This window comes from Suricata suricatta, chromosome 3 (assembly GCF_006229205.1).
Source record: "Suricata suricatta isolate VVHF042 chromosome 3, meerkat_22Aug2017_6uvM2_HiC, whole genome shotgun sequence".
In the NCBI taxonomy this organism is placed as follows: domain Eukaryota; kingdom Metazoa; phylum Chordata; class Mammalia; order Carnivora; family Herpestidae; genus Suricata; species Suricata suricatta.
Window position 1 is genome coordinate 75977002 of NC_043702.1, and position 233896 is coordinate 76210897.

The 233896-nt window shown below is 38.9% G+C and overlaps 1 protein-coding gene across 1 annotated transcript; it reads left to right on the forward strand.

The window, feature by feature from the left end:
* Nucleotides 1-18382: 18382 nt before the first annotated feature.
* On the forward strand, nucleotides 18383-224908 carry NEB (nebulin). Its single transcript, XM_029934594.1, has 165 exons — nucleotides 18383-18460; nucleotides 18990-19055; nucleotides 22900-22941; nucleotides 24582-24803; nucleotides 26591-26698; nucleotides 27166-27270; nucleotides 28194-28298; nucleotides 28976-29080; nucleotides 33899-34003; nucleotides 40445-40549; nucleotides 41177-41284; nucleotides 44637-44753; nucleotides 46415-46519; nucleotides 46605-46712; nucleotides 46809-46913; nucleotides 47314-47412; nucleotides 48450-48554; nucleotides 49532-49639; nucleotides 49725-49838; nucleotides 51019-51120; nucleotides 51221-51328; nucleotides 51417-51521; nucleotides 52771-52869; nucleotides 53937-54041; nucleotides 54599-54706; nucleotides 54792-54905; nucleotides 57565-57762; nucleotides 59438-59545; nucleotides 61814-61912; nucleotides 62688-62792; nucleotides 62887-62994; nucleotides 64345-64656; nucleotides 64754-64960; nucleotides 67585-67689; nucleotides 68386-68493; nucleotides 70291-70602; nucleotides 71772-71978; nucleotides 73675-73779; nucleotides 75049-75156; nucleotides 76274-76585; nucleotides 77141-77347; nucleotides 77819-77923; nucleotides 78077-78184; nucleotides 78871-79182; nucleotides 80309-80515; nucleotides 82073-82177; nucleotides 83739-83846; nucleotides 85365-85676; nucleotides 85811-86017; nucleotides 86691-86795; nucleotides 87769-87876; nucleotides 90818-91129; nucleotides 91308-91511; nucleotides 94898-95002; nucleotides 96193-96300; nucleotides 96651-96962; nucleotides 97398-97601; nucleotides 98144-98248; nucleotides 98335-98442; nucleotides 99462-99773; nucleotides 100072-100275; nucleotides 100776-100880; nucleotides 103769-103876; nucleotides 105835-106146; nucleotides 108373-108576; nucleotides 108892-108996; nucleotides 110733-110840; nucleotides 112024-112335; nucleotides 113322-113525; nucleotides 114240-114344; nucleotides 118931-119038; nucleotides 120160-120471; nucleotides 121711-121914; nucleotides 122275-122379; nucleotides 123587-123694; nucleotides 124996-125307; nucleotides 126538-126741; nucleotides 128267-128371; nucleotides 128555-128662; nucleotides 129040-129351; nucleotides 130064-130267; nucleotides 131511-131615; nucleotides 132497-132604; nucleotides 134147-134458; nucleotides 135255-135458; nucleotides 136195-136299; nucleotides 136880-136987; nucleotides 138567-138878; nucleotides 141047-141250; nucleotides 141604-141708; nucleotides 146046-146150; nucleotides 146250-146561; nucleotides 147470-147574; nucleotides 148120-148218; nucleotides 148414-148515; nucleotides 148653-148760; nucleotides 149388-149699; nucleotides 151049-151153; nucleotides 151248-151352; nucleotides 151716-151823; nucleotides 152622-152729; nucleotides 152830-152943; nucleotides 153367-153564; nucleotides 153950-154054; nucleotides 154754-154858; nucleotides 154953-155057; nucleotides 158160-158267; nucleotides 160416-160529; nucleotides 160834-161031; nucleotides 161344-161448; nucleotides 162879-162983; nucleotides 164472-164579; nucleotides 165869-165976; nucleotides 167168-167275; nucleotides 167827-167931; nucleotides 168033-168137; nucleotides 168790-168888; nucleotides 169217-169327; nucleotides 178096-178200; nucleotides 178806-178910; nucleotides 179172-179276; nucleotides 180624-180728; nucleotides 180887-180991; nucleotides 181601-181705; nucleotides 182680-182784; nucleotides 184105-184209; nucleotides 184809-184913; nucleotides 186298-186402; nucleotides 186781-186888; nucleotides 189120-189224; nucleotides 190839-190943; nucleotides 191343-191447; nucleotides 192090-192194; nucleotides 192284-192394; nucleotides 193085-193195; nucleotides 193435-193536; nucleotides 193646-193750; nucleotides 194378-194488; nucleotides 195102-195206; nucleotides 195741-195845; nucleotides 197449-197553; nucleotides 198948-199058; nucleotides 199486-199596; nucleotides 200388-200501; nucleotides 201236-201340; nucleotides 204070-204174; nucleotides 204724-204828; nucleotides 205483-205575; nucleotides 206617-206709; nucleotides 209272-209364; nucleotides 209842-209934; nucleotides 210895-210987; nucleotides 212671-212763; nucleotides 213729-213821; nucleotides 214390-214482; nucleotides 215038-215130; nucleotides 216837-216929; nucleotides 217225-217317; nucleotides 217648-217740; nucleotides 218718-218825; nucleotides 218932-219115; nucleotides 219414-219506; nucleotides 220406-220561; nucleotides 220857-220963; nucleotides 224162-224908. The coding sequence occupies exons 2-165, from the start codon at nucleotides 19020-19022 to the stop codon at nucleotides 224333-224335; spliced, it is 22695 nt and encodes a 7564-aa protein (XP_029790454.1). The 5' UTR covers nucleotides 18383-18460; nucleotides 18990-19019; the 3' UTR covers nucleotides 224336-224908.
* Nucleotides 224909-233896: the final 8988 nt, after the last annotated feature.

Sequence of the window (233896 nt, forward strand, 5' to 3'; positions counted from 1 at the left end):
ACTAAGCACATGCATTTTTAATCTCTTAGGTCATTCAGTAACTGTTTACTGGATTCCTGCTATAATGCATTAAAACAAAAAGAAATTAAATTCTGCATTGCTCTTCAAGAGCTAAATTCCAGTATGTGAAGGAGGGGAAAATGCAGCAAGCTATTACTGAGGTAACCCCCAGAGAACCCTGCAACCACCAGTGTTCCAAAGGCCATGGTCAGGAAATCTCTGGACAACAAAACACCTGTTGAGGGCACACCTGGGTGGCTCAGTCAGTTAAGCATCTGACTCTTGATCTCAGGATCATGAGTTCAAGCCCCACATTGGGCTCTGTGCTGGGTGGGCATGAAGCCTACTTAAAAACAAAACAAAACAAAAACAAAATATCTGTTCTTTTTAGGTCTATATGAAAGTTGATTTTAGGTAACATGCCCCCAATTTGAACCTGTCTGGTTAGCTTTCTGGCAAACTCGTGACATTCCTACTACTTGGCAAGTAGACAGACCTGAGTGTTGATTTAGAGAAAGAAAGGACTTACAGTAACTGAGATTCACATCTAAAACGTTGTGCACCAAGGCATGCATCTAGATGAGTCAGAGTCCTCTAGATTTTCTGGTATCATATTGTTCAAAGTGTAGTAGGCAATTAACATTTTGACCAGTGAACATTAGGTATGTTTATTGTGATGTGGTCAGTTCAGACAGTGGCAGGAAATATTTTTCTCTTTGGCAACTGATTTGAAAGTTAGCTGCCCTGAATACTTGGATTTTCTGGATCTTTTCTCAGGCAATATGGGAAACAGATGGTGAGTACACAGTCATTCTCTTTCCCATCTGATCATCTGGGCAACTACTGAGGTTGACCGGATGGTTCTGATGTTAAAGTCACGAGGGCTCTCTGTTAGAAATAACTCAATTTGCATCTAAGGGTAAATAACAAAATACAACTTTTTCTGCTGAGGTATAAAGTGGATATTTTTGATGTTACACATTTTGAAGGATTTTAAATGTCCAGCATTTCTGAAAACACATAAATCTTCGTGAGTGGTGATTTTTGTTTTATTAGTCTTTTTCCTTTTGTTATTAATTTCATCTTTATATAACTGGCATGTTTGATGGTTACATGACTATTTCCAGCCAAACAGATGCATATACAATAATCATTGTATTTGTCTAAGTGAAAAGGTTATAATGTATCTATAATTGTATAGATTTGTAATGTTACAAATCTATACACTCACCCACACACGCACATGTGCATGTGAGCAATGTATGGAGAGATCAACACTGTGTTACATACCACCAAGATAGATGTATACTTAACACTGGAGTGATACTCATTTTTAATTTTAAGGAGTTGTTTCCCAGGCAAATCAGTAAGGAGTGCCTTATCTAGAACTTACTTTTAAACAGACCCAGGGGATATGCTGATGCATAGGGGCACATGTACCCCAATGTTCGTAGTGGCACTTTCTACAATAGCCAAATCATGGAAAGAGCCTAAATGTCCATCACCTGATGAATGGATCGAGAAGATGTGGTTTATCTATACAATGGAGTATTACATGGCAATGAGAAAGAATGAAATATGGCCATTTGTAGGAAAGTGGATGGACCTCGAGGGTGTCATGCTAAGCGAAATAAGTCAGGCAGAGAAGGACAGAAACCATATGTTTGCACTCATAGGTCTAACAGGAGAAACCTAACAGGAGACCATGGGAAGTGGAAAGGGGTAGGGGGAAGAGTTGGGGAGAGGAAGTGAGGCAAATCATGAGAGATTTTGAATGCCGAGAAGAAACTGAGGGCTGAAGTGGGAGGGGGGAATGGGAAGGGAGGTGATGGTCATGGAGGAGGGCACTTGTGGGGAAAAGCACTGGGTGTTACATGAAAACCAACTTGGTAATAAACTATTAATAAAAAGAAAAAGAAAAAGAAAAAACAGACCCAGGAGCACCTAGGTGGCTCAGTCAGTTGAACGTCCTACTTCGGATCAGGTCATGCTCTCATGTCTTCTGGGTTCAAGCTCCACATCTGGCTCTGTGCTGACAGCTCAGAGCCTAGAGCCTGCTGGATTCTGTGTCTCCCTCTCTCTCTGTCCCCCACCCCTCAAAAATAAATAAACATTGAAACAATTTAAAAAAATAAATAAACAAGAAGACCCAAAGACTGAGAGTGTAGCTCAGGTTAGGTAAAGGTTGTGGGGTCACCTCAGTGTCCCAGGTCCCACACTGTCCCTCAGGCCCATTTGCTATCACCCTCGCTTCTCATACTGGCACCTGGCACGTCCTCATACTTACTAAGTTGGAAAGTAGTTCAACATTTGAGGGCTGGAGGCTGGACCTGGGCCAGCAGGTGAATCTTAGAGGTTCTTTGACGTTTATTTGTTCGTTCAAACAAGCACTTACTGAGCAAGTGCTGTGTTCTGAGTCACAGGTGAATACACACCACTGCTGTCCATACCCCGGTGAGGGAAGACACTGCAGTGCAGGGGACCCTGTTCTCACAGAGGCCTTGGACCATCCAACAGACGCTGTCAAAACAGAGGGAAAATGTAACCTTGTGTAATCGTTTCCAAGGGCTGCTGTAACAAAGTGGGTGGCTTAAGACAGCAGAAATGTATTGTCTCCCAGTTGTGGAGGTGGCAGGTCTGAAATCAAGGTGTCAGTAGGACCGTGTTCCCTCTGAAACCTGTAGGGGAGAATGCTGTCTTGCTTCTTGTTTGCTGGCAAGCCTTGGCTTTCTTAGCGTGGTGAGGCAGCCCTGCAATCTCTGCCTCCATCTTCACGCGGCCGTCATTTCCGTGGTGGCTCTCTCTTCACACAGTGGTCTCCTCTACGTGTCTCCTCTTCTTGTGAGGACGCCAGGAGCACTGGATTGAGGGCCCGCCCTATTCCAGCACAACCTTCAACAGCCCTATTTCTGAAACAGGGCACTTTCTAAGTCCCCAGGAGCGAGGACCTCCACATGCCTCTTTGGGGGACATAACTCCACCCAAAACACCGTTTCATTTTGAAAAAATAATATAAAGCTTCAGGAGACTCCATGCCTCACCTGTTCCTCTCTGGAAATCCCTGATCTATTCATAAATAATTTTTAGAAAATGTTGCAGCAGGATTGGAGACATTCAAAACATGGTGGGACACTAAATGTTTTTAATCAACAAATTAATTTATAACACAAAATAGAGTGTTAATATAATTAGGCTATTTACAAGATGATGGAAGAATTTACTTAAATGTCTTTATAGCGTATTTTGGGAAGTGGGATCCAAGTTTTAAGTTTCCTGGTGCACGCCAGTTTATTTTAATCCCATCGGTTTATCTTGGTCAGCAATTACATAACCTCACTAGACATAACTTCAGACGCCTACCCTTGAGATTTTTTTGTGAAAATGAGACTGGGCCACTGGGCCTGGGCTCCCCACAGATAGCATGCCCCCACTTTGGAGAGGAGTGTGCCTAGATCCTTCCCATCTATCCTCTGAGCCGCATTTGCTCTGGCATAGCTTTCCTCACACCCTCGTGCCCCTGACTCACAGCAGTGCCTGCTGCCTCCTGCCCTCTCCTTGTCTGCATCCTGCCCGCTCTTCGCCAGAGGATGGACACGTTCTGTCCGGCCTGCAGGTGGCTGCTATTTGCAGCAGTGAGCTCTGCGGACAACCCTGTGCTGACCCGAGGTCATGAGCCTCTTCGCTCTTGTCCAGTGACCCAAAGGAGACTCAAGGGCAGAGGCGGTTTTCCAGGTGCTGCGAGCATTCTCCGGAGACACTGTGATTGCTCCTATAGTATATTCCCCACCTTTTGGACAGAGGGATGACCACATTGCTATTGCCCCAGAGAAATGATAGTAATAACCAAGAGTTATTGAACACTTACCAGGGATTAGGCACTGTGTTCAACTCTCCACATGAGTCATCTCATTCAACCTACAAAAAATCTTATGAGGCAGGTACAAATACCTAATTCATGTTACAGGCAAGGAATCCAAGGCTCAGAGTAGGTAGGCTACTTGCCTGAGGTCACACTGTTGGTATCTGTGCAGAGCTACTCACATCAGGTGCTCTGACCCCAGGGACAAGACTGTTTACCACTCTAGCCACCTATGGAGGACAATGGATAGATGATGAGTGAGTGGGTAGATGGGTGGATGGACAATAGAGCAGTAGACTGACCTCTGCGCAGTGAGCACAGCTGGCCTGTCCTAGGCTCTCTCAGGCCCTTCAGATAATGTCACAGACATGCTCTGAGGTGGGAGGGAGCAGGCCAGGTAAGAGTTTGGGCTCTGGGTTGACACTAAGTGACTTTGAATCCCCGCTCCATCACTTCCAAGTTATGTAACCACGGGCAAGTTTTTTCCATGTCTGCTTGCCTCAGTTTTCTCTTATGTAAAACTGGAGAGAGGATCATGATGTCTTTCTCAAGGATTAAATAAAAGGACACCTGCTAATGCTGGGTTAGGGCCTGGCAGAAAATAAAGGCTCTCTAAACTCTGACTAATGGAACTATTACAATTACTTAACAATAATACCTTACTTGTTGTCTTGTACTTTGAAGCTTTCAAAGCTTATTTAGGGGCGCCTAGGTGGTTCAATCAGTTAAGCATCTGGCTTCAGCTCAGGTCATGACCTCGCAGTTCATGGGTTCGAGCCCCCTGTCGGGCTCTGTGCTGACAGCTAGCTCAGAGCCTGGAGACTGTTTCGGATTCTGTGTCTCCCTCTCTCTCTGACCCTCCCCTGCTCGTGCTGTCTCTCTCTGTCTCTCAAAAATAAATAGAAAACAGGAAAAAAAAAAAAGCTTATTTAAAATGTTTTCTCATTTGAAGGGCACCTGGCTGGCTCAGTCAGAAAGTCATGGGACTCTTGATCTTGGGGTCATGAGTTTGAGACCCACGTTGGGTGTAGAGATTACTTAAATAAATAAATGAACTTAAAAAAGAATGTTTTCTCATTTGAGTCTCAACCAGCGCTTTGGGATAGAGCAGGCAAGCATTTATCTCTAGTTTACAAAGAGTTTAGGTACATAAGCAATCCTAGAGCTGAAGACAATAATGCAGAAAGGACTGGAAGCCACAAGGCCTGACCAGGCCTGGAGCGGTAAGACCTTTCCTGAGGAAAACTGTAAAAGTACAGAAAAATCGGCTTTGATTCCTTCCTCCTCTCTTCACAGATGTAGTCCTAGTTACCTCAGGCTCTAGACCCCCTCCAAAATATGATGTTGCCTTGAAGGGTTGTTCTTCACATGCCTATGCTTTGTTTAAAGAGGGACACTTGATGACCATTAAGACCCTGAGGAGCGGGCCCTTGTTGGAGAGATTTCAGTCTTTGAGGGGATGAATGAAGGGGTTTGGGTGATGGCTTATAGCTACTTTGGTGTATCTAGGGTCTAGAAAATTAGGCAGGGAGGAGCCTGCAATTGCAAGTGGCCTTGTATGCAGATCCTAAGGACCTCATCCTTCTGTTTAGATGGCAGGCTGCAATGAAAGCATCTGATGCGCTAGATGGGGGGAGGGGGCATGACACTCTTGCATTGACACATGCAAGCCCGGTGGCTGATGGGAAATAGGTGGAGGCCTGCAGCAGGGAGGCTGCATTGATAAGCCAGGTAGGAAATACTGGTTAGAGGCAATGGAGGAGAAAAGAGGTTGCTGTGAGAGAGATTTATGAGGTAGCACTGAGAGATTGAATACACTGAATAAATGTGGAAGATGAATGGGAACTGGAGTAGGAGATTTTTACAGCTGGATTGGGGGGGGGCAGGAAATACTTCCTACAACAGTAGTTCTCAAACTATAGCATCCTCAAATTTTGCATGATACTTGGAAAGCTTGTGAAAATAGAGATGCTAGGCCCTTACCCAAAAGAATCTTATTCCAGAGGCTGGAGCAGGACCCCAAATTTACATTTCTAGCAAGTTCCTGGGTGACCCTAAGGTTGCTGGTCCTGGGACCACACTTTGACAACTGCTATCCTATAGAATTGTCACACGTTGACATGACTTCTAGGAAAGACTGAGACACAGAGTGGCTGAGAAGATGCAGGAGAGAGTTTTAGGTGGGTGGAGCAGCATTGGCAAGGCAATAATACAAGACTGTGACTTGCCCACAGCAGTGGCCTCCTGAGAGTCTTTGGAAGCATGGTGGAGGCGAGGCTTTCTTTCATAACCATGTCCCTTTGCAATATTACACATTTTTGAGAATTTTACTTCCTCATGTTGTGAAATCGCCATTGGATATAGCGAGCCTTAGTATGGTTTTCCCAAATGCAGACACCTGAGAATGATTTAAGGGCAAGGACTCTACTTAAGAAGTGCAGGCAACTCCAGTAGAGAAAGGCATGTTATATAGGGCGGGGAAGGTGCAGCTATTAGGCCGCAGATAAACTGGATTGGTGCAAAGCACAAACCTCAACATTAACCCAGCCAAGGTGGGAGGGAGCTGGCGTATTTGTACAAATATTCCTGACAGTCATTACTGTCGGTGCTCTCTGGTGATAGAGGTGGTGTGTTAATTCTGGTCTGCAGCTTGCTGGGCAGGGCAGCTCTCCTTAGTCCTGAGGAAAAGAGACTCAGGCACAGAGATGCAGATGCAGCTTTAGAAGTGGTGGAATATGTTCAAAGGCTAAGGGAGAGACTCTACTGATAGAGCACCACCTGAGCCAAATGCCAGCAATGGTCCCTCATAAGGCTCCTGGTCTGGGTCTGTAGGCAGCATGGCAAAGCAACAAACAGTCTTGCGATTCTGTGTTTATTTCCATTTTGTGCATATGATGAAAAAGAAATCAATAAAATGAATTGAGATTGAGGAGGGAGAAGGATTCCTTTTGGTTTTCTAAGGATGCCAAGTATTTAGCCTCTGAGAAGAGTACATTTTAGAGTTCGTATTCTTTACCCATTCTTTTCACGTGGGACTACTTAAAAAATTTTTTTTTTTTAATTTTTGAGAGAGACAGGGTGCAAGTGGGGGAAGAGCCGAGAGAGAGGTAGACACAGAATTCAAAGCAGGCTCCAGGCTCTGAGGGGTCAGCACAGAGCCCAATGTGGGGCTCCAACTGGCAAATGGTGACATGACCTGAGCCAAAGTTGGATGCTTAACTGACTGAGCCACCTAGGTGCCCCACACGTGGGACTATTCTTTACTTATTCCCTATCTGTAGAAATACTCTCTGCTTATTCCAAGAAGTAGAAGTAAGTTACAATCTGCGAATAGGGTTAACATTTTATTTTGGATATTCACCTGAGATTTACACATTACTAGTTTGTCAGTTTATTACTATTACTTTTTCTTGAAAATGTCATGACTTTGGTAATCCTTTAACTACTCTTCCCCCCAAATCCTATTTTCCTGTGCTTCTAAACTAGATTTGCATTTTACTTTCAGTCCCTCCCAGTCTCTGCAGCAGTGGATTCATTCTGAGATCAGCTGGAATGATATTTTTTAGGTCACCACTCAGAGGTAAGCGAAATGGCAGAGAAACTAAATGTTTCTGCTATTAAGCTCTTTCAGTGGCTGAATGAGGTATATCTATAACTAATCAAGAAATGTACTAATCACACTGAAAGCTTTTTTTTTTAATTGCTTTTCATAAAAAGCAAAAGGAAACAGCAGTAGGAATTTTTTTAGGTAAAAAGTCATTATTAACCCCAGTGGCTCTTGGAATAGCTCTAGGGCACATCAAAATGCCTCTTGGATGTTTTCCTGTCCAGAGAGATAGCTCAGTAGGTATTAGTTTGCTTTGAACTTTAAAAAAAAAATAAAAATCAGAACTATCATTCACATTTGTTAAATTAAAAAATATATACCATTGCTTTATAATTTAATGTAATAGCTTAAAAATAGTATAAAATATTTTCTCTTGGAGGTCAGATTGGTTTTGTTTGAAAGTTACTCCATGTCAGTCTTCAGCTACAAAATCATCCTGAGACCCAAGATGTGGGACATCTATTTATGGAGGATTAGCTGTGGCGCCTGTCACTCAGCAGCCCAGCAGGGCAGTGGAGAGGTCAAGGTCTAAAGTGAACCTCATGCATAGGAAGATATTTCATGCCATGACAGAGCTGAAAGTGTCACACAGCTCACTCATTTTACAGATGAGGAAAGTGAGTCCTAAAGCAGGGGAGTGATTTTCAAGAGTAACACATTATTCAGCTGTAAATTGAATGGCATGCAGGTCAGAGATAGAAAGGATGGTAAACAGACTCCGTTCCCAGCCTTGGGTGCCAATTAGTTTCTGTGCCCGTCCCAAGCATTTGGGTTTAGACCAAGGCAGATCTGCGTTGCCACTCTGGATGAGTGTCAATGTCGGGATTCACAAGCTGTATTTTATGTGATGAAATGGACTGATGTCACTTTAAGGTATTGTTCTCTGGTTAGGTAATTTTTAGACGTGCAATATGAAACAAAGGAAGCCAGCAGGGTTCTTTCACTTTGAGGCTCTGTTTCTTGGAGGCATCACAACTGAATGTGCCTGTAAATCTCAGAGAAGGGTTATAATGCTCTGCATTTCCCACATTTGTTGGCAGTGGAATCCTCTTCTCATCAACCAAGTTGTGAGACTAATGATTCTCAAGAACTCAGATTGGGAAAAGCTGGTCCCAATTCCCTTCTTTCCTTATGAGGAAAGGAAGCTGCAGGGAGGCTTTATGGAACCAGGCTTTCATTTTGGGAAAAAAAACATACTTATGTTTAACAAAGGCCCAAAACATGCCCACTCCAGGCTTCCAACTACTGAAATAATAATTACCAAAGTATTCCAAAGTAGGCTTTGGTTTGCATGTGAGATTATCTGTTTAATTCACGGCCCACAGTGCCATCTTTACTCTCCCTAAGCTATATCTTGGGTCACTGGAGATGGTAGAATTGATTCAGTTTTTTCATGACTTCCAACCACTTACATTCAATAGGTCAGCTAGACTGTCCAGTCCATGATGAGCTGGATTTTAACAATAGACCCGCATCCCAGGGATCTTCCTGGCACTAAACTGGACTTGGGATCAATGGGGAAGTTGTTGTCTAATAGCTGCCCGTATTTGCTATACTGTCAAACATTCCAACTTCTAGTGTTTTTGGCTGGCCACCAAAATTTATTGCTGAAAAACTCTCATGTTCACTTTCCTTCTTGGAAAACAATCTGTTCTGGCCTCGGTGAAAATGACAGAAAGATGAGTTAGATACTAGTTCAAACTCCATCAAGTGAGTTAGGCATTTCCAGACTGCTCATGCAGAGCCTTGAGAACTACTTAATCAAGTAAAAAAAAGAACTATTTAATAAATCATTGGCTTAGGTGGATTGGTTTGTCCTATAGGGAATCTCAGAAAATGCTACCTACTCGATACAGCCTTCTCTTGCCAACTAGAAGTGATACAACAGCTTCCTCCTCAAGACCAGCACATTTGAAAACTAATGAACGTAGAAATGTATATTCAATTTAAAAAATGTCATCTGAGCTAGAGGAAACTTTTAGGTTGTAAATTGTGCAGCTGCCTCTATGTTCATATTTATACATGCATGTATATCTAAATAAATACATGTAATGAATAATTTTTGAACATTAGGATTTATTATTTTTTTTAATGTTTTATTTATTTTTGAGAGAGAGAGAGACAGCATGAGCAGGGGAGGGGCAGAGAGAGAGGGAGACACGGAATCTGAAGACAGGCTCCAGGCTCTGAGCTAGCTGTCAGCACAGAGCCCGACACGGGGCTTGAGCTCACGAACTGTGCGATCATGACCTGAGCCACCCAGGTGCCCCAGGCCTTATGTTTAACAACAGTATAAGGGCTTATATATTCAAACTGATATTTGGGAAGTCTCTTTCCTGGGAAAGATACACACACATATATATGCAGACACGCACATATACATATATAATTTGTGTGTGAGGGGACAATTGGAGGTACTTGTGTCTCACAAGTCACATAAGATAGTCAGCTTTGCTAGTTTATCTTTATTTTTTAATTCTTTTTAACATTTATTCATTTTTGAGAGACATGGGAGGGGCAGAGAGAAAGGGAGACACAGACTCTGAAGCAGGCTCCAGGCCCCGAACTGTCAGCACAGAGCCCGATGCAGGACTTGAACCCATGAACCACGAGATCATGACCTGAGCCAAAGTCAAATGCTTAATTAACAGAACCACTCAGGCACCCCTGCTAGTTTATCTTTATAGGTTATATTGGAAACTCCTTAGAAGTCAGCAATTTAAGGCTAGCATTTTTTTGAGACCCATTCATTTGTGAAGTCAGGCTGGAAATGTGCAGTTGTAGATTCTAATAATTTACTCCATAGCAATTGAGTGACTGGAATAGTGGGCTCAAAGAACAATTTTGGATTAGGCTGTGGAGAGGGGAGAATAGGAGCAAAACACAGAAAACCCTTGGTTGTTCTCATTTCAGTGCAGAGATGGAGTGACATGTTGCCTAAAAAAGTCTCCTGACAATAAAACTTACTGAAGAGCTCACAAAGAAAATAAACCTATGTCTAAGTTTTATAAGAAATCAGGGAAATGGGTCAGAGGGTAATTTAACATATTTAAATCGCCCTTTACCATGTGTATGTATTTTTCAGGGGTTTGACTTCAGTGACTAGCAGTCGGAGGAGGTAGGAGTATTTAGAAGGATGAGGGGGAAACATTGGTGAACCTTACTGTGTTCAACATGGATGTTGGAAAGCAGGTAACACCTGGGTGGTTTGGTAATTTGAGAATGCTCTGCTTATTCACAGCTATATATCCTGCTGAGTTCTGGATCTGCATGTTCCACAATTGAATATGTTTAATTTTATACTACAAATGTGTGTTTCCAATGTATTTCCATTTTTCTAATATCTGATTGACTTAAAGCCCTACATTATATAGAAGAGAATAGCAATTTGAAATGTCAGTATATATCATTTCCTACTCCTTAGCTAGACATTCAGGGTCATCCGTAACATAGCTTCTACTCTATAAAGTCTTCATTACTTCTCTCTCTATATCTTACTTGATCTAAACCAAATATGCTGCACACTTTCCCACCTCTATGCAATTGTCCATACTGTCTGTAATCCTGGAATGCTCTTCTTCCTATAATTTCCAGCTCTTAAAGTTCTTTCCAAAATTTGCTCAAAATGCTATGTCCTTGCTTGGGATTCAAGATGGCTGACTGAGCACCCACATTTGTTTTCTCCTTTCTCAAACTCCTAAGGAATTTTATGAAAAAGTTAACAATAATAATAAATGATAAGTCAGTAATAAAAAAGAAACTTGATAAGTAGTATCTATTAGAAATTCTATACAAATCTCATTTATAGTGAAGATAAATGTTTTCATATACCTGGGAATATACTCATACTGCTTAATGTACAAGATCTATATAAAGAAAACTAAAACTTTACTGATGAATGTAAACAAGAATTTCAATAGTAAGATTAAATTATGAAAGTGCCAATTCTTGCAAAATAAATCCATGAATTCAATGCAATCATTAAAAAAAATCCAAGGATAATTTTCATGAAACTTGATAAGCTAAATCTTAGTACTTCTAAAAAAACAAAAGTGTAAATAGCCAAGTAAATCTTAGAAGAATGAGGGCAGCTTGCCCTACAGATATAAAACATGCTAAAGAACTATAATAATTAAAACAGCATGATACCAACTTAGGAAGAGTCAAATAGACTGGGGCATCTGGGTAGCTCAGCTGATTAGCATCAGACTTCGGATCAGGTCATGATCTCACTGTTGTGAGTTCGAGCTCCACGTCGGACTCTGTGCTGTTAGCACAGAAATAAGTTAGTCAGAGAAAGACAAATACCCTATGATTTCACTCATATTTGGAATCTAAGAAACAAAACAAACAGATAATCCCCTCCCCTACTCTTAAATACAGAGAACGAACTGGTGGTTACCAGAGGGGAGGTGGATGGAGGAAGAAGAGAATAGGTAAAGGAGGATTAAAAAGTACACTAATTGTGGGGCACTTGGGTGGCTCAGTAGGTTGAGCATTCAACTTCTGCTCAGGTCATGATCTTATAGTTTGTGAGTTTGAGCCTGCATTGGCTCTGTGCTGACAGCTCAGAGCCTGAAGCCTGCTTTGGATTCTGTGTCCCCCTCTCTCTCTGCCCCTCCCTGCTCATGCTCTGTCTCCCTCTCTCTTTCTCCCTCAAAGATGAATAAACATTAAAAATATCTTTAAAAGAGTACACTTACGTGATGAGCACTGAGTGATGTTATAGTTGTTGAATCATGATATTGTACACCTAAAACTAACATTGTATGTTAATTATACTTCAATTAAAAATTAAAATTTATATCAAATATCAAAGACAAGAAGAGCCAAAACTCTCTTAAGGATAAAACAGGAAGTAGGAGATCTTGCTTTTCCAGACATCGGGTAGATAATAAAGCTACAGAGTTAATACAGAGTTAATACAGTGTGGTATTGGTGCAGGGAGAGACAAATAAGTCCATGGACAAATAGGCAAATAGACCAGTAGATAGGGTAGGGAGTCCAGAAAAAACTCATTCATATCTGGAAAAAATTGATAGCAGAGAAGGAATTTCACCCAGTGGGGAAACAATGGAATTTTTAATAAGAGTTGCTGGCACAATTGGCTGTCGAGATGCAAAAAAATAAAATTAGGTCTCTTGTTCATACCATATCCCAAAACAGAATAATTTCCATGTAGATTAAAGACTTAAATATGAAGAGTAAAACTCCAAGCTTTTAGAAGTGTATATAGGAACACATTTTCATGATCTTGGGATAGAAGGGTTTTTATTCTCTTAGTCACGAAGGAGAAAATTGATGAAGTTAACTAACATGAAAATTAAGAACTCCGGTTCATCAATGCCAGTATGGCAATAATAAAAAGACAAGCCACAGAGAGGAGGAAGACACTTGCAACACATCTAACTATCAAAGGATTACTATCTAGAATAAAGAGGGCTTATAGAGCAATGAGTAAGAGGCCAACAACTGAGCAGAAAAATGGGGGAGAATTAAACAGACACTTTTCAGAAAACAATAGAACACCCAAGTGTCCAATAAATGTATGAAAAGCAGTTGAGCTTTACTAGCAAGTCACAGAAATGCAAATTAAAACCATAAGTTTATAATATCACATACTTATCAGATAGACAAGACTTAGAAAGCTTTCTCTCTTTATCTCAGGGGTGGGCAAGTTAGGAGCATACGTGACTATTGAGAATATAAATTGACACCAGTCCTGGAAAACAGCATTATTTATGAAAGCTGAAACGAACATATTCTTTAACCCATAATTTCCACTCCAACTTACTGGTCCACTTACTGGTCCACTCCTACTTACTCTGATCATTTAGTTGCTTATGACTACCAGAGTCCGTGTACAAGAATGTTCATTTTATCTAGTGCTTAATTGACAAAAGCTGGAGATAGTTCTGCTTCAACAGTAGAATAAATAGGAATATAGTCATATATGGAATATTCTACAATAATAACAAGCAACAAACGTAACGTTAAGTGAAAAGTGAAGTTATAAAATTGCATATAGCATTATGTAAACCATAAAAACAGATGTAACTAAACTATATAGTTTAGGAATGCATACACATGTGGTAAAACTAAAAATAAAGAAAGGAAATTATTACTGTCAAGGTCAGGATAGAAATGACCTTTCTGTACCTGAGTGGTAGTTATGTGGATACTTACTTTACCATCATTTGCTAAACTGTACACATAAGTTTTATATAATTTTCTGTTTATTATACTTCACAATAAAAAACAAAATCAAATAGAGTAAGAAATAAAAATGAAAACCCAGAGAGTAAAAAGAAAACAAGAAAAAGCACAAAAGACTCTAGAAACAGACATACAGGCTAATTCAACGTGTGCTAAACATGGCATTGCAAATTCACCTCATTCAGTATGTAGTGTCAGAACTGGAAAAAAGGGATTGCCAGACTTGACTGCAAATAGATTTAAGTCATCTCTGGCCACAGACACCACACACAACTTGGAGAAAATACTCATGACACCTACAAGACACAAATGACTAATATCCGTAATTTGTTAAGAATGCTTATAAATCCGTGTAATAGTGGAGCTACAGACAGTCAATACACAGAATGGAAGATACAAATGATCAAAAAGCATATGAAAAAATAATAAATTTTATTAGAATTTGATAGAGTACAAAATAGAAAAAATAATATATAATATATAATGTATGGGGAAAGTTAAAATAATCACAATATAATCATTTGTAAAATTATACACTAAAGTTAATAAGCTATAAAATAATTACAAAATATAAGAACTAAGGAAGTCATTAAAGGCTAAGTCTCCTTCTAGTTTTACCATTCTTTAGACTTACCCTCATAGTCTCAAAATGGCTGCTCTGTCCCCTGACATTACATCTGTGTTCTAGGCATAGTGAAGGGAAGAATGGCAAGAGGACTACAGTACATGCCAGCTGAATCTGACCCTGCACATCAGCAGAATCATACCTTTCCCAGAAGCCTTATTCCCCAGAATTACACTTAAATCTTACTGGCAAAAGTCACACAGTTTACCCCTAACTCTTAGGGATTTATGGAAGAGTGTGTTTTTAAAATGAACATATTTCTAAATTGTGATTTTGTTAATAAGCAAGAAGTGGAGCATATATAGTGCTCAGTCAGCTAGAGGTGCTGTGTGAAGGAAACACCTAGAACAGTGCTTGGTACATTGTACATACTTCATAAACATTAGTTAGATAAAGGAATGGGAATTTTTATGTTACAATCTGCATAATCCCCAGAATGACAGGGAAGGGGGATCAAGATGAGAGAGAGCCCAGCACCGTCTACAAAGGAGTGCAGGTTGAACACAAGGCTTCCGAAGATCTAGGACGAAATGGCTATAATTATGGAGTGCTACCTGAGGTCACTGAAAATACTGAGAGCAGATTTAGACATAAATACTTGAGGGTAGTTAGTGATCTATCTCTAGAATTGAGCCGTTCAACACCATAGCTAGCAGCCACATGTGGCTAAGTTTAAATAAATATAACAACTCAGTTCTGCAGTCACAGTCACATTTTGAGTGCGCAATAACCACTTGTAGCTAGTGGCTACGTACTGGATAGTGCTGGGATAGAATGCTCCCATCACTGCATAAAGTTCAATTGAATACTGCTTGTTTAGAAGAATTAAGCCAAGGGAAAACGGCAGGGGGCGAAGGTGGGTGGGGGGAGAAATGTCAATTCCCAGAAAAACAATCTCTCGTGCAGGAAAAGAAAAAGAATCATAATATATGGAGCTCCTTTGTGAATAAACTTTGCTAATCATAATAATATAAACATTGAGTTCTGAATTACGTAAGTTGAACTTTAGTGGGAGGTTGCCGGGCTGAGAGGAGGCTTGTGTCTGGTAAGAGTGGGCGTTCACATGGAAGAGAGCTAAATCCTCCCCTTCCAAGGTGGAAGCCTAACAGATAATGCCTCTGACCAAAAAAAAAATCAGAAAAGAGCAATATAGACATTTTGTTAAATATGTAGAGTAAAATAAGAATAGATTCAGCTAAAAGTTAAAACGATTGTCTACATAGAAAAATAGAGGAACAGAGAACCCATTTAGGAACAAGCCTTGCAAAACTATGTGATTCTCAAATGATGTGTAGATATAATCTGATTAAAATAATTAATGAAACAGAATAAACTGTAAAAACTAAAACTCTGTTACAATGTCACCTCCTCCATCAAGTTTCTTCTGGTCCCCAGTCATGATTCTTCTAAACTCTGATATTTAGGAATGCATCGTCTGAAATTCTACTCTTGGCACCTGACTGCACCATGCCTTGCTTTGCAGTCCATTATACAAGCTTATGGTCAAACTCCTATTAATTCATAAATTCTTAGACCAACTACAGTCTGATTTCAGAAGCATCGCAATATTTCAGGCTAATACAGAGTAAAGCATGAAGGCTCCAATAAAATTTAAAATGCTAATAATAATTTAAAACTAATAATAGTTAACATTTATGCAGCACTTACTGTATGCAGGGCAGATGATAAGAATTGCCTACCAGTAAACCAGGGCGTCAATTTATTCTTCCACACAGGAGGCCATAGATAGGGCAGAAAAAAATAGGGCAGAAAAATAGAGCAGCTCTTTTATGCCTTAGGGGACATAGTTCCAGGTTAGCATTAGAATGTCTATTCTTATTTTTTTTACTTATATGATTTTGTACTATGTGTTTTTTTAAAATGGGCCTGTATTATTTTTTATTTTAAGATCATCTTTTAAAACATATAATGAGGGGCGCCTGGGTGGCTCAGTCGGTTAAGCGTCTGGCTTCGGCTCAGGTCGAAGTTTGTGGGTTCAAGCCCCGCGCCAGGCTCTGTGCTGACAGCTAGCCTGTTTCGGATTCTGTATCTCTCTCTCTCTCTGACCCTCCCCTGCTCTGTCTCTCTCTGTCTCTCAAAAATAAATAAAAAACACTTAAAAAAATAGGCAGAAGAAAATGTTTACAAAAAACATAACGAATAGTAAGTTAATTGTAGTTTACATCTGCCAGCAGAATGATCTCATGTTACATGCATGTCCCTTGGTCATAGAACCTGTAAGAACATAGAAAACGAACAAGGTATAATTAGTTAAATGATAAAATGATGTCTCAATTTTATTTACCACCATATGAATCACAGAAAGGAGAGGGGAACGGTACATATGTTTGAAATGTGAGAATACTTTCTAACAGCTAAACAAGAACTATTACAATATGTTTAATTGCAAATCCATGTCAAGATATGAGTGGCCCACAGGGTTTTTGCCTTAATACAGAGGAGTAGAGGGAGTTTAAAAATCAGTGAAAATTGTCTTTAGATAGAAAATTGTTAGGTGATCTTCACAAGCTCAATGTCATACACTCTGATTTACCTAATAAAGCATTATCTTCTCCTACTAATTTACTGATTTCGATTTTACCTGCTATTGCTGTTTGGAAATTGAACCCTTTTGTGCCTGCATTCACACTTTGTCTCTAGAAGCCAGCTGACAAAAGAGAAAATCAGAAACCCAGTTACATGTGAGAGAGGCTCTTCATTCCCAACAGCTGGCCTTACCTAAGAAGGGAGAAGAAAATGAACGCGGTCTTGGCATCCCCCTGTGGTTTAGTAATAGAAAAGTGATAGGGCCTACTCTCTCTAATACACCCTGTGATTATCTAGGGTCACATCAAATATTTTCACCTGTCATTTCATTTTATCACAATTTTAAACATTGTTTTTGCCAACTTGGTGTTTCATGACTTTTATTCATTTTTTTCTTTCACATTGAGTCCTATTGAGTTTCTGTATAGCTTCACCTGGTGGGCTGTACAAAGGGGGGTATGTTTATTTCACTGAAGGTAGGACAAATGACGTGAAGGAGGCAGCTACAGAAGGGTCACAGCCTCTTCAAGACATACTTATTTTATCCCAATTTTTTTTGGCATGAATATTGTGTTAACTGCGGTTGCAGGAAATGAGAGAGTAAATCTAAATTTGAACCCCATACGCTTGGAAGTTAGGTAAAACTTCATTACATTTGAATAGTTCTAGGCAAGCAATTTGTTACCCTTTATCCTTTAGTGGAATTGATGAACAGGTGGTTTTCAGAAGATCACTCAGTATATTTAGCTTCTGAAATTCGAGCGACTCAGGATCTGATTGGCTGCTGTTGCCACGTGATAACTGGGAGCCCAGGCACCACGCTGGCTCTTGCCTGGGGTTCTCAGGAGGGGAGAGTTGGGAGAGGCTTTGCTGCTGAGGAAATTGATTTGATAGATTAAAGGTAAGGCCAGTTTGTGGCTTTTTCTGAAATATTCTTTCTGGAGACGTTTCTGCAATTTTCCTTGAAGTATTTTCCAAAGTTTGGGGTCATAACTGGAGAAGTTAGTGATGGAAATGTGACTAGAAGAGTCTGTCACCCTATTGCCCTACACAGGCACTTCTTAACATCCGCAGTGTGGTGTGTGATTAGAGTCAAGTCCTCTACTAACCAAATTTTTACTTTACTGAGTTGGCTTTCTCATCTAAACAGACAAATTTTCAAAAATGTTTTGCCTTTGATTTTTTTTTCTAAATATATTAGGATGAAAAGGGATCTATGTTCTGCATTCCTATATTTATCCTGTTCTACTGGGCTTCATTTGCCTCAGAAGGAGTGGCAGTTTCACTAGCTTAACAAAACCAGCCATGGTCGGGTATTGGTTTACATGGCAAATATCTTTGGGCGAAGGGACAGCTGCTCCAAGTCATCATCCACTTTTATCACGAGAGTCCCATTCTCTGGTGTCAAACTAAGAAGGCCTTAGGAGATACTTTTGTTAGTTCCTAAATTAGAAGCTTAGGCCAAAGACCCACAATCTTACATACACTTCGATCAGTGCTTTAAACATTTCTTATTTTTCAGGTTTGAGGAAGAGCTACAGAAACAGAAGAGAAAATCCATAGAAGCCAATGGTGTTGGGGGGGAAAATAACCCCCTTGCCTTGAGGTTTCTATTTTTTCTTCTAAAACAATTGATTTGTTTTTCTGTGTTCTAATTTCAAGTGTAGGCTGGAATGCTAACATGCATTGGAGCAGTGTGGGGACCGAAAGCAGCCTTCTTAGCATTCTGGTGCTGGGGAAAAATTCTAACCTCCGGGAGCCGGGCTGACCCCCGCTTTCTCTAACACTTTTGCTCGAAAATGTTTTCCCGCAAGTATTTAGAAATAGACATACTGTTTCTTTGGATCCAAACCCTCTCACTTTCTTACCTCAACATCCTTTTACAAGTTTTGCCATTAACTAAATTGATCGTGTAGCTGGAAGGACCAATACTTAACACATTCCTGAGGGAATCAAGAGAAAGCAATTTGAAGCCTCAGTTGTTTAGACCTGTATTTAAATATCTTCTCTCGATTGGCCTGCAAAAATATATGGATATGTGGGATGGAGAAGTCTTAAGTTCCGTTTTTATGATGTTACGATTTCAATCCGAGGGAGAGAGCCTAATGTATTTTTATTTGTTGGAATATGCGAAGTCTATAGGGTGCCGCTCCTACTCTGGGAAAATGGCCGATGACGAAGAATACGAGGAGGTGGTGGAGGTAAGATGGAAACTCCTGACTTGCCAGCCAAGTGTTTTATGTGGCGACAATCGAAGCCATGTAGGTGAATTAATCATTTGAAAAATACATTGTCTATTATAACTTCACAAAGGCTCATTATTAGAGCATGAGAAAGGAATATTTTACGTTCAGTTTCACTATAATTATGTGGGATTTAGAATTGAAAAGAAATATCACTGTTTCCCACTTACGCTTTTCTTTAAACTCTCAGGAAAACTCGGTGTGGGGGAAAGGCGGGTTCCAATTTATCTTTTAAACCTCCTCCTTTCCCACCTGCCAACTCTCCTGATCAAAGGGACAGGGGAGATGAAGAGAAAGTTCTGAAAACTGAACTCTGTTTTTTAGTGTTTGCAGAGCAGTCAGGGAGAAAAAGAGCTATTTGCGCATTGCTTCAACCATCGGATTCTCTATCGGGTGATATGGGTGAAATATTCAGAATAATATAGATGAGGTTATGTGAGATTATATGTAAATGTGCACGCATACCTGTAAATATAAATTTACCATACACAAGTGACATTTGGAGCCATGCTTTCTGACCAATCCTATCATATTTACCTAAGAGAACAAGACTAGCTTTTGTTTTTAAATTTTGGAGGGGGAAAAAAAAGGCAAAGACTGAAGTGGACATCTTGAAAAACTTCCTCTGGACATCTGACACATTTTACAAAGCTGTTAATTGTTGGCTTTATGACTTTATAAAAATTTTTAAATCATGTTCAGGTTTTTCTTCATCACCTCTTGCCTTCAGCTTCACATTCTAGAAATAAAATCTAAAGGTTTAGGGACTATAATCCATGTATATTGCTGTTGAATCTGAAAGTGCTTAATAACTTACAATTAAGGATGATCTAAACATATGAAAATCTCCAAGTGCCGATGATACTTGGAGGTAGTTTTGAAAATCTGTGCTTTTTTGCCAGAATTAAATTAAGTTTAAGAGGTACCCAATACCAAATTCCAAATGAAGGTACCAAAATTTGTCTTTGGAAGGCTATTTTAGTGGCCAGTCTATATTTAGATGAAAAAAATTGTTATTCTACAAATGAAATTGCTTTTATTATTGAAAGATCTAGGGGAACAAAACACAGAATGAATCTCCTACAGTAGAATACTTCACCTCTCTGGCATAAACACCAAAGGCTACATTCTCAGTGTTCAGTATTAGCACTGGTGTGTGCATTTTACATACATTCCTATGGGTCAGAATAATGACTATTGAACTTTGACACAGTTGAGGGCACCTGGGTAGCTCAGTCGGTTAAGTGTCCAGCTTTGGCTCAGATCATGATCTCGTCATTTGTGGGTTCAAGCCCCGCGTCAGGCTCTGTGCGGACAGCTAGCTCGGAACCTGGAGCCTGCTTCAGGTTCTGTATCTCCCTCTCTCTCTGACCCTCCCCTGCATGAGCTGTTTCTCTCTGTCTCTCAAAATAAAAAACAAAAACAAAAAACAAAGAAAACATTGACACACACAGTTGTAAATTAAATTTCCTTCCCTATGGTGGTAATATCAGTAATACTTTTTAGTCTCCAACTTAAAAAAAAAAAAAATCCTGTGGTTTTTTTTTTTTTTTTTTTTTTTAATAATTGTATTCATTGGTCACTGGAAGTTATCCCTAATGCTAGACTTGATTGGTTTAACTAGATGTTGTAAAAACTGAGGGAGCTATTTTTAGGCATCTCACCCTTGCCATTTTGTTCCTATTATTGCTTCTGGGTCTGACCAGCAGTTGCTAAATGGATAGACTTCCTGCCAGAGAGTGTTCAACCGAGGCTTCTCTGACCTCAGAAAAGACGCCATGAAGAACAGGATGGTGACAAATTTGAGAAGATGGTCAAGGAAGAGGTCAAAAACAGGAACTAGCTTTAAAAATATATCTTCTGGGGACTTTGGACATCTAAATAAAATTGTGCCATCCCTCTCTACTCAAACTTAAACTTGGATAGGAAGGACAAGAAGCAGGGATGTACGATCTGATTAGTGGCGCAGCTCTAAAAAAAAAGTGAGATTTGGCATATATGTTAATGTCAACCATTTGGGTAATGTTACTTTTTTTATAAGTAACATTTTTTTCTGATATACGTTTACTGATGGTGAGAGCCCAGCAAAGGTAAAGTTGGATAAGCTCCCAAAGAGCTGCTTTTGCTTGGATGCTCAGAAAATCCAAAATAGTCGTGAATCATGCATTTTAGTTTAAGATTTCTTCCCGAGTGCCTGATGTTTTGTGTGGCCACAGGCATGGCTCTGTGTGGGTCAGCATTAAACAGTATTCCCTAAAATGTCCCAGTGAGATTTCCCATGTGATGACGGCACAAGCATATAAAAGAGAAATTCTCGGTCCCGTAGGAGCTTGTGATTTCTGTCACTCTGCGTAAGGACGTACAGATAGAATTAGATTTTATTTTTATTTATTTTTTAAATTTTTATTTATTTCTCAGCGAGAGACAGACAGACAGAGACAGAGCACAAGCTGCGGAGGGGCAGAGAGAGAAGGAGACACAGAAGCAGGCTCCAGGCTCCGAGTTTTCAGTACAGAGCCCACAAACCATGAGGTCATGACCTCAGCCAAAGTCGGACACTTAACTGAGCCACCCAGGCACCCCTAGAATTAGATTTTAAATTCAAGAAGTAGTACGGGAGCAAAAAAAGCCCAAGAGTGAGGAGCATTAGGCAAATTTTCTAGTCCTCTTCCTGCAGATGAAATAGAGCCTGTGGCCTATTGACACTGGTCAAATAACTTAATAAAGAGTTTGCCGAACCAAGGGGCAAAAGGAGGGAGGCCAGCTGAGGAAAATTAAGGAGTCCGTGTTTCCCCCTCTCCCTGAGTATATGGTTTGGTGCCGGGGAAAAGAAAAACGAAGCAGAAAATGTTAGACTTTTAGTTGACTGAGAAAATGAGCCAAATGTTTCATCTTTATCCTTTTCCTTGTGTGCCTTGGCCTGAGGCTTTGCTTCTGCTCACCCAGCTTTGCTGGATGAGGCTGGGGGCAGGATTCCACTCCCCTTACGCGTCTGAAACAAAATGTCAGCCAGTTCCCATCAGCATCTATTTATTGCCAATGATGTCAGAAGTAGAACAAAAGTAGGTTTGATTTAAGATCCAGGCTGCAGGCACCTCGCAACCATCAGCTACAAACGCTGCCTAACTTTCCCACATCTTGTGCTGAGAGATTTTTGCATTTTCCCCCTCTCCCCTTGGCATTTGTAAATTTTCCCCTTTGCATCCTTTCATGACCATTGTTCTGTACAGTCCCAAATGCTTTCTTCCCCAATTCTGGAAGAAACTCTCATTCCTTAGTAATTGGGATGGCATATGCATAACCGAGATGTGTATATGCTTTCGGGTCTCTTATTTCCATGATCCCATCCAGTTAAAAATTTTATTCACATCGAGGTTTCTGTTTTGTTTTATTGTTAGTCACAAACAGTGAGTTATGGCAAGGTTTTTTTTTTTCCCTGCCCAACCCACATAACTCAGGATATTGTTAGTATACTTTCTCTGCAAATTCTGCCCTGGTACTGTAAGAAAAAGTCTTAACTTGTCAAAAGTAAAATAACTGCCCCTAATAAGTAACCAGCCTCAGATACCTTCCTCATCACCCTTCATCTCCTTGCCTCCTCTGGTAGCATTCACTTCAGCTTCCCTGAAGTTTCACGAAACTAAAATGGGTCCCCGTATATGAAGAGGCTCCCTCGTATCCTTGCTTCCCACAAACAGTGCACACCGGCTGAGCTAGTGAAACAACCCAGTGGCTCAGCTGAGGCAGAGGAGGGGGGATTCTGTTTTGTTCTCATGATTATTTCTTTGTGCTCTATTTATAGTATTACACAGAAGAGACAGTCTATGAAGAGGTGCCAGGAGAGGTAAGACCCAACCCGTGTCTGCACGAGCTGCATGCTGATTAAAGCAGGCAGAGCCTTCCCCTCTTACAGACTCCCTGGGCTGCAGAGTTGGCAAAGGGAGACTTTGAGAAGAATCCCTCACCTACGTGTGCCCAGCAGCAGATGGTACAAGAATGTTTGGCAGAACACGTCACTGTTCTTGCTATCCAACGTATCCAAAGTGACTGGGGATCATTTCCCCATTGTTCGTGTGGTGTTTCTGGTGTAAGTGGTGCTCATTAAACTAATATTCATGGCCATCACCACTCTGTGACTGCAGCACCCACATAGCCTTGGACATACGGTTTGCATGGGAGCTGGCAGTTTTATTGGATAGAGTCGTAACTTGTGGGGCACCGTCTCTGCCAACAGAGATGGTACCTCTAAGCCTTTGTCCTCAACAATGCAATGAAATGATACTCAGATTTTAGCACATTAGGAATTCTAAGTAAGCCATTCCCATAAATATTCCAAGGTGAAACTTTTTTCTAAGGTGAAATCCCTCACTCATGCTTTATTTTCTGAATAGAGTGGTTTTTCTTGATCTTGACAGAAAGGATGGCTATCCCTGGAACCTGCTCAAAGAGCCTGTGGTTGCATGAAACCTAACATTTGTAGATGCTGTGAACTGGTTCATTTCTCACCATCCACTGTACATCAGTAATAATGGGCAGAAAGCCACCTATTAGAATCATCTGACAACCCTAGGGGAAGTTGTCATAGATGTACAATTTCCTTGTTACTTAAGTTTCTCTTCATCATTTGGTACAGATGGTACTAGCTGTGAAGGAAATCATGCTATGAGATGGATTGAAGACTTGGCTGCTTACCTTTTCTTACATAGAGTATTTTGAACCTTGGAATAGACCCAAACTTTGGGCCTTAGTTTCTTCCACTATACAGGCTGTTTAAGAAACAGTAATTTCCCACCTACTGCATGCCTAGGACTGTTGTAAGAACAATTACCCCCTTATGTTGTCGTCATTATCCTGGTCCACCTAAGCATTTATTAGTGTAAATGGCACTCCAGTTCAGATTAATTAACTAAGCCAAAAGAATGCTAATCACTTGTAATATTATGTGATTCATTCTTTTAGAGTTGATTTTTCTTTGTGTTAGACTGCAGGGGAGGATGCCTAAAGACCTGTGAAACAAGCAACCAACTTTTTCTTAAACTTATTTACACGTTAATATAAAATCAAGAATTTGAGCTTTATTTGATCATCTTCATCTTTTGTTCTCTGATTACATGTTTGCTTTTCCTTTACGTAGGCAATTTAAGATTTTTAAATGGTTAAGAATATTGTATTTTTGATTTTCATCCAACCTTAAGGTGTTTGGGTTCTTTTCTACAAATAGAAATTTAAGGCCTGACAGCAAATTACTAAAGAGTAAACTTTTTGCTCCATGCCATCTTGAACAGTCAGCATCCAGATTTATGTAATGTGATGTACCTTCATATGGACTGACTGTATTATTTCCTGTGTTGGCCTGTTTTAAATATATAGGAATAACACTAGGAATGGAAGTCTGACAAGGTCAGAATAATGTGTATATACCAACATCATGGTAGCACGGTTCTTATTTACCTAACAATGTTGAACGGCATGTCCCATTTTCAGACGATAACAGAAGTCTATGAAACTACGACAACACGGACATTCACATCTGACTATGAGCAATCAGAAACTTCCAAACCGGCACTGGCCCAGCCAGTGTCAGCACAGCCAGTACCGGCCAAGCCAGTGGAGAGGAAGAAGGTTATCCGGAAGAAAGTGGATGCTTCGAAGTTCATGACCCCCTACATTGCACACAGTCAGAAAATGCAGGATCTCTTTAGCCCTGTAAGTTTCAAACCATTTCTGCTAATCTGGGTTTATTATTGAGAAATTACTGATCTTTACCAACTCTGTGTTGGATTCTAGCAGGATTTTGTTTCTCAACCTCATATGAGACAACAACTTATTTTGCAGAAAAATTAGCTCTTCTCACTCTTTGATTTTCCTTTCATTTGCACCATTGCAGTATCAGGGAAAGCATCCTTTCTGAAATTATTCCCCCAAAATAAGCAAAAGGCCAATTATAAGCATTTGTTGATATTTAATCACGATTTGTTAGCCAACCTAGAATAATGAAGTCATGAATATATTCAGTTGAAATCAGTTCAGAGAAGCTGAATAACGTCTAGTTAAACTATGCCTGAGCAAGATGCCCCTAAAGTAGACCAGTTAACAATATGTAAAAAGATCTGTAGGAAGTGTACAGTGAGGAGGGGCGTGTAGTTTAGAAAACGAGCATCAGATTGAGAGCTCCTCTGAAGTGAGGATTGAATAATCCACTAAAGCCCAGGTCAGTGGATTGTAACTGTGGCCATACAGTTGAAATCCTCTGGGAGCTTTAAAATTATGGATACCCGGGCTGTTCTGGTCTAATCAGTGATTGGAACCTGTGCATAAAGATTTTTAAAAGCTGCCCAGGTCGCTCTCATGTGTAGTCTAGGCCCAGAGTCATTGCTGTTGAAGGTCCTGGTCCTTAACTTCCCACATACAGTTATACTGTAACAAGTTATACCGACTGGAAGCATTTTGAGACCCATCTGAATGGATCTCATTTGTTGATTGTCCGAGTGGGTTAAGTTCTCACTCCGTGGCATAGCCTCCAGCGGCTTAAAAAAAAAAAAAAAAAAAACAGAAGCTCAGGGGAACATTGGATTATACAGGACTAAATGCTCTGTCAAAAGCATCCTGTTGTGATTGATCAGTAAATATTTAGTGTTAACGCCTGGGGACTATATGGTAAATTTCTAGTTTAGATTCTTGAATGATCTAAAACCTAGTTTTCTAAGATTGTGATCTGCAAAAACCAGATTATTTCATCTCCTTTATCCTTGCAGTATTTGGCAAAAATAGAAAAATTTTTGCCAGTTTAATGCCATAAAATCTCATAAATTCTGACACTAATATTCTGGAACTTCTGCTAGGCAGAAGAAAATGTTACCAAAGGTTTATAGTATTTTTTAAAATGGTTAGTGATAAAATAAAGAGTATAATTTAGATTGTTGACTACATTCAAGAGTACTATTGAAGCATTAATAATGATAAATTATGCACATTGTTATTAAAGCAAGAACTCCTTGTATATTTAGCAGAAATAATAAAATTGCATTCCTTTTCAAAATACTCCGTAATTCAGACTTTCCATTAATTCAGCTGGTGTCTCAGCTATCTAAGCCTCTGAGATTAAACTCCTGAATTGAATATTTTTGCATTGTATTAGCAATCAAATCTTTTCAGACAATTTCTACATTTGCTAAAATTATTGAGGTTCAGGTTTTTTGTGTGTGCATTTAGACAATAAAAACATTGAGAGAATCATTTTAGCGCATTTCCAAGACAATAGTCTGTCATAAAATTTCTACTGTCTCAAGTATCCAACTGTGTTTAGGAAGAGCAATTAACAAATCTATTTTAGTTTTTGCTGAGAGTGAGGGTAGGGGACAAAAAGCTGTTGTAACTGATAATTGTTAGAATTTGCAGGATTTTTTTCTTAATCAGCTGGGGACAAATACATTGCCTGAAATTTCTGCTGCTGTCTTGTCAGGTTTTAGGCTAATATCTGATATTCTTTTCAGAATAAATACAAAGAGAAATATGAGAAAGCTAAAGGACAGCCATATGCCATCACATCCGATACCCCAGAACTTCGCCGAATCAAGAAAGTACAAGATCAACTCAGTGAGGTGGGCTGCATTGCTAAAATAGAGGAGAGACATGCCAAAAACATGCCCATCATTAAACTGAGGGCTTTAATTGGTGTAGAGAAAATGAGGAATCAAATTACTGTGAGCCAGTCCAGAAATCTAGAGGAAGTATTGGCTATAGATTATGTTGCTGTAAATGTGAACCCCAACAGACCTCTAAAAGCTTGGCTTAGCAAGGTAGCTTAAGAGATATGAGATGGTGAGTTCGAATTCACGGTGGTCTTCCATGTAGCGGTGCAGGGAGGCTGAAATTCAGCCAGGAAAGCAGATCTGCAATAAATGCAGGTACTCTGCAAATTTTTGGATACAGCTTTTTGCCTAAAATGCAGAAACTCTGCTTTGTGGTGGAGATGTTGAGTCATAGGGCTAATGCTTTTTCATTAGAAGAGATCCTTTAATATACTCACATGTGCATGCCTGTTATAAACTCTACATTATTTCTGCAGGTTAAGTATCGAATGGATGGCGATGTTGCTAAAACTATATGTCACGTAGATGAAAAAGCAAAGGACATTGAACATGCAAAGAAAGTGTCGCAGCAAGTCAGTAAGGTGAGGTCATGTTATAGATGGCTGGGATGCTAAGAGCCTGTACCTCTACCTGGCATTAGAGGAGAAAACTGGGCAAGCTTGATCCTGCTCACCAGTCTCACTTGAATCCAGGAGCATTATGAGCTCTGGTACCCACACATGTCAGGAAGGTTGCATTCATGACTGAAGTGGCTATAGGACCTGTAGTGGATTGGAGAGCGTAAGCCCTGCAACTTGGCTTGAGGCAGCTGCTACAGAGTGCAGTTCCGGTGTCTCCAAAGTCTTTGATTTATTTATTTATTTATTTTTACATTTATTTACTTTTTGAGAGACAGAGTGAGACAGCATGAACAGGGAGGGTCAGAGAGAGAAGGAGACACAGAATCTGAAGCAGGCTTCAGATTCTGTGCAAACTTTCAGCACAGAACCCGACGCAGGGCTTGAACCCGCCAACCATGAGATCATGACCTGAGCTGAAGTTGGACGCTTAACCGACTGAGCCACTCAGGTGCTCCTCTGATTTATTTTTAAAGAAGTTAGGGAGCTTTATTTTTATGAGAAATCCTCAAATTTCAAATGTAGGCAGGTAATTAAAAACATTTGTAAAATAACATATAAGTCAAAAGAAAAACGTTTACTATCCAAATTCAGCCAATGACCAATAAGGTTGTGGCCTTTAAAAGGAATCTATAGAGAATCATAATCATGATTTAGTTTTAAAAAAATCACTTTTCAAATAAAAGCTTACTAATATAGGCAAAGTATTATGGGATGTTTACATGGTCCATGTTTTCACAGTTGATGCTAGTAAAACACAAAGGCACCAGGTCAGCCTCCTGTGTGAGGGCATTTTGATAACGAAACACTTTACAGCACTGTGTTCCCTAAACCTTCATGCCCTTGGAGGAGACATCAACCACACGTCCTCTGCTCTTTCTGTCTAGGTTTTATACAAGCAGAACTGGGAAGACACCAAGGATAAGTACCTGCTTCCCCCTGATGCCCCTGAACTTGTCCAGGCAGTTAAGAACACAGCCATGTTCAGTAAGGTAAGGGCTTCTGCTCTGTTGGAACTTCTGCCTTCCTGTGTCCTTCCAGCATGTAATTTAGAGGAATACCCAGTTCTCTTGATAATCGGGAATGCAGTTCCTCAACGTTTTTTTTGAGTATCCCTGAGCTATGCAAGTTGCAGGGATAGGTGTTGACAAGGGGGAACTGAGAAGAAAGCTATTAAATAGAGTGGAGCAGAGGGTCCTGGCAGGAGCCTGAGCAACCCCTGGGGAAGAACATGTGGGGAGAACGAAGATGCACCAGGGAACTGGCTCTGAGAGACCCATAAAGTATAGACCCTGGGCTACGCTTTGGGTATCTCTGGCTATCACTCTTACTCCATGTTTTTCTGACCAAAACTATGCTAAGTGCCTCCTGGCTCCTTATACTTGCATTAGTACTTGTTGTAGGAAGTAGGTTAAGTCCCAGAGAAGAGATGAAACCAAATCAGACACATCTAACCTTCTGAAAATAAGATTTGCCAGGAGAAGCAGGACAAGCTATTAATAAATATGACTCAGTAGGTGGAAAAGGGGAGGTTATCTGTGGATTCCATTTACCTTTGCTCTCACCCTGCCATTGGCTCTTTTTGCCATTGATGGATGCATTGAAAGTTAGGTATTTCTTGTAAGTGTGAGCTCACTTTCTCATAACTTTTCACTCTTTTCTGATTTAGAAACTGTACACTGAAGACTGGGAAGCTGACAAGAGCTTGTTTTACCCATACAATGATAGTCCAGAGCTGAGGAGGGTTGCGCAAGCCCAGAAAGCTCTCAGTGATGTAAGTAAAATACAGTCAACCTCATTGGGATGGTGGAATCAGAGCACTTCAAACTGTCTTCTGGCCACATGTTCATTGTAGTTCTTTCAAAAAGACTAAATGTCATTACTGCAGATGAATACATCTAGAATCATTATAATTTGTGATGTCTACTTAAATTGGGTTTTGTAATTTATATTAAATATAATTTAGTCCCATCTTACTTTTTTATAGCTGAAAACCTGAGTCTAAGTCCACATAGGTCATTAGTGGCAAAGCTCAGATTAGAGGCCTGGTCTTGTGAGCCCATGGCCAGTGTTCTCTACACTGCAGCAGGTGCCCTCTTCCCACTTGGCTGGAGTTGAAGTTTTTTGGTGACATTACAGGGGCATTTTTTAAAACCTATTGAGATCATAGCCACTTTCCCAATTATATTAAGTGAAAAATGTTATTGAAGGATTTTGATTTGCTATCCTAATTATAAAGTTTAAATTGTGGTCTGTCCCCCTTTTTCTATGTGGACTACATACTTGTCCAAACATGTTTGTGTAGTTCACAAAAAGCTCTTGCTATTGGGTGTACATGGAGGATATTTCGGAGTTAGTAAAAATCCAGCAGTCCCCACTGGCCAGACTTTTAGTTCTTAGAACTTGAAAACAGTTTATTAGAGGAACTTAAACAGCCCAATAGATTTCAGTCCTTAGGTTTAAAGCAATAGCAGCGGCAGAGAGCCCCATTCAATTCTAGCACTTCCCCTTGTTTTGAGGTTCTTTATTTCTTGACCCCTGGATTTGTTAGATGCCACATTGAAAATCCAAAGACTACTACTCTAGTCTTTGGGGGAGTACTCTTTTATGATATAACAAGTTGTTTTTCATTCAGTTGTCAACTAGACCCTCTTATATTCCCTGTGAATGTAACAAGTCAGTTGGATGTCTTGAAAATTACTGTGATTTACTTCCAGTGGATCTTAGGATCCTATCTTGCCCTGTGCTGGAATTATGCATATTCATTTGAAGGCATTTCCAACTTTTGAGGTCTAATTTTTTATTGCCTCTCTACTTGATATCATTTGCAAACTTAGTGGACATATGACTCTCCCAGTTTGCATATAATTGGTTAAAATATAGCATAGGAATACTCCTATCTTTCCATAGAGTAATTTAGGAACTAATGAAGCCATAACAAAAATTTAAGGCTCTCTAGTACACAGTACCCATTTTGATGTGCAGGGATCTCTTGCTTCTAAATTAGCTTTTTGGTTCTGTATCTCAAATATATAATCCTGTTGTGTAACCTTTATCAAGTGATCAATAGTTACTTGTTGAAAGTCCATTATGCATTATACCTAGCAGGATAGAAAAGTATAACAAGTTTTCATCCTTTCCTCTGAGAATTTATAATCAGGCTGATAAGATGAAAGTGTTATATATTAACATGAAAAAAACTTAAAATTTTTTTAAATTTTAGAATGCAAATTCTATAGTCTAATACTTGCTAAAAGACAGGGCACGTGCAAGCAATTAGCAAAAACCATGTGGAAGTGGCAATCCCAAGGGAATGGGCAGTGATGAATAGGAAAAGCTTTTCAAGTAGAGCAAGCAGTTGAACAAAGGGACAGAAGTGAAATGAGTCTAGAGAGGACAAAGAAAGTGAATGCTGTGTGTGCCTAGTTAGGAGGCCTGTTTTAGAAACTAGCAGTGGGACCTTTAAAATCAGGCAAAATAGCTTTGAAATGATATGTAGTCAATAAGAGGCATCATATGATTTTGGAGGGGAAAACAATATGCTAAAAGTAGGATATGGAAAAATTTTATGGACAATACAATAGATTGAGACTATAAAAATTGTGATAATTTTAAGAAGGCTATTTTAAGTTGTACAGAAGGATCAAAGGCATAACATGCATAAAGAGGAAGAAAAGAATCTAAAGGTAGTAAGTATTGTAAAAGTGTTAAGGACATTGGATATTAGAGATAAAAGAAAGAAGCCATGGAGGAATTAATGTCAAAGACTGGTAGTCTGGGTATATAGGGTTACAAGTGGTAAAGATGCATTTGTTAAAAGAGAAATGGAGGTTAAAAAAACATTGAGATCAAGGCATTTTATGGATAAATTAGAAATTTCATACTATTGCATAGGTGTGAGAGCAGGAAAGAATTAATACTTGAGAGTCATCAGAATAAAAGTGACAGCTGACGGCGTGACCATATATGAGGGAGGCAGAACAGTGTATGGCCAAGGACAGAGTTTTGGAGGACGCCACACTTAGGACATCTGGAAAGGAGCCAGCAAAAGAATGATGGAACAGAGAAGTTGAAGGACAACCAGGAAATGCCATGTCACGTAAGCCTAGGAAGAGTTTTCCAAGAAGACACTTAATCTTCAAACCCATAAAATGGAGACATGAAGGGATACCTCCATGCCACTCTAGGTCACTCTAGAGCTATGGACTTTGAACAGTTAAAGTTGGCCACGTATTTTGAGATCTCTCAATAGGATACATAATGGAGAATATATAATAATGAAGTAAAATCTTCCCATCCTTAGAAAAACTTGGCAGTTAAGGTATGGCTTTTATTTATTTATTTATTTATTTTTGCAGATTAACTATGCACGAAGTGTCAGATTACCAACATGCCTATTAATACTGTTGTCAGCACCATAAACTTCTACAGTTATTGGGCACAGAGCCCCAAGCAAGCTGCTGTTCACAGATCGTGTCACTTGATAGGCATGTAGATTTCAGACTAAGGCCTTGGGTTCAGAGGCTTTCTCTGCCTCCCCTGTACCACCTTCTGGTCTCTCTGAACCCTACGTACTATTTTTTTCTTGTTATCTAAGCAGAGACAAAGTACTTTGCAAACCCCAGGAGAGTCCTTAAGCTGATCCAGAGTGCAGAATTCTAACCAGACAGAATTCTGAATAAGGTTCCTAAGAAATTAGGACTTCTAGATTTGATTTCTCTGAAAGTTTTTGACAGAATGTCATAGTTAGTAAGCATTTTTCCTGATAGGATGTTGCATACTCTCTGAGGACTTAGCCAGCCATGGAAAATACCAATTCCTATGACTAAAATAAAGTCTTCACTACTTAAAAAAAGGTTGAGCTGTGGAATTAATATAAGTACATTTAAAATTGGTCTTTTGTATCTCCATTGATTTAATGTTCATAAAAGCTTTTGTTATAGGCAGGAGGTAGATATTATTAAGCTAAGAAAAAGTTAGATTTGGTTAAACCATGAAGGAGATGACTGGGACCTTGGAACTAGCCAACCTCTTTATGTTGTAAATAATAATACTGCCACATGGAAGGAGAAATAATTTGTAGAAGTCTCACAAGTGAGTAGTAGAAGAGTTGGGACGATAAATCTCTTCTTGAGATTTCCCCCAAAGGCTGCAGTGTATAAAACACACATTCAGAAATCAATCATTGAACCTTCACTCTAGTCAGGCTCTGTGCAAGCCACAACGGTTCACAAATGAGCTCATCCCAGAGCTCATAGTCCAAGGAGGTACAGATGTTTAAGCAAACAATCACAGTGCCATCTGATGATTCTTTTAAAGGAAGTAAGGGTAAAGGTGAGTGAGATCCCAGGACAAGGTCCTCAGGTCAGGGGGGTTGGGGAGGGGTGACTGTGACCTGGAGAATGAGCAACAGTTTGCAGGCACATGGGGAGAGTGTGGAGCTGGGGGCATTCCAGGGAAAAGGGAACAGCAGGCACAAGGTCCAGAGGCATAAGAGGCTTTTGTGGGTCTGGGGAACTACAAATAGTTCTGCATTGTTGGAGGCAGGGCTCAAGATTGGTGGGAGAAAAGGCCTGAGTAGTCAGTAGTGAAAGGAAAAAGGAGGGCAAGAGTGAAGGGGCTGTATGATTAATGGACATGATGCCTATTTTAAGACAAGAGAGGCCTTTCACAGACTGAAGGAAAGGAGCTAGTGAAGGGGGAGCAGTTGAAGCTGTCAAGAAAGAGAAGGGGTGATGGTGGAGCTAGGTCCAGAGGGCTACTGGAGGGATCAGCAGTCTGAGTACAGGACTCATGCCCTATAAGGGTTGCTTCTCGGGGCCATGCAGTAGGAGGGAGGGAGGGATGAGTACCGGGAAAGCTAAATGTATATACAGCTTCCCTTTATAAGAGAGGAAGCTGAGAGTTGACTGGGGGGCCTAAGGACAGTCTTGGGGTGTTACACTGGCCAGTGCAAGTAGAGACTGCATAATAGGGTTGTCAAGCTTCATTGAAGCAAAGTGGCAATTGGATGCCATAAATTCAGAGTATTGGGCACAGAGCTTCAAGCAAGCTGTTCACAGCATGCATCACTAGGTAGGATCCCAGACTTCAAGCTAAGGGCTTAGGTTCAAGAGACTCCCCCATCTCTGTACCTTCTTCCAATGGTCCTTTTAATCATGCTTATCACAGTATCATTATCCAAACAATAGAGCTGTATGATTTTCTTCAGTAGCACTCGTCATCCTGGATATAAGAATAGAGGAAGTGTGTAGTTGAGTTGATCCAGAGCTAGGGGTATAATAGCTGATGTAAAGACAAGAGGTTGGGAGTTGAGGTTGCCACATAGCAGAATAATTTCAATTGCAAATCATGGCATAGAGACAAATGGAAGGAAACAGATCTAGGGTTAATAATCTTAAGTCACTGCTAACACTGAGAGTAAGGGCATGCAGCATCTGCAGGGACAAGTTACTGTTATGTGATACACTGAAGTTCAAGACTTCAAATACAGATGAAAACATCGTCGTTTTCAACAATGCCAATAAACGGGACACAGGAAGTAGAATAATTTTCTATGGCTTATGAGCATCCCTGTCTTTTATTCTGTCAGATTGCCTACAAAAAAGGTCACGCTGAACAGCAATCTCAATTCACATCTCTGCCAGACCCTCCAGACATAGAGTTTGCCAAGAAAGTGACCAATCAAGTGAGCAAGGTAAGTAAATAGGAGGGGTCTTCCTTGAAAATCCTGGCTTAATAATCTCAAACATTAGAGAAAATAAGTAAGGGGGACCTAACAACACCAGTACTGAGAATATTTTTGCCATATGACCCTGAAAAGTCAACAGCAAAAACATTGCATCCATTTACAGCATGGAACCATGTTAATAAATGTTCAGCCAGCGTAATGACTCCGTGATCAGTAAATGCGAAAGCTGCAGTTTGAAAACAGAACCTGTGTCCTGATACCATTTAACATTTTGACTTGTGGGAGTAATACTAACAAAGAACTGAGTCCCCACACATTTTCTTGGAGGATCTGATTGTTTTAACTCAATGTGAAGACTTTGCACAGTTTTATGCTCTCAATCAGACATGGAGAAAATAAAAATGCATGCGTGATCTCTCAGACATGGCTTAGTTTGACAGCCACGGGCAGTGTACCTCCTAACTCTTAAAGCCCAGGCAAATGGCTTACCCTGTCTATATTTAGGCTGGTAAGCTAGCTCTGAGGAACGCAGTCCTGACAGAGAATGCAGAGAGACAGATGTTCAACTGGTGACCAGACCCATGCTAAGTTCCTATTTTAAATTGGTTCAAATCAGGCCACTTTCTCCTGGGATACTGCTGATTTTAAATACTTTTTTCTTTGCCCTCTGTGGAGTTGGGTCCCAATTTGGTGTTCTGCTTGAATTTTGATGGAACCTCAAGGTTTCTATCTTATTTAGGAATTTCGTGGGAAGGGATGTCTCTGGTAAAGAAGAAGGAAGAAAAGTTATGGATGATGAAGTCTATTCAATGATGTTTTTAGTATCTGATAGGGCAGACGACTAATTGTATAACCAAAGGCTATTTGGAGAATCTGCTAAGTACAGTAAATTTTCACTAATAGGAATGCCATAACCCTGAAATTTGCCCAGGGCTGGGCAGAAATGAACTTTAGAACTGTCCATAAAGAGCTGGCCTGCTGAAAGTGTTGGTATTTAAGTAAGATTGGGAAGCTAGGGCAATTGATCTTTTTTGAAGAAAAAGGAAAAGCTCCTTTCAAGTGGTCATTTATAAAGAAAAATCTATTTTTAATTTTTATATAAAGCATATTTTAAAAGCTGTCTTACTATTGCGACATGCTTTTCCTTACTTGAGTGTGCAGTGTGGGTACTTGAATGTGATAAAGAATAAATCACTTTCACATTGCTCTATCATCAGTCTCTCCACTAAATTAGACATGCCAGTCTAGAAGTGCACCCATCAATATAGTAGCCATCATCCACACGTGACTGCTGAGCATTTGAAATGTGATTGTATGAACTGCAGGTCTTCTATGTGTAAGATATCCACTGGATTTTGAACACTTAGTATGACCAAAAGAATGTAAAATAGCTCCTTCGTTATTTTTACATTGATTACAGGTTGAAATAATATTTTTGGATCTATAGGGTTAAGTAAAAATATATTATTAAAATTAATTCCCCACCTGTTCCTTTTTACATTTTAAAAATTGGCTACTAGAAAATCTAAAATTACAGTGGCAGCTTGCAATATATGCCTGTTGCACTCCAGCCAGGACAGTGGCATCATTAGACAGTTGAAATCCTCACCGGCACTGGGTCTGCCCTTGTGGAATAACAATATGAGCCAAGGGAGGGTGGCTGAGGATGAAGGTCACTGTATCTGGCTATTTATCCCAGTCTCACCCAAATACCAAGTTCCTAATGGCTGCCATGAATCCAAAATAACACTCACTCTAGGAGGAAATGCTTGTGATTGGTAGCAGTCCGTCTAACAAACCATCCAGTAAGAGAAGAGTGCGGCTGCAGCTGGAGGAGAAAGTGGTTTCGCTGTGCGACTTACCTCTTCTCTTTTGAAGTGTGGCCCCAGGGTCATGGGCTTTGATGCATGTTTCAGTATCATCATTTCCTTTCTTTCCAAAACAGATCAAATCTCCTTTATGTACTCACTCTTATGTATTTAAATCCAGCATTTCCTTATCTGTGGCTCCCAATACATCCCTTTGTCTTATATCCTTTATTTCATCTGTTACTATAATGATCATGTATCTGTAATGATTATATTGCTTATATATTGATCGTATTCTGTTTCCCAGCTTTCCTTACTGTAGGTGTCAGCATCAGTTCTCTCATCTTTGTCTTTGGCCAAAGTCACCAGCTCCAATACCAGCACTCATTTTAGCTCAGCTGCATTTTGTAGCTCTAACACAGATGGACAAGCAGGCAGGGTTGTTCAGTAAGCAAGCCTTCCAGCTGAGGATCCTAGGCACAGTACAGCCAGCTGAAAGTGAGGTACTGAATGCAACATTGGGAAGTCCCTTTAGTTTCTCTGTGCTTGCTTCTCTGCTTCCTTCCAGAATCATAATAGGAGAAATGTGAGATTTCAAGTTAGAATTTCCAGTGATACCTAACAGGGAGGTAGAATTGAAAGGAAAAGCTCTGTCTTCTTTATGTGCACACTTCTGCCACCAAATGGTTTTTTTTTTTTTTTTAACCTCACTGACCAAATTCTCTGACACCAACTTACTGTCCTATAGTTCAGTTCAATTCTGACATTATCTTTTTGGAGTTAGCCTCAGATCTCACAGGTTAAGGGCCCAGATCCACAAGACCTCCCCTATTTCAGATACTAGTCATAAGTCTGGGACCTCCCATACTTCTGACTATAAACGCCAGGTTCCCATGACCTCTGTCTCAGGCTTAATAATTTGCTAATAACTGGGTCACATAGATCAGGGAAACATTATCTTATGTTTATTACATAATACAGGATATAGATGAACAATCAAGATAAAGAGGAACCTGGGGTGAGGTCCCGAAGGGTCCCAAGTGCAGGACCTTCTGTCCCTGTGGACCTGGGGTGTGCTACTCTTCCAGCGTGTGGATGTGCTTACCAAACTGGAAGCTCTCTGAATTGTGTCCTTTAGGGATTTTCATGGAGGTTTCATCACATCACATAGGCTTGACTGATTATTAACTCCATCTCCAGCCCCTCTCCCCTCCTCAGAAAATTAAGGGTGAGGTGAAAAGTTGTAAGCTTCTAATCATGGCTTGGTCTTTCTGGTGACCAGCCCCCATCATAAAGCTATCCAGGAGTTGTCTCATTGAAACAAAAGACAACCCCGTCACTCAGGAGATTACAAGGTTTAGTACTTAATGTGTTAGGAACAGGGGGCAGAGTTCAATATATATATGTTTATTAGTATTTCACTAGGATGTTTTTTTAAAAAATCTTACAATGAATATTGCTATACAGCATGAAGATGCCAAGCTCTGATCTTCTAAACCCATGGAAAGTCCTCTATGAAAAAGAATTAGGGAATGATTTTCATTGATTTTGCCCAAAGATATTTGACTGAGTTAGGAAAGTAGCCCTGGGCCCACTGTGGGCAATGAAAATATCAGCTGGGACCCCCTCCACCCTTCTGAGAGGATAACTTGTCTAAGAATGAAGCTGTCAGGAGTCCCATTATTTACCTACAGAAAAAGCGAAGTGTGATGAACTAAACAGGCTTTGTATTCCTTCCATTTGATGACCACATCAAAACCACAGATGCAGATATGGAAAGTAGAAAATGAAGTCCTGTGTTTAGGACATTAGGGCGTCCAATTTGTGGCTCAATGAAAAGCACTCTTAGCTCATTTCTGAAGAGGAGGGACTATGGTCTGGGGAAGCAATTTTACTATGTCTATCAACATGTGGTTACTCTCTTGTCTACAGAAGGTGTTTCATAGCTTGTAGTGACTCAATGACTTTCCTCTGTTAAGTGAACAAACACAGAATCTTAGAAAACGTTGTCGATTCTTGCTGCCAGGTTTCTATTGATTGGCTTTACCTGACAGAGTTGGACAGAAGAGTTAGGGTGCGGTTGGGGGGAAAGTTGAGTGTTGAACCCCTGATATGGCTAATGATCTTGGTGTACCACATGAGCACTCAGGCTTTGCTGCCTGACACATAGAATAAGACAACTTGGTTGACAGAGGAGGTCCCACATGGACACATACCTCACTCTCCTTCTCATTTCTCAAGCTGTAGGCCTTTAGTCTTTAATTCCTCTCTTACCTATAGAAGAAAAGGAAGGCTATAACTTCCTCAAAAGTTAACAAGCTCTAGCCTCTTTCCTTAAGGTGAAAATCTTCCCAGACTTGGGAGTACTCAGAGGTGGATTGTGAGAGATCCACCTCTGTGGTGGCTGGTTCATGGAGAGGAAGAAGTAGGGACAGACTCTGGGTGAGGGTGCTGGATGGTCTAATACTCTTATTTTGCATCTTGTTTTAATATCTCTTGAAAAATTAGACATCCATTTCTTAATGTAAGAATTTTTACTTAATTTTCCTTAGCAAATTTACATATGTGATTCTAATGATTCCTTCACACTAGCCCAACTTTTGGATCTCATTAAGAGTATCTGCTGCCTTCTCAATTTTAAATCCTATTACAAAGTTTTGGGGATATATCAGGACCAGTTGCCCCTATTCCCTAATCTTAGAGCTTTCTTCCTTTGCTAGCAAGTGAGAAAGGGCAGTATCCCACCAAAAATGTGAATTTGGAGATCTTAACCTGGGGTATGGGTATATCAAGTACCCCCGAAATTGTGTTTATGGGAATTTTATAGCTTTCTCAGATTTCTGAAGAGGTCTAGTCTTCAAAAAAGATTAGAAATACTCTTATAAGCAATCAGCAAATCAAAAAACTCCATTTTGACCAATTGAATTTAGCCAGTTTTGACTGACTAAAGGTTGACTTCAATTTTTTAAAGCTTCAAAAGAAGAGAGTAGGCAAATTAATTGGCACTTAAATATAAATTTATCTCAACAAACATTTCCACTGAAGAATACATGCACATATGTATAGTTTTCTCCAGATTTCTTACTCTGTTATGCTAGCAATGTTGTCATCATTATTTTTATAATTATCATACCCTACATTTGTTTACCACTGAAGAGTTTGCAGAGGACTCTTGAGGGTATGAACTTATTTAAACTTTTCAGCAATCTTCTGTGGAAGGAATTATCATTATTGCCAGTGCTGTGGTTGAGAGCCCTGAAACTTGGAGAGGCTGTGCCACATCTTTGGTAATGATGGAGTTCAGTCTTGGGCCCAGAGCTTCTGAACTCCAGCCCGGAAATCTAAAATTTATAGTTATGAAAAACTTCTGGCTAGCATTTAGCATATTAGCCTCTTGAGAAGAAAGGATAAAGGAATTTGAGAGAGGGCTGAGCTTCCTTTAACTCAAAGTCACTGCTTTGCACATCACTCATTCTTGGTACTGGTTCTGTTAAAGACATACCAGAAAACCACTTTCTTTTCATTCCCAGAGTGAAGTGGGGGTGTAGGCATGCAGGCACTTTGAGACTCACTGGTTGTATCTCTTAAAACATTTTTATGAGCCTAGAAGGGAAATTGCTATAACCCACCTCTGGGTATGCCCTGGTTTGGGGTTGACTAGCTTAATTTTATTTTAAACATATTTTTTAATGTTCATTTATTTTTGAGAGAGAGAGAGAGAGAGAGAGAGAGAGAGAGTGAGTGATGGATGGAGTGTGAGTGGGGAAGGGGAAGAGAGAGAGGGAGACACAGAATCTGAAGCAGGCTCCAGGCTCTGAGCTGTCAGCACAGAGCCCGATGTAGAGCTCACACTCCCGAACTGTGAGATCATGACCTGAGCCAAAGCCAGATGCTTAACCAACTAAGCCACCCAGGCACCCCTAATTTTATTTTAAAAACACTATAGCCAAGGCAGTTTGAAGCCACATATTATGGGCTCAGTTCAGCTTAGTTTTGTTAGACATACATTTATGAGGTCACTTTTGTGTGGTGCATTTTGTGTTAGATTCTGAGGATTTGAACATAAAGAAGACGTAATTCCTCTCTTGAGGATGCTCACAGCCTGGAGTTCAGGTGGGATGGTGTTTGGGAATAAGATGGGGCCATTTTTGAACTACTTGCCAGTTCTCTTTAAAATTTCTGTAAGTCTAAACTGGAGTGTTATTCATCAGCCTGCATGTCAAAATTTGTGGTGATATTCCTTTCTGGATAATTAGAAGTTTTGATAAATCTCAGAAATTTATGGCTAAGTTCATGTGGTATGGAATTCTGGGGTTGAGTGGTTTTATTATAAGTGGAGGATGCTTCTGAGTCTCCTCCCTCAAGTCAGGGAACATCCATAAGTTCTGAATGAACTAAGTCCCCAGACTCAACAAGAAGGTGGTCAATTATTACCTCTCCCCTCTCACCCAACTTTTTTGTTGGGTAATTGGTACTATCCTGGAAGATCTGAAGTCATCTGTTAAGAAGTTAAGAAAGGCCATAGTCAAGATATTTTTTTAATTAAAAAAATTATTTTGAAAGCTGCCCATTACACCTAGTTTTCTGTCTTATTTGTCAATTTCTGTATTTTCTGTATTTTGTATTTTTTTTCTTCTAGCAAAAATACAAGGAAGACTATGAAAATAAAATTAAAGGCAAATGGAGTGAGACACCCTGCTTTGAAATTGCAACCGCCAGAATGAATGCTGATAACATCAGCACAGTAAGTAGGAAGGAAGGGCCAGATGTTCTTAGGTGGAAAGGGCGACCCTTTCTTTTATGATTTCAGACCCTCAGCTGTATCTGAAGTGGTACCAGAACATTATAGAGTCCAGGTACCTCATCTTGGGGATAAGATCTCTATAGAGTTCCTGTCAGGAAAGAAATCCCTTCCTTTTGAGACGTACTGCTTTGATCAGATTCCATTATTCATGCCTCAGTTTTTATATGAACAATACACTTTCAAAGTGAGTACAGGTTAAAGGGACCCTTTTAAATTTATTCGTTGCCTGGGGAGCCCAAACTCCCAAACAGTATTATGAAACTGATTAGTTTCTTCCCAGATTTTCTTCACTGAAAAACACTTTTTCTTTTTCCTTAACTTCTCTACCTGGCCTTTTAGAGCTCCTTCTTGCAGGCTGATTTTCAGCCCATTATAATTGCTCCAAATCTCTGTTAAGTTCCTAATTGTGTTTGTGACGGCACCGGATTCTCTCATTGCAACTTGACCTGTGTAAGCCAAGAGGAGCGTGGCTTTGTCTGACCCCTCTCACCAGCCCCTGTCTTCCCATGTGAAACCTGTGCACACTCTGTCCCATAGCAGTTCTCCAGTATGATTAATGTCTTACAGAGAAAATACCAGGAAGACTTTGAGAGTATGAAAGACCAGATCTATTTCATGCAGACCGAAACACCCGAGTACAAAGTGAATAAACAAGCTGGAGTGGCAGCTAGCAAGGTATGAGGGGATGCTCTCATTTGTCATGATGGTCTTAGTGTGGTTGAATTTCCTATAGCTCTATATAATGGGGGAAAAGGAGCATTCTTGGGGAACAACAAAAGAAATATTCTGGAGCTATGATAGGGCCACCTATTTTCTTTTCTAGTTTATTGTCAAATTGGTTTCCATGTAACACCCAGTGCTCATCCCAACAAGTGCCCTCCTCCATGCCCATCACCCCTTTTCCCCTCTACCCCACCCTATCAACCCATAGTTTGTTCTCAGTATTTAAGAGTCTCTCAGGTTTGCCTCCTTCCCTCTTCTTAACTATTTTTCCCCTTCCCCTCCCCCATGGTCCACTGTTAAGTTTCTCCTATTCCACATATGAGTGAAAACATATGGTATCTGTCCTTTTCTGCCTGATTTACTTCACTGAGCATGACACCCTTGAGGTCCATCCACATTGCTACAAATGGCCATATTTCATTCTTTCTCATTGCCATGTAATACTCCATTGTGTATATATACCACATCTTCTTTATCCATTCATCAGTCGATGGACATTTAGGCTTTTTCCATGATTTGGCTATTGTTTTTTTTTTTTAATTCTTGTCACTGTTTTTATTTATTTGAGAGAGAGAGAGAGAGACAGCATGAGCAGGGGAGGGTCAGAGAGGGAGGTAGACACAGAATCTGAAGACAGGCTCCAGGCTCTGAGCTGTCAGCACAGAGCCCGACACGGGGCTTGAACCCACAACCGTGAGATCATGACCTGAGCCGAAGCCGAACGCTTAACTGACTGAGCCACCCAGGCGCCCCTGATTTGGCTATTGTTAAAAGTGCTGCTGTGAACATTGGGGTACATGTGCCCCTATGCCTCAGCACTTCTGTATCCCTTGGGTTAATCCCTAACAGTGCTATTGCTGGGTCATAGGGGAGTTCTAATGATAGTTTTTTGAGGAACCTCCACACTGTTTTCCAGAGCGGCTGCACCAGTTTACATTCCCACCAACAGTGTACGAGTAGGGCTACCAATTTTTGAAAAACTTTGCTGCATATGACCATTAACAATATTCAATTACCATCTTTAATATTTCATAAGTGGCCTTTTGATACCTGTAAGTAGAAAGGCTATATTCTCAGATAGGAGAATGCCGCAAGAAAAGACAACCTTTTATGAATATGGACGCTCCCATACTCACCATTACCATTATCTTTCTTATTTTCCTACTAATTGGTGAAAATATAGTCACAGACAAGATATAAAAATTCATGGATATTCATATACTCTATAGAGTAGAATTTGGTAAATTGGGTCCTTGGCATTCTAAAGCACTAGACAGAACATAAACTTCACAGCCAATCAAAACTGATTCAAACCCTAGCCTTGGCTCTGCTGGAGCAGTGAAAGCAGGAAGACCACATCACCTAGGAAGCACTTTTAGGATTCTGGTGCAGAATAGTGATGTTTGGGGTCAGGAGTGGTATAAGGCAAGTGATGAGATGTACTTTGAAAGTAGAGCTGACCTAGTTTGCCCTTGGGTTGGATGTGGGATAGAAGAGGAAAGTTTGGGTCTAAGCAACCAGACAGATGAGATTTCCCTTTATTAAGTTAGAGAAGAGTAGAAGGAGTGAGTGATTATTTTTGAAGGGGAAACATGAGCTCAGCTTTCAACATGTAAGGTTTGAGATACCCTTTAGACATTTAAGTGGAAATGTTAAGTGGGCTGTTGATTATATGAGTCTGAGGTTTCTGGGGAGGTATCCAGAAGGATTATATAAATTTGGGAGTCGTCAGTAGATGGATAGTATTTAATGTCATAAGACTGAAGGCCATCAAGGGAGCAAGTGTAGACCAAAAGCTCTAAGAGCTGATGTGTGAACACATCATAGAGATGAGGCAGGAGTAGAGTCAGGAGAAAATGGGAAGTGAGTGAAGAGAGTGATCAGTAATGTCAAATGTTTCTTAAGTGGATTTACCAATGGGTGGTCTCTGGTGAACTTAACAAGAGCAATTTGGTTGAGTCTGCTTAGAGAGGGCTCATGAGTGGATGAGAAGAGAGCAATAGAAGAGTGTAAATGTACTCAAGTTTTTAAAAGTGTTTTCCTGAAAGGAAAAAAAGAAAATGGGGTAGTAGCTGGTGAATTTGTGAAGAAAAGGGGATTCTTTTAAGACCGGAGACAGACACCATGTTTCTATGCTGATGGAAAAAATCCAGTGTGGAGGGAAAATGTGATGTCTGAGGATGGAAGAGTGGCTGGAGTAATGCCCTTGTGTAGGTAAAAGGAGAAGCATCGTGGCGCCTAACAGGAAGGGTAACTTTGCCACAGGTCTTGACAATTTATCCATAAACAGGAGAGGAGGCCACACATCCCAGATGCAGGTAGGAAGATAGGAGTGTGTGGGGAACCCCTTTTCTGGTTGTTTCCATTTTTCAATGAAGCACGTGATTCTACCATATAGAAAGGCTATGTCTTTCATTCCTGTAGTGTATCCCCTGTGAGTCTTCTGTGTGTGCTGCACGGGGTGGTGCACTGTATTTCAGTTGTGTGTATCTCCTGCCTTTGGATATCAAGCTGATTATGTTTGTTTTTTGAGGTTCTCAAATGTTAATAATTATCTAGGATTCTTTGAACATTCCTATATTCTACAGTTATATTGCCAGAATAAATGGCTGGCACTGGGGATCAAGGCGTAGGATTCATTTCTTGTTCTTCTCCCTTTGGACATGCTCCTGACAGGGGCTTTTGGGCCCTTATTTAAAGCTTCTGCTAAAGCTGGAATTAAAGGTGCAAAGTGGGAGGGGCAGAAAGAAAAGGGGAGGTTGTCATCCTTCATCCAGCCTCCAGCCCTCTCCTCCTCCTCCTGCATTTACATTAAGTACACACATGCTCACACACAGTCACAGATGAGGTGTTAAAGGGTAGATGGATGATGCTTGTGACTTGCTTTCTTTAAAAATACGTTGGCAGTTAGGCAGCTGGAAGCTAAGAGCTCAATGGGGGTTGTTGAGCAGTAAGTGTCCGAGACATGATGCACTGTCATTATTTGGGTGGCTGTGTCCTTCTGTCTTTGAGGGCAGGGCTCATGTGTTATTCTTCCTTGTACCTGTCTCAGAGGCAGCACGTAATCGATACCCTATGGACATTTTTGAATGAGTAAATGAATGGGAGGAAAGCTATTCTGGAAATTTATGCAGTTTCTCTGTTGCTGTTATGAGTTACTATGAGTATTTTGTTTGTAAAATGTCAAGCTGCCACTTTTCTAGAGAGAAAGTTGATTTGTGGAACTATGTCATAATGTCCATAATAGAGACAAGAGCAAAAATAACCCAGAGGGTTACTTTATCACTTTATTTCACTCCTACAGGTAAAATACAAAGAAGACTATGAAAAGAATAAGGCAAAAGCAGATTATAATGTACTTCCTGCTTCAGAGAACCCACTGCTCAAGCAGCTGAAGGCGGCAGGAAATGCCCTGAGTGATGTAAGTACATTCTTGTTAAAAAAGTGTTTTTTAACCTTAGCTGCCGGGGAGGTGAAATTTCTCTCCTTCTATAATGACTAAATGCAAACAGAGATTTGCAAATACTTTAAGATTCTGGTGTAGCAGTTTCCCTGGATCTGTTTTAACCATGAGAAGACATAAATGCCTCTGAGTGTGCTGTATGTCCATTTAGTTCAATGATAGAGAAATCTTCATTTGCTTCTAGGCCCTGATACTTCTATATGAACAAAGAGTGGTGTGTAGGAGATAACGTGTGATTTCGACACAGAGAGAAGGAGATTTTGAAAGGAGAGGAGAGGGAGGGAGAAAGAGAGAGATCAGTTTGTGATCATTCCTTGTGCTCTTTGAGCCCGCTGGGAGAAGACAAATCCCCCATGTTTCACAGCTTTTCCCCTTCGCCTCTACCATTTTCTGTGCACATCTTGGCCCTAGAAACCATTATTTGCAGACAACATGGCTTAAAAGACGGCTCCCTAAGTCTTCACAAGAAGTTCTTCTTGTGGAAATAAAAGCCTGACCAATCCAATTACATTTAAAATAGATTGGTTAAGTGAGAACTGGCATTAAGAGACTAACAGCCCAAGACCACTTTGACTATATAAATAGAGACTGAACGTGTGATCAGTTGATTTTTTTTTCCCCTTAGAGTTACATTGTATTAAGCTTTCCCAGTAGTTGAGGATTAAACTTGGTTCTTTTTGCAGGTTAGTTATCTTTTCTTTGTCCCCTGAATTAAGTCAGCACTGTAGAGGTGCATCTATGTGATTGAGGAAGGGGGCGAGTGGAGTGGCAGGTGAGAGGGTGTCAGTGGGTCTGTCCACATAGCTCTGTTGGGAAATTAATACAAAGCCTGTATCCTGTTTCCTAAATGAAGGTCATCTTTATCAAGCATATAAAAGCACAGGTCCAAATCTACTTTGTTGATAAAGAGAGCAATATAAAAATATAAAAACTGAATTGCATCATTTACCGCTTCAAAACCCAACATGAGAAAGAGACAACGGCCCTTTGTATCAGTGTGCCTTTGAAATCCAACAGTTGTAGGGGCACCTGGGTGGCTCAGTTGGTTAAGAGTCCAACTTCAGCTCAGGTCATGATCTAATGGTTTGTGAGTTCAAGCCCCATGTCGGGCTCGGTGCTGACAGCCAGAGCCTGGAGCCTGCTTTGGATTGTGTGTCTTCCTCCGTCTCTGTCCTTCCCCCATTCACACAGATGCTCTCTCCCTGTCTCTCAAAAATGAACTAAGCTTTTTCATAAAGATTTGTTTAAAAATCACTGCTGCTCAGAATATTCCTCTCTGTGGTGGTACCATCAGTGAGGGACAAGTGTGTGATCTGGGAGAGGAGGAGGTAGCATTTCCAAAATACATACAAACTCCACAGCCAAGGGCTTGGCCTGAGGCAGCAGACTGGTTTCTTGATTTTGTTTTGGTGAATATTAAAAGCCTAAGCTTTACAGTTACTGCTAATAGAAGAAACTTATAATTCATGACACCCCAATGTTTGATTGTCAGTTTTTAAGATAGTTGACAGGCGATAGCTTTTTTCTGCTTCTTTTGTTTAGTGTTGGGAAATACAAGTGTTATAATCAGTGTAGGAGTGACAGGAATCTATTTTAACTGACTTTTTTTCCTTTGACAGAAACTGTACAAGGAAAACTATGAAAAGACAAAGGCAAAGAGCATAAATTACTGTGAAACCCCCAAATTTCAACTTGACACAGTTCTGCAGAACTTCACTAGTGATGTAAGCAGTCCTGTGGTTACTTCCTGTGTTGAGAAAAGATCCATTATTCCCCCAATCAATACATGAAATATGTTTTGTCTTTCAGACTAAGTACAAAGATTCCTACCTAAAGAATGTTTTGGGACATTATGTAGGCAGCTTTGAAGATCCCTATCACATGCACTGCATGAAAGTCGCAGCTCAAAACAGCGATGTAAGTCTAAGATAATTGTTTAGCTTTCCAACGAACACATCTTGAGGGCATGAATAAAATGTTTGCATCCTTATGTCTGATTTCTTGTCCTCACAGAAAAACTACAAAGCAGAATATGAAGAAGACAGAGGCAAATGCTTCTTTCCGCAGACCATAACTCAAGAATATGAAGCAATCAAGAAATTAGATCAGTGTAAAGATGTAAGTCTACAGTGCAAACTTGGATCATCCTGACCTCCGTAGCATCTAGTGGTCAAGAGTTACTTAAAATGTTACCACTTTTCAAATACATGCAGGCAGGGAAATTTATAAGAAACAAAATTTAATTTGTAGGTAACTGTTTTCCCCTGTGGTCACCAATACATTTCAAGAGCTAATTCTAGTTCATTTCCCCAGAGAAGAGATATCAGAAATCTGAAGAATGAGAAAGTGTCTTGTACAGTGTGAAGGCAGTTCTTGAAGACATTGCAGTCTAATTAGAAAAGAGCCATGTGTTTTATTAACTACAAGTTTCTTTTGTTTTGGGCAATGGGTTCTGCTTACTTGGGCTGCAGGCCAACTTGGATTTGACTGCTAAAACCATTCCTTTTGTCCTCCACAGCATACCTACAAAGTCCATCCAGATAAGACAAAATTCACTCAAGTCACCGACTCTCCTGTTCTGGTGCAAGCCCAAGTCAATTCCAAACAACTGAGTGATGTAAGTTCCTCTAAATATGCAGGAAATCCAATTATGAAAGATAACATATCACAACTCCATATATAAAATCCAGTGGCTTGTCACATTTACAAAAAAAGGCTATGTCAGCTTTAGCAAATTTAACTTGTATATATTTGTAATCACCTAAAATATTTTCTTATTTAGTTGCCTTGCATCTTCTTGGATGGATAACAGTTATAGCAAAATGGTGCTATAAGGGAAACTAATGTAGCTTACCACACTGGAAAGACCATGAGTTTTTGAGTCAGACAAAACTGGGTTCAAATTCCACCTCTGTCATTTGTAACCTGGCATCACAGGCAAATTGTTTAACTTCTGTTTGCCTCATATTTCCCCTTTATAATTTGTGGTTGTTTTGAAGAGTAAATGAAAGGAGGTATGTGCATGGTAAATACCCTGGCCCAGAGCGGATACTCAATACAGGGGATTTCTCTCTCTCAAATAGGTTTTTGGAAAATGGAGTCTTTGAGATAAGGTTTTTCACATGAGTTTTAGGCATGAACTTCCAGTCTTGTGTTGAATTAAAACAAAACAATAAAAGTAACCCCAGTAGATTTATGGCCAGAAATAAAGTCTTCAGATAAGAGTATTAACAAACTATAATGGATGTGAGGGGACGTAAGTTCTCCAGAAAGTGAGCATTGACAATAAAAAGAAAGAGCTGTGAGTCTCAGAATCTACTGATTCCGGGGACTGATTGTGATATACATGGAGAGGGAGCATATATGAAAGAGTCACCTCCTTCCCGGACAGTCCTACCGTGGTAACCAATGTGATATCAGCCATCATGTGTTAAGCAGACAGGTTGTCAATGGAGGCCTACCCTAGCTCTGGACTTCTCTCTTGATCTTAACAATATTGTCAGTTGTTATTTAACAAAATATACTTTACATTTTATTTTATGATATGTACCACACAAAATTTTTGTATTTTGGAACAATTCTTCTTCAAAACTAATTGTATCCCTTATTTTCTGTCTGTTCCTCTCTCTCTCTCTCTCTCTCTCTCTCTCTCAGCTGAACTACAAAGCGAAACATGAAAGTGAAAAATTCAAGTGCCACATACCTCCAGATACTCCTGCCTTCATCCAACATAAAGTCAATGCCTATAACCTGAGTGATGTAAGTCTCCATGTGCTGTGGAATATCCTGACAACCAGTGTTTTTATTTCTAGATTGCTTCCCTGAATAAACATTTCAATGTTAAATATGGGAAGAATATTTAGCATTTGTATCCTGTTCCTATGCCTCTGCCCACATATCTTTGAATTAACCTTATAAATGTGGGTAGCAACATTTTAAGTAGCTTCATACAATTAGACAATGTGTTTTAATCAACTCTCAAAATACCACCACTCATGTATGTTTAATTGCAAATGATAATGTTAGATCTTTTAGCCATATATTCATTTATACTATAAAACTATAATTAGCTTTCATCCAGGACCTAAGTTTTTAGATATAATGTCATTTTATTTACTCCTCAGATGTATAATGTCCCTAATTTTACACAAATGGTGCTTATTTCTACATGTAAGAGAATTTGCACTAAGATGTAGGGTATTCAAAAGGCATAAGACCAGGTGTCCATTACTATTTTCATTTTCAAAACTTAATTTTATAGAAAAGTCAAATTCTCCTTGGAGGGGAGATCTCAATTTCTTCAACAATTCTATAAATAAGTACTAAGATTATCCAGCATCAGTGAGTATTGTAATGATTCAGGAAATAACCTTTTCAGAGGACTTTGAGATCAAATGAAAGTGTTATCTTTAGATTGTAAAAAGTAAATTAACTATAGAATATTTGTGCCACTCTATGAAATACTCCATGTTAGGAATCAAATAGTAGTATGGTAATTAGAACTAGGTTAATTTGATGAAAGATTCTAATGGAGATTAGAGAATCTTGATCTTGGAAAATTCAAGGCTTTAGCTTGAGGAGAAATACCTAAAATATGCATGATTTTCTAAATGATGAAAAGGATCCATTTATTTTATTCATATTTAGACAGAGTATTGAAATATTCCTTTATCTTTAAAGTGTGATAATTTGCATATCATTTTTACCAATTCCTCTGCTGAAATTTTTCTGTCCAGAATATCTATAAACATGACTGGGAGAAGAGCAAAGCAAAGAAGTTTGACATTAAAGTGGACGCCATTCCCCTGCTGGCGGCCAAAGCCAACAGCAGGATCGCCAGCGATGTGAGTATGGCCCGGGCACCTGGGCAGGGCGCCCTCAGTGATGTTTCCAGGTGGGCGGGCACTGGCATGTGGGATGTCTTTACAGGTGATGTACAAGAAAGACTATGAGAAAAGCAAAGGGAAGATGATCGGAGCCCTCAGCATTAATGATGATCCCAAGATGCTGCACTCTTTGAAGACGGCCAAAAACCAGAGTGATGTGAGTGTCTTTGTGAATCACCCTTATTTTCAGATGTGGTTATACTTACTGTTTAATGTATCTTCAGATAGGATTTAGCCCAACTGAAATCTTAGCTTCAGGATGACAAGCCAAACACAAAAACCTGGTGGTAAAAGATGATTAAGCTCTTCCTTCTGTACTTTGAGATATCAGTGAATATTGTAAATATTTCCTTAATCTCTTTAATGCCCTCTTTCTTAAGGGGAAAAGATACTACTAATAGCATTTTCTTTACTGTTTGTCGAGAAATGGGCTTATTATCTTAGTATGTATAAATACATATTTATTCCATTTCATGATCTGATCTAAGGAACTTTGCAAAAATACATACAGAAAAAAATAAAGGCAAGAGGCGAGAAAAGCAGGATAAAGACAAAGTAGGAAAGTAGATGAAGCATAACCTCAAGGACAAAGTATTTTATTTTACAAATGTTATAAAATATTGATCTCATTTTAAAGACTAAAATACCCAAAATAAAATAAAACTCTTTATAAAAATTGCTTCTCTAATTCATGGCATAAAGGAAATAGTCCCTATTTTGTATGATTTATAAATATTCTTGTTTTTATTGAGTATATTTTTGGATTTCTGTATGGGAGAATTAAGGTAAATGTGTAGAAATACGTGCTACCTACAACAAAATGGAAAAAACATCTTTTCCTGCATTATTACTATAAAGGAAAATATTAGATCTCAATGAGAAAATCCAGCATCCAAAGCTAGTGTAAAATGTATTTTCATCATGTGCTGAACTGAATACTTTTCTAGGATTGTGCCTAAGTGTCTAAGGTCCACCTTCTACCTTTTAACTAATTTTGCACTATTTAAAAAATTCATTTTTCTTCAAACACGTTCAAGTGGAAAGAATTATTTTAAGACACAAAGTTGCTTAGAAAGCAGGATTGATATATTCTGGTTTATTCTGGATGAGAAATGCTAGGATAAATAACATAAGCACATATATGGTTATTAGCAGCCTAGATTATTCAAGACAGGAGACTCTACCATATTCATTCTGCTTGTTATGCTTTGTGAAAAATAAGTGCTAAAAAAGTACAAAGTTTTCCTTTTTGGTTAAGTATAGCAATGTAAGAATGGGTTTTATACCATGAGATCTATATCATTTCTCTTTGTTTGATTTTCTTTTTCCTTTAACAGAGATTATACAAGGAAAACTATGAGAAGACAAAAGCAAAGAGCATGAACTACTGTGAGACCCCCAAATATCAACTTGACACTCTGCTGAAGAACTTTAGCGAGGTTTGGAAGGCCATGGTTACCCCTGGGGTTTCAGGACTTTTCTACCACTTGACAAATACATATATAATTGACATATTTGTCAATATGTTTTCTCTTTCAGGCTAAGTACAAAGATTCATATGTGCAGAATATTTTGGGACATTATGTAGGCAGCTTTGAGGACCCACATGAAATACATTGCATGAAAGTTTCAGCACAAAACAGTGATGTAAGTGAGGACAAATATCCATGCCTCTCAGTGATATTATTTGGGGGCAGGAATAATCATAATCTATTTTTGTTCCTTCTTATTATAGAAAAATTACAAAGCAGAATATGAAGAAGATAAAGGGAAATGCTATTTCCCTCAGACAATAACGCAAGAATATGAAGCAATTAAGAAGCTAGACCAGTGCAAAGATGTAAGTCAGTTGCCCTGAATTCTTAAAATTTGGATTTGGGTTTGGGATTCTTGTGCCATCTAGTGGTAAATTTAGCAGGAGTCATCTAGTGATTAATCTGGATTAGATATATATATCCGACATCTAGTGATCAGCAGGAGATGTTAAATTTTAAACTTTGGGTGGAATTGGAGAACAGCAAAATTACTGTGAAAAAAACTACTTGTTATAAAAATAGCTTGGGGTTTTAGAACTTTCATTTCCACTACTTTGTATATACATGGTTTGGGAAGAAAGGGAAAATAGGGAGGTTTGTGAGACATAGGTGTTCATTCATTTAACAAGTTTACACGAGGAGCCAGCTTGTGTCAGACACTGTCCTTGGTGCAGGAAAAGAAGAGAGGACAAGGTGGCTGCCTCTTGGGGAGCATGCATTTTAGAGGAAGAGGCAGAAAATAAAGAACACAGAAGCTTAAGAAAGATATCAATGATAAGACAACCCATATAGAATGATGCTATAGCATTAAAATGGGATGATGTAGGAGAGAGAGACTGGATGGGCACCATAGACTGGGTGCTCAAGGAGGATCTAAGGCAGGAATGTGCAGCCATGCCAAAATCAAGGTGAGGGCAACTGGAAAACAGCATAAGGAAAGACAGCGTGGTTCTTAAAGAATCGAAAGCATGTGGTAGCTGAAGTGTACTGGAGGAAAGAGAGTTGGGGAGAGAGGGACGCAAAACCTGAGAGACGACTGAATACTGAAAACGAACAGAGGGTTGAAGGGGGAGGGGGGAAAAGAGGTGGTGGTGATGGAGGGGGGCACTTGTGGGGAAGAGCACTGGGTGTTGTATGGAAACCAATTTGACAATAAGCTATTTAAAAAAAATGAAGTGTACTGGAGAGAGGGACAGTAGGAAGAGGTGAAATGGGAAGAGATGAAGGAGGAGGGTTCATCAGCCAAGGCACAATTTAGATTGAAGGCAAGTCCAATGGAGAGCCATTGTAAGGCTTCAGCACGAGGAAGATTAATCTGGTTGCTGAATTGCAGCAGGGAGACCAGTTTAGAGGCAACCTGAGCCATGGGGGGATGGGGGATGGGGGGCCAGGGGGGAGTGGAGAGAAAGAGAAGAAGTGAGAATGTACCAACCAAGTTTTCAGGAAATAAACTTTGTTTGACTGGAAACTTTTTACATGTTAGTGTGTATATGAACAAGAATATAAAGATACATTATGATATTTCATTAAAGAACATCTTTTTTTTTTTTTTAGCATACGTACAAAGTTCATCCAGATAAGACCAAATTCACGGCCGTCACCGATACTCCCGTACTGCTGCAAGCCCAGCTCAACACGAAACAGCTTAGCGACGTAAGTGCCCCGTTGGTGCAAGTGAGAGTGACCTCGAGTGCTGTGTTTATTTGAAATAGAAGCATTTTCCTGCTTAATCTTCATGGGCTCATCTATCATCCCAACCGTGTCATTTTTCAAGATTGATTTAATAAAATGCAAATGATGCTGCCAGATTGAATTGTAGCCTCAGGAAAGATGGTGTTAGATGAAAATAAAAGTAACAAATATTTCTTCATAAGTCACCAAGTTTTCGTAGGGAATTTGCTCAGTAGGATGTCACATACCCAAAATAATGCAGACTAAGATTTGATGGCAACTTAAGACACAACAAGAGTGTTTATTTGCATAGATAACAAGGCAAACATTTCCCATTCTTGAGTTTGCTGATGAAGAGTTTATAAGAAGACAAAACGTGCAGAAACAACAAAGACATCGGGCAGTAATAAGTAAACTAACATAGGGTCAAGAGATAATTCAAACAGAGTGATGTGAGATGGGGAGAGTGGGGAGAGGGACACTTCAAACTGGGTGGTCAAGGAAGGTGTAAGGCAGAACGGTCCAGCCATGTGAAGAGCAGCCCAAGAACAGCGGTGCTCCTCAAACATTCACGTTCACGTATCACCAGTGTCCCTGCAAAAATACTCTGATTCATTAGGTGTGGAGGGATGTGCTGACTCTTCCTGTGGTGCTGATGCTGCTGTTGGCAGAATACACTTCGAGTAGCTGATCATAGAATTTAATAGATTCTGAGTGTCCGTGTCCTGAAGGCACAGCCCAAAGGTTTAGATCAGACTATGAGTTTCCCATAGATACGTTGTATGCACTTACAAAATGACAACTCAAGCTTGATTCCACCATGAGTCTGAAATAGGGAGTGAGGGTCTAGGCTCTGTAATGGACTTTGACTAGATGGACAACCTCTTTGAGGCATTTTTCTGAAAAGGGTAGGAATACTTAGCCATATATCTATATCTGTGTACACACACAAATACACACACACACACACACACACACACACACACACCTACATGCACTCAAGGAAATTCTGATCCTGAACTGTTTGGGTATCTTCTACTGTTTTCCAGCTAAATTACAAAGCAAAACATGAAAGTGAGAAATTCAAGTGCAACGTACCAGCAGATGCTCCACAGTTTATCCAACACAGAGTCAATGCCTATAACTTGAGCGATGTAAGTACCAAAGCCACAGAAATCTATCATTGTATGTACTTGCAAAGAGGAGATGTGATGGATGTTTTCAAAGCCAGATTAGGAGTTCTGCAACTAAACAACTGTGGAGATTGTTTTCAGAGTGTGAGTGGAACTTTTAAGGCCTACATATTCAGAAGGCTCTTACTTAGCTATCCTTTTTATTTTCCACATTCTCTGTTACCATCAGAAACATCTTCTGAATTACCCGCCCTCCCCCTGCACTGGCTAATCTCTAAAGTTTTGTAAGATCTCTCCTATAAATGTTGCATTTCATCTTCTTGAAGTGGTTCTCATTTTACATTGTCCTTTATACAACAGGGCAGCAGAGTGTTTAGAAAGTTCATAGAATGTTAAAAAGGAGTGTAGGGGAGAAGCTGGATGACAGATTAATGAATAATTATACTATCATTTGGTAAATATGGTACTTATAGGTGAAATAAGTCTATATATACACATTTTCAATCTGTTTCTTTTACTGGCTGAACCTGTGTTAGATATTGTTCTTACAATTCCTCTGCTGAAATTTTTCTGTCCAGAATATCTATAAACATGACTGGGAGAAGAGCAAAGCAAAGAAGTTTGACATTAAAGTGGACGCCATTCCCCTGCTGGCGGCCAAAGCCAACAGCAGGATCGCCAGCGATGTGAGTATGGCCCGGGCACCTGGGCAGGGCGCCCTCAGTGATGTTTCCAGGTGGGCGGGCACTGGCATGTGGGATGTCTTTACAGGTGATGTACAAGAAAGACTATGAGAAAAGCAAAGGGAAGATGATCGGAGCCCTCAGCATTAATGATGATCCCAAGATGCTGCACTCTTTGAAGACGGCCAAAAACCAGAGTGATGTGAGTGTCTTTGTGAATCTGTCTTGTCTTCAAGATGGCATCTCTGTTAACACACCCAAGGGCAGTCGCATGTAAAAGGATTCCATATCTAGGGGCACCTGGGACGCTCAGTCGATTGAGCACCCAGCGTAGGCTCAGGTCATGATTCATGGTTTGTGGGTTTGAACCCCACATTAGGTTCTGTGCTGACAGCTCAGAGCCTGGAGCCGGTTTCTGATTCTATGTCTGTCTGTCTGTCTCTCTCTTTCTCAAAAATAAATAGACATTAAAAATTTAAAAAAAAAGGGATTCCATATCCATGGGCTCTGCCATGTTCACAAAAAATTGCTGAAGAGAAATTTTGGAAGTAGAATAATTTCCCAGATTCTTGTACCTCTTAGTGTTTGAGGAGAGAAATTACTGATTTGTACTTGACGTCCATTACACTTTGAAAAATGTATGCTTTAATATTTAATTGAATATTGATTTTAATTCTCAAAATGTTTTGAAAAACATTACTAGATATTTTCATGTTTTCTCCTGTTGGAAAAATAACCTTTAAAATGATGGTTTTAAAACTGTCCCTATACTAGAAGAAAATCATGTGTCACAGATAAAGAAAAATAGTTAAGATTTTTTAAAAATTAACTTTAGTGATTAGTATTGGTATAGGTTCAAGAAAAATACTTCATTGATTATAGGCCCTTTTCAGAATCTGGTAAGAGTCTTGGACCATTCATCTAGATAGATGAACTTTTTCTTCATGCCTCTGACTGAGTTTCAGAGAATTTATGAATTCTCTAAGGCTTCCCTATGGTCCAACTCTCATCTTTTGATTAAAATTCTTACTGTAGAGAAGAAAACATCTATTGCAAATTCCAGTGTATTCTGTTTAAAAAACATTTAGAGAATTCCTTAAGAGTGGTAAGAATGTTCAATATAGCTTGCACATATTATTCTTTCATAAATAGAAGGATGTTTGTATCATTTGCTTTCAACCATGTGTTCAAATAATCTATAAATACCTTCTTTGATTCATTTTGCATTTGCTATATAGTCATATAGCACTTTAAAACATATTCAGTAATTTTCTCTCTAATAACTTAATGCTGAATTATTTTAGTATACAGTACTCACATACATAATACTGTGCTTTTCACTAGATCTGTGTCCCTTCTCAACTCAATAGGTTAGAGCTGTCTGTTGACAATACATATGTCTTTATCTTTAGTTCTTCATCCTACCCCAGAACCCATAAGAACACTAAGAACAAAGTAAGTGTTCAGTAAATACTTGTTAATTGACACTGGCAACCAAAAGAGATAGTGATGAATCATTCTCACAGAATATCCAGGCTAAATGCTAAGCTGCATGTACAGGATGTACAGGATAGCTTTTTAAAGAGAATCTTTTAAAGCCATTTGGACCTTTGACAGCATTTTATAGATGCAGGTATGTGTGAACTGGTATGAACATGAACAAAAGAGTCATAACAATTCAGTCAAAAACACTTCCCCACACTAATGCTGTTGGTGACATTTCTTTATCAGTTTTCCAGTGTCCGTGCATACTGTCAGAAAATTTCCATATTTTATTTTTATAAACCAAAGTCTAGGTTTTATAATTAAGTGATAAGTTTATTCAGTGAAGGTAACTGCTCACAAAATATTTAGAAAGAAGATCATATTCCCTAAGAAAGCTAAATTATCAGGTCATTTGCAAAAGGAATTTCTACAGAAGATTTGTAAGTCATAGTTACACTTACTAGCCCAGGTCACTGTCTTTAATGCTTATGTGATTATGGGGAGAGATAATGGGTTTAGATTTTTCCTAGAGGCACTGGGTCAGAACTTTTCTCTCTGTTAATGTAACTGGTGAGTGGACACAATGAAGCTGGGACTTTGACCTAATTAGCACCCTGTCTAACATTCCAGAAAACCAGCCAATGAAAGTGCCTTTGGAGGCCCAGTCAAGACATTTGGTTTATGAGAACATTGTAATAAGTGCCAAGGTTACTTTAATGGCTCAGTTTCACAAACTTTTCTCCTTTGAGGTCTTATTACTGCTGCAATCTGAAGCTTCTTTTAAATTGTTACCAAAATTAAACTTGGTATGAAAAACCTTTGGGATTCTCAGTGGAGCTTATCTATTGTCAGAAGCACAATAGTCAGGTAGAAAAATCAGTAACCGCTTAAAGATGATGTTAAAAAAGCCAAGTCGTCAAGTGTACAGCTCTATTCATGAAGTAGTCATTTTATATAATCAGAAGTATGAAATGATTGTCATATAATTTTCATCAAGTAAGAAATACTTCCTTATTGGAAAACAATTCAAAGATTAGATTGCTTTGGTAAAAATAATGCTTGTTAAAAGTCTTTGAAAAACCCCTGTTTTAAAATAAAATAATACCTGGCTGGAGCAGAAGCTGTGGGCCACTCCTAATGTCTGACATTGCTCTTTGATCTAAAAAGAGATTTGAGAAAATCTGTCCATGTATGATTTGGGGGGGGGGGGAGCATTCAGTAATGTGTAACATATGAACAAATTATAGGAAGAAGTAAGTACTCAGATGTTTGAATGTGTTTCTCTAACTTGTGTTTGTTGTTTATGAGAAATCTCTGTGCTTTTCTGGAAATCCATTAAGGATTTGTAGTAATAAATGGAAATTTCCTATTCACAGCGTGAATATCGTAAAGACTATGAGAAGTCAAAAACCATCTATACTGCACCTCTTGATATGCTCCAAGTCACTCAAGCTAAGAAATCTCAGGAAATTGCCAGTGATGTGGACTATAAGCACATCTTACACAATTACAGCTACCCGCCTGATAGCATCAATGTGGATCTCGCCAAGAAGGCTTATGCATTACAGAGTGATGTGAGTAATCAGATTTTCTCTACTCCCTCTTTCTAAGGTGGAAACTGAAGTCATCTTTACGTGAAGTCATGTTTTTGACAATTCTCAGAAGTGTCTGCCTTGTCTTCTGTATGTGGCAAATATGTAATGGGAAAATGACTCTGTGGTTCTTTGAGAGCATGCCCTTCAGAGTTAGAGAGACGTGGCTCTAGCATGAACACATCACTGTCTCCCTTCCTTGTAAAACTGCAATAAAATAAAAGAATTCTTTTGAGAATTTGAATTTATGTGAAATACTTAGCTTAGTGTCAGGCCCTGGTGGATTCTCAGTAAACATTCATTCACTGTTATTATCATCACCATTATCACAATGATCTGCTTCATTATTGTCAATAATTTTTTATATAAATAGTTACCTTGTCTACTTTCTGTTTCTGTGAGCTGGACTACTCTATAGACCTCATATATGTTGAGTCATTTGGTATTTGTCTTTTTGTTACTGGCTTCTTTGACTTAATGTAATGTCCTCAAGGTTCATTCATGTTGCAGCAAGTGTCAGAATTTCCTTCCTTCTTGAGGCTGAATAATATCCCACTATATGTATATACCATGTTTTGTTTATTCGTTCATCTGATGGTGGGCATTTGGGTTGCTTCCAACTTTTGGCCATTGTGAATAATGCTTCTATGAATGTTGGTGACAAATACTTATTTGAGACCCTGCTTTAAATTCTTTTGAGTATATATTCAGAAATGGAGTTGCTAGGTCACATGGTAATTCTGTTTTTAATTTTTTGAGGAACCATCTTACTATTTTGTACAGCAGCTGTACAATTTGAAATTCTCAACACTAACAATCTTACTTTATGCATTATTATCTTACCTAGTTCTTTAATTTTGCTGTATTTCTTTCTCATAAGTATATTATAAGTCTGTCAAAGGCAGGAAACAAAGAGTTTCTTAATTTTTTTGTTCCAATTAAAAGGCCCACACTAAACAACAATTTGAACTTTGTATCTAGAATGTGAGTTTTAGGTACCTCCTATAGCCAGACAATAAGAGTGGCCTATTATTTTAATAACATCAAGTAACTGTCCCCAAAATAGGAACAATTCCAAATGATAATGACTTTCCATAAGCAAATCGAGTGTGACTATTTTAAAGTGCATGTCAGGAGTATTAGAAACACCCCTACGCTAACCATTACATATGAAGGGCAATGTGTGCAAACACATAGTCAAATTAACTACTATAAAACCTTATCTAATTAGAAAATGAGCACAATTATCCATCTTCAATGTGACCTTCAGTCCTAATTTGACTTAGAGTTCTAGGGAGCAAATATCTCACATTTGATTATCTAAATATTTATTTATAATTTATTTATACATTTATTATTTCATTTATTCTTTGAAATACAGCTTTCAAGGTAGGATTTGTCCAGATTGGAACTTGGGTTCCACATACTTCCCTTCAGTTGGATATAGATGTAATGGAATATGAGCCCGCCAGAAGAACGGTGATAACCTGAGGGCTGTTAAAGTCTCTCACCAAGGAAATATTTAAAATAACTTAATGTACGAAGGAAGGAAGCTGGTCAGAAATCCTAAAACCACCGTTTTGGGTAAAATGTTAATGATTTTATGAGTAAGGATGATGCCGAACAAAGAACAGTACCCTTTCTCTTGGTGTTGTAGGTTGAATATAAAGCCGACTACAACAGCTGGATGAAAGGTTGTGGCTGGGTGCCTTTTGGGTCCTTGGAAATGGAAAAGGTGAAGAGAGCTTCAGACATCCTCAATGAGGTAAAGCCATCCTCTGTGCCACAGACAGTTGGGAATGTGCTATGTTAAAGCCCCCAAAACCATGGATGCATCTTCTTTACTGCTTCATTCTCTAATAATTGTTGCTGAGATTAAAAAAAAATGCATGAATTATCCAGGTAAATATGCATACACCTTTATGTTACCAAATCATTTCTGTTAACCATTCATGATAAAAAATATTTTTAAACAACTTTATCAAGGTATAATTTACATACCATAACATTCACCTGTTTTAAGTGTACACTGAGACAAGTTTTAATAAGTTCATATAGTTGTCACCATAATTGAATTTTAAAATATTTCTAGTACACCAATGTTTCCTTGAAAAATTCCTTCCTCCATCTTCAACATCAGGCAACCATAGATTTGCATTCTGTCTTTATAGTTTTGCTTTTTTTAAAAATTTTTTATGTTTTATTTATTTTTGAGAGGAAGAGAGAGTGCATGAGTAGGGGAGGGGCAGAGAGAGAGACACACACAGAATCCGAAGGAGGCTCCAGGCTCTGAGCAGTCAGAACAGAGCCGGATGCAGGCCTCGAACTCACAGACCTTGAGATTGTGACCTGAGCTGAAGTCAGATGCTCAACTGATTGAGCAACCCAGGTGCCCCTCAATGGTTTTACTTTTCTAGAAATTTCTTTTGTATCAGATTTTTTTTTTTTATTGCTTTTTATTTTATTTTTGAGAGACAGAGAGAGACAGCTGGAGCAGGGGAGGGTCAGAGAGAGAGGGAGACACAGAATCCGAAACAGGCTCTAGGCTCTGAGCTAGCTGTCAGCACAGAGCCCGACGCAGGGCTCGAACCCACAAACCGTGAGATCTGACCTGAGCCGAAGCCGGATGCTTAACCGACTGAGCCACCCAGGCACCCCGGACTTTTTTTCACTTAGCACATTTTTGAGGTTTATCTACATATCTGCATGTGTCTGCAATTCATTCTGTATTATTGAATAGTATTTCTTCTTATAGCTATATTATAATTTGGTTGTGTAACAGTGGAACCTTTGCTGCCAGGCAAATCCATCATCAGGGAGGGTAGCCTACATAATGAAGGGATGGAGGTGCTCGGGTTGTCTTCACACTCATGTTTCTGTTCTGTGCTTTTGCTTGCTTTCAGTGAACAACATTTTACCAGATTTTTCAAAAAAAGTTCTAGGCTGATAGTTTTCAGAAGTCTACAGCTGAGTGATGCTACTTTGTACACAGAAGTGGGATGTATAATATATGCAAAGGAAGATGACTGGGAGACTAGATGTAGAAGAATATAGGAATGTAGCTAGACGTTGCCAGCTGCTGATTAGAACATCTTCCAACGTCCTCTCTCCTGTAGATCCTCAGCACTTTAGTGATAACCTGTGTACTAAGCACACGGAGGCTGCGGAATAAAAATCCTCCCTCTCATCCAGGAGCCCCTAGCTGTTACCCTAATTCCTCTGTCCCTCCTCCCTCAGCCAGAGAGCTTCTTTACTTCTCTACCCCAGTTGGTGTGACAGGAACCTGAGAACCTATTAGCGAATGCGAAGACACGCCAGATTTCCTTGTGTGCTTTTCTGAAATCCATTAGAAAACTTTGTGGTGTTTCTGGGTTCTGTTTGTTGTCTGTTTGCTTGTTTTTTACAGTTTGCTTTTTAAAAAATATAATTTATTGTCAAATTGGCTAACATACAGTGTGCTCTTGGTTTTGGGCGTAGATTTCCGTGGTTCATCACTTACATACAACACCTGGGTTCTGTTTAGCTAAAAGTGCCCTTTATCATTTTATAAGCAAGAAATAAAGTCTGGTTCCTGAAAGTTGAATTGGTCTGTACTGCCCCAGACAATCCAAAAGTAAGCCAATTTTTTAAACTGTGGCTTTTGTTTGGCGCCTGGGTGGCTCAGTCGGTTAAGCATCCGACTTCGGCTCAGGTCATGATCTCACGGTTCGTGGGTTTGAGCCCCCATGTCAGGCTCTGTGCTGACAGCTAGCTCAGAGCCTGGAGCCTGTCTTCGAATTCTGTGTCTCCCTCTCTCTCTGGCCCTCCCTTACTCACGCTTTCTCTCTCAAAAATAAAATAGAACATAAAAAAAAAAACCTCTGGCTTTTGTATTGTATTTATCTTTTCCCCCAAGCCAACCAAGAGCCTAGTATTCTTACCTTTAAAATCAGGAAAAATCCTCGTCCCTCCAAAATAAATCTGAGATTTTTTTATACATTAGCTTTCAGTTAAAATATCATTATTGTTTGTCTTTTTTAAATTCACCAAACAGAAAAAATACCGCCAACATCCAGACACTCTCAAGTTTACCTCGATTGAAGATGCTCCGATTATAGTACAGTCTAAAATCAACCAGGCTCAGAGAAGTGATGTAAGTGTTAATCCCATCCATATTTTAATAAATGTTAATTAGTACAAGTACATTTGTATTCCTACTATACTTATTACCTGCAGTTTTTATACAATCTAAAGAGACTCAGTTATGTAAGCAACTACAATTCTCCCAGCTTTTCATTAATAAGGTAAACCTAAATCATATCTTTAGAGTATAATGTATACTGGGCTGAGTGTCCTTTCAGCCATTGAACATTGCTGTCCAAGTAGAAGACAAGAGGGGCTACTCTTGATGACAATAAACACTACAAGCCTATTTCTAGAAAAGACCAGGAAAATGAATATAGGCAATACACCTTATGGAGAAGTTACACCGTAAGTCAGAGCTAAGACAGAAACCATAGAAGCTGCCGTAAGTCCCGTCAGTTACCCACAGATACAGTATAGATGGTTTGTGTATCCTACCCGGTTAGCCTCTTCTATGCTGAGGAAAGTGTCTGCAGGTTAGCATTTTTATCATGTCGCCTCCCTGGGCTAACTTCCGTGAGGTGCCCCTATTGAAATCCGGAGGTTCTTAAGGCATACCTAAGGACCTTTCCCAGGGCCAAACAGGTACCAGGATAGGACCCTGTGCATTGTAGATGAGACCTTGAAGGCCTACAGATCTCTGCAGGTGAATATGGGGGTGACAGAGGGAATGCCTTTCATGAAAATCACCTCTGTGCAATGTGATCGCTCTGAAATTATTTTCCTCTGTCATTTAACCACTCCTCCCTACTTTGTTTGTTTATGCATTTTTTTTCCTCCTTCAGGTTGCCTACAAAGCCAAAGGAGAAGAAATTCTTCACAAATACAGTCTGCCAGCAGACCTGCCGCAGTTCATCCAAGCTAAAGTCAACGCCTACAATATCAGTGAGGTGTGCACGTGAGCTCAGCTGCTGATCGCGTGCGCGTGTGAAGCCTTTTCTAAATGTGGCCTGAGTTGTATTCAAATGACTTTTTTTCTTTCAGAGTATGTACAAAACAGACTTGAAAGATTTGAGCAAGAAGGGATATGACCTGAGATCGGATGCGATTCCCATCAGAGCTGCCAAAGCTGCCAGGCAGGCGGCAAGTGACGTAAGTCCAGCTGGTGGTCACCTGTGTGTAACAGGGAAGTGTGGGCGAGGTGGGCGGGTTATCCCAAAGTCACCACGTCTGATGTCCCTAATTGGAAGTGAGTCCTGAAGACTATTGAGGAGGGGAAATTCCCTAAATAGACTTTTTTCCTGAGGTTAGGATTTTACTGACCAGTTCTCATCAAACACCCTTAGTTAAAGGTCTCATCCATATTGTTACACAAACTCACATTATTTCTCTTGTGGAAATAAACAAGTCACTCACTATTTAAGTCATCATAGCCTCCTGATAATACGATTTTATCGTAAAACATACTTAAATTATATGAATTCTCTCTTTCCCTTCTTTTTCCTTCATCACTTCCAGAGATGGGTGAATTGGCCCCAAGTTTCATAGTAGTCATTAGGCTCCATGAAAGTGAGGAATTCTGTTAGTCTTTGTTTCTTTTCCTTGCCTCACCTGACTCGGCTGTGAACCAGTTACTTTCCTCTTTGAGATTTTAATGAAATTGACTCAAGTCCCTGTCAGTTGACCTAGAGCTAGTGGTATACCTTCCCCTCCTGCTTGCTGCACATATTCTGAGGTTTATTGTCTTTTCATCACCTCCAGCTCCTGGCTTGCATGTGATAGTTTTTCTCTGGCTCACCTGGACTCCCCTCCCCAGATTCACTTCTCTTTCTGGTCTGCATGATCCAGAGATGGAACACAGTCCCCTCTTTTGGTTCTCCCTATGTCCCAAGCACAGCCTCACTGATTCTTTGAAATGAAGTTGACTTTGCACCAATCTAAATAAGTTACAGTGGAATAATAAATATCTGTATTCTAAGAGCCCCACCATCCAAAATTTCTTATCCACCCCTTTTCTCTGTGGGTACTCTTCTCCAGCTATTCCCCAGCCCAACACGCACACAAGCCTTCCTTCACATCTCTGCTTCTCGGTCTCCCATGCTTCTTCCCAGATCTCCCCAAGCAAGTTCAGTTATTCTCACCTTATTATTCAGAGCCAATTTGTACTCACTTCCACCTGGTTCTGGATATCTCTTTGGATATCCAAAGACTCATGAAAATTCTGCTGCTACTATAATTCTACCTTGTCACTGACATGAGTTGTGGTAACACCCCCATTTCAGCCTCTCGCAGGTGGCGGAAGCAGCTACAGACAATCAAATGGGCTCTATCTAACATTTTCATTTTACCGGGCTACATTTCAAACTGTATACCAATGAATATCTAATTGTTTGGTTATTGAAGTAATTTCTGGGGCATTCCATTGCTTTAAATCATGGTCTCCTTGTTCAGTAAAATCTTCTTAACTCCATTTTAAAATATGCCCACTTTTGTTCCCAATAGGTTCAGTACAAAAAAGATTATGAAAAAGCCAAAGGGAAAATGGTTGGCTTCCAAAGTCTCCAAGATGATCCTAAACTGGTTCATTATATGAATGTGGCCAAGATCCAGTCAGACCGGGAGTATAAAAAAGATTATGAGAAGACAAAGACAAAATACAACACGCCCCATGACATGTTCAATGTTGTGGCGGCTAAGAAGGCTCAGGACGTTGCCAGCAATGTCAACTATAAGCATTCGCTCCATCATTACACCTACCTGCCCGACGCCATGGACCTGGAGTTGTCTAAAAACATGATGCACATACAGAGCGATGTAAGTGACACTCCACCAGACAGTCCCCCCTGAGATCAGAACCTGTGTGAGAACCCACCACTCGGGCCCTTACTCCTCTTCTTTCCCTGTGCTGTAGAATGCCTACAAGGAAGACTACAACACCTGGATGAAAGGCATAGGCTGGATACCTATTGGCAGTCTGGACATAGAAAAAGTTAAGAAGGCAGGTGATGCCCTGAACGAAAAGAAGTACAGACAACATCCAGACACCCTCAAATTTACCAGCATTGTGGACTCCCCAGTTATGGTCCAGGCAAAACAGAACACAAAGCAAATCAGTGATGTAAGTACAATGAAAGAGAAGGGGCAAAGAACAGAGGGAGGCTTTAATAAAATAAGCAGCAGCTCAAATTTTTTATTCTTGGGAGCCAATAATTTTCCTTTAATTTTATTTAATTTAAAAATAACAATTAGGGGGGCTGGGTGGGTCAACCAGTTGAGCATCTGACTTTGGTTCAGGTCATGATCTGACGGTTCGTGGGTTCAAGCCCTGCGTCAGGCTCTGTGCTGACCGCTAGCTCAGAGACTGGAGCCTGCTTTAGAATCTGTATCTCTTTCTCTCTTTGCCCCTCCCCTGTTCACACTCTGTCCCTCTCTGTCCCTCAAAAATAAATAATTGTAGGGGCGCCTGGGTGGCTCAGTCAGTTAAGCCTCCGACTTTGACTCAGGTCAGATCTCACGTTCGTGGGTTCGAGCCCCGCGTCGGGCTCTGTGCTGACAGCTAGCTCAGAGCCTGGAGCTGCTTCCGGTCCTGTGTCTCCTTCTCTCTCTGCCCCTCCCCCTCTCATGCTCTGTCTTTCTCTGTATCAAAAATAAATAAAACATTAAAAAAAATAAATAAATAAAAAAGAGTTAAAAAAAATAAATAATTGTAAAAACTTTTTAAATAAAAAATAATTAAAATTCTTTTTAGTTTGGGCACCAATATTTTCTTTTTCTTCTATCTTGATATTTACTTTCCTTTTTAAAACTTCCTTTTGAGCTGCCTTTGAAATACTGTTATTGGATAAATTTGTCATGATGACAAAGTTCTACTATAGGACTACACGTGTGCCTGCGTGTGTGTGCACGCACAAATTCATCATATTCAGTGTTCTATTAAGTTGCTTATATTTGCTTTTCATATATAAAATACTAACACAGGGAAATAATTCACATGAGTGTATGGTTTGCTTCTCAGAATTCATCATAAACAAATATTATAGAGATATTCAAAAACTTATGTCTTAGAGATTAGCATGTTGTTTGTCTGCCTGTCCATGAACAATGTATATGATCTGGTTAAAGTGAGCTCTAAAGGAAAGTTAGATAGAATTAAAGGGACATCAAAAGTATTCATTTATCAATTAGTTGAATGAATGTTTTTGAACACCGTCCCTGTGCCAGGCACTGTATTATATGCTGATGGTATAAAGATGACACAGATGATCATTAGTGAGATATAGGATATGACAAGGATATAAGACAGGAATATAAAAAGGCATGGATAAAACCAGAGCATTGTCATACTGAGAGGCCAATGCTCCAGGAGAGGTATGTGCCAAATAAAAACACAGAAAGAGGTAACTGCCTGCCAAGGCTTCCCTGGCAAATAAGGGAAGGATGCATTCTTGGCAAAAGGAAAAACAGAATGACTGTCAAGAGGTAATGAGTGGAAGGACGATGAAAGGTTTGGGATTGTTATCTCATCATTGGGGGTCTTGTGTCCTAATTTATACTCTGGACATTGTGGGGTAGGTAATGGGAAGTACTCAAAATTTTAGTCCTTGGAGTTGCATGATCAGTTCTCATCATTGGGGGTCTTGTGTCCTACTCTGGACATTGTGGGGTAGGTAATGGGAAGTACTCAAAATTTTAGTCCTTGGAGTTGCATGATCGGTTCTGTGTTCTAAAAGATAGCTCTGACAAGTGCTGAGATTGCATTGGTGAGGGAAGAGCTTGGAGGTAAGGAAATGGCCTAAAAACTATGACAGAAATCTAACAGAAGGCTCATTTGGACTTCAACTAAAGTAGTAGCAATGGGAAAGGAGATGTGTAGAAGGTAGAACCAATGAGATTCTGTGAATGCTATGAAAGCATAGCTATGGTTTCTAAAGGCAGGGAGGAAGTAAAGATACCTCTTGGGTTTTTGGAAGGAATTATTTAGAATTTGAAGATTCAAATAGATCTCAGCCATTTTAGACTTTACTTATGATAAATGCATACCACTTTATATGTAATATTCCACATAGATGTGCCTAGAGATTTATATGAATAATGACAGTCAAGGGATTGGAAATCTACTTATGATTTCAATTGGGTTTTAATATTAGAAATTAGCCAATTTCTTTTTTATTACCAAGAGAAGGATACAATGCAGGTTCTGTACCATGCACTTAGCTGTCTTTCAGACATCTGTAAAAGAATAAAAAAGGGTAAATATGAAATGGTAAGCCTTTTGAGTACACTGGACTTATGTATAAGTGCCTTCATATTATGAAGAAATTACTATATGGTTTTAATGCTGCAATTATAATTGGAAAGCTTTTAGCAGAAGTGAAGGACTCATTCTAACTGCCATTTTCTAAGACCTTAAGAAATGTTAACTCCACTAGCAAACACTGAACGTTTCTGGCTTTGATGAATCCTGTTCACTCTTAATAGGGTTTCACATTAGAACTAACTTTCTATTCATCTCAGTGAAAGATTTTACTGTTTTATACTTTTCTTTCTTTTAACACACAAAGTTTTGGAATCTTTCTAAAGACAACAGAATGAGTTTTTTAAGGATAGAAAAATACCTTTCATGATTTTTAACAATAGAAATTATGGGGGACTGTGCTAAATGTGCACTTAAATGTACAATTGAAGTTTTTCCTTTTTTGTGCTATCTGTAATGCATTTTATTTTTGTGATTGTATGTTGCAGGTCTTGTACAAAGCTAAAGGAGAAGATGTGAAGCATAAATACACTATGAGTCCTGATCTTCCTCAGTTTCTCCAGGCCAAGTGCAATGCTTACAATATAAGTGATGTAAGTAGGGTTTTTGATAGTGTGTGAAATCCAGACATGATGGTAAAATAATAAAGTTTCAGAGTAGAATGGGGCCTTGATAATTATTTAGGTCAATTTCCCACACACCCTGTATTAAGCCTATCTCCCAATGATGGCTGTCTCTTGAGTCAGCCTTTTCAAGGGCAAGACAACTCAAAAGGATATACCATTTTCCCATATGTGGAGACCAACATCTGTTCCTCTCAAACTTCGACTTGGTTTTCCTAGTTTTGCAAGTAGAGAAAGTTATTATCCTGCAGAAAAATAAGAATACATGAAATCCTTTTATTACAGTAACACTGTAATTTTTAAAGTTAACCCCTGGTTCTTCCCTTGTCCTTTCTTTCAAAAGACTAGACAACTTCATTTTCTCCATCTGGTCCTCACATAACCATGGTTTCCAGGATCTGTACTCGGAATGCACTCCAGTTTCTCAATAGTCCGCTTCAGTAGGTAGCCAAACCAGGTTTGGGTGAATAATTGGTGCAGAGTCCTATAAGTTCATGCTACACCAAGTGTGACATTTTGCTACCATAACTTCCTAATGCAATCTCTTGGATATAGGAGATTCCTTTCTTATAGCTAGAAGAGAAGAAAACAATCCCAGTAATTGAGGAATCACTTTAGCTGATTATTACGCAGCATGCTGACATCCTTTTTCTTTTTCTATCCCAGGTCTGTTATAAACGGGACTGGCATGATTTAATAGCCAAGGGCAATAATGTGCTTGGTGATGCTATTCCCATCACTGCAGCCAAAGCATCCAGAAACATTGCCAGTGATGTGAGTAAAACTTTTAGGTGAAATGTGGGTGATTGCCTTTTTAAACAGTAATCTAATATGTGCTTGTCTAAATGATGCTCCGTTGAAAACAATATGTCGAATTAATGACATTCAAATTCTCCACAAAATATTGTTTTGAAAACCTGTCACTTTTTCAACATTCCTTGATTCTTTTCAGTTGACCCCACTTGGTAGAGCTGTCATAAATCTGACAGCCACTTTCTCCTTGATTCATAGCCCAAATTACCTTTACTGACACATTTCTCTGACAGCCCACATTTATTTTCAATGAGAACACTCTGACAGTAACACATTAAATTCAGATGATTGCCTGCATTATAATTGTATTAAGATTGGAAAAATGCTATACAAAATGTAAAGATTTTATAAACCAAATGGTAAAAGGCCCATCTTTTTAGAATATAATCTTGGTTCATGTAAATTGATGCCCATTTCATCTGTAATAGGAAAAGTATACACTTACACTTCTTCCTGTTACTGAAAATCAAAAATTTCAGTAAGCAAGCATGCCCTGTAGACTTCACTGACACATACTACTTTGGAGGCTACAATCACGGTTTAGGAAAAGAGAAGTAAGAAACTACCCAACTGTACAGACCACCTGGGAGCTAGTGGTGTGCTAATTCTACAACTTTCCTTGTAGGCATGCCACTGAAAATGTGTTCCTCAAAGATTTGCACACTGCTATGAAATTAATTTCTAGTTTAAGAACAAAGTGAAAGTCTAAAATATGACATTATCCTTTTTTTTTTTTTTTTTGAGAGCTTGCACAGAGCTTTATCTCACATGGCTAGAAATGCCTTGATAATCCTATTGCCTGCTAAACTCTTATTTGTAAGTCAGTGCCTAGGTGACAAGAGCAGGGTACCTGCAGAGTTTGGGTGGATTTGCGTTCTCTTACCTAAATATTGAGGTTTTGACCTGTAACAAATAGTGGGGTCAATCCACACCCCATCACCAGTTCCAGCAGGGAGACACCACGGGCCGTAGAGCTTTTGCAGGTAGGCCTTTACTGATGGGGAAAGCTCACAGCCAGTCCTGCCTTTGCTGCAGTTCTTTAATTCCTCTGCAGCTGCTTCAGCAGTGAGCTTGGAAAGTTGCTGCTGAAAAAATGTGTGGGGAAGGCCCAGCTCCCTGCCCAAGCATCTAAATCAATGCCACCTAGTAAGAAGAGGGTTTTTATTTTAACTTCAGTCAGTCAGCCTGAGACAACACGGTAATGTTTTCCACCCCCACCCCAAGAAAAACTGAGTGTGAACTTTCACATGGAATCCTTTAGAGTTTCTTCTGCATCTGTTGCATACATATCACTTGGCCAATGGGAATAGCAAATGGAAGATTTTCTCAACTTCTAATATTCTTTGATGTATGATAACATTCTATGATGGTGATAACATATTGACTTGGGAAAATTCACATCCCCAGGAAAACAAGAGGTATTGGCTGTATATTTGGAATGTGTCTTGTTTATGTTAAGCATGCAAATTCAGTTGACTTTAAGTAAAGTTCTATATGCAAATGCATTTGAAGGATTTATAGCAAAGAAAGAAATTGGGCATGAATTTATCATGCTACCCATTTGTAAGCCAGCAATGCTGGAAATGAATGTTTTCTGAACTTTCTGGGGACTATTGGGGGTGGGTGGGTGTGGTTTGCACTTCTTGTACACTCTTCCAGAAAGTCATAATGTTCTAAGTGCCTTTGTGTGTGAATATACTTGATGCACCTAATGCTATCAATGCCTGGGACTTTGCTAACCAAATTTTGCCTTCGCAGTATAAATACAAGGAAGCTTATGAGAAGTCAAAGGGAAAGCAAGTGGGTTTTAGAAGCCTTCAGGATGATCCCAAGCTGGTCCATTATATGAACGTGGCGAAGTTGCAGTCAGATCGTGAATACAAGAAGAACTATGAGAACACCAAAACCAGCTACCATACCCCTGGGGACATGGTTAGCATTACTGCTGCAAAGATGGCTCAGGATGTTGTTACCAACGTCAACTACAAACAGCCGATACACCATTACACATACCTACCTGATGCCATGAGTCTCGAGCATACCAGGAATGTGAATCAAATTCAGAGTGATGTGAGTATGTATAACATAACAGACCCAGAAATGTTGGTACTTGAGGGATAATCATTTCCTGCCATTTTAGTTGACTTTGCAATACAGTGATATTTGAAAAGTGCATTTTTGGGGGGCACCTGGGTGGCTCAGTCTGCTAAGTGATTTTGGTTCAGTCATGATCTCACAGTCATGAGATCGAACCCCGAGACCAGCTCCATGCTGGGCATGGAGCATGCTTGGGACTCTCTTTCTCTCTCTCTCTCTTACTCTGTCAAAAGGAAAAAATATATATTATATATATTATATGTATAATATATATATTATATATTATATATTATTGTATATATAATAAACTCTATTGAAAGACTAACAAATGCATGGTAGGCTGTTTTTGCTGGCTTTCTCTGCTCCTATTTTAGTCCTTGACATTGTCTTTATTATGGATCAAAGGTAAAACTGTATTCCACTAAGTATAGAAACCACCTTGATTCTCAACAAGAAGAAATGGTTGCTACTTCAGTGGTGATATATATATATATATATATAATGCAAAAGAGTATTCTCTGTTCTTTCTGAACCCAGGAAAGTTTTTTTCTTTTTTTAACTAAAAAATCACACTTTCATGCATGTTAATCTATGTAATGAGTCATCTAAAATGAACCAGGAAGACTTTGTGATTGCAGCATGATTCATGGTGAGCTGCATAGGGACGGTGTTTAATATTCAGGGCATTTCCTTCTGCAGGAACCAGATTTCTGTAAGAATCATCCTCTGTAAGGGAAGATAAGATGTTCATTTATAGTTGCTCAACGAGGGTGTCTCTCCCCGCTGAGATCAGGAATAGACTAGGTGGACAGTATGGGTGAAATTCAAAGTGGTGGGATTTTCAGTGAAATCAAAAAGAAAGCCTAATTTATTATCAAAAGAGAATTTTTTTTTAGTATTACCCATGGAAATATGTGCCCTAGATTCCCTCTATGTTGTATAATGCACTCTAATAAGAGACTGCTTTTTCTTATTACCAAATTTTGGGTAAGAAGCTCAGTGGCAGACATAGAAGCTTCTTTATAGACATGAACAGGCTACAAGTGTTGCTATTCATTTCCTTTGGATAGAATTGCAGATTTCAGAGACATATTTTGAGTATTCTGTTGGATATCTTCTCATATGAGGTTACTCTCTTACAGAATGTATATAAAGACGAGTATAACAACTTCTTCAAAGGCATTGGATGGATCCCTATTGGTTCTCTAGAGGTTGAGAAGGTCAAGAAAGCAGGTGATGCTTTAAATGAGAGGAAGTATCGACAGCACCCAGATACTATCAAGTTCACAAGTGTGCCTGATTCCATGGGCATGGTTTTGGCTCAGAAGAACACAAAGCAGCTCAGTGATGTAAGTCCCTTCAAAAGGGTTTGTCCATGAATAACACCCACCTGACCATCCTACTTAATCCAACACTTGAAGGTGCATCTGTATTAGCATATCAGCTGCCTTCAGGGTATAATAGGAAGGTTTTACTTTTGAAACAACTTGGAACTTGAACATGAAACTGGGAGGGGAGAAGGAGGATTTTCCAAATTTGCTTCATTTCCCAAATGTAGAGAATCTGTGCTATTTATAAGCAGACCCCTATCATTATACACATGAAATGAAATAAAATGATTACTGTATTATCTGTGATTCCATTTGAATTGTAAACTGAGCTATTTATTGCTATGAGTTGCGATCATTCTACCTGGCTACACGGAGGGAAGGCACAATGTCCTAATTCTCTTGCATAAGAGCTCTGTGTTCTGAAAAGCAATCCCAAAAGAGGCCTCTGGGGAGGAGGTAAGCAGTTTACTTTCAGAGTCAGCTGAGTCTCATTTCTGAGCCGAGGTCTATCTGGACCCTTATACTTAGAGCCTAATCAAAATGCTCAGTGCTTCACCTCATTTTGTAGTTTCAAGTTCTGTTAAAATGCCTCCACCAGAAAGAGAACAGTAAGTAAAAGCAAAAATGTGTGTTCTTTGCTCCAGATATTAGATGGTGGGGAATGCTTTCCTTGGCTCAGATCTAAGGATTATTTGTGGATTTTCTCAGGCCGGTCTCTGCTCTCATATTACTATGGATATTTTGAGATTAATTCTATTTTAGTGGTAATAAATGTATAGTTTCTTATTTCTTTTGTTCTGACTGAAGTGTCCCTTCTCACTGTGTTTTTCCAGTGAGCTAGGAGAACTACACACTAATTTTCTTCCCCATCCCAATAAATGCCATCAACATCTACTCAGTTACTCAAACTTGGATGTCATTAGTGATGCCTTCCTGTGTGATCCCTCCATCAGTGCATCTGCTGAGCTAGCCTTCTAAATCTCTCCAGTGTCCTGTGGAGCACTTGTCTGTCTTCCAGCTCCCCACAGTCATAGTTTGGTCTTTCCTATCCCTCATGGACACCTGGATGGTATCTGGCCTCCCTGCCTGGGGCCACCCATGACAGCCAGAAGAATTATCTTAAAATATGAATCAGATCCCTCTTATATTTTAAACCTCTTGGTAACTTCTCCTTGAACATACATCTAAGCTTGTTACCTTGGCTGAAAAGACCCTCAACTCTGTGGCTCTGCTCCCCATCCTGTTAAAATCTGCCAGGGCCCCTCAGACTCCAGAGCTCTGCTTTGGCCTGGACCCCTCCCCTTTCTTCACATCTGGACATAAATGTCCACTCCTTAGACAGCCTTTGCTGACCACCCTTGTTTCTTTCCTAAAGTTACTCTATTTACAACACATCACACACTCTAGCTCTTATAGTTTACATTTTTATTCTGTCTCCTCTACTGCACTATAACCCTCAAGAAGACTGGTCTGCCTTTTTCAACCATTTGCATTGAAAAAACCTATCCCCCTACCTAGCCCATAGTGCTGTCCAGTAAATATTGGTAGACTAAGCAAATGAATATATCTACTAACACCTTGCCGTATGATAGTACAGGTATTTGACTTGAATATGGCAAAACACAAATGATAGCCTTCCCTTATAAATGAGTGTGTGCTTGATGAAACTTACATTAATATCAGCTAATTTGCATGCTGCCTCCTTTGTTTTTAGTTGAACTACAAAATAGAGGGAGAAAAACGGAAGCATAAGTACACTATGGACCCTGAATTGCCTCAGTTTATTCAGGCCAAGGTCAATGCCTTCAACATGAGTGATGTGAGTATTTGGCCTGGTGCCAGCCTAATATTGCTAACATGGGCCTCCTCTTTCCAGTTCTGTATAATTCTAGCAGTGGGAAATTTAAGGGGACCAAACTGAGTATGGATCTTTTGAGTCTCTGTTGCAAAGTCATTGAGAAGACATGATGGCTGGTTAACCCGGAGGCTCCTCACCCCCTTTCTCGTCCTTGGAATGTACATTCTGCCCACCATTCCCACCGTGGGAGACATTTTCAAGGATGCAGCCTCGATAGAGCAATATGTTGTTGAGACCATCTGACTGGCATACGTAATGGAACCCAGTTAAGGCCTCTGTATAAACTTTAAAGATTGTGGTGGGCAGGTGAGGAGATCTGATTGTCTCATGGCTGCCCATGACAAACCTTGTGTGTACGTTACCTTTTTTATTAAACCTGTCACCTACCAATCTCCAGTGGTCTTCCTCTTTGTTCAGGCTTGCCTTGCACTCCATGTATGGGGGCCAATTTTTGAATCAACAATTTATAGATTGAACCTTTATCATAGAACATGAGACTAGAAGCTACCCTAAAATTTGATTTAATACAAGCTTTTCTAAACTGTGGGCTATGACTCATTAGTGGGTTATAAAATCAATCTAGTAAGTTGTATTCCATTTTTTAAGACGTGAAACAAAATGAAATACATAAGACTAGAAAATACAGTAATGAGTAATCTGTAATTAGGAAAAGTATTGCTTTGTATAATTTTTATTTCAGTCATTAAAACTTGTATAAAAGTTTATTATTAATTTTCTTTCGAAACTTTTTTTTGCATGTAACTAGCCTCTTGGGTAGTCTAGATTCATAATTGATGGTAATGTTTAAATTCACTATTAAGAGTTGTTTACTTTTGCTCTTAAAAAAAGTTGGTAATTTCTAATTTAAAAACATAATCAAATGTGGATAAAATTGTTCATTTCTTAAAAGATAACTTAGTCATTCTTCCTAACATTCTAGGCTCTCTTTTATCTCTGAATAAAGTTTTTTGGTACTCATTTCTATGCTTTTGGCTTATTTAAAAATTTTCCTGCTTTTGTAAGTAATATTTAAACATTACTTAAATCTGGGTGGTACTACATCTGAATTTTGTACTTCAGTATTCATATCTTTCTATAAGTTTAAATTGCTTCATTACAAAAAAATAAGAAAACTAAAGTATTACATGCTTGTTATAGAAGAGTTTGAAAATATAGAAATATATTCAAGTAGAATAATAAAATAATAAAATGCTCTTTCCTTTTTTCAAGTCTCATTATAAAGCAGACTGGAAGAAAACTCTTGCTAAGGGCTATGATTTGAGATCAGATGCCATTCCCATTGTTGCTGCAAAAAGTTCAAGGAATATCGCTAGTGATGTAAGTCTAATCTGAAGGTAGAAAACTCTTCTCTATATTTTAAAAGTCTTTATGTGGTATATGAGGCCATATAAGCTATATTAGGAAATAAAATAGTATTAAAATATTTCCTAACACCCTAAGTGCCAATGATTTTTTTATATTACTTCAAAATCTTTAGAAGTTCAATACAAAGAAGAAAAAATCTTAAACTGTGAAATGTTTAGTACTCTCATGGTATCATTATGAACTTCGGAAACTGCTTTTTATTTGAATTTTTTCAAGAAATAAACCTTGGCATACTAAAATGTCACAAAATCAAAGTCTCCAAGTATTTTAAAAGCATACAATTTTCACAAAGAAAAAATCTGATAAAATATAGGGGTGCCTGGATGGCTTATCAGTTAAGTGTCTGACTTCAACTCAAGTCATGATCTCATGGTCTGTGGGTTTGAGCCCTGTGTCGGGCTCTGTGCTGACATCTCAGAGCCTGGAGCCTGCTTCAGATTCTGTGTCTCCCTTTCTCTCTGCCCCTCCCTGGATCACACTCTGTCTCTCTCTCTCTCTCTTTCTCAAAAATGTATTAACATTAAAATTTTTTTTAAAAATCTGATAAAATATGGAAAACCATATATAGATTAAATGAGAGGATTTTAGTTAAACTACTTAATTACTTTTTATAAATTAAGTTATATTTTCTATATGAATTGATATAATACATTGGTAGAATAAAAATTCATTTGGAGTTGAATACACTTAATTTGTATAATCGCTCTGCTGAAATTTAGTCAGGATTACCCAAATACTTTATAAAGTAATGCAGTTATTTTTGGAAATGATTACAAAAAAATCCTTACTCAACTTTTCAGGAACCTTTGAGAGTACTCAAAGAATCTAATTATGAATAATCTAGATGTAAACGACAAATTGCCCCATTCTTAATTATCCCTAGAGCAAATCCCAAGACCCTCCATCAGAAATACTTTCCTAGTTACTTATTTAAAAAATATTTAAAAAACGTAGATGTTACCTGGATTCAGACCAAATTTGGCTATTGCTTACTTTGTTATATAAATTCAATGTAACACTTTAGTATTTCCTGTAATTGACCCTATCAAACTTCTGTCTTTCTTTTTAGTTCAAGTATAAGGAGGCTTATGAGAAAGCCAAAGGCAGGCAAATTGGATTTCTCAGTCTTCAGGATGATCCTAAACTGGTTCATTACATGAATGTAGCCAAAATACAGTCAGATCGTGAGTACAAAAAGGGCTATGAAGCCAGCAAGACCAGGTATCACACACCCTTGGACATGTTCAGCGTGACAGCAGCCAAGAAATCTCAGGAGGCTGTTACCAACACCAACTACAGGCAACCCTTCCACAACTACACTCTGCTGCCCGATGCCTTGAATGTGGAGCATTCCAGGAATGCAATGCAGATCCAAAGCGATGTACGTAACAATTGTTGTGGGCATAGAATTAGTTATCCGTTTCTAGCCAGTGGGAGGGACAAACAAGAAATTGGCAATTCCATTTACTTCATTTTAAACCTGGTTGGACTCATTATAATTAGGGATCCTCTCTAGAATTTGGAGTTTTAGAATTTCACTCATGTGAACTATATATAGCTTTAACATTTTTGTTTTAGTTATTATATATGTGGATGTGTGTGTATATATGTGTTAGACACAATATATGATGCATTTTATGAAAAGCTAAGAGTTTCAAATGGATATACTATCTTTTCCAGTGTAAAGTTCTTTCACCTTTTCCTTCAAGAAAGTTAAATTTAAAAAGAAATTATTGGGTCAGGTTTTCCTGTTCAAAACCACCATGATTTCAATCACTTTGTAATTTGTTTTTTTTCCAAAAGAGGTAGGGGGGAATAAAAAGGTTATTCTCTTTTCCCTCTTTTTTTATCTTTTTGATAATGAGTAAATCATCTAGCCAAAGAAACTCAAGCCCTGACTATTTCTGAAATGAAAATTTCCTTTTTCATTGTAAAGAATCTATACAAATCCGACTTCACCAACTGGATGAAAGGGATCGGCTGGGTCCCCATAGAGTCACTGGAGGTGGAGAAGGCAAAGAAAGCAGGAGAGATTCTTAGTGAGAAGAAGTATCGCCAGCACCCCGAGAAGCTGAAGTTCACCTATGCTATGGACACAATGGAACAAGCACTTAACAAAAGTAACAAACTGAATATGGATAAGGTAAGAGCCCAACTGCTGGGCCCATTCCGAGAATCCTCACAGCGCTGGAGCCACGGAGCCTGGCAGTGCCCCTAAAATCTTCATCAGAATTTTTAATCTTTGTGATAGTCTTGGCGGTGGTGGTGGGAGGGGGAGTTCTGTAATGTTCACCATCTCTAGGGAGCTCTCCCATACATGGATCCTCAGACTGTCTGTGTGCACTACACAGAGTATGACAGAACCGCAAATCTCCATGTAGTGTGAGATTGGGGCAATGTGGCATGTGTTGTTTAGGTGGAAGGGGGTTCCCTTGTTTGATAGTTTTTCCCCTCATTGTGTGTTCAGTCTCATCACCCCATCTTCTTGCTATTTTATCCATTTCCCAGTATCAGATTTAATCTCTCCTATCATGGAGAAGTGAGTCTCTTTCTCCTTATAGCACTGTTAAAACTTGTCCTGCTCTACAATCTGTGCCTGTTCTTCTCATTGCAGAGGCTTTACACTGAGAAGTGGAACAAAGACAAGACCACCATTCATGTCATGCCAGACACTCCAGACATCTTACTTTCCAGAATGAACCAAATCACCATGAGTGATGTAAGTAGATTAATAAGAACAAAGTGGGTCAGAAGGTTGGAGGAACTAGTATTTATGGATTGTCTCTCTTTTACATACCAACCGCTTCAAAATCAGGATTCCCATTCTAACCCAAATAACAAGCTGCTGGTGTTACTCTTTTTCATCATTTAGAAACTGTACAAAGCTGGCTGGGAAGAGGAGAAGAAGAAAGGATATGACCTGAGGCCTGATGCCATTCCAATAAAGGCTGCAAAAGCCGGTAGCGACATTGCCAGTGATGTAAGTACTTCCACTGGGCTTTCATTAGGCTCAGCCAATGAGACACAAATAAGCCAAGTTCATGGGCATATTCAAAAGCTGCAGTCAACCCTACCTAGTGTTGGTAGGATCATCGTTCCAATTTTAGTATATGTGCTGCTGAAGCGAACACAGTGTTGTGGGATCATCAACCATGAAACACATAAGACACTCCCTTCACCCAGTCCCAGGACCCTCTTATCATTTGTTCATTATTTGATGTAAAAAGTAACTGTGTCATGTTAAGACGTGTTGCTTTTAGAGTATTCAGATCATTTATAGGCAATTCTGGGCAAACATAGGGATGCAATCTGCACATTTTACCCAGGAGACCCATGATCTGACTCTTTCCTGAATTAAAGATGCACCAGAAGAAATTGTGCCTATACCTTTTTTGATTAGACACCTGAGTGAGAAGACCTGCTCTCTAAAGCACCCTAAAACAACTTGTTTATACATCTCTTTGATTAACTCTGAGTTAATTTTATTTCTGTGGAGTCAAGTCTGGCAAGAAATTTGAAGTAAAAAGACTTTGCTCCCGGCCCCTGTGAGCTTCTCTCTAATTGTATAGTAGCTCTAAAACCATACACCTATGACAAAGTTCATGCCATCTAATGAATTACATTTTGTAACTAACTTCATCCCCATGCTTTCTTTCCCATCCACAGTACAAATACAAGCAGGCCTATGAACAAGCCAAAGGGAAACACATTGGCTTCCGGAGCCTAGAGGACGACCCCAAGCTGGTGCACTTCATGCAGGTGGCCAAGATGCAGTCAGACCGGGAATATAAGAAGGCGTATGAGAAATCCAAGACATCCTTCCACACCCCGGTGGACATGTTCAGTGTGGTGGCAGCGAAGAAGTCTCAGGAAGTGGCCACCAACGCCAACTACAGAAATGTGATTCATAACTACAACATGCTTCCTGACGCCATGGGCTTTGAATTGGCCAAAAATATGATGCAGATTCAAAGTGATGTACGTGAGAGCCACATCAGTTGTAGAACATTGACTCTGGATAATAAGTGAAACCTTAATGACCCTAAATCATTATGAAAATCCTGAAAGAATCCATGTGTAATTTCCCACCAAATTGTTTATTTTTTTTAACCTTTGTTGAATTTATTTCTTTTAACAAAAGGGGATAAATTCTAGAAACTAAAGTCTTACTTTCTACTATTCTTGCTGTGAGGATTGTCGAGTGCTGGATCGAGTGATTGCAAATGAAACTTTGTGGCAGAGAACATGCTGAAGGAAGCATCTCCAGCAAAGAGAGTCAGAAGCACAAATGACTCCTGATACAGGAGTAAGACAGATAACTTGATAGCTCGTGCCCCTCAATCCTAACCAGCTTTCCTCCCACTACTTCCAACTTTACAACTGCCTGTATTATTGGCTCATAAAACATTGTGGTGAGGCCTGAGGCAGCGACTGGAATGAATGTGAGAAAGGAACAGAATTGAGCTATAGGCCATTTACTTGGTGGCTGTGAGAGGGAATTTAAATTACAAGCCAAAGGCAGGCCATGCAAAGCATGTGTTTCTCTTTGGGAATGTAAAACCTGAGCTATTAATTGCTGGGGGTGGGGTACATAAGTAAGTGTTCATATAAAACCAACTCATGGTAGAGTTGCAGAGGAAAATATTAGAATTGAGGTCGGGGGGAAACAAAAATTTGCACAGAGTACTAGTGAGGCTTCTGGTATACCTAAGAGAGTTATAACACTGGTGGGTGAGCAAAGCTTACAGTCAAAGAGAGAACCAGGGTCCCAGTGATCTTCTGTAAACCAAGGGAACTTGGGAATTTTTGTAAGAACGTTAGGCCAGCATAGTTACTTTTCTTGAGAGAATAGTCACGTGATAGTTAACCTAGTTGGTATTTCTTAGCATTTTTTCTTTAATGAAGGCATTGAGGAAAATAAATCACAAGGATATTACTGCTTGTTTTTAATTTCTCATGTAGGAAAATGTGAAAAAGATACCATTTAGGGACCAAAAAGAGTTGAAATTTGATAATCTATTGGTTGAACACTTATGGAATATTGAACATCCACTCATGGTTCTTGGCAGTTTCTTCTCATCCATAAACCTTTCCTCTTTTGCAGAATCAGTACAAAGCTGACTATGTTGACTTCATGAAGGGCATTGGATGGCTCCCTCTGGGCTCCCTGGAGGCTGAGAAAAACAAGAAAGCCATGGAGATTATCAGTGAAAAGAAGTACCGCCAACACCCAGACACTTTGAAGTATTCCACTTTGATGGACTCAATGAACATGGTTTTGGCCCAGAATAATGCAAAAATTATGAATGAAGTAAGTCTTTCAGTAATGTGATATTTCCTAAGCACCAGGAAAAAGCCAGGCATTATTACATTTGACCTATGGGTTTTGCTAATAGTTTTAGGGCATCACAAGGTTTATTCAACTTTGCAAAAGGGACTTGTGGTTGGGGCCCCTGGGGGACTCAGTTGGATAAGAGTCAGACTTCAGTTCTGGTCATGATCTCAGGTCCATGAGTGTGAGCCCTGAGTTGGGCTCTGTGCTGACAGCTTAGAGCCTGGAGCCTGTTTCAGATTCTTTGTCTCCCTTTCTCTCTGCCTCTCCCCTGCTCATTCATGTTCTTTCTCAAAAATAATTAAGCATTAAAAAAATTTTTTTTAAAGGAACGAAACTTGTAGGTAAAAAAAGATAGAAATAAGTCCTAAATTGTGGCCCCCCCAAATGTTTAGTGAACCACTCTTCTCCACAGACATAACAAAATAAATATGAATTGTTTCTTTTCATGCACATTTTGTAACAGAGTCTTGGTTGTCTAAGATGAGGTTGAGTAGAAGTTCATGACACTGAATCAGCAGATTGTTTGCCTGATGACTGGGTATTGCAGCCCACCCTGTCTCCTAGCTGCTTCAGTGGAATTGAAGAAGACTCTTAGATTATGTGGCTATAGCAGCATTCGGAGCCAGGGCCTTCTGTGGGCAAATCATGAGAGCAGTTGTTCTCTATCAGTAGTTCCTTGGATCATTAATTATTCTACCCTTTAGAAAAAGCTTACTGTAGTTTTTAAAATTTATTAGCTATAATAAATATCAGGACCAACAAGCACATCAACCTTGTATTTCTCTTTTTAAGTTACAAATAATAAAATAATTGCAACAGCATTGGTATGGATCATGATTTCAAATGCTGTTGATTGGCAAAAGCAAAAAATATTTGGGCTTTAGCATTAAACAGTTGCAGAAAATTATGGTCCTACTTACACTAGAGAGAGCTGTATTATGCTAAGTCTCTGAGTCAGTCCCTTGGAATCTTCTGAGAAAGAAAAATGTTTTGTCAAGATGACCAGTGTCTTTGATACGGACTTGCCTAAAAGAGAAGGCACGAATCTCAGTGCCCCTCTTAAGAGTTAGTTTTTAAACTATCACAGGCACACATAAACCTTTCATTTCTTTTTCATCATTAATGATTTATTAATCATTTCAGAATAATGATGCCAAGATGAGAATCCTCATCCTCTTACTGCAGAGTTGTGGAAATTATGGCCCAGACCTGCTGTGTGTCTTTAGGCAGGGTATGTTGCTTCTCTGGGCCATGATTTCCTCAACTCTGCAACAAAAGATTCAACTGATATCTCTTAGTATAGCATTTGCTATTTCTATGCTTCTCATCTTGGCATCATTTTACTTTCCATCTTATATAATCTCCACAGTCTGGTTTGAAGGAGTATCTTTTCCATTGAAAAAATAAGATCTGGTTAATAAAAATACATAAAATATTGATGTGTATATATACATAATATATGTTAAATGAGCACATTTTAAGATGTGTAAATGCTTTCTTTCCTTTTTTTTTTTTTTTTTTTTAACTCTCCAGCATCTCTATAAACAAGCATGGGAGGCTGATAAGACCAAAGTCCACATTATGCCTGATATCCCCCAGATTATTTTGGCAAAGGCAAATGCAATTAATATGAGTGATGTAAGTATAATCCCACCTGGTTTATTTGAACTAGTATAAACAAATTAAGTAATGTCTCAACTATGAGAATGAATGTTTTGAAAATAAGAGTAGGAATCCACAAATGAGAATCTTAATCTTGCTTTGCTAAGAGTTGGAGCAGGCCTGTCGATGGGACTGGGACCCAGCAGTTAGGAATCTGAAGGGCAGTTCGATTTTGTTGGGGGAGGGGGGGAACTCCTTCTCAGACTAAGAGACCTGGCAGGAAGATAAAGTCTTGCCCCTCCCACCCCAGAAGAGAAAAAGGAAGTGAAAATCCTAGGGCCCCATTCTTGGAGTCTCTCTACCAGTCCTCTGAGATGGTCCTAGAGAGGGGGGTCTCGGGAAAAGTTAAATGGAAAGGGAAGATGAACACTTGGAAGAATTTGGAGCAAGCCCCATAACAAGGAATGTTCAACAGTTAGTGTTAGAAAATGCGTAGGTGTTTTATTTCACTTTCTTTCTCAACCTAACCATAGTTGCTAGGAAATCTCCAGTCCTACCAGTGTTTTTTTCCTCTTTGAATTCCACAAGGATTTGGGGTTGATGACTCATTTTTGTATTGTAAAATCCACACAGTTACATAAATAAAAGTGTCAACTGCAAAACAGTGAACTTTTGATGTAAGAGTATGGTGGCTTTGTGGTCTTTCCTTGACTCTTAATTGATAAAAACATACAATTAGAATCTGCTGGGCTTTTGTATTTTTAAAAAGCATATTAACAACCTAAGAGATCATTAACTTTTTCTGGTAGTTTCTTGAATATACGTTTGGGTTTGTAGTAGACTGTTTTCAAACACAATTTTGTTATTGGTAAGAACATTTGGCCATTGAACCAATAAATTTGAGCATTCTGCTCAAAAATAAAAATGATGCCACAGTGCTAGTGTTTACTCTTTAAAAATAAGTGCAGCTGCTAGGGATTTACCCGAGGGATACAGAAGTGCTGATGCATAGGAGCACATGTACGCTGATGTTCATAGCAGCACTGTCAACAATAGCCGAAACATGGAAAGAGCCTAAATGTCCATCACCTGATGAGTGGATCAAGAAGATATGGTATATATATATACAATGGAGTATTACATGGAAATGAGAAAGAATGAAATATGGCCATTTGTAGGAAAGTGGATGGACCTTGAGGGTGTCATGCTAAGTGAAATAAGTCAGGCAGAGAAGGACAGATACCATATGTTTGCACTCATACGTCTAGCAGGAGAACAGGAGAAACCTAATGGAGGACCAGGGGGAGGGGAAGAGGGAAAGAGAGTTGGGGAGAGAGAGGGACACAAAACTTGAGAGACTATTGAATACTGAAAATGAACTGAGGGTTGAAGGGGAAGGGAGAGGGGGGAAAGAGGTGGTGGTGATGGAGGAGGGCACTTGTGGGGAAGAGCCCTGGGTGTTGTATGGAAACCAATTTGACAATAAACTATTTTTAAAAAAATAAACTTCAAGGAGACTTTAAAAAAAAATAAAAAATAAAAATAAGTGCAGGCTTTTCTATTTAGAAGAAAATTATTCCCTTGCCTCTCTTTACAGAAACTCTACAAACTTTCTTTGGAAGAATCTAAAAAGAAAGGTTATGATCTCAGAACTGATGCAATTCCTATCAAAGCTGCCAAAGCCTCAAGAGATATTGCAAGTGATGTAAGTCTGCAGGAAAGCACTCCCCTGACTGGGTTGTTGTTGTTGTTGTTGTTGTTTTCTAATTTACCAAAATAATAAGGGCTAAGTTTTAGAAACACTCAATGGATAAAATATGGGGGGAACAAAGCATGCCTGCTAACAATGGCCTCCTTCTATTCAATAAGTGCTTCGTAGGTTTGCTGTTTTGTTGTGTCTGGTATTTCTGGAAAAAAAAAAACGCAAAAAAAACCAGAATGCCAACCACATTATGACCACATATCTTTGTGCTCCCTGGCTTATGAGATCTAGGTGAATTTTCTTTAAACTCCATCCCCAAGGCTATGGCCTGTAGAAATCCGAAGCCCTTCACCAAGCTTTCCTGCTGAAAGACTTGGGATATTCTTGTTCCTGCCTCTTAGGAACTAACTGTCCTTCTAACAGGGTGTCTCATTAGTGGTATACTAGGGGTGCTGATATTTTGCACTTGTGACAGCTTGATTATTACATAATGAGGAATTTGCAAGCCAGATGTTAAATTCTTGGTAGCTTGACATCAGCCATGGTGGGAATATTTACATCACAGAAGTCCACAAACATTGCAGATGAGGGCTTTTTCTCTCTGGACAGCTGGTGTGCCAACACGCCATTGCCATGTCACCTGTGTGAAACTCAGTTCTTTCATTTGGTTGTTTCCACAAGCAATCTACTCACAGTGAGCACTGAGTGATTTGGGGTAATGACAAGAGCACATTTCAGAGCAGTCTCCTTAGCCCCTACAATGACACTTTCTCTGTCATTTCCATGCTTGTTCTTCATCTTTCCTACCTGTCCATCCTGATGCCACTATCACGTTGTCCTGAAATTTCCAAATTCTTTTCCCTCTATTATGCTGGAGTAATTTGGCTCCCTGAGCTTTTACCCCCTAACTTGTACACTCAAACTGACAAGAGATAGGCAGAATAAAAGCTTTCCATGTATCAGGATCCTCCGTCTGTAGAAGTTGATAAATAGTAAAACTTCTTCCCCATTATGCCAGTCTTAAGGGAAAAAGAGCTCTATAAATATAAACCACTCTAAAATGATATCTCATAACTAAGCGTATTCAACAGTTAAAAACTGGCTGAATGATTTCTTAGGGCAGCATTAAACTGCTTAGAATATTATGCTTTTTTCACTCATTTGCTATACTCTTAGCCCCTACTGAAGGTATCTTTAACACCAGCAACAGGGTATGTGTGGAAGTCAGTGTGGTATATCATCACACTGTCTGGGTTCTAATATTTAGTGATCTTAGCAAGTCGCTCACTTCTCTGGGTCTCAGCTTATGCATCTGTAACACGGAGGCAGTAATAATAACTTTGTAATTTACCTCATACCTTATAGTTGTGAGTATCAAGTTGCACAAAAAATGTGAAAAATGTGTTTTGTAAACTGTAGAATTCTATACAAGTATCACTTTGTATGAAATACAGAATAGTGACACTAGCATGCTTCTAATTAAAAGAATTACTGAAACAAATATTCTGATTTTTTCCACAGTATAAATACAAATACAATTATGAAAAGGAAAGGGGGAAAATGGTTGGTTTCCGTAGTCTTGAGGATGATCCCAAGTTAGTCCATTCCATGCAAGTGGCTAAGATGCAGTCTGATCGGGAGTACAAGAAAAACTATGAGAAGACAAAAACCAGCTATCACACTCCTGCTGACATGCTCAGTGTCATGGCTGCCAAGGATGCCCAAGCCAACATCACCAACACCAACTACAAGCACTTGATTCACAAGTACGTCCTCCTTCCAGATGCCATGAGCATCGAGCTGACCAGAAATATGAATCGCATACAGAGTGATGTAAGTCTCTCTTTCTTCTGGGTAATAGTTGGAATCCTAGCACAGGAATGGAGGTCACAGCCCTCTATACTTTTGTGTCTAAACTGATAAAGTAATTGATGAGGTAAAGTAGAATTTGTCTCTTGTCTTTCTAGAATGAATACAAGCAAGACTACAATGAGTGGTACAAAGGGCTTGGCTGGAGTCCAGCTGGTTCCCTAGAAGTGGAGAAGGCCAAGAAAGCAACTGAATATGCCAGCGACCAGAAATACCGCCAGCATCCTAGCAACTTCCAGTTCAAGAAGCTGACTGACTCTATGGACATGGTTCTTGCCAAGCAGAATGCGCATACCATGAACAAGGTAGACAGCCATCCTTAGATTCAGCTCCTTCCATGCAGCTGTTCTTCCATACAGCTCCCAGCAACCAGGGCTAGCAGCCTCTGGTTCTTGTTTGGGAAATTTAGTGTGAGTCCACACTTCTGGGCAGTGACAGTTAGTTCTAGAGCATGTCCTTACATCATTTTCTTTTGCCTACTTCTTTCATTTCCCTTTTTTTTTTTTGAGAGAGAGAGGGGTGGGGGTGTGCAAGCACAGGAGCATAATTGGGGGAGGGGGAGAGAGAGAGAGTCAGTCTTAAGAAAGCTCCACATCCAGTACAGAGCCTGATGTAGGGCTCAGTCCCACAACTGTAAGATCAGGACCTGAACGGAAATCAAGAGGCGGACACTTACTGACTGAGCCACGCAGGTGCCCCATTTCCCTTGATCTTCTAATTGAGTTACAAATCATTTGTTTTTTTCTAATTATTATAAAATTTTCAATTCATTCTAGAAGATAGAAAATACCTACAATATGATTTTTTAAAAATCTGAGTTTGTTTTTGGTGTCTTTTCTGAATCATAGGCCACTTTAGTTACTAAATTTAATCTAATTCAAATTGAGTGCATTCAAATGCTGTTAAGTTATTTTCTTTCTTGTTGGTCCTAAAAAGCTATTCAAATTTCAAATGTCTTTTTATCCCCGAACTTCCTAGCACTTATATACCATTGACTGGAACAAAGATAAAACCAAGATTCATGTGATGCCAGATACGCCAGATATTTTACAAGCCAAGCAGAACCAAAATATGTTTAGCCAGGTAAAGTTATATAAAACTTTGACTTAAGACTTATTAAACTTATTCAATGATATAATGGTAAATAACTGATGTAAATGCAGAAGCAATGGAAATGAATGACTTAGACTGGAGCCAGAGATGCTGCAAAATATGGTGGTTAGAAGGAAGGGCTGTAGCTGTGCCTCTTATGTCCCATTGAGGCAGGAACTGTGCCTGTGTGATTAATCTCAGTACTCATTGTACTTGGCACAGAGTAGGAAATCAATAAATAATTGTTGAAAGAAAAAAATTGCATCAGACCTAGTTTGGGTTTGGGATTTTATGAATTATATAACATTAGGTCTAAGCCTGAGTTTCCTCATCCCTAAAATTGGGGCCATAATAATGCTTATGACATTAAGTTGCTGTGAGGACCAGATGAGAAATATTTATGGAAGGCTTTCCACATAGTACCTGTGTTGAATACATACTAAGTTCTGGATAACTTACAACTATTTTTATTATTATCCAGTTTTAACCCACTTGTATCCATTCAATAAATTTCAGGTATAAAGATTAAGTCATTTATTTCACCTCATAAAAGACATTTCAGCATTTATTTTATCAGATAATAAAACTTTTGTTACTGGCTTTTTGTTGTTGTTGTTGTTATCCATTATTTCCACATCTGTGGTTCAAATAGCCTAGACTATACTTTAGAGCAGGAGGAAAGTATCTGATATGCCATGCCCATATTATGTCTGAATAGAAAAGCAACTCTAAAGTTGTACTGTGTATCTCACAACTGAACCTATTTTCAGAGCCAGAAAATTGAAGCAAGATCCTGTAATGCTAAGTCAGTATTCCATAAAAATAGCTTGATTTGTTCTTATCCATATCTTTAGAGATAAGGTAGATGATGGAATCTGATATTTACTCTCTAGGTAAACTGGTGTTCAATAATCCATTGGGGTTTTAATATATACTGAATAATGCTAACTTATTTAATTTCCAGAAACTCTATAAACTTGGATGGGAAGAAGCATTGAAGAAAGGATATGATCTCCCAGTTGATGCAATTTCTGTGCAGATGGCCAAAGCTTCAAGAGACAATGCTAGCGATGTAAGTACTTGTTTGGCTTTTATGACATGTTATCCTAATGCTGGTAACTATTTTTACAGATAGGCCTTACTTTCAAAATGAATACCATTCCTTCATCTTCTCCTACACTTTTTATTTACCAAAAATTCACTTTTCTTTATGACCAATCCAGTATCAAACAAAGGACTTCTTGAATAGAGGTTGAGGCAGAGGACTTATAAGATCCATTATCCTAAGATGTTATGTTTCTAGACATTACAAAGAAAACAGAGATTTCAATTTTCCCCTGCTTGCCTGAAAATAATTTCCTGTTTCCTATTTGTCTATTTTAGACAAATCCAAAGTGCCAGTTAATAAATCAAAGTCAACAACCTGATGTTGATAAATTTTATATGCACATATTTCACAACTTAGCTGACAGTTATTTTTATTTAACCCATTCTTGATGTACATAATTATAATCAATTAGCTCGGGGCATAGAAAATTCAGAAAGGTTCAGAAATTTATGTTTAAGGTCCAGAGGGTTTAACTTTCTGTTGGACTTTTGTTCTCCAAGGCAACTTTTGGTTAAGATTGAAAAGGGTAGTTAATTTGGTAAATAAACTAGGTGTAATTCCTATTGACTAAGTTTTTGCAAATATTTGTCTTAGATATTCTGCATATAGATAAACATGTCATTGTGTTAACTCCAGAATTAACCTCAAAAACTGCAGATTACAAGCACTACCTCTTAAAATCTTTAAAACAAAACAAGGATTTGGGTTGGGGAAAGCCTGTCTAAAGACAGCACCATGAATTCTAAGAATATAAGGGCAGATTCTTTTTATCTTTTTCAAGTCTTTATATAAATTCTAGTTAGTTACCATATATGGTAAAACTAGTTTCAGATGTAGAATTTAGTGATTTATCACTTACATGTAACACCCAGTGATTCTCTTTAAGTCAGTTAATTTGTGGCATTCCAGAAATCTTAGAAATTAATTAGATGACTTATTACTACTCACTTATTGACTTGCAGGTTAATTCCTTATTAAAATGAATCGATATACTGATGAACCTACAGCAATGATGATGCTTGAATGTTCCCCTAGGAACATTTAATGTTATGTACTCCCTGTTAGGGTAAGATTGTTTAGAAATTGAAGAAATAGCATCAGTGATCTCCTCACTGTACATTTGATAGGACCTAATTTCTTAGGTAATCTTTTGAAATCTTACCCTAAAATTTAAGTGAACTTTCCTACCATTGTAGAGATTATATCTCTTCTCAGTTTCAAATGGTTTGTATATTCTATAAAAATGTAAGGAAATTAGAGCTATTTTTATGAGTACTTAATAAATTATAATTATAGGTTTTGGTTAGGAGATAACATGAAGTCTATTTAATTCAGTCTCCTACTCGGTGTCCTGCCTTCTCTCAATCTCCAAGAGATCGTCATCTGGTCTGTGGACACGTACACATAAGAATTTTTGTGTCTTTCAGGGAAGGTCATTTCCTTGTTTGATCATCTCTAATTAGTTCCCTATTTTGAACTTGAATATGTTGTCAGTCAACTCTAGGTCTGTGTTCTGGAACATCACAAAGTAACTTATTTCCCCTTCACCTGATATCTCTTCATATTACAAGTTTCTTTTTCTCCTTTGGTTTTAGTGTTAGAAGTCCTACAATATTCTGAATATTCAATATTCTTAAAAGTCCTTCACGCTACTTGTGATTTATTCTACTTGTTTTTTCCAGTACCGCTTTCAAGATAGTGCCCCAGAATATAGTATTGTTTTCCTGTTATAAGAGGTCAGGGTAAATGAGCTGCTTTTTAAAAAATTGTTTAATATTAAAATTTTTTAATATTTATTTTTGAGAGACAGAGTGCAAGCAGGGGAGGGGCAGAGGGAGAGGGAGACAGAGAATATGAAGCAGGCTCCAGGTTCCGAGCTGTTAGCACAGAGCCCGATGTGGGGCTTGAACTCACGACTGTGAAATAACGACCAGAGCTGAAGTCAGACGCTTAACCAACTAAGCCACCCAGGCACCCCGAGAGTAAATGATTTCTGATTTGCTTTTATCTGTGCCCCTACAGAATCCATGACTACTTTTATAAGAAATGTTGTAAGATTGCCCATATCGAGCTTATGGTCCACTTAAACTTTTTTGAGTATTTCTAATATACATAACCATGAAGCTGGGTAGAACCCAAGAGAGTAGAACCTAACTCCATGAAATGTAATGTGTGCTGGGAATCTAGCATCAAGTAAATGCTGTTATTACTATCATTATTATTGTCACTGTTGCTATTGTCATTCAGTATTAATGCAGGTTTTTCCCAATTGATCTAAATACCGGATTTCATTTTTCTTAAGTTTATGTAGTTCATTTTGACTTCATCTTAGCAGTATGTTGAGGTCTTGTGGAGTTTTCTTTCTAATCTAATCTATTAAGCTATTTTTAGCTACATGTGCATGAAGATATGGATCCTGAACAGGATAAGTTTATAGGACATAACCATATGATAAACCACCAAAAATCCTACTGCTTAATAAATTAATCTATACTATCAGACTTGTTCATCAAGTCCTGAACCTTTCTTGTTTTCCTGCCATTTAGCCCACACCTATTTATCATTCCCAAAAGGCTATCACAAGACCTTTACCTTTGTTTATCACTAATATTACCCTGAAGTCAGTATACACAATGTCTAGCATACCATGGCATATATTTTTGCCTCTAGTTAGAATTAATTTATTATCATAACCTTTCTTGATAATGAACTACATTGCATTTCTTTGGAAGCCTCTAGGTCAGTTTTTATATTTCTTACTAAGTTAACATGGACATCCCTTTTCTCACTTGAGTTTTGGAAAATAAACATGCAAACAAAGCAAATGGAGCTTTTAAGCTCAAATTGTTGAGCTTCACTTGACCTCTGTTTATGTTAATGAGAGAACTGTTTCTTTTGATTTCAGTTTAAATACAAACAAGGCTACCGCAAACAACTTGGCCACCATATCGGATTCCGGAGTCTGGAAGATGATCCAAAGCTTGTATTATCCATGAATGTAGCCAAAATGCAGAGTGAAAGGGAATACAAGAAGGACTTTGAGAAGTGGAAGACCAAGTTCAGCAGCCCAGTGGACATGTTAGGAGTGGTCCTGGCCAAGAAGTGCCAGGCCTTAGTCAGTGATGTGGACTACAAGAACTACCTGCATCAGTGGACCTGCCTGCCAGACCAGAACGATGTTATACAAGCTAAAAAAGTTTATCAACTACAGAGTGAGGTCAGTTTCTTTTTAATTCAGTAGCTTATATGTTGCTATTTGAGTATAAGTCAGAGAGAGTTAAAAGAGGAATTATTGTTGAATACCTAAAATGCATCTGTTTGTAATACATAGAATCACTTGAGTCCAGGGTCCAGATGAGGGTGGGGTTTTGATGGAGTGCCTTGTATTTTCACAGAATCTGTATAAGTCTGACCTTGAGTGGCTGAGAGGCATAGGATGGAGTCCCCTGGGTTCTCTGGAGGCAGAAAAGAACAAACGGGCTTCAGAAATCATCAGTGAAAAGAAATACCGTCAGCCTCCAGACAGAAACAAGTTCACCAGCATTCCTGATGCCATGGACATAGTTCTGGCAAAGACAAATGCCAAAAATAGGAGTGATGTGAGTAACTCTTTAGAAATAAATAGGAAAATGATAGTACCTGATGCCTGGTAGGTACTCAATAGGATTTGTTTCATTAGTAGAATAGCATAGCATAGCATACCACATGGTACAACATAACACAATGTTTAATACTTGGTTGCTTCATTTGAATTTTTAACTACCTGTATTGGATCATGTAAAATTAGTATCAATTTTTGTCACCAAAATCAAGTTTTGTCACCTTTCTTTTTTATTTACTTATTTATTTCTCTCTTTATCTATCCATCCATCCAACCATCCATTATGAAAATTAGAAAACTATTGAACATACTTTTTTCTTTGAAACTTGAATGCATTAAAGACCTAGATTTCTGTTGTTGGGATAGAGTGTTTGAGAGGGCAGTATTTTTGAGCACTTTGCACCGACGAAGTAGGACTGTTAAAAAGAGTGTATTTTCTCCCAAGGGATTATAATGCATCTTGTTAAGCCGAATCAAGACAAGCAGAGAACACATACACATAAACATTTGCTTACATATATACATGTACACATACATATTGTGTGTGTGTATCTCATCTTCAAATTATTTCCTTCTCCAGCACTGACACCAGTGTCTAACATGTAACTCTCAATATTTACTGAATAAAATAAATGAAAGATAGTAGTGTAGAGTAATTCTATGCAAAGAAGGGAAAGATTACTCATCATTGTTCAATGAGAAGCATAACTCTGAAAATTACAGAAAGTTGAATTATGTGCACTGAGATTCTGGAACTGATAAAGTTTAAATTTACATATAATAATTGTTTGGGTCTTAGAAGGATCTGAATATTTATAATACCTATATATTTTACTCATATCATGTATATTAGTGTTGATATAAAGTTCATAACTAGTTTATAGTAAGCATTTGATAACTTGTAGCTGCTTTTTTTCCAATCAACCCATCACAGACTTCTCACAATGTTTACATCCAAAATCTATAAAAATGCTGACCTGTTAGCTTTATTATAAATATTCAAGTTTTCATCTCTTCTTTTTTATTTTTATGATGGCAATTTGAATCCAACCAGTTAATAAAGCAACAAATTTATGCAGAAGAACATCTCCCCCTTTGGGAACCAAGTTTCTTTTCTCTCCATGAAATAGGGCTGTTTATAGAGCTCTGAGCTAATAAGGTGGCCAAGAGAAACTCAGTCATGAAGTTAATCAGTATTAATGTCTCACAACAGACCTCTTCAACAGCATACCCTGGTTATAGGAAGGCCAAAGAACTGGTCCCCTCAGTCGTCAGAAGAGGGCCACTTGGATCCTTGAGCCTGCTATCTGTCCTTTTGAATAGACCAATACTTCTCTCTCAGTATAAACAAATACTAGCATTTTCTCTGTTTTTCAGGGAGCAGAGGGAGGGGTTGGTGTGAAAGTGACACATGCCATTGAGGAAATGGTCCCATTTAATGGTTCTCAGTCAGATACAGTTTTGTCCCACAGGGGACATTTGGCAACCCCTGGAGACCTTTTCTGTTGTCACAACTTGAGGATGGCATGCTACTGGCATCTAGTGGATAGAAGTCAGGGGTGCTGCTAAACATTCTAGAAACGTACAGGACAGCACCCCTGCAACCAAGAATCCTCCAGTATACAGCACCAGTAGTGCTGAGGTTAAGAATCTCTGATCTTAATGAGAAAGGTTAGTGCATAACCAGGATAAGCATATGTGCAAATTCACAAGGCTTGCTTTGTTTTGGTCCTGAAGGTCTTAATCAATTTCTCTGGACTATGTGGATTGTAGTAAGCATGTTCAGGAAGGAGAAAAGTACCAACCCTGTTATTCAACACTGCATGCCACAAGGAGAAATGGACAAATCCAAGAAACCAATGAGAGTTCTAAAATTGTGTATATTGAAATCTCAAGTATACAAAAGTTGCAAAAATGGTACAAATAACGGATACATATTTACACAGTAAATATATAAATATAATTATATGTGTATATATATCTTCACTCCAGTTCCCCAGTTGTTAGCATTTATCACATTTGCTTCCCCCCACTTTTTCTCCCTATTTTTCTTTCATATATATCTAAGTTGTTTTATGATGCCTCTCTATCCCTAAATATTTCATTGTGCATTTCCTGAAAATGAGAACATTTCTTTTACATAACCACAGTGATCAGTGCAATGATCAAAATCAGGAAATTAATGTTGAAACAATACTAGTCTATAGAATTTATTCAATATTTCCACGAATGTCCTTTCCACAAAAACCATTTTCTGACCCAGATTCCATCCAAGATCACACATGAAATTTGCTTGTCATATCTGTAGTCTCCTGTAATCTGGACTGGTTCCTCACTATTCCTTTGCCTTCTAAGACCTGACATTTGAGAAGAGCATGGGCTAGTCATTTTGTAGAATCTCCCCCACTTTGGGTTTTTCTTACCCTCATGACTGCATTCATGTTTTGTACTTTTAGCAGGACAGCACATGTGGTATCCTCCTCCAAATGTCATATCCAGTGACACAAGATACCAGTTTGTTCTGTTACTGATCATTTTAATTTTGGTCACTTGGTTAAAATGATATTATTTTTTGGAATTGATAAGTATCTTGTGGGGAGATTCTGACACTGTAAGTATCCTGTTTTTCATCAAACATTTAACTCCCTTGTGTTAGTACATCAGTGAGATTTTTTTTTACATTTATTTATTATTGACAGACAGAGATGGGAGAGGGAGAGACAGAGGGAGACACAGAATCTGAAGCGAGCTCCAGGCTCTGAGCTTTCAGCACAGAGCTTGATGCGGGGCCTGAACCCACGAACTGTGATATCATAACATGAGCTGAAGCCGGATGCTTAGCTGACTGAGCCACCCAGGCTCCCCATCAATGAGATTTTTGTTTGGGTTCCCTTGTCTTCTGTTGAAGAAAGATAGAGGATGGCTCTGGGACATATAAGAGATTTTGGATAAATTCCATATGAAATTCTCTTAGGCTCCTAATCCCCCCCCAAATTATCATAGGGTATAATAATAAATAAAACATAGTGAATGCAACCCCCTAATTTCTAGATATACCTTGAATACATCTTCCTTTAAAACTGAAGGAAATTTTTATAATCAGATGGAGAACTTCTGCTTTATTTGATCATCTTGGCAAAGACTGATTACTTAGGTTGATTTCTAAGGAGCAGGGTTGTTTGTAACTTTGAAAAGGTAATCCATACTTTATATTTTGAAAGGCAGTTATGCCCCAGAAAAATAAAAAAATACTGTACCTAATTTTCTGCTTATGCTGTCAGTTAAAATGCTTAATTCAGATGAATTTAGTAATCCTGTTTGAAGTTGATGATGTCATTGACTAATCTAACAAAACCACTGTAAATCTCTTATTTCATATTTTAGAGACTTTATAGAGAAGCTTGGGATAAGGACAAGACTCAAATCCACATCATGCCTGATACACCAGACATTATTCTGGCTAAAGCAAACTTAATCAATACAAGTGATGTAAGTTTCCAGAATCAGTATGTATTTTCAGAAAGCTTATTGTAACTATTTCTAAGACAGTGAATTTTTTTGGAAGTTTGAATGTCTGAATCATCTTAATGATAAACTACATGTGACTTAGATTTCTTATTTAGTGGCTTTTAGCTTAAATATCTAATTGGCACTCCCTGTCTCAGGCAGAGTTACAAATATGTGCTGTTTGTTTCTTGTAGTCCTTTATTGCACATACCGTCATAATGTAATGGTTTCTAGTGCTCTCCTATATGTGGATGCTGCTTCTCCCAGTCCGAGACAATTTGTATTGGTATTGGGCCTGCAGTGTGTAGCTAGTATGGTGCCCAACACACGTGAAATTTCAAATGAACAAGCATAAAAAATCCATGTATAATTCCATTTTTATTTTTATTATCATAACATGGTATCCTGAAATATGTAGATATAAAAATTAAATATTTTAAAGACAAATTCTAAACTCAAATAGGAAGACTTTAACATTAAATAATGTGTTAGAATAATGCCACAGATGACTAAACTATAAACACATCCCAAGATCAATAGGCATTTTAAACAATCTGGTTTCTGGACAGAATGCATTAAATTCTCACTTGTTTCATTATGTAACAAATCTGAAGAAGCAAGTTGTTTCATTTAGACTCTTAAAAGTCAACATTTAAAGTTTCCTCCCCCAAATCTTAGATTTAAAAAGTTATGAAGGATTTTGTTTCTTACCTACAGACGGGGATCCTGCTACGGACAGCCCTATATTGTGAAATAGACTCTATTTTACAATGCCTTAGCCACATGAAAGAGAGAGCCCATTAGGCATAATTTTTCCCCACTAAAGTCAATGCCCTTTTCCAACAAAAACCTCTGATGAAACACTCAAAGGTAATTGGAAAATGGCACCTAAAGGATATTTTATTTCCTTTCTCTATCAATTTGCTTCTGCTTCATGCTCAGAAGTATTTGGGAAGAGCTGAAATTTAATTTTGTTGATCTGGCAATTGATGAGCTTTAAAGTTTAAAATGGGATCTGTAGCAATCAATGGGCATGATTTGCAATTACATTGAGTATTCTAGAGCAGATACTATTGTCAGGGATTCTTAAAATATTTAGCACGTTGCATTCATTCTGCTGTGGTTGTTTATGGAAAACAGTTTTTCCTAAAGTGATCTTCATCTCTTAACAGAAACTCTACCGAATGGGTTATGAGGAGTTGAAGAAAAAAGGTTACGATCTCCCCCTTGATGCCATACCAATCAAAGCAGCAAAAGCATCCCGAGAAATTGCCAGTGAAGTAAGACTTTATTCCCTGTGTATACTGATTTGATTGCAGTTTATCACTTTAAAGCATTTTCAATCTAATTTTAAATTGAAAAGAATCTTCCAAGGAGTAACAAATTAAAACAGAGTGAAATGATCCCAGAGATGTAGGGTGGGATAATGACAAACTCAAGGTATTTGTAGCTGGAATTTGTATGAAGTTTATTATGTATGAAATTTGTAGCTGGAGTTAGTGTTTAATGTTTTGTATCAAAAACTTAAACCTGTGGTTCTCTAGGCTTTGTGAAATATTTAGAGTTAATGTGCTTTGTAATTGCAACATAAGTTAATCTTGAAAGGAACAAGACATATTTTTTCCTTTAGTACAAGTATAAGGAAGGCTTTCGCAAGCAACTTGGCCACCACATTGGAGCCCGGGACATCAAGGATGACCCCAAGATGATGTGGTCCATGCACGTGGCCAAGATCCAGAGTGACAGGGAGTACAAGAAGGACTTTGAGAAGTGGAAGACCAAGTTCAGCAGCCCCGTGGACATGTTGGGGGTGGTCCTGGCCAAGAAGTGCCAGACCTTGGTCAGTGACGTGGACTACAAGAACTACCTGCATGAGTGGACATGCCTGCCTGACCAGAACGACGTCATCCATGCTCGGCAGGCCTATGACCTCCAGAGTGATGTGAGTCCAAGATTCTCCTTTGGCCAACTAAACACCATAACCGCTTTCCTAAGAATCAAATCTTCCCTAAAGTAAGGGGAGTTGAATTTACACAACTGAGTTCTATAGCCCTGGATTATTGCCCATGCCCCTTCCAACCCCCTCACACATCTGGAGACACCATTACCCGGCAGGCAAAGCCCCTGTTGCTTTGGTTAAAGACTCCGGTATGTCGATCTAGAAGAGTTGGGTCTTTCCCTTTGTGCTGCAGTTTTAAGTGTTTTCCGAAATATGCTTCTAATCTGAATATTCCATCCAACAAAGCATACCAAAATTTGTAAATTTCCCAAGGATTCAAGCATGAAAATATATAGCAAAATATGATACATAATATATAACTTTATTTATTTAAGGGTGTTTAATTATGCTTTAGTGGTTTGTCATTTACAATTTCAGAATTTGTACAAGTCTGACCTTCAGTGGCTAAGAGGCATTGGCTGGTTACCCAGTGGCTCTCTTGAGGATGAAAAGAACAAGAGAGCTTCCCAGATTTTGAGTGATCATGTTTACCGTCAGCACCCAGATAAATTCAAGTTTTCTAGCCTTATGGACTCCATCCCAATGGTTTTGGCAAAAAACAATGCTATTACCATGAACCATGTAAGTCTTTACTTGAAGAGGGTACTAGTGTGTGTGTATGTGTGTGTGTGTTAACATGGTAATCTGTTTCTATAAAAGAAAAATCATATTTAATTCTTTTCTTCAAATTAAAGTGGTTTTTATATTCAGTATGCTTCTTACTGATATGAGACATCTAGACCTAAAGGTGTCACAAGTACAGGGATGCCCAGTTGTCTCATTTGGTTAGACATCTGACTCTTGATTTTAGTTGAGGTCAATCTAATGATCTCACCATTTGTGGGTTCAAGGCCTGTGTCAGGCTCTATGATGACAGTGCAGAGCCTAGTTGGAATTCTCCCTTTCCTTCTCTCTCTGCCCCTTCCCCGCTCACTTGCTCATTCATTCATTCATTCATTCATTCTCTCTCTCTCTCTGTTAATAAATAAGCATTTAAAAAATGAAGGTGTCACAAACAGCAGCTCACAGAGTAGACTGTCTTTACTCTCATTAAGAACCAGATTATTTTTATGTATCTATTCATTACTAGCCTGTACTAGTCACATCTTTTTTGTTTGTTTTAGCGCCTCTATACGGAAGCTTGGGATAAAGATAAAACCACTGTCCACATTATGCCAGATACCCCTGAAGTTTTACTAGCTAAACAAAACAAAATAAATTACAGTGAGGTAAGCAATATATTCCTTGTGCATGATGCACTTTGCTTATACTGCACTTTACAAGTCAAACTTACGATGATATGTGTCTTTCTCAGAAACTATATAAACTTGGCCTAGAAGAAGCCAAAAGGAAAGGCTATGATATGCGGTTGGATGCCATTCCCATTAGGGCAGCCAAGGCCTCCAGAGACATTGCAAGTGAAGTAAGTGTACCTGAAAAGTTCTTTGCCTTAGCTTTGGCTCACAGATTTCTTTCTCTCCTGGTTATATAGTAGGGCAAGTAAGCTATGACGTTAAAGTTTTGCTAGCAATCTTTTTTCTAAGTAAAAATGGTAATGAAATTCTTAACACAAAGCTATCTTTGAGTCCATAGCAACATGCATTTCAATATATTGTCCATTTCCTGCTGAGTGAAGCATTAGATATCTTGACTATAGTTCAGACATTTTTTAGGCTTTTCTACATGATATATTCTTATATACAATTGAATTCATTATAGGATTGCTTCAGAAAAAACCTATGCCTTATGAAATAGTGAACCTACAAGGGCTGAGGGACTGGGACACGTTATTCATAGTCCATCCACACATACCATATTTACTTCTGTGTCCAGTGATTGGTTGCCAATATTTATTTTAAGTGACAGCTTTGCTCACATTTCTAGAAATGTGTATCCTTCTATTTCATTAGTCCATGAAGTAAAAAATATATTTTTTATTTCCAAAATATGGGAAGTAGCCATCATAATTTAAAAATAAATTTTCAATAATCAGAGAAGGGTTAAAAGTATTAACATATAGCAACATAATGTAATATCTGCTGCCTTTAAAGTTCATGTTTGTAGAGAATATTTGACATAGGAATGCTTATACAATAAAAGAAAAAAGCAGGTATATACAATATGACTCCTATTCGAATTTTATTCTCTGTCATACACGCACATACACACACACACACACACACACACACACTCCAAAAATCAGTTTTATAATAATTGTCACTGAATGGTAGAATAATGTCTTTATTTTCATTTTTGTCTCCATTTTCATTTTCTAAGGGGCTTACAACGTGTATGTATGTCTGTGTATATATCTATGTATCTATATATCTATATATTCAGGAGGAAATCATTATATTTTTAATGAATAGGAAAATTGGGGCCTAGTAATTGCTTTTTACTAATAGCTAAAATAGTTGACTGTCAGTGTATTTTTTCTTCTAGTTCAAGTACAAAGAAGGCTATCGTAAGCAGCTTGGCCATCACATTGGTGCCCGAGCAATACATGATGATCCTAAGATGATGTGGTCCATGCACGTGGCCAAGATCCAGAGTGACAGGGAGTACAAGAAGGACTTTGAGAAGTGGAAGACCAAGTTCAGCAGCCCCGTGGACATGTTGGGGGTGGTCCTGGCCAAGAAGTGCCAGACCTTAGTCAGTGACATAGACTACAAGAACTACCTGCATGAATGGACATGCCTGCCTGACCAGAACGATGTCATCCATGCTCGGCAAGCCTACGACCTCCAGAGTGACGTGAGTATCTGAATATCATAATGATGTGGAAAGGTAGGAAATTAATGAAGTAACACTCCTTGGAGAAGGTAGCAATAGGCAGAACCAAGCTTACCAGTTCCTGCAAGGCAGGAATCGCATTTCTTCTTTCCTTGTGAGGACTAATTATTTAACCTTCCAGACCAAAAAAAAAGTGTTGTCAGATATGCTACCTGTCCATTATACTGAATTTTCAAGAGTGATCTTTATTTCATATCCTTTAGATAAAAGTGTTTTCTCAATGCAAAGATAAAATTTTATTGACTATTTGTGTCAACAGAATATGTACAAGTCAGATCTCCAATGGTTGAGAGGCATCGGCTGGGTTCCTATTGGCTCTTTGGATGTGGAAAAATGCAAAAGGGCATCTGAAATTTTGAGTGATAAAATCTATCGCCAGCCTCCAGACAGATTCAAATTTACCAGTGTGACTGATTCTTTGGAACAAGTGTTAGCCAAGAATAATGCCATTACCATGAACAAGGTAAGGCTTCAAAATTTGGAGAACCAAGGTAGGACACCTAAAAGCAAAATCAAAGAAAAAGAAACATAATCAGGAAAAGAAAGCACTGTGCAACAAAAGACTATCTATCTATCTATCTATCTATCTACCTACCTACCTACCTACCTACCTACCTAATGTATCTATCTATCCATCCATCCATCCTTATCTATTTATCTGGTATATGTACCATTTATATTTATTTACTTCAGTATGGTTTTGATAAAAAAATTTTTATGGAAGATCATCTTTGCATAAAACGGTATCCTCAATTTCCTTTTGCTAACATACGTTTAAGATGACCATAAGGCACTCAAATATCTGTTCTATGAACTGATTATTTGAAGATTTATCTACCATACATGTGTATAAAATGTATAACCTTTTGTTATTTTTGTTTATAAAGTTCTTGTGCCCCTGAAATTCTTATTAATTATACACTGAGTTTTTTTCCTGATGGCATTAAATATTTTCTTTGATAGCGTTTATACACAGAAGCCTGGGACAAAGACAAGACCCAGATCCACATCATGCCAGACACACCAGAAATTATGTTGGCAAGAATGAACAAAATCAACTACAGTGAGGTGGGAGCAGACACTAATTCTATGAAGTTTGCATGTGTTTATTTCAGTTAATCTGTCCAAGATGATGTAATAATAAACAACAATTATATAAAGAATCTTTTTTCTTGTTCGGTTTGAATAGCCACTCTTGCATTTCTCAATTCTCATCCTAAACAGCCAACTTCAAGTAATATAAATTATCACTTATGAAGTGACAATAATAAGAACTAATGATTTAAGCAGTAACCATAAGAATAATCAAAACTTTTTCTTTTATTAATTTTTTAAGTTGGGAAATTAGCAATAGATCATTTATCTCCTCCTTATGCTGTATCACTGTGCTAAGTCTATTTTTCATGTATGATTTATTTTTTCAAAATTGTGGTTTAAAGTCAAATTTTTAAGATTTTTAATGTATAAAATTAAGTCAGGGACTAAAGTTACAGTATTATCAAATAACACTGAGAGAAGGAGACAGAAACAGAGGATCTGCCAGGGCATATATCAGCGAACCCATTTCCTTTTTGCCCTCTGTGAGCATGGGGCCGTGTCTTCATGTCAGACCATGTCAAACAACAGATGTTTAGCCCAAGAGCCTCTCTTCTAGTCCAAGAGTCCCCGCCCAATAGGTTATCATCCTGCCTTTGCTTAAGTGTTGTTAGTGACAAGGAATTTATCTCCTAAATCAGCCCATTTGTTCTCAAAAATTCCTTTAGAAGATGCTTGTGATATACTGAGTCAAAGGTTTCTCTCTCCAGACTTCGATAGTCTTCTGAGGCTATGCAAAACCAATCTCTGCCAACGCCACAGAGATGAAGAGAGGTACTCTGGTGCCTCTCCTGCCACCTCACCCCAAGCTCGCTTTCTAATCCAAACATCCCCAGTTCCTGGGCATTCCTCACATGACACTCCTGCTAGAATGTGACCCTCGAAACCAAACAAAATTTTGCAAGTATAGAATATAGTTGACATCTTATTTCTTCGTATGGACATTTGACCTCCTTTTCTGTGTTGGCAGCTATACCACTGCTGGGGCACATGGAACTTGGAATCAACTGAACCCCCTAAGACATTTTGCTTGTGCTTAAGCTAGGTTTCCTCTAGCCTGAATTTACACATTTGGGAACTTAAATTCAGTTTAAAATCAGTTTAAAGGTTGACTTTTGTCTCTGTGCAATTTCTTCTTCTTAGATTAAGCCTATTGGTTTAAGCCTGTGGAGATTTGATATATGAGTTATTTCTCCCAGCTTTGTGCTACGAGAAAAAGAATATATTGTTTATTTGAAAATATAAGTCAATAATATATTACTCTAAGCATGATATAACTTAGAGAATTTAGCTAGATGAGCCACCCTCTTAAGTCATTTTATTTTGGAGAGTGTAAACTAATTTTAGCACTTATATAACTAATTCTCAATTGTCACCAGAATTGAAAAACATCAAGTCCTACTTGCAAAGCAAAAAAGAGTGAATTTTTTAGCAAAAGCTATAACATAAGTCCTGTATTGTTACAGGAAAACATGTATTGTGTGTGTTAGAATTTCAGGAGACAAAGAGCCTCTGCAACTAGCCTCTCAGCATTTCTGGAATTCTGGGCTCTGTCTTTGCTACAAAAGCTCAGAGATGCTGTGGTGTTGCTGTTGGTTGGAAGAGACCCAGTGAGAATGCCCTGAATTGACTGGTTAAACCTGCTTGGGCTGTTTTCTCGGTCTTTTCTCTCTCAGCTTAATTCAATTCTTTTGTAATTTTTTTCTCATTTAGGATAGGAAGATAAAATGCAGATTTGATTATGTCACTCTCCCTCAAAGATTATTGATAGTTTCCTATTTCCTATGAAATCAAGCACAAACTTGTTTTGGCACCAAGCCTTCTGTCCAACTCCAGATTCTTTTCAGGCTTCTCTTGCACTTATCCCTGGCACTGCTCCCCCCTTTCTTTGATACCCCTGCACCGTCACTCCCTTGTGCTTTGATTCATGCAACTCCCTCTGCCTTTGACTCCCATCTCAGTCTACTGAGACCATACTCATCACTCATCACTCAAGGTCCAATGCAAAGATCAATCCCTCTACAGGAACTTTCCTGATTCTTAATTCAGGATTAAATACTCCTTCCCAGAGCTCTTTGCTAATAATATGGTCTAACCACTTTTATTGGTAGCCTAATCTGTAGGTTATCAGTCTTTGCATCAGTTCCCCCCAAAACCCTGATGGTGGGAGAGGCCTCATACTCATCTTTGATTCCCAAGCACCCAGCACAGTCACAGCACACTGTTGGGTCAGAATAGATGTAGAGTGAATGAATTTCTATGATCCACAGTTGGTCAAGTCTTTCCCCCTTATCCACATTTTACCACCTAGACCCATGAGTTTCAGCTTAATTTTTTAGTTCTCTTCAAAATTGAGTCATGAGGGGTGCCTGAGTGGCTCAGTCGGTTAAGCATCTGACTCTTGGTTTCAGCTCAAGTCATGATCTCATGGTTTTGTGACTTCAAGCCCCACATTGGGCTCCATGCTGACAGTGCAGAGCCTGCTTGGGATTCTCTTCTCCCCTCTCTCTCTGCCCCTCCCCAACTCATGCTGTCTCTCTCTCTCTCTCTCTCAAAATATATAAATAAACTTTAAAACTGATTCATGGTTGTAACTAAAAATTTTGAAACACTGGGTAATATTTATATTTAGTTAATTCAAAAAAGTTTTAAAATACAAAAAAAAGCTGTAATGTCCTATATATGTATCCTTTTTAAGTCTTCAGCAAACAATGCAAAGGCTTAGAACTCTCAGAATAAGATTATTATAGGTGCCTACCTGTGTAGAACTTAGTGAATTATTTTAGTCCCGCATCAGTTTTTGGATAAGAATGTCAAAATCTAACTGATATATGATTATGTATTATTTTGCCCCAATGCAGAGTCTGTATAAACTCGCCCACGAAGAAGCAAAGAAGAAGGGCTACGACCTGCGAAGTGACGCCATCCCAATCATGGCGGCCAAGGCCTCCAGGGACATCGCCAGTGACGTGAGTTTCAGTGTCATCCCAAGTATATAATCAGTCTGAACTGATACTTATACTGAACTAAATCTTCAAAAATAATCTTCCTCACCCTTTGAAAATATGCCCTAATGTATTAATGTGGGATCTTTAAAATACCTAGTTTTAAAAAGTGAAAAATTCGATGTTCATAAAAGAGGGTGATAACTTTCAGGACACAGTATATTCAATGAAAACTGACCCATCAAGAATGAAGAAAGATCCATTCATGGAAATTATTAGAGTACAGTTGCAGGCTTTGGAGACTTAAGTATTAACACCATGCTTATGGAAAGTATAAACTTAAGTATTGCCAGTGGCAATCAGGTCCTGGATTTGTATAAAATTTTAATATACAATATCCATAAAATTCATATGACACTTGATTTTGTAGTTCACCCTTCTAAGATTAAAAATGAAGGCAGTCGATTGATAATAGAGGTGGCTACTAGCCCAAGCCTGCACCCTTAATAATGGCTCCTGGCTCTCTAGCACATACCTCCCAGAATAAAACCACCATCCTTTCATGGTGCCTGAGAAGATTCTTGAGGAACAGACCACTGCTCTAAATATCAAGGCCCAACTTGTAGGAAAGTGGGTGGACCTCGAGGGTGTCATGCTAAGTGAAATAAGTCAGGCAGAGAAAGACAGATACCATATGTCTGCACTCATAGGTCTAACAGAACAGGAGAAACCTAATGGAAGACCAGGGAGAGGGGAAGAGGGAAAAAGAGTTGGGGAGAGAGAGGGACGCAAAACTTGAGAGACTATTGAATACTGAAAACGAACTGAGGGCTGAAGGGGGAGAGGGGAAAGAGGTGGTGGTGATGAAGGAGAGCACTTGTGGGGAAGAGCCCTGGGTGTTGTATGGAAACCAATTTGACAATAAACTACTTAATAAATAAATAAATAAATAAATAAATAAATAAATAAATAAATATCAAGGCCCACTATTTTGGAATATGGTAATACACTGCCCTTTATGTTGTATTAGTGACTCACTCTAGTTTATGTATGTTGGACCTTCCCCATAAATGGATTTATGTCAACCATAATAACAGGAATAACTAGGAAGTGCTGAGAACTCTGTGCTAAGAGCTTGACATGCATTATCTTACTTATACTTCATAACTATTTTAGGATGTAAGTATTATCATTATCCTGTTTTGGGGGTCTTAAGTAACTTGTTTAAAATCAAACTCCATGTAGGTGGTGGAGTTGAAACTCCAGACAACCTCATTACTTCCCACTGTACTATATCACCTCCTGCTGACCCATCTACACTTTCTTACTTATCTTTGAGACTAGAGGCACGTGTTTTGAATAACTGGCTCAGATCCCAGGACATCACTGGACATGGAATAGTAAAAACATTTTTGGCCCATGTGGGGGTAGGACCCATGAGTTTTCTAGAGCATGTTTTAACCATTTGGCCTGCTACATCAGCTTTGCTAGTATAATAATATAAGTATTATATTAAGACACTAGTGGTATACTATTACTTTATGATAGTATAGTCAGTATCTAGTACGCTAACTTGACCTAGAGTACTTCATCTTTCTAGGAACCGGATACTCGTTTTATGACTTATTACGCACAGCATGTTACCAAGTGTGACTCTTTCCTGACATACTTTTAATGCCTAAAATTCATTTGTCCAAGTTCCCCTATTCAAATGGCCTCTTGCCCTGTGAGCATGACCTGTCTCCAGAGTTACTCCTTATTATGAGGCCACAGGTGATTTTGAATGTGCACTACAATTATACTGATTCTATCTATTCTCTTAGCTCTGTAAGCTTCAAGTGTAAAGGTCAGGATATCAGTTTGACTTAGTGCTTATTAGACAAAGTCAACTTACAATTTTGATGTAAGCAATGTGATTTTGTACACACTTTTGACCTTGAAAGGCTTATGATAAAAACCTGATTTGTGTGTTTTCGTCTCAGTACAAATACAAAGATGGTTACCGCAAGCAACTTGGCCACCACATTGGAGCCCGGGACATCAAGGATGACCCCAAGATGATGTGGTCCATGCACGTGGCCAAGATCCAGAGTGACAGGGAGTACAAGAAGGACTTTGAGAAGTGGAAGACCAAGTTCAGCAGCCCCGTGGACATGTTGGGGGTGGTCCTGGCCAAGCAGTGCCAGACCTTGGTCAGTGACATAGACTATAAGAACTACCTGCATGAGTGGACATGCCTGCCTGACCAGAACGACGTCATCCATGCTCGGCAGGCCTATGACCTCCAGAGTGACGTGAGTCCAGCACCTAAAAAGAGCTGTGTTCAGCTTTATAAAAATTATCCCGTATATGCAACTCATTGGCCTACTTAAGCTAGGATTTATTGATCAATGAATGAGATTTGAATCAGTGTATAGTTTTTTTGCTTTATTGTAAGTACATTTAATAGGCTTTAGAAGGAAGAGAAGTTTACAAACTGGATTTGGTCTTTTAAAAACACAAACAGAATTTAGCAATATTTAAAGTCCACCAGATGGAGACATTTTCTTTTATTCTTTTAAGGGGGTAGAAACAACACATTTTTATTAAAAAATTTCTCTGAAATTTGTTTTTAGAATCTTTGCAAACCAGATGAGGTTATAGTTAGTAGAATTCTAATGCCTGTGACAGTGCTAATTGTTATTCTTATGAAACAAAAAAAGTTGCTGTGTTTGTAATCTATTGGATCAATTAACTGGCATTTTCTTCTCTTAGCACAGCTCTCTAGTATCTAGGGCTGCTGCTTTTAATATCAAATCTGAGTGTGAGAAGCACATTTCTTATAGCACATATCTTATAAATGTTTGAAGGGATTATTTGAGCATTAGAGGATTTTGGAAAATGAATTAATTTTTAATTTATATCTATATTTAATTATTTTAATTAATTTGATTAATTAAAAAATTTTTGGCCATTACTAGAAATTGTACAGCCCACCTGTGAAAACACCCACATTTGTTCTGTAGTTTTTAATCTAAAGAATCCTGTGTTTTGCAATTGTGTCTGAAAAGAAAGGCTTTGCCTGCACACGAAAGCATTAAAATGGTTAATGCCACCCGTGGGGGTGACAGCACTGACAGACTGATTACATCTGTCTATTTGTTGAGTGCCTTTTCAAGATCAACTTCAGCCACACTGTGATGCGGCCTTAATGGTTGTTTGAAAGTTAACAGTCATTGGAAAGTTAAAAAGCACTCCAGACATATAAAGTGTTACTGTTTTCATTCTTGCTGTTGTTACTTAGGGGCCAATCAGTAATCCTCATAGGGCAATTCCAGTAGGCTTTTTGTGTAGACTGCAAAATATCAGTCTATATTTTCTATTTAGTTGCTCTCATGGGTAAAATCCTTCAAATGAGCTGCGCAATGGTCCAATTCCTTTGTCGTGAAGTAGTTAATACTAAATGGGTTAACAAAGATCCTTAGTAGAAAAATAATTTTTAAAAAATTGAGAGAAGGATGCCTGAATGGGTCAGTTAAGAGACCAGCTCTTGATTAAGGCTCAGATTATAATCTTACAATTCAGGAGTTCAAGCCCAGCTTCGGACTCTATGCTGAGAGCTCAGAGCTTGCTTGGGATTCTCTGTCTCACTCTCTCTCTCTCTCTCTCTCTCTCTGAAAAATAAATAAACTTAAAAAGAACACAGATTTTTGTTTGAAAAATAAATTGAGAGAGAAAAGTATGGAAAGACCATTTTGGAAAGATGTCCATCTTCTTTTTAAAAAAAATTTGTTTAATGTTTATTTTTTAGAGAGAGAGAGAGAGAGAAAGAGAGTGAGTGAGGGAGAGGCAGAGAGAGGGGAGGACAAAGGATCCAAAGCTTGCTCCATGCTGACAACAGAGAGTCTGATGCAGGGCTCAAACCCACAAACCATGAGATCATGACCTGAGCCAAAGTTGGATGTTTAACCAACTGAGCCATCCAGGCACCCCAAGTCCATTTTTTGTCCTGAGAACTCGGTGGAAAGAGACGAGGGCCTTGGACTGATGAAATGATCATCAATTGCCCTGAGCCTTGGATAGTGTTAAAAGCCATGACGTTTTGCCTCAATGTTTCAGGGGATCTACATCATTATATATATATTTTTGGTTTATTTCTAAAGAGCTCTAGGCCTAACCTTTATTTACTGGTAGGCTGCTGTTGGACATATCTGTGGTTTCTCCCACTCTGGGTTGGCATTGTTTTCCTGGACACAGGGGCATTGTAATAATATTCACTGAACTGACTGATAGTAATTGGATCAGTCCTCTCCTTACCACCAGAAATATACGGTCACTTTTTATTATGGCTGGGAGATGTTTCTGGGTCATTTTTGGGTCATTCTGGGTCATAGCTTATCTTTTAGTCTGTCTAGCACAATGAGCTTGTTTTCTATGAAAAACTGACTACCAGTGTCGTACATTATTACTGATTGAGTTGGCATTTTTACCATAAATCTTTTAGTCTTGCTGAAGAGTTTCTGCCATTGTTGTCTTCACAGAACATTTACAAATCAGATCTCCAGTGGTTGAGAGGCATTGGCTGGGTCCCCATTGGGTCTGTGGACGTGGTCAAGTGCAAGAGAGCTGCGGAGATACTGAGTGACAACATCTACCGCCAGCCTCCAGACAAGCTGAAGTTCACCAGTGTGCCTGACTCCCTGGAGCAGGTGCTGGCCAAGAACAATGCCATCAATATGAACAAGGTGAGCCCCCAGCTACCTCAAGCTTCTCCAAGATTCCAAAAGATGCTATCGTACTCTAACAACTAGTGCAGTTAAATTATCTGTTGAAGTGTTGTAGGATCATTTTTACCTCCTAAATCATATACTTGAAATCTTCTAAATAATTTCTATTATTCTGAATTTTAGCTTTGACCACTACTGTAAGACTCAAACCTCCAATTTGAATACCTTATATCCAAGTTTGGTTTGCTTTTCCTACTTAGATTGATAATAATCATGCTTAACTTCTTGTAATTGCCATTTCAAATAGCATTCTATCAACATCTTCTTTGACAGCGTTTATACACAGAGGCCTGGGACAAAGACAAGACTCAAGTTCATATAATGCCTGATACCCCAGAGATCATGTTGGCAAGGCAGAACAAACTCAACTACAGCGAGGTAAGGGCCAAATCCTGTGGTGAAGCAACGCGTGTTTTATCATTGTTACTCTGTTTTCCTGTACTTACTTCTGTGGATTCTCAGACCTCAGAGATCACAGTGCCTTTGGCTCTGTGACATGAACATTCAGCCCATCTAGCCTTTTATTTCCTGGTTGGATATTATATGCTGTAGGATTCTGTGGGCAAACTTAAGTTGCATTACCTTTTTAGTTTATGGCCATTGCTGGTGTGGGTCAATGGGACCGAGCAGTATTTTTGGCATTCCCAAAGGGGTAGGATAGCCAGATAAAATAGTGACCCAGTATTTCTACTGAAATACTATTTGTCATTTACCTAAAATACAAGTCCAATTGGCCATGCTATCTTTTTATTTACTAAATTTGGCAATCTTACCAAGGGGATCTCCAATAATATGTAACTTTTCCCTACCTGGATCCTCAATACAATTGAGATGTAAGACAAAGGAATATGAATAGAAATTGAAATCTCACATTTCAACAGTTAAGTTCAAGGATTTAAATGAGCATGAAATGAGCCTAACTGAACCTTCAAATTAGGTTCCCATCTGGGCAGAGGCCACACTAGAGCAGGACAATTAGCTACACTCCCCTCAAGGGTAAGATCTTCCTTAAAGCCCAGAGAAACAGAAGGCACTGGGCTTAGTCCCAGAGGGAGTGTCAAAGCTGAACGGGAAGTGCCTAGTCATTCCATTCCTACTAGTTAAATAAATCAGTAAGTCAGTGATTCGCAGGCAGTGAGTAAAGGGGCAAAGGAGAAAGGTCAGAGAAAAATAATTGTGCTCCTTCTATGGAAAGAAAGCTTCAGGTGCGGGCGGGGGGCGGGGGGGGGGGAAGGACGGGAAGTATTCTCTATTAACAGCACTGGGCGTTTTAAAAGTAAGACACAGTTTACTTTAGGCACATATTTTATTCATATGATATAGCCAAAATTTAGAATCTTAAAGCTGTGATTATAGTCCAGTTAGCTGTTTCAAAATGTATGTCAGTCTTTTCCTCCTTTTTTTTAAACATTATAAAGTATTACATGATTGTGGAAAATGTTTGAAGCAATAAAGGAATGAATGTAGTATGTATATTTTATGTATAAATTAATATTAAACATTGTTCTGCAATTATTTTTTTACTTAGAAATAGGTATAGATTGATGCTCTGTAAATTGATCTATATTACTAGGATATATTAATCTATGTTTAATGTGCATAATATAATAAACTACATGATATATATTAATCTACAAAGTATATGATGGATTAAAATATCAATCAAAGTTAATTCCATTGATCTCATTGATTTCTTTTTTTTTGTTGTTTTTTTTTTTAAATTTTTATTTATTTTTGAGAGGCAGAGACAGACAGTGCGAGCAGGGGAGGGTCAGAGAGAGAGAGGGAGATATAGAATCCAAAGCAGGCTCCAGGCTCTGAGCTATCAGCACAGAGCCCGATGTGGGGCTCGAACCCACGAACCATGAGATCATGACCTGAGCCAAAGCCGGGCGCTTAACTGACTGAGCCACTCAGGCGCCCCTGATCTCGTTGATTTCTAAAGCTCTCTATGGGGGGGTTATAAGATACAATTTATTTACTTTCAGTATTTCTCGATAAAAATTTAGCTGTTTCCAGATCCTGTCCTTTTTAAAATTACTTGGTATGTCACTTAATAATCTCCAAGTTGTTGCTGTCAAACCTTTCACTTTCACTCTACTGTCTTTCTATAGACTCTGTATAAACTCGCCCACGAAGAGGCAAAGAAGAAGGGCTACGACCTGCGAGGTGATGCCATCCCAATCCTGGCGGCCAAGGCCTCCAGGGACATCGCCAGTGACGTGAGTAGCCACACCCCATGCGTGTACATGGCTGGATAGCGGGGAGATGCATCTATGCACCAATTAAAGCATGCATCTTGTGCTTTAAATGAAAAAAAATGTTTTTCACTGGAAAAAGCTCTTTTATATTTTTAATTCCAGAAACTGTAATATTCAGGCCCCATACGTAAAAAGGGTGTCCTAAATTTTAGTATAAAATTGAATTTGAATCTATAGTTGTTCATATCTACAATTATAGATATTTCTTACGGGAATAAGAAAATGTCAGAAGAGTTAAAAAACAATAATAATTTGGTTACATATGTTGGCTCAACATCAGAAAAAGACCTGGTTCAGCCAGGTCTAGGAAAATGTACCTTACCTTAGTCTTGTTTTGGATTTTTGCCAACTCATTCTTTGGCAAATTACCTTAAGTGCTTCCTTTTGAGCTCTTTTTAAATGAAAACAGAACAACAAAGACAACCAAAAACAGTAAAATGGTGATCCTCATTTCTTTTCTTGCTATCTCTGAAAGAAGTGAGTCCTTCAGTGGAGAATTCAGAGTTCCATACATACACATTAGACTTTATGAGGTGTTATTTCCTGAAGTGAAGAGAAAATATCTATTCAGCACTTAACACCATCACCACCACTAAAATGCTTTCTTATAGTTATGTAATCTGTTTTCTCACTCGAAGAATCCCAAGAAACCCCAGCCAAATTTGATCTTTAGCAGAGCAGGGTATGCAGAATAGAAAATGCAAGCCAGTCCATTTTAGGGAGTCAGGTGATGCAGTGAAAGTCAACAGAGCTAGAATTGGGAGCTGTGAGACGAGGCCAGTGGGATAATAAGATACCTGTGGACTGGGAAGTAGCCTTCTCAAAATCAATTTAAAATTGCTGAGTTAGTGATTTCACTGGCCCAAGGTAAAATAAATAAATAAATAAATAAAAATTATGGTTCCAATTGATTTTCTAGAAGTGTTGCTGCCTTTTTTTCCAGTGACTTAAGGTCTGCAACCTTAGAACTATGTAGTTGGCCTGTCTTCCCATTAGAATATTGCTGTGAAGTCAAATCAGAGTTTAGGATAAGGAGATAAGTTGATATTCAGATGGTTCCAAATTAAAATTATGATGCTTCAAATCATGAAGATTTTAGGCCTTTATAACATGTTTATCTTTTAAATGACTACTTTTATTTCAGTACAAATACAAAGATGGTTACCGCAAGCAACTTGGCCACCACATTGGAGCCCGGGACATCAAGGATGACCCCAAGATGATGTGGTCCATGCACGTGGCCAAGATCCAGAGTGACAGGGAGTACAAGAAGGACTTTGAGAAGTGGAAGACCAAGTTCAGCAGCCCAGTGGACATGTTGGGGGTGGTCCTGGCCAAGAAGTGCCAGACCTTAGTCAGTGACATAGACTATAAGAACTACCTGCATGAGTGGACGTGCCTGCCTGACCAAAATGATGTCATCCATGCTCGGCAGGCCTATGACCTCCAGAGTGATGTGAGTACTAAGGCCTGTTATATACCACCAGTGACCATGCTTATGTTGGTAATTCACAGTAATACGTAGATAATGGTCTGGGATTAGATAGAGCCCTCAGAAGTAATAACGTTTTTTCTCTCCACCTCTCATTCACTGGGCCTTACTTTTCTTTTAGAGAGACCATGATCCCATGAAAGTGTATCTAATTTGGCTTCATACTTTATTTTTTAAAGTTTACTTATTTATTTTGAGAGAGAGTGTGTGTGTGTGCAAGAGAGTGAGAGAGAGAGGGAGGCAGGGAGGGGGAGAGAGAGAGAGAGAGAGAGAGAGAGAGAGAGAGAGAGAGAGAGAGAGAGAGAGAGAATGAGAATGAGAATGAATGAATGAATCAATCAATCAATCCTAGGAGGCTTCGTGTTTTCAATACAGAGCCCGATGCTGGGCTCAAACTCACAAACTGTAAGATCATGACCTAAGCCAAAATCAAGAGTTGGTCGCTTAACCAACTAAGCCATCCAGGTGCCTCTAGATTTCATGTTTTAAAAAGACATAGACATGATGTTTGGCTATTAAAGTTTTTCAGGGGCGCCTGGGTGGCTCAGTCGGTTAAGCGACCGGCTTTGGCTCAGGTCATGATCTCACGGTTCGTGGGTTTGAGCCCTGCATTGGGCTCTGTGCTGACAGCTAGCTCAGAGCCTGGAGCCTGCTTTGGATTCTATATTTCCCTCTGTCTCTGACCCTCCCCTGCTCACGCTGTCTCTCTCTGTCTCTCAAAAAAAAAAAAAAAAAAAAAGCATTAAAGTTTTTCAGTCTTTTTTTTTAAGAAAATTTTTAAAGTAATTTTATACCCAACATGGGGCTCAAACTCATGACCCCAAAATCAAGAGACATATGCTCCTCTAAGCCAGCAAGGCACTGGAAATTTTCCATCTTTTTCTTTCATTGTTTAAATCAAGTGTCATAACAGCTTAAGTAAGACTTGCTTTTGTGTTTGATATCACCAGAACATTTACAAATCAGATCTCCAGTGGTTGAGAGGCATTGGCTGGGTCCCCATTGGGTCTGTGGACGTGGTCAAGTGCAAGAGAGCTGCGGAGATACTGAGTGACAACATCTACCGCCAGCCTCCAGACAAGCTGAAGTTCACCAGTGTGCCTGACTCCCTGGAGCAGGTGCTGGCCAAGAACAACGCCATCAATATGAACAAGGTGAGCCCCAGTTTGGGAGAAACTAAAATAGAACCATATGCTCTTGAGAATATCTATCATTAACTTAGTCTTTTAATTGTTTTCCATTTGTCATATTGTCTTTAGTGATTTGGTTGCATTCTTTATTCAGTTACATTAGAATTCCAAAAATGATTTGGGAATTTCTACTTTGACATCTCTTGTGAAAAAGCCAGAGCTAAGAATAGGATAGATATTTGGTGTTCAATTTGTTCGAGGTCAATGAGAATAATACATGGCTTGATATCAAGGTTTCTTTCCTGTTGGGTCCTTACCTAAGTGAGTATAAAACAAGCAAGTGACTGCACATATCCATAACATTCATCAAAAATCAATGTGGGGATGGCATATCCAGTTAAATTTGCCATTAGTAAACAACAAAACCATGGGAAAGATTTAATGTAACCACAGTTCATATGCTATGCATGCCTGGAAAATACTTGCTTATAATTTAATTGGAGGTGATCATATAACAAAACACAACACACACACACGTTTTCTTTTTATATCTTAGTCTATGTTTCTATTTATTGACAATAAATATCTTGTAATATTAAAGATACTTGGAGCATTGGCATATAGTACATAGCATAGATAGTGAGGAGGCTGGCTTTCAACTTTGTCATGTACTCTAAATTAGAAACTCCTATTTACAACATTGTTTTTCTCATTCATTAACCTGTTTATCATCCACAGCGCTTATACACAGAAGCCTGGGACAAAGACAAGACCCAGATCCACATCATGCCTGATACCCCGGAAATTATGTTGGCAAGACAAAATAAAATAAATTATAGTGAGGTAAGACCATTTGTTTTGTTTTCTTGGTCTAACCACATTGGTTTTTTGCTGAGGTAGTAAAAAGGTTAGAATTATGGACTTAATTCTAACATGTACCAGTTAGCTTAGTTTTGATTTTTTATGCCCGTCACCCTACCCTGAATATTTGTGCCATTTTTCAAAAAGTATATAGATAAAAAGATACAGAAATAGATAAATACAAAAATATCTGCATGACAGGAGGAAAAAGGAAACTCTCAAAGTCAACTATTAATGATTGAAACTTACTATAATTTTAATTCAAAAATAATGGTTGCTATTTATCAGATTAGTACTTCAATATTTGTTCTATGAGTTATTCTTCAGTTACCTCACCTGTGAAAATGGGATAAAAATACCTATCTTAAAGAATTTTTGTGGTGACTGAAGAAGGTAGTATATATAATATGCCCAACAGAGAGCCTGGCACAAATAGTTGCTTAATAAACTTTAACTTCCTCTTCTCGCCATGAAAATTGGACTTATTTACTATATTCACAATAACTTGAGCTGTACTTACAAGAACTGAAATGGGATCCTCAAGTCCATCCATTTCAAAATTGGCTGAGGACCAGAAAATAAATTTTTTAGGTGTTATCTCCAGCCTCACTGAACTTGTCATCACATACCTTTGCGGTCCAGAAATACTGCTGCAGGAACAGCTTCATGCCCAGTTGTGTTCGCCAAAGTCCACAATTATCTGGTTTATTCAAGAAGAGATTGTTTTCTTACAAGTTTGTGTGTCTTCATTTAAAAAGAAAAAGAGAGGAGACTTTTCTTCAGTTTGAGAACATTGGAAAACTAAGTATCCATTTTTAAGACTTGACCATATTCATTCTTTTGCCTGTATTGACTACTTTTACTTATGATAATGCGGCCCTAACGAAGAGGCTTGTATCATATAACCGTGACAAGTGAAGTGAAGAGGGTACGATTTCCCTTATAAAACAGACCTGAGGACAGGTCCGATTATAACTCTTTGCTTGGTCTTGGCTTCAGCCATTTTGTTGAATGAACAATTTTTCTCTTGGCCACAGAGCTCCTCTGTTGGTTTAGCTTTTCCCAAGAGGCCTGTCTCACCCCAGATGAAGGTAGTTTCTTCCCCATAGCGTGATGAGGCTTTTAACTCTCCCCCTTTTGTTGAAAGTAGATCAGTGAGGTAGGTGCTTGTGTGTGTGCGCGTGTGTGCGTGTGCGTGTGTGTGCGCGTGCGTGTGTGTGCGTGCACGTGTGTGTGTGCGCATGTGCGTGTGTGTGTGTGTTTCAGACTGCTGAGAGGAAATTGGGCTTTTATTTCTACAATATTCAGCTGGATTCATTTTTTTTTAAATCACATGATCATGTTAATTGCCTAAGGACTGTCTTCTGAAGATTGGGTTTCATAATGACTCACTTGAATTTTTTCTAAACCCACTGGTACCTTCATTCCATACTTAATGTAAACAAAACAAAGCAACCACATCTTGCCTTTTTTCCCCTCAAATTCTCACTTACCTATTCTAGTTCTCTTGGGTAAATGACTTACCCAACAAGCTTTACAAGAGAGTCTGATGGTAACCAAAAGTGCTCTCCTCTTTGAAGCGCTACATCTTTTTCAAATGTTGAAAGAATGAAATAAATCAATTTGTTTGGCCTAAAGACATGAGACGATTTAAATACATTTTTTCCACTTACACATAAGGACAGAGTCCTCAAAAGAGAAATATAATAGACAAACTATTTGACTCAGCAGTTACAAAATAAACATTACTAGACATTTTTAAGAAGACAAAATGCCCTTGGGATTTTATTTTGAATGTATCAAATTTATTATTTTTGTTTCAGCTTTTTCTTGTAAAATCTTGGGAAGAATGTAATTTGTCAGGTATTCATAATCTACATTAAAAACATGTAATAACTTCCTTCTAGGACTCAAGTCATTTAAAAATTAAGCATCTCTGCATCATATTTAAAATTTAGATGTTATTCCAATATTTTTAATTCAGTCTAACATGAGAATGGGGGATAATAATGAAGCAATTAGTTTTCATTATTTCTGCCACACTATTTAAAGACTTTCCTTACATTGAACTTTTTGTCTTCATGCAGCCTCAATAGTCATGAAATACTGAATATTACATAGTAGGAAGAAAGATAAAGTCCTAAAGAATTGTAGGTCATTGTTTTGCCCTTAAAGCCATAAGTAATTTCTAAATCCTTTTCCAGAACTATCTGCAGGGTTCTGCATCTACTTGCTCTGAAACAGTAACTTTCTTTAAAAGAGGAAAAGGGGGGTAAATTAAATTATTTCATCATAGACCAGCTTAAGAACTATGTCTGTTTTGGGGTGTAAAGATGAGCTCCCTTCCAACCTCACGTGTCCTTGAGGTAATACAAAGTCTTTGCAGCAAGTATGCTGGCTTGCAGTGTTTTAAGCAAATCACTTAATAGGACTTCAACTTCCCTCTCCTACTTGTCTAAATTACCTGCCTGAGGGCCCCTGCATTCAAGTGGTGTCTACTTCCTCTTAGCCACTCTTCTCTCAATTAAAAAAAAAAAAAAAAAAAGCACAGATTAAACACCTAGAAACCAAGGAGACAGTCAAATGCCACTCATGCTCCTGAGTTGGATTCTAGGTAGACAAACAATATTGCTATAAAGGACACTACTGGGACAGCTGGTGAAATCTGAACATTCACTATCTTTTAGATAACAGTATTGTGTCAATATTAAATTTCCCAAATTTGGGGCGCCTGGGTGGCTCAGTCGGTTAAGCATCCGTCTTCGGCTCAGGTCATGATCTCATGGTTTGTGGGTACGAGCCCCGCGTTGGGCTCTGTGCTGACAGCTAGCTCAGAGCCTGGAGCCTGCTTCGGATTCTGTGTCTCCCTCTCCCTCTGACCCTCCCCTATTCCCACTGTCTCTGTCTCTCAAAAATAAATAAAGAACATAAAAAAAAATTTAAATTTCCCAAATTTAATATATTGTTGTTGTATAAAAATGACTTTTTCTTAGGCAATACATGCTTTAAATATTTAAAAGTGAAAGTCATAATGTCTATGATGTACTCTTAATTGGTTCTTATTATTGAAAATAAGAATAAAAAAACAAATATACATGCCACACATGCACAGAAGAGAGAAAATAAATATGGCAAAAGTAATAATAATTGGGTAGCTGGGTGTTCATTATACTATTCTTAAAACTTTTCCGTAGGTCTGAAATTTTTCAAAACAAGGAAAATATACATTTTTAGATATTAAGACATATATTAAAATATTTGACCAGGTAAGATTTTATAAAGATTTCTAAAACGAGGATAAAAAGAAAGCATACCAGTTCCAGCAGTTAAAGTATACATGCCTGAGAGTATTTTTAAAAGTAATCTGCCAAGCAGACAGTTTAATTCATTAATATCCACCAAAACCTTTTTCAAGGTTTTCAATCAAGATACTGTGGTTTCCTATAAATCACAAAAGTAACATTAAGAGATTCAATAAATTTTTACTTTTTATGTTAAAAAATTATCACAATGCATACTTTATTATTTTTGATTATAAAAGAATATTAACAATTATTTTAAAATTTATCTTAACAGTACATAGGATTGGTCAAAACTCCTGTGGGTAGCTCATAAGCAAAAACCGCTGAAGGGAGACTTCTAGTATAGATGATTTGTTTAATGCACTGGTTCTCAAACTGTGTTCCCACAGAACACCTGCATTCCACAGTCTATGTGTATGTGTCCTACCATAGAAATGGAACAGTGGGTGTTTTTCCAATTTACAGAATAAATTATCAAATGCAGTTTTATTAGTTTTGTGTTTTTAACTAATAAGTTAATAATTGTAAACAAATTAATAATTAATAATTGTGAAGCAAATCAATATTAACAAAGACATATAGGAACAGATTTCCTTAGTTCAGCACTGTTTGATTATAGATATGTATATATTCGTGGTGGTGGTGGTGGTGGTGGTGGTGGTGTGTATTGTTATGTAATCATTTTCTTTGCTAGTTAAATTGTTCCTAATTCAAATTTGGAGTTAATTAAATCAACACTTCTTGGTTGTGTGATAAGAAGAATAAGCGCTCAACAATCCAACACCTTAGAAAGCTATTGACTTCACATCTGAAATCTATAAGGGTTTGTGTAAAGAGAACTTGCAGTGTTAAAACCTGCCAGATGTAAAATTTCAACTTAAATAGCTTGGATAAACAGAATGTAAAAGAAAGAGGTTTTTGTTTTGTTTTGCTTTTTAAGATTTAAGGCTGAACATATTAGTGCAGTTAACTCTGGATCCAAAGTAGTCTTCTTTTGACAAAAATACATTTTTTAGAGTGAAAGTATTATATCTAAAAGCTACTACTTCTGGGACTCAGTCATTTGTGTCTGACCCTTGATTTTAGCTCAGGTCAGGAATCTCACTGTTTGAGCAATCAAGCCCTGCATCAGGCTCAGTGCTGACAGAACGGAGCCTGCTTGGGATTCTCTCTCTCCCCTTCCCCTGCTTGTGTGCGCTGCTTCTCAAAAATAATAAATAAGCTACAAATGAATGAATGAATGAGTGTTGCTACTTCTTTCCTCAGAACATCTATCGCCAGGCCATGGAAGAAGCCAAGAAAGAAGGCTATGACTTGAGAAGTGATGCCATTCCCATTGTGGCTGCCAAGGCATCCCGAGACATTGCCAGTGATGTAAGAGCTGAACAAGTTCTTCCTTTTGCTACCAACAGGCCGGCCCTTTGTGCAGGGAAACACAGAGGGATGTCTCTGTCGTCATCAGTCATGGGTCTGTGGTCCTCCACCTTAACTGCCTTCATTGTACAGGCAAATCAGTTGAGGGTTTGAGATAGTAGGTAACCTGCCCAAGATCACAGGCATCATTTAGACAAAGTCTGGACTATACTGTAGTTCTTTTGATTCTTGTCCTTTGGTCTTTGTTTAATAAGATTGAGTACCTTCATTAAAGCAAGATGGACATACGCTGAGCTAGCTCATAAAACCTCATGAGAGCTCAAGACAAAGATGGCAGGAAGGGAGCAGGCTTTCAAGGAGTTCTCCCTCCTGACTTGAGGAAGGACATAGGATAGCAAAAAATGATATGTCTGCTTGCTGAAGGGTACACAAAATCAATTGTCTTTACCTTAGAAGTAAAAATATCAGATTCCTAGACAACTTAAATATTAATCTGAATAATAGCAAATTGTCCATTTTTGTAGGTTTTTTAAATCATAATTTAAAAACAGAAAACTTACTGTCTTAACCATTTTTCAAGTACATAGTTCAGCAGTGTAAAGTGTATTTTCACTATTGAGCAAGAAACAGTCTTCTGGAACTTTTTCATTTTCCAAAACTGAAACTATATACCTTTATAACAATAAAATTCCTCAATTTTTAAACTGCCCCCAGATTATTTGTGCAGAGAAAAATTATTTCTCATAATACCCTAGAAAAAAGATTAAGAAACATCTCAGTTGAGTCCACCCGTATGACCAACTTCCGAGACACTTTATCACTATAATTGAGTTCACTCCTTCAAAGTTTACTTTTTAGTCTCTGTTTATCAACATAAAAATTTTAGTGTAACATATTAGCTTAATATAAGGCGATTATTGTGGAGTTATTCTGTGGAAATGTACAAACAAGCACGACATCCTCTTCTTTGGAAGTAAGCGTTTTCCAATGTGTAGCATCTCAGCAGCCCAGGTTGAGCCTACCCTAGTGTCTTAAGGATTTCCTAGAAAAATGTCATCACAAAAAGAATGACAGGAAAAAGCCGTTGGTGCTCCCTCCTTATTTACTGGTTTCTCTTTCAGTACAAATATAAAGAAGCTTATCGTAAGCAGTTGGGTCACCACATCGGTGCCCGAGCAGTACACGATGACCCCAAGATAATGTGGTCCCTCCACATCGCCAAAGTGCAGAGTGACCGTGAGTACAAGAAAGAATTTGAGAAATACAAGACCAGGTACAGCAGCCCGGTGGACATGCTTGGTATCGTTCTGGCCAAGAAATGTCAGACCTTGGTCAGTGATGTGGACTATAAACATCCTCTGCACGAATGGACCTGCCTACCGGACCAGAATGACATCATCCAGGCCCGGAAAGCTTATGACCTCCAGAGTGACGTGAGTACCCTGGTGCTGGTTCTGCAGGTTAGAAGATCTGAAACATGTGCTTGGGTTCCGACTGGTGCCAGTCGCTGGAATTCATTTGTGTATTTTAAACAATATGTCATTGAATGTTTAAAAAGCGTTTCCTCAGTCTGCCTTTGTATGAGTTAGGTGAAACTTAGTCCTCAGAAATACATATATATAGCTATGTATTTTTGGCTTAAAGAGGTAGAAATATATGTCGGTGTAGAGGGAGGTGGAAAAAGTGGGATCAGAAGTATATTATGCTATATTATTGTAACAAACATTTCATATTTTATACCTACTGACAAAGAAATAATATATTCTTGTCTTTTTCAAAACCAATCATCTAATTCTTTTTAACAGTTAGCATGTATTATTGAGAGTAAAATAAAATGAATAATTAGAGAAGTATCTAATATATTATCTTTATAACACTACATTACGCACTTGATATTTTGTGATTTTGAAAGTAGAAATAAAAGAAAGACTTTATAAAAGTTCTTTTTACACATCCAAAGGGTAGCTATGTGTGAAGATGGATGTTAATTAGACTTATTGGATCATTTCACAATATATATGTATACTGAATCATTAGGTGGTGCACTTGAAACTAATATATTACATGTCAATTATATCTCAGTTTTAAAAATGCAAGAGTGTGATTTGCAAAGGTTAACATTACTATGTGTTAAAACTCTATTGTAGTTAAATTTCACCTCTTTTCCTTTAAAAAAGGCTAGAGTTTTTGTGACTGCACAGCATTGGTCTGAGTGTGGGGTCTTACTGGGAGCTATTAGAGCACATTTTTCATTTTTCTTTTAATATAATTTATTGTCAAGTTGCCTAACATACAGTGTGTAAAGTGTGCTCCTGGATTTTGGGGTAGATTCCCATGATTCATCACTTCCATACAACAGCCAGTTAGAGCACATTTTTCAAAGTAAAAGAAACTCTACTTCTGTGTAAAAATCTTGTACTACTTGCAAGGGCAGGTGTCTTCTACGTTTTAAAAAACTTCTTTCATCATTCTTGGTGCAATCCTCTGTACCAAAAAATGCTCAGGAGGAAGAAATATTCTCAGGATTCAGTAATGCTTATAAATGAGTGATCAGCTATGCTGAAGCTCTATTTGTTCACCAATACTTTTGTATTTCTCTAGTAGGAGCCATTTTGTGACTCTGAATCTAAAATTCTGATTAGTAAATGTGTATCTTATCTGTTCATTTGCAGAATTTATATAAGTCAGACCTTGAATGGATGAAAGGCATTGGCTGGGTTCCAATTGGTTCCATGGAAGTGGTTAAAGCCAAGAGGGCCACAGAGATACTGAGTGATAATATCTACCGTCAGCGTCCAGACACCCTGAAATTTACCAGCATAACTGACACTCCAGAGCAGGTGTTGGCAAAGAGCAATGCTATAAACATGAATAAGGTGAGTTTTTACTCCCCAGTGTTAGAGGAATTTACCATAGAAAAAGGTAAAATCTGACATGTTACAGCATTCCTATAATTCCTATAGGATTTATGATACCTTTTAAATAATTACACACTTTAAATACTGCAACCCATTTATACTTTTCAGAGCTGTTAAAGAATTTTACTGAGTCAATGAAATAGTAAACTAGTAAGCTAAATAATCTTGGAAAGAGTAATTTATCTACATGAAAAGTAGGAATTTATGCAACATAAGTAATTTTATTTCTACTTTGTATAGAGAAGAGGTGACTGGCACATATCAAAAGGAAAACATCTTTGAATGCCAAAATAATTTTTCTCATTTCTTTTTTCATAGCGCTTATATACTGAAGCCTGGGACAATGATAAGAAAACAATCCATGTCATGCCAGATACACCAGAAATCATGCTAGCGAAACTCAACCAAATAAACTACAGTGATGTGAGTAAATTATTGATCATATAATGAACAGAAAGGCAAAAATGAACTATTGTAACTGTTTCCTAAGTGACATGTTTTGACTTATTATACATACTCCAAAGTAATGTCCATAGAAGAGAGTTCTCTCTTGATTCAATTTCGGGCTGTGTGGTGGGTCCACAAAAGTAGCCAGCCTTGTAGCACCAGGGTCCCAGGGAATGGAATGCTTATGGAGAAATATTTCAATGGGAATTACACTCCTGATGCCTTCCCTACAGGTCAGTGTGGGTATCAGTCATTATGTGATTAAACAGCTATTTAGTAGGCACACTTAGTAGGCACTGTTGGAACCCAGTGAGGTGTTGTGCGCTGTATTATTCTGATGCTTCAGCAATGCTCTGGTTACCCTTTAAGCATCACCCTGTAAGCAAATTCTTTGCAAGCATTTTTTAGGCTTCTCTCTCAGGACCAGTGTTTTCATCAGGGTAATTATTTAAAACCCTACTCTAGGGGCGCCTGGGTGGCTCAGTCGGTTGAGCGGCCGGCTTCGGCTCAGGTCAGATCTCATGTTTGTGGGTTCGAGCCCCGCGTCAGGCTCTGTGCAGACAGCTAGCTCAGAGCCTGGAGCTGCTTCAGATTCTGTGTCTCCCTCTCTCTCTGCCCCTTCCCCTCTCATGCTCTGTCTCTCTCTGTATCAAAAATAAATAAAACATTAAAAAAAATAAAAAATAAATAAAAAAAATAAAACCCTACTCTACATGTTGATTATGGTCTGTGATGATAGTCCATAGCAAAATGAGAAAAAAGTACATAATACATTGAGTTTTTCTTAAATTCAAATATATTTAATTTGAAAATAATGTCCTTATTCTTTCTCCTTCTTTGGTATTAAGATGGCCTTTCTTTTGTTATAATGGTGATAGTAAATACTATTTTTTTAATATATATTCTTGTTTGGTGGAACAAAATTTTGGCAACCACATGCTGATCTCACCCCAAGACAATTTTTTTGTGTGGTTTTTTTAAACTTACCAATTAATAAAACTTCCAAGTTTAGAACATGTGTCTTAAAATCCTTAAGCACCTGTGAAGCAGTTTTGTAGAAACCCCCCTAATACTTGATTTATGGATTTCTTTCTATAGTTCAAATGAGGACAGAGAAAATTTAATAATAACCCACTTTTTTTTTAATGAAAGGAGTAATGATTGATGACTTTCCTTTCTACAGAAACTCTATAAACTTGCTTTGGAAGAGTCCAGGAAGGAAGGCTATGATTTGCGTTTGGATGCCATTCCAATCCAGGCAGCCAAGGCTTCAAGAGATATTGCTAGTGATGTAAGTTGATGTTTTTGGAAGAGGTATTGCGTGTGCAAAGATATTCCCAAATGGCAGCTTTTATAACTTTTCTTTCCAGAATTTTGGTTGTCCCTACAAGTCTCAATTTCATTTGGTGATTCCACCATGTACAAAGTTGCCAGTAAAAACAAAGCAAACCACAAGATGATGTGTCCATGATACCTGTTAATCAGTCAGATATAGAGGTATATTCTTTAAAAATGAGGGTTTTATAGAACCTAAAAAAATGGGTTCATATTTTTGAGCCTCAGAAGTTGAACAGCAAATGCTATGGATAGGAAACATTGAAAGAACATGTACATCAGCCAATATAAATGTGAGTTCTTTTCTACTACTTCCATAGATTTATTCTGGCATTAAAGGAAGACTAGATGATGGATGAGTTTTAGTGTTTTTTTTCATTCGTTGTAACTTTTAGTGAGATGTAACTCCGAAGATGTCCCTAACTGGTTGTAAGAACAAATTGAAAAGTAAGAGAAGCTTGTTCTCAGAACCTGCTTGTCTCTTCTCGGTAGCTCTTCCTTCTCAGGAGAAGCATCTCTTGAGGGTGTCTAGCACCGTTATTCTGTACCATGGCTCCTTAGGACCTAAATCCAGGCTTTACTTCTTCTGGAAGGACCCCATGCCTTAGACTTAGGCTTCATTCCTTTTATTATCAAAACATTTTCTGGCTGTAAAACAGCTGAAAAAGTCCACCCTATGATCATCTTATGAGAAGATGAATCGTAACATGTTGTTCTTGAATTATATAAGTATGGAATATTAACCCAAGGCATGACTCTGATAGTGAAAATTCAATGACCTAACAGGCTAACAAGGGAGATATTTTCTGGCGAAATAATCTAAATGTACTCCATTCTCTCAATCAGGACATTCAGCATAAGTTCTAATTATACGAGATATATTCTAAAATATTCTTAACACATTTTTAGGAAAAAATATCCATCTTTAGGTAAATATTCTTTTAGATCATACAGGATATTTTACCTTTCCTTGTTAAGCAACCAAATATAAAGTAGGTAGTATGATTTAATAAAAGGGAAAAATATTAGGAACCAGAAGTCTCCACTTGAGTGTTACCTACTTGTGATGTGATCTTGAGCAAATCCCCTAAAACCCCTCTAGGCTTCAGGTTTCTACTTTATAAAATGGGGTTGGTAATATTAACCTTTCTCTCTCTCACAAATGATAGAAAAAATAAAAAATAATGTGTGTATGAAACTAAAATGTTATATAAATGAGATATTCTGATCAAACTTCTATCTCTTTTCTTTTTTCAGTACAAGTACAAGGAAGGCTACCGCAAACAGGTTGGCCACCACATTGGGGCCCGAAATGTTGAGGATGATCCCAAGATAATGTGGTCCATCCACGTGGCCAAGATCCAAAGTGACAGGGAGTATAAGAAGGACTTCGAGAAGTGGAAGACCAAGTTCAGCAGCCCAGTGGACATGCTGGGGTTGGTGTTAGCCAAGAAGTGCCAGGTCCTTGTAAGCGACATAGACTACAAACATCCTCTACATGAATGGATCTGTCTGCCTGATCAGAATGACGTCATTCAGGCTCGGAAGGCATATGACCTTCAGAGTGATGTGAGTGGGTCTAATATTCATCAGCATGTGTTAATTTTTATTGATTTTAACTTGATCTAAATTTAACTTGAAGATTTATTAAACAATTCATTAATGAGACCACAATCCATCCAGCAAGTACAGGGTAACTCCAAAGAGCTCTGAAAAGCATGGAGCCTGGTTGAGATTCTCTCTCTCCCTCCTGCCCCTCTCCCTTGCTCACTCTCTCTCTAAAATAAATATATATATATTAAGCATAATCTATGATGTAGTAATATACAAGTTTCTTTTTTTTAACAATTAAAAGATCTAGCACTGGGTATAATAATTAGTTTAACTTCAAGGAAGCTGAAAAGAATAGCTCTGTAGAAATATGTGAGGCACTTTTGTGTCACCCAGTAGATTGTCCTTCAGACTCAAGTGCTACCTCATTGGTATAGTAGCTCCTTGTGTTTTTGATCAAGCTCTTATGAGCTGCCACTTTTGAAAGACTGATAAAAATAGTGGGACTATAAAAAAGAAATTTCTCAAAGAGCCATATAAACAAAAAGAATTGTTACCTTTACTTATGAGAAAAATGCTCCTTTTGCCAATTATTTAAATTCAAAGAAAAGTGAAAGAAGGATAAAATATCTTCGTTTACTTGAATTATAACACAAGAAAGGGAATTGAGGATATGATAAATAAGAGTAAAAATAGATGAACTCTTTGCTTAGAAGCATGTATGTAGAATCAAATGCCATTTTAGTTGTCCCCAGAAAACACATTAGTTCAACATGTCGTCAGCCAGTAATGTTCATCTTTATGTTATATGGCTAGTTGTGAAGGCCACTGCCCAATGGGATAGGAACAAGCTGTATTCTAACACAGTGTTATTGCCACACAAGGAAGTACAGGCAATCAAACCAGAGAATAAATACTTTCTATCAGGCAGTCACTAGTTTTCTTAAAATGGTTTGCATCAATGAAATTGCATATCATTAGATTTTATGAGTCTTTAGCATATGTGCTACCAAAGTGAGCACAGATTTTATGAGTCTTTAAACTAGAAAACATTAGCTACCTTCAGGAACAAAGTGTTTGGCTAGCCATTCTACACCAAATAGGTCAGTCTGTGGGTCTTCCCAGAAATTCATGTAAGTAAGAGTCAGAATTATACGTTATACATTATGCATTATCTGTATATACTGTATAGGCTATATAGGCTGTCTAGGTAACTTCTATAAATATTTGACATTATTGTACTTTCAGGTTATTTACAAGGCTGATCTCGAGTGGCTGAGAGGCATTGGTTGGGTGCCCATTGGCTCTGTAGAGGTTGAGAAGGTGAAAAGAGCTGGAGAAATCCTGAGTGACAGGAAGTACCGCCAGCCTGCAGACCAGCTCAAATTCACATGCATTACAGACACTCCAGAGATTGTCCTGGCAAAGAATAATGCCCTGACGATGAGCAAAGTGAGTATGCAATTGTTTCCATTCCTGCCATGGCCTTGGCTCATAAAGTGAGAAATGCCCTGAAGAGTTTTCAGAGAAGGGAGAAGTAATGGGTCTGATCCTCATGCCCATCTTCAACAGAGCATCTACTTGAATTTTAGTTGGACCTGCATGTTCTTCTCAACACTGTTTCCCCTAATTCTCTGTGTGCATGAGGAAGCATAGCCTGGGGTATTTTCTCTGGAGTAATGGACACACTCTTTCCAGCGGTGACCTGGAGACATCCACACATACATTACTTTTCCCTGTATGTTCTCCCAGACAAAGTAGACTCAAACTGTTGACAGAATTCTCTTTATCTACTCTGCAAGGAATATACAGCCATTTTGTTCTGAAGTCTAGGAAACACAGCGCTCATAGCAGCGCCCCATTCACTCTTTGAATTTGAACAACTCAAAATAGTTACTTGGTTTGCCCTTCTGTATTGGGTTGTGGAAGTGAGAAGTGAGAACTTCTTTGAGAAGTGAGCCGCTACTGCTGCTTCAGTATCATTACACAGGATAGAAAATCACTTCTTCTTTTTTTTTTTTTTTTTCAGAATTCTGGCAATCTTTTTATTTATACTGGGATTATTCTTTATCCAATGGATAGGTCCTCAATGTACACATTTTAGGTTGAATTTAATGTACCTGAATTCTTCCACACCTGCCTGGACATCTTCCAAACATTTAGGTAGTGAGATTGGGTGCTCAGTGCAGAATATGAAATCGACTCTCAGCAAACGCCAAAGCTTGAAGTACTAAAACTCCAGGAATTCTATTTAATACCATCCCCATCAGAGCAACCACAATGATAATAACAATAGGAAACCCCATCAAATCTGTGGAGTGCCTACTATGACTAAGACACTTTACAGATATTAATCCTCAGAAAGCACTTAGTAAAGGCACCTAGGTAGCTCAGTTGGTTAAGTGTCTGACTTTCAGATTCAGCTCAGGTCATGATCTCAGAGTTCCTGACAGTGCGGAGCATGCTTTGGATTCTCTCCCTCTGTCTCTGTTCCTCCCCAACTCTCTCCCCCTGTCACAAAATAAATAAATAAACTTAAAAAATAGTAGGTTTAAAATAAACAAAAAGTGCTCAGTAAAAATATGATTATCTAACTCTTAGAAATGAGGAGTATGAGGTTTATGTAGCTTTCTCAAGATTACACAGCTTGGACATTGTGGAGATGGGCTTGAATTCGGGATTAACTCTGAAGTCTCTGTATTTCTACTGTGTCATACCTCTGTAGACAGGTTCCATCCTTGGAGATCATATGAGTAAGCCTGAGATTCACTGGAAGCAAAGAATTAATAATTGAGGCCATTCTATTGCTTCATATGGCAGTTTCAATATTGTCATGTTTCACTCTCCCCACTACCCTTTTGCTTCCCTCTCCTCCAAATAGCCTTAAAAAAGCTTTTCTACAGTAAAATGTGTCAAATTTGAAAACAACCATAATATATGGGGTCTAACAAAGGGTTTTACCTCTTTTCCCCCATAGCATTTATACACAGAAGCTTGGAATGCTGACAAGGCCTCCATCCACGTGATGCCGGACACCCCAGAAATCATACTGGCCAAGAGCAATTCTGCCAATATTAGCCAAGTAAGAGGTTTTCTGATTGTCTTTTAAGCCTTTGCAGGATTCCTCAAAATACTTTTTCCACCTTACACTTTCCTGTCTGGAATTGGCCTATTAACTTTCTAAAACACATTTTATTTACACATTTATTTTTCTGTTTATTTATTTATGTATTTATTTTTCTGTTGTGTATCATCGTCCACCTAGAAACTTTACACCAAGGGATGGGATGAATCAAAGATGAAGGACTATGATCTGAGGGCTGATGCTATTTCCATCAAAAGTGCCAAGGCCTCAAGGGACATCGCCAGTGATGTAAGTGCCCTCCATCTAACCCCCTATGGAACTCACATTGCTGAATAGCTGTGCTTCTGGTGGGCACATTTCACAACTATTTCCTCCTGTATCCCCCATTCCTGTTTCTTATTTTGTAAGACTTTTTCCCTTTGTTGTCACAGAGAAGAATATTACAGTTTGGAATTATAGCTGGAGTTGCTCAGAAAAGGGCTTCACCGATGAAGATGTATGAATATACTACACTTTTGCTTATGATAGTGTAAAAGAGTTTAAAATTATTCAGAGATGCCAAAATATTTGCAATATGAAATTCTTATCCATTTGCTTGCAGGTTTTTGTGCTTTCTATAGTTGTCTTAAAAGTGGGTTTCTAAACCTATATTTCTCTCATTTTAGTACAAATACAAAGAAGCATATGAGAGACAGAAGGGCCACCACATAGGAGCTCAGAGCGTTGAAGATGATCCCAGGATTATGTGTGCCATCCATGCCGGGAAGATTCAAAGCGAAAGAGAGTACAAGAAGGAATTCCAAAAGTGGAAGACCAAGTTCTCCAGCCCAGTGGACATGTTAGGCATTGTCAGTGCCAAGCAATGTCAGACTTTGGTCAGTGACATTGATTATAGAAATTACCTGCATCACTGGACATGTTTACCTGACCAAAACGACATTATTCAAGCAAAGAAGGCCTATGAACTGCAGAGTGATGTACGTAACATGAACTGTGGGAAAGATGGGAGGAGAGGACCTAGTTTTAGTAACTGTCCAGGTATTGCTCCTGTGGGTAGACCTCTTCATGGATAGACAGACTCATGGATTGTGCACTGCACAGCCCCATGGGAACTCCACTCCTATTGTTTAATACATAATCCATTTTCAGGAATTATGTCATAGGAATCAAAGAATACAGATGAAGAGCCCTACTTAGGCTATGGCTTTTATTCCGTGACCCAGATTCCAGACTATTTTCTTCATGTCATTTGTACTTTCTGGCAATGAAAATATATTACAGATAAACATAACCATCTGAATATTTTTGAAATAACTGCTACTATGGTGCTATGTCCAAAACATTAAGCAAAGTTTCCTTCAGCCAGTTATTATAGGATTAAAATGGAATGAGATTCAACAAAATTTTCTTTAAAATTTTTTTCAGTTCTATAACTTTTTGGAAATATCAAATAATTATCATGAAATTCAGCATTATGATTTTATTCCTCTTCACAGCTAGTATTGTAATTATGCTTTTACAAATTACTCTATCATTGATATTAAAACCTCAGGGTCCTGTAAATCTCAGGTCCTACTTTTTTTGAATACCATCTACTATACTCATCAACCCCTCAATCCCATATACTTTATTTTTCAATTATGAGATGTGTCTAACGTGGAATCTAATTTCTGTCTAACATCTTTGTAGAGTGTTTATAAGTCGGATCTGGAGTGGCTACGTGGCATTGGCTGGATGCCAGAAGGCTCAGTAGAAATGAAGAGGGTTAAGAATGCTCAAGACCTGGTGAATGAAAGACTTTACAAAACACGGCCAGAAGCCTTGAAATTCACTTGCATTGTTGACACTCCAGATGTTGTCCTGGCAAAAGCCAATTCTCTGCAAATAAGTGAGGTAAGAATCACCCTGTTACCAAGCATTCCTTTCGTGGGACTCTGTTTTCAGATAATGCCACCCAAACAGAGCAAGTGGACCATTCCCCTTGGAAGGCTTAGAGTAACAAGAGTAATTCTAAGAATCTGCTGATGAGTTTGGTAAAGGCAGAGCAAATTAGAACAAATATTTCTTTAACCCCTATCAAATACTAAAGCCTGTTATATACTGGGGTGCCCCCGTGGTCTCAGTCATTTAAACACCTGATGTTGGTTCAGGTCATGATCTCATAGGTCATGAGTTCCAGCCCCATATCGGGCTCTCTGCTGTCAGCACAGAACCCACTTTGGATCCTCTGTCCTCCTTTCTCTTTCTATCCCTCCCCCACTCACACTGTCTCTCTCTTTCTCAATAATAAAATCAACATAAAAAAAATTCTGTAGCATAATGCTACAATTTAGAGGGTATAACATTGTATTAGCCAGGGTTCTCCAGAGAAACAGAGCCAAAAGGAGATATAGATATGTATGGACATAGATATATGTATATATGTGCGCATATATATGTTTATGAGAGACAGTCTATACCTGTGCGCGTGCACACACACACAGTGGAAGATAGATTTATTTTATGGAATTGGGCCATATGACTATGGAGGCTGGCAAATCTGCAGTCTGCAGAATAGGCTGGAGACTTAGGGAAGAGTTGCAGTTCAAGTACAAAAGCAGTCTGCTAACAGATTTTCTTTTTGCTCTGTGGACGGATGTCAGTCTTCGTTCTGTTAAGGCCTTCAGCTGATTGCACAAGTCCCATCCACGTTAAAGAGGGTACTCTACCAAAGTCTACCAAATGTTAATCTCCTTTAAAAATAAAATACTGTCACAGAAACATCTGTAAAAAGTCTGAACAGGGGTGCCTGGGTGGCTCAGTCAGTTAAATGACCGACTGGCTCAGGTCATGATCTCACAGTTTGTGGGTTGGACCCCACATCGGGCTCTCTGCTGACATCTCAGACCCTGCAGCCTGCTTTAGATTCTGTGTCTCCCTCTCTCTCTGCCCCTCCTCTGCTCATGATCTCTCTCAAAAATAAATAAGCATTAAAAAAAAAAAAGTCTGACCAATTATCTGGGTACTGTGGCCTAGCTAAGTTAGCACATAAAATTAACCATCATAAACATTAAAAACAGGTTAGTTTTTAGGCTTAATGTTTCAGATATCTACTTTTTATCACTGTATTAAATTAATACTTCCCTTCTCTCCACAGAAACTATATCAAGAAGCATGGAATAAAGATAAAACCAACATCACCATTCCTTCAGACACACCAGTCATGCTGCAGGCTCATATTAATGCCCTGCAAATCAGCAATGTAAGAGGAATAAATATGATGTGTAAACACCTTTATAGGACAGTATATGTCAGTGTGTGGAATGTGGCGTAATGGACAAATTACCTGTCTTAGAAATGTGTACAGTTTTGGGTGGTAGACATTTTCTCTTTAGCTACCATTCCCAATGCAATATGAATGGCAATTCTCTCTTTTGAATGTTAGTTTAAATACATGGCTGGGTCCCAGGACTGCAAGACTTAGGATATCTGAATCCTATTGGATCCCTCCTTTCAACACTAAAAGCATTGTTCTATATCCAATGTCCACAGCTGAGTCTCATTAACTATTAATTGAGAATAATGAAATCCCTAGTTAAATGTCTCTTACATGAGGGAGTATGAGGTAACAGTCTCTTTTGTCTTAATAGTTTTTTGATCCAAAACTTTCTTGTTTGATATTTCAAAGCCATTAAGTAAAGCTAAAAGACAATTTTTAATTATACCCAAAGAATAAGATATGTATAAATATCTATGTCACATCCCTTCAGCAGAAACCTCTGAAAGGTCAAAGGGCAACATTAGGGAAAAAAATCTTACCAGGTCTTACATGATACCTTAACCAGCTTCACAGTGGATTCTTAGTTTCCATGTATTGTGTGGTGACTATTTCCAGATGTGTACTGGTATTGTGATAAAGACAAATATTCAAACATTTCGTAGACTTAGATGTTTAGCTTTAAATTTTTAGTCAGAAGTATCCTACACTCCATAAAGTAAATAGCCAACAACCAGAAGAATTCAGAAATGTCTGTTTTATGCTGTTTTTGTTTACATTATGTCTTATGAATCCTATTTTGAATACTTTGAAGATATTCACTTATTTTCAGTTCTTGTAAACGACCCTGTGTTTTTCCTCAACAGAAACTGTACCAAAAGGACTGGAATGAGTCCAAACAGAAAGGCTATGACTTAAGAGCAGACGCCATTGAAATAAAACACGCCAAAGCCTCCAGAGAAATTGCTAGTGAGGTACAGCTTTTATTTTCTTGTGTTTTTTTTTCTTCTTACAACAAATAGGGAGAGTACGTTTCAAATATTTTGGGACTTTAAAAAATCTATGCAAACAATTGCATTTCTTTTTTTCACTAAAGACTTTCTCTATTTAAAACCATTAAAATGGAATGAAACACATTAAGGTTATATAGATGAGGTATATGTATAAATAATTTCTAAGTAGTTTCTGAGTGGAAGTAAAATAACATGAAGAGTCTATGCAGAATTCTCGGAAAAATTCATTACATTTGACTGTTCACCAGTGTCATTTTGTCCCCCAAACATTTATGACATTATACACAGGTGAAATTTTCATATAAGATTTAAGACTGGAATCACATCTTATATATAAGAATTTATACTGGAGGTTTATGCATAATGCTCTCAGTAACCTTGTGAAATTCATTTACAGTAATTTAAAAACCTACAGTCAAAATAATTATCCTGCCAAGCCCTCACCCCTACCCCCAAATCTTTAAGCATTGCTGTTCTCTTTCTCCAGCTTCTGCTCTATTTTTTTTATCTCCTGTATCTACCTGTTTCTTCCTTCTTATTTTTCTTTGCTTTCTTTCTTTAATATGTTATTGTCAAGTTGGTTTCCATACAACACCTAGTGCTCATCCCAACAAGTGCCCTGCTCCATGCCCATCACCCACTTTCCCCTCTCCCCACCCCCATCAACCCTCAGTTTGTTTTCTGTGTTTTCTTGTTTTTCAATTTTAACTCTAAACACAATAGCCAATCTATAGTATCTGCCTTATTCCCAGTTCTCTCTCTCTCTCCCTTTTGTCCAAGCTTTTCTATGTTATTCAAATATAGGAAAGAAACAGATGCTATCTTACTCTAGTCCTGAGAACTTAGGACAAGTGTGGACAAGATGGGGACTCTTGTCCACAGGCCTTTTGTGGTCATCTCATTCACACCAATGACCTTGCTTTCCATTCCTAAAATATGCACCATTTTTATCTGTCTCCAAAATCACACAAGTGACTTTTTCCTATTGAGGTACTCTCAGTACTCCTGGGAGACCATCACACTTAATGCTCCGTTTTCCAGGAAACCTTGGGGACCATGATTACACCCCCTGTCTTATTTTCCACATTTGAAATATGTGATAATAATAGTATCTACTTCACAAAGAAATTGTGAAGACTAAGATTATAGTTGTTACTACTCAATTATTTTTAACTAAAAAATTCAGCAATTTCACGTGGATCAACCTAATACGTTTGAAGCACTCATAATAGTGTCTGGCATTTAGTAATTGCTCAGTAAATGTTAGTTATAATTTTTTGTAATTACTCTCACCATGCTACTTCCCTCCTGATTTATTCATGTTCTCTATGAAAGTACCTAAAATTGCCCCATTTTCCTTAAAGTGACTGAAATATGTAATGACTGCCAGTGTTGAGCCAATTTATATTAAGGCAGGGAAGATATTCTGAAAACATTTAATGAAAAGTCCTCTTACTGCCTTATTTTCATATGTCTTTTTATCTGATTTTTCACAACTTTTAGTACAAATACAAAGAAGGTTACCGTAAGCAACTGGGCCACCATGTGGGTTTCCGCACCCTACAAGATGACCCCAAATTGGTCTGGTCTATACATGCTGCCAAGATCCAGAGTGACAGAGAATATAAGAAAGCTTATGAGAAGTCTAAAGGAATTCACAATACGCCGTTGGACATGATGTCAATTGTTCAGGCCAAGAAATGCCAGGTCCTGGTTAGCGATATTGATTATCGCAATTATCTGCACCAGTGGACATGTTTGCCAGATCAGAATGATGTGATCCAGGCTAAGAAGGCCTACGAACTGCAGAGCGATGTACGTATATCATCACCAGACTCTTGGGGAGATCGTGTTTCTGTATATCCTCACAGTGTGTTCCCTAGGCACATAACGTACGTGGTAATCCTGATAACATCTAACATAATCTGTATGCTTCATGGTAGTAGAGTTATTTTGAACATTCTCTCTCTTATAGAGGATTCCTTTTCATGTGGTGAGGCCTTATTCATTTAGACAAAAAACTCACTCTCTTATTCTATGTAATTAGATAGAAAATCTCACCCCCAGTTATTTTAACCCATTACATTTGCACATTTGGATATCTAAATTTCAGAAACAAATGTGAACTTAAGGAAATGTTGGATTTTATCCAGATGTGTTTAACATGTAGAGGAAAAATGTGTATATATATTTATATAAAGATATATATAAATAAACATATATATTTTTTCCTCATTATATATGCATCTAAAGATCTTTTTCTCTCAAATTCTTACAGATATTATTCTCAGTAGTACCAGTAGGGCAGATTCCAAGTGGTGAGCACAGACGGTCAACCTAAAATAAAAACAAAATTAAATGCCATTGCGATCTGTCATTCCACAAATGTCGCTTGTCAGCCCTGTCCCAGTTCCTATAGGATATGGTGAACTTCTGCCAGAGATGTGTGCCAGGGATGTAATACCCAAATATTAACAATTAATGTTGATCCTTCTATTTCATGGGATTGGCCACCCACCTGATTAAATAATGGTAGTGTGTGGCCCGCTGGCATTGTGCTCTAGTGGGCAAATTTGACTCTTCTGTACCTGTGGTCCTCTCCTTTCTGTAGAACGTGTACAAATCAGACCTGGAATGGATGAAGGGTATAGGATGGTTGCCAGAGGGTTCTGTGGAAGTGATGAGAGTGAAGAATGCCCAGAATCTCCTGAATGAGAGGTTGTATCGTATAAGGCCTGAGGCCCTCAAATTCACCAGCATTGTTGATACCCCTGAAGTCATCCAGGCAAAGATCAATGCCGTACAGATCAGTGAGGTAAGCTGGGCTCATGATACATTTGGACATATTAGAGAAGTCTCAATTGTGAACTTTAATTAATTAGAAGCCTCTGATTGTGAACTTTAAGTTGCTAATGTCAGCAGTAGAACCTTGAACATTTATGTATCCAGATAGAATTTCATATAGTCAATCAATTATCCACATTTCATTTACTTAGATGACTCTTTGGTTGACATAAGTGTGGTAGGCATCTTCATATTCTACAGACTCTGAAAATATACTTTGAATACATTTTGAGGTCTTGCTTGTAACATAAGTCCATGAGTTAATACCATGATCACAAAACTGCCACCTTTTTATTACTTTTCAATCATGAGGTAAGTTGAAAAGTCCAGGGGTGGTGCCAATTTTTTATATTCTCACACTTATTTGGGCCAAGAAAACTAGAACTTGATTAGCAATGTGGATTCTCATAGTTACCGGCATTGTGAGTTTACCTGCCAGATAATTACATGTGAATTAATGGAAACGGATCATTTTACTGCCAGGTTTCTGACTCATTTTCCATTTATATTATATCACACGTCAATATATTCTTCTTGTTGAAGTCACTATTGGCACCTTTTAAGTAAAAACACAATGAAAACAAAATGTGATCTGTGTTTATATCTGAGAACATCTAAAGAGAACCTCTAATTGTCCCTATAATTTTACTCATCTAGTAAGTGACTTATTTACTTATCAACCATCGTTTGTTTTTCATTTTTACCAGCCATTATATCGCGATGCCTGGGAAAGAGAGAAGGCGAACGTGAATGTGCCAGCTGACACTCCAGTGATGCTGCAGTCCAAGATCAATGCCATGCAGATCAGTGACGTAAGGAACTATACACCCATTTGCTTTGCACAGTATTTTTGGCCTAACAGAAACTTAAATTGATATGCTCCAGAGGGAGTTAAGTAAAAGGCATTTCCCTACCACTCCTTTTATTTCTAGTTTTTAATAAGTGCTGTGTGTGCATACACACATGCAAATGCACACATGTGCACACATGTTTATAAAGAGAGATGTGTGTCCTTGTCTTTGTTGGAAGGGAAAATGCACTAGTTTCACCAAAAACAACATAAAAACATACATATGCAAGGATAGTAATATTTGGTTCTCTTTGTAGTGGTCCATCATTGATTTTTCCTTTTAAAGCCAAATGATATATATTTTTCTGATTTTTACATCATTTACTGTCTCCTAAATTTCCTTCTTTAAAAAAATGAACTTTAATAAATTTTATTAAAAATCTACTGGAACTTAATTTTGGTACAAAACCAGCCTATTCTATACATTCTAAGGGGAGACTAATTTTCAGTGTAACTTAACATGATCTCTTAAACACATCCGTAATGTTGACTCAGTGGCTCCCTCTTCAGATTAATTGTGGCACTGCAATCTCCATTTGCAGAAACAATATAAGCAAGCGTGGGAAGATGTCAAGATGACGGGGTATGACCTGCGGGAAGATGCCATCCCAATTCAGCACGCCAAGGCTTCCAGGGACATCGCCAGTGATGTAAGAGCGCCTCCTTTCCCAGACTTCACCAACACTAGCTACTAGTAATGCTTTTCTAATCTTTAACTTAATTCCAAAGGAATTATACTTAAGTAGAATAGAGATAATCATGATTAGTGTCGTGTTTTAAAATCTCAAATTCAAAAATACCTTTTACAACAGTTTGGTGACCGTTTTGCATCAGGGCTTGACTTTTCTTATGTTTAAGCACAGACTTTTATTTTCTTGGCAATAACTTCTCAGTATCATTTAATTTAGAAGCACTTACAAAAATATAAAGAATATATAGCCCTTATAAAGATATAAAAAATTCGGGGCTTTTTAAAAATGTTTATTTTTGAGAGAGTGCACGCAGGAGAGAGGCAGAAAGGGCGGGGGGAGGGCAGAGGATCTGAAGCAGGCTCTGTGCTGACAGCAGCAAGCCCAATGTAGGACTCGAACTCACAAACCGTGAGATCATGACCTGAACCCGAAGTACAAGGTTCAATAGACTGAGTCACCCAGGCGCCCCAGAATTCTGTTGTTTCTTGAAGTGCAGCATATATAAGTTGTTCCTGTGATGATTTTATGCAGTTGATGGACAAGCATTTTTAAAAAGTTACGTTCTAAATTTCTTTTTTAATGTTTTTATTTATTTTTGAGACAGAGACAGAGCATGAGTGGGGGAGGGGCAGAGAGAGAGAGGGGGACACAGAATCGGAAGCAGGCTCCAGGCTCTGAGCTGTCAGCACAGAGCCTGATGCAGGGCTTGAACCCACAAACGTGAGATCATGACCTGAGCCGAAGTTGGAGGCTTAGCCGACTGAGCCACCCAGGCGCTCCTAAAAAGTTATGTTTTACCGTGTGCTAGAAAAATACTGACTTTTTCCCATCTTAATAAGATTACAAATTTTAGAATAAAAATCTTTTAAAGTTCACAACTTTAAATTTATTTAAACAAAGAATCTAGCTGATAAACTAAAATATAAAGGACTGGTGGTAGTTGATTGTGGCAAAATGTGAAGGTGGTAGACGGTGACTGAATTTTGGGAAACACCAGATAAGCCTATACTGGGGATAATCCAGAAGCACACTTCTTGCCTAGAACTGCTCACAATGTTTTTGTGTATGTAGACATAGAAGACAAACCAATGTGTTAAGAATCATAAAACTTATAGTATGGACTTAAAAATAGGGCCCATAACCAATATTATATTATATCCATTATATGAGGCACCTAGAGTAGTGAAATTCATAGAGAAAGTATGTAAAATCCTAATCACCAGTGGCTGAGAGGAAGGGAGAATCATAAACCATTGTTTAATGAGGATGGAGTTTTAGTTTCAGAAGATGAAGACATTCTGGAGATTGGTGGTGATAGTTGCATAACAATGTGAAAGTTTTTAATGTCATTGAATTGTCTACTTAAAAACTGTTAAAATGATAAATTTTATTTTTGCATATTTTACCTCAGTTAATGAAAATAGAAAAATGAAAAAATAAAACAGGGCCCACAAAAGGCTAATCTAAGGGTGATAGAGTTATTTTGAGCAGTCTGTTTGGAAAAATGATTCTTCTTTCTTCTGTTCACATATACCAGTATCTATACAAAACTACTTACGAGAAACAGAAAGGTCATTATATTGGATGTCGCAGTGCCAAAGAAGACCCTAAACTGGTTTGGGCAGCAAATGTGTTAAAGATGCAGAATGACAGGCTGTACAAAAAGGCCTACAATGACCACAAGGCCAAGATCACCATCCCGCCGGACATGGTGTCCATTAGTGCTGCCAAAGAAGGCCAGGCAATAGCAAGTGATGTGGATTACCGCCAGTACCTGCACCACTGGTCTTGCTTTCCTGACCAGAATGATGTGATCCAAGCCAGGAAAGCCTACGACCTGCAGAGTGATGTAAGTGGTTGCTTGTGCAGAAAGTACCAACCGAGGCGCCTCAGGAGTGAGCTGTTCCCCCAGGAAGAAAACCTTCCAGAGCTTTGCCTGGTCACTCCTGCTAGGACTCAGGAAAATACGACTCTCCTTACATGAGCACTGCCCTTTAACATCTTACCAAGTTTACTGATTGTCTAGCTTACTGCTGGGCTTACTCATCAAGTTTGCTTACTTACCATTAGTAGTGCTACCAGCATTTTTCTATAGATTCCTTAATATATGCAGTGTTTGTACTTTCCTAAACCTGAGAATTCCTATGGTCCTTCAATTGAAGAATGACAGGGCTACTTTCTTGAAATTAATTTCACAAGTTAGCAGTATGTTCCAAACTCACTCGTTTCCCTTAATTTGGTATTCTTCACAATATGGTGTTTCATTAGTCTACTTAAAGTATATTTAGTTTTACTCATATTTTCTGCTCATCCAGTCTTTTAGAAATCATGAATTCCATTAGGATATTAATTTCTTATGTAGAATGAATGCCTTCTTTTAATTATTTGAACTTGGTTCTCATAAGCCTCAAGGGATGCTTTCTCCTAATGAATGAATTTGTTATGGAAAAGCATATCCATCACTTGCAACGAATTGCCAACTGGTGGATTTAGGCCAACTTCTAGAGAAATGCAGTCTCTCCATTAACCTGAGTAACATTAGTATATAAAAGAATGCATATGAATCAGGTTTCTAAAGGATGAGGAAGGCAAACTTCAGAATCTATATGTAATCCTTTTTGAGAATCCCTCATCTGAATTTTGGATATCCATCATACTTTACACACTAAAAATATAATGTCCTTCTTCATTAAGATAGAAATTTTACTATATTTTCACTCCTCTTACTACCTTTTTAGCCTGATATTTGTATCCTACTAACTAGATGTTTTAATAATATTTCTCAAGAACAGAATGATTTTTTATGAAATTAATAACTGGTGCTTAACATAGAGTACTTTTTTCTGGTTAAGGATTTATCTAGATCTGGAAAAACAGGTTTAGATAACCAAAAAATATATACACATACCACATCTTTGTTATCAATCCATCTATAGATTGCTTCCACACCTTGGCTATTGTCAATAATGCTGCAGTAAACATAGGGGTGCATATAGGTTTGAATTTGCGTTTTCAATTTCTTTGGGTTAAATACCCAGTAGTGGGATTACTGAATCATATGATATTTCTATTTTAATAAATTATTTATTATTTGCCACAGCAGGACTGAATTTTTAATTATACCATTAAAATACACCATGTGCCAGGTACTGTGCTAAGCACTAAAGATAGAATAGTGAATGAAGACGAAGAAACAAGACAAGGTTCCAGACCTTAGGGAGTTCACACTGATAACAAAGAAACAGATGTTAACTAGAGAATATCAATTAAAAAATCAGATGTCTGAGAAAGAGTGATCCATGGTGCTATGAAAAAGAGAGGAGGAAAACTTATCTAATGAAGGACTGAGTGAGTGCGGATATAAAGGGAGCGTAGGAGTTGGTTCTGTGAGGAGGACACAGGAAGCATTCCTGCAGAAGGACTGACATACGCAAAGGGATGTGTATACAAACAATAAACCAAAAGTCCATCGGAGTCAGAATGCACAGGCTAAAGGGAAGCGTGTATGAGATGAGGCTGGGAGAATCGGTAAGGAATGGTGCTAGATTACCATCACCTTCTAGTCCATGGTAAGACTTTGATCTCTGTCCCAAGACCAATGGGAAGTCATAGGATGTGGGAGGGCAGGGGGAATGTTGTGACATCATATTTGAATTCTAAACTTTTTGAAGAGCATTCTGGCTGCTGTGTGGAGAACTTACTGGATAGCCCCTGATTATGGTTTTAAAGCCCACCTGAGCTAGTATGATATTCCTTAAATATTATTCAGTCTTCCATGCATCCCACGGAGAGCTCCTTCTGCATCATTCCACTTTTTTTTTTTTTTACAGTGTGTAAAGGTTCCCCTGCTACAGAAAACAAAGCAGACCAGAACACTGCTGTGCATGTGATGAATATGTCTGTCAATGCTTGGTTTTAATTATTGTTTGTGGAAGATAAACTGTAACATGAAACTGCTTTCTTATTTTACCACAACTTAAAAACCCTGCTTCTACTTAACTTCATTTTCGTTCGCAGGCCATCTACAAGGCTGACTTGGAGTGGCTCCGTGGCATCGGCTGGATGCCCGAAGGGTCCCCCGAAGTGTTGAGAGTCAAAAATGCCCAGGAGATCCTACGGGACAGTGTCTATCGGACACCTGTGGTGAAGCTCAAGTACACAAGTATTGTTGACACGCCCGAAGTTGTCCTTGCTAAGGCCAATGCTGAAAATATTAGTATTGTAAGTCACTTTCCCCTCTATATTAAAATTAAATCATGCTCGTAAATGATAAATAATTAACTTGGCAATCTATTTGTAAGATAATGTTGATGATAGCAAAGATTTTAGTACATAATGTTGATAGGGCTATTTTATTATTGTTTATAAATTTTAAACAGAAACTCAAAGTACTAATAAAGGGTATTATTACCAATTTCATATTAAATTTGAATAACTTATGTGAAAGTCTTTTATAAGTTTTTTTTCTTCTTAATATGAAAAGAGTTTAGATCCGAAAAGTTGGAAGTTGTGCCCTGGAACTCACAGAACTACGAGTTGCAAAGTAATTTTGTTATTGTTGGGTCTTTCCATAGCCAAAGTACAGAGAAGTTTGGGACAAGGATAAAACTACGATCCACATAATGCCGGATACTCCAGAAATTAATCTTGCTAGAGCCAATGCTCTTAATGTGAGCAATGTAAGTACCTCAACAGACTCCCTTTTTGTTTGTAAGGCCACCCTATTGGTGCTATGATATCTCAGGGAACTCTTCATGGCCAAGAGAGAAAAGATTGGGTGGGCATGCAGAAGACTCCTTACCATAAGCCCTTGACCAGGAAAGGAGCAGGAGCCACCCGGGTGGCTCAGTTAGTTAAGCCTCTGACTCTCAATTTTGGCTCAAGTCATGATCTTACAGTTAGTAGGATTGAGCCCCACATCTGGCTCATGCTGACAGTATGGAGCCTGCTTGGGATTCTCTCTCCTCTCTTTCTGCCCCTCCCCCAGCTTGTATTCTCCCTGTGTCTCTCTCATAATAAAAAAAAAATAAACTTAAAAAAAGGATGAGGACAGGAGCAGATCCTTGGCTCTGAGTCACCCAGCAAGGCCAGTTACTGGTGAGCCAATGTCAATATGACAAAAAGAGAGAAAGGAATAAGGAACAGAAAGCTGAAAGAGGAATGAAGACACCCACGAACAAGAAAGGAGCATTACCAACAGTCAGATGAACACAAAATAATTATAAGAATCCTTGCAAAACTTTATACATATTAATTTTATTTTTAAAAATTTTTTAGATTAAAAAAATTTTTTTTTGACAGAGAGAGAGAGAGAGAGAGAGAGAGATAACGTGAGCAGGGGAGGGCCAAAGAGAAAGGGAGACACAATCTGAAAAGAGGCTCCAGGCTCTGAGCTAGCTGTCAGCACAGAGCCTGATGCGGGGCTTGAACCCACGAACCATGAGATCATGACCTGAGTTGAAGTTGTACGCTTAACTGACTGAGCCACTCAAGTGCCCCTATACATATTAATTTTAAAACCTGGCTCGATAGGGGATTTTCTAGGAAATCATAAATTGCCAAAATGAGCCCAGAAAAAAATGAAGATGTATAATGAGAAATTAAGAGGATTATTAAAGACTCTTCTCCCTCCTCCCACATGTCAGGGTGATCTCTTATTTCATAGGAGAATTCTTTCAGAACTTCAAGAAATAACCAAACTACTATAGAGCCTAAGGGAAGAAGGAAAGCCATCACAATTTCCAAAACTTGTCAAAGATAGTTCCCCAAATGAGAACTATAGATTGATAATGGGGAAAATCTTTTTTTTCTAATGTTTTTTATTTATATTTGAGAGAGAGAGACAGCGTGAGCAGGGGAGGGTCAGAGAGAGAGGGAGACACAGAATTTGAAGCAGGCTCCAGGCTCTGAGCTAGCTGTCAGCACAGAGCCTGACGTGGGGCTCGAACCTACGAACCGTGAGATCATGACCTGAGCCGAAGCCGGTCACTTAACCAACTGAGCCACCCAGGTGCCCCAATAATGTGGAAAATCTTAAATATTAAAAAATGAAAATAATAAGTACATGAATATGATATAAGACAATTAGGGTTCATTCAGGAATGCCAGGAAGGGTCCATATTCAGAAATCTAATACTGTGTCTAAACAAAAGGAAAAAATCACGCACTCATTTTCATAGATTTGAAAAGGCATATGACCAAATCCAATCTTATTTTTAAAAATAAAATCCTAGTAAAATAATGAAAAATAAATATCTTCTTGATGTGACTAAAAATCTCAAATCAAAGCCAGACTCATTCTCAGGACGTTAACTTTCTCATGCAAGTGAGGAATAAAACAAGGGTGCCCAGTGATATCACCATTATTTAATATTGGCCGGAATTACTAGCTAAGTGAGTGAGCTCATTGAAGCCAAAATAATTACATAAGAGTAAGAATAAGAGATAAATATTGGCCTTAAAAGAGTGAAATTATTGTTATGTACAAGATAAATCATTATGTCTGGAAAAAGGAACAGAATGAGCTAAAGAATATGATTAATAAAATGAAAGAATTCAGTGACTAGCTACACAATTTAAGAAGGTACTATCTTTATGGATCATGGAGCTTTCTTACGTGTAGAAAAAGTATGACCCGAGAAGAAGGATACGACCTTAATGCTGTTAACCATGGTTTGGACTGTGGTGTTTTTCAAAATTAATAAATCTTTGTGAGAGAAGGAGACTGCCCAGCAAAGATTCCTCATCATGTGCCAAACTACACCATCAACTCTATTGTAATGAGCCACTTGGGAGCCAATTTCTTCCAAGAGATGAGAAGAAAATAAAATTTCAGGGTGTTGATACATTTTCTCCAGACAAGAATAGAATTATGGTGCAGTGCTCACTCATCACCCACTGACTCGTTGGAGAGGCAGTGCACTCTTCACCACGGCAGTAATAGAGTCTCAGCCTCTTCTTTTCCATCCAGAGGCTTCTTTGGCTGGACAATTAGGGAAAGTCCCATGTCCTCTCCTTTGGATGATGTATTTCTTAGCTGGAAATACCGAAATCCTACATCTGATATCTTGATGTAAGCAAGACTACTATTTGAAACTATGCCAAAAGTAAAGTTACAAACTTAGATATTTAGATATTTGATATTAAGATATTAATGAAGGACACATGTGTGGCTCAGTCAGTTGAGTGTCTGATTCTTGATTTCTGCTCAAGTCATAATCCCAGTGTCATGGGATCAAGCCTCACATCAGGCTCTGTGTTGAATGTTGAGCCTGTTTAAGATCAATCTCGCTCTCCGTCTGCCCCTTTCCTCTGCTCATACGCTCTCTAAAATTAAAAGTAAAAAGACATTAATGAGAATGGCTTGTGCTTTGGAGGAAATCAAACCTACCATTTGAGTGCTAACCAAAACGTACATTTTTTTAAAACATGGGTGTCACCATTACTATAATCTTGATAAAACCCACTACTTAAAACTGTTTCTATCATTTGAAAAGCACCACTTTTTCAGGATATTTGTATATAATTTTTAGGTAATCACCAAATTCATGTTAACTCATTTAATCTTTAGTCACATAAATAAAATATATGTGCTATTTGTTTTTATCGGATGGGAAAATTGAAACTTAAAATGATTTAGAAGTTGACCCATGTTCTCAAAGTTAGTAGATGAAGTTTTGGTCTCAAACCCTGATTTCTTTTAGTTCAAATAATATATTTGACCACATAAACAAAAATTTAATACATAATTAAAATAGTAATGGGTGATGGTCATGGAGAGGGGCACTTGTGGGGAAGAGCACTGGGTGTTCCATGGAAACCGACTTGGTAATAGACTATTAATATAAAAAAAATTTTTTTAATAAAATAGTATAATAAAATATGTAATAAAACAAAAACAAATTCTAATAACATGACAAGTTTACAATAAATATTCTCTAATACATTTACATCTGGAGAACACTTTTGTACAAAAACTTGGATGAAAATTCATACAAACCTTGTCTATACTAACAAGGATACAATTTGAGCACTCATACTCCAGGTATGCAAAGCCCATGAAACTGTCGATAATTGAAATTCATCTTTCTGCACTGCTAAAACTTCCATATTGATTGGTAGGATTTCGGATTATACTTTAAATTACTGTTACTTCTGAGTCTGACATCATCAACAGAATGTGTCCATTTCAACATGAACGCATATTTTGAAAGTTATCTGTGAATCAGTCACTACTTTAATTAACTTCTCTGCATAAACAAAAACATGCTGCATTTAAAAAATGGCCTTTGGAGAACCGCATGATTCAGCCAGTTAAGCCTCTGACTTTGGTTCGGGTTATGATCTCACTGTTCATGGGTTTGAGCCCCCCCATCAGGCTCTGTGCTGACAGCATGGAGCCTGGAGCCTGCTTTGAGTTCTGTGTCGCCCTCTCTCTCTCTGTCCCTCCCCCTCTTCTCTCTCTCAAAAATAAATAAACATTAAAAAAAATTTTAATGGCTATTAACATACAACTGTGTTTCAGAAGGAACATCTAACTTTCCCAAGCAATATGCATCATCAACCACATGAAAAATCTAAGAAACCATCCTGGGGAACACCTCCCTGCAAATATAAAAAGCGTATAATTCTGAAGATTACAGAATTGAGTTGAATTTTGAAATTAAATAAATTGAATTGTTAAAGACATCCAGTAATCACTCATTAATGTCTGACCGTAACCTTGTCCCAGTGCTACCAATACAAGAATTAGCTAAATGCTATTATATAAACTATGAAAAACTACACAGAGGCCATAATTTAAATTAAAAAGAAATAATTCTTGTCAAGCCGAGATCTTTGGACTCCATACACAATTTCATATTCCAGTAGCATAATATGGAATTATTCTTTCACCTATTCTCTTTTTAACCAATTCTGGGACTTCAAAACTGTACCGCTCTGATATTAATTCTACTTAATTGGTTATTGGTACATTTGAATCCAAAATGATACCTTATCTTTTTCTCCCCTTCAGAAAATCTACCGTGAAGGTTGGGATGAAATGAAGATGAGCTGTGATGTGCGGCTGGATGCCATCCCCATCCAGGCTGCCAAGGCCTCCAGGGAGATTGCCAGTGATGTAAGTGTGGCCTTGTTTAACTTCTCAGTTTTTAAGCAAACATCCTAGGTACACCAAGAGCCCATACTGTGACCATCTGCTTTGTTTTTCCATCCTCAGTACAAATACAAGCTTGACCATGAGAAGCAGAAGGGACACTACGTGGGAACCCCCACAGCCAGGGATGACAACAAGATCCGATGGGCCCTCATAGCTGGCAAGATTCAGAATGAGAGAGAGTACCGGCTGCACTGGGCCAAATGGAAGACCAAGTTCCAGAGCCCTGCAGATATGCTTTCCATCTTGCACTCTAAAAAATGCCAGACTCTGGTCAGCGACATTGATTATCGCAATTACCTCCACCAATGGACATGCATGCCTGACCAGAATGATGTGATTCAGGCCAAGAAAGCCTACGAACTGCAAAGTGATGTGAGTGGGCTACATTTTTTTATCTTATTTTTTAAATTTTTGTCATGTTTTATTTATTTTTGAGACAGAGACAGAGTATGAGAGGGGGTGGGGTAGAGAGGGGGAGACACAGAATCTGAAGCAGGCTCCAGGCTCTGAGCTGTCAGCACAGAGCCCAGTGTGGGGCTTGAACCCACAAACATGAGATCATGCCCTGAGCCAAAGTGAGAGGCTTAACCGACTGAGCCACCCAGGTGCCCTGAGTGGGCTACATTTTAGCATGAGCTCTTTTCTCATTTTCCCATGACTCCTAGAAAGTCATTAAATTTTATATATTACTTCATGTCATTATACAGCCAAGGATTTGTTTTTAGTTAAACCATATAGTATGGTGTCAAAAATCATCAAAGCTGTGAAAGAGCTAGATTTTGTATCAAGGAATGTATGGTTGTGTGACTATAAATCTTAATTGTGACAGCATAGACAACCACTGTGAAAATACTATTTATAGAATTTAAGTAGCAACAAAGGTACAACGTTGGCAATCCATGGAAAGGATGTAGGCCTTCTCCAGTTGATGTTGTGTTTAAAAAATCTTGAGTTAAGTTGCCAAGGTTTTTAAATCAGGAAATTTGGGATACAAATCTAGGATTTCTTACTACGTTAGAAAAATTGGAGAATGAAGCCCCGGGCATGCATTACCCTCTGGCAACGATAACTGGAGCTGAATTGAGTCTAACCCCCTTTAAATAGAAAATATGTCTCCCAGTTTTCATGCCATCTGACCTCCTAATGGATTTACTTATGTTACCTTCCCTGCTGCCTGAGTATGTCATCCTTCTATTGTGTTTCTCCATCAAATCAATGGGTAGAAAAAAATGGAACCATATGACCAGAGTCGCTGAAATCCCCTGGCTCTGTTTTCACAGGCTGTCTACAAGGCTGACTTGGAATGGTTACGTGGGATCGGGTGGATGCCGACTGATTCCGTTTCTGTCAATCACGCCAAACATGCTGCAGACATCTTCAGTGAGGTATTCCAAGACTTTACCTTGCCATTTAGTGCATTTCCTGGGAGACTGAACGAAAACACACAGGCCAAAATGCAGTCATGTCCCGTCAGCAATGTTTATAATCGCAACTGCGGTCATTAAAGCCAGACATATTTTTTCCCAAAGCAATCCTCTACTGTCCCTATCACATCATGGGGCCACATCCATAACATTATGTCCAGTATATTTGGAAATACTGATGCTTGGAATGGTATACTTGGAAAACTTCTTTTGTCAGCAATGACACTACACTTGGGAGGTGTTTATACAGTTTAAAATAAATATCATGATACACAGAATATTATATTACATGACTTTGATAGCTAAGCAAACCTGCTACTTTAAAATCTTTTGGAGGTGTAAGAAACCACTCAGTTGTTAAAAAAATAAATGGCTAAGACAAAGGCCAAATTGCCAAGAAGGTGCCATTAAATATGGCACTCTACACCTTTAAATCTAGTATCTCTTTCTCAGCTCAGACAGGACCAGAAACTACAACTGTTTGAAAGATATTTTCTTTCCTATAGAAAAAATATCGCACAAAAATAGAAACTCTCAACTTTACTCCTGTGGATGACAGAGTTGATTATGTGACTGCAAAACAAAGTGGTGAGATCCTAAATGATGTAAGTACATGGCTGTCGTTCTAAAATTGCCCAGTCGTGAAATGTCATTTCCAAAGCTTTCCATCTACTTAAGCTCAGCATGCAGTCATTGTCTGAGATACAGATTGTAGTCATTGAGTTGATGCTTGCATTTGCTTGGACAACATGATGTTTTCTGAACGTCAAGTAACTTACCCTCTTGCCTCTCATTTCCAGATTAAATACCGGAAAGATTGGAATGATACCAAATCAAAGTACACCCTCACAGAAACCCCCCTGCTGCACACTGCCCAGGAGGCAGCCCGGATACTGGACCAGGTATGGATTTTAGCCAGATGCCTGGTACTTTGTGTGGGGACAGAAGACATAATATAACTGTGGGAGATGTATGCACACAACCAATCCCCCATTGTGACCCCTTACTTAAGCCTCTGTTGTGGCTCTCTGTCTTTCAGTATCTCTACAAAGAAGGCTGGGAGAAGCAGAAAGCTACAGGTTACATTTTGCCTCCAGATGCGGTGCCATTTGTCCATGCCCATCACTCTAGTGATGTTCAGAGCGAGGTAATTTATCTTTGTGTGAGTGCACGTTGGAGTGTTCCTTGGCTTAGCAGGCCTGGCTGGGCTTAGAGATGGTTGGAGTCTCTGGTCCCTTCTAGTCCTTCCTGGAGGCTGTGGGAGTTGAGTTTTGGCTTCTTTAAAAGCTGTTGTTTAAGGGGCACTTGGGTGGTTCAGTTGGTTAAGTGTCTGACTTCCGCCCAGGTCATGATCTCACGGTTCATGGGTTCAAGCCCCACATCAGGCTCTGTGTGGACAGCTTATAGCCTGGAGCCTGCTTCAGATTCTGTGTCTCCCTCTCTCTCTATTCCTCCTCTGCTCATGCTCTCTCTCTCAAAATTAAACATTAAAAAAAAAGCTATTGTTTGAGTGCTTTACTGTTTCTTCTAGTCCCTCACTTCCTTAAAATCTCTAAGCTTTCAAATAAGATACAGGTAGAATTAGAAAACAAATATATATTTTTTATTTTTAAATTGCTGTTTCTTCATATCTACTTATTTCAGTGCTTTTTGTTATTTATTCTCAGGGAGACAGTTGACAAAAGGCTGAGGGGCTGAATGCCAATGTTTCCAGCCCCCTTTGCCTTGAGCGCTTGTCAAAACTGATGGAATCTCTATCTTTTCCTCCTACCAGCTGAAATACAAAGCTGAACATGTAAAGCAAAGAGGTCATTATGTTGGCGTTCCAACGATGAGAGATGATCCTAAACTGGTTTGGTTTGAGCACGCAGGCCAGATTCAGAATGACAGACTATACAAAGAAGACTATCATAAAACAAAGGCCAAAATCAATATACCTGCTGATATGGTGTCCGTGTTGGCTGCCAAACATGGGCAGGAACTTGTCAGTGATATCGATTACCGTAATTACCTGCACCAATGGATATGTCATCCTGATCAAAATGATGTTATCCAGGCAAGAAAGGCCTACGACCTACAGAGCGATGTAAGTGGTTTTGTTTCTTAATTATCTCGAAATGTATGGTATTCCCTGAGAATTATAAGAAGCACTCTGGGAGTACCAGTCTTGGAAACTTTGAGCCATAAATATTAAGTTTGTTCCCAAAAGGGAAGTAAGGCTGGATATGAAATAGAGAAAGACCGGGGGGCAGTGATGGACAGCTTTGCCTACTGACTGTGCATTTCTGAATAACTTTCAAAGTCAGTTAAAAAATTTCTTTTTGTATCATTTTTGCCATCGTCAACATCTTACATCTGCCTGAAAAAGTTATCAGTTGATTTAGAATAACAATCGGCTTGGGGTGAGAATGGAGAGTGTTTGGATTTTAACAATATTGGGTAATAGTGTAGTCAAGGACCTGGGAACGCCCTGTTCTTGCTTTGTGAGCATTTCACTCCTTCAGGTATTTATGAAGGACTTGCCTGCAAGGAATCAAAGCAAAAAGGAAACAAAGTACTAATGAGCCACAGGAGGGCTCAGAATCCATCATGCAGAGTTTTAGTAATGCTAGGGTAGAGAATACATGACAGGGGCCATCTGACACTGAAGCCTGAGACAAGACCTCCAGCTAACACCAGGTCTGTGAGGAACAGAAACAGTGCATTGAGGCGAGGCTCAGGTACACCCTGGAGCTAACCCTGCCTGGTAATCTCATTACCAAATCAGACACAAGAAGTGAAGGATTGCCTGCAGCACACATGCCAATTTGAACAGCCCACCTCGTTGTTGTTGCTGCAACAGAGTAACTGTTGTGGACCTTTAACCAGGTTAACAGCTCCTTTGGTGTGGGGTGGTCCAGGAGAATCCAGGTACTAGGTCTGGAAGAGGAGAGCTAGGCTTGGCCAGAGGCATGTGTCCCCCTACTCTATAATACATGAGCTTTTACTTGTGTAATTTCCTTTATATGGTGTAAATGTCCCACCTATTTCTAAATAACTAAATATAAGTCCATCTAAAATTACACCCACCTTTGTTAAAACCTTTTCTTAGGCTCACTGTTGAAAATAAAGGCTCCCTGGCCATAATTCCCACAGCACTTGAGTGTACCTGCTCTTATAGCACTTACCACTCTCACTTTGTAAATGACTTCTGTTTACACTAGATTGCTTTATATCTCTCTCTCTCAAAGCACCTAGCACAGTACCACACTCATAGTAATAGGCTCAAGAATTATATCTCGGGTAAACAGATGAAATCATGATTGAATCAATGAGACAGACACCACAAGAGAGAAATCCTTAAAAAGCTCCTGAAAAAGTTGTTTCTGATCTGCTGTCTGTGGTCCTATATATGGGTCATTTACACCTGCATTGTATCTCTCTTCCGGCTCTCAGAATATCTACAAAGCTGACCTGGAGTGGCTCCGTGGCATTGGCTGGATCCCCCTGGATTCTGTGGACTATGTGAGGGTTACGAAGAACCAGGAAATGGTGAATCAGGTACACAGCGCCTTTTCTCACCTAATGCCTGACTGTGTGGGGATAGGTACACAATGGAGGGAGACCCGTCTTAATCGTCGCTGTTTCCTTGCAGATAAAATATAAGAAAGAGGCTCTTGACAACTATCCTAACTTTACGAGTGTGGAGGATCCTCCAGAGATTGTGTTGGCTAAGATTAACTCAGTCCATCAAAGTGACGTAAGTTTGCTTTGTGTATAATGAGGTACATGACTGGGGTTTTAGTTGTCTATCAGTGAATGCATTTGCTGAGCTCCAGATAACTGCTTGTAAGAAAATGAACGATGGGGTGGGAAGCTCTAAGATCATCTTTGGTGGGAATGTCTTAAAAGTCACTAGTAGAGTGTATACTCCACTCACTTTTAGATAATAGCTGTATTCTTGTCCAAATTATTCTGCTTTAGTAGCTAAAATGAGCTGAAATTCAAACCAGTTGGTTAGTTTTACTCTCTAAATGTAGACTGATTATGCTAGGTAGATCCCATGAAACTTTAAATATACATTTACAGTAACCAAAGGTTTTGTTTTGTTTTCTCTACTTAGATAAAATATAAAGAAACATTTAATAAAGAAATAAAGGGCAAATATACATTTTCTCCAGATACGCCTCATATCACCCACTCCAAAGACATGGGAAAACTCTATAGTACCGTAAGTTGTATTTTATGTGATTTACAACTCATTTCTTAATTTTAAGCTCTTGGCAGTATTCATATTCTTAGCTGATGTTGTGAACAACTGAACATATAAGATCTATTATTTTATTGTATCTAGTCTTATTTATTAGAAATAACTAGTCTATTTATTAGAAGTAGCATTTCATTTATTCAGCCAGTATTTTTTGAGCTCCTCTGATGTGCCAGGCTCTGTAGGAGGCACTAAAGAGCTAAAGCTTAATAAGACAAGCCCTTCACCAACCCATACAAATGAGACAGACTGACACCAAAGGAATAGACAATAATGTCACAAGTGCTGTACCAGCTGTAGGTGCACATAGAACCGAGCATCTACCAACAGGGAAAAGAGAGGAAAGGCTGGTCCTTCTTTAGCAATTATGTATAAATATCTCTAGCCAACAAATGAAAGACTTGACCTCCAAATTTTAATTCTGTTAATTTAACTGATGATTGTATGTATGTAGTGCGTATGTTGTATGTGTGCCAATGGGAAGCAATCTTTGGTGATTCTCTCCCTATGTGAGAATTTATTTTCAGTTTTATTAGAACTCATTTAAACTCTGTTGTTAAACGCCTCAGTGTCTGCGGAATTAATTTGCAATAAGCCAGAAGACTCTGCCCTGTTCTTAGGTAGACACAACAATGGCTCTAAATAAAGATTTAAGCTTTGCCTTTAAACATAAATATTTTACCTTGGATTTACCATTTTCTCTTTAACAATATCTGAAGGATGTTGAATGCAAACTTGTTAGCACATATTTCTTTGTTCTAGATACTGTATAAAGGGGCATGGGAAGGAACCAAGGCCTATGGCTATACCTTGGATGAACGCTATATTCCCATTGTTGGAGCTAAGCATGCCGACTATGTGAACAGTGAGGTCAGTAGTACTTTTTCCTCTCAGAAGTTTCAGAGTCTTTATCGATTGGGAAGCTGGTTAGAAAATTCCATTGATTCTCAATGTTGTACCTACTTCACAGCTTAAATACAAAGAGACATATGAGAAGCAGAAGGGTCACTATCTGGCTGGAAAAGAAATCAGTGAGTTCCCTGGTGTGGTTCACTGTCTGGACTTCCAAAAGATGAGGAGTGCGGTAAGCAAAACTCACTCTGATGGACAACTTGTACCCTTAAGTGTACTATTAGTCTGCCTGTTTGTTGGTTGAGAGGGGCATGGGATGTGAGGAATGGGTCGTTCTTGAGATTTATCCCCACCCCTGCCGTTAGCCTTGTGTACCTGTGATAGCTACGGGCTTCCTCCCTTTATGTCTGTCCTCCACTACCAAACATACAGTGAGGTATCTGTGTTTGGAAAAAGGAGAAATCGACAAGGTAACTATTTACCCCTGTGTTATAAAGGGATGGGACGTTGAAAAAGAAGAATATCTTGAAGTATCATTTTTTAGTCTTTGTTTATTCTAAAGGTACTGATCTATAGTAGAGATCTCTAAAAGAGATCCATCTGAATAATTTTAATTCCTTTCTTCTTTTTGTCTTTAAAAAATATTATTCTTTAGTTGAACTACAGAAGAGATTATGAGGACACCAAAGCCAATGTTCATATCCCCAATGATATGATGAATCACGTGCTGGCTAAAAGATGCCAGTACATCCTCAGTGACCTGGAGTACCGACACTACTTCCACCAATGGACGTCTCTTCCAGAAGAACCCAACGTTATACGGGCCCGAAATGCGCAAGAGATCTTGAGTGATGTATGATGTCCTTCCTGAAGTTTGACTTAGTTACAGCCTTCACCCAAGTTGGTCTAAGCCCTCATTTCTCCAATCGTCGCTGTATTCATAAATGTAGCTATTTTTTAAAGCATGGTGGCATGAGTAATGACTTTTTGGTGTAAGAATCCCCTTTGAGCTCTATGACACCTACGTTAAATATTTAATCTGTTTCCACACCAGACTTGACTTAGCTGTTGCTCTCCTCCTAAGTTTTTTTAGGTCAGGGCATTAAAGACCTCCAGCTGTTGAGAGGCCCACCCTGTGACCACTGAGCACAGCCAGCAGCTGATAGGAAATAATCAAAATGCGCAGTTGTAAATTCAGTTAGTACCTGTCACTTTTCATTATCCCTTCTTTCTTGCAGAACGTGTACAAGGATGACTTGAATTGGCTGAAAGGCATCGGATGCTATGTTTGGGATACGCCTCAGATCCTCCATGCCAAGAAATCCTATGATCTTCAGAGTCAGGTGAGCCAATCTTCCTAGAAGGACTGGCTCACTGTGAATCTATGGAATTTGTGATGCTCTCAGTGGGTGACAATCAGGCCATCCCTGCATCCAGACGGAGAAAGCCACTTTAATAGCACATGATCCAAGGAAACCAAAGGCCCCCTGCTCAATAGAACCTCTCCTGGTGACCTGCTCTTGTGTTGGACCTTCTCAGTTTTAGTCTCTCCTGTGGTTTAAGCATTTGATGTTCATAACAGAAAGTTACCTGGGAGGTGTTTCCTAGTGACTAACTCTCAAGCATCTGTACTAAAGTTGATGAGGTTAACTTGCAGAGAGTAGAATGCAAATGCATGCTTTGACCTTAGGTAGATAAGTTCTGAAGTAAAAAGTAGATATTTGGAAAATTGCCCAATGTATGGTTTGGCTCTGATAGAGCAGGTTAATGGAAGGTCGAGGCTGTGGGACTGTAGTCAGGGTTGGGGTACATGGAAAAGACAAAAATGAAGAGAACCTGGCAAAGAGCCAGACTCCGCTGTTGGCAGAGACAAACTATTAGTTTTGGAGCCAAACAAAGTTGGGAAGAATAGAGAATGATAGCCTCTTTGTTAGTATTATAGCAGAAACCCAGAAATAAAGGCTCATCTAAATTGGCACAAACTGAGAAAGCTGATGGCAGATCTTATTTTACCATTTTTGGTGACTTGTTTTTCTTTACAGCTACAATACACGGCAGCAGGTAAAGAAAATCTACAAAATTACAGCCTGGTCACAGATACACCACTTTACGTGACTGCTCTTCAAAGTGGCATTAATGCCAGTGAGGTGCGTCTTCCTTGTACTTCTCTTCCAGGACAAGCCATTATTGTCTTTATGTATTTTCAGACAGAAAGGAATAACCCATCTTTTTTGTGTATAGGTGAAATATAAAGAAAATTACCATCAGATTAAGGACAAATATACGACAGTCCTAGAAACAGTGGATTACGACAGAACCAAGAATCTGAAGAATCTTTATAGCAGTGTGAGTTCTTTTTCTCATCTTTGTTTTTGAGTTCTCTTTTTCTCCGTTAGAGAAAATAAAGGAATAGTTGGGTTAGGCACCTTACCTGCCAAAAGTTTTTCCAGGTTTTTCATGAATCTTCAAATTTCTACTTTATCTCATTAGTAGTCCTAGTTACAATTAAATAGGTCCCACTTTGAGTATTGCACCATTTCATGCAGTTGACACAAATTTAGAAACTCCTTCCTTATTGCAAGCAGGTGCAGTTGAAGTTATGCTGCATTAACCCTGGACTTGTCTTTCCCTGACTTCTCCAGTGGCCAGTGGCTTACAGCCTACAAAGACATTCTTTTTCCTCCTTTGAATTGGTTAATTCAACGAATGTTTTTTAAACTTCATTTTGAGATAATTTTAGATTTACAAAAAAGGTGCACAAATAGTATAGAGAATTCCAACATACTTTTCTCTGTAATAAAATTATCAAAACTAAGGTGTTAACATTACTGCAATGTTGATTACAGATGTCATCCACATTTAGTTGTGGTGGCTCTTTAGCCTCTTCCAATCTGATCATTTGTCCTTGTCTTATTCTGATTGTGACCCTTTTGAAGAATACTTACCAGTTATTTTGTAGAATGTCCCTAGATTTGGTTTCACATGATGACCTCTCGTGATTAGATCAAGAGTTTACATTTTTGGCAAGCGTAACACGAAAGTGATGTGCTTCTCTCAGTGCATCATAGCAGGTGGTACATGACATCAATAACTGGTGATGTTGACCTTGATAACTCAGGTAGGTTGGGGTCTGCTGAGCCTTTCCCCTGTAAAGTTGCTCTTTGCCCCTTTGTTATGAAGAAATATCATGGAGGAGATACTTGGGACTATGTAGGGATCTTGTTTCTGCTCAAACTTTCTCTCCCATATTTTAGCATCTATTGGTGGATCTTGCCTGAAACAATTTGCTATGGAATATGCCTCTTGGTGATTTTCTGTTTCCTTCATCCTTTCTACATTTATTAGTTGGAATTCTGTAAGAAACAACTTTTCCTTCCTACCATTTGTTTCTTTTATTTGTATTAGTATGGACTCATGGATATTTATTTTATTCCATAGGATGTAGTCTAATACTGCCATTTATTTTCATGCTCAAACTATTCACCTTTGACCACTGGGGTCTTTCAGGGTGTCTCCTATAAGACCATAACATACTTCATCATTGTTTTTGAGTACTTCCTTACTTTCTGGCACCACACCATGCTCATCTTGTATTTCCCCTGTTCCAGACCCACCTCTCTAAAGAGGCCTGGTTTATTAGAGAATGGCATTTAAACACTAAGATCAAAATACTGGGTGTGCTCATTGCTACTGGGGTGTCTTTGCTGCTAGGACTCCTATGTAAACAGAGGGTAGAAATATATATATGTGTACTAACCCATATATGCATGCATATCTGTGTTTATTTCTATACTTACCTAACTGTATCTGTGTTTTAAAACATGAGTTCCTACTGATGTCTCCAATATAATTCAACACCACAGAGTTCATTCTAGACTTCTACCTTTTTTTATTTTTCCAACCTGTGTTTGTCTTTTAATTTTTCCAGAAAGCCTAACTCTCATTACCTATGATATATTTACTTATTTGTTCAACTCTTAATAGACCCATAAAGTGTTTTCACAATTGCTAACCCATATTCCTGTGAGAAACAAATTTATTAACTAGAGTACAGATTTTGTAGTTATTTTTGTCTAGAACAAGAGTGACCAGTCAAAATGCCATTTTCCGAAATCGTTTGCTTTCTCACTTCTTTAATGTAGTTCGTTACATATTTGTAACCCAATTAGATTTATTCGTTACAGTTTAGACTTTATTTTAGTCCTGTCCCCCATTCTGATTGAATTTATGGTTTTTTAAGATATAATTTATTGTCAAATTGGCTTCCATACAACACCCAGTGCTCATCCCAACAAGTGCGCTCCTCAATGCGCATCACTCATTTTCCCCTCTCCCCAGCCGTCATCAACCCTCAGTTTGTTCTCTGTATTTAAGAGTCTCTTGGGGTTTGCCTCCCTCCTTCTGTAACTATTTTCCCTGTCCCTTCCTCCCTGATCTTCTGATTCTATGTCTTAATTTACATACTGTAAATTTTACTCTTTGTGGTAGACAGTACTACAACTTTTAGCAAATGCATGGAATCATGTCTTCACCACCACAATCAAGATGCAGGAAGCATCTCTATCACCTCAAAATTTCCCTCTTGCTTTCCCTTTTCTCTCCTTTGACATCCACAGAGGCATTTTCTGCGCTTGTTACAAGAAAAGAAAATTAAAAACCTCTTCCAGAATGTTATGTAAATGGAACTAAGTATATTGCCATCAGGTCTGGCTTCTTTCTCTTAGCAAAATGCATTTAGGTACCACACACATTGCTATATAAACTAGTAGTTTATTCTTTTTATTGCAATGTGGTATTCCATTCCATGGATGTACCAAAATTTGTTTATCCATCCAGGCTTGAAGGACATCTGAGTTCTTTCTAGTTTTTGACAATTATGAATAAAGCTGATATACACATTTGTGTATAGGTTTTTGTGTAAGATAAGTTTTGATTTCTCTTGAGTAATAAATACTTAGGAGTGGAAATATTTTTTGAGCTCTCACTAGCTACAAAAAAGTAGGAAAGGATAAATAGAATTTTGAGTCAATGGTTTTCATCCTCCAGGAATTCCTAGATCTATGGGGAATTAATATGGCCTAAAAATTTTGTTTTAACTTATGTACAGTGAATTTAACTATTTGTGATGTGATATATGATACTAAGGCATTACAAATGCATAGTCACATATCCACCACTTCAGTCAAGATATAGAAAAGTTCTTTATCACTGCATGATAACTGACAAACTGTGATAAGTACTATGGTAGAGAACAAAATAATGGACTGTGAAATTATAGTCATGGCATTAAACCTGTTATTCACGTAGGGGTACTTGGATCCTACTGAGTGAAGATCAAGGGGCTATTAAGGAGTGTCTGAGAAAGACAGATACAGGAAAGATCCCCTCCTCAAGAGCCAACAAAAATGCATTTTCCTGTATTCACAAGACGATTTTTAACCCCTATAGAACCTGTACAAGGAGGCCTGGGACAGAGTGAAAGCCACCAGCTATATCCTGCCTACCAGCACTTTGTCCTTGACACATGCCAAGAACCAGAAGCATCTGGCCAGCAATGTAAGTCGAGTGCAATTGTGATAGACTTCCACCCACCATCTGCCTTCCCTTGCTCTCTGCTCCTGGAATTTTTAAGGTTGATTCATATGTCATATGGATTATATTACATGTTATGTATATTGTAAAATAAAATCATAAATTACATGAGCTTTTAGATATTAAGTCTTAGGAATTTTAACCTTTTATGCCTAAAATATTCTTAAAACTTAACTAAAACTCTTCTAGAGACTTCTCCTTGTTAATTATAATCATTTTACATAGAATACTAGATCAGTATCTATCAAACCTTTTTTTTTGACCATGACACGCAGTGAGAAATTTATTTGATATTGCAAGCCAACACACACACACACACACACACACACACACACACACACACACGATGTTTACATGAGTTCCTTCTGACATAAATATTTTACAAAAGAGAGCGTACTGCTACACAAAAAGCAATACACTCTGATCATTTTGATTCTGCTCTATTAAGTGCTAATGTCCCAGCCAATTAAGTTCACTACCTTCTCATGGGCCTAGAGATATGTATTTAGAAAAAGATTTTGTTAGGTAATATATGGAATTTAATTTTTACCTGAAGGAAAAATGAACATATGTGATTTTGCACAGACCCAAGCCTGCTTGGAAAACTGCAAACAGACTAGCCAAAAGGAGCAAACTTTATTTGGGAAAAGAGGTTTTGTAGATATAATTGAGAAGCTCAGCAGAGATTTGCTCCTTTAGTCAGGAAAAAAGTTACAGAAGCGGGATTTTCAGCAACTTCTTTTTGAAACAAGATGGGACACAGAGAAAGTAATCCCTTAAAAGAAAAATTTCAACAGGAGGTTAAAAGTGCTTTTGAATACTATCTTTTTTATAGTGGAAGAGGGGCTTGGATGTAAGGAGTATTTGAACTAATGTTCTAGAAAATTCCGTTGGGAATTTTGGTTTCCAGTTAGCAAAGGGCTTTACTGCAATTCTTACACAAATAGTCACATGTTCCTTTTTTTGTTTTGTTTTGTTTTTACTAAGCTGTGGGCCTCTAAGTTATGAGAGAAGTATTATTTTATCATGTGCTCAGAGATTGGATCTTTGTTTCTGTAAGGGCCTTACCTCCTAGTTCATGTAATCATGGAGCATTAATTTATGGAAATATGTCTTAAGAATTAAAAGTTGGTTTTCTCATAGAAATTGGTTACCGTATATTTTTGGAAAACCTTATAAAAACTGAAATTCAAGGACTGTGTCTCTTAGAGATCAGGCTTGTCAGTTACTAAAAACAAAGAAGTGAGCACATTTTTCATCTTTCATTCATGGTTAAGAAAAGCAAAGTCATTATAATGAAAAAGATTATTTAAAAATTACATAATCTTTAAAATGAGTTAATTGTAGTAGCAGTAGAAGTACGAGTATTATATGGGCATTTCTATTTTTTATTTTATTTTTTTTAATACTCATTTTGAGAGCAGGGAGAGAGCATGTGCACATGCATGCATGTGAGCCAGGGAGGGGCAGAGAGAGAGAATCCCAAGCAGTTTCTGTGCTGTCAGCACAAAGCTCAATGCAGGGCTCAAACTCACAACCCATGAGATCATGGCCTGAGCTGAAATCAAGAGTCGACACTTAAATGACTGAGCCATCCAGGCACCCTGGTATGGGCATTTTTAAAACAGTAACTAGGGCCGCCTGGGTGGCTCAGTGGGTTAAGCATCTGACTTTGGCTCAGGTCATGATCTCACAGTTCGTGAGTTTGAGCCCCACGTTGGCTCTGTACTGAAGCTCAGAGCTTGGAGTCTGCTTCAGATTCTGTGTCTCCTTCTCTCTCTGTCCCTTTCCTGCTCTTACTCTGTCTCTCTCTCACTCAAAAATAAAATAAAAAAATTTTTTTAATTTAAAAAAAAACAGTAACTAAAATTTTATAGCTCTCTACAATTTACAAAGTACTGTCAGATATAGTTTGATGTAATTCTCAAGGTCACTCTGTGGCAGCCAGCAGTGCTGTATGTCCACCTCTGCAAAGATGAGATGAGCCCAGAAAAGTGGTGACCTGACGTTGCCTGGGTCTCAGAGTTGGGTCCTTCCTATTACATCTCATACTCTTTAACAATATAGATCCATTACTCTCCAAAACCTTCACTCCCTTTGTACTTTCTATAGGTCAAATATCGAGAAGAATATGAAAAGTTCAAAGCTCTTTATACTTTACCGAGAAGCGTTGAAGATGATCCAAACACAGCACGGTGTCTCAGAGTCGGCAAGTTTAACATTGATGTAAGTAATCGCAAAGACCTTCCTTCAAATCAAAGCCAAGTAATATGGCCATCTGCCATAAATCAGAGCATTTCCTACTAATGCACGTGGCACTGACTGTGCGTATGTGAAGAAGGGAAGTGTTATTTCAGCACAGGCTGCTTCCCACCCCCCTTCCTCCGCCTTGGATCTATTGGAAGTGTCAGAAGATTCCAGATCCCACCTGATTGGTTACCCTGACTTCTCTGGTGTGTAAGAAAGGTGTGCGTTGCCATGATACCTTGCAAATGTCCTGTATAATTGGTATGTTATTTCATCTTCACAGCGTCTATACAAATCAGTTTATGAAAAGAACAAGATGAAAATCCACATCGTGCCTGACATGGTGGAGATGGTTACTGCTAAGGACTCTCAGAAGAAAGTCAGTGAGGTTGATTACCGTCTACACCTCCATGAGTGGATCTGCCACCCTGATTTGCAAGTCAACAGCCACGTCAGGAAAGTCACAGATCAGATCAGTGATGTAAGCCCATTGCTTATGAAGGTCCCCCTCCCTGACTTCACATCCCATCCTCAGGAGAAGCAGACTCGCCTATCACTTGCCCTCAGCCATCTTCCGCTGTTGCTTCCCTGTGTACCCCTGGGTCTGTCCCAGAAGCAGGGCTCTGGGTACCAGTGTTTCCATGGCACCCTCAGCCTCAGAGCTTAATGCCTTTGGATTTTCATTCCATAAAGTCATCCTGGGTCCAGAGAAGTCCATGTCTTTGGTGTGAAAGTTATGATCGGTTTTTTTTTTTTTTTGGTCTGATTCCCTCTATCTGCTGTAATCCTTTAGATTGTATACAAAGATGACCTCAACTGGCTAAAAGGCATTGGTTGCTACGTCTGGGACACTCCTGAAATTCTTCATGCCAAACATGCTTATGATCTACGGAACGATGTGAGTTTGCCTTTTTTTTTTTTTTTTTAACTGTGTTTCCTTTTCTGCATAGTCGAAGCCAGAGGGAGGATTATGGACATTGTTTCAGACCAACTATGTCAGTGGTATGGAGGAGAGCTGAGCTGGAGAAAGATGCTAAGGATCAGAGAATGGCCAATGCACAGTAATGCATGTAGCTTTCCAATGAAACAGTGCAGTCAAGCCGTCCCACTGTCCTTTTGTGGAGAAGGGACCCCTGGCTCTTCTTTCTACATTTGGACTGTTTCTGATATTGAGCACATGATTCTCATTTTAGAAAAATCTCATTTGTTAGGAGTTTGTGGTGCTATAGACAGGATCTATTTATTTATAAAAAGAGGATTTGCTAGGCAAATGAACATTGTAATTAAGAGTTCAGTAAAAAAGCTCAAATGTTCTAGAAGAGCAGTTGTCAAGCCTGCTAGAAGGCTGTGGAAGTGCCATAGGACTGTAAGCATTGATTACACAGATTGTCATAAAACTCAGATGCATCCTGGTCAGTTGAATGAGTACTAATGAAAGTAAACATTGGGGTGCCTGGGTGGCTCAGACATTTAAGTGTCCGACTTCCACTCAGGTCACGACCTCGTGGTTTGTGATTTCTAGCCCCACATTGGGCTCTGCACTGACAGTATGGAGCCTCCTCAGAATTCTTTCTCTCCCCCGCTCTCTGATTCTCTCCCACTTGTGCACTCTCACTTGCTCTCTCTCTCAAAATAAATTTTTAAAAAAGAGTTGAAAGTGTTGTACCCAAGTTTGTAAAATCACCCCAAAACAAACACCAGAGACTGCTAGGGAGACTGAGTCACGCCTGCAAAAGCAAAGGGCCTTTATTACAAGCTTAAGCTCGGGCTCACAGTCTCCACCCGACCCGCTGGCCACGTGGAGAGAGCCCCGAACAAACGCAGGGCAGGGCCTTTTATGCCTTTGGGAGGGGGAGTTACAGGATATGATGACAGGTGTACAGTGATCCAATCCCTGCCCCCCCATCAATACTGGCAGTTGTGGGAGCCAATCACAACATTTGGAGTATTGACCAATCAGAGTGGGCCCAGGATGCCCCACGTGGGGCGTGACTAGGCCCGCCTCTAGAAAGGTCAAAGGTACCAGCTGGCCTCTCCTGATTGGGCGCCGCAGGAGTTGTCCCTCCTTAATGCGCACCCTTTCAGGAGAAGCCGGTGCCTTCCCCTTTAAGTACAGGGGAAGGCTGGATCGGACCTGAGGTCTGTGACTGGCCGCCCCCGCTGGGTGCATTTCCACCTGGGCAGTGCGCCACGACCCGCTCCAGGAAGGCCGGGAAGGCCCGGTGGGGAGGGCCGGATTTGACCTGCATCCTTACAAAAGCAACCAAACCCTCTGTGAAAACCAGCAATGAATGGTCTAACACAGGCTTATTTTCTTCCTCTTGGCAGATCAAGTACAAAGCTCACGTTCAGAAGACAAGGAATGACTACAAGTTGGTCACTGACACTCCGGTCTATGTGCAGGCTGTCAAAAGTGGGAAACAGCTAAGTGATGTAGGTGCCTGGGAAGTAGTGTGGATGATGCTAAAGATGGGCTGTCACTCAAGCAGGAGTGGGAGGGGAAAAATGGCCTTTTTCTAACTCGGAAACCAGAATTAGTGCCTTAGAAAATACTTTCAGTTCTGCTCTAGTTCTCTAAAACCTGATGTATTCGATCAGTTCCCAGGGGGGAGTTGTAAGGGATCTAAATCTACTAAATACTTGGTGTTTTAGGGCGTCCAAAACTGCTTTTTGTATCCTTGTGTCAAGAGCAACAGCTCTGTCTCACTGTCTATGCTTTCTAATAAATCAGATCTAACGACTCTAGAGCAAGAAGGGAGAAAACTCTGAAGTCAGAGATGTGGACCGTTGCTACCACACATCCTCCATGAGGCTTGGGAAAAGCCCTGATCCCTCGGAGCCTTATTTTCTTATGTGTACATTGTATCCATTATGGCTGACACGCAGCAGGCAGAGCCAGCACAAAGCTGCTCTTTTTTAATTTTTAACGAACCCTACAAGTTAACAAGTTAATGTTAAGTTCCACCAGTGAGTTAGAATGTTAAAACCTATTCTTTTGACTACCTCACACCTGTGAGAATTGCTAAAATTAACACCTCAGGAAACAACAGATGTTGGTGAGGATGCGGAGAAAGGGGAACCCTTTTGCCCTGCTGGTGGGAATGCAAACTGGTGCAGCCACTCTGGAAAACAGTGTGGAGGCTCCTCAAAAAGAAATAGAACTACCGTATGACCCAGCAATTACACTACTAGGTATTTATCCAAAGAATACAGGAGTGCTGATTCGAAGGGGCACATGCACCCCAGTGTTTATAGCAGCACTATTAACAACAGCCAAATTACAGAAGGAGCCCAAATGTCTGTCAACTAATGAATGGATAGCGAATGTGTGGTATATAGATACAATGGAATATGACTCAGTGATCAAAAAGACTAATACCTTGCCATTTGCAACAATGTAGAAGGCACTGGAATGTATTATGCTAAACAAAATAAGTCAAAGATAAATATCATATGATTTCACTCATGTGTGGGATTTAAGAAACAAAACAGATGACCCTAGGGGAAGGGAAGCAAAAATAAGATAAAAACAGAGAGAGAGGCTAGCCATAAGAGGCTCTTAAATATAGAGAGTGAGGGTTGCTGGAGGGGAGGTGGGCAGGGGGATAGGCTAAAATGGGTGATGGGCATTAAGGAGGGCACTTGCTGAGATGAGCATTGGGTGTTCTATAGAAGTGATGAATCACTAATTTCTTCTCCTGAAATCATTAACATGTCACTATATGCTAACTAACTTGGATTTAAATTTTTAAGAAAAGGAAAAAATGCGAAGACACGATAATAGATCAGATAGAGTCCTTTAGGCAAAGGGAAGCAGACTACCTTTTTCATTTTTTAAGGGAGACTTAGGTTTCCATTTACTTCTTTCCAGCAATGCTGCTGCAGTCTGAATCAACTGACCCCTCTCCTCTCTGCACACAGGCTGTTTACCACCATGACTATGTGCACAGTGTCAGAGGCAAAGTGGCTCCAACTACAAAAACTGTGGATCTGGATCGGGCCCTTCATGCACACAAGCTCCAGAGTGAGGTGAGCACTTGGAACCCAATACAGGGCCCAGGAGAAGTCCAAGATGCAGCCTAAAGGGCCAGGCCACTGGCCTCTGTGCAGGCCCCTGGGCTTGGGCATGTATCTCAGCCGGGCATTGTCAATTATAAATGCTGTTCCATTCACATGAGTTAAAAAACAAAACAAAGAAAAAACCAAAATAGTACATAGTGTGTCTTTCTCTTGGCTGGCAAGACTTCTATCAAGCAAGCAATGGGTACTTTTTGGAGCAATACTTACAAGATACAATGAAGAAAGCCAACTTACTCTCTCTGTCTCAAAAAACTTAAAACCAAGATGATGAAGACAAGGCGCATAATCATAAAAGACTTCACATAATAAGAGCTAGAAATTGCTGTTGGAATTCAGAAGAGAAAGAAACTGGATTCCACTCACATATTTAATATTTACCTGGTGATGCTACTTTGGTCTCACCCTTTAATGTTACTCTCTAATATTGAATGTTAAAAGTAATTTAAGTTTTAATATTTAAAATAGTATTCCTACTAGTAGCTCCTTATAAAGACAGACTTATTTATTTATAGTTTTTTGTTGAGAGAGAAAGAGAAAGCACATGCGGGATAGAGGGATAGAGGGGCAGAAGGAGAGAGAAAGAGAATCTCAAGCAAACTCCACACTCAGTGTGAAGCCTGATGTGGGGCTCAGTCCCACAACCCTAGGATCATGACGTGAGCCAAAATCAAGAGTAGGATGCTCAACCAACTGAGCCACCCAGGCGCCCCAAGACAGACTATTTAAAAGGTCACAATCAAAAACTCCTTTCCCTTTTCTGCTAGGAATATCTTGACCTCTTCACAGCCTGACACTAAAACACCATGTTTATGAGGGGCTGGGGGGAATAGGATTCTAAATATGTGCCTTATAATTATGACTGTCTCAGGGATTGGTGGTGATATGAATAACATCTAAGGGTAGGGTGAATGAGAGGTGGCAATGACTGCCCGTTTTCTCCACTTTCTCATTTTCTTGCTGGATACCATCCAACTAACGCAGCATAAGTTCAAAAGCAGAGAATTATTTTCTATAACCCTTTCGCTCATCACCCTTCTTTTCAAAAGCAAGAGTTAAGAGTAACCTAATTCATTGCCTGACTCTCAGAACTTACTTAATTTCTTCCTGAAATCAGTTTGGTGATCATAAGAACTGTAAGTACCTAATTGAAAACCTAATGTGAACTGTGTGCGACTTGTTTAAGTTAGATCAGTTATTTGATGTAGACGTCATTTACCCACTCTTCCTCATTCCGGCAGAGTCTGTACCGAGGAGCTGGCCGGCGCTCCCTGCCTACCGGATATAGACTTCCAGTGGACACCACTCACTTCAAACACATCAAGGACACACGATACATGAGCAGTTATGTGAGTGGTTTCCTCATTAAGATGGGGTCTGAAGTGGGAGCGGGGCACTAATATATATTAATAGCCTACATAATGCCTTCAGTCACACTCTGAAGGTTCAACGTGATCTAATGGTGGGACTAGAGAAGGGGAGATAGAGTTTTCTAGGGGTGCTGTGGAATTGGCTTGCTCCTGCTTTAGCAGTATCTGTGTAGCCCAGTGGGTTACCATAGGGCTTTTGGGGGATTGCATCTGCATGATTCAGTTACTTTGACTCATGGTTTATGGCTGTCAGGATGCCTCTACTTCTGTTGGCTTTAGCACAGAAGAATCCTGAACCAATCCAAGCCAGTACCGGAAATGGAGCTTTATACATGCACTGCTGATGTGTGGCAATACTATCACTTTCAAGATACAACATCACTGTTTATTCCTTTGAAAAAGAAAGGACTTCTTGCCTAACTGCTGGCTCTGATCCTTGCCTCACTGCTTACCTTCTGGGCTCACTTAAAAGAAAGCTCAGAGGGGTAAATAGGCTCTCACCATTTGTAGCTTGCCCAGATGTCATTGACACTAACCTTCCCTGGATTTTAAAAGTTCCACATTGGAATGTGATGCATTTACCCTATGGCAAAGCCTAGGGAAGTGTTAGCTATGTCTGTTACTCTAGCCTGCAGACCATACGCACAAACCAACCATCAGTAGAAGAATAAGCTGTCTCTTCTATGTTGCCCTTTAGAGTCCTGGGAATCAAACCTGCTGGCCAGGCAGGGTCTGATAGCCAGGGCCCCCAAAAAATGGCTTCCAAAGCAAAGTCACAGCCTGAATCATCTAACATGTCATTTTTTAAATCAGTCTATAAAGCCATTCATCAGTCTTAAAAGTAGTCTCTTATGTCTTCCTTGCATTTTCTAATTTCCTAGCTGTACTAGAGCTAAATATAAATATACTTTTTTTTCTTGTGTTTTTTCCACCTGCCTATAAACATTTGTATCTAGGCAACACTGAATTTTATTCTTTTCTGGACTTGGCTTTATTAGACAAAATAATTTTCAAGACTCAAATTACTATTGAAATTTTGTCAATGACTTTTCCTTATATTTAATGGTTAGAGAGTAATTTTCAAATGAAAGTGACAGCTCTTTTCTATTTGAGAAGTAAAGCTACTCTTTGCTTACCCATCTGTGATTCATTCTGACTTTGCTTTTGCAGTTCAAGTACAAAGAAGTTTATGAACACATCAAGGCAAATGGATATACACTTGGCCCCAACGATGTCCCATTTGTCAATGTCCGGAGGGTCAACAATGTTACCAGTGAGGTACTGTGAATGCAGGTTCTGTGGGGGACAGACAGAGTTTCAAAGACCATGGCTTTGTTTGAAATGCATTAAGCATTAATTATATTTTAGCTATAAATTTACACATCAGTAAGGGGTAAGAGGGTCCTTTTAGTTACCATTTTGATACTAGTATCCATTGGCAACAATTTTCTATATTTGGTAATGCCATTGTAGAGATCCAATTCATAGATTATACTGCAAACTAATTCCTTTTTTGACATTTACATACAAAAAATTTAATAAATTTGCATTTTAGTCTGACTCATGACCCTGGTTTTCTGCATAAATGATTGGTTTGTATATCTGTTCCTATCCAATCATCTGATAGAATGTGGAAGACTTGGTGCTCAAAATTCTTCACCTAAATAAAATAAATACCATTTTCTCTTTTTTCCCAATCTCCATCACTTTTCTGTATCCTTAGTCACCCCTCTATGGCTCTTTATGTAAAATATTTGATTGTTGATTAGTCAACAGATGTGCTCAAATTCCTACACTAAATAACTGGGATGGTTTTTCCTCCACCGTAGAGGTTGTATCGACAATTGTACCATAAACTGAAAGACAAGATTCATACAACTCCCGACACACCTGAGATCCGCCAAGTCAAGAAGACACAAGAGGCTGTTAGTGAGGTAGGTATTTTCTTAGGAGAGAGGAAAGGCTGTGGAACCCAGGGAGGAATGTCAACCATTTGGTCTCTGATATGTGTGTTTCTGGGTATTTTTTTTTCTAGCTGATCTACAAATCAGACTTCTTCAAGATGCAAGGCCACATGATCTCCCTGCCATACACACCCCAAGTGATCCATTGCCGCTACGTGGGAGACATCACCAGTGACGTAAGCATCTCCTAGGGATCTGTCTCACAGCCTCTTACCAAGAGGTATTTAATATTAGGCATTAGTCTGCATTTAAGCCAACCACTGGTCTTTGAACAGCCTTCTGCCTTGAATACTTCTAAACTGAGCGTACAGCTTGGAGGTGAAATTGTGTGGAAGTAAGACCACACATTTCTCCAGCTATGGAAACAGCAGTAAGAGGACTATGTGAGAATGACAAAAATTGCTGACCACCATTCTGCATTCACCACTGAATCATTATCAGCTCCTTGCTCTGTGTGATCTCTAGTTCTAGGTCCTGTTTATATTATATTTCTACTGCTCATCCCCACTCACCCTTTTTAGCAACTTTCTTCTACCACTCTTTTTCTCCTTAAATGTTTCCTTCTCCGAAAAGACCACTCCATTTAGTCTATGCTTTTCTCCCATCAATATAATAATAACATAATACTCTGTTCTCTCCTCAGCTCGGAATCAGAGATTAAATTTTAAAACCTGTGGTTCATTTGGGTACAAGCAAGCTAAGAATACAGGGTGGATGTGTTCAACCAAAATGAAAGACATATCAATATAAAAGTGTCACTACTCTATCATCTTTGTTCCTGGTTTACATTTACTCACAGCCAGCTATATTTCTGTTTCTGTGACACAGATTAAATATAAAGAGGACTTGCAGATCCTTAAGGGACTGGGCTGCTTCTTGTATGACACTCCTGACATGGTCCGCTCCAGGCACCTGCGCAAACTCTGGGTGAGTGCACATCTTTGCAACACACAGCTCCCCCTGCACAACGTCCTATCGCCAGCCTCAAGGTCCTAGACAGAAAGAATCTTTGCCTGGAGCTACCTTTAAGGGTAAATTTACCATTAACCAACTTGAACAATTCCTGACCCACTTAGGATGTACCTCTGTAAGAGGCGATGAACTCAGTTAAAGGCTCTTGTCTTTGTTCCTGCCTGAGAAGACATCCAGGACACATGGAAGGTCTCCTCACGTTGCACATACCAGCCCTTTGAGAGACATTGACACACAATTCCTTAAATGATTAACTTGCATTTCCATTGTTTTGTTTTTTAAGTCTAATTACCTGTACACTGATAAGGCAAGGAAGATGCGAGACAAATACAAAGTGGTGCTTGACACTCCAGAATACAGAAAAGTACAGGAACTGAAGACACATCTGAGTGAGGTAAGGACGCTGCACCTGTCATTACAGGTGACTTGTTCTTCTCATGGCTGTTTTTCAGGCAACTATGCGAGGTAAAAATATCTCCCCTCTGCCTTTAATTGCAGAGTGGCCACCATGTCCAAGCAAGTCAATTGACCTCATTTTGCCTCAATTAACTTATTTTGTCCCCTTTTGATGAGGCTATTGAAACTTGACTACCTATGACTGGGGTGCTAATTTTATAAGTTAGAAAGGCCTTCTGTCTTATGCTCTTGTTGGAGTCTCCAAACTGAATTTATTTCAAAATCATCTCTTTAATCCCTGCTATCAGAAACCCTAATCACCGCACTGCCATTTGAAAAGTCTAAATGGCTCCCTGCTCTGCTGCCCACAACAAATTCCAGACTACTACTTTGTCTCATTTTCAGTTGGCATGGAGGCTTCTGATTTACTCTAACGATTTGTGCATAGATACCTCATGCTCTCACCTGCACACTTGGTTCAGGGAGGGTTGGACCCTGTCTTATTTAGTTGTGTATCCCATAGTGCCTTGTTGCCAGTGACTCAGTGTGCTTCATACAGATCAGGGCATTCTACAAATGTAAATGGTTTTTCTTATTATAGATGACTTGGCCGTTCTCATTCAACTTTCAGTTTGTCTTGTGGTCTATCAGACTTCACCGAGCTAAGACACTTGTTAGTGGTCATGCCACTTCATTGACTCCCCATTTTCAATAGTTCTGATGACTGCTAATTAGGAATCACTTGTGCTCTTAGAATTAGAGATGTCCTGACCAACCAAATGTTGCCCTCAGAGGAGGGGATGTGCAGCTTCCTACACTCCCAGTGAGCGAGAGGCAGAGGGTGATTAATTCTTTAGTGATACAAATGCTACATTGAGTGCATTTGCTTCCCTGGAAGCTTACCCAGCACTTTTCCAGGAATGTCTCAGCAGCGCTGTGCTTCTCCACCTTGGCTGACTATCAGAATCACCTGGGAAATATTTCTAGCCTATTCCTGAGTGGGCTCGTCAGCCTCACACCAGACTTTGTGTTCTCAGTGTCTGGACATCTGCATGCTTTTAGCTGCTCCAAAATGATGCTAACATGCAGTCAGTGTGGGAAACCTCTGCTTTCACGTATCACATCTGTCTTGCAGCTACCACATGATAAAACATAGTGTGTTAACTTAAGGTGCTTATGGGTATCTCTGAAATACCTTTATTTCTCTTGGCTGTTTGAATTCAGAATTACCTAAAACTTTAATTTCTCCTTTCCCAATTCCTATTGGGATTTTCTGCATCTTGTAAAAGAGAAGAATAGATATTCTTCAGTGGTTAATTTCCTCCCACACTTCCCTCACCAGAAGAATGATGATAAAATATTGATCCTCTTCTTCTGTTTTATTTTAAAAGAGTTTGAGAAGGATTGGCATTAATTCTTTGAATGTCATTTGAATGGTAGAATTCATCAGTAAAGCCTTTTGATCTTGGACTTTTGTTAGTTGGGAGGTTTTGATTATTGATTCAACATCCTTACTAGTAATTGGTCTGTTTAGATTTTCTATTTTATCATGATTCAGTGTTGGTAAGTTGTATGCTTCTAGGAATTTATCCATTTCTTCTAGATTGTCCAATCTGTTAGCACATAATTATGAATAGTAGTCTCCTTTATACTTTGTATTTTTGTGCTATCAGTTAAAACATCTTGTCTTGGGGCGCCTGGGTGGCTCAGTCGGTTAAGCCTCTGGCTTCGGCTCAGGTCAGATCTCACGTTTGTGGGTTCGAGCCCCGTGTCAGGCTCTGTGCTAACAGCTAGCTCAGAGCCTGGAGCCTGCTTCCAGTTCTGTGTCTCCTTCTCTCTCTGCCCCTCCCCCTCTCATGCTCTGTCTCTCTCTGTATTAAAAATAAATAAAAACATTAAAAAAAATTAAAAAAAATAAAACATCTTGTCTTTCATTTCTGATTTTGAATTCCCTTTTTTTCTTGGTGAGTCTAGCTAAAAGTTTGTCAATTTTTAAAAATCTTTTCAAAGAATCAGCTCTTTCATTGATCTTTCCTATTATTTTTTTAGTTTGTATTTTATTTATTTCTTCCCTGATATCTTTATTTCCTTCATTCCACTAACTTTGGCTTTTATTTATTCTTCTTTTTTATTTCCTTGAGGTATAAAGGTAGGTTGTTTATTTGAGATTTTTCTTGTTTCTTGAGGTAGGTATATTGTTATGAACTTTCTCATTACAGCTGTACCCTGGGTGGCTCAGTCAGCTCTTGATTTCAGCTCAGGTCATGATCTCATGGTTTGTGGGATCAAACCCTGTGCTGGGCTCTGTGCTGGTGGTGCAGAGCCTGCTTGGGAGTCTTTCCCACCCTCTCTCTCTGCCTCTCCTCAGCTTGTGCTCTCACTTTCTCTCTCTCTCTTACAAAATGGATCAATTAACTTAAAAAATGCATGCATAAGTTTTGGTACATTACATTTTCATTTGTCTCAAGATATTTTTTTATTTCTATTTTGATTTCTTCTTTGACCCATTGTCAAAGTTGTTTTGTATCAGTTGTTGTTCAGTGTCATATTATTTAATCCCTACATATTTGTGAGTATCCCAGATTTCTTCATGTAATTAATTTTTAGTTTTATTACACTGTGGCTGGAAAAGATACTGACATGATTTCAGTCCTCTTAAATTTGAGACTTGTTTTGTGGCCTAACATGCAGTCTGTCCTGGAAAATGTTCCATGTGTACTTGAGAAGAATGTGTATTCTGTTGCTTTGGGGTGGAATGTTCTGTAAATATCTGTTAAATCCATCTAGTTTACTGTATCATTTAAAGCCAATGTTCCCATATTGAGTTTCTATCTGGATGATCTATTCATTGAAGTAAGTGGGGGTATTCAAGTTCCCAAATATTATCGTATTGCTGTCTCTCTGTTTAGGTCTGTCTATGATTTATATATCTAGATGCTTCTGTGTTGGGTGCATATTTACAAATGTTATATCTTCTTATTGTATTGGCCCCTTTATCATTATGTAATGCCATCTTTATCTCTTACTAGTCTTTGTTTTAAAGTCTGTTTTGTCCCTTGTAAGTATAGCTACTCCACTTTTCTTTTGATTTCCATTTACATGGCATATCTTTTGCTGTCCCTTCAGTTTCAGTCTCTGTGTGTTCTTGCATATTAAGTGAATCTCTTGTGGGTGCCTGGATGGCTCAGTTGTTTAAACATCTGACCCTTGATTTTGGTTTAGGTCATGATCCCAGGGTGGTGGGATCAAGCTGCATGCCAGGCTCTGTGCTGAGCATGGAGCACCAACCCTGCTCACATGTGTGTATGCTCACTCTCGACTCTCAATAAATAAATAAATAAGTCTCTTATAAGCAGCATATAGATAGGTCTTATTTATTTATTTTAAAGTTTATTTATTTTGAGAAATAGAGAGAGAGACAGGAAGAGAGCACAAGCAGGGAGGGGCAGAAAGAGAGAGGGAGAGAGAGAGAATCCCAAACAGATTCTGCTCTGGGATGTGGAGCCAGATGTGAGACTCAGTCTTATAACGGTAAGATCATGACCTGCACCAAAATCAAGATTCAGATGTTTAATCAACTGAACCATACAGGTACCCCAGTAGGTCTTGTTTTTTAATCCATTCAGCCACTCTATGTGTTTTGATTGGAGAATTTGGTCCATTTACATATAGAGTAAGTATTGATATGTGTGTGCTTATTGCCATTTTATTAATTGTTTCCTGACTGTTTTTATAGTCCCTCTCTCTCCCTTTCTTCTTCTCTTGCTCTCTTCCTTTGTTCTTTTGTGATTTGATGATTTCTTTTAGTGGTATGCTTATATTTATTTCTTTTCATCTTTTGTGTATTTCTAATAGGTTTTTGCTTTATGATTACCATGAAGTGACTACTAACCACTTATATTTATAGCAGTCAAACCTTAAGTTTGATCTTGTAAAGCTCAACATTACTGCTTCCCATGTCTTGTGTTTTTGATGTCACATCTTAGATGTTTTTGTTCTGTGTATTCCTTTCCTAATTGGAATCATGGTTATTTTTACTTTTTGTCTTTTATCCTTCATACTAGTTTTATCAATGATTAATTCACTATATTTACCATATATTTACCTTTCCATTGAGATTTATTTTTTATGTGTTTTTTATCATTAATTAGCACCCTTTTCTTTTTCACTTAAAGTGGTCTCTTTAACTTCTCTTAGAAGGCTTCCTTAATGGTGATGAACTCCTTTAGCTTTTGCTTGTCTAGAAAACAGTCTCTCCTTCACTTCTGAATGATAGCTTTGCCAGATAAAGTATTCTTTGTTGGACGTTTTTTCTTTCAGCCCTTGGAATGTATTGTGGCACTCTCTCTGGTCTGCAAAGTTTCTGTTAACAAATCTGCTGATACTCTTATGGGGATTACATTGTATGTAACAAGTTGTTTTTCTCTTGCTGCTTTTAATAGTTTCTCCTTGTCTTTAACTTTTGACATTTTAATTATCATGTGTCTTGGTGTGGATTTCTTTGGGTTCTTCTAATTTGGAACTCTGGGCTTCCTAGATCTCAATGTATGTTTTCTTCTCCAGGTTAGGGAGGTTGTCAGACATTTTTTTTTCAAATAGGATTGCTGTCCCTTTCTCTCTTCTTCTGGAAGCACTGTGATGCAACTGTTAGTCCACTTGATACTGTCCCACAAGTCCCTAAGGCCATCTCACTTTTTTTTTCATTATTTTCTCTTTTTGCTGCTCTGATTAGGTGAACTCCACTGCCTTGTTTTTGAATTGACTGATTCTTTCTTCTGCTTTATCTAATCTGCTGTTGAACCCGTCTAGTATATTTTTAAGTTCAGTTATTGTATTTTTCAGCTCTGTGACTTCTATTTGATACTTTCTTATATATTCCATCTTTTTCTTGACATTCTCACTGTGTTCATTCATTCTTCTTTCCAATTTGGTGATCATCTTTATGACTGTTAATTTAAACTCTTTGTCAGGTAAATTATCTCCATTTTACTAAGTTTTATTTTTAATTCTTTCATTTGAAACATATTTCTCTATTTCTTCATTTTGTTCAACTGTGTTATTTTCTATACAATAAATGAAGGAACCACCTTTCCCAGTCTTTAAGGAGTGGCTTCATGCCAGAGGTGAAACTTGTTGTTCAGGCTCCCAGTAGTTGAGCATGTGCTAAGACAACCCAATGTCCCAAAGGGTAGGACCTTAGCATTTAGATTTAGGCTGACTAGAAGCCAGACCCCCAGGCATCAGCTTTTAAATGTGTGCAAATACATACAATCCTAAGGGACTGCAAGCATAAACCCTCCTGATCACCAGAGCCAGACAATCTGGAGTTGTCATAGAAATTGGGACTCCACACAAGTATATACATTTTTTCCTAGATGAAACTGGCAAGCAGGAGCAAGGTGAAGGTAGAGAACCAAGATGCCATCCACAACATATGTTCCTTGTTAGCAGCTCTGTAGACTACTAAATGTGTGTCAGACCTAAAGCCTACCCCTCAGGCCAAGGATTCAGGACAAGCAAAGAGGCCTCCTTCATAGAAAGACTGGGAGTATGCCTTAGTCTGTGCAATGCCCTTGGTATGGTAGCCTACCAAGAACTGTCTTTCCAATTGTCATAGTCCTGTGGGACCCATGAATGCAAGCCCCCTAGGCTACCAGTGCTAGGCAATCAAGGGGTGTCCCCTGCTTGGCAGCTGTAAAAAAAACAGGCACCAGATGTATAAAAAATTTCCCTCTAGGAGATGCTGGTGCTCTGAAGCATGGTGGAGGGTGAGCATGAAGATAGTAAATATCCTATAGGATCTCTGAAAAGGATTATAGTCAGCTCCAAGATACATTTTTAGTTAGGCCCTCAAGCTATAGTCACGATGATTAACAAGTCTTTACAGAATGACTGAGCTCCTGGGTCTGTTGTCTTCTGCTGTGCCTGGGGATGGTAGCTATTTAAGAACTCTTTCTCCATTGGTTACAGTCCTATGGGATGCACAAGAGTAGGCTCTTCCAGCCACTAGACCTAGATGGAATAGAGGTGTCTCCTGGCTGCAGCCCCCAAAGGGCTATGAGCTCCTTTCTGGGTAGTCCTGCTTATAACAGTCCCATGCGACCAGAAACACAAGTTCCCCTGACCTTCAGAGAAAAGTGACCAAGAAGTGTCCTGAAAGTGGTGGCCACAAATATTGAATGAATGAAATCTTGTCATTTGCAACAACTTGAATGGACCTCAAGGGCATTATGCTAAATGAAATAAGTCAGAGAAAGACAAATCCCACATGACCTTTCTTATATGTGGAATCTAATACACAAACACATATAGTGGTCACCATAGGTGGGGAGAAGTGAGTGGGAGAAATTTAGTTTAAATAACCTGAATTGAAAAATACTGATCCAAGCCACTATTCTGGATTTGGAAAATCTTTGGTAGAACCTATAAATCTGTTTTAATAAGGACTTTGGGATTTTTTAGGATTAGGAAAGTTTTAAAAACAATGGGTAAAAAGTTTGATGGCAGAAGGAAGTTCAAGTTCTTGACTTTTGAATTGTCTTTGAATTGTATAGATTCTTGGCTTTTATATGTTGTAGTACTAGGAAGCATGAACAATGCATACCTGAAGTACAGGAGAAATATAGAACAAAGAAAATTACAGAAATGAAATGCGAGAGTCGAATTTTAGTCCCAGATTTACTTCCTAGTTGGCCTCATTATATTAAATTCTCTCAACCTTGATCAGAGAACATTTTCAGATCTTTTATCAAAGCACAAGATGATAAAAGAATGATAGAGCTGAGCCCCTGCATTCCATGGGCTCAAAATGTGTGAAAAGAAATAAGCATCAATATGACAAATGATATTTTATAGGGATAATGAAGACAGTATGGACTCTAGGAGATTTCCAGGGAGATAAAAGGGGGAAGAACAGTCTACGCAAATAAGACAGTATATGAAAATGGCCATCATGAGTTCTTAAAGTTATAAATGATTTCAAATAGCCCAAAAGGAGTGTGGAAGAATGTTAGGAAAAGAGACTGGAAATGTAGGATAGAAGGCAGCTCATGAAGATTCCAGGGCACTACCTTAATATTGGACTTGATGAAAAATCATTGAAGAATTATTTATGAGCATTAATAAAATCTTCTCAGATTTGTGAAGATGAATAAGCCATCTGGAGTGGTCCAATGGAGGACCTAAGAAGGTGTCTTAGGAGGCTGTTGAGGATGTATAGAGAAGAAATGATAAAGGAGGCTGAACTAGGGCAGTGGCTGTGAGAAAGGAGAATGTGGATCAGACTTAAAGGCTATCACAAAGTTAGGAGTCCAGGATTCATGACCATTTATTATGGGAATAAGGGAGAAGTATAAAATGACTCCCCAAGCTTCTGGCCTATATGACTGAGAGATCAAAGGGTCATTTAGTAAAGTAGAGAAAATAGGTGAAGAAGCAGATTTGGGCTGGAGATGGTAATTTAAAGAATGCTACATTGAACATGGTAAGTTCAGGACATTGTTGAAAATTTGGATCTGGCTCAGGAAAAACACTTGATACATAGGTTTGGAAATCCTCAATCTCAAATTGATGATTGAGATCATAGGTACAATTGAGGTTACACAAGGAGACTGTGTAGGGTGAAAGAGGCCAACCCTGACTCCAGCTAGTGGCAGCTAGGGCAGAACCATAGAAGGAAGCCAAAGAGTGCCTAGAAAGATAGGAGGCCACTTAGAATGTCGGAATGGGAGGCAAAGGTGAACACTTTCAGGAACGAAACTGCTGAGCAGTTTTAGTTGCTACAGAGAACTGTTCCTGTATTTGGCAGTTGTAGTTTTTGGTTGTCCTAATAAGAATGACTTTATTGGCATGGTTGGGTGCAAGTCAAACTGTTGCCTTAAGAAACTAATCAAAGGAGAGAAAAAGAATATATACTAGGCTTGGCTGTGAAAAGCAGAAATAAAGTAGTCAGTAGAGATTGAAAAAGCTTAGTGAAGGGAGGGACTAGAATTTGTCAGCAGATGAAGGGAAGGCCTCGAGAAACAGGAAGGTTGCAGGTGTAGAGGGGAAGGGTATAATTAATTGCTAGCACAGTCTTCTAGAATGGGACAGGTGAGTGCTGGGAAACAGAAGAAACTGTCCCTGCATGACCTCTGTTCTCAGAACACTGGGATGTGCAGGATGGTGTCTTCCTGGTCACCAGCCAAGAACATCAAAGACCACGACGCTGGAGATATACCCATGCACAGTGGCAGGATGTTCCTGATCTGTCCTTTCTTTATCTGTAACTGTTGTTCTGATTAAGACATTTACTGTAACATTTACTGTGCTCTCCATGCTTGCAAGGAGGGTATAAAATAAGACGCTGTTTCCAATAGTTTGCCATTAGCCATCAGCTCTTGGTGCATCTCCGTTAGCCATCAGCTTTTGGGGACGTTCATTCCCAATGGCCATCAGCCTTTGGGAAGGAAGGTCGTTGTGTCGATCATCATCTCCCCAGGCCCCCTTCCCTTGAAGAAGATTCTACCACAGGTGAGCACAGGACCAAGGACACTGGAGGCTTGCATAATGAGAAGGTTATAGAATGTCTCTTATTTTGATACAAGGGAAAAAGAAAAGGAGGGCTAGAGAGGTAAGAAAATTATTGGTTTATTGGGTAGAAACTGAGATTGTCGCAATGGGACAGGCTCTGATTTCTTTATGAAGTAGGTAGTAAAAGCATCTCTCAGGAGAGAACATAATGTGTCAATGAAGCAGAAATAATGGTAACAACTGTTTTATGTCCAGCTGGTATACAGAGCTGCAGGCAAAAAGCAGAAGTCTATCTTCACCTCAGTTCCTGATACTCCTGATCTTTTAAGAGCCAAGCGAGGGCAGAAGCTTCAGAGTCAGGTGAGATTCATAAACTTGCAGCGCCGGCATCACAGGGGGTGTTATGTGTGGCTGACGCTCTAGGTCAGTGACAGACCCTCACACGTAGTTGTCCTTGAGAAAACCTCATGGCCTTAACTTCAAGTAGTTTTCCTTTGGGCCATCATGACTGTGGTTTTGTTTTACATAAGCAAGTAATCCCACGTCTACTTTTCTAAGTTGCATACAACTTTTGTTATTGGATGAGAGACCTGTGGACCAAACTGCTTGATTCATTCAGTAGGACCTATCGGATGTTCATGACAAATGAAACCACAGTTTATGCATTCAGATGAAAATGGGGAAAGATGTGTTGAGGGCTCTGTCAGAACCTTCTCATTCTTCCATTGGCTTTCTTTATCACAGGGATTTAGATTGGGCCACACCCAACCAGTATTAGGTAACTAGCATGTTGTGTACATGTTTCCAAATGTGAAAGACAGAAATACATATGATAAATGAAAAACCAGGACAACAACAAATAGACACGGCCCTCCCATTTAGAGGGTAGAAATGAATGAAAATGACTGGGCAGTAAATCATAAGTGTTTTATCTCTCTCACATGTGATCCCTATTCTCTGGTTAGTATCTGTATGTTGAACTTGCCACCAAAGAAAGACCACATCATCACGCTGGAAACCAGACCAAAGCCTTGAAGCATGCTAAAGACGTAAAGGACATGGTCAGTGAGGTAAGTCAGGAATTTGGCACCAACGTACACTGGGTTAAAGAAAAAAAAGTCTTTTCTTAAAACCTTCATTTGTTGCCTCTGAGCAGAGAGCTCATTTCTATAATTGTGCTCAGCAGCATAAAAACACAAAACGTAAAGCTGCTGTCTTATTGAGCCCGATACAGCATGCTTTCTAGCTGAATCTGTGACATGGTTATGAATTGGGAAGAATGAAAACACTCGAACTTACATTTGTCTCTTTCTTCCATCTCTGTTTCTTAGAAAAAGTACAAGATTCAATATGAAAAGATGAAGGACAAGTACACCCCTGTTCCAGATACGCCAATCCTCATCAGAGCCAAGAAGGCCTACTGGAATGCCAGTGATGTATGCATCCTTTTCTTTCTTCTGTTACGACAGTCAAGGTTGCCACACCTAAGAAACAGAGGACATTGCAGTCATCCATACTTCAAGGACCTGGCTCACAACATGGGTCATGAGCACAACACTGAAACCACAAAAGGGCGTAAATAGTAGCAGTCAGGCACAGGAGTTAAGAATAATGCTGAGCGATGCTGAAGGCCTGTTGTTCTTCCCCCTGCTCGTCTGGACAAAACCGTGACCCTTTCTTATAATTCTCTGCCAGGGGTACTTGACAACTAATAGTTACTTTCCCATAACGTCCTGGTCCTGGAGTCAGCCAAACACTGTTTCAAATCTTGTTGCTGTCACTTGCCCGCTGTATGACTCTATATAATTTACTTTATTCGCTGAGACTCTGTTTTCTTATACGTGAAATGAGGATAAGAACTGTGATAATTAAATTAGACAAAACAAGATAACGTACATAATATTCCTGGCGCAGTGCTGGGCTCTTTTTAAATAAAAAGATTTTTTTTAACTTTTTTTTTTTTTTTTGAGAGACAGTAACCAGGATTGTATCTGCCATTGAGTTTGGCTTATGTATAGGTGGCTATCCTCACAAGTAGAGCTGAGCAATTTTATGAGACCTGAAAACTAAAGTTACAATGTCAGGAGAAAAGACATCTTTAATTATGTATTTGTTCAGCTACCCAAAAAGAAAATACTTATTTGAGGTTGAAAACAGACTACTCAGAGAAGTGCCCATGTTGTGTAAATGGGATGAATCTGGTGTGATATTCTTAGGTTAAAGTCAGAGATGTTGTCTCTTGAGATACCACAAAGATCAAGATTACAAAATAAAATTTAAAGACTGCCTCATGGAGAAGGAATTCTAATAGAGAAAATAAATCTTTGTCCTCTTTCTATGTACATTAGTAACTCTTGGCCGCAACAAGGCTCTTTGCTTTTTTCCTCCTCCTAGTTAGCTTTTTGTTTCAGATTTAAATAAACTTCTTAAGTAGTTTTAGATTTACAGAAAAGTTGCAATGATAGTACAGAGAATTCCCATATTATCCTACGTCCATTTCCCTCTTTTGTTAATGCCTTACATTACTATTGAACACTTGTCACAACCAATGAATTCATATTGATACATTATCATTAACTAAACTCTATTTTCTATTCAGGTTTCACTACTTTTTTTCCCAATGTCCTTTTTCTCTTCCAGGATGTGAAAATGAGCTTTTTAATCTCTCCTAAACTTATTCAAGAGAGAAGACTCAAGAGACTTTAAGCTTAAAAGAACTCAATTATTTAAGCTAGTAGCTTTTTTTTTTTTTTTTTACAATCTGTGTACTTTTCTCTTTCCAGCTACGCTACAAAGAAACATTTGAAAAGACCAAAGGAAAATACCACACTGTGAAGGATGCTCTGGACATTGTTTATCATCGCAAAGTCACAGATGACATTAGTAAAGTATGTCCCTACATATTTCTTCTTGTGTTGGGCTTAATAATCTACCAACTTTTTTTTTTTTAAGTACTCTCTTTCTTAAAACTCTCTAGAGAAAAGTAGACTTGTTTTACATGAAAGTTGGGTAAGACTTTATAGCCGTCTTTGTGCTTTCACCATAGGTGAAATACAAGGAGAACTACATGAGTCAGTTGGGGATCTGGAGGTCCATCCCTGATCGCCCAGAGCATTTCCACCACCGGGCAGTTACTGATGCAGTCAGTGATGTGAGTTTCAAAGTCTTCTGTTTTTTACATATAAATTTATATTCCCATGTGGTTTATAAAATTAAATACTGATTAATAATTGAACACTGGGCTGGATTTTAGATCTTCTATATGGATGTTTAAATCCTAAAACTCATTGCTAAATAACTGAACTTTAACTTAGGAGAGAGAAATGTATATTCAAATTTATAAACCTAAATGCATGGTATCATATTACATGACTGGGAATGATATACTTCATTTAAGAAATAGCCCATTTTTGATCATTTGATGAGACAACTTCATAAAGTAATGAGGACACATAACCATGCTCATTTAGAAAGAAATTTCAGCTCTTATATGAAAATACAACTGCTGGGCTAATATACTTTTTAGAAAAATATGCCTACTGAATTTGAACTGCTTTAATTAGTATTAAAGCATATAGAACAATTACCATAAAATGAGCAGAAATCAGTATAGCAGAAACTTTTGTTAAATAATTCCCTTAATACTTTAATATTCTTTATACGTCGGCAGTCAGAGCAACTATCGGTCCTCATCTGTTGATCCTAACCTGCTATTGTGGAGACAGGTTCATAAAATTCTTTGATGATATTCTTCTCCCAGGTAAAATATAAAGAAGATTTGACCTGGCTTAAGGGCATTGGTTGCTATGCGTATGATACCCCCGACTTCACTCTGGCTGAGAAGAACAAGACTCTCTACAGCAAGGTATATCGACTCAAGAATAGGAGCCACCTGCATTTAACATGTTCCAGTGACCACAGAGAGAATTAGTACTGAAGAAATAACTTTTCATATGTCCATCCCTGTCTTTGTTTCTAGACCCTGTAGTTAGAGTGCACACTGAATTGTTCTCTCTACTCAGGAAGTTTCTTAGTACTGACTTCACTGACTCTAGTCATTATTTATGTCATTTATTTGAATTTGATCAAAAGTCATCTCAGTATAACTCCCCATGGCTCTTCCAGAACTCCCTCCCTATGACTGTGTCTCTGAGTAGCTTACCTTGTTAAAGTTGATAGTGGGATTATTTTAATTCACAAATTTGATGTGTGACTTGAGGCAAGTAACTTGGTTTTTATGTCCTTATTTTCCTAGTTACAAAATAAAGCAGTTGGACTAGCTTCCTTTGAATTCTAAAATAAGAGTCAACATATTTTTCTGAAAAGTTGTGGACCACATTCTGTCACATAGTCTTTGTTACAATCCCCTAAAATTGTAAAAAAAACCAAAAAACAAAAAAAACCAAACATTTTTAGTTCATCCGGTCATTTCAAAACAGATGATTAGCTCACCTCTGCTTTAAAGTATTATGATTATCTGATTAATTACTGGAAAATTATTTCAAATCAGTGGATTAAAAATGCCTTCAAGTTTACCTGAAGTAAAACAAAATAATAATCATTATAATATATAGAAACAAAGAAGAAACTGACTTGTGTTTTTGCCTAGAATGGAAGATAGATCTAGTTGACATGCATTCAATAAAGTATGTATTGTGGGGCTAATGGGGCTAGTGTTTAGAGTATTTCATTGCCTTAGGAGACAAAGTAAGTGTTCAGTAATTTCTTGTTAGCCTCCATTGAATGAATTGTTTCAGTTGTATGATAAGATAAATGACATGTCTTATTTTTAAGGTAATCACAGCCTGCTGTCAAGTGACCATGTTCTGTTTTCTCTAGTATAAGTATAAAGAAGTATTTGAAAGGACAAAGTCAGATTTCAAGTATGTCGCAGATTGTCCAATCAATAAACATTTCAAGTATGCAACTCAATTGATGAATGAGGTATGTATGACGTTATCCAGTTAAGCCTATTCAGTTCCCTTAAGAAGTCTATAGAGTTATTTGATTAAAACTCAATACAAAAAAATGACAGGAAATTTTAATTTAAATGTTTAAATATTGATTCAAGATAAAGATTTGGGCTCTTATAATGTCATCATCTGATGGGCTCTGCCAAAAGCAGAGTGAAGAAACTGTCCAATGAATAAAACAAGTGAAGGGACTGTCCAGAGTGGTATAAGGGTCCCAGAGCCGTCATGGGCTCTCTTTGCACTAGCAGGGCAGCACAGCCCTTTAGGTGACAAGAGGAAGAAGTCAAGGATTTTGTTGACTATCAGCTGAACTCCCTTAAACATGATATTGTGTAGAATTGGGAGACCCAAAAGTTCAAGGTTACTTGGGGTCCCTTAATGGCAGTGGTTGGGAATAGCTACCCCTAAAGGGATAGTTGTGATTCATCCATTCAAATGTACTACCATTTGTTACTCATACATTGGTGCAGAGACGTATCCACTTGCATCCAAAATATTTTATATTCTGCCCACTCTTTCCTGGAACTGGTGTAGCAATAATTAAAATTTAGCTTAAAATGGTCAAAATGGGCAAGCTGTGAATTAACTTATGTTTGGATTGCTTTATATTTAATTTCCTGTCATTAGATTTTCCATGGATTTATGCAAATTAAAAACAATTTTAGAAAATTAGTAAAAATCTAAAAATTAAAATATAGTCAATGGCATATTTATTTCAATATATAAATCTTTTGTTGTTTTTGTTATTTTTAAATTTGATATTGTTGATTTTCAGTAGATTTCCAGGCAAGATGACTGAAGAATTACCATCAGTAGCTTCCTAGGAAGACAGTCTTAATATATTTTATTTCTGTTTTTATAGTTTGCAAAGGATTTCCAAGCTCTCATTTATAATCAAATTCACTACTGTTAGAAGACTAGTAGAATTTCCTCATGAATATGCTTTTTTGATTCTCACAGCCTTAGATAGTAAACCTGTAGCTCATCCGTGCCTTATTTCAGATGCCATGAAACCTAACATTGCTAATGGCATCATATTTAGGATGGAAGGTGTTTATGCACAAGGTAGTCCAATTTTGGTGTCATCAGTCAGATCTATCCCAAGCCCCAGGCTTCTCCAGGTGATCTTCACATGACTCTATTTGCCTCCATGTTGTTACTACCCTGGATGCTTTGGGAGCCCACCTCTAGGAATGACCTATTTCTGGCTCTCTGGAGTGTTTATCTTGGGACATTTCTGTGTAGCCTTGAAGTTGTACTCTTGCTTTAATTTGATATGATGTTTGAGCAGAAAAAATACAGAGCTGATTATGAGCAGCGGAAAGATAAATACCACCTGGTAGTCGATGAACCTAGACATCTGCTGGCTAAGATCGCAGGCGACCAGATAAGTCAGGTACTGTGGCGGGGCTGGTGGACAGCCCAGGCAGGACTGTGCTCCAGATTTCTCATGAGATGTTGTTCCGTCTGCTGCAAGGATGTCATAGGTTCTGCCTATGATATTGGGACGTTTTGTTTCAAATATCTGTCTAGCCATTCAAAGAGCCCAAGAGCTATTTGAGTGTGCCAGTCCATGCTCTGTGTCCTCACATATGCTGTGGTGAAGATAAAAAGAAAAGCTGGGTTTCCCCCAACTTTATTTTTCTAGAGGGTCTAATTGTAAACTGCAAATTGAGTTGCAAAAGCAAAAACAAAGACAAAAATTCATGGAAGGAAAGAAGACAGAACACCGTAGTGGATTTTTCTACTCCAGTGATGTCTTCTTTCCTGTAAGGCAGTGCTGGTGGGACGAGCTATATTATCTCCCATTCACAAGGGGAAGGGTCGCAGTTGTACTTGGCACTATAATGTGTTTAGTGTCTTCACCCACAAGTATATTGAGCACATAAAGTGTGTGCCTACATCTCTTCACTCAGAAGTGATTGGGATACAGAGCCATGTTCTTTTCTGTCTTCATAAGTCTCTTCTGTGCTTCACTGCTCTTTGCATGAACAGAGAAAATATAAATCTAGTGCCAAGATGCTTCTGAAACAAGGATGTAATGAAATTCTGCGTCCAGATATGTTGACTGCCCTCTACAACACACACATGTGGAGCCAGGTAATGTCCGATATGATGTGAAAAAGAGATTGCGAGGCCGTGAGGGCATTCACTTTTATGCTTTCCTTGATTTCCTTCCCCTGCACCCTGCCCAAACTGGTTTCACAGGATTCAGCTGCATAAATATTCCTTCCTTACAAATGAACTCTGGCTGTGGCCACGTGTGATGATGCAGCAGCCAGCATCCGTGTGTCATCCGGTAACTCCTAGTAAGATGAACTGAGACTTTTTCAAACTTTATTTCCAAATTAGTATAACATTAATTTCAATTTTTTAATATTTGCCCCAAGACATGGATTCCTTATGGATTAAGGATATTAAGCAGATTCAATGACTTCTAAAATAGCTGAATAATGTTTTCATCTAATATCTATTGTTCAGTGATCACTACAACTGTACTGTTTGGGAGGGATGAAGACCGCAGTGCAGCTCTCGGAGTCTTGTACATATTTATGGCCTCGAGTTCGATGCTAATTTGCTAGGTTATTTCCAACATATTTGTCCTCACACATACGTGTTAGCAATGTTTCTGGTGGCCTTGCCTTCCCACAAGGTCAGGTGAAGCACACACCACCACTTTTCCATCACATGCTGAAAAGTACATGTGAGGCAGCAAAAAACCCAGTGATAATTGCTTAACTACCAGATATAATGTTAGTAAAATGCCATTGTTCCCACACACAAAAAGTTGTTAATCTTTTGTATTAGAAACTCATTTTATCACTTAAGTTGGACACAAAAAATCCTGTTTGCCTGAACTTGTTCCTTTGTCCTGCCTGATATAATCATCAGATAGTTGTGCATGAAATTTTGTTGTGCTCTCTTGTCTCTGCACTGCTTTAAACAGCTTGTGTGCATGAAAAAAAAGCCATGACTTGGGAATTACAAAAATGAGTGTTGTTTTGAAAATGATAAATATTTTATACCATATACTCTCATTTTTTATTTTATATCTCTTTCATCTTTGACATGGATACATGCCTTAAGACGTAATACATATTTGATGTAACATATTTTAAGTGAACCTGTCAGAGTCCAGAGAACAAGGGTCCAGTCCTGGATCTGGGATTCATTCTATCTGAGTCCCTTAGTTCAGTCTTTTAACGTCTCTGGGCCTGAGTTCCCACATGTATGCAAATACAGAAAATATCACTTCTTATTATTTGCTACTCCATTACACCATCACCATCAAATATGGACTTATATTAAACATTTCTGTTAGGATTAAAAGAGAAAGTATGACACCATGCCCTCCATTCCCCACATCTGTGGCTTATGTAATAATCCTACTGTTTGCTGTGGGACTCTCTTGAGAAGAAAGTTAAATTCCTTAAAGCCTGCAATTCTACTTCAAGTTAACTTGTTCTTCTCCTCTACCATTTAGATCAAATACAGGAAAAACTATGAAAAATCAAAGGACAAATTTACCTCAGTTGTAGATACTCCAGAACATCTGCGTACTACCAAAGTCAACAAACAAATTAGTGATGTAAGTACAAGAAACACTGAATGGATTCTCAAGGTCAGGGAGCATTTGCAGATATGGAGACACATTTTTGATTGTCACAATGTCTGGAAGATTCTACTGCCATTTAGTGGGAGGGAGATGGGGATGTTAAATGTCCTGATAAGCTTACAACTCTTCTTTTGTAACAAAGAATTATTCCAACTAAATTGGCAGGCACACCATTTTAGAGGCAAGGGAGCTTTAGCAGAAAACATGAAATTGCCTATTGAGTTTATAGAATGGTCTTCCCTTTATGTACACTAAAAAATACCCAAAAAACTGCCTCTATATTTTACATTACATTATATTGTAAATTGAGATGTACAATATTGTCTCCTTCTGCTTTTACCTCTCCTTCAGATACTTTATAAATTGGAATACAACAAGGCCAAACCCAGAGGCTACACCACAATCCACGACACACCCATGTTGCTGCATGTCCGAAAGGTCAAAGATGAAGTCAGTGATGTAAGTACAAGGTCGGCTTTGCAGCCCTTCTTATCTTGGGCTCTTTCTTACCTGATAGAACAAACCCTTTTTCAGTTATCTATTCCTGTGTAGCAATCAACCTAAAACTTCGTGGCTCAAAACAAAAATCATCTTTTTTTTGCTCATGAATTTTTAAAATTTTTTTAATGTTTGTTTATTTTTGAGAGACAGAGTGTGAGTGGGGGGAGGGAGAGAGAGAGAGAGGGATACACAGAATCTGAAGCAGGCTCCAGGCTCTGAGCTGGAGTCCAACACGGGGCTCTAACTCATACGAATAGTGAGATCATGACGTGAACTGAAGCTGGATGCTTAACCGACTGAGCCACCCAGGTGTCCCTTTTTGCTTATGATTCTGTGAACTAACTGGGCACAGATGAGTGGACCCTCTGTCCTGTGTTGGCAGGCAGCTGAAGCCCAGGTGGACCAGGACATCCAGGATGGGTCACTCACATAGCTGGCAGCTGAGGATGGCTCTAGGCTAAGAGCTGGACTGTTGTATAGGCAGGAACCTCTGTTAGAGTCCTTTCACATGGCTTGTGTGTGTCAAAGCACACTAGAAGGGTTCCAAGAGGTGGCAATAGAAACTTCCAGACCATTTAAGGGCTACTCTTAGAAGTGACAGAGTCACTTTCACCATATTTTGCTAGTCACAGTGCATATTCAGATTCAAGGGATGAAGATATAAGTGCCACCTTGGATGAACCAATAGCAAGATCACATTTCAGAGAAGCATGGAGGGGGTGCTGGTAGTGGGGTGTGGCATTTTTGAGGCCATTTTGAAAAAGGCAGTGTGCCATAAACATTATAAATATCCTGTCAGCTTTGTCTGGACCCAGAAGAACAAGGCAGCCATTAAATTCTAATACTCTGAATTTGAGGAGAAAATGTATTAATACATTTTCAGATATGTAGCTAGATTCTGTGGTTGAAAGCCATCTCTGTTTTAGTTTAAAAAATAGATTAAAAATTTTTAAAGAACTCTATGGCTATCTGGGCACCAGAAAGCATAGTAAAGGCAACGGTAGAATAGCTCATCCCCACTCCAAAACCTGACTATGGTTGGTGCACAGGAATTCTTTGGTAGATAAATAAATGTGTTCACACTGTTGACCCGGAGTTGCCAAGAAAAATGTTGAATACATCCAGTGCACTGTTGATGAAGGCAGAAATGTATAAAACATTTAAATATTTTTTCATACTTTTTATGTGAAAATAAGTTTTGGCACTTCAAACATGAACATCACTGATTCATAAACATCTGTCAAATCTTTATGTGAAGCAGTCCATTCCCTCTTACTGTAGAAAACAAAGCGTTTCTGTATCCATTCCCCCAACTTTCTGATTATAATAATAACTGGAGATATGAAAAATATGGATTTCCATGCCTTTCCTCTAAAAATACTGATTTACTAGGTCTATGGCAAAGTGTCACACAATTGTGATTTATATGATCACACTACGGGGCTTCCTTTTACTTCACATTTAACACTAAAACCTAAAATCCTCTGCAGCAAGTAATAGAAGACCCAACAATGGTCCAGAGCCTGTATTTAAGAGTAGCAGAAGTGGATGAAGCTAGAAACGTCAGGCCCAGGATGGACAAAGTACCTGTTGAGCCCACAGAGGCTAAGTAAGCTTTCCTGCTCTCTCTCTGCCATCCAGACCCACACATGCCCCAACTTGCTAGATGTGGCTCTGGCAATGATGGTCGTGGACACACCCATCAGTTCCTTCATTTATCAAAAACTGATACACGATCTTTGTCCTCAAGGGGTTCACCTTACTGGAAGAACAGACTGATAAGCACATAATTACATCATAAGGTAACAGCCAGAAAGTGGGGGCACGGACAGAGGGCAAGACTAACAACGTCTGGGTAAGCTAGTGGGCGGAAGTTTCTCTTCCGTCAGCAGTTTTCAAGATGTTAGAACTCAGGATTTTCTAATTTTGGAAAGGGAGAACACACATGGCCCTTTCAGCCAAGGTTGGGGGACCTAAATCCTACGGTGACACTGGTGAGCATATTCCATGTGTTCTGGGGAGCTAGTTTTAAGACATGAGGCAGAAAAGTGCCTGGCTGCATTCTTCACAACAGATTTGCTCTGTCTTACGAAGCATTGTGTATTATAGTCATGGTTTTAATTTCTTGTTTTTTTTTTTAAAGTAGGCCACCATAAAAATCATCCTTGTCACTGTGTTTCCTCCCACAGCTGAAATACAAAGAAGTTTACCAAAGAAATAAGTCCAACTGCACCATTGTTCCAGATGCTGTTCATATCAAAGCAGCCAAGGATGCCTACAAGGTCAACACCAATGTAAGTTCCAGAAACTTCCCTAAGTCTAATGGGGGATTTATCAGCTCCTGCAGGACACATAACCTCCTTTTACACATCTTCAGGTGACTGAGCTGTAATGAGTCTGGATCAAGAGTTAGGCCCCAGGAGCATGACTAATGACGCCGGAATCTAAATGCTGCCTTTGGTTGTGACAAAGGAGAACGGGGAAGAGCAAAGAGGGCCTTAAGCCGTACCACAGACGGCGCACCCTCAGCAGTGTGCTAGGTGGCGGAGAAATAGGAGACTTGATTCTGAAATGAAGGTTGCATTTTGGAAAGTGTTTCAGCATCTTTCATTCCCTGCACTCTCTGTATCCTCCTCCTGCCCTGAATCCTAGAATCCGCTTCTTCTGGAAAACACACACATCCCCATATGTGCACATGCACACGCCCCCCCCCCCCACATTTTAGTCACGTGACACTGTCAGAAGTTGGCCTAGGCCTTTCTCTTGCTCAAATCTCCCTGTATGGACTCGATTCTTTTTTTGTGGTGGGACATCTCAAAGCCTCAACCACAGAAACATTTCTGTGCATTTAGATGAGTATTGACTTTTAAAAGATATATAGATGGTTAAATAATGAAACCATAATAATTCAATGTCCACTAGTGCCAGAGGGGATGTATATTTTTCGGGGTCAGCAGACACCTTTGGGGGCTGGCAGGTGGCTTACAGGTATCCCAAAGATGGATGGAGGGATGGCTAGCAGGGTAAGTATGTGAAAAAGCAAATACAATAAAATGTACATTGTAGAATCCAGGCATGCATGGATGGATGGGTGTTCTCTAAGATTCTTGCAGCTCTCTTGTATATTTGAAAAACTTCACAGTAACATGGGGGGGGTGTGGAACTCAATAAATAGCGTCAAAAGCAAACCGCACATCAAAAGCATGCAGATTTTATTATGTGCAAAATGTACCTTGGCAAAAAAGAGGGAGAAAGAATGAGGAAAGAAATGTGCCTGATAGTGAGGGCCCTTCCAAGGACAAATTAAATAATGTAGCTCCTGTACCTCAGATCTGGCCCCCGGCAGCCAGCTGCCCAGGTCAGGTGAAAGTCTAGCAAGTGTGCAAGTGTCTCCGAAGCCAATCTCTGCAGGTTCAAGTCCCACCTCTGCCGGTTACTAGCTGCCTCCCCTTGGGCAGTTTGTTTAGCCCTCTCGACAGTTCCTCAGCTGTCAATTTCATGTGGTTGTCATAAAGATTAAAATGAGTTAATAATTTTGAAGTACTTAGAAGAGTGCCTGGCATGAAATAAATACTATAAACTTAATAATTAAAAAGACAGTTAAGCCAGAGTTTAGCTAGAAGTTAACAGTACTTGACTCTGAAGATGATAAAGCTGCACTAGCAGAGTTAGAGAAATTGTAGGATTATTTCACCTGGAGGGCTTTACAATTTTTAGCCCCTGTTTTGAGACCAAATGGTCCCACAAGATGACCTTTTAAATGGCTGACTAGTTGTATAGATTGTACAGAAATGCTAATTGGGGCTCTCTCTGGTGTAAAGAACCGTGATTTGTCCCTCTGTGCCAAATGCACAGTTATGAATTCACCCACCAACCACAATGACTGATTTCCATCTTGTTATAAACAGCTGGACTACAAGAAACAGTATGAGGCCAACAAAGCCCACTGGAGGTGGACCCCCGACCGACCGGACTTCATCCAGGCGGCCAAGTCATCCCTGCAGCAGAGCGATGTGAGATGGGAGAGAGAGTTGGGCTGTAGGACATGCCTGAGACAGAAAAATTAGAAACTATTCATAATAACCACTGTTGCGGGTGACAACCTAGCTCACTTGGGATCCAGTCAGGATGGGGGCAGAGGCAGCGGGAGGGATGGGAGGCAAGTGCAGGAGGCCAAGGCGCCATGGAGCCTGGTCTCCCACACGCGGGGTTGGAAATTGGGGTGAGCAGGCTGGGAGGGCTTAGTCCTGACCTCAGGGCTGGAGGTGGGGAGCCCAGCACACAGTGAGGGGCCAGGAAGCCTCTGCCCCCCCCCCATTCTGATAGCAAGTCCTTATAGTACCCTTCAAAGGAGGATCCCTTACAAATTTAATCAAATGCCTGCTTCTTCCTCTGCCCTTCTGCTGTTTCAGTTTGAATATAAGCTGGATAGAGAGTTCCTCAAGGGTTGCAAGCTTTCTGTCACTGATGATAAAGACATGGTCCTGGCCCTGAGGAATTCTCTAATAGAAAGTGACGTAAGTATCCAGTGCCTTCCATGATGGCTAATCTCACTCAGGGCCGTCCTCTGTGGCACAGTCCCTGGTGACACCCAAGGAACGCAGAGGAGGCTGCTGGTCCTGAAATACGACCCTTTCCCCTGAACACCAGCGACATGGCAGAGTAGGGCCACAGCAGGGGGAAACCGTTAAATCTGGGTGTCCCTTCTTTTATACTGCACCACAGGTGAGTCACACAGCAAGAATTGGGAGCTGAAGTTCTGACCGGATTCTATGTGGAAACACTCACTTTGTGTGATCATATTCTTTCTATGCTGCTGTTTCCTCGTCTATAAAGGAGAAACAGTAATGCCTCCCAGGATTCAAGGGAGGATTAAATGACATGTTTGAAAGTCCTTTGAACTAAGGCAAGGTGTATAAAGAAAGATTCATCATGAGATCCATTTTGATTGTTATTGAAGCCTCAATTTACAAGAGAGAAAGAACATCTCTTTTGTACATGTCCCATGATTTCCACACATCAAATCTTTTGTTGAGTTTAATGTTCATCCTATGTCAATGGTGCTGTTTTTCTAGCTCTAGATAGAGTGATTTGGGGACTGAATAAATATATACAGGACACCCAACGGAATTAAAGAAATATTTTTTTCACCCCTGTAGCTGAAATACAAGGAGAAACATTTCAAGGAACGAGGAACCTGCCATGCCGTGCCGGACACTCCTCAGATCCTCCTGGCAAAGACCGTCAGCCATCTGGTGTCTGAGGTAATCCTCTCGCAGCCATATGCTCTGCCTCCATCTTGGGCTACTGCCCCAGGCAGACACCCTAACAAGCTCTCTGTGGCTTCCTTCAGAACAAGTACAAGGACCACGTCAAGAAGCACTTGGCCCAGGGCTCATACACAACACTGCCAGAAACCAGGGACACTATTCATGTCAAGCAAGTGACCAAGCATGTCAGTGATGTAAGTGACCAGCCCCATGACTCTTGGCAGCAGCAATGCCACTTGACTGTAGGATCCAGAGAAATCTGGCACAAGCTCTCCTGTATGTTGCTTCATCCTTACCATCAGTGCCTGTTTGTGAATTTTCAATTCTGCTTCAAAGGACTTGATATTTATTAGGTTTCAAATTATGGCAACAATAGGAGATGTGGGTTTTGCCACAGGGCGTGTTATCTGCAGTATAAGATGTTAGTAACCTAGCGTTAACAACAGGTGGAAGCGTTGCTGATTAAGAGTGGCTTCTCCTGTCATTAAACTGCTAAACAATTTTAGAGAAGTAAAACCACTACTTTGTACGTCTATCATCTCTGTCCACTTTGTCCTTATCAATGATACTTTAATAATCATGGCATTATATTTTTATGAGCCACAAATGGTTCCTGAATGTATTTTTCAAAGATAGAAAAGATAAATGAAAGAGCTTAACTGACTTGTAGTCAGTTCCCCAAAGATTGCTTTGTGTTTCAAGTGTTGGGTTCCAGGACAGAAACAACCAACAAGAACTAGAGTCTGGATCAAAGATCCAGGTCCCACACTGAGGCCAGAATGGCGAGCCATGGATTTTCCTGGAGATCTTTTCCTAGTTCTTCAAGTAAATGAGTTCAGTTCCCAGACTCCTCTGCTCACACAAGTAATTCTGGCTCTCTTTAGACAAATTACAAAAAGAAGTTTGTCAAGGAGAAAGGGAAATCCAACTACTCCATCATGCTGGAGCCACCAGACGTGAAACATGCCATGGAAGTGGCCAAGAAGCAGAGTAATGTAAGTTCCGCCTCTTCACACTCTGAGGGGTCCTGCTGAACCAGTGGACCCCAAACTGGAGCATCCTGGGCTGTTTCCAGTGAGTGGTATCCCACCTTGTCTGTCTGGTAGTTTAAAAAATATGGTAGCTTAAAAAATTGGTTTGGTCTTCATCAAAAGCTTCCTTGTGCCTAACGAGGACATTTTCAAAGGTAGCATATCTCCCAAGTGAGTAAACACTCTTTTCTCTCCAAACATAGGTTGCTTACAAAAAAGATGCCAAAGAAAACCTGCATTACACCACAGTGGCCGATCGGCCGGACATCAAGAAGGCCACACAGGCAGCCAAACAGGCCAGCGAGGTAAGGGTGTGGTTAAAATGTACCTGCTCCCCAGAGGTCACTGCCACCAAGTAGTACCAGGCACCCACCCCCTAGAATGTATTGCGCATTTGGGTTTTCTTTGATTCAGGTGGAGTACAGAGCCAAGCACCGCAAGGAAGGCAGCCACGGGTTAAGCATGCTTGGTCGCCCAGACATTGAAATGGCCAAGAAGGCAGCCAAGCTGAGCAGCCAGGTAATACAGAGGGGCGAGCGGCAGCTCTCATGTGAGAAACCTGTGGGAAGAAGCTATTCCTGGAATGATAGTGCAATAGGAGCGACAAAAGAGATGCTCAGTCTTTGATAGCAGTGCTGAGCTTGGAAAAGTTGTATCATGAAGGCGTACCGAAGACCTTCTCCCTCATTTCTGTCGAACGTCTCCAGGCTTTTCTCATTCTCCAATTTCCCATTTATGGGTGTGTCTAGATGTTTGTGTGCCTAACTGTCTTCCTAGAAGAAGAACATCAGTGGTGAGGGCCTACTGGCACCTGTCCTCAGGGGGGGTGTCATACTTGAGTCAACTGTGGGAACTTACCAGGCAAGAGTGATGAAATACCAACTCCTGGAACCCAACAAGATGTAGTCACTTTTATTCTTTCATTCAACATCCATACATGCATGACTGGGCTCAGAACCAGGAGATGAACAGATGAACATAACTCTTAGCTATGCTCTTTTTACTCTTCCAAGGGTCCTAGTCTGGATAATAAGTTATGTGGTCACTTTATATACAACATGCTCTTTGTATTTATATTTCCTCATTTCCTTATTTTCAAATTAACTGATGTTCAGAAATAATTTGGAGTTTTGCATTTCCTGTTAGGTTCAATACCGAGAAGATTTCAACAAAGAGAAGGGCAAAACACCAAAATACAATCCAAAAGACAGCCAGCTCTACAAAGTCATGAAAGATGCTAACAATCTCGCAAGTGAGGTATGTGTCTGGCTCAGTCAGAAGAGTATACGACTCTTGGATCTCAGGGTCAAGAGTTCAAGCCCCATGTTGGATGTAGAGATTACTTAAATAAATAGCATGTACAGTTGGCGTGGCAACAACATTGTTGTCCACTTACCACCATTATCTTCATCACCCCAAACAGAAACTCTACAGCCATTAAGCAGTCATTCTCCATTCCTCTCTCCCTCCAGCCCCCTGGTAATCTCTATAATCTCTTTTCTGTCTCTGTGATTTTGCCTATTAGAGAATTTTATGTAAGTGGAATCATACAATATTTGTCTTTTTTTGTCAGCTTATTTCACTAAGCATAATGTTTTCAAGGTTCCTCCATGTCACAGCATTTGTCAGAATTGCATTTCTTCTCATGACTACATGGTAATCCCATTGTATGTAGACACCAGTTTACTTCTCCATCTGTTGATAGACCCTTGAGTTGTTTCCACTGTTTAGCTACTGTGAACAAGGTGTGTGATTTTCATCACCATCTCCAGCATCTGTGGCAGGATATGGGATTTCTTAGCATGGCTTCCGTTAGTACTGTTTTCCATTTCCTATTTATGTGCTTTCTTTCTTCCCCTTTGACATGCAGGTTAAATATAAGGCTGACCTGAAGAAACTTCACAAACCTGTGACTGATATGAAGGAGTCTCTGATTATGAATCACGTCCTGAATACAAGCCAGCTTGCCAGTTCTGTAAGCTCAGTCATTTGCTGCAGCAACAGCGTGTCTCACCCCCTCGTGGCTGAGCTGCTTGGCTGAGCTCACACGCATCTCCTTCTCTGCTCCTGAGAGGCTAGATTTATCAGAAATCTCTTCTCTTATTTGAATACATTCTTCCAAATTAAACAGTCTGTACATTCTCCACTGACTAACATCCCTCAGAATATAAAAATTCTTTTATTCTTTAGAGTATTGAAGCTTTTATTTCCCAATTAACTAAGCCCTTCCCTCCCTCTAAGGACATACAATTATGGTTTGGAATAATTTTTTTTCACTTCCCACTTTTAAAATCTACTTTGAATAGCCCGTCTGGCCAAAGTGTTTACCATCCTGTATTAACTGGCTGTACTGAACGTGGCTCTTCCTCCTTTAAAAGCCCACTGAATGTCTGTGGGTTTTAATTTGGTCTTGACAGTGCTGCTGTGTAAATGTCTAACCTAAAGAGGAAAAACAGAAATGCTGAGCAGCTTTTTTTTTTCAATGTGTCTTTCTGCCACTTCCCCTTAGTACCAGTACAAGAAGAATTACGAGAAGAGCAAAGGCCACTACCACACGATACCAGATAATCTGGAGCAGCTCCATCTGAAGGAGGCCACGGAGTTACAGAGTATAGTAAGTCACTCAAGACGCCTTCTTTCCTGATGCTCAGTCAGCCAGTGTCAGAAATGTTCATGGATCCCCCTCAGAACGGTAGTTAGAGTTTTAATAACCATTGCGGGGGAGAAATGCCCAAAGATACAAGGGGGCTTGGAATTTAGCGGCATTTTGAAACAAAATTTTATGTTCTAAGTAACAGCATTGACATGCATTGGAGACATAGTGCCTGTGTATGGAAAGTGTGTTATTCAGATACTGGCAGGGGCTGGAAGCCTACAGATTTTATTACAAGGGGGATAGACCCCTCACACCAACCCTACTGTGCCCTCACAAGTCTGCACCCCACTCAGGAAGCCTTACAATGATGATAGGGAGCCTTAGGAGGATTTTGAGCAGAGAAGTGACATGGCCGGATATACCATTGAAGTATCTGTGGGGATTTAAGAAATTGCAAAATTTGGGGGTGCCTGGGTGGCTCTGTTGGTTAAGCCTCCGACTTCGGCTCAGGCCAGATCTCACGTCCGTGGGTTCGAGCCCCACATCAGGTTCTGTGCTGACAGCTAGCTCAGAGCCTGGAGCCTGCTTCCAGTTCTGTGTCTCCTTCTCTCTCTGCCCCTCCCCCTCTCATGCTCTGTCTCTCTCTGTATCAAAAATAAATAAAACATTTAAAAAAAAAAAAAGAAATTGCAAAATTTGTAAAATAAAGATTCTCCAAAGAAAGGACTCAGAGAAGGAGTTTGCTGTCATATGACTTCCTATATCACAATTTATTTAGGTTGGCAATATTTAGGTTTCTTGTTGGGCATTCACAGAGAGGGCTAACTTACTAGAAGTGTCTTCATGTCATCTGTGAAATAGCTCGTACCCCGGGCTTTCTGTTTTCAGCAAGATTAGTGAGACTGAGCATTGCCTTTAAGATGCTGTGTGAGCAAGGGCCTCTGCTTCACTGACTTTTAAGTTCTGAATATCTATGGGCTGCCCCCACTCCTAATCACGCGTTAGGAGGAGGAGGACATTGTATTTGTAAAATAGCTTGGGGGGTCTTTTGTGAAGGTCAGATTTATTAGTGAGTCAACATGGAAATGAGCTTTCCTTTTTATATGAACTTCCATTGGCCACATTGAATATGTGACCAATTATGATCTAGATCCAGGTATTAACACAGGCAACTTTATTTATATGTCATCTTTCAAATCAAGACCCCAGGTCTCTGATAAAAGTCCTCACGGAAGAAAAACTGGAGATATGTTTCAGAAATATGGACAGATGCTGTGGTTAAAATGTTCACAGCTGCACATATCAGATCTTGTCCAGCCTTCATGTTATGGTGGCTTTTCCCACGCATTTCCTTCCTCAACATTTCTCTCAGCCAATTCTTCTGCAGTGATTCTTCTGTCTCCTTGGACTGAACATAAATCCTATTATGCCTTTCAGACAGTAATGGTGTTTTCTCCCGGGCAATAACAAAAAGGGACTAGATCTGAAACACACCAGGAACCTGTTTGAGTGGCAATGAGGTGACACTTAGGCGGACTAATGTATCAGTTTTCTATCCCTTAACTGGCCTCTGTCTGAATTGATCAGAGGAGAGCTAGCTAACAAGGCTTTTCATCACTAGGTAAAATATAAAGAAAAGTACGAAAAGGAACGAGGAAAGCCCATGTTGGACTTCGAAACACCAACGTACCTCACTGCCAAAGAGTCTCAGCAGATGCAAAGTGGGGTAAGTCCTACAAAAACGTACCACACAACAAACCTACCTGTTAAAAACAAACTTCCCACACGTGTCCAGCCTTCTGTTACCCAAAAGCTGTAGATGATGGAAATTTTATTAACATGTGGTCATAACATTTTTCCATCTCAAAAATTTTATTCAATTATAACAAGTATTCTGAATAGTAAACATTTGCCATATGTTTTATTTCAATTCTCATTTCCATAGCATTAGAGCATAACAAACTATTCCTAACTGTGAAACAAACTATATGGACTGTAATATGAAGTTTTCTTTGACAAATAAGAGTTTCCCTTTGCACACCATGGACTTTGGATTGCTCTTGTCTCAGTAGAAAGCTCCAACCAAACAAAAGATTAGTGATCAAGATGTTTATTAAAACAGCAAAAGCCAAGATGTCATATTTCCTATTTTAGAGATGTAACCAGAAGCATCTAAAAATGTCTTTGTTTATTTTTCCTTTTTAAGCAACCGTGGAGAAGAATGGAATCTCATTTTGAATGTTAGGAAGTCTGTTTTCATTGGGAAACAGACTTATTTTGGATTGCTTTTTACCTCTCCCCGATGGGGCATATCTCCAACTATACAGATAAATGGTTGTTAACAAAGTAGCACTTTGCAGAGCTTTCTGGTATATCAAGTAATCAAAAATTTAACATAGCTTCATACAATTAATGAATCTGTGTAAAGCTATGGGAGTTCCTTGTACTAGTCTTGTACCTTTTCTGTAAATTTAAAATTCTATCAAAATTAAAAATTGTAAAAGTGACGTTCCAACGTTTATTTCAAGTCTCGTGGTGCAAATGCCTAGTCCAGGGATTGGAGAGGAGACGGGTAGTTGTGACTCCTGACAGCTGACAAAACCTTAGGATTTCTCTGTGCCTTACTGTCCACTGTATCTCCTCAGAAATGACAAATAATGGGCCATGATTATGAAAAAAGCCAAATTTGCATTCAGTGCCCTTAGGCTCTCCTTCCTCTGCATTGTTATTTTCCCCTCACTTACTTCAAGTTCAGAAGTAAAATCTTGTTGCCTCAGGAGAGATGACAAGGATTCAGTCTGGATGGCGCACGTGACCTTGCTCTCCTGCCCTATCGTGAAGTAGGGGTGGGACAGCCTGTTCACAGCATTTGACAAATGAACGAGGAGCCCAGCAAGGCTGCCCAGCTGCTGAATCTCTTCCGGGTCCTTTGCTGTAGACGACAAATTTGCAGAGTAATCAGACACGTTTCAAATGTGTGAACTTCAGCACAACTATGATCTGGTTAAAAGGCCATGCATAGAAGAACAATGTTATAATTTTTTTTTCTTCCTAGGTTTGAGAAATAAGTTGTGATAAAGATTATTTTTTTAATTTTTGTTTCCTTCCTACTGACATTAGAAAGAATATAGGAAAGATTATGAAGAGTCCATTAAAGGCAGAAACCTGACGGGCCTGGAGGTCACGCCAGCTTTATTACATGTCAAATATGCAACCAAAATAGCCAGCGAGGTAGTCCCCACTTGGTCTTTTCTTCCCTCCTGATCCCAATAATTGCACTAATGACACTCATCAATGTGTTCCTTCTACCATGTTCATCACTACCTAACTTCTGCAGTTTTCAAGTTGGATTCACATATGTTTGGTATTACTGCCTAATCTATTAGCCACGTTAATTCTTATTTTTTAATTGAATACCTAATAAAATATGCTTACCTTAGCATCCTGGTATCCTAAGAATGCCTAGTTTCTTATCTGATATTTAGTATTAACCAATGAAGCTTATAGCCTGCCTTTATGCATATCTTTAATCACTAAACTATAACTACCTAAAATTGGAAGGGTACTTCCTCCTTTTTTTTTTTTTTTTTGGCTCTTTATTTAAAAGGAACAGTCCAGATTTTCTTGTCAGTGATGTTGCTTTTGTTTTGTGATATAGAAAGAATACAGGAAAGATCTAGAGGAAAGCATCCGTGGGAAAGGTCTCAGTGAAATGGAAGACACACCTGATATGCTAAGAGCAAAGAACGCCACTCAAATCCTCAATGAGGTAGGCCCACCGCCAGCTGCATGCTTATAAGTAACAGGCCGTCTTCCTCCTCCAAGCCGAGTTACACTGAGAAGGGAAGAGAGAAAAAGATTTCTGAATTTCAAATTATGTATCCAACATGGTTATTAACCATTAAATAAAAGATATCTCAACTTCTGACGAGTTGATATTATAACAGTTTGTATCCTGTGGCTATCACAATCTGCTATTTAGCTATTTGATAGATAAATGGATGGACAGATAGGTCTATTTGACTTAACCATAATCCATTTGGTGTGCTCATTTAAGTTAAATTACCATATTGGAGTATTGTGTACCTAAGTTCAAAACTAGTTATGTAGCAGCCCAAATTTAAAATTTCCTTTATACTTTGGTTTTCTTTTTATTGAGTTTTTTAGAGAGAGAGTGAGTGAGCAAGTGAGGGAGGGGCAAAGGGAGAGGAAGAGTGAGGGTCCCAGGCAGGCTCCACGCTCAGAACAGAGCCCAATGTGGGATTTGATTTCATGACTGTGAGATTATGACCTGAGCTGAAACCAGTACTCAGATGCTTAACTGACTGAGCCATGCAGGTGCCCCTATACTTCGATTTTCCAAGCAGAGAATGCTAAAAGTGTTTAACACATTGCCATGAGTGTATAGTTTCCTAAAATGGGCTTCTCTGTCACTACTGCATGTGACCACATGGAATGGTGAAGGTGAACACTAGTAACAGAAGTGGTGTATTACATGGACTTATATTCACTCTATACATTGTTGTGGAAGTTAGGTAATTTTTTTAAATGCTACTACAGAAAGAATATAAGAGAGACTTGGAGCTGGAAGTCAAAGGAAGAGGCCTGAATGCCATGGCCAATGAAACTCCTGACTTCATGAGGGCCAGGAATGCTACTGATATTGCCAGTCAGGTCAGTGTTACTATTTCATGTTAATCTTAAGAAAAAAAAGTTGTGATTATAACAATACAGTATTGTCCTTCTATTGTCTTACTTGGTCAATAACAGTAATATGTATATAGTGGCATTTTTAAACATCTGCCTGATGGAATTCATTCTAAGATAAGAATCAGAAACCCTTTGCCAGGCCTGCAAAAAGTTTGTCTGTCTTTCTGAGTCTGTAACCACAGAAGACATTCAGAGCAAAGAGTAGAACTTGGGGAACTTGGAGCTGGGGTAAATTCTGACATCCTGATTGTATTTCTTCATCAACCCCCCCCCCCCCACCCATTCAGCACCAAGAATTCCTTGCTTAGACTATTTTGGGAGTTTTTCTTTTCCTCCTTTCAAGAGCTAAATTTAAAGTGTAGTTTTTAAACATCCCATGTTGTCCTTTGCTTATCTGTCCTGCTCCCAGCTCTTCTATATGTAAACAATCCATGGCTTAGGATGTGTTGATGACCTTGCTCCTTTCCGGTTATTCTTCCCTCCCCAGCCCCCATGCTGAATTACATAGTAAGTCTTTTTCAACTGCTATGACTCAACCTTTCTGACTCTTTCTCTTTTGTACAAAGCTATAAATATGATAGGGAAAAATACCGAATGAATGAATCCTTTTGGAAAAGAAATATTGACCACCTCTTAAACAAAACCAACAAACATGCACATTGTAAACACTTACCCAATTTTGGGGTGTTCTTTTGCAGATTAAGTATAAGCAATTAGCAGAAATGGAAAAAGCCAATTTCACTTCTGTGGTTGATACTCCAGAGATCATTCATGCCCAGCAAGTCAAGAACCTTTCAAGCCAGGTACGGACATTCAGTGGAACATCACTCATAGACCCTGACCATGAAGAACAAAAAAGTCTTTCCATGAATCCCTAAGTAGCCTCTTTCATATCACAGTTTTGCCCATAAAAGAGAAGGAATTCATCTCTGACGTAAGTCTGAGACAGAGTTGAGATTTCTATATCCAAATTAAAATAGATTATGTGAGGGGACTTTAAGGTGCTGACAAACTCTTACATGGTACCACCCATATTAACGAATCAGTATTTTAACATGCAGTATTTATGCATACATAAAATTCCTGGTCCCACCCTGGAATTTTAAAGCTGCTAAGCCTGATGTAGGCCCTGGAAATCTGTTTTTGTTTCTTTTCAATCTTCACAGGTGATCTCTCCGTGGCCAATTGGGTCACAGGAATTATGGATTTAAATCCTATATTAGCAACATCTAATTTTATGATATAAAATTAAATGTGAAACAGTTATTATCACTAGGGAGTGCTTTATTTAAGAAATAAACCTTTTGTTTTGGGGGTGGGTGGGGAATCATTTTATTACCAAAATTATATGGGCCCCGAACTACCATGTTGTGTTCACGGTGGGGGGCGGGGGGTCAACATTCTTGCAGCCATGAGAGCCTTGCAGCCGTGTGACCTTGAGCCTTGACACTGCTAATCTTTAAAGAAAACCCCAGAGTGCAGGCCTGTTCCAGGGGAGAACTAAGTCACTTACTCTGTTCTCCTGGGGCTTTCTTCTGCTGGTTCCTCAAGGCCTAAACTATGGCCAGACGAGTTACTTCCCTCCCAATTTAAATTAGTATTTACCTTTGAGTGATGTAGTAGTGCTGGTGCTTTCTGCAAAACTGCTTCTTGGTTTCCAGTGAAAAGTATGTATTTTATAACTTCTAAATCTCAGTACTTGGGGATTAATGCAAACAGCGTAAATGGACTCACAAAGTCAGGATAATATACTAAATACTTAAAAAAATTTTTTAATGTTTATATTTGAGAGAGAGTGTGAGTGGGGGAGGGGCAGAGAGAGAGAGAGAGAGAGAGAGAGAGAGAGAGAGAGAGAGAGAGAGACTCCGAATCCAAAGCAGACTCCAGGCTCTGAGCTGTTAGCACAGAGCTTGGAGTGGGGCTTAAACGTCTGAACCGTGAGAACATGACCTGAGCTGGTCTGGCACTCAGCCTACTGAGCCACCCAGGTGCCCCATAGACTAAATACTTCTTAATGCCAGGGGTCTGGGACTCTTGCCTCTCAGAACACCCCCAAATTCCAACTACAAACTAATCACTCCTCTTAGTGACCAGCACTAGCTTGGCCAAGCAGTTAAGGCAGCTTTTGCTTAATGTTAAGAAAATAAGAAAAGAAAAGAGGGGTGGCTCAGGCAGTTGAGTGTCTGACCTCGGCTCAGGTCACGATCTCATGGTTCGTGGGTTCGAGCCCCACGTCAGGCTCTGTGCTAACAGCTCAGAGCGTGGAGCCTGCTTCGGATTCTGTCTTCCTTTCTCTCTGCCCCTGCCCTGCCTTGCACTTTCTCTCTCAAAAATGAATAAACGTTAAAAAAGAAAGAAAGAAAAGAAAAGAAGGACTGGTCTTACCCCTTTCCCAGGACATTTTGCCTTACGTTTGCTCAACTAAGAGAATTCATTCAAGTGACTTTTTCCTGAACTGGGAATGTGATGAACTTGCCTTTCCTTCCAGAAATCTTTGTTTTAACTGGCTTCATGTTAAAAATCTAAACTGAAATCTCTTATTGATTGAAATGGCTATTGTCTTTGAGATTAAATCTTTCAACACATAAACGTAATTTGTGATGTGTGTGTAATACAAGTTAGACGAGAGAGCTATACAAAGAATAGTTTTATTCCCTTGCAAAAGTAGCTCGCCTTTCTGCCACACCCAAACTTCCCTGAAAAGTGGGAGAAACTGGAGCTAAACAAAGCTGGAGAGAAAAGTGAAAGGACTTAGTGACAAGCAGTAAAAGAAAAATCTGGTTCTCAGGCAGAGTCTGTGCTCTGCGGCAAAGATGAGCCCAGGTGAGTCCGTTCTGTTGCAGGGACGGACTCGCGGGGATCTGGTGGAGGGGCAGGCCTGCGGGCACAGTGTCCAACCCAAGGCTCGGCAGGGGCAGGAAAGCCCCAGAGAGGAGATGGCTGGCTCAGAGCCCTGGCCAGTCAGCTGGTCATAAAGGTGGCCCCAGGTCTGTTTAGTAGAGTCCCCAGTATCAGAACCACATTCTGCATAAGCCTGCTGGTCCTGCCTGCCTGGTGCATCCCGTGGCTAGGAACCCTAACCACACCTCAGATCAGTGAGAATCTCCTTGTCACCAGCTAAGGCAAGCTTTACAGAGGCCCATTGATGGCCCCTAACCCTCTGGCTTTTCTCTCCCTGCCTGTTGGAAATCCTGCTCCTGGCTGGTTCCCCGGCCAGGTCACGTTAGGCACCACATTGCCAGGAGCCTGGTTGTCTGTCACCTTCCTCAGTGGACCACCCAGCAAGGGCTTCCTTCTGCCTTCTTTGCCATGACAACAGGTTTTACTAAAGGCCCAGGCTCAGCTCTTCCAGAAAGAAAGGGCATGGCACTCCCTGACCAAGAGAGGGCTATGCTTTAGAACAACTTAATATCCATGAATGGTCAAAAAACTACAAACTTTCCTTCTGCTGAACAGGAAGGGCAGTTTTAGGTCCTATTGGCCCACATTCCCATGGTGTTCTCCATCCTTATTTCTTGGCATTTATTCTCAGAAAAAGTACAAGGAAGATGCAGAGAAGTGCATGTCCTATTATGAGACTGTTTTGGACACCCCAGAGATGCAGAGAGTCCGGGAGAACCAAAAGAACTTCAGCCTTGTAAGTTGTTATTGGATCTACGACCCGGCCCGCTGATGCCTGGGATGGGGCTGGCGCGGTGGTTGTCTCTGGCCCTGCGCACTTGGACTGTCCCCCAGCAGGGCTGTGCGTGGCCCTACACCATTCCCACGGGTGGCCCGGGGACCGTGTGCTCCATTCTGCTCCGGGATTACCTTGTATTTCAGGACCGAATCATCACGTGAAAGACCCGCCTGCTACCTTGGTAGTAGCTTCTTGTTACTGTATGTGAACTGTCTCCACCTTCCATTAGTGCTCACATCTGTCTTTTTCAAAATTAATTCAGGAAGCGATGCATTTTTAAGAAATCTAATTTGATACTTTACAAATTTTAGCATCTTAAAAAAAATTTTTTTTTTTTACCAAATTCTTATTAAGGAATTTCCCCTTGGCTATTGGACCATGATTATTGTGCCATATATGTATTTTTTTTCTTTTGGATTTTAACTTCCTTTTAGTTAAATTTTAGACAATTTAAAATATATTTTAAAATGTTGAGATCTTAACAAGATGTTTACTCTTTCTTCATAGCTCCAATACCAGTGTGACCTTAAAAACAGTAAAGGAAAAATTACAGTTGTTCAAGACACGCCAGAAATACTGCGTGTTAAAGAAAATCAAAAGAATTTCAGCTCGGTATATTTACTATTTATTTTCCATTTAATGCTAACCTAATAATTCCATTCTCCTCTGTAAAATTACCCTAGCCTCATGTTGATTCAGACAATTAACATCTAACCTCCCCAGTTTATACTAGCAGTTATTTTGTAAAATTTCCCATACTTTGCTCTAAAAACATCATGCTGGGGACCACTTGAAATAACAACTTAAATCTTCTAACAAAGTAGCTTTTCTCCTTAATTTTTTTAATCCCAGAGGAGTAACATGTGTTGTCTTACTCCATGAAAATGGATTTCTTTTTGACATTGTGATTTCTTCTGTTATCCTTTTCCAGAATAACTGACTTCACATTTCTTTCATGGATTTTGTGTTTCATATGGGAGGGTTTCTCTAAACCAACATTTTCCTGGTTTTTCTCATCCTGTATTAATACAGCACGATAATCTTAAAAGAGAGCTCGAGATCTGGAAAGGTATCTGTGTTGTTTACATGGCTGGAGTTACTGATGCTGACGTGGAAGACGTCAGATCGTCAGATACTCTGGTACCTGGCTAAGGACATCCTCCAGTGTCTTTTGTTTTCACAGAAGCTATGTTTCCTAGTCTTCCTCCAGGAGTCACTGGGCTTTCTTTTCCTCTGTGTAACATTGTCCTGATTCTGAATGGCCAGGTTTTATATAAAGAGGATGTCTCTCCGGGAACTGCCATTGGAAAGACCCCTGAGATGATGAGAGTGAAGCAAACACAGGACCACATTAGCTCGGTAAGGACGCCCTGTGGACTCGCCTGCAGCCTCTTCTGCCTCCTTTGATAGTTACTTTGAGGGCTGAGCTGCCCTCGGAATGCTTGTCGCCAGAAGCTGCTGGAACAGGTGCCTGTGCTGAGCACCAACACAGAATCAGTGCAGCACTGAGCACGTGTCATGAGGGGAGACGATCCGCAGGAGACGGAGAGGCTGGTACCAGAGCGACCAGGGCTAGATGCTGGTTAAAGGGGTAAAAACAGACTTCAGTCAGGACTGTTGCAATAGGGGAAAGAGATCTGACTGAGCTCAATTCCAAACACTGCAAGGAAAAGTAAGGATTTATAATTGGGGTGGGAGCAGGGTGGGGTAAAGAGGCAGAGGGAGGACAGAAACGTAGAGAAAAAATTAGGGCTCAACCCACCTAACCAGAGTCTTGCTGGCACCAGGCCAGCGTGACCAGACTTTGCCTGGTGGGGTAAGGAGTTTGGTCAGATAATCACGGGTAGGGGTTCTGGCTGAACTGACCTAGGATTCTTGCTAAAACTGGGCAAATACAAAGACAGACTTGGAAGTCCAAAAGTTGAGGCCTGATTGGGAAGAAGATTCAGAGGACCCTGACTAAAGTCTGGTCTGGGAGAGACTCTCTGTCATTTGTAAGAAAACAGAGTATGTTAAAGTCAAGAAAATCAAACTTCCTGGAGATACACACACACACACACACACATATATACACATACATACATACATACACACACACACACACACACACACACATACATACACATACACCGGTCCTGGCTAAATGAACTATTGGGCATAAAAACATCCAAGTGCATGGAAAAATGAGGGGCTACAGTCTAAGTGTGGACTCCTCCTTCACCCCAGCCCTATGATAGGAAAGAGACCACATGTCCTTGTCCGTGATTGTTCTCCAGCCCAGTGTTGGACTGGGGCCCTGTTCATACTAAGTATAGAGTTTGTATTATTTAACTTGTGACTTTACAAACTGCAGAGCTCCTCACCAAACACATGCACCTGTTCCCACTTTTATATCTGCAGGTGAAGTATAAGGAAGCGATTGGACAAGGAACGCCAATCCCGGACCTGCCTGAAGTAAAACGTGTCAAGGAGACGCAGAAGCACATTAGCTCGGTAACGGCCTGCGCATTAAGCATGCGTTTGTGCAACCAGCCACCTACCGTTTGCTACCTCGCTTTCTGTCATCCCTTCTTCCTCCCACCAAGGGCTTCCCATGCCTTGAGGAGGATGTGAACCTCCCTCTGTCTGCCCTAGAAAAGAAACTTCTGTCTTCTCATAATTAAGGAGCAAAAGGGAATTGGCTTCTTGATTAATCATCATGCCTGCAGTTTCAAAAGTGTCAGCATGGGGCGCCTGGGTGGCTCAGTTGGTTAAGCATCCGGCTTTGGCTCAGGTCATGATCTCACAGTTCGTGGGTTCAAGCCCCACGTCAGGCTCTGTGCTGACAGCTAGCTCAGAGCCTGGAGCCTGCTTTGGATTCTGTGTCTCCCTCTCTCTCTGATCCTTCCCTGCTCACACTGTCTCTGTCTCTCAAAAATAAATAGAAACCATAAAGTGTCAGCAGTAATAATAAGGTTATCAGAATGATTTCAAGTGAGTTAAAAGATATCCATATAAAAGTAATATAAAATACTATATATATAATTGCATATATATTATGTTACATAATTATATATAATGATATAATGTCATTATACAGGTTTCTAGATGGTATATAAAGTTATATGTTCTATATGTATAAACTTTTGTGTTTCTCATATATATCTTTGCATATATGTGTATCTCTGGTTATTCTCCCCTGTCCGGGAAAACTCTAGGTAGACTTGTGACGTCTATGCAGACTTTTCTCCCTTTCAGTATCTCTTGCCCTGTATCCTCTGCTGTCTTGCAAATGCAGTATCTGTCTAAGAGTCTGGCTGTCATCTATCTACCCACAGTGACACAGTCTATATGAAGCATGTTCTCTACAGGAGTTTCAGGCACCTGTGCATGGTGCATATCTGAGGGGGGCGGGAGTGTGAGGGTTGGAGGTGGTCGCTCACACCTGATAATCAGGTGAAGCATATGTTTCTCCTGACCTCTGTCAGGCTAGCCCAGCCTCCACTTCCCACCTCCCAACCCTGTGTGCACATACACACGTACACACACGTGCACACACGCTTACTCCCTCAGCTTTCCCGTCCATAAACGGATTCTAAGCGATAGCTGGCTACTAGCAAGAGATGCTGTGGAGTTTGGGAAATAGTTTATGGCCAGTAAAAGGTGAGGACTGTGGTCTTAGAGATTCTGCTGGTCCCCGGAGGACTGAACTCTCATTTTATTGCCATGAGGAGACATTAGATATCTCTCTTGCAAGCTGCTGATATTTAGATCTCATTCCCTTTCCACTTTTTGCTTATACTCTGACTTCCTTATGTACAAATTTCATTCAGAGTTTTGTGGCCACTAATCGAAGAAAATTCCTTTAGTCACTTTTGATCGCAACTTCCTGTCTTTCTCTGATTGTTTTGTTCCATTGCCCATGCTCAGGTCTGCTGCCTTGCTGGGTAAAGAAACACAAGTTTGTACTAAGACGGTAGATTTTTAAAGATCCCTGGGGCGCCTGGGTGGCTCAGTCGGTTAAGCCTCTGGCTTCGGCTCAGGTCAGGTCTCACATTCGTGGGTTCGAGCCCCGCGTCAGGCTCTGTGCTGACAGCTAGCTCAGGGCCTGGAGCCTGCTTCCAGTTCTGTGTCTCCTTCTCTCTCTGCCCCTCCCCCTCTCATGCTCTGTCTCTCTCTGTATCAAAAATAAATAAAACATTAAAAAAAAATTAAAAAAAAAAAAGATCCCTAAAAGTTTTCCAGCAAAACAAAGTTATCACCACTAGTCTGTCAGTGAGTTTTGGAATTAATCTGTGACACAAATTCCCACAGTGTCCATGTCTCCCCCCACCCATGCTCAAGGACACCATAGGATCCATTTCTTTAAAAAGAATTCATCATTTATTCAGGCTGATCATTCTTAACCTTAAGAGGGAAGAAGGTAAAGAAAGAGGCCAGAGGCTCAGGGAGTTCCTTACTCTTTCCATTAAAATTCACAGACCTTTGATATGACCCCTAAAAAGTAGGGACTTCCCTCAGTCTGAAAACCACTAATTTACACGATCCAACAGTATCGGTAGATATTTCAAGGAAAGGTTCTCTTTCTGGAAAATATACTATCTAAATCTCCTCATATTCAGGGCACCTACAGACTAGGTGCCACCTAGGAATTTTCAGTAGAAAATCCAAAACAAAATTCTCAATAAACCTGAAAGTTTCATGTGTGTCACATGATCACAAAATTTTAAACCATGTAACCTGTTAAGTACAAATCTACTGTGGACCTACTGATACTAAATGTTGTGAAATGGTTAGATTTTTCTCATTGTTGAATTTATTGCCACTTTTTTACTGAATTTTAGGAATGTACTAAGTGTTATCTATAGGAAATGTATAATTTAGGACCCAGTGTTCAAGGTGGCAAAATCACTACTCTTGAAGAAAGAACATAAACATTTGTGGAATTTCTTTCCCTTATCCCTTATCTGAAAGCTAGGTTGTGTTTAGGGGGTGTCCACGACGTAGCCCCCACATGAGGCTCTAATCTAAAGGATTCATGGTCATTTTACCTTTTTGGCTAATTATCTCCTACAGGTTATGTACAAAGAAAACTTGGGAACAGGCATTCCAACCCCTGTCACTCCAGAGATTGAGAGAGTCAAACGCAATCAAGAGAACTTTAGCTCGGTATTTACAAATATATCACATAAGAAACTCTTTCCTCATTTAAAAATTTACCAGAATAACCCATTAGCCTTTTTTTTAAAAAGTAACATCTTAACAATCCTGTGTGTGCGTGTGTGTATTACCTGCCCAAAACCATTTCGACTTAAACAAAATGACTCACTTTTCTGATGGTACTTTAACATTTTTAGCAACTGACAAGTGTGGATACCTAGGTCTGAAATTGTGTATGGAGAATGAATACCAGATACCTCATCATTATACTCGTTTCCTGTAACACAATGTACTTTTTCATCCCTGGAATTAGCATGGTAGAGTTCAGCATTAAAGTGGTGAAGAAAAAGTAGAAGCAATATCCTTACTAAATTAACTACTCACCGAAAGACTCGTTCACACAAACTCCCTGTCCCCGATTTTCTCCCTTCCTTAATCGTTGTGCCTGTTTTGAATGTCTTCTGGGTACTTTCTTGTATCTCACAGGTTTTGTACAAAGAAAATTTGGGGAAAGGAACCCCAACACCTATCACTCCAGAGATGGAGAGAGTCAAACGCAATCAAGAGAACTTTAGCTCGGTATTTCTTAGGGGCATAAATAGAATCCCTTAATTCTTATTTAAAATAATATTTTTAACACATTACAAACATGATTTTTCTCCTTATAAAATTACTAAATTCATATAATGAAATAATGATACCAAATAGTACCTCAGTTTTCAACCCAAATCTAATTTAGTATTTATTTGAGTTCTGGTGTGAAATTTTAACTGTGTTTTCCCTAAAACACACTATTGATAACTTCCTTAAAAACCCATAATATTCAACGTCGCCCCCCCCAATCCTCCTTTAATAACAATAAGTGTTTCTAACTGGTGTGACACAAGTCAAAAGTAAAAACCTAACATTCTTGGATGTTAATTAGAATTTTATTTGTGCTTATTCTGGCTCTGATGTATTTTTTTGTGTGTGTTTGTAGCTTTTTGTGTAAAAGAATGTGACTCTTTGTACTGCCATTCAAGAGAAGACATCAAGTTACAGTAGCTCAGAAATGTGGCTCAGCTAGTTTTTGTACCACATCAGATATAAATGAGCTTTCCTTTGGAATAGCTTAAGGATCATTGAAAGCTAATGTTTATTTAGCTTCTAATATTTATTAATATTTATTTTGTTCCCCCAAACCTCTCTCTCTCTGGTTCGCTAATCCAGAGTTACCAACAGCTCATTACGGATACTAATTGGAATGAATTTGAACACTGTTCTATCAGGCCAAATCCCCGTGTCTTTGAAAGAAGACCTCGATTTGTGAGGGACTCCTGCCTACGGCCGGCAGCTGTGTCTCTAGTGATGCCGCTCAGAGACAGACATCGTGCTGTGTGTGATGAAATGTCAGAGTGTCAGTTCTATTTCTTAAAGTTGGTCAGGCCTAGTGTATGCCATTAAAGCAATAAACAAAAATAGTTTTAGAGACTGTTTTGAAGGTTAAGTTATCTAAAGGATGGGTCCGCGCTGAAGTGATTATTGGTTTTGTGCACACAGATTTTGTACAAAGAGAACTTGAGCAAGGGGACCCCCCTTCCTGTCACTCCTGAGATGGAGCGAGTCAAACGCAATCAAGAAAACTTTAGCTCGGTATTCAGGAGAAAGCTCCTTTAATTCCGTATTTAAAAAATAATAACTTTCTATCAAATAAACTTCTCACTATTAGTTCCTTTAAAATAATGACTTTAACATTTTTTAATACCATCAACTGAATCCTGTTTTCACATCTTTTACTTAACATTTGATTCTCTAACATTTTATACCTTCTATAATAGTCCCTTAAAACTTTTAATTGGTTCCTTTCCTTCTCTTTTCAACTTTAATGTTGCTGCTGGGACTTTTGAAGCTCACTGATATCCAAAAATCCCAAACATTATAGCTCTTATTTACTTGGAACTCTTTTAATTTGATGCTTCTGGGTCAGCACGCACAAAGACACAGGACTTGAGACCTCATGCAGAAATAGTTGTTCTTGCTTGGGAACAGTGGTTACTTTAACCAAGATCCTATCTGGGTAAACACAGGACAGAAAAAGAAAGTAGCTCAGTGTTGGAAGCCAAAGCAATTTTGTCTTGATACTAGTGCTGAACAGGCCATTCCATGAATACAAATCCAGACCTTCTGATTTTTTAATATGTAAATCAAATCATAAATGCACATTTAATGTTATTTTTTATATTAATGCTATTGAGAAATTCCATAATAGTCTGTGAAACTGCTATATAAGGATCTTTACAGTCACTTATGCCTGAGATAGAAAATCAAATGTCAGTAGGAAAATTTAGCTGGATTTTTTGGAGGAAGCAGGTTTGATCTAAAGTGGTTTTTATTGTCAGTTTAAATATTTTCAGAAAGTTTTATTCTTCCACATAATTAGATCAGTAACTTTCTTTGGTCCCACTGTTTTTTGGTTTGGTTTTGTTTTCCTTTGTTTTTAATTACTATTCACTAACAGCCTTTCAGTTTTGTTAAACTGTAATGTAAATTAATCTTACTTTTGGAATGTTATATTCATTATTTTCCCTGTGGGGGGATGATGATGATGATGATGATGATGATTTCTTCTTTTGGAAGAATTAAGGTTTGCATTAATTTTCAAAATTGTATTTTAATTATTTCCTTCTATATTAGAGTAAGTATATTATTGTTAATATCTGAGATCTTAATGATTCTAATAATCCCAGACAATTTTTTTTCCCTATGTAACCATTTGTGTTCATTTTTACAAGATTGTCTGGTGGTGCATAGAGCTTTCAAGGTTCTGTGAGATAAAAACAGTACTGTGTATTAAAATTACCTTTCAGACTTGGTCACCTCCACAACTTGAGTTTACTCAACAAAGACCAGTTTTGTTATATTGCATAAATTTGGCCTCGGGATTTAAATATCTGTTATTCTAAAAAACAGATGTTCTATGTAGGGAAAATAGGTATTTGTCAATCCAATTAAAAAATAATTTTTCTATTGTACGCCAAGCACGTAAATGCCTTTATGAAATTATCTGTAATTTTTTCCTTAATTCCCAACACAGAAAACAACCCTTCAGTATAATATGAATTGATATTGAGTGAATACCAATATCAACTGGCACTTTAGCTAAGGAAATACGGAGCGTGTTCTCATCCAGATCTGTGTTTGAAGAGATAGGCTGACTTGGTGAATTTGTCTTTCCTGTTTGGTATCTGTAGTCTTGCACGAGGGTCCCTGCAGGACAGACGGAAGGGCTGTTTTGACTGCTTTTGTTTTTCCTGGATGCTCTCTTGTGTCATACAGGTGTTGTATAAAGAAAACCTCGGGAAAGGGATCCCGATTCCCATCACTCCAGAGATGGAGAGAGTCAAACACAATCAAGAAAACTTTAGTTCGGTATTTAAAAGAAAAAAAAAATCCCTTTAACTATTTTTAAACCAATAATTAATGGCTATAATTTTAATCTAATCAGCTTCTCCCAATAAAAATTTTGACTTGTTTTATTCACAACTTAATGCTGCCATTTCCTGTGAATCCATTTCCCCATTCTGGTTAAGCATTAATACAATTATTTGACTTAAAAAAAAAAAAGTGTTCAGTATTCTGTCCCAGCCTTTAAAATGTAACCCTCTGAGTGTCTAAGCGCCCACCTTTGTCCTGCTTTGGCCAATCTGATCTGAAGGTAAAGCTTATAAAAATGTATTTAGCAGAGATCAGAATATTGGCCTCATTTCTGTTCTAACCTTCTCTGCCCCTACTGGTGTTTGTACAGGTATTTTGAAGTTTCCTTGTTTAAAATCTTGTCATTGCTCTCCATTTGCTTTAAAAATAATTAATTCTTTCCAATATGTTCACCCAAACTAAAAATGAAATACTTGGACTTCTTTTGAAAGTCAACAAAAGAAGGTTTGTGCATAAGTATCTCTATATATACAGTGTTTCTAAAACTGAAATACCCTTATGTGGACTATTAATAACATTTCCAAATCAAAAATAACTTCCTGGTTCTCCTTTTGTCTCTTACCCTTTTTATTTGTCTTTCTCTTCCTCATAACAAACTGGGGGGGAGGGGCCGAGAGGACTAATCCTTCCCTTTCCGGTGCGCTCTGTTGCTCAGGGCTGCAGAGATTAGTTCAAACAACAAAAATAACAAAACTTTCCTTTCCTATCTCTTAGTTTTTGCTGCTCTTTCCTGCATTCCCTTACTTATGTCTTTAGGCTCATACAGGTTGGATCTAGAAGCTTCTGGTATTTCCCTCCCTCTAACTCATTCTCTTCCTCTTTGCCCCTCCACTCCCTACTTCTCCACAAGGGGAAAGTGGTTGATGGCTGTTTGTTCTGGATGCTTTCCTACCCTGCAGGTGCTATACAAGGAAAACCTGGGGACAGGGATTCCGGTCTCCATCACTCCTGAGATGCAGAGAGTCAAACACAATCAAGAAAACATTAGCTCGGTATTTTGGAAAGAAAGGGAAAAGAAGATGCCATTTAACATCATAATTAAATAGATATTTAACAATTGATTCCTTTTTAAAACCCACTACCCTTCCTTTGTTTCTAATCTACCTCACTTAGCAAAAAGGCATACTTTTGCATTTTTGTTACTACTATGGATTCAATTTTTTAAAAATTTTAGTTAATTCTGACTTCTATTCCATCTAGCATTTAAAAAAAATTTTTTTAAAAACACTTGTCTTTTAGTTTGCTTGGATAACAGCAAGACCGAGTTCTAACAATCTGAGACCCCCATGTGAGCGGGAGGCACTGTGCTCACAGAAGGAAACAATAACATGAGTAACTGACAACTGTCCCCAGCAGCTGAGGTCCTTGCTGCCCCAGAGTCCTCTTCCCCAGCCCAAGAATGGCTGCCGTTAGTTCGCGACAAATTGTCAACCTGTAACCCCTGGCTCCCTGGGTTGCTGTGTCATGTGGTAACAAGGAAGTTGAACTTGTCCTTAAAATCTTAAAACCAATGAAGTATTACTGATGGATGTGTTTTCTGGATGCTTTCTCCTCACACAGGTGTTGTACAAAGAAAATATGGGCAAGGGAACCCCCATACCCGTCACTCCAGAGATGGAGAGAGTCAAACACAATCAAGAAAACATTAGCTCGGTATTTTGGAAAGAAAGAGAAAAGAAGATGCCATTTAACCTCATAATTAAATAGATACTTAACATTTATTCCTTTTTAAAACCCACTACCTTTCCTTTGTCTCTAATCTACCTCACTTAGCAAAAAGACATACTTTTGCATTTTTATGTTACTATGGATTTAATTTTTTTAAATTTTGGTTAATTCTGACCTCTATTCCATCTGGTACTTTAAAATATTTTTTTAAAAGCCATGTGTCTTTTAGCTTGCTTGGATAACAGCAAAACCGAGTTCTAACAATCTGAGACCCCTATGTGAGCGGGAGGCACTGTGCTCACAGAAGGAAACAATAACATGAGTAACTGACAACTGTCCCCAGCAGCTGAGGTCCTTGCTGCCCCAGCCCAAGAATGGCTGCCGTTAGTTCGCGACAAATTGTCAACCTGTAACCCCTGGCTCCCTGGGTTGCTGTGTCATGTGGTAACAAGGAAGTTGAACTGAACTCGTCCTTAAAATCTTAAAACCAATGAAATGTTACTGATGGGTGTGTTTTCTGGATGCTTTCTCCTCACACAGGTGTTGTACAAAGAAAATATGGGCAAGGGAACCCCCATACCCGTCACTCCAGAGATGGAGAGAGTCAAACACAATCAAGAAAATATTAGCTCGGTATTTTGGCAAGAAAAGCAAAAACTGCTTCTTTAATGATTTAAAATAATACTTATTAATCCTACTTTTAAAACACAACTTAAATTTTGTGAATTTTGTTGATCACATTTATCCTTCTTTCCTAGAAGGCTACTCTTAGCTTTAACCCTGTAATAACGAGATTGCTTTAATCCATACAGTTCTAATATCAGGAAGTAACAGATTTTCCAATAAAATATCCTTCCTCTCATCTCTTCCCAGACTTACTCTCTAGCTACTATCCTCAAGGTCTCTTTGTTTTACATACTCAAGAAATTTGGGGGGGTGGCCTGGTAGGTGTGAGAGCTCTTTTTGGACCATTGGAGTTGTGATCTTCTGCTTTTGCACCTATGACTTTAGGTTCTAATTTATCCTGTCAAATTTAGACAAAGAGACCTTGGGAAAAATAACCTCTGATCCTTTCCTTCAAGGATAATGACATTTCTATTCCACTGGGTATTTTAGAATATTTTTTAAAAGCCAACTTGTCTTAGTGTGCTTGAATAACAACAAAACCGAGTTCTAACAATCTCAAATCCCCATGTGGTTGTTCAGAGGTACTGTGCTCATAGAAATGAAAAAACTTAAGATCCACTAGTGATTTCAGCACGTGATTATCAATTACTTGAAAGCGTCACTTGCACTGTTTTTGCTTTACCAATTTTAGAGGTTAGTTTTTTTGTGTTGTCCTTACCGTGGTTGTAACAGTTAGCTTTAGTAAACCGTTTCCTGTAAGCCTGTGCGCTGTGATACTATGTGTTTAGTGATTACTGGGGTGGGAGTCGTATGGGGAGAATGGTAGCTCATGTAGGGTAGAACCCTGCGACCCCTCACCTCAGTGCTGTGTGCAGGGTTCTCCAGTACTGAGCACAGGGCACCAGTCACCCGGAGCACTGTTACATCAGATCGCAGAGCCCTGTCCCCACAGTTTCTCACTCTCTGTGTCTGGTGTGGGGCCAGCACATTTGCGATTCCGCCAACCACGCGCTCAGGCGATGCTGAGCTTGCTCTTCAGGGACCCCACTTGGAGAACCCTTATTGAACAGAATTCCTTCTCTTGAATGCCATTTCCCAAACCTCCCTGGTCCCGTGAATGACACTGAAGGGAGACAGGATTTATCGTGATGCTAGTGACGTAATCGCTGAGAACATTTTTCCTTACTGAGACGTTTGTTGGTGAACTAAAGCAGGAGGCAGGGCACAGATGACAGCAGGGAACAAAACGGTAGGGGAAATCCTTGTTGGTGGGCCCGCGGTTTTACAGATGTGTCTATATGCAGAGTTGAAGGGCTGCACAGCCATCCAGTCGCCCACCCCCATGTAGGGAGCGGCCCACCTTCCCCGTGTCACTCAAGTGCATTCCCCTACAGCCCTTTTTAGATGATTGCTCTGGTGCTTGAGATGCATAGACTAGTGGTAAAATGAAGGTCGTCTTTCATCCTTTTTGGGGGCACACTGCAGTTCTGTCAGGTGGTCTGCTGAGATTTCAGGGCAGGGGTCTACTCTGGAAATATGTGTTGCTGTAACTATACTCAGCTTCCTTTGGAAACACCTGTTTCTACCTAACCTTATTGCCCAAATGGTTTGACACCCTGAACCTCTTAACAAATTATCTATTCCGTTTAATCTTTTGGTAACTGTAACTTTTTTTTTCTTTTTGGCTTTTTGGATCCATTGGACCTGTGTAGGTTTTGTACAAAGAAAATGTGGGGAAAGCCACCCCAACCCCTGTCACGCCCGAGATGCAGAGAGTCAAACGCAATCAAGAGAACATTAGCTCGGTATTGTCTTGAGAAACGAACGTGCTTTTAACTTTGCAAAGTAACCCCTGCAGTTTGGCCTGCTCCTAACTCCATCACAGGTTAAAACCCAGCAAAATGCCAGTTATTTTAAGAATCTCCTGTAAATGACCTACTACATGTATTATTGCCATTAACTATTTTTTAAAGCTTTCTTCTAGAGAGCCATTCTCACTAATGTAGTTGATTAGACAGTTTTCTCCACCAATTCGCATTATATTTAATAGCCTGAATATTGCCTCTTGGTGATTTTCGGGTCCAACTTTGTATCTCACAGGTGTTATACAAAGAGAACCTGGGGAAAGCGACCCCGACACTCTTTACTCCCGAGATGGAAAGAGTCAAACGCAATCAAGAAAACTTTAGCTCGGTATTTCGGAGAGGAAAAAAGAAATCATTACTCTTTTAATAAGCCTGGCAATCATGGTTATATCACTAATTTATCTCACAGTTTCCCCAAAACTTTTAGTTTTTTAAGTTGTCTTTACCCACTTAAAAACAACAAACCAACCCCTTCAGCTCAAACGGATTTAATTCTCTCTTCTTCTTTGGCTTTATACAATAACATGTTAATGGCTTTATCTTCCTGACGTGTTTCTTATAGAGTGTGATATAATCGTGCCGTAACACCAGCTACATGATGGTTTTCAGAACTGTTTTTCTGCTCTCTGATGTCTAAATGCTCTCTTGGCTCCTCTAGGTATTATACAAAGAGAATATGAGAAAAGCAACTCCGACACCTGTTACTCCAGAGATGGAGCGAGCTAAGCGCAACCAAGAAAACATTAGCTCGGTATTGTCTAGGGTTGAACACAGGAGTAGTGCAACAACTTGGAAAATAACATTTAACATCATAGAAACATGCCTTTCTCAATTCAATTGGAAAGCACACTAAAATGAAAAAAAAATATGCAACATCTTGGAAAATAACATTTTAACACCATAAAAACGTGCACCTTCTCATTCAACTGAAAATTTATGTTAAAATTAACACAACTGTGCTTTTAAATTCCAAATGATCATACTAAGAAATAACAATTGCCAATGTTTTCTCTGACCTTTATTTTACTGGGAAGTAGTCTTACATAACCGACTGTAACAAATTGACTTCCTAACAGCCTCAATCTTCTGCTCTCCTTTATTTTTAAGGTATTCTATGAAACAGGTAATACTCTGAGATGGAGGTCTTCTTTGGCTTTGGTGTTCTGGAGGACCTTGATTTCTGTGTTAACATATATATGAGTTTATGAAATCTGGAAAATGATCACTTGTTTGGAAGGATGGTTGTCTGGGGACACCTGGTTGGCTCAGTCAGAAGAGCTTGCAACTCGATCTCAGGATCATGAGCTGAGCCCCACGTTGAATATAAAGTTTACTTGAAATCAATATGTTAATTAAACTTAAATAAAATTGAAAATCAGAATTACATCTAGTGCCAAATACCATCCAGTCTGCTGGTGCTGCAATTCCCAGTAAACCCAAGAGACTACTTTCTTCCTATCCTCTCTGAAATTCTGTGCCCTGTCTCCCTTGAAAATCAAAGTTACATTTTCAGTCAAAAATTGTCCTTCCTCTCCTGATGAGAACCTTATGAATCCGTCCTCATGCTAATCCATTCAGCTGTTAGTCAAGGGTATCACTGGGTCTTCTCAGTTGACTCAACCTTCCCTCCCCAGCTACTTTAATCTCCATGTATTGGAAAAGTTTTGAGGCTTCAGAATTAGAACAGTACCATGACCTGGACTTAATTCATGGTTTCTCCTTTACCAGGTTCTTTATTCTGATAGCTTCCGGAAACAAATACAAGGCAAAGCTGCCTACGTACTGGACACTCCAGAGATGAGACGGGTACGGGAGACCCAACGTCACATCTCAACGGTGAGTCTGGAATTCTTCAGGAATGACTGGCCAGCCTGCTCGATCAGGTGGAAAGGGAAATGATCACACCGTCATATTTTTACAAAGTGAACTCATGAAATTTCAGGTGAAATATCATGAAGACTTTGAGAAACACAAGGGTTGCTTCACACCAGTGGTGACGGACCCCATCACTGAGCGAGTAAAGAAGAACACACAGGACTTCAGTGACATTAACTACCGAGGTATTCAGAGAAAAGTGGTAGAAATGGAACAAAAACGGAATGACCAGGATCAGGAGACAATTACAGGTATATGAGCCCTACAAAGAAAATCAACTCTAAGTTGAGGGGGTAGAAGAACAGGAGTGGAATTACCCATAAGAAGGCAAAGGATAAAGGGACCTCAGTCTGTTTTTGCTAGATGTAAAAGAAAACTATTATTTCACAGCTCACAAAGCTGGTATCTCTCCTTTCTTATGCTTTGTTCTCTGAGAACTAAGCTAAATTAGTGTTAGTGATCCTATGGTTAAGTTCATGCCTTGCTTTCCAGGCTATCAGGAGTCATCCAAAAACATGTGTTCTGATATGTAATCTCACTTAATTTTAGGTTTACGTGTCTGGCGTACTAATCCGGGCTCAGTTTTTGACTATGATCCAGCAGAAGACAACATTCAATCACGAAGCTTACACATGATTAATGGTATGTTATAGCTTACAACATAAATGTAGGCATTCAGTAAGCTAGCGTCGGTGACCTTGAGGAAGCGCAAGGGTCTTCAGTGTTCTCAGTTGTCATTCTGCATAGAAACGCCTTGCTGACTGGTGGGAAACTATCATTTTCTAGGCAAATTTAAGTCAGGAGAAGATTGCCTCCATGTAAATCTCCTTTAGGCTCCATTGCTATCATTTTGTTTCCAATGAAAGAAAAAGTAGTACGTCTTTCTATTGGAGAAATAATGGAAAAAAAAAAAAAACCATAGGCACAGGGGAGAAAATGAATTTGACCTTTGGGAACTTTCTGAACACGCTTACTCATCAAAGAAGATTAATTCAACAAAACAGGCCACATGTCTTTGTGCCTTCTGTTCATGTTAAAATGTAGAATGATGCATAGTACTTGTCCTTAAAGGATTTATATTCGAGACTCCTGATGGACAGACAAGTAAATCAGTGGTCACACCCTGACAACACGCAGTTTTAAAGGTCTGCACACAAATTGTAGGACTTAGAGAAAAGGCAGCTAAATCAATTTGTAAGTAAGGGAGGGCTTTCTGGAGGAGTTTAATGTGGAGTTTATGAATTTTGATGAGCTAGGAAAAAGGACGGGGTGGAGGAAAGGGGTTGTGGGCCAGGACAGACTGAGATTTGAAGCCTCGACGCACCGTTTAGCAGTCATGCGCCCTTTAGAAGTCACCGCAGCTGTCGTGTGGAAAGGGAGGATGACAACCACTTAATATATAAGGGTTGTGGGAGGTTAAACCACGGAAGTCTTCAGAAAAGCACGCTTGGCAACTCTCCCACCCTACAGAGCCAAGAGTGAGTTACAGTCAGGTTTTGCTACCGCGTTGGTTTCACGCCTGCCCCCCCCCCCCTCCCCAGCGCAAGCGCAGCAGCGCCGGAGCCGGGAGCAGTCGCGCTCGGCCAGTGCGCTGAGCGTCAGCGGCGGCGAGGACAAGTCCGAGCACTCGGAAGCGGCGGACCAGCGCCTCTCCACCTACAGCGACGGCGGCGTCTTCTTCTCGGCAACCTCCACAGGTACAAGTAGGTGCCCACTGGTCGGGTTACGAGGACAGATGCTTTCAGTTTCAAAAAAACAAAAAACCTAAAAATTTGGATTCAAAAAATCATTTCTAATGAGAACAGCCTAGAACTGTGGAGAGAGGTACATGAAACCAGAGGTTTCATTTTTATTAACCTTATTAGAGCCTCCTTTCTTGGAACTCATTCTCTTTAAGTTAGGGGCAAAGAGAGCACTGCTCAGCTATGTGACACAGTTTAAATGATGTCTAGCTACCTTTCCTTCTCATCAACCACTCCCCCTACGTTTCAGCTTACAGACATGCGAAAACCACGGAGCTCCCCCAACAGCGATCCTCCTCAGTTGCCACCCAACAGACAACAGTGTCCTCCATCCCGTCTCACCCGTCTACCGCTGGGGTAAGTAAGCAGTCAAGAGCTTACTAAGCTCATTTTTATTTTTTCGTAAGTGCAATAATGATTATCATTCTGGTCTTTTTTGTTAATCCCAAATTTTAATTTAAATTCTAGTTAACATATAGTGTAATATTGGTCTCAGGAATAGAATTTAGTGATTCATCATTTATATACAACAGCCAGTGCTGATCACAAGTGCCCCCCTTAATGCCCATCACCCATTCAGTCCTTACACACCCACCTCCCATCCACCACCCTTGTTTACGCTCTACAGTCACAAGAGCCTCTTATGGTTTCCTTCCCTGTTTTTATCTTATATTACCAGTAATATCAGAAACGCTTCATTACCAAATTCGTTAATTAAAAGCATTATTCAGTGATTTAGAACAAACTAAAGCAGATGATCATTGGGAGCTCACTGGCACTACCCACTCTCTTCATGTATTTGCTGGTTGGAATCCTTCAAGAATTTACATACGTGTGCACGTCACACATATAAACATGTCATTATCTTAGATCTCCCTTGTTAACATCCATTGAAGAGACAAGTCAAATCATGTTTAGAAGTCAACCAGATTACTTTAAAAACTGTTACTTTAAAGCCCTGGACTAATTAAAAAGATCACAAAACCACAATTCTTTAGAGTGGAAATAAAAATATTTGTATGAAGAAAGCTATCTTTACTAAAAGACCTAAAGATCTAAGTATTTAGACCATTATATTTCAGGAAGTGAATCTTGTAAAGTTGTCATTTTCCCTGAAATAAATTCAAGGCAACTCCAGTCAAAATCCTAGAGGCATTTTAAACAATTTTGTATATTAATCCTAAAATGTATTTGAAACAGTAAGATGTAAGAATAAGCAAGTAAATTTTGAAATTTGAAAATGACAGTAAGAAATTATTAACCAAATAAGAGCAGCACATGTTTTTATAATAAAAAGAAACATGTCAAACTGGAAGATAGTTGCAGCATACATAACAAAAAGGTTTATATCTAAAAAGATAACACTCAAAAATTCATTGGCAAATTATTCCCCTTGCAGTCAAAATAAGAAAGACCTGGCTGCGAATGAATAAACAACTTACAGCAGAAGAAATAAGATGTTCGTCATGATTGCTAACCAGGAATATGCAAATTAAAACAATAATAAAGTATCATAATAGAACATTATGGTAGCAAATTTAAAAAAGATACACATATCATTTGATGTACCTTCACCTTTAAAACCTCTTTTTTTCCCTAAAATACTTGCCTAAAGACAAACATTAGGGGATTAGTATAAAGAAAAATGGTAACAATTAAATGTCGAGAAGTATAAAAATGGCTAAATATTTTTTTATATTACTAAAATATGGAAAGACCTTGAAGCTATATTAAGTGGAAAGAACAGTAAAGTATTATTTATAGTATTGTTCCACTTATATATTCATATTCAGGGACAGGTTTCCCCTTTCCCTCTGTATATTTCAGAATGCTAGGAAAAAATATGCAGGTTATATACCAAATTACTAATCAGCACCTGCCCCATGGGTAAAATTTGGGCACTTTCAATGTATTTTGCTGTTGCAAGAACACTTAACATGAGCTCTACCTTTTTACCACATTACAAAACAAAACAAGTTGGGGGTGGTGGCGCCTGGGTGGCTCCGTCAGTTAACCATCTGTCTTTGGATCAGGTCATGACCTCACAGTCATGGGTTCAAGCGCTGCCATCATGGAGCCCGCTTCAGATCCTCTCTCCCTCCCTTGCTCACTTGCTTGCTCTCTCTCAAAAATAAGTAAAACATTAAAAAAAAATCTTTTGGGGTGGGGGGGACAGAGGGAGAAAGAATCCCAAGCAGGCTTTACAGTCAGATGGAGCCCAAAACAGGGCTCAACAATCTCATGAACTGAACCAAGAGATCATGATTTGGGCTGAAATCAAGAGACAGATGCTGAGCTGACTGAGCCACCCAGGCACCCCCCTTGCTACCATATTTTTAGGTGTTTAGTACATTCTTACTCACCGTAGGCTCAAGGTTGTGTATACAGATCTCTAATCTTGCTTAACTGAAGATTTATGCTTGTTAATGTCCCAATTTCCCCTCCTACCATGTTAGTTTGTTTTTTGAACATGTGGAGGATAGCTTTTAGCAACTTTTACTACTAACATGCTCCCAAATTCCCAAACTGAGAGATACATGCAATATTGCTATGGCTTTTCAAAATTCTCTTCTCCAAAACATAAAATTGGCTTCCTCAAAAGGGAAGAAAAGGTCATATATAAAATTCTTTTTCTCATACAATTTTATGAATATAATATTAACATACTGTTAAGTCCATCAATTATTCAGCCACTACCACAATCTAATCTCCTAACATTTCATCACCCTAAAAAAACCCTGTACCCATTAACAGTCATTCCGCATCCTCTTCTTCCCCCACCATCCAACCCTAAGGGATCCACTAATGTACTGTTTCTACTTGCCTACTTAAGACATTTCATGTACATGAAATCACACAATATGTGATCTTTTGGGACTAGATTTCTTTGGTCTTAGTTCATCTGGTTGTATTATAGAGCAATAATTCATTCCCTTTTATCAACAATGTTCCATTGTATGGAAATCTCACCTCTTCATTCATCAGATGGTGGGCATTTGGGTTGTTTCCACCTTTGGGCTGCTATGAATGGTGGATGTAGAAGTGATTAACTCCGTATTTAAGATGGAAGGAACCTCCGAAACTCAGTGTTGTACCATTTTACATTCTCATCAGCAGTTTATAAAGGTTCAGATTTCTCCATATCCCCCCCGACTGGTTCTTATCACCATTCTCATGTGTGCGAAGTGGTATTTCATTGTGGTTCCCCCTAATGACTACTAAGGTTGAGCATTTTTCTCAGGAGCTTATGGGCTGTTTGTTTGTACATCTCCTTTGGGGAAGTCAGATCCTTTGCCCTTCCCCCACCTTTTATCAGTACTGAATTATAGTTCTTTATATTTTCTAGTTGGTAATGTCTTACCAGATATAGGGCTTGCAAATATTTTCTACTTTGTGAGTAGTCTTTTATTTTCTTGGTGGTAGTTGCACATTGTTTTGTGCAACTTAAATTTGTGAAGCTGTAAGAGACATTAAAATCAGGTGTTTGGGGTAATTGCTGCAAATCTAATATAGATCTCTTTTTTTTTTTTTTTACCTTTTCATCTTCACAAACAGAAAATCTTCCGCGCCATGTACGACTATATGGCTGCTGATGCAGATGAGGTGTCCTTCAGAGACGGAGATGCTATTGTAAATGTTCAAGCAATTGATGAAGGTTGGATGTATGGCACAGTGCAGAGGACCGGCAGGACCGGCATGCTGCCAGCCAACTACGTGGAGGCTATTTGAGCATTTCAGAGTATCGCCCCGTCTGGAGGACCTGCAGACCCTCCCGTCAGTGTTTCTGTTCAGACCCTCCACTGTTACTCAAGCTGCCTAATGATCGTGTTGTGTCAATATGACTAATAGTTATACCATCCCTTAATTTGTTTCCATATGAACTTCAGTAATTCTTTAAGTAAAACAACTGTTAATAACCTGTTCAATTATTAAACTAGATGTACCTCATTTTCTGGACTTGGATGTAAAACTTAAGAGAGAACATTAAACCCATAGGTTCATTATTTTTAAAACTATCATTAGCAGATTTTCCATAGTGTTTTTAAATTAAGTTTAATTATAGAATAGGCATTTTAAAAGTCTATGCAATGTTATTGCTATATCAACCCAGAGTCTTTCTCCATTATGAAAATGTTTAACATTATTTTTTTAATACCAGAATTCTGAACATGTTAAACACATTAAAGAAAAATGGCAGAAATACTCCCCTTGCTTTCCGAATGCTGATGCTTTTAATTCTATTCTAGTTATAAAGGTGATGGTTGATATAAAAACTAATAAAGTCTATCATTCTGCAACAAACACCACTGATGTAAATGACTTCTTTTTAAATAGTTTTAAGATCTACAAATAATATCAATAAAGCAAATCCATTACATTAGACTTCACTAAAAAAAAACAACCTAAAAAAATGTACCATTAAAATGCACAAGCACAGACTTTCTCAGAACTATCTACGCTGTGTTCAGAAAGCTTCCCTATGGCTCAGCTATGGGATCAGCAGGAAACAACCAGGAACTCAGTGGCAATGCCCCCTCCAATATGCCCTTGAGAATCTTGAAAGAGGGAAAAGAGGGCAGGAAATTTATATGAAGAAATAAAAGCTGAACACTTCCCAAAGCTAAGGCAGGGAACAAACTTCAAATCCAGGAGGCACAGAAAATCTCAACAAAATCAACATCATGGAGTTCCAGCCCAAAAAACACAGTAATTAAAATGGCAAAGTTACTAATATTGATAAAGGCAAAATAAGAACAGTTATATACAACGGTAACTCCGTAAGGCTATCGGTGGATTTTTTCAGTTGAAACTCCACAGGGCAGAAAGGAGTGGCATGACATATTCCAAGTGCTGAGAGAGACTCTATCCAGAAAGGTTATCATTCAGAATAGAAGTGTTTTAAGACAAAAGTTAAAGCAATTCATGACCACTAAACCAGTCCTATAAGACCTATTAAAGAGGACTCTTTGAGTGGAAAGATCATATATAAGTCTAAGAAAAAGAGGAAGCACAAAAGCAGTAAAACCATAAAAGAATGTAAAGTATGACACCATTATACCCAAAATATGGGGGAGAGGAGGGCAAGAACCTTTGAAAGAATGGTTCTTGCTGAATGGTCAACTTAACACAGACTGGTATGTACCAAAGATGTGTTATATGTCAACCTAATGGTAACCACGAATGAAAAACCAGTAACATATACAAAAAAATAAAGAGAAAGAAATCCAAGGGTACCTGGGTGGCTCAGTCGGTTGAGCATTTGCCTTCATCTCAGTTCATGATCTCACAGTTCATGAGTTCGAGCCTATTTCATATTCTCTGTTCCCCTGTCTCTTCTCCTTCCCTGCTTGCGCGCTCTCTGAAAAATAAACCTTTTAAAAGAGAGAGAGAGAGAGAGAGACAGGAGTCCAACTACATCACTAAAGAAAGCCAGCAAACCATGAGAGAAGGTACTATTAGACTGGAACAGAGAGGAACTACGAAAACAACCATAAAACAAGTAATAAAAAAGTAACAAAGTACATACCTACCAATAATTACTTTGAATGTAAATGGAGTAAATGTTCCAATTTAAAGACATAAGGTCATGATGGAATGGATAAAAAGGCAAGATCCATCTTTATGCTGCCTACATGCAAATGAAAGTGAAAAGAAAGCTGAGGTAGCAATACTAACATAGGACAAAATAGACTACAACAAAGACTATAAGAGAGACAAAAGAAGGACACTATATAATCATAAAAGGGACAATTCAACAAGAAGATATACCAGTTGGGGGCACCCGTGAGCCCCCTGTTGGGTGTAGAGATTAAATAAACTTAAAAAAAAAAAGATATAAAAATTATAAATTGGGGAGTAGCCAAATACATAAAGCAGCTAATAGTAAGAGACATAAAGGAAGTAATTGATAGTAATAATAATAACATAGGGGACATTAACACCCCACTTACATCAATGGATAGATTACCCAAAGCCAACAAGGAAACAGTGGCTCTGTATGAGACAATGGATCAGATGGATCTAACAGATGTATTCCTAACAGTCTATCCTAAAACAAGACATACGTTCTCTAGAATAGATCACATATTAGGCCACAAAACAAGACTCAACAAATTGAAAAAGATCAAAATATGATCACGCATCTTCTCCTACCACAACTATGAAACTAGAAATCAACCATAAGAAAAAATCTGGAAAAACCACATATACATCGAGGTTAAATAACATACTGCTGAATGTATCAACCAAGAAATCAAAGAGAAAAAAAATTACATGGAGAAAAAGGAAAATGAAAACATTAGGGTCCAAAATCTTTAGGACACAGCAAAAGCTGTTCTAAGAAGTTTACAGCAATATAGACTTACCTCAAGAAGCAAGAAAAATCTCAAACAACCTAACCTTACATCTAAAGGAGCTAGAAAAGGAAGAACAAATAAAACCCAAAACCAGTATAAAGAAAGAAATAATGAAGATCAGATGGGAAATAAAATAGAAATTAAGAAAATTAAAAGTATTGAAATCAGAAGCTGGCACTTCGAAAAGATCAACAAAACTGGAAAACCTTTTAGTTAAACTCATCAACAAAAAAGGGGACTCAAAATCAGAAATTAAAGAGGAGAAATAACCAACACCACAGGACTACAAAGGATTATGAGAATATTATGAAAAATTATATGCCAACAAATTGGACAACCTAGAAGATTTGGATAAATTATTAGAGACACATAACCTACCGATGCTGAATTAGGAATAGAAAACTTGGAAAGACTTATCACCAGCAATGAAACTGAATCAGTAATTTAAAAAGATCCCAATAAAAAGTCCAGGACTACATGGTTTCACAGGTGAATTCTACCAAACATTTCGCAGTTACTACCTATTTTTCTCAAACTATTCCAAAAAGAGGAAGAAGACTTCCAGGTTCATTCTATGAGGACAGCATTACCCTGATTCCAAAACCAGAATAGTCACAGCAAACAAGCAAACAAATAAGGACTATGGGCCAGTATCTCTCATGAACATAGATGCGAAAAGCCTCAACAAAATATTAGCAAACCAAATCAAATAATACATTTAAAAACTCATTTACCATGATCAAGTGGGATTTATTCATGGGATACAAGGGTGGTTCAATATTCACAAAACATGATATATTACATCAGGAGGATAAAAACCACATTATCATTTCTTTAAAATTTTTTAAAAATAATTTTTTGAAGGAGAGACAGTGTGTGAGCAGGGAAAGGGTAGAGAGAGGAGACAGTATTCAAAGCGGGCTCCAGGTCAGCTTTGCTGTCAGCTGTGCTGACAGCTGAGCCTGGAGTCTGCTTCAGATTCTGTCTCCCTCTCTCTCTGCCCCTCTCCCACTCATGCTCTGTTTCTCTGTCTCAATAAACATAAAAATAAATAAATATAATGAGAGATCACCTCATACCTCTCAGAATGATTACAATCAAAACCACAAGAGACAATAACTGTTGTGGAAAACAGTATGGAGTTTCCTCAGAAAATTAAAAAAAGAACTACTCTATGATTCAGTATTTACACTAGCCAAAAACCATAAAAATGTTAATTTGAAATTTAATCTCTATTTAATGCATTATTTACAATACCAAAATGATGAGAGCAGCCCAACTGTCCACTGACAGATGAATGGGTAAAGGAGCTATGGTATGTATATGGATCTAGAGTAAAATGCTAAGTGAAGTCTGTCAGAGAATGACAAATACCAAATGATTTCACTCATATGTGGTACTTAAGAAAAAAAAACTAATAAAGATTTTAAAAAATTAAAGAAAACAGAAGACTCTTAACTATAGAGAACAAACTCATGTTTAGGAGAGGGGAGGCTGGTTGGGGAAATGCATGAAGTAAAGGGGATTAAGGGTACATTAATTATGAGCACCAAGTAATGTACAGAATTGTTAAATCACTATATTGCACACTTGAAACTAATATAAAACACTATGTTAACTATACTGGAATTAAGAGTTAAAAATTGCATGTAACTTGTTTTCAATACCAATTGATTATTTACTTAATACAAATTGCTTCCTTGTTTGCACTGCATGGTGTGGGGGAGCCCCCTGGGAAATAGTGTCTATGCAGGCAGCCCATGGAAAATGAGGAAGCTTTATTTTCACGTTTATTTTTTTGAGACAGAGCAGAACCCAATGTGGCACTTGATCTCACACATCTTGAGATCATGAACTGAGCTGAAATCAAGAGTCAGATAGCTTAACCAACTGAGCCTATAAAATGAGGAAATTTTAATCATGCGTAGTCTCACTCTGGCTTTTCCATTCAGGGGAAATGTGGCCTGAGGAGGGCTAACTACACAATGAAAAGAAGTAGGCTATTGACCTCCCCTAATACACAAATATATATATCCTTAAAAGCTAACTTAAGTTTAGAAATAGGTAATAAATTCACTACAGCAAAGTTAAAAGTTAAACTTGTAAACAGCTATGGGATCGAATCCTAACCGCAAGGGATCTAATTTGCAGGCATGGACTGACAGTAAATGGTAAAGGCGTTCAACTGCTGTCCTAAGGCTTCTTGTGTCTCGAGCAAACCCACAGTATGCACACACTAGTGCAGAGTGCACACATGTGGAAATGATCAGAGATCACATTTGTGTGCCAGGTACCACACTAGATGCAGGGGTGAGTGATGAGCCAGAGACGGTGTCCTCATGAAACTTAACAGTCCTGTGAAAAAAGCAGGCCATGCTTTAAAGGTACTGTAATGGTAGGAGACGGCCACTCTCTCCTCCCATCTTCTATTTTCATTTAAACTGGGTTAAAAATCCAGGTTAAATGACAGCAATACCATCGTGCATGATTTTTCCAACTCTGAGAACAACACATAGGCTATCTCAGTTACAATAACTGTTTTAGTTTTAAATCTTTTTTAAAAGATGGCCAAAGCCACTTTGCAGTTGCTGTTAGACACAATTTTAACCTAACTCCAAGGCTTTTATTTAAAAGCTTGGAAAATTTCAACATATAAAAAAGTACAGAATCCTACTATATTCACTTTCTAGCCTCAAGTTTTCCATTCAGGACTAATCTTGTTCTCTCTACCCCACCAATGTCCTCCTCCCATGAACTTAAAGTGAATCCTATTATTAATCACATCTTAAAACAACCACAACTTAAAAAAAAAAGAAGGGGGGCCTGGGTGCCTCAGTTGGTTAAGCGTCAGGTCATGATCTGGCAGTCCGTGAGTTCAAGTCCCACGTTGGGCTCTGTGCTGACAGCTCAGAGCCTGAAGCCTGCTTCGGATTCTTTCTCTCTGCCCCTCCCCTGCTCACGCTGTCTCTCAAAAAAATAAACATTTAATAAAAAACAAAAAAACAACCACAACTGATAGACCTTGAAACAGACAATCCAAATCCAGGGTTCAAATTTTCCTACTCATCCAACTTTCTAGCCTTCTGTTTGGACCCCCAGTTTTGTCAGTACAGTGATACCAGGGAAGTCGTTTGTACAGATACCGCTACCACACAGACTTGAAGACCTAAGGCTGCAAAGATCCTCAGTGACTAGCTGTTCATACCATCTTCAAGAGACTATGAGAGGAATTGACAACTGAAAGTTATACTGGAGTCAGAGTCAAAACACCAACACAATTCCCCTGATGACCAGTGCTCATGGTATTACCCAATGCTACTCTTGCGAAATTCACATTATGGGTTCTTAGGTTCCCACAATTCCTAACCCAGTGGCTCAGAATGTAACCTTATTCGCTAAAGGGTCACTACAAAAGTTAGCAATTAAAATGAAACGAGCTCAGAGCCAACAAAAATAAAAGAAGTTTGGACAAATAAACTCACGTGGAGTATATGAGGTGAAGAAAGCAGGTATTAGAGCAAAGCTTCTACATGCGAAAACCAGTCAAACACTGTTAGTTAAGCACCAGAAGCTAGAGAAGCATGGAGATCTTCCTCACAGCCCTTATAAAAAAACCAACCCCGTCAACAACTTGTCTTGAGCTTCCAGCCCTCCAGAACTAGGAGACAAAAAATTCCTGCTGTTTAAGCCACACAGTTTGTGGCTCTTTGTTACAGCAGCCACAGTTAACAGTACTTTCAACATCATTAAGTTGTATATATATATATCTAGAAGGGTGAAACCTATAAAACTAGGACTACCAGAGTGAGACCTTTCCTAAGGCTTAAAATAGGCCATAAAATATGAATAGCTCATGTGTTTCTGTAGCAAGTGTTCACTTTGTTAGTATGTAGATTATGCTCATTTTAGGAATTTCAAAGCAAAAACCAAACAGAAACAGTGCCAGAATTGCTTAGTTCTTATAGTTTTATTTCAGATTAAAGTGCATTTCTTTAAAAATCTTTCAATATCCAGTTTCAATTGGTAGGTGATAACAGTTAACGCAAAAGGTCATGAAAAGTTTTACTATAGGTGAGACAGAGATTCTCCCTCCTTGAATCCAATCATAATGAACCTGAAAGTACACTTTTAAAGTCTACCTGCTTCAAACACCGTATAAAGCATTACACAAATACTGACCACATCCTTATTTCCCCCAAATAATACTAGTCAGCTAATTGAGTAATGAACAGGTTTTTTCACTTCATAAAACTTTATTTCATTTCATGAAATTTTCTGTGAAATTTCAACTTAAATCATTTATCAAATATAAATATTTTTAATGTAAAACTAAGCTCTCTCAGAGTTTATCAAGTGGTGGGAACAAAAATTATCATAGGCTAATAAATGACTGATTTGGCTTTTCTCAGTCTAAGTGCATTTAGTCAAGTCTATCCACAGGAGGTAGTGTTAAGATAGATTGAACGCAATCGATTCCTCACCAACACAGAAAGCAAACTCCCTAAACTCCCAATTTATTTCAGAGGTATGAAAGAATCAGAGTGCCAGATGCCTTTCCCTCACACATCAACGTCCCTCAACATCCATGGCAAACACAGAACTATAATTTGGATTTAAATAGGAGGAAAAACTATACCAAAAAGCACCAATATCTCCTAGTATATGTATATTTTAGCAATATCATTGATATAAAATGGAATCGGGGGAACACATTTTTATAAAATCTAACCAACAATAAATTAAGGATTTAAGGAAGCAAGATCCTCACTTTGTCATTTAGAAGCTAATGACCAAATGGACTTACATGCAATGTATGAACAAAATAATCCTTCGTACCAGGGATCAGTAAGCGTTATGCAGAAAGGCCAAATATGTGAGCGTTAGGTGTCAACAGCCATATTAGTCTGTCACATTAATCTAAACAAACATGGTTGTGTCCAAATAAAGCCTACTACTGGCACTGAAATTTTAATTTCATCTTTCTTGTGTCACAAAATCTTTTTATTTTCTTTAACCTTTTAGAAAATGTAAAAGCTATTCCTACCTCTCAGGAAGTATTTTGAAAAACAGGTGGCATGCTGTAATTTTTCAACTTGTTTATAAAAACTTACTGGGTTAAGACTGCCATCTTTCAATTTCTATACTCAAAATTCATTCTGTTCTTAATTTCATTCTTTTAGAAAATTCCCATTCTACAAAAATATAAATTTCATTAGACATCGAATTATTCAATTTTCAAATCAGCTATTAAACTATATTCCATTTTCCATTCCATGACTTTATTTAGAAAGTGGACTTCCTAGTTCTACCCATTTTATTCATTTAAGAAATAATTCTGCCTATTGTTAGCAGTTATTTACTGCTGGGGGGGGCATAGATTATTAGATAATGCACACATATTTTTAAAGATTTTATTTTTTAAGTTTGTACACCCAACGTGGGGCTCAAACCCAAAACTCTTAGAGTTGCATGCTCTATCAGTGACTGTGCCAGACAAGTGGCCCACAAATAATGTAGATTTTAAATAATTATTCAGGGTATTTATTAATACCATTAATACCAATGTTATATATAGGGTATCTGCCAGTTATTTTCAAAGTATATGACTGTCCCTATACTAAAAGACTACATACTCTTTTTATTCCATGTGATTAATTTAGAATATGACCTTCAATCTTATACTGTCAGGCAAAGGGAGACATTATCTTTTCTTCTAATGGTATATACTTCAAGAGTGTAAGCATTCACAGCTTGGCACTTCATGTTTGGTTTTAATTATTCTTTGGTTTGGTATTTAAAGAAAAAAATGGTTAAGACCATGTTATAAAACGTAACATTCTATTCTAAGAACGGAGTGTATTTTAAAAGCTTTTAACATGTGTTAGGGAAATACAACATAATTGAATGCCCAGAAAACTTCATTTTTCAGGAAAAATTTGACTTTTTTTCAAACACCATTTTAAGATGAAACAAATTTTCAACAATGACAAGGTAACCAGAGCTTTTTAGTAAAATGACAAGTCACATCCTTTAGGACTTATTTTGGTACTGCTAATATTAATGCCAAGTTACTCTTAATTAGGGGTAGTCTGTTTTCAATGGTATTAGTAAAATATGAAGCCCTATAACTTAGAAGGCAAGATTTATTTAGAGACTACACAGACTTGAAAATCTACCTTTATATTAGAAAAATGAGAATATAATCTACATATACTACTCATGAAAAAGGCTCAAATCATCTAATCTTAGTAAGTTTCTTTACAACATGAAATATATAACTATTTAAAAACATAAGTCTTCCCTCTAATACCATAAATCTTCCATATTTAAAAAAGGCTCCAAGTGAGGCAAAATTCTACCTTTAACTCTTGAAAAAAACTTTAATTTGAAGGCTTCAAGACCAGTCTGCATTCCAAAACATACATTTGGAAAAAATATTTTAAAAAATACTTAACTTTATCATTTGTAGCAATAATTCCTAGGACTTAAACCTGCCTGGGTTATCATCTTAGGCCTACCCATACACATCAGCATATACTTGTATGGATCGTGTGGGAGTTTGTGCCGATGAACTATCAGGCCCCATGCCCAGACTGCTGGATCAGAATCTGCATTTTCATACATACCTGCAAGTCTGAGAAGCACTGTTAAAAATTAAAACTTGAATGTTTGTATACAATGTACAAACTCTTTCTGGTGGCTTAAAAATGAAAGACATGGGTTATGCTATTGAGCAAAACAGCTCTTTCCCCTCCAACAGAATCTTAGTATTGTCAACAGCTGTTATCTTATGGCCTCCTACTCTAGCTGCAAATTATCTCCCTAAAAATCAGTAACAAAGACTATAAGATGGAAACTAGGCCCTTTCTTACTAGGTTGCAAAGTCATGTTGGAAAGAACGACATTAAGGGAAAATATGACCCCTTTTAACTCA

Coding starts and splice junctions, on each gene's coding strand:
- NEB (XM_029934594.1), top strand. CDS start 19,020: ATGGCCGATGACGAAGAATACGAGGAGGTGGTGGAG. Junction 34,004..40,444: donor TGACCAATCAAGTGAGCAAG/GTAAGTAAATAG, acceptor TTTTTCTTCTAG/CAAAAATACAAGGAAGACTA. Junction 126,742..128,266: donor ATGCCCTGACGATGAGCAAA/GTGAGTATGCAA, acceptor TTTCCCCCATAG/CATTTATACACAGAAGCTTG.